This window comes from Anomaloglossus baeobatrachus, chromosome 2, assembly GCF_048569485.1.
Source record: "Anomaloglossus baeobatrachus isolate aAnoBae1 chromosome 2, aAnoBae1.hap1, whole genome shotgun sequence".
Lineage (NCBI taxonomy): Eukaryota > Metazoa > Chordata > Amphibia > Anura > Aromobatidae > Anomaloglossus > Anomaloglossus baeobatrachus.
Window position 1 is genome coordinate 102,719,133 of NC_134354.1, and position 288,358 is coordinate 103,007,490.

The 288,358-nt window shown below is 47.5% G+C and overlaps 2 protein-coding genes across 2 annotated transcripts in view; one reads left to right on the plus strand and one right to left on the minus strand.

Annotated features, from left to right (window-relative positions):
* ABHD15 (abhydrolase domain containing 15) overlaps nucleotides 1-2,604 on the plus strand; it is a 10,694-nt gene extending 8,090 nt beyond the window's left edge. Inside the window, exon 2 of the mRNA XM_075333177.1 lies at nucleotides 2,048-2,604. Within this exon, the coding sequence (XP_075189292.1) occupies nucleotides 2,048-2,570 (523 nt within the window). The 3' untranslated portion in view covers nucleotides 2,571-2,604. The remainder of the gene's footprint in view (nucleotides 1-2,047) is intronic.
* Nucleotides 2,605-29,232: 26,628 nt separating this feature from the next.
* Nucleotides 29,233-201,987, minus strand: TAOK1 (TAO kinase 1). The gene is made up of 21 exons (XM_075333178.1): nucleotides 201,905-201,987; nucleotides 138,879-138,966; nucleotides 123,254-123,481; nucleotides 110,510-110,581; nucleotides 107,349-107,450; nucleotides 99,511-99,556; nucleotides 97,472-97,568; nucleotides 95,887-96,000; nucleotides 94,103-94,194; nucleotides 84,820-84,913; nucleotides 71,564-71,645; nucleotides 69,334-69,501; nucleotides 68,806-69,009; nucleotides 67,647-67,781; nucleotides 58,104-58,340; nucleotides 57,303-57,431; nucleotides 48,450-48,653; nucleotides 47,231-47,470; nucleotides 33,163-33,375; nucleotides 31,468-31,650; nucleotides 29,233-30,082 (listed from the first exon to the last, which is right to left on the minus strand). Exons 3-21 carry the CDS (start codon nucleotides 123,383-123,385, stop codon nucleotides 29,621-29,623), a joined length of 3,006 nt encoding a protein of 1,001 aa, XP_075189293.1. The 5' UTR covers nucleotides 123,386-123,481; nucleotides 138,879-138,966; nucleotides 201,905-201,987; the 3' UTR covers nucleotides 29,233-29,620.
* Nucleotides 201,988-288,358: the final 86,371 nt, after the last annotated feature.

Genomic DNA, 288,358 nt, shown 5'->3' on the forward strand with positions numbered 1-288,358 from the left:
CATGCATGGGACACTGTGAGGAGGGGGCAGCATGCATGGGACATTGTGAGGAGGGGGCAGCATGCATGGGACACTGTGAGGAGGGGGCAGCATGCATGGGACACTGTGAGGAGGGGGCAGCATGCATGGGACACTGTGAGGAGGGGGCAGCATGCACGGGACATTGTGAGGAGGGGGCAGCATGCATGGGACATTGTGAGGAGGGGCAGCATGCATGGGACACTGTGAGGAGGGGGCAGCATGCATGGGATATTGTGAGGAGGGGGCAGCATGCATGGGATATTGTGAGGAGGGGGCAGCATGCATGGGACATTGTGAGGAGGGGGTAGCATGATGTGAGGTCAATGTGCAGATCATATTTCATAATTGAGGAAGGTGTGGTGGTTATAATTTATAAGGGAGGGCAGTGTGTAGTATATTAGGGGCAGTGTGACAGTCACAGTATATAAGTGGGGATGGTGGGAATATTTTATACTCATGCTATGTTTTGCTGTGCCTGTGGTGATCCCCATTGGGGGGGGGGGGGAAGTTAGTGCCCTTCATTTCTCATTGATACTTTTTAAAGTGTTTTACAGAGTAGATCTGCCTTAAACAGATGTCGAGTGCGAAAACTCAGTTTTACGTTGTCACTAAGGGGCGCGACCACTTAAAGTGCCTAGGGCAGCACGAAGGCAAAATACAGCCCTGGGTGTTACTATAATTATAATCTGATGTGTCCATTATGTCTCATTAAATAAAGATTGTTTAAAAGAAAACAGCTAAAAATGTGGTAAAATATTGAAGTAGTATAAAACAAATCATAACTTACTCTTTTTTTTCTTAAAGTAGTATTCTTAAGTCTGGAAGTTATCCTTGGGGGGACCTTAGGCCGGAGTCACAATTGCGCGAGTCTCACATCGCATCATCCGGCGTGGCCACACACTCTCCTGACTGGAGCCGGTCGGCTGCATGTATTTCTATGCAGCTGAGATGCTCCTGTCAGGAGAGCTGCAGGCCATGTCGGGTGATGTGATGCAAGACTTGCACGAGTCTCTCACAAGTGTGACTCCGGCCTTAATCGGTCCCTAGCATTTAGGGCTCTGAAGAGCAGCGTGTGGATGGAGCCGTGGTGGATCATGCTCTACATTCACTGTATGTATGGCACGGCCATAGATAGCCATGTAGTTCTCCAGTACGAATGAATGACACGGCATTGTACATGATTGATCACCTGCTCCATTCACATGGGACTCTTCTTCCCAAAAAACATGATTTTTGGGATTGATAGAGGTCCCAGTGGTCGGCCCTCCAGTGATAGGCGATAACTTCCAAACTTGAGAAGAACACTATAAAATCATTTTTTTTATCAATAAAGCTTGAAAGAAAGAAATGTCCTCCTCACCTGGCATTGTTCGCTTTCATACTTTCGGAGCCTGCGTTTCAGATTCTATTACATATGTTGTAAAATATATATTCTAGTATTAACCCCTTAGCAACTTAGGAGATATATAACATCCAAGGCCTCCCTCGCTCCCACATGTTGATGTTGTCTCATGCTGCGAGTCAACATCTTTCCTGCACATGCCGGCTGATCTGATCAGCTAACAGGCGCGGGTGGATCACAGATGCACCAGCTCCTGTTAACTAGTTAGATCGCGCTGTCAAACTCTGCATATGTTTTTGTTTTTACATCTTTATGCAAGGGCTAAAAAAAAACAAAAAAAACAAACACCTCAGAAAAACAGCCCCATCAATTGAAATGTTGCAGTTTTTTTTTTTTGCACTAAAGTCTGCACCACATCTGCAAGGAAAAAATTTCAGAGATCTCAGACTGTGCTGGGTTAAGGATAGGAATGTCATTTTTCTCGAAAAATGCATCAAAATCTGCATTAAAAAAATGCACTGTTTGCACATAGCCTTAAGCTTCTGTAGTTATTTTTAATGTAAACTTAATGACATAAAAAATACTTCAGAAAGTAACTTATAGAATCACTTCTTGTTCAATGATGACATTTTTTTTCTGTATATTATATGACATTCCACTATTGCTTTGTGTTCTCCATTGCAGATACTTCACAGCTTTAGGAGAAGTTGTATCCACTGAGAAACTATTTGGAAGTAATTCTCTAAGGGAACTTCATGAAACATTACATTGCCAGTGTGAGAATAGGAAAGTAAGCTGGGACACCTACTGGGAGCGCAATGAACCCCTACGTGACGTGGATGAAGTTGCAGTCCCTGTGCTGTGCATCTGTAGCATGGATGACCCTATTCGAGGACCACCACAGAATACACTCCCCATTGAACTTTTCAGAACTAATCCTTACTTTTTACTTCTATTAACACATTGTGGAGGTCATTGTGGATTTCTTACAGAATCACCTGCAATTTGGAGTCATGAAGTTACATTAGACTATTTTAGATCCATAACAGAGTTTTTCCGAACAGAAGAGAAGAAAAAGTGGTTCACAAGACGCAGGAGTTCAAACTTGACCCGACGGAGGAGGCAGACACTGCAAAGGCGAGAAACTGCAATTTATAAGGATCTGGAAGAAGAGATTTTTAGCTGGAAACGGTCATACACGAGATGATTGTACAAAAGTTGTTTTATACATTTAAAGGGAACCTGTCAGGTCCAATATGCAGCCAGAACCACGAGCAGTTCTAGGTACATATTGCTAATCCCTGCCTAACCGTCCCTGTGTTTAGTAGCATAGATAAAGAGATCTTTAGAAAAAGTATTTCTAAAGATCCTTTATGATATGCTAATGAGGCCAGCGACTAGTCACAAGGGTGTTAGTTCCTGCGCTCATTCCACTCTCTTAGCATGTTATGCCCACAGGGATATGGAAACATGCTATTCAATGCCCAGCATCATCAACGGCAGTGCAGCGCGTACCTGTGTCTGTTGCACCGTCTCAGATGCAGAGCTTAGGGTCAGTGTGCATGTGTCAGAAGTCACTGCACTTTCGGTCATGCACACTACACTCGGCTTCATAGTGCACATAACCAGAAATGCTGAATATTCTGATCCATGCACACCGACCCTAAACTTGGCGTCTGAGGGGGTGCAACAGGTACGCGCGTCATTACCGTTGATAATGCTGGCCATTGAATAGCATGTTAGCACACCCCTGTTGATGTGCTAATATGCTAAGAGCGCGGAATGAGCATAGGAACCATCGCCCTTGCGACTACTCCCTGTGCTCATAAGCATTTCATAAAAGATCTTTAGAAATACGTTTTCTAAAGCTCTCTATCTATGCTACTAGATACAGGGACGGTTAGGCAGGGACTAGCAATATGCACCTACAGCTGCACGTGGGTCTGTGTGCACATTGCACCTGACAGGTTCCCTTTAAGTAAATGATGGTTAAATAGTTACGAGGTACGAGGGTATCGTAAATTCCGAGTGATGACACCGTGTACATGGTATTCCTATCTCCAAGATCCTATCCCAATACGTAGTAGGTGTAATATTAGGAAATATCTGATTAGAAATGGAGTATAAAACGCATTGCAGCACCTTAGTTATCCATGGTTACAACCACGAGCAACTGTTACTATATACAGTGCCTTGCGAAAGTATTCGGCCCCCGTTGAATTTTTCAATCTTTTCCCACATTTCAGGCTTCAAACAAAGATAAAAATTTTAATGTTATGGTGAAGAATCAACAACAAATGGGACACATTTGTAAAGGTGAATAATATGTATTGCTTATTTTAAACTTTTGTAAAAAATAATAAACTGAAAATTGGGGCGTGCAATATTATTCGGCCCCTTTACTTTCACTGCAGCAAACTCACTCCAGAAGTTCATTGAGGATCTCTGAATGATCCAATGTTGTCCTAAATGACTGATGATAAATATAAGCTACCTTTGTGTAATCAAGTCTCCGTATAAATGCACCTGCTCTGCGATAGTCGCAGTGTTCTGTTTAAAGCACAGAGAGCATCATGAAGACCAAGGAACACAACAGGCAGGTCCATGATACTGTTGTGAAGTTTAAAGCTGGATTTGGTTAAAAAAATATTTCCACAACTTTAAACATCCCAAGAAGCACTGTGCAAGCGAGCATATTGAAATGGAAGGAGTATCATACCACTGCAAATCTACCAAGACCCGGCCGTCCATCCAAACTTTAATCTCAAACAAGAAGACTGATCAGAGATTCAGCCAAGAGGCCCATGATCACTCTGGATGAACTGCAGAGATCTACAGCTGAGGTGTTTGTTGTCCTATGGACAGACTATCAGTCATACACTGCACAAATCTGGCCTTTATGGAAGAGTGGCAAGAAGAAAGCAATTTTTCAAAGATATCCATAAAAAGTGTCGTTTAAAGTTTGCCACAAGCCACCTGGGAGACACACCAAACATGTGGAAGAAGGTGCTCTGGTCAGATGAAACAAAAATCGAACTTTTTGGGAATAATGCAAAACGATATGTTGCAGCTCATCACCCTGAACACACCATCCCCACTGTCAAACATGGTGGTGGCAGCATCATGGTTTGGGCCTGCTTTTCTTCAGCAGGGACAGGGAAAATGGTTAAAATTGATGGGAAGATGGATGGAGCCAAATACAGGACCATTCTTGAAGAAAGCCTGTTGGAGTCTGTAAAAGACCTGAGACTGAGACGGAGATTTGTCTTCCAACAAGACAATGATCGAAAACATAATGCAAAGTCTACAATGGAATGGTTCACAAATAAACGTATCCAGGTGTTAGAATGGCCAAGTCAAAGTCCAGACCCGAATACAATCGAGAATCTGTGGAAAGAGCTGAAAACTGCTGTTCACCAACGCTCTCCATCCAACCTCACTCAGCACTAGCTGTTTGCAAAGGAAGAATGGGCAAGAATTTCAGTCTCTTGATGTGCGAAACTGATAGAGACATACCCCAAGCGACTTGCAACTGTAATTGCAGCAAACGGTGGCGCTACAAAGTATTAACATAAGAGGATAAATAATATTGCACGCCCCAATTTTCAGTTTATTATTTTTTATAAAAGTTTAAAATAAGCAATACATTTCGTTCAACGTCACAATTGTGTCCCACTTGTTGTTGATTCTTCACCATAACATTGCAATTTTTTATCTTTATGTTTGAAGCCTGAAATGTGGGAAAAGGTTGAAAAATTCAAAGGAGCCGAATACTTTCGCAAGGCACTGTAAGTGGTCATAACTGTGGATACCAAGATCTTGCATTGCCCTGCACATGAAGTAAAAGAGACAGCATATCAGGAGAACAATACTACATTTCTAATTGGAGGTATTTGCTGATATTGATTTTTTATTACACCTACTACATATTGTGATATTAATACCCCTTTAAGTCTACTTCACACAGGCTTAGTGCTGGTTTATAAAGGCTTGTTAGAAAGTTAGTTTTTCAAGAGTATTTCTTTTTTAAACACGTTAAAAAAATGTAAATGATAAATCAGAGACTTAAGTGACTTTTCATTTCTGTCTAGTAGTATTTGTTACGGTGAGAAAAATTACTCAAAACGGCACACGGGAGATGAAAGCTGCTCCTTTTCCTTGTCCAGTACTTTTTGCACGTTTTTAGAGCAAAACTCCAGTGAGCTTTTAAAACGTTACACATTATATTTTAAAATGCGCAAAAATAAAACTAGACAGATTTTGTACTCCAACAGGATACTAGAGTACAACTGGGCAAAAAATAGCAACATTTAAAAAAACATATGGATAAAGAAAACCATGCTCACATTGTTAAAAATAAAAGGCAACAAACTGACAAAACCAAATAAAGTTAAAGGGGTATTCCCATCTCCCAAGATCCTATCCCAATATGTAGAAAAGGTAATAAAAATATTATTAGCAAATACCTCCAATTGAAATGTATTATAGTTCTTCTGATTCACTATGTTGCATACCTCATGTGCAGAGCGTTGCAGGATCTTAGGTATCCATGGTTAAAGGGAACCTGCCAGCAGAAATTTTGCCCTAAACCTAAAAGTTCCCCCCTCTGCAGCTCCTGGGCTGCATTCTAGCAATGTTCCTATAGTTATTCTGCCCCCTTTTAGATCAAAATAAATACTTTATAAAGTGGTACCTTTCAGTTTGAAAATCTTGTTAATGGTACATGGGGGCGGGCTGTCTGTTGTCCATTACTGTCCCTCCTGCCGCTTTAGGCCGTCCCCCAACGCTCATTTACATACCTCAGGACACCGCCCAGTGCGTCCAAGGTCTCGCGCATGCACCGTGCCACTGTAGCGGGACTGTGCACAGTAGGACCGCTGGTGACGTTGCACAGGCACGAGATTATGGGCGGCGCTGTGATTTTCATCAGCAAGCTCCCACCCATAAACTCGTGCCCGCGCTTTCCCCTCTGCCTCCACCGTTCTGCGCATGCCCTGGACAGATGCCCCAACGTCACCTCTTTCCCATCTAGCCCTGGAGCAGAAAATAGATGGGAGGAGCGGAGCAGGACACCACCGATCATCTGGCCAGGGCATGTGCAGAACGGTGCAGGCCGAGGGGAAAGCGCGAGCACGAGATTATGAGCGGGAGCTTGCTGATGAAAATCACAGCGCCGCCCATAATCTCGTGCCTGCGCAACGTCACCAGCGGTCCCACTGTGCACAGTCCTGCTAAAGTGGCACGGCACATGCGCGAGACCTCGGACGCACTGGGCGGCGTCCTGAAGTATGTAAATGAGCGTGGGGGGACGGCCTAAAGCGGCAGGAGGGACAGTAACGGACACCAGGCAGCCCGCCCCCGTGGCAGAATTAACAAGATTTTCAAACTGAAAGGTACCACTTTATAAACTATTTATTTTGATCTAAAAGGGAGCAGAATAACTATAGGAACCTTGCTAGAATGCAGCCCAGGAGCTGCAGAAGGGGAAACTTTTAGGTTTAGGGCAAAATTTCTGCCGACAGATTCCCTTTAAAACCATGCATATAGTGACAGTTAGTTGCTTTTGGTTGTAACCATGGATACCTAAAGTCCTGCAATGCCCTGCACATGAGGTAAGTGACAGTGAGTTAGAAGAACTATACTACATTTCTAATAGGAGATATTTGCTAATATTATTACACCTACTACATATTGGAATAGGATCTAGGAGATGGGAATACCCCTTTAAATTTAAAAAGGCGCAAAATAATGAATCACTTAAAAGTAGTAACATGCTCATTTTTGCCACTATAGTGTAAGATACATAAAAAAAATGCTGCAGAAGCCAAAAACATCAGGTAAGGCACTAGCTTTGGGAAGAAGACTGCTGCTATTTTCTTAAAGCAGCTGCACCTAAAAAAAAAAACTTGGTGGAACAGAGGCTTCATGTGCACATATTCTTGGGATATTTTTTGCTTCCTGAAGAAGCATATAATGGAAATGTGAAATTGAAAAAATCCAGATCCTGAAAAATTCGATGAAATTGCAAACTGAGCTGCTCTGTCTATATTTTATAATGATGGACGAATAGTACCTCTTCATATTCGGATTATTCGTAACGAATCCCAAAGTACTATTCCGGTATTGGCCATAAAAAAAACTAATGCAAGTCAATGGGGAACCTGAACATTTGTCTTGTTCTGACGAATACTGGAATAGTGCTCTGTATTCGGCAAGCATTATCAAAAAAATTAATAGTTCCTGCTTGCCCATCACTATTAATACATATTATATTTTTTTATCATCCTATCTTTGGTTTGCATGTCGCTTTCTTGCAGGCAGAGTTCACACTACATTTTTTTTACAGAAGGGTAAAAATACTTAGTATTTTTGAGGAGTATTTTTAGCCAAGGAGGTGTACATAACTTGCAATAGTCCAAATTCAAAATAGAAACTGTAGGTCTACATAATGTTAAGAACTGGCTATTTATACATGAATGCAATAATATACCTTATAACAACAATGAACGGAGGTAATTCTAAACCAATATTACCTTGTCCATTTATAATTAGGAAGAATACATTCCGATGTAAGAGCAGACAATATTGATGATTAGTGATGAGCGAGCACCATCATGCTCAGGTGCTTGTTACTTGTAATGAGCAGTTGGACGCTCTGACGGGCTTGACTTTTGTACAAAGTATAATGGAAGTTAATGGGAAATGCAAGCATTCTACAAAGTGCTGTGATTTAGTTTGTACTGCCATTTCCCCACCGGCTGCCACGTCCTCGCCACCTCCATGGTTCTGTTACCTGCAGCAGCGTGATGAGGTTGCAGAGCGGTGACCTCATCACACTGCTGCACATTGGGCCGCAGGATGACTTGTCACACTATTTTGCCCCTCTGACCCTTACTTACCCCAATCCAGCATATGGCTAATTTGCGTGTGCTTCCCCTTCGCATGCAAATTAGCCATGTATAGTGCTGCAGCTGTGACTGGGGCCCGCAATAAAGCTAAGCAATTACCCCGGGAAGGAAGGAGCGGAAACCAGTACACCTCTGGAACTGAAGATGCTCGTGTTGTACCAGGGAAAAATCTTGGAATTACTGGGATCCGTTGACGTGTTCCAGAGTTATAACTGCAAAGTGACACTAATCAGAATTGAAAAACAATTGACATAATCATTGAGGTAAAAACTGGCTGGGTGGTGAAGGGGTTAAAGATGTTTTGGGATTGTTTTGACTGTGCCTTGACGGTGTCGGATTTTGGGTCACAATGTAGTGCCTAGTGTCAGCTGGATTTGCATCCTAGGTCATAGGTCTTCCACCAGGACAAAGAGCCCACACATACTTCAACAACCTGCCAGAAATGGATGAAAACAAAGCATGGGAGAGTGGCTAGAAATGAGTCCGGATCTACATCTCATTGAACACCTGTGGAGAGATCTTAAAATTGCTGTTGGGAAAAGGCGCCTTCAAATAGGAGAAATCTGCAAAAGAGTCCAAAATTCCAGCTGAGAGGTTGATGGTTATAGGAAGCGATTGATTGCAGTTATTTAAAAGGGTTTGTAATATTAAGTTTAGAGTGCCAATAATTTTATCTGGCCCATTTTTACAGTTGTGTGAAATCATGTCCAATTTGCAATTTTTCGCTATTTTTTGGGTTGTTTCTATACATAAACGGAAATAAATGTGCACAACTAAATGTGTGTAATTGCAATAATTTTCTGGGAGAAACACTTCATTTTGTGGAACACTTGCAAGGGTACCAACACTTTCAGCCATGACTGTACATACACAGAAAATTATAAGGCAGGCAGTCTACTTACTCATCAAGATCCATATAATTCACTCTCCCATAGGAGCTACACAGGAGATGAGCAGCTGACAAGGAGCTACAGAAATCTTTGTGAAGGAGAGGACACAGCAGACAGGAGTGATAGCAGCTGCATGATTCTGCTGTGCTGTCCGTGATCTTGTGATGTTGAGTCGCTTCCTTTTAATCTGTACCCTGAAGATGCTGAAGTTCCCGGAGTAAGGAGGGGACAGTGGAGGATGTACCCCGCACATCCTAAGTCATGCGGTGCACCCTCCACTCTTCTGTTGCTCGTTTGCTGTGCGTCCACGACCCCAAAGTATATAAGCATTCATCATTGGGTGCGCCGTGCAGGAGGACAGAGACACCAGTGCTCTCACCAGTCTGATGGGGAAGCATTCATTGCTCATCGTTCCTCTCTTCCAGCATGATATGCCCCCATTGTCAATACTCGCTGTACTGGTATTCTGTGCACATCATAGAGCAAAAGAGATTAGCAGGAGCTGGGGCTAGTAGCAATGTCGGGCAAGCCTCTCCTCTTGTGGTGGGAGCATGTAACTAAGCGCAGAAGTAGTCTCACGGGTAGGAATACGCATGAGACTTCTAAAGTGTGCTCCAGTCTGCACAGGTGTCTATGGCGCTTGTAGGGGTATAATCCTTGCTCTGTGCATCTGGCCATCACTACGGACCAGTTATACTGAATACGGTTTGTTATAAAAAACCACCCAAATGTAGCAAAGACCACGCTCAATGTGTACTAAAATTACTTTATTACAGTTGATTTTTAAACATTTCCTTTGCTATGATACAAAGGATAATTACAAACAAAATATTACATAGGATTTAATTTCTCTCCTTTTCTGACAACTTGGTAACAGCTTTAAATGCACAATCTATACAATTAATACAGGTTATATAATATATTGTGAAACCAGAGGAATACCAGAATACTGACATTACACTGTACAAGAGACCTCACTGTACAAGACCCCAAGAGGCAGTGGTGTGGGAACACGCCACCGCAGAGAAAATGCACACCCGCAGGAACTTAGACCAATAGAATATGCAAAATGTGTGTGAGATTTGTGCTGATCTCTTATAGGAAGCTTCAAATAAAACAAAAGCGGCGGAAAAACAAGATTCTTATTATGAGGGGATGCATATAAATCCATTCAATTCATACTGGTAAAATGACAAAATGTATAAAATGATTTAAAAGCAGTGCTAAAATATGAGCATGATTCAGCAGGGGGCGTCTCTGCGCTCACATGAAAGGAACTCCAAAAGGCTAAAGTGCTACCTGCATGCAACAACCTTAGCGGTGCCAACGGATTGGCTTACACCATTTTGGAAAATATAAAAATAGAACTGTATTTATACCCTGAAGGGAAACTCTTGTGACATGACTGGTGGTTACAATCGTGGCCTTGATAGAACTTTTTGCTATGCAGAGAGGCAATAAGGCACGGCATCGGGGATTCTGATTATCGTGGGGCAATGTGAATCATGCAGTGAGCAAGCTCAAAAATTGTGAGGTTAGTAGGATCAAACCCAGGCTGGATATTGTATACAATGCACCCTCAAGTCCTATACGGCATACTCTATTCTTATATTAGGCAGCACCCAGTAGTGACTGCTGCTCATCTCTATATACAGACACAGCATCTTGAATTTCTAACTGCTGAAAAATGACCGGTTACCCTACAGGCACAAGTGCAGTGAGAATTATTGGTGAGGCTTTGTACAACGCCCAGTGGGTACATGGCACCTGTGCCCAACCTTAACTGTGTGGGCTCAATAAACATGCATGCGAATACATCAACTCCCTTCCCCACTGAGTTCTCCAGCCTTGACGCTGGCTGTGACACGGTACACAAGCCGCTTGTTCTAGTGTTTTACAGCAGATACAATATTTCCCGAAATGTAGTTATTACTGCTGCGGAAATGAGCCCTGGCATGTGCCCAAGAGCTTGATGGCAAGTATGACTACAATCTGTATTACCAGCAAGCCACAGCTACTGCACACTGTAAAGAGGTAACAATCTCATGAATTTAGCACTTTTGTGAAAGTCTGTTTTACAAATGCCTCTAAGGCTTCTCTTGGCAGCATCGTGCCCAGGTATCTGCGGGTGTGCATTCGTAATCACCCTAATTAAAGACATTCTCAGCCATGTGTCTTCACTAAAGTACAGGGAAAGGGGGGAGGAACAATATTTTTCGTCTTTTTTTTTCTTCATTGTCCAGATGTTGCAAACAGTGGGAGTGTACAGAGTAAAGTGAAGAAAGATTTCAGCTTAAAAAATATATATTCTTGTAACTACAAATAAATGTGCAAATAAAAATTCAGAAACATGCCAGGAGCAGAAAACGCAACAAGAATATATCATGACCAACAGAATTCAGTTCAATGGTTGGTTTTATTTACTTCGCTGCTTTCAGAGGTATGGGGTATACATTGCAATTGGAAATGTTACTCTAGGAGTACAAAAAAAAAAAAAAAAAAAATTGGCAAAATGGAACCGAGCTACTGAAAATTAAAGGGACAGAAGCGTTAAGCCGAAGTCACAGTTGCAAATGACTCGCGTGAGTCTCGGCATCCCCTGGCACGGCCGCACACTCTCCTGACAGGAGCGGGTTGGCTGCATGTATTTCTATGTAGCTGACACGCTCCTGCCTGTAGAGCGGCAGGCTGTGCCGGGTGATGCCGATGCGAGACTCGCAAAGTGTGACTCCGGCCTTACTGAAGCCGTGTCTTCATCAGCGTTCTATTCCACCAGCCAGTGTGATGGTAGGATCAGGTAAATTTACCCAGCATGAATCTTAAACATGGCAAACTGATTCCTCCAGCATATCTCAATGGCTGGAGAATATTTTGCTAATATCTAAGGCTAGCAAATGTTTTTGCAGGGTTTTTCCAAAAAGATGATACTGAAAACCCAGAGCTGATAAGGCAGAAGTAAAAATTACTATACATTGGTTTGAAGTTTTAGGTTTCACCTTGAGCAACTAACCTTTGTGGTTTGTTTAAAGGGAATTTGACAGCCAATTAATGCTGCTTGAATCATGGATGGGACGAATTGGACACTGGATGAGTTAAGACCATGTGCAATTTACTCTTAAAAGCTACAGTGATTCAGAAAAGACATACTTTGAAAAGCCGTCTGGGGTCTGTGTGATGACTAGTCTGAAGCTGGTCCTTGGCAGCTTCTTCCCATCCGCTCCCCTAGACTGACAGGTCTTCTCCCTGGATCGCCTAGAGGAGAGGTGAAAGGTCCCCGGCCGTATTTTCAAACCTGGTTTTAATCTAAAACGCTGCGGCTGTGATAATGCATCTGGTGTCTGATTCATTCTGCCACTGATTCGGGCGGCACAAAAAATGATGATCGGTTCAATTTAAGCAATTATTGCATTCAGCAATGACCAAGAGAGATCGGCACAATTAAATCTCGTGAATCTAACAGCAATTGCATTATGATAATTCTCATTGTATAGTCGAAAAAAATATTTTTCTTTGGCAAGTACAATAATGATGATATGGTTCTGGGGCTTTCGTGCGCCATAAACTTGTTGCAATGTATGCCCCACGTATCTGTCAGCAGTCGAGATATATAAAATCACATGAAGGATATTTAAAAAAAAAAAAAAAGGTGTCTGAGGGAAGGTTTCATTCAGTAGAGTGTTAAAATTTGTGTTAATAGAATTGTTAGACAACTCGGAGTCCTAAGTCCTCTCAGCTGACCTTTATGTTGCCCTACATAATACAAGCAAGCGATTAGAAAATGTACAATATACACAAACCTACCCTTTCCCCACCTCAGCTTTTAACAGAAACTCTTCAGCTTGGTAACACAGCATGGACTTATCAAGCCCGTCAATCATTTGTTGTTTTTTATTTTAGTTAATCGGCTGGCTGAAATGGGCGCTGGGATCTCATAAATATAACTTTTTTTTTGTTTAGCAACCTAAATGTTAATAAAATGCTCTAGCATTTACAATTTATTAAGTCAATATATCTTTGTGTAATATGCACTAAATATTTTTTTTTTTAATGTAGATTATTTACACCAGTGTCTTTGCTGCCCTATCACCTTCCTCAGTCAACAGGAAGATCCAGTCCCTGCTACGAAACTGGTGATAGACGAGAAAAAAAATAAAATAAAAAAACATAAAAAAGTGTGGTACTAAAAACAAGAATAAAATGGCCTTTCCATACAATCCATGTCTTGTAAATCCTCATTTTCGTATTATTCTCCTAACCATCGATGCACATCATACTTACTAGTCCTTACTAGTCCACAGTCCTCACCAACTTCCTATTAAATAAACCCGGAGCATCTTTTATTTACCGGATTCTGCATTAAAATATCCCTGTTACTCCTCCTGGGACCCAATGTCCCCTATATTGACCCTTTCGAATCAGTATTGAAAGTGTCATCTCTGTAGGGTCAATTCCTCATTGACAAGAATAAGGGTAATGATGAGTTGATTTATTCATACATTTCCAGGAGGAATAAAAGAGGAGTTGGACAATGTAATAAAAATTTTAAGAAAAGATGCACTAGGAAGGGTATTTCATGAGGAGCGCAAGTATTGAAAATCGCACACTATGGCAGCCAAAAGGAACAACTACAAGATAGAAGTGTATCCCAAAATATACCACGTGGATCGATTACTTAAGACTGCTCTTGCAATAAACCTGACTGCCCGTATGAGGTTAGCAAGTGCAGAATGGCATCAAGAGAACAGGAATGTTTCTCAATTTGCTTCACAAAAAGTCACACGTGCACACTCCATCTACGCATACAACGGTCTAACAATTAAAGCAAGACGTCCAGATCCTCACACATGGCTTGGTTCCTAGTTTTGAATGTAAGTACCACCTCCTGTCAAATTACAGAATTAAAAAGTGCATCATCATCAACAAGCCAAGTCAGGCAAAAACTGCATACAATCTCATTACCCCTCCAACCCAGAACACATTCTGAAGCACAGCCTGGACCTAAATTGGCACATCATCCATCAAAGGTAGCGTAGTATCGTGCAATGCCGTCTGTTGGTAGGACTTATTTTGGCGGTTGGCACATGACTTTTTCTACCCTCTCCAGTGGGATTTCTTAGTGTGGTTTCCAATGACAGAATGTGTGCATGTGTTAAGATTCAATCCAATCGTCCTTCATCTGAGCCTAGAAATGCTGCTTCAACAAGCCAAGAAGGAAAGCAGCGGCGACTACACAACAGCGTGAAAGCCGCACAATCAGTGTAACGAATATGATGTAATTAAACAACTGTAAAGAAAACGAAAGTCCTCAATATAAAAGGAAGCACCGAGACTCTCGTGGGTCACACAGAGGATCATCCACAATGGGGACCATCATTACCAGGGAAAATGTTTTCCTTTAAAACGCTTAGAGGTTCTCCAATGGAAGAGGTCAAATTCATAAAAGTATTTTTAATTACCAAATGTTCTAAACTGGGAAGCCCAGGCAACGATTCTGAAATCCCCAAACAAGCAACATAATCGCAAAGAAAAACGCAACTTGGAATATACAAGCGTCATGTGTACGAATATTCACAATTCTCTAACGCTCAATCATAAGGCAAATTGGTCACGGTGGAACCAGAGAACGATAAGGACCTTCACTCAGGGATCTGAATTTCCAAAACCCTACAACCATTGTCCTTTTTTGACCACAGTTATATATAGTCAAATCACAGATGTGAAAATTTAATAGCACGGATGTAAAGTCAATCATCCAGCTCCAACCTGCATTTTTTTTAATGACTGCATAATCAGAGGATTACCAAAACATTCAGCACACATGGCAAAAGTATACGCCAAGATGGCATTTTTCTTTTAAAGAGGTTGTCCATGTCTGGAAAGAAGGGAATTTTGTTTACTTACCGTAAATTCCTTTTCTTCTAGCTCCAATTGGGAGACCCAGACAATTGGGTGTATAGCTATTGCCTCTGGAGGCCACACAAAGTATTACACTTAAAAGTGTAAGGCCCCTCCCCTTCTGGCTATACACCCCCAGTGGGATCACTGGCTCACCAGTTTTAGTGCCAAAGCAAGAAGGAGGAAAGCCAATAACTGGTTTAAAGACCAATTCAATCCGAGGAAACATCGGAGAACTGAACCATACCACATGAACAACATGTGTACCCGAAAAAACAGAAAAACCCCCAGAAAACAGGGCGGGTGCTGGGTCTCCCAATTGGAGCTAGAAGAAAAGGAATTTACGGTAAGTAAACAAAATTCCCTTCTTCTTTGTCGCTCCATTGGGAGACCCAGACAATTGGGATGTCCAAAAGCAATCCCTGGGTGGGTAAAAGAATACCTCATGATAGGGCCGTCAAACGGCCCTCTCCTACAGGTGGCCAACCGCCGCCTGAATGACTTATCTACCTAGGCTGGCGTCTGCCGAAGCGTAGGTATGCATCTGATAATGCTTGGTAAAAGTAAGTAGACTCGACCAGGTGGGTGCCTGACACACCTGCTGAGCCGTAGCCTGGTGCCGTAATGCCCAGGATGCACCCACGGCTCTGGTAGAATGGGCCTTCGGCCTTGAGAGAACCAGAAGCCCAGTAGAACTGTAGGTTTCAAGAATTGGTTCCTCGAGCCCCCGAGCAAGGGTGGATCTGGAAGCTTGCGACTGTTTACGCCGACCAGCGACAAGGACAAAGAGTGCATCCGGGTGGCGCAGGAGCGCCATGCGGGAAGTAGAACCTGAGTGCTCTCACCAGAACCAACAGATGCAAATCTTTCTGAAATTGATGGACTGGACGAGGACACAAAGAAGGTGAGGTGATATCCTGATTGATATGAAAATGGGATACCACCTTAGGAAGAAATTCCGGAACCGGACGCAGAACTACCCTGTCCTGGTGAAGGACCAGGAAGGGAGTTTGTATGAGAGCGTTGCTAGCTCGGAAACTCTCCTAAGAGACGAGACCGTTACTAGAAGGCCACGTCCCGTGAAAAACGGGAAGGGAGACATCCTTCAAAGGCTCGAAAGGCGGCATCTGGAGAGCAATTAGAACCTTGTTCAGATCTCAGGGCTCTAACGGCCGCTTGTACGGAGTGCTGAGAAGACAAACTCCCCGTAGGAACGTGCGTACCTGAGGAAGTCGTCGTTTCTGAAAAAATACAGATAGCGCTGAGACTTGTCCCTAAAGGGAACTGAGCGACAACCCATTTTCCTACCTAGATTGCAGGAAGGAAGGAAACATAGACGATGCAACCGGCCAGGGAGAAACACCCTGCGCCGAGCACCGAGATAAGAACATCTTCCACGTCCTGTGGTCAATCTTGGCGGACGTTGGTATGCTAGCCTGTCTCATGGTGGCAACCACGTCCTGAGGTAATCCTGACGACACTAGGTTCCAGGACTCAATGCCACACCATCCGGTTGAGGGCCGTAGAATTCAAATGGAAGAATGGCCCTTGAGACAGCCAGTCTGATTGGTCTGGTACCACAACATCCTCGGCCAATTTGTAGCGACGAGGATGGCGCGGCCGCAGTCGGTCTTGATCTAGCGCAGTACTCTGGGCAACAATGCCAGAGGTGGCACCTAAGGTAGCTGGAACTGCGACCAATGCTGAACTAAGGCGTTTGCCGCCAGAGCTCGATGATTGTGAAACCGTGCCATGAAGCTGGCACATTGTTGTTGTGCCGTGACGCCATTAGATCGACGTCCGGCCTCTGTCAGCGGCGCCAGATCTCCTGAAACCCGTCCGGGTGAGGAGACCATACTCTTTCGGCCACACCTCAGCGACTTAGGAAGTCAGCTTCCTAGTTTCCACACTTGGGATGTGAATTGTGGATATGGTGGATGCCGTGTCTTCCACCCACATCAGAACCTGCCGGACTTCCTGGAAGGCTTGCCGGTTGCGCGTTCTTCCTTGGTGGTTGATGTATGCCACCGCTGTGGAGCTGTCCGACTGAAGTCGGATATGCTTGCTTTCCAGCCGCTGTTGGAAGGATTGTAGGGCAAGATACACTGCTCTGTGTTCAAGAACATTGATCTGAAGAGTGGACTCTTGCTGAGTCCACGTACCCTGAGCGCTGTAGTGGAGAAAAACTGCTCCCCACCCTGATAGACTCGCGTCTGTCGTAACTATCGCCCAGGACGGGGATAGGAAGGACCTTCTTTTTGACCAAGAGGTGAGAAGAAGCCACCACCGTAGAGATTCCTTGGCCGCCTGAGAAAGAACGACGACTCTGTTGAGGGACGTCGACTCCTCGTCCCATTGGCGGAGAATGTCCCATTGTAGTGGACGCAGTAAAACTGCGCGAAAGGAACTGCCTCCATTGCTACCATCTTACGTAGGAAGTGCATGAGGCGTCTCAATGTGTGCGACTGGTTCTTAAAGAAGAGCTTGCAGCCCGTAGTGAATGCTGTTTGTCTAGCGGCAGCTTCACTATCGCTGAGAGAGTAAGAAACTCTATGCCTAGATATGTTATCGATAGGGTCTGGGTCGGATCTGACTTTAAAAAGTTGATGATCCACCCAAAACTCTAGAGAGTCTCCAGCGCAACGTTCGGGCAGTGTTGGCATGTTTCCTAAGAGAGTGCCTTGACAAGTAGATCGTCTAAATACGGGACCACAGAGTGACCCTGAGAGTGCAGGACTGTGACTACTGCTGCCCTGACCTTGGCGAAGACCAGTTGGACTGTCGCTAGCCGGAAGGTAGAGCTACGAACAGAGGGTGTTCGTCTCCTATAACGAAGCGTAGAAACGCTAGTGCTCTGGATCAATCGGCACGTGTGGATAAGCATCCTTGATGCCTAATGATGCTAGGAAATATCCTTGGGACCTTGAGGCGATGACATGGCGGAGGGATTCCATCCGGAACCGCCTGGTGTCCACGAGCTTGCTGAGCATTTTTAGATCCAGAACGGGACGGAACGGCCCGTTGTTATAGGTACCGCAAAGAATTTGGGGTAAAAACCGTGACCTTGTTCCTGAAGAGGAACGGGGGTCATCACTCTTTCTGCCTATAGAGTGCACCCTGTTTGCAGAAGAGCAGCGGCCCGGCCGGGAGGTGGAGAAATTCTGAAGAATCGAGTTGGAGGACGAGAAGTGAGCTCTATCCTGTACCCGTGAGACAGAATGTCTCACACTCAATGGTCATTGACCTATGGCAGCTAAATATCGCCAAGGCGGGAGAGCCTGCTACCGACCGAGGCCGCAAGTCATGAGGAAGCCGCCTTGGAAGCGGGTTTTCAGACTGTCGCTTTTTTGGGCGAGACTGAGCCCGCTAAGAATCTTAGCTCCTCTGATCCTTTTGAGTCCACATTGGACGAGGAAAAATGGGACCTGCCCGAGCCTCGAAAAGGCCGAAAACCCCGACTGCCTCTTGCTCTGTTGGGGTTTGTTGTGTCCGGGCTGAGGAAAGGATGAATCCTTACCCCTGGACTGTTTGATGGTTACATCCAACGCTCACCAAACAGTCGGTCAGCAGAAAAAGGCAACTGGTTAGGCAACCTTTTTTGGAAGCAGAATCTGCCTTCCATTCACTTAACGAGCAGACCAGGCTCTGCTTAAAAACACGGAGTAGCGGAGGCTACCGCCGCACGGTTCGCAGAGTCCAGGACAACCTGAATCGCGTAAGAAACAAATGCAGACATTTGAGAGGTTAAGGATGCCACCTGCGGCACAGATGTACGTGTAACCGTGTCAATCTGTGTAAGACAAGCTGAAATAGCTTGGAGTGCCCCAAGGGAGAGAATGCCGGAGCCAACGGTGCGCCGACAGCCTCATAGATGGCTTTCGACCAGAGATCCATCTGTCTGTCAGTGGCATCTTTGAGTTTGCAGTTCCATCTCCCACTGCAACTATGGATCTAGCTACAAGCCTGGAGATTGGAGGATGCCGCTCGGGACATTGGGTCCAGTCCTTGACCAAGTCAGGGGACAGGGATAACGTGTATCCTAAGCCGTTTGGAGAAGCGCATATCTGGATAAGCGTGGTGTTCCTGGACTGCCTCTCTGAAGGCAGAGTGGTCCAGAAAAATACGTAAAGCTGACTCCTCCACTGGAGGAGCTGTGAGAAATAACCCACATTCTATAGATGGACGCTATAAGATTATTTACTATGGCGTCACAATCAGGTGTATCCAGATTGAGAGCGGTCTCAGGATCAGAATCCTGAGCCGCTACTTCCGCCTCATTACACAGCGAGTCCTTCTGTTAGGACCCTGATGAAACCGAGGCCGCTCATAGCGAGCCCACTTAGGCTGTCTGGGACTGACGTCCGTGCAGAGCCGTGACTCTGGGATGCGTGTGACATTCCCGGAGCTGTTAGTTATTCACACTGAGGGGGGCCATGGATCAATGATTCAACAGTGCCCATATTGTGAGAGACATGTCCGGGCTGCTAGGCTTCTAGTATCATAGCCATAGTCTCAGAAAAACTGTCAGTAAATACTGCAGACACCGTCCTCATCCCCTGGCCATTAGTGCATACAATGGGAGTCTATGTACCTGCCGGCCGTATAGCCGTACATGCTGTACCAGCTGTATAGAAAAACATGTGGTTCTGCACCTTTGTTTTACACAGAGAATATGCTGATAACTCCTCCGCATAATCCAGGAGGGTATATACAACGTGCGACCAAACAGTGCAATGTATATAGTACAAGCATATCTATAAGTGCACTTCTGCACTAGTGGGGTTAGCACCACAGGTGCTGCTTAACGCCTGTTACAGCGATTGTGTGACTATCAGAATGCCAGGGTCTTCCACACTTGTCTCTGTATCGTACAGAAACTGACACTAATGGCTGCCGGTGTCCTTGTAGAGAAGGAAGCCGTGGGCGTGCCTGAGAAAGTGCGGGAATCCGGATTCACAGTGCACACAGTGAGAGGGGTGGAGTATGCAAAACATACTCCAGCTCTCAGCTCTGCTCTATGCAGCGTCACGCCCCTACCCTGACTGTCAGGGCTGTGGGCGGTAACGAAGGGAGACTAGGCCCAGAAGCCGGGGACTCGAGTTAACAGCGCGGCCGCCGTAAAAGCGCGGGCCGCGCTGAAGTCCCCGGCGCACCACAAGTGCCAGCCGCGCCGCAGTTCCAGCGGCCGGCGCGACCGATTCATAGAAGTGGCCAGCGTCCCGCCCCTCTCCTGACTGGCAGGTCTGGGGGCGGGAACGAACGGAAGCAGGCCGCAAAAGCCGGGGACTCTAGTTATCAGCGCGGCCGCCGTAAAAGCGCGGGCCGCGCTGAAGTCCCCGGCGCACCACAAGTGCCAGCCGCGCCGCTGCCAGCGGCCGGCGCGACCGATTCCTGGAAGTGGCCAGCGTCCCGCCCCTCTCCTGACTGGCAGGTCTGGGGGCGGGAACGAACGGAAGCAGGCCGCAAAAGCCGGGGACTCTAGTTATCAGCGCGGCCGCCGTAAAAGCGCAGGCCGCGCTGAAGTCCCCGGCGCACTACAAGTGCCAGCCGCGCCGCAGTCCCAGCGGCCGGCGCGACCAATTCCCATAAGTGAGCCTGCTTCAGCAAAGCTGAATGAGGCCATGGCACAGGCGCCGCAGCGCTGATGTCCCCCGGCGCACTACAACACCCAGCATGCTGCGGTGTGAGCGCCAAATGCACGGGGACACAGAGTACCTTGAGGAAGCAGGGCCATGTCCCTGATGTACTCCGCTCCATCCAGCATCTTCTCCAGGGGCTGTAGATGGAGCACGGTCTCAGTGCCTGGAGACCGGTAAATCCCACTTCACCCAGAGCCCTGTAAAAAGGGATGGGGAAGGAATCAGCATGTGGGCTCCTGCCGCCGTACCCGCAATGGGTACCTCAACCTTACAAACACCTCCGACATACAGTGGGGTGAGAAGGGAGCATGCTGGGGACACTATATGTGTCCTCTTTTCTTCCATCCGACATAGTCAGCAGCTGCTGCTGACTAAAAAGTGGAGCTATGCGTGGATGTGTTGCCTCCTTCGCACAAAGCACAAAACTGGTGAGCCAGTGATCCCACTGGGGGTGTATAGCCAGAAGGGGAGGGGCCTTACACTTTTAAGTGTAATACTTTGTGTGGCCTCCAGAGGCAATAGCTATACACCCAATTGTCTGGGTCTCCCAATGGAGCGACAAAGAAATAATTTCATTTTGAATGCATCAAAAAGTTAAGAACTAATTTACTTTTCTAAACTAAAATCTCCATCTGTCAGCCTTGGTTCGGTTTCCGTCACCTCCACTTTTGGCTCAAGGCTCAACACATAAAGGAGTCTCATATAAAGGGAGCTGGCTAACTGCTTCTTGGACTAGCCAGACCCCTTCTCTATATATCTACTAGACCCTCAACGGTCACAATTTTTTGTGATAAGTTTTGGAAGTAGACAACCTCTTTCTACTTTCTAGACCTACGATACGTATTTTGCCCCTAAAGTGATGGAAGTAAAGCATTTTGCAAAGCGCACTCCCATAAAAAGCAGCAAATCACATAAAAAAAGGGCAAAATAAAAACATAAAAATTACTAACAAGCTCATTAGGAACAAGCAAATACATAAAACCCTTTGTATAACTATCTACGCATCAGTCCGTGGTTTCACACGTGCCATAATCTTACAACATGGAAGAATCTGCATTTTACTGGGTGAAAAATCGACAACAATTAAGCGTCTAATCCGCACAGAACGTATGCAGACTTCTAGCAGATTAGTCGAAGGTGTAAAAAGTATGGCCAGTGTGGATCCAAGCTAATACGGTTTGGCAGCTAAGATATAAGACCAAGAAAAGGTACAACACATTCCAATTCTTTAGTTCTGTGTTTTTTATATGCCTTTCTAAGACATGAAATATTGTCGAAGGCACAAAGAGTTTGGAGGGAGCTATAAGAGGCGGAATAGAAGGGAAAAAACAAAAAGGTAACTTTTTTGGTAATTTCTTGCAGCAATAAAACATTGTGAAAGCCTAAAATAATATCAGAAAAAGTAAAAACCTCATAAATGTGCAATTTCTAATGCATTGATGTTGGCGGCAATGACCCAACAAACCTGTGGACACACCAGTAATCAGTCTCACATTATTGCCTATACACTATGCACTTATTTATGTTACTATATCGCGATTACTCCTCTTCAGTTTGACGTATTTACTTGGGTGTTCATTTCTTCTCTAGTGTTTAATGGAGAGGGCCTGGATACTCGTAGGACTTGTGTGTTCTTAGTTGTTAAACTCAAGTGTTCCTTCTCCAAAAATGCTTATATTTAATCTCAAAGTGCAAAATTGTAAACAGTCCAGGAGGTTGAGGTGATTTGAGTCAAGATCATTATAAAAAGTCTTCACTAGAGATAAAATCTATGTGCAGGACTTCGGTCCATCGGCCAGATCAGTACTCCATGACTGCTGGATGAGAGGCCTGAGAATCTCTTTACCTCCTGGCGTTCTCAGGCTGGGGGAGAGGTCATCGTTGCAGCATGATAACGTAATAACGTAACACCAGCCCGCCTAATCAAAAGAAGAGCCAGAAATCCTGGGAGGTAAGAGATTTACAGGTCTCCCATCAAGCGGTCACAATTACTGACGGCGAATCAATTCTCCCATCTCTAGTCCTCACACATGTAGCATCTTTTAAAAATATAATTAAGGCCCACACACACACACACTGAAGAATAATGTTGGAGGAACCCACCAATTTTTAGGGGCACAAGTTGACCATCTAATATGTCTGATGATGCCAGGATAGAGAAGAACCAGGCATGCTAAGTATGGCACCCATTCATCCCACCTCAAGTGGAGATTACAACCACCAGAGGTATCTGGCATCAGTCTACTCCCTCCTCCTCATTGAATCCACATGCCTGCTTGGTCAAATCCAACAAGCAAACGTACGGGAAGGTTAGGAGACATCGTTGTGAGCCAAACAAGCATTTGGCTGATAGTCTACAGTATATGGGCACATTTAAGCGGACCAAAATGCCTTAGCTTAACAAATCATGAAAAGCGGAGGATATGCCAGAGTGACACCTCTTGTTAGAGGCCAGCCTGGTTTTTCAAAGTCTGCCAGGTCCAACAAAGTAATGTGTACGGCCAATTGTAGACTTTAAAATGAAAGGGCGTAGTGTAGAAAATTATCCAGCATCCAGATCAGTAGATTGGTTAAAAATCAATTTTCCTTTATTCCAAACTTCATAAAAGCATAAAATTCAGTCCTTAATCTGAGATCTGGTTGTCTCAGATTAAGGACTAGTTTTTTTTCCGAAACGCCTCCACCTTACACACCTTGTGATGCGTTCTTCATCGTGATGGAGAATTTTATGCTTTTATGAAGTTTGGAATAAAGGAAAATTGATTTTTAGCCAATCTACTGATCTGGATGCTGGATAATTTTCTACACTACGTCCTGCTGCAGAGGGATCCTGCTTTCTTTTCCATGCACCGATCAAACATTTAGCCGTCTCCATTGGGTGAGCTGGACTTTTTCTATATACTGCATTTCTTTAAAATGAAAGGGGTATGCTCCACAATTATTAAAATCAGGCTTATTCAAACACAAGATCAAACTATTATTTCACATAAAATAATGCAAACTATTGCTGCAGATTATGGCCGGAATATTGTGAAGGATCAAACATTTCAGAATAAGTAGCCTATAAACTTAACGATCTACTACTTGACTCGTCTTATCTGACTACTTACAAAGTACGCTGTAAGCAGACCACATTCAGGGCTACCCACCAACCCGGTAATAAATTTGCAGTTCTGTGAAAAGGTGTAAACTTTTTCCTAGAAAGGTTTCCTGATCATGACTTGATGGCAGAGTCTGGGTACGGAGACCGTCAGTAATCAGATGTAATCTGAAGGGAAACTTCACAGCAAGTGTCTAATTGTTTGCTAGGGAAGATGAAGCATGACATCAAGTCTGTAACATGGGCAGCCCACTGAGTTACGTCCTCCAGGGCGAGTGGCACTATTTCTCAGCTCCCATTTTTTGGCAAGGCTTGGCTTTTTATATTAAGTAGGAAGTTTTCAAATGGGTAAATGGCAATACACCATTAAGTCCAATTATTTTTAAGTGAGCTGATCAGATCCTTTAGTGTTATCGCTGGGTCTACACAAGAGCCTGGCTTTTGAAATCAACAAACCAAAGCGCTTAAAATAAGTTATTAATGTCTGATGAAAGAAAATGTAGTGCAAATAGCCTTTATATAATATAAAAAAAAAAAAAAAAAAAAAAAAAAAAAAAGTATAACATTTTCTGTATACTAAAGGGGTATTCCAATTATAAGTTAGCAGATCACTTGTAGATTGGTGGTGGCTCACAGCTGGCATACCCACCATTTGCAAAAATTGGGGTCAACCACCACCTATTTGAATAGAGCAGCGGCCAAACGTACCGGCTTCTGCTTTATTGAGGACAAGCCGAGGTAACCATGAGATGTCTGGCTAGCTCTGCCAGTCTGAACATTTCAATACAGTTGCAGCCAACTGAGTGACTGCCACCTTTAAACTAGTAATGCGAGACCCTACATTGTGGCTATCAGTGGGGTCCCAGCAGTCACACCACCAATAGCTTGGAAGTTATCATTCATCCTGTGCAGAGCGATAACTTATTACAAGTGGAATATCCCTTTAATCTGGTTTCTTATAAATGGATACATGCACAGCTCCTTTTCACTTTGTAAATCCCCTGTGCTTATTAATGTTTTTGTCCAACTCCACACTGCTTAGGATCGCAAAACAGAACATGAATTATTAAAGATTGTCCTTTATATATCAAAAAGAAGATGGGAATGAAACCAAGTCTCTAAAGCGAGAATGTATTTATAATGAAAATGAACGTTAGGCTTGCCGGTCTGGGATGTAAGGACCTTTGCTCCCCCCCACACCCCCGTGTGATCATTCACCTATGCCCTTGTACAAGGCGCACACATCCACACCAAACAGTAACTAGCTTACTTCAGCCTTTCTAGTTTCAGGTCAGTAAATATTTACCATGTTAAGGGCTAAAGTACAAAGACCTAGATTTTTAATTAAAATTAAAGAGCACCGACCACCAGGATTTTCCTATATAAACTAAAGCCAGTGCTATACTGGCGCTATCATGCTGATTCTATACATACCTTTAGTTGTGAGATCGGATGTATACTTTCTGAAATACAGGCCAATAAAGTTTGTGAAATGCACAGTTATTTGATTGAGAGCAGCTACAGAATAACTAATAGGTGGGTCGGGTTTTGATAGTTATTCCTGCCCGTCTGCTGTCCTTCCTCCCCCTGTCTCTTATTATAAGAGGAAGAAGGACAGGTAAATAACGATGCATTTCACAAAATTTACTTACCTGTATTTCAGAAAGTATAAATCCCATCTCACAACTAAAGGTATGTATAGAATCAGAATGATAGCGCCAGTATAGCACTGGCTTTAGTTTATATATGAAAATCCTGATGGTTGGTCCTCTAAGTGTTTTGAGAAGGGAATTATCCTTAAGTGTCACAAGTGCTCCAGATGAAACGTCCAAATGGGCAGGATCGATTGCAAATTATTTTAAAATAATAGGACTCAAAAATAATTAAAAAAAAAAAACCCAGACAGGAACACCAAAACAAGACAAGTTTTCTGTAGGACATGATAGTTTGCTATGGGTTTTAAAAGATACTGTATATCTTTATTTTAAAAAAAAAATCCTCCCTGTGCTCCGGGAATAGAAAAATACTAAAGAAAATGTCCATGTAGCCCTAAATACTTTTAATTAGCATATCACATTATAAAATAATCATCACTCTAAAACGCTAAAAGTCATGCAATCATGTAACAGAGATGTCTCCGAGTTAATAGAACCCATGCTTGTGAGCATGTGCAGTGGGACGCTCCACTTCCTGCACATGCTCACAAGCACCGCTTCTAATATTCTATGACAGGTTTCTGCTTTTATAATACACAGATGCCTATTATTTTTATGTACTATGGTAATTACCTTAATAAAAATCAAAAATACCTTCAGATAAAAAATTCGTTAGAATTAAATAAAGGGAATGATGGTGACTAGGAAAATAAAGTGCATAATGCATAATAAGAGCACCCCCTGAGGAAAGGATCGCTGAAACACGTGTCGGGGCTTTGCGGTACATTTTGGAGCTTTTACAGATCACTTAAGGTATCATTTTCCTTGCAAATTAAATAATTGTTAAAATCTTTTTACATAGGATCATTATACCATAACCTTATTTATATATGACATAGGATTTAGATACAATTTTGCACTGTGCACTTTGTCATATATTAGGGATTGACTTTTTAAGTGATCTTGGCATTATGCACTTTATTTTCCTAGTAAAACCGCTGCTATAATTTATGGGACATTTTTTCCTGCCTAATATTTATATGGATTTGTAAAATATTTATTTTAATTGTTGAATAAAAATAATAATTTTAATGCTATTTGCACCGTCATTCCCTTTATTTATTTAATTCTAACGAATTTTTTATCTGAAGGTATTTTTGATATTTATTGAAATTTAATGGTGATATTTATACGGAAATTTTGATTATTATGGTAATTACCTCCCTACAGAAAGCAAGTATCCATTGCTAATTAAAAAAGTATTTAGGAATATAATTAGTGACGTTTTCTTTGATTTTTTTTTTAATTCCCTGAGAATTCCTTTAACGAGATCCTGTCTCCTCTTCAGACAGGTGGTCTTCAATAAAACCTGCCACAAGATTAAATGGTAACATTTTTTTTTTATACTTAGATCTTTATGTGCCGTTCCATTTTTTCCACTTGATGATTAACTTCGGCATCCGTTACCACTCAACTTGTCATGGGGCATAAACCTCCGCACTGAAGTGTACATGTGACACTGTGTGGACACCCTATTAATTAGGTCTAAGACACACGGCGAGAAAAACGGTGCAAGTGGAGTGCAATAAAACATCGCATTCCACTCAGACCAATATTAGCCTGTGTGTCAGCGCACATGAGCGATTATTTTCTCAGCCCTAATCGGACCGAGAAAACAATCGCAGCATGCTGCAACTGTAATGCGAGACTCTGTCTCGCACCCATTCAAGTGTATGGGGCGAGAGAAAAAAAAAAAAAAAAAAAAAAAAAATCGCACTGCACTCGCGGTACACCGGTGTACCGCGAGTGCAGAGTGAGAATCGAAATAGCTGCCTACGGAGGAGAGGGAGATAAAGCCCTCCCTCCCCTCCTCAGCACCGCCCCGCCCCTCCGCAGAGCCGGCCCATTACCCGCAGCTGAGGTCCGCTCACACGATCGGACCTCAGTCGCAGGGACACTCGCATGACACTCGGCTCTGCTATACTGCCAGCGTGAGTCGAGTGTCATGCGAGGGGATCGCAGTGATCCCCGTGTGGCCCCAGCCCAAGGGTAATCGTAACACCGTGTCATTTATACATTTCCATGAGTAATAATATAGGAACGTTAAGATACAATTCATGAAGAGATTCTTTAGCATTGCCATTTCACGGAGAATGTGAGTATTTACTAAGAAGCTCATCAGGAGAGGAGAGTGAATATTTCACTTTGCATGTGAGCAGTATCCCAATATCTCAAATTGCATCCACAATATTAAAAATGACCTATCGTATGATAAATGTTAGGGTTTTATGTGGTGAGAATCAACAAATGAAAAAACAAAAAAAAAACAAAAAAAAAAAAACATTAAATTTAAATAGAACGATACGTTCTAAACCTTAATATCTCCTATATCCATCTAGTAGAAGGAACATGGAGAAGCTAAAACACTCGTCTTCTGTGTAACACGTCAATGCTGAGTGATATTGAGGAGCATCACACCATGACCCAGATATGGGCTTGTTCACACAAGAGTTTCAGGTCATTTTTCTGGGATTTAATTTTGTTGCAAAAAAAAGTTTAAAACATTTTCAATAACAAATTTAAATGGACCTGAAACAGGAGGGTGAACAAGCCCTAATTTAAGGGAGCTGCATGTTATATGCTCGCCCTCACAGCCCATCTAACTTACATCGTCTACACACCAAACCTCTCTTCACTTTCTGTACTGTCTACCTAAAGGTGGCCATACACTTCAGAAAACTATTGGGCTGACAGCTATTCATTTTCACCCCATTCACAGGAAAACTTGGCAAGTGTTCTCGAGAGGAGAATAAGCTGCTGCCAGACACTTGGATTATATCCTGTGAATGAAGAGATCGGGCATATTGAAATCAAACATGCTCGATCCTTCTCCCTTTCTTGACATCTGCCATAAAAAGAGTAATCAAATAATGTGTATGACCACCTTATGCTACTACATACCTCCCAAGATCAGCAGGACTACATCTATACCACTGCCACCAATGATAGCACCTGAATAGATACAATTAAAAACAGAATTTGCTTTAAACGAAAAAAAAAAACAAAAGAAAAAAACAAAACATACACTTGGCTCACACACAGCTGTACTGGAGGCATGGCATCAATTGCACGCAGCTAGCTGCAAACATGGCAGCATGGATGTTGCTCCTCAGCAGTACGTCTGATAACTATGGCATAACGTAATAAGAAAAACCACTGTGGCTACAGCAGGATATGCAATGTGTTCTGCTACAGCGGGGCTCCCCGCTTACGGGCAATTATGATGATGTTTTGACACCTATTCCAAGACCACCACCACCAAAAAATGCTTAGTAGACTAGCAGCAAACATTGCTGACGTTATCAGATGATACTAAGCAAGACACAGGGGCTCCAAACACAGACAGGAATTACTCATCTGCAGGCATAAGTGCCATGTCAAAGCAAACCGGACTGACTTGATATACAGCACGAGGCCTGAAATCACAGCAACGCAGCAGTAAAAGAATGCTGTAAAGAGCGCAGTCTCCGCTGAGGCGTGGATATGCCATCGGTAAGCTAGTGCAGTAAAATCAGGGATTAAGAAATAACGTAGAAGCAGCAACAGGTTAAACATTTTTTGGCCTAGCAAAAAACTAAATTTGACACTTAAGCAAAAAAAAAACAAAAAACAAACAAAACAAAAAAAAAAAAAAGAAATGTTTAGGAAACCTAAAAGTAGCAACTGCTATGCTCCTTGTAATCTTTAGACAAGAGGATGTAAAAAAAAAACAAATGGGTTCACTTACTCCGAAAAAGGAGGATACAGATCTCGGGAGAAGAAGTGGAAGAGCCCTACCGGAGTGACCATGGAGAGCCGGGGAATGCCCTAAGTGCCGATATAGTTTTCAGGTGAATCTATGGCCACTTTCAGCACAACGCACATGCTTTACTTTTCCTTTCCTTCAAACAATTCCCTGATTAAAAAAAAAAAAAAACAACCCAGCAGCCAATGCAATCATACTGCAGATTACACACACAAGTAACCCTGTACAAACGGATTAAAATACAGCATGTGTAGGAAGCCTTATTCTGGCAGCTGCTCAGTACCATTGAGAAAGCTGCTGTGAGGACATCTGTAGGCAGTTTGTGTTGAATGATCAAAAGGAATGGCCGTAGTTTTTTCTTGCAGTTATGTATAAGACATGTGTGAACCATTGGATATCTGTGAAGTAACACTTGTGCTCCTGCTCATTCCCTGCTCTGTCCGTCCCCCAGAAGCTGTCCGCCTCAGAGCCTGGGGGCTGTTGCGGACCCCCATTGTACTGCCACGTGAGACCCCTTGTACAGACCCTGATGGATGACCCCATGGTTGGGGCCCACCTTGCATTGGGTGTCCCCAGGCTTGTGGTGGGCCTCCCATGGGGTGTCCCCAATGAGGTCCAGGGCCTCCAGTGGGATTGTGGGACCAGCCAGAAGCTCCCGGGTAGCTGTGGCTGAACGCCTCGGGGGAGAGATTAGAAAGTATCATGTTACTAAACCCTAGCCTCATGCTTTCAGAGTCAAAGGCTTCGATTTCCCGAGCTTGGCGTTCCAAAAGACTCCGTATTCGCTCAGTTCTCTCATTCTGAAGAGCCAGCATTTCCTCTTCAATCTGAAATAGAAGAATAAAATATTCATTTGACACAGTCACATTAAAGATCTGCAGCCTGGGAAGACTGACATACAGGGCATCAATCTGGATGAAAATAGGATGTGCATACAGCTCAATCTAACTATGGGTCAGTGTGCTGTCCGAGAAAAAAAAAAAAAGTAAACGGATGTGTAAGACAGATATGTGAAGTTAGCCAAATACTGATAACTATAGAAAGAAATCTTCTGTGTGCATCTCTGGAGTGTCCTCATTTACAATCTCCTCCTCCACGTCCAGTGTCTGCCTGTAAGGCCGGAGTTCCACTAGTGTATGACTCACGCGAGTCTCATCTGTATCACCCGACACGGCATGACGCTCTCCGGACAAGAGCGCCTCAGCTGCATGGAAATACATGCAGCCGACCTACTGTGAGGAGAGTGTGCGGCCGTGCCAGGTGATACCGGTGAGAGACTCCCGTGAGTCATACGCAAGTGGAACCGTACCCTAAGACAACTATCTGCAGCAGGAGCCTCCCCCCTTCTACCATGTCTGTAGTAAAACAAAAATATTGATGCATGGCTAAGCCGCACCTGTCAACCACTTTTTCCATCTACAGGTTTTCTATAAAATGTTCAATATAAAAAAACCCTTCATACCAACAATCACTGGGGCAAGCTCATCTATGTACTTTTTTCATTTATTTAGGGGGTCTAGCATTTCTTTATGGGTCCAAGCTAATAACTATCTACAAGCTAAAAAGAGAAACAACAAAATTAACAAATACACACATTTTACATTGGTGACGTTAATAGAGATGGTTCTATAAAGGCCTGCATGGTAATATTCTCTCTTTTGTTAAAGGGAAACTGTCAGGTCCCCAGTGCACCCATAGGCACGAGCAGTTCTGGGTGCATATTGCTAATCCCTGCCTAAGTGTCCCAGCCTATAGCAGCATAGATAGAAAGATAGTTTATGGGATGCTAATGAGGCCAGGGACTAGCCGCAGAGGCGTTAGTTCCCTGGCTATTCGGCACACTTAGCAGCTTAGCATGCCCCAGTGTAGAATCTGGAGAAAAACATGAAAATTATGTGCCAATTGCACAATTTCCAGTGCACAGAATGAAATCCGGGTTGAATACACACAAAAAAACCCAACGTATTGCGGATTTTAGAATTCACATGACCGCTCAGTTTCTGCACAGAAAACATCTGCAATGTTAGGAGGCGATTTGATGAAATCTCTTCTTTTTAGCTGTATTTTTTTACACTGCAGATTTTATATCTGCAAATCTGCAAGCTGTGAACTTGGACTTCGAATAAATTAAATTGTAAACCCCTTCCTCCCCCCAAAAAAACCTCCCTCATTGCATTAGTAAAGCAAAGTGCAGAATCGTTCAGTGACTTACTTTCTGCTCGAGAAGGGCTCTACGGAGGGAAACCCTTTGTTCCAGTTCACGTAGCTCTCGATCGTGTTGGGCCTCCGCTTGCATCTTAATTTTACTCTGATAAGCATTTAGTAGCTCCAGTTCTTGCTGCAGCTGCATCTTCAGGACCTGGCACTCTGCTTCCTGTGCCTCATCCAGGCGTAGCTATAAGAAGAGGTAAATTATATACATCACGTCACATCTGTAGTTCCATTTCTATCACCTGTGTAGGAATTATAGCTATATAAAGGCTGTATTCCTACCATTACATAAAGCAGCTTATGAATGCCATAAATATAGGCAACCAAGTCAAGGTAACTAAGTAACCCACAAATCTATAGATGACTGCCAGGGTCACATATGACCAGTAACACAGGAACACCCATACGTGTTCTATACTAACAAATATAAACTGAAAAATGATACTATGTTGATGCACTGGTCCTGAAGAAGAGGTATATCCTCGAAACACGTAGACCGATGGAATAAAAGAATACGTTTATAACATCAACGTGCTACATCTTCATTTTGGCTGATGCGCGGCATTAACCCCCTCTTCACTCTGATTTGTATACTAACAATTATGGTCTAGTATAGCAGTTTAAGTTTTGTTACTTCTCTACTGACAAAGTTGTCCTATTCTCAATGCAGTTCAATCGGTCACGTATTAGTAGATAAATAAAAACAGCATTTCCACTAATAACACAATCACTTAGAAAAAAAATGTCTAAATTCTGCTGCCCTAACCATGATAGTTTAGTAATGAAGGGACTAGAAAATATGCATTTTTAAACATCTGTTTTAGCGGTGACCTTAAAAGGTTTTTCCCTAAAAAAAAAAAAAAAAAAAAAAAAAAAAAGTAAGGGTAAAAACAAGTAACGTTACCAGCCACTTCTGCAGTCCATCAATAGTGGCCAGTCTCCAAGCTACGGAGCACAACGGTTGCAAGCTCCAAAGGCGAAGCTGCCTCTGCTTGAAGCATTGGAGAGCGCACAACTTGGCCCAGCAGAGCAGCCATGCCGCTGGTCAGAACTGTCACTTTTTTCTAATATATTTTTTGGATTTGATGCTCTTTTAACTGTATCATGAAGAATCCACTTAGTATTATAGTAGCAACATTGTGGAAGAGATTTTATGGAGCATGACAACCATTTTTGGATTTTGCCGTGGAAAACCTGCGGATTTATCTGGATTTTCTAGATAAATCCGCAGGATTTAGCAAGTACAGACACTCCCCATGTTATCCTATGGGACATGGGGAGTGCTGCGTCCATGCTGCGATATGTGCGGCTGCGGAATAGGCTGCGGATGTCCCACAGCCGCACGTAACTGCATGTAAATTATACCTGCGAAAGTGCCGCCTCTCCACTATGGAGATAGAGGCCGGGACTTCTGCAGGTAAGTCGCACGAATGTCCGCAGGTTTACTGCAGATATTTCGCTGGAATCAGGCCGCAATGGATAACTGCGGATTCCGGGGAGCTGCTGTGGGAAACCTGCTGATATATTTACGGGTACATGGTCCCGTGGGCACATAGCCTAAATCTCCAATAATATTGCAACAAAAATTCTCTTTTCCACTGTGGGAATTCTGCAGCAGATAAGTCTTGTGTGCACACACCCTATGTCTCCGACTGTGACAGATATGTGTTTCAATTGCCTTGACTCCTGCACTTACTGCTTGTGTAGATAACATCTCATTAATGCTATGGTCATACTGCTCAGCCAGTATTGCCAGTTTACGAGTTTGCTCTTCTTTCAGTCGCTTGAGAACGGCTTTGTGTTCATTCTTTGGTGTCGTCTCCAAAAGGTGATTCCGCAAAGCTTTATACTGCCGCGTCTGAATCTTGCAAGTATCCTGGAACTGCTTCTTGATCTGGAGCTCTTTAGACTAAGCAAGAAGTTACAGGGGGAAAAAACCAAATCAAAAAACACATCTTGGATGTAATCATGAAATCCTAAATTAATATATGAACTAATAGAATACTGTATAGATAGTTGATCACTGGATGTAATGCCGTATGGAGGAGCTAAGCCGCGGCAGTGTATACACCTGTAGGTTATGGGTCATATGATCTGTTAACATACTAACCACAACTAATCTAACATATAAAGCTGTCTGTCTGTCTGTCTGTCTGTCTGTCTGTCTGTCTGTCTGTCTGTCTGTCTGTCTGTCTGTCTGTCTGTCTGTCTGTCTGTCTGTCTGTCTGTCTGTCTGTCGAATCTGCACCGTCGCATTTACAATCAGAAACTTTTACACAGACGCCTCATGTGATCGAGGGAATGTCAGACTAGGTTTTGACAAGAAAATTTAACCCCGAGCTTTACTCTCCAACAAACCTGCCTGCATTAAAGTGAATGGAGCTGTGAGCTACAGGTTATTAATAGGAGCTGTGAGTGGTTGCTATAGGATCAACGGACATTAATAGTATAAGAAGCTTATGTGCGAGGTAATAAGAGGTCGGTGGGGAGACAGATAGAAAGAAAGACAGACAGATAGGAAATATCCACAGGTAGAAGGTGATCATTAGAGAAGAATAAAAAAAATCTTACAATTCACACATTAAAAACCTAATTTAAATAGGTCATTTTCTGATGCAACATTCCCTTTAAATGTCTCAACTGGGAATACTCAAATTAACATGAAAAATCTGGATAAAGTACATCCTGCTTATAAGCAATCTGATCATACAGATTGCACAGGACACTGTCTGCAAATGCACAGATACATTTAGCCCTCAGGACAGAGCATAGCTTATTTGTTCTGCTATTTGGAAGCACAATCTGCTATGCAATGTGTTTAGAAAAAAGAGAATTTTGTTACTTACCATAAATTCTTTTTCTTATAGTTCCGTATTGGGAGACCCAGACCATGGGTGTTTAGCTTCTGCCTCCGGAGGACACACAAAGTACTACACTGAGCTTATACACCACCTGGTGAGCAGACCCAGCCAGTTTAGTGCAAAAGCTGAAGGAGAATAGCCACCCACAAGTAGAACAGAGCAAGAGCCGGAACAACCGGAGACTCTGTCCACGACAACAGCCGGTGAGAACACGCGGAACAAGAAAAAATTGCCAACAGGCAACAGGGAGGGTGCTGGGTCTCCCAATACGGAACTATAAGAAAAAGACTTTACAGTAAGTAAACAAAATTCTCTTTTTATTTATCGTTCCTTATGGGAGACCCAGACCATGGGACGTTCCAAAGCAGTCCCTGGGTGGGAAATAAACAGAATAAAATAAGAAGTAGGCAGAACCTAACTTCACAAATGGGCGACAGCCGCCTGAAGGATGCGTCTGCCCAAGCTCGCATCTGCCGAAGCATGAGCATGCACTTGGTAGTGCTTCGAAAAGGTATGCAGGCTAGTCCAAGTGGCAGCCTGACAGACTTGTTGAGCCGTAGCCTGGTGCCTAAAAGCCCAAGAGGCACCGACAGCTCTGGTCGAATGTGCCTTGATCCCCGGCGGGGGAGGCACCTGAGTACTCTGGTAGGCGTCCGAAATGGTCGATCTAATCCAACGGGCTAAGGTCGGCTTAGAAGCAGAGAGACCCTTGCGCCGACCTGTGGTTAGCACAAAAAGACAAGTGCACCGCCTAAGTGCAGCGGTGCGAGACACACAGATCCGGAGAGCACGCACCAGATCCAGAGTATGCAGCGCTTTTTCAAAGCGATGAACAGGAGCCGGACAAAAGGAAGGTAGGGTAATGTCCTGGTTAAGGTGGAAAGGAAAGACCACCTTAGGAAGAAAGTCCGGAGTCGGACGGAGAACCACCTTGTCTTGATGAAAAACCAAAAACGGCGACTCCGAAGAGAGCGCAGCCAAATCAGAGACTCTCCTGAGGGAAGTAATGGCCACCAGAAAGGCCACTTTCTGTGAAAGACGATATAAGGAAACTTCCCTAAGAGGCTCAAAGGGGGGTTTCTGCAAAACCGTGAGAACCAAATTAAGGTCCCAGTGATCCAAGGGCCGCCGGTAAGGCGGAATGATGTGAGACGCGCCCTGCATGAAGGTGCGGACCTGAGCCAGGCGACCGAGACGCCGCTGGAACAGAACAGACAGAGCTGAGACTTGTCCCTTGAGAGAGTTGAGGGACAGACCTAGCTGCAGACCGGACTGTAGAAAAGACAGAAGGGTCGGCAAGGAGAAAGGCCAAGTAGGATGGTCGGTAGAGCGACACCAGGATAGGAAAATTCTCCAAGTCCTGTGATAGATCTTGGCGGAGGAAGACTTACGGGCCCGAGTCATATTGGAGATGACTTCAGGAGGAATACCAGAAGCCGTCAAGATCCAGGACTCAAGAGCCACGCCGTCAATTTGAGAGCCGCAGAATTCAGGCGGAAAAATGAACCTTGCGAGAGAAGGTCTGGACGGTCCGGGAGATGCCACGGCATCTCTACGGACAGATGGAGCAGGTCTGGATACCAAGCTCGCCTGGGCCAGTCCGGTGCAATGAGGATGACTCGACGGCCCTCCATTCTGATCTTGCGCAGGACTCTGGGCAAGAGAGCTAGAGGGGGAAACACGTAGGACAAACGAAACTGGGACCAGTCTTGAACCAGAGCGTCCGCGGCGAATGCCTGAGGATCGTGGGAGCGAGCCACGTAAACAGGAACTTTGTTGTTGTGACGGGATGCCATTAGGTCCACGTCCGGAGTGCCCCATTTGCGGCAGATTGACTGAAACACTGCCGGGTGCAGGGACCACTCGCCACTGTCCACTGCTTGACGGCTGAGATAATCTGCCTCCCAGTTTTCCACGCCTGGGATGTGGACTGCGGATATGGTGGACTTTGAGTCCTCCACCCATTGAAGGATGCGTTGTACCTCCAACATTGCCAGGCGGCTGCGTGTCCCTGCGTGTGATTGATGTAGGCAACCGCTGTCGCGTTGTCTGACTGGACTCGAATGTGCTTGCCCGCCAACAGGTGGTGAAATGCTAGAAGAGCTAGAAGCACGGCTCTGGTTTCCAGCACATTGATTGAAAGGGCTGACTCGGACGGAGTCCAAGTGCCCTGCGCTCTGTGGTGGAGACATACCGCTCCCCAGCCGGATAGACTTCAGAGAGCAATAGAGAAGGGTGTTCAATTGCCGCGCCAACAGATCACTCATTCAGATGATGAAGACCAATGTCACTTTATTTTCATACAGGTCTACGCGTTTCTGGAGCACCTGCTCCCTTCCTCAGGACCATCAGGTTAAAAATAACATCAAATCTGTTCCACAGAGATCAGACACATCATAAGTAGTGAAAATGACATCATAGGGACCACCCCCTTCAGAAAAAAACGGCGGGAAAAGGCTTTTTTTTTTTTTTTTTTTCTGAAGGGGGTGGTCCCTATGATGTCATTTTCACTACTTATGATGTGTCTGATCTCTGTGGAACAGATTTGATGTTATTTTTAACCTGATGGTCCTGAGGAAGGGTGCAGGTGCTCCAGAAACGCGTAGACCTGTATGAAAATAAAGTGACATTGGTCTTCATCATCTGAATGAGTGATCTGTTGGCGCGGCAATTGAACACCCTTCTCTATTGCTCTCTGATGTCTGCCACTGGGTGGCTGCAGCCGTGGATCTTGTTTTACATGCACTTATAGTAGTTGTGACTGTCACAACTACATCAGGTGAGTGAGTTTACTCCCCCTTCCCCACCCCACATATATCGGGGTAAGACCCTATTTGCGCTTTTTTGTCCACAGCCTCCTATACCAGCCGGATTGACTGGCATCCGTGGTGAGGATCACCCAGGACGGGGCCAGGAAGGAGCGCCCCTGGGACAGAGAGAGGGGCCGAAGCCACCACTGAAGAGAGCTCCTGGTCTGTGGCGACAGAGCCACTAGCCTGTGTAAGGAGGAAGGCCACTTGTCCCAACAGCGGAGAATGTCCAGCTGCAGGGGGCGCAGATGGAACTGGGCAAAGGGGACAGCTTCCATTGACGCCACCATTTGACCCAGCACCTGCATCAGACGCCTGAGGGTATAACGGCGGGGCCTCAGCAGATAGCGCTCTGCCAGTTGGAGGGACTGCTGTTTGACTAAGGGCAACTTCACAAGTGCCGGCAAAGTCTCGAACTGCATCCCTAGGTACGTGAGACTCTGGGTCGGAGTCAGAGTGGATTTGGGAAGATTGACCAGCCACCCGAATTGGGCTAGAGTGGCGAGAGTGAGCGAGACACTCCGCTGACAATCTGCGCTGGATGAAGCCTTGACTAGAAGGTCATCCAGGTAAGGGATCACTGCCAACCCCTGTAGGTGCAGAACCGCAATCACTGCAGCCATGACCTTGGTGAATACCCGAGGGGCTGTGGCCAACCCGAAGGGGAGAGCCACAAATTGGAAATGATCTTCTCCGATTGCAAAACGTAACCAACGCTGGTGTGAGACTGCAATTGGCACATGCAGATAGGCATCTCTGATGTCGATGGACGCCAGGAAATCCCCTTGGGTCATTGAGGCAATGACTGATCGCAGAGACTCCATGCGAAAGTGCCGCACCTGAACATGCTTGTTGAGAAGCTTGAGATCCAGGATTGGCCGGAAAGTACCGTCCTTTTTGGGGACTAGGAAGAGATTTGAGTAGAAACCTCTGAACCGTTCCCGGGCGGGCACCGGTACAATTACTCCGTTGGCCTGCAAGGATGCCACGGCCTGTGAGAAGGCAGCGGCCTTGGAGCAGGGGGGGGGTTGAGAGAAAAAAAATCTGTTTGGCGGACTGGAAGAGAATTCTATCCTGTAGCCGTGGGAGATGATATCTCTCACCCACTGATCGGAGACGTGTTGAAACCAAGCGTCGCCAAAGTGGGAAAGCCTGCCACCGACCAAGGACGTTGCTGGAGCGGGCAGATAGTCACGAGGAGGCTGCCTTAGTGGCAGCACCTCCTGCCGCCTTCTGTGGACGCGCTTTTGGGCGCCAGTTGGATTTCTGGTCCTTGGCTGAGTTAGTGGACGAGGCCGAGGGCTTAGAGGACGACCAGTTGGAGGAACGAAAGGAGCGAAACCTCGACAGATTCCTACACTGGGCAGGTTTCCTGGCTTTGGTTTGTGGCATGGAAGTACTCTTCCCGCCAATAGCTTCCTTAATAATTTCATCCAGCTGTTCTCCGAACAGCCGGAACCCAGCAAAAGGGAGCCCAGCAAGGGACTTCTTAGAAGAAGCATCTGCCTTCCACTCTCGAAGCCACAAGATCCTGCGGATAGCGAGGGAATTAGCCGAAGCCACCGCAGTGCGGTGAGAAGCCTCCAGCATGGCAGACATGGCATAGGATGAAAAAGCTGAAGCTTGGGAAGTTAAGGCAACCATTTCGGGCATAGATTCCCTTGAGAGGGAATGCATCTCCTCTAGAGAAGCAGAAATGGCTTTGAGAGCCCACACTGCTGCAAAAGTCGGGGAAAACGAGGCCCCCGCCGCTTCATATACGGATTTGGCCAGAAGGTCAATCTGGCGGTCAGTGGAATCCTTAAGGGAGGTGCCATCAGCCACCGACACAACAGTCCGGGCTGAGAGCCTAAACACCGGGGGGTCTACCTTTGGGGACTGAGCCCACTCTTTGACCACCTTAGGTGGAAAGGGAAAACGGTCATCAGAACCACGCTTCGGGAAGCGTTTGTCAGGACAGGCCCTGGGCTTGGACACAGCGGCCTGAAAACTGGAGTGGTTAAAGAACACACTCTTTGCCCTCTTAGGCGAGGTAAACTGGTGCTTTTCTGCCAGAGAGGGTTGCTCCTCTGATACTGGCGGATTGAGATCCAGTACAGAATTAATGGAAGCAATCAAGTCACTAAGATCTGAGTCACTTTCGGACAGATCAATGGGGTACATGGAGTTAGCCTCCGAGCCCCCTGTAAAGGCATCCTTCCTCATCCTGCGAGTCCGCTCTTGAATCAGAGTCGCGGGAGGAGGAGGGAGAGGGAACCCTACGCCTCTTCTTAGGAGGACGGGGTCTGGGACCTGATGATGAATCCTCTGTGAGCTCCGGTCCTGAGAGGGCCCTAGCAGCAGAGGCACCCTGTAAGGGGGGCTGATGCATATTCAGCAAAGTCCTGGACAGAAGTCCCATAGACTCAGCAAAGGACTGGGAGATAGACCTAGAAAAGGATTCTACCCAGGCCGGGGGCTCAGCCACAGGAGCAGGAGCAGCCTGAGAGACCACTAGGGGAGAGACTCCAGGCTGTGGCACCGCCAAGCTAGAGCAGGCATCACAATGTGGATAGGTGCTCGGTTCAGGCAGCAGGAGCTTACATGCAGCGCATACAGAGTAAAGCTTCGGAGCCTTGCTCCTCGTGTGAGACATGCTGCTGGAGTGGGGGCGCTGCCAGAGAATGAACCCCAGAGAGTATATCAGAGGTCCACAACCAGAGCCGGTTGTGGCTTACCAGACCGCTGTGCAGAGCGCTGTTGTGTGCCCTCCAGATCCCGAAGCCCGGACCCCCAAGCACAGCACCTCAGCAGGGATGCAGAACGCAGACCAACGCTGAGAGAACTCTGAGAAAATGGCCGCCGGAGCGAAGAGAGGGGGCGGGACTTGCATGAAGAGCGGGATCTGGAGAGCCATAGAGACCTACAGGGGAGCAGACACGCACAGCAGTGGGGAGTGTCCGTCCCCTGTGCAGAACGGCCGCCGGGAGGAGCCGCGCTGTCCCTCTGCATGAGTGACATGCTAGGGCAGTGAAACGAAACTAGGCCTCCGGCGAAGCCGGGGCCTAAATTTGAGCGGCGAGGCCGACGCGCAGGCACCATCGGCGCGGTTCTCGGGCGACAGCTAGAGAACCCGCCGGAAATGTCAGAAAATACAATAAGCACACTCTCCCCCAACAATAAAGCACAGGGACCCCCAAATATAAACGTCTCAGGTACTTAGCTGCTGAGACGCAGGGCCATGTCCCTGGGGATGAGTGCTCCGGTCCAGCAGGGTCCTGAAGGGCTGCGGATGGAGACCGGTCTCCTGCCAGGCATGGAGACCGTGCTGGCTCCCACTTCAAGGCAGAGCCCAGGAGGGATGGTGAAGGAGCACGGCATGTAAGGCTCCAGCCTAGGAAATCAACCTTACAACACCGCCGACACAGTGGGGTGAGAAGGGACATGCCGGGGGTCCAGACGTGGACCCACATTTCTTCAAACTCATTCCAAAAGAAGGGAATTTTGTTTACTTACCGTAAATTCCTTTTCTTCTAGCTCCAATTGGGAGACCCAGACAGTGGGTGTATAGCTACTGCCCTCTGGAGGCCGCACAAAGAACTACACTTAAAAGTGTAAGGCCCCTCCCCTTCTGGCTATACACCCTCCCGTAGGAGTACAGATTCCTCAGTTTTAGTACCAAAGCAAGAAGGAGGAAAGCCAATAACAGTTTCAAAAACAAATTCAATCCGATAACATGATCGGAGAACTTAAGAAACAACATGAACAACATGTGCACCCGAAAAACGAAACCCTAAGAACAAATAGGGCGGGTGCTGGGTCTCCCAATTGGAGCTAGAAGAAAAGGAATTTACGGTAAGTAAACAAAATTCCCTTCTTCTTTTTCGCTCCTAATTGGGAGACCCAGACAGTGGGACGTCCAAAAGCAGTCCCTGGGTGGGTAAAAGATACCACAGAAACGGGCTGTCAGACAGCCTCTTCCTACAGGTGGGCCACCGCCGCCTGAAGGACCTGTCTACCTAGGCTGGCATCTGCCGAAGCGTAGGTATGCACTTGATAGTGTTTGGTAAACGTGTGCAGACTCGACCAGGTAGCCGCTTGGCACACTTGCTGAGCCGTAGCCTGATGCCGCAATGCCCAGGACGCACCCACGGCTCTGGTAGAATGGGCCTTCAGTCCAGATGGAATCGGAAGCCCAGCAGAACGGTATGTGTGAAGAATTGGTTCCTTGATCCACCGCGCCAGGGTGGATTTGGAAGCTTGCGATCCCTTATGCTGACCAGCGACTAGGACAAAGAGCGCATCAGAACGGCGTAGAGCCGCCGTGCGAGAAATGTAAATCCTGAGTGCTCTCACCAGGTCCAACAGATGTAAACCCTTTTCAAATTGGTGAACTGGATGCGGACACAAAGATGGTAAAGTGATATCCTGATTGAGATGAAAGGAAGAAACCACCTTGGGAGAAAACTCTGGAATTGGACGCAGTACTACCTTGTCTTGGTGAAACACCAGGAAGGGAGATTTGCAAGATAACGCCGCCAGCTCGGACACTCTTCGAAGAGACGTGACCGCCACAAGAAAAACTACCTTTTGCGAAAGCCGAGAAAGGGGAACCTCTTTCAAAGGCTCGAAAGGCGGCTTCTGGAGAGCAATGAGAACCTTGTTCAGATCCCAGGGTTCCAATGGCCGTCTGTAAGGAGGAACGATATGACAAACTCCTTGGAGAAACGTGCGTACTTTAGAAAGCTGTGCCAAGCGCTTCTGAAAGAATACGGATAGCGCGGAGACTTGACCCTTAAGAGAGCTAAGCGACAAACCTTTTTCCAACCCAGACTGCAGGAAGGAAAGAAAAATTGGCAATGCAAATGGCCAGGGAGAAAACCCTTGAGCCACGCACCACGCTAAGAATATCTTCCACGTTCTGTGATAGATCTTAGCTGAGGATGGTTTTCTAGCCTGTCTCATTGTGGCAACAACTTCATGAGATAAACCTGAGGCCGCTAGGATCCAGGACTCAATGGCCACACAGTCAGGTTCAGGGCCGCAGAATTCAGATGGAAAAACGGCCCTTGAGACAGCAAATCTGGACGGTCTGGTAGTGTCCACGGTTGGCCTACCGTGAGATGCCACAGATCCGGGTACCACGACCTTCTTGGCCAATCTGGAGCGACGAGTATGGCTCGATGGCAGTCGGACCTGATTTTCCGGAGAACTCTGGGTAACAATGCTAGAGGTGGGAACACATAGGGGAGTCGGAATTGCGACCAATCCTGAACCAAGGCGTCTGCCGCCAGTGCTCGGTGATCGTGAGACCGTGCCATGAAAACTGGGACCTTGTTGTTGTGTCGTGACGCCATCAGATCGACGTCCGGCGTCCCCCAGCGGCAACAGATCTGCTGAAACACGTCCGGGTGAAGGGACCATTCTCCTGCGTCCATGCCCTGGCGACTGAGAAAGTCTGCTTCCCAGTTTTCCACGCCTGGGATGTGAACTGCGGATATGGTGGACGCTCTGCTTTCCACCCACGTCAAAATCCGTTGGACTTCTTGAAAAGCTTGGCGACTGCGTGTTCCCCCTTGGTGGTTGATGTACGCCACCGCCGTGGAATTGTCCGACTGAATCCGAATCTGCTTGCCTTCCAGCCATTGTTGGAAGGCTCGCAGGGCAAGATAGATTGCTCTGATTTCCAGAACATTGATCTGCAGGGTGGACTCTTCCAGAGTCCACATCCCCTGAGCCCTGTGGTGGAGATACACCGCTCCCCACCCTGATAGGCTCGCATCCGTCGTGACCACTGCCCAGGACGGGGGAAGGAACGACTTTCCCTGTGACAATGAGGTGGGGAGAAGCCACCAACGCAGAGAGTCCTTGGCAGTCTGAGAGAGGGAGACAGTCCTGTCGAGGGACGTCGATTTCCCGTCCCATTGGCGTAGAATGTCCCATTGTAGAGGGCGCAGATGAAACTGCGCGAACGGGACTGCCTCCATTGCTGCTACCATCTTTCCTAGGAAATGCATGAGGCGCCTCAGTGAGTGCGACTGGCTCTGAAGGAGAGATTGCACTCCAGTCCGTAGCGAGCACTGCTTGTCCAGTGGAAGCTTCACTATCGCTGAGAGAGTATGAAACTCCATGCCAAGATAAGTCAGAGATTGGGTCGGGGTTAGATGAGACTTTGGAAAGTTGATAATCCACCCGAAACTCTGGAGAGTGTCTAGTGCCACCTTCAGACTGTGTTGGCATGCCTCTTGAGAGGGTGCCTTTATAAGCAGGTCGTCTAGATAGGGGATGACCGAGTGACCCTGCGAGTGCAGAACAGCTACTACTGCTGCCATGACCTTGGTGAAGACCCGGGGGGCTGTTGCCAGACCGAAAGGTAACGCTACGAACTGCAGGTGTTCGTCGTGTATGACGAAGCGTAGGAAACGCTGATGCTCTGGTGCGATCGGCACGTGGAGATACGCATCTTTGATATCTATTGATGCTAGAAAATCTCCTTGAGACATTGAGGCTATGACGGAGCGTAGGGATTCCATCCGGAACCTCCTGACTTTTACGTGTCTGTTGAGCAACTTTAGATCCAGGACGGGCCGATACGATCCGTCCTTTTTTGGGACCACAAACAGATTGGAGTAAAAACCGTGACCTTGTTCCTGAAGAGGGACGGAGGTCACCACTCCTTCCGCTTTTAGAGCGGCCACCGCCTGCAACAGAGCATCGGCTCGGTCTGGTGGGGGAGAAGTTCTGAAGAAACGAGTTGGCGGACGAGAACTGAACTCTATCCTGTACCCGTGAGACAGAATATCCCTCACCCAACGGTCTTTGACGTGTGACAGCCAGATGTCGCCAAAGTGGGAAAGCCTCCCACCGACCGCGGGTGTGGGAATCGGAGACCGCAAGTCAGGAGGACGCCGTCTTGGCAACGGTTCCTCCGGCTGCCCTTTTTGGGCGTGACTGAGACCTCCAAGAATCTGAGCGTCTCTGGTCCTTTTGAGTCTTTTTTGAAGAGGCGAATTGGGACCTGCCCGGTCCTCGAAAGGACCGATAACCAGACTGACCCTTCCTCTGTTGGGGTCTGTTTTGTCTGTGTTGCGGTAAGGATGAGTCCTTACCCTTGGAGTGTTTGATGATTTCATCCAAACGCTCTCCAAACAATCGGTCACGAGAAAAAGGCAAATTGGTTAAGCACTTCTTGGAATGAGAATCTGCTTTCCAATGTCTCAACCACAGGGCCCTACGCAAAACAACGGAGTTGGCTGACGCCACTGCCGTGCGGCTTGTAGCGTCAAGAACAGCATTAATCGCGTACGACGCGAATGCCGCCATTTGCGAGGTCAATGGTGCTACCTGCGGGGCAAATGCACGTGTGACGGAGTCAACTCGCGCAAGCCCGGCTGAGATAGCTTGGAGTGCCCATACGGCTGCAAAAGAAGGCGCTAATGACGCTCCAATCGCTTCATAGATGGATTTCAGCCAGAGCTCCATCTGCCTGTCAGTGGCATCTTTAGGTGCCGCTCCATCTTCAACTGCAACCAAGGATCTAGCTGCAAGCCTGGAAATTGGAGGATCCACTTTTGGACACTGGGTCCAACCCTTGACCACCTCAGGGGGAAAAGGATAGCGTGTATCTTTAAGCCGTTTAGGAAAACGCCTTTCAGGATAAGCGTGGGGTTTCTGGATTGCGTCTCTAAAGTCAGCGTGGTCCAGAAAAGTGCTTAAAGTACGCTTAGGGTATCTGAAATGGATTCTCTCGTGCTGCGAAGCTGACTCCTCCACAAGAGGAGCTGGTGGGGAAATATTTAACATCTTATTGATGTTAAATATAAGATCATTAACTATGGCGTCACCATCTGGTGTATCTAGATTGAGAGCGGTCCCAGGATCAGAATCCTGATCAGTTACGTCCGCCTCATCACCCATAGATTCATCTCGCTGGGATCCTGACCATTGAGATGAATGTGAAGGCCCGTCATAGCGAGCCCGCTTAGGCTGCCCGGGGCCATCGTCCGAGTCAGAGTCTTCACCCTGAGGTGTATATGCCCGTCCCGGAGCTTGGAGCTGAGGGGGACCAGGGGGCAATGATTGCACAGTGTCCGTGGCCTGAAGTACAGGCCTAGCTCGCAATGTGTCAAGAATTTGTGACATAGTGAGAGACATTCTGTCAGCAAAAGCTGCAAACTCAGTTCCTGTCACCTGGACAGCATTCACAGGTGGTACACCCTGGGTCACGTCCAGCAGAGGTCCCGACTGTGCAAGCGCCGCAGGGGCCGAGCACTGCACACAATGGGGGTCCGTGGAGCCTGCCGGTAGAAAAGTCCCACATGCGGTGCAGGAAGCATATAATGTCTGTGCCTTGGCACCCTTGCGTTTTGCGGACGACATGCTGCTGGCTCTCTGAATGTGAGAGAGTCTATAGCCAAAGGGCGACCAGCGCTATGCAATACAAAGTATTTGTAGCAACAAAATACTAAGAATACTACTGGCACAAGAGGGGGTGAGCCCTGAGGGCTGCTTACCGCCCGCTGAATAGCGGGTAAGAGGCTGCAGAATTCCCTGTCTGGGTCTCCCCGGCTCCCCTCTGCAGCTCAGCGTGTCAGCAGGAATGGCTGCCGGCGTCTGTGGAGAGGGGCGGTCCGTGGGAGTTCCCAAACAAAAGTGCGGGAAACAGTGTCCCCTCTGTGCCGATTGTGAGGGCTGGAGTATGTAAAAACGACTCCAGCCCTCAGCGCTGATGCACTGGCCAGCGTCCCGCCCCTCTCCTGACTGGCAGGTCTGGGGGCGGGAACGAACGGAAGCAGGCCGCAAAAGCCGGGGACTCGAGTTATCAGCGCGGCCGCCGTAAAAGCGCGGGCCGCGCTGAAGTCCCCGGCGCACCACAAGTGCTAGCCGCGCCGCAGTCCCAGCGGCCGGCATGACCGTCTAGACGTGGCCAGCGTCCCGCCCCTCTCCTGACTGGCAGGTCCGGGGGCGGGAACGAACGGAAGCAGGCCGCAAAAAGCCGGGGACTCGAGTTATCAGCGCGGCCGCCGTAAAAGCGCGGGCCGCGCTGAAGTCCCCGGCGCACCACAAGTGCCAGCCGCGCCGCAGTCCCAGCGGCCGGCGCGACCGATTCCTGGAAGTGTGCCTGCTTCAGCTAAGCTGAATGAGGCCATGGCACAAGCGCCGTAGCGCTGATGTCCCCCGGCGCACTACAACACCCAGCATGCTGCGGTGTGAGCGCCAAATGCACGGGGACACAGAGTACCTTGAGGAAGCAGGGCCATGTCCCTGATGTACTCCGCTCCATCCAGCATCTTCTCCAGGGGCTGTAGATGGAGCCCGGTCTCAGTGCCTGGAGACCAGTAAATCCCACTTCACCCAGAGCCCTGTAAAAAGGGATGGGGAAGGAATCAGCATGTGGGCTCCTGCCGCCGTACCCGCAATGGGTACCTCAACCTTACAAACACCTCCGACATACAGTGGGGTGAGAAGGGAGCATGCTGGGAGCCCTGTTTATGGGCCCTCTTTTCTTCCATCCGACATAGTCAGCAGCTGCTGCTGACTAAAAACAATGGAGCTATGCGTGCGTGTCTGACCTCCTTGCGCACAAAGCTAAAACTGAGGAATCTGTACTCCTACGGGAGGGTGTATAGCCAGAAGGGGAGGGGCCTTACACTTTTAAGTGTAGTTCTTTGTGCGGCCTCCAGAGGGCAGTAGCTATACACCCACTGTCTGGGTCTCCCAATTAGGAGCGAAAAAGAAAGGGAAAAATCATATGAGAATGCATGTGTGGATGTATGCCTCCTGAACACAAAGCGATAAACTGGCTGGGTCTGCTCACCAGGGGGTGTATAAGCTCAGAGGGAGGAGCTACACTTTTTAGTGTAGTACTTTGTGTGTCCTCCGGAGGCAGAAGATAAACACCCATGGTCTGGGTCTCCCAAAGGAACGCTAAAGAAAACTATTTTCATGCACATCCCTGTACTATAACTTTTTCTATATGAACATCGATATCCTTTAAACAAATTGCAAATTATACAAAAATATATGTAATTACTCTGGCTTTGTCCATATCTCTCGGGCATCACGCTATTGTTCTAAGAGCAGGTATAGGACAAACATAAGCCTTAGTGGTTACCTTGAGGCTCTTGGGTTGTTGCCGGACCTCCATGACGTGCTTGCGTCTTAACTCCCGCTCTCTCCGCTTGTTGTATTCCAGCTGATTCGTGAGCTCGGTCTGGTGCTGCAGCTTTATAAGCTCACATCTCATCCTCTGTATGGTGTTTAGATGGCGAAACTCTAACTCTTGCATGGACTCGTGCTGTCTTAGGAGCATGGCGTGCTCAAGATCCTTTTGTGTTTGTCTCTTATTTAGCTCCTAGCAGGGAAAAAGGAAAAAAAGTGAGCTTCCCATAGAAAAATAATCAAAACTTTAGTTGTACCTCTCTAAGGGGTACTTTGCACACTACGAAATCGCAAGCCGATGCTTGCGATGCCGAGCGAGATAGTCCCCACCCCAGTCGCAGCAGCGATATCTTGTGATTGCTGCCGTAGCGAACATTATCGCTACGGCAGCTTCACATGCACTCACTGCCCTGCGACGTCACTCTGGCCGGCAACCCACCTCTTTCCTAAGGGGGCGGATCGTGCGGCGTCACAGCGACGTCACACGGCATGCGGCCAATTGAAGCGGAGGGGCGGAGATGAGTGGGATGTAAACATCCCGCCCACCTCAGTCCTTCCGCATAGCCAGCATGAGCCGCGGTGACGCAGGTGGGAGATGTTCCTCGCTCCTGCGGCTTCTCACACAGCGATGTGTGCTGCCGCAGGGGAACGAGGAACATCGTACCGTCGCTGCAGCGAAATTATGAAAATGTCTGACCCTACACCGATGACATGATTATGACGCTTTTGTGCTCGTTAATCGTATCAAAAAGGATTCACATAGTCCGATGTCGACAGCGACGCCGGATGTGCGTCACTTTCGATTTGACCACACCGACATCGCAGCTGCGATGTTGTGGTGTGCAAAGTACCCCTAAATCTCTAAAAACGTTGGTATTTTGTCAGATCTAGATAGTAGAAAATTACAGCTTACGTAAACGCAATTTGTCTTGAAGTATTGGAAATATTCAAAATTTTCATTCACATTATATTTTCTATACCACTAAAAGGAATCATGGACATTTGGCCACTGAATGCTATAGGTGAAGCACAGAATATATTTCCCAGTATTATTTGATATAGACAAAGCTCTAAATGTACCTTGGTAGAGAAAATATGACAATGGTTGGAAGTATAAGTGACATGTACATTACTAGCTTTTCAATAGTGTAATAATACAGTAAATATCTTACCTCTCTGACCAAATCCTGCTCTAGGTTATGTCTACTGAGTAACATCCGCCTTTTGAATCGGCGGCACTCCAGCTCTAGGTACTGCCTTTGCCGGCGCAGGAGATTGGCTTCCTCTTCAGCCTGGTAATGCTGGAAATTCTCCTTCTGCTTTGACAGCCACTCTTGTTTCTCCTTCTTTGGCGTACTCTGGTTTTCGCTTAACTCCTAAGGAGGAACACACAATAAACAGACTTTTTATTAATACTGGATTCAAAATTGGGAAGGCGCAGCTTTTATCAAACCATTTGCTACATCTTTCACTGTCAAAATGTCTCATTTTAAACACAACATGCTGGAGCTCAAATTTCAGATTTTTGATCTGAGCTCCATAAACTTAAAAAAATAAATACATTTAGAGAAAAAGTGGAAGGGTTTAGAAGAAGAGGTTAAGATAGTAATGGCCAGACAAACATATTACATATAAAGCCAGTCAAGGGCAAACATTTGATGAGCCACCCCTCGGCTGGCTTTTCACCTCTCTCCTCCAGTTTCATAGTGTTTAAAGGGAACCTGTCAGGTGCAATACGCACCCAGAACCACGAACAGTTCTGAGTGCATATTGCTAATCCCTGCCTAACTGTCCCTGTATCTAGTAGCATAGATAAAGAGATCTTTAGAAAAAGTATTCCTAAAGATCTTTTATCTTATGCTATTGAGCACAGGGACTAGTCGTAAGGGCGTTATATCCCCCGACTAGCCGCCCTCTTGGCATGATAGCACACCCACAGGGATGTATTAACATGCTATTCAATGCAGCATCACCAGCGGTGCCGCGTGTACCTGTGTTCTCTGTAACCGCACTTCTGAATGCCTGGTCCAGTCACACTAAGCAACTTACCAGCGATCCCAACAACGATAGGGATCGCTGGTAAGTTGCTAGGAGGTTGCTGGTGAGATGTCACACTGCAACGCTCCAGCGATCCCACCAGCAACCTGACCTGGCAGGGAACGCTGGAGCGTCGCTACACGAGTTGCTGGTGAGCTGAGCTCACCAGCAACCAGTGACCAGCCCCCAGCGCCGCGTGGAAGATGTTGCGCTTGGTAACTAAGGTAAATATCGGGTAACCAACTCGATATTTACCTTGGTTACCAGCGCACGGAGCTACACGTGCAGAGAGCAGGGAGCAGCGCACACTGAGCGCTGGCTCCCTGCTCTTCTAGTTACAGCACACATCTGGTTAATTAACCCGATGTGTACTGCAGCTAAATGTGCACAGAGCACGGAGCAGCGCACAATGCTTAGCGCTGGCTCCCTGCTCTCCTAGCTACAGCACACATCGGGTTAATTAACCCGATGTGTCCTGCAGCTACATGTGCACAGAGCAGGAGCCAGCACTGACAGTGAGAGCGGCGGAGGCTGGTAACAAAGGTAAATATCGGGTAACCAAGGACAGGGCTTCTTGGTTACCCGATGTTTACTGTGGTTACCAGCCTCCGCAGAAGCCGGCTCCTGCTGCCTGCACATTTAGTTGTTGCTGTCTCGCTGTCACACACAGCGATGTGCGCTTCACAGCGGGAGAGCAACAACTAAAAAATGGCCCAGGACATTCAGCAACAACCAACGACCTCACAGCAGGGGCCAGGTTGTTGCTGGATGTCACACACAGCAACATCACTAGCAACATCGCTGCTACATCACAAAAGTTGTTCGTTAGCAGCGATGTTACTAGCGATGTTGCTTAGTGTGACGGGGCCTTTAGGCAGGGATTAGCAATATGTACCCAGAACTGCTCGTGGCTCTGACAGCATATTGCACCTGACAGGTTCCGTTTAAGGTTGAAGGTAGACTTGTCCATCAAGTTCAACCCAGATGATTGACAGCTCACTCCCAATGTTAATATAAAGAATGTTCCAGAGTCAAACCTACCTGTCTGCAATCTTATATCCAGTCTACGTTTTAGGCTGCCCTTGAATTGGGCACTATGAATCAACAGACCGATTCCCTTTAACTCATGAGCAGGTGTAGTTTTACACCTCTGTGCCATTTTCTGGCATGAAATGTATTATATTTGTCTGGTCAATAGTATCCTGACCGCTTCTGCTAAAACCCACCCAGTTTTCTTTATACTTTATATTTAAATTAAATAAGTTTAAAAAAAAACGAAAAAAAAAAAAACAGAACGAATCAAAATATAAGACCCGGCAACCAGCAGGATCCGGATCTTTAAACTAGGTTTCCACTGAAACGCTGGAGCATTTCAGAGAAAAACATTCTTGGCTGCAATCATGCATCTAGGCTCAGATTCATGCTGCCCATAGTTTGGACAGCATGAATACACTGACAGGTTCCTTTTAATTGGTGCTAATAGTGTCTGTTGTACAATATAGTGGCATAATGTTTGCGATTCTGAAATAATATGGAAGCCACAAAACAAGGAACATGCATAGAAAATAAAAAAATAGTTGTAGTGTGCTAATTTTTGCCCCATAAACAAAAAGAAGGGAATTTTGTTTACTTACCGTAAATTCCTTTTCTTCTAGCTCCAATTGGGAGACCCAGACAATTGGGTGTATAGCTATTGCCTCTGGAGGCCACACAAAGTATTACACTTAAAAGTGTAAGGCCCCTCCCCTTCTGGCTATACACCCCCAGTGGGATCACTGGCTCACCAGTTTTAGTGCCAAAGCAAGAAGGAGGAAAGCCAATAACTGGTTTAAAGACCAATTCAATCCGAGGAAACATCGGAGAACTGAACCATACCACATGAACAACATGTGTACCCGAAAAAACAGAAAAACCCAGAGAAAACAGGGCGGGTGCTGGGTCTCCCAATTGGAGCTAGAAGAAAAGGAATTTACGGTAAGTAAACAAAATTCCCTTCTTCTTTTTCGCTCCTAATTGGGAGACCCAGACAATTGGGACGTCCAAAAGCAGTCCCTGGGTGGGTAAAAGAATACCTCGTGATAGGGCCGTCAAACAGCCCTTTCCTACAGGTGGGCAATTGCCGCCTGAAGGACTTATCTACCTAGGCTGGCGTCTGCCGAAGCGTAGGTATGCACCTGAAAATGCTTGGTAAAAGTATGCAGACCCAATCAGGTAGGTGCCTGACACACCTGCTGAGCCGTAGCCTGGTGCCGTAATGTCCAGGATGCACCCACGGCTCTGGTAGAATGGGCCTTCGGCCTTGAGAGAACCAGAAGCCCAGTAGAACTGTAGGTTTCAAGAATTGGTTCCTCGATCCCCCGAGCCAGGGTGGATTTGGAAGCTTGCGACTGTTTACGCCGACCAGCGACAAGGACAAAGAGTGCATCCGGGTGGCGCAGGAGCGCCATGCGGGAAGTAGAACCTGAGTGCTCTCACCAGAACCAACAGATGCAAATCTTTCTGAAATTGATGGACTGGACGAGGACACAAAGAAGGTGAGGTGATATCCTGATTGATATGAAAGTGGGATACCACCTTAGGGAGAAATTCCGGAACCGGACGCAGAACTACCCTGTCCTGGTGAAGGACCAGGAAGGGAGTTTGTATGAGAGCGTTGCTAGCTCGGAAACTCTCCTAAGAGACGAGACCGTTACTAGAAGGCCACTTCCCGTGAAAAGCGGGAAGGGAGACATCCTTCAAAGGCTCGAAAGGCGGCATCTGGAGAGCAATTAGAACCTTGTTCAGATCTCAGGGCTCTAACGGCCGCTTGTACGGAGTGCTGAGAAGACAAACTCCCCGTAGGAACGTGCGTACCTGAGGAAGTCGTCGTTTCTGAAAAAATACAGATAGCGCTGAGACTTGTCCCTAAAGGGAACTGAGCGACAACCCATTTTCCCACCTAGATTGCAGGAAGGAAGGAAACATAGACGATGCAACCGGCCAGGGAGAAACACCCTGCGCCGAGCACCGAGATAAGAATATCTTCCACGTCCTGTGGTCAATCTTGGCGGACGTTGGTATGCTAGCCTGTCTCATGGTGGCAACCACGTCCTGAGGTAATCCTGACGACACTAGGTTCCAGGACTCAATGCCACACCATCCGGTTGAGGGCCGTAGAATTCAAATGGAAGAATGGCCCTTGAGACAGCCAGTCTGATTGGTCTGGTAGTGCCCCCGGTTAGCCTACCGTGAGGCACCACAGAACCGAGTACCACAACATCCTCGGCCAATCTGTAGCGACGAGGATGGCGCGGCCGCAGTCGGTCTTGATCTAGCGCAGTACTCTGGGCAACAATGCCAGAGGTGGCACCTAAGGTAGCTGGAACTGCGACCAATGCTGAACTAAGGCGTTTGCCGCCAGAGCTCGATGATTGTGAAACCGTGCCATGAAGCTGGCACATTGTTGTTGTGCCGTGACGTCATTAGATCGACGTCCGGCCTCTGTCAGCGGCGCCAGATCTCCTGAAACCCGTCCGGGTGAGGAGACCATACTCTTTCGGCCACACCCCAGCGACTTAGGAAGTCAGCTTCCTAGTTTTCCACACTTGGGATGTGAATTGTGGATATGGTGGATGCCGTGTCTTCCACCCACATCAGAACCTGCCGGACTTCCTGGAAGGCTTGCCGGTTGCGCGTTCTTCCTTGGTGGTTGATGTATGCCACCGCTGTGGAGCTGTCCGACTGAAGTCGGATATGCTTGCTTTCCAGCCGCTGTTGGAAGGTTTGTAGGGCAAGATACACTGCTCTGTGTTCAAGAACATTGATCTGAAGGGTGGACTCTTGCTGAGTCCACGTACCCTGAGCGCTGTAGTGGAGAAAAACTGCTCCCCACCCTGATAGACTCGCGTCTGTCGTAACTATCGCCCAGGATGGGGATAGGAAGGACCTTCTTTTTGACCAAGAGGTGGGAAGAAGCCACCACCGTAGAGATTCCTTGGCCGCCTGAGAAAGAACGACGACTCTGTTGAGGGACGTCGACTCCTCGTCCCATTGGCGGAGAATGTCCCATTGTAGTGGACGCAGTAAAACTGCGCGAAAGGAACTGCCTCCATTGCTACCATCTTACGTAGGAAGTGCATGAGGCGTCTCAATGTGTGCGACTGGTTCTTAAAGAAGAGCTTGCAGCCCGTAGTGAATGCTGTTTGTCTAGCGGAAGCTTCACTATCGCTGAGAGAGTAAGAAACTCTATGCCTAGATATGTTATCGATAGGGTCGGGGTCGGATCTGACTTTAAAAAGTTGATGATCCACCCAAAACTCTAGAGAGTCTCCAGCGCAACGTTCGGGCAGTGTTGGCATGTTTCCTAAGAGAGTGCCTTGACAAGTAGATCGTCTAAATACGGGATCACAGAGTGACCCTGAGAGTGCAGGACTGTGACTACTGCTGCCCTGACCTTGGCGAAGACCAGTGGGACTGTCGCTAGCCGGAAGGTAGAGCTACGAACAGAAGGTGTTCGTCTCCTATAACGAAGCGTAGAAACGCTAGTGCTCTGGATCAATCGGCACGCGTGGATAAGCATCCTTGATGCCTAATGATGCTAGGAAATATCCTTGGGACCTTGAGGCGATGACATGGCGGAGGGAGTCCATCCGGAACCGCCTGGTGTCCACGAGCTTGCTGAGCATTTTTAGATCCAGAACGGGACGGAACGGCCCGTTGTTATAGGTACCGCAAAGAATTTGGGGTAAAAACCGTGACCTTGTTCCTGAAGAGGAACGGGGGTCATCACTCTTTCTGCCTATAGAGTGCACCCTGTTTGCAGAAGAGCAGCGGCTCGGCCGGGAGGTGGAGAAATTCTGAAGAATCGAGTTGGAGGACGAGAAGTGAGCTCTATCCTGTACCCGTGAGACAGAATGTCTCACACCCAATGGTCATTGACCTATGGCAGCTAAATATCGCCAAGGCGGGAGAGCCTGCTACCGACCGAGGCCGCAAGTCATGAGGAAGCCGCCTTGGAAGCGGGTTTTCAGACTGTCGCTTTTTTGGGCGTGACTGAGCCCGCTAAGAATCTGAGCTCCTCTGATCCTTTTGAGTCCACATTGGACGAGGAAAAATGGGACCTGCCCGAGCCTCGAAAAGGCCGAAAACCCCGACTGCCTCTTGCTCTGTTGGGGTTTGTTGTGTCCGGGCTGCGGAAAGGATGAATCCTTACCCCTGGACTGTTTAATGGTTACATCCAACGCTCACCAAACAGTCGGTCAGCAGAAAAAGGCAACTGGTTAGGCCACCTTTTTTGGAAGCAGAATCTGCCTTCCATTCACTTAACGAGCAGACCAGGCTCTGCTTAAAAACACGGAGTAGCGGAGGCTACCGCCGCACGGTTCGCAGAGTCCAGGACAACCTGAATCGCGTAAGAAACAAATGCAGACATTTGAGAGGTTAAGGATGCCACCTGCGGCACAGATGTACGTGTAACCGTGTCAATCTGTGTAAGACAAGCTGAAATAGCTTGGAGTGCCCCAAGGGAGAGAATGCCGGAGCCAACGGTGCGCCGACAGCCTCATAGATGGCTTTCGACCAGAGATCCATCTGTCTGTCAGTGGCATCTTTGAGTGCAGTTCCATCTCCCACTGCAACTATGGATCTAGCTACAAGCCTGGAGATTGGAGGATGCCGCTTGGGACACTGGGTCCAGTCCTTGACCAAGTCAGGGGACAGGGATAACGTGTATCCTAAGCCGTTTGGAGAAGCGCATATCTGGATAAGCGTGGTGTTCCTGGACTGCCTCTCTGAAGGCAGAGTGGTCCAGAAAAATACGTGAAGCTGACTCCTCCACTGGAGGAGCTGTGAGAAATAACCCACATTCTATAGATGGACGCTATAAGATTATTTACTATGGCGTCACGATCAGGTGTATCCAGATTGAGAGCGGTCTCAGGATCAGAATCCTGAGCCGCTACTTCCGCCTCATTACACAGCGAGTCCTTCTGCTAGGACCCTGATGAAACCGAGGCCGCTCATAGTGAGCCCGCTTAGGCTGTCTGGGACTGACGTCCGTGCAGAGCCGTGACTCTGGGATGCGTGTGACATTCCCGGAGCTGTTAGTTGTTCACACTGAGGGGGGCCATGGATCAATGATTCAACAGTGCCCATATTGTGAGAGACATGTCCGGACTGCTAGGCTTCTAGTATCATAGCCATAGTCTCAGAAAAACTGTCAGTAAATACTGCAGACACCGTCCTCATCCCCTGGCCATTAGTGCATACAATGGGAGTCTATGTAACCTGCCGGCCGTATAGCCGTACATGCTGTACCAGCTGCATAGAAAAAACATGTGGTTCTGCACCTTTGTTTTACACAGAGAATATGCTGATAACTCCTCCGCATAATCCAGGAGGGTATATACAACGTGCGACCAAACAGTGCAATGTATATAGTACAAGCATATCTATAAGTGCACTTCTGCACTAGTGGGGTTAGCACCACAGGTGCTGCTTAACGCCTGTTGCAGCGATTGTGTGACTATCAGAATGCCAGGGTCTTCCACACTTGTCTCTGTATCGTACAGAAACTGACACTAATGGCTGCCGGCGTCCTTGTAGAGAAGGAAGCCGTGGGCGTGCCTGAGAAAGTGCGGGAATCCGGATTCACAGTGCACACAGTGAGAGGGGTGGAGTATGCAAAACATACTCCAGCTCTCAGCGCTGCTGTGCTATGCAGCGTCACGCCCCTACCCTGACTGTCAGGGCTGTGGGCGGTAACGAAGGGAGACTAGGCCCAGAAGCCGGGGACTCGAGTTAACAGCGCGGCCGCCGTAAAAGCGCGGGCCGCGCTGAAGTCCCCGGCGCACCACAAGTGCCAGCCGCGCCGCAGTCCCAGCGGCCGGCGCGACCGATTCCTAGAAGTGGCCAGCGTCCCGCCCCTCTCCTGACTGGCAGGTCTGGGGGCGGGAACGAACGGAAGCAGGCCGCAAAAGCCGGGGACTCTAGTTATCAGCGCGGCCGCCGTAAAAGCGCAGGCCGCGCTGAAGTCCCCGGCGCACTACAAGTGCCAGCCGCGCCGCAGTCCCAGCGGCCGGCGCGACCAATTCCCATAAGTGAGCCTGCTTCAGCGAAGCTGAATGAGGCCATGGCACAGGCGCCGCAGCGCTGATGTCCCCCGGCGCACTACAACACCCAGCATGCTGCGGTGTGAGCGCCAAATGCACGGGGACACAGAGTACCTTGAGGAAGCAGGGCCATGTCCCTGATGTACTCCGCTCCATCCAGCATCTTCTCCAGGGGCTGTAGATGGAGCACGGTCTCAGTGCCTGGAGACCGGTAAATCCCACTTCACCCAGAGCCCTGTAAAAAGGGATGGGGAAGGAATCAGCATGTGGGCTCCTGCCGCCGTACCCGCAATGGGTACCTCAACCTTACAAACACCTCCGACATACAGTGGGGTGAGAAGGGAGCATGCTGGGAGCCCTTAGTATGGGCCCTCTTTTCTTCCATCCGACATAGTCAGCAGCTGCTGCTGAGTAAAAAGTGGAGCTATGCGTGGATGTGTTGCCTCCTTCGCACAAAGCACAAAACTGGTGAGCCAGTGATCCCACTGGGGGTGTATAGCCAGAAGGGGAGGGGCCTTACACTTTTAAGTGTAATACTTTGTGTGGCCTCCAGAGGCAATAGCTATACACCCAATTGTCTGGGTCTCCCAATTAGGAGCGAAAAAGAAAAGTTACTAATACAGTAATATAATAAACTAAAGGCGTGATAAACTAAAGGCGTTTTTTTCCTGTGTATTTGATATTGACGGCTTATCCTTAAGAGAGCCAGGCATATCAGATTGAGGTCCTGCACTAGTGACCTTCTCTAAAATTCCCCTTTCATTGTTTACCAGGCACAGCGCTGTATATTTTGCAGTGGCTGTGGCTGGTACTACAGCTTACTCCAACTCCATTACCTAAAAAGTGTGAAGTTGGTCTCTGGTGATGGATGTCAATTCCTATAGGGTGTATAGATCATACCTCTTTCAGTTGTTCCTTTCGTAATTTGTACTCCCTCTTCTGCGACTCCAGGAAGCTATTCAGTTCTTTCTTTTGTTGTGCCTGAATGTGCTGCTGAAATTTCTTCTCTTCGTTGGCCATTAACTTCAACTGTTGAATGAAAGTTTAATAGATTGGTATTTACCCATCCACTGACATTTTATACATTAAGAAAATGCACCTATGGCATGGTCAAGACGACCAGAGCAAATCGAGATATGGTTGTGCTCTACTACTCCAAAAAGGACACAAACCATTTTATATTCTCAACTCTTAAAAACCCAAAAATTTATTCAACACAGCTATTCCAAAGTTTTATGTGTGGGATAAGCTCCTTCTTCTGTATTATCACTCACATGTTACAGTAAAACCTGACAATGCAGCCTAAAGGGCTAAACATCCAAGAGCAGATTTATCTTCAGTCCTGGCATTTACGGCATAATTAGAGATAATAAAGTCAGAAAATGTGTAATAACGTGAGCACCACCAACGCAGTTAGAAGGTGATTGAGGAAATAGGCAAACATGTTCACGTGAGAAGTTCATAATCAATCTCCATTGACTTTACTGACATTGCCCACTGGATAATAAAAAAGATCCAGGGGATAAGTGAGACCTCCATCATACGGGAAGTGGGACCTTCATTATATGGATGGAGGTCCAACTGACGAGACCGGAGATAATTGCTAGCACAAAGTGGCAGCATAGTGAGGAAACAGCCTCTGCCACTATGTAATAGAAACTACCCCGGTGTCTTTAAACCATGACATAATGGTAGCCTCACCTCTTTATCCATGGCTGCCTGGTGTTTCTTTACAAGCTTTTCCATTTCTGCAGCAAAGGTGTTGCGCTGCGTCTCTAGGTCTTTGTCAAGCCTGAGCCGGTGCTCATCCATCTCCGCTTTCAGCTTGTTCTCTAAAGCCATCAGTTGCTTTTGATGTTGCCGCCTCATGCGCTTGTAGCCAGACATCTGTTCCCGCAGCTCTGAGTCTTGCTCATGTTCCTGGATTTGCCTCGTCACCTATATCAATACGTAAACAGGATTTGTCCACATTTTTGAGAAAACCTGACTTGGTCATACTCTGTGCCTTGATTTATTGTATGAATAGTTCTCTGCTTACTGACCAGAAAAAAGCTCTCTCTAAAAGGCAATGACAACTGCTGCTAAAATAATCTTTAAAACAAATATTGCTTAAAACGGGTATTGCAGTCAGGGCAGATCACTAGGGTATGCTATTTTTTAGTATCAAGGAGAATTAACCACCACCAAACAGAGAATGAAATTCAGCACCTAGACCCCTTTTATGTTTTCCTTGCACAGGGAACTACAGAGCTGCTGCAAGACCCATTCACTTCAATAGGACTATGCTACAGTTTGCTGCAAAGCAGGTAATGGACGTGCAGAGAAAACCAGCGAGGAACATGCTACACCAAACAGGGCTCTTCATTCTCAGGGTCAGCTGTGGTCCCAGAGGTCGGGCTCCTACACATCAAGTGGTAGCATAACCTATTGACATGCTATCCCTTTATATAATGGGAAAACCCACCATTTAACCTCTTCATGATTCTGCTCTGTTTTTGAGCTTTTGTTGTTTCCTCCCACATAGCGTCTTATTTTTCCTTCACTATAGCCACATGAGGTCTTGTCTTTTTGGAGGGACAAGTTGTAGTAGTTTACTATATAATGTACCAAAAAACAAGTGGACTGAAATGGTGAAAAGTCAATTCCACCATTGTTTTGTTTTACCACGTTCACTGTGGGGATAGAAAGACAGGGCAATGAGATTCTCCAACTCAGTGTGATTATGGTGATCCCAAAGTCAAAAGGGTATTTTTTGCTTTATTTCAATGCTTAAAAGGAACAGTTACAAAAATAGTGTTCAACTGCGGAAATATAGGAAATGTGTAGGTTAATAGCGTTTTAACCATCATGTGCTGTGTTAAGGTGGTGTCACACACAGCGACAACGACGTCGCTGCTACGTCACCATTTTCTGTGACGTTGCAGCGACATCCCGTCGCTGTCGCTGTGTGTGACATAAAGCAATAAGCTGGCCCCTGCTGTGAGGTCGCCGCTCGTTGCTGAATGTCCAGCTTCATTTTTTGGTCGTCGCTCTCCCGCTGTGACGCACAGATCGCTGTGTGTGACAGCGAGAGAGCGACGAAATGAAGCGAGCAGGGAGCAGGAGCCGGCATCTGGCAGCTGCGGTAAGCTGTAACCAAGGTAAACATCGGGTAACCAAGGTGGTTACCCGATATTTACCTTTGTTACCAGCCTCCGCCGCTCTCACGCTGCCAGCGCCAGCTCCTGCTCTCTGCACATGTAGCTGAAGTACACATCGTGTAATTAACCCGATGTGTACTATAGCTAGGAGAGCAGGGAGCCAGCGCTCAGTGTGCGCGGCTCTCTGCACATGTTGCAGCACAGCGACGCGTGTCGTTATGATCGCTGCTTCGGCTGCTGTGTTTGCCAGCTAAGCAGCGATCATAACAGCGACTTACAAGGTCGCTGCTACGTCACCATTTTGGTGACGTAACAGCGACGTCGCTGCCGTTTAGTGTGACCCCAGCTTTACTGGAAGAAATGGTTTTAGTAAGAAAAAGCCACCATCACCCTCCTCACCGAAACTTTATTAAAAGCCGTGTGGACAGCAGTTGCCAGCCATGGTGCAGCAGCCGCAAGGAGAATAGAACTTGATTTTTCCCATGTAGCCTCTCTTCCATTAACACAGGCAAGTATAGCTAAAGCCACTACTCCCCTGCAGGTGTATATCTACTGATAAACAGAGTTACGGGTTTTGTATATTTTTCAGCTGACTTTGTAAGAAAAAAAAAAAATTAACATTTTTGTTACCATTTTTTGTGACCCATAACTTTAATTTTCTGCAGCTGAACACTGGCGAGTGCTTGTTTCTTTGAGCACCAAGCTGACGTTTTTTAATAATACAGTTTGGAGGTTTTTGATTGTGAGTGGCAAATGGAACAAAGGTGTGCGCCTTTGGCGTGATCCCGTTCACTTCAGCCGTGGTGCCCTCGCATACCCCTTCGCAAATGGAAAAAACCCCGCAATTCTGGTGTTTTAGGTTTATGGCGTACATTCTATATTTTAATAATCAAATGTTTTGTTTGGGGGGGGGGATTTACGTTCAAAAGGGCAGTGATTTCATTTTTTACTTTTTTTTTTTTTAACCCCTTTGGAGAACTTGACTACATTTATTTGATCATTAAAGGGAACTTGTCACCAGGATTTTCCCTAAGAAACTGAGGTCAACACCACATTATATATAATTATTAGAATATGTGCCCAGGTTGATCTGCATAATGTAAAAAGACCTTTATTATAATTGCCAAGGGGGTAGTCCAGTCCGATGGGCATCGCTCATCTCAGGCCCAGCACCTCCCCTCTTCCTTCCATCGCTGCCCTCCTTCCCAGCCCCGGGTGGATGACACATCCTATGTCATCCACACAGAGGCCTCCATTGCTCTCCTGTGCAGGTGCACTGCCATGCTGAGGACAAAGTACTGTAATGTGCAGGCATGAAAAAAAGGTCAAAGACCGCCCACGCATTTCAAAATACGCATCTGCAGGAGCGCTACGGCAGCCTCTGTGTAGAGGACGTAGGACGAGTCATCCACACTGTGCTGGGAAGTTGGACGGCGACTGCCATTAGATCATAGTTGAGTATTAAAAAGGGGTTTTTTTATGTTCTACAGAGCTGCCTGGGCTCTTATATACAGTATTCTAGAATGCGGTATATAAGAGCTCAGTGGTGGTGGCCGCAGCTCAAAAAGGAAACACCTGGTGACAGGTTCCCTTTAACTACATTCGACAATAACACTGCACTCTATAGTTAAATAGACGTTCTCTGATGAAGCTCAACCACAGGTAAATTTATTTCAAATGTATGTTTGTTATATATAGAGCGATTACTTTTATTTTTTATAAATTGGCCAATCGCATTTGCATGAGTTTTTATTTTGGGGTTTTTTTGCACCATTTTGGGTTATATATGACTTTTTAATCTCTTTATATGAGAGCTGATGCGATAAAAAAAAAACGATTCTGGCCTTATGATTTCTTCTCCATTTTGGTGCTATATGTGAAATATTTTATATATTTAGTTGAGACAATTACAAAAGCAGCGATACCAAATATGTTAATATAATTAATTTTTTTTTTATATTTTCCCCTTTAGATTTGGGGAACTTTCATTTAAAAAAAGAGAATTTTGTTTACTTACCGTAAATTCTTTTTCTTATAGTTCCGTCATGGGAGACCCAAACCATGGGGTGTATGCTACTGCCCCCGGAGGACACACAAAGTTACTACACTCAAAAACGTGTAGCTCCTCCCTCCTAGCATATACACCCCCTGCTAGCCAGATCTAGCCAGTTTAGTGCAAAAGCTGAAGGAGGACATCCACCCACAAGAAGAGACAGAGTAAAATCCGGAGGAACCGGAACCTCAGTCTACAACAATAACAGCCGGTGAAGACACACGGAACAAGAAAACTGCCAATAGGCAATAGGGAGGGTGCTGGGTCTCCCATGACGGAACTATAAGAAAAAGAATTTACGGTAAGTAAACAAAATTCTCTTTTTCTTTATCGTTCCTTATGGGAGACCCAAACCATGGGACGTTCAAAAGCAGTCCATGGGTGGGAATAAAAGACAATTGAGAAGCAGGCAAACCTAACTTCACAAATGGGCGACAGACGCTGGAAAAATGCGTCTGCCGAGCCCACGTCTGCCAGAGCATGAGCATGCCTTGGGTAGTGCTTCGAAAAAGTATGCAGACTAATTCGAGCTGCAGACTGACAGACCTACTGAGCCGTAACCTGGTGCCTGAAGCCCAAGAAAAAAAGGCGCCGACAGGTCTGACCAAATGTGCTCTGATCCCCGGTGGGGAAGGCACTTGAGTACACTTGTAAGTCTCAGAAATGGCTGACCTAAGCCAACGATCAGGGTCGGCTTAGATGCCGAGAGACCGCTACGCTGACGAACAGTAAGCACCAGAGAGGTGCACCGTCTAATAACGGCGGTGCGAGACACGTAGATCCGGAGCGCCCGCAGCAGATCTAGGATATGCAACGCTTCCTCAAGCGATGAACAGGAGCCGGACAAAAGGAAGGCAGGAAAATTGCCCCGGATAAGGTTGAAGCAGTAACCGCCTTAGGGAAAAAGTCCGGAGTCGGATGAAGACCACCTTGTCTTGATGCAAAAGACCAAAAAGGGGGTGACTCCGAGGGAGCGCAGCCAGAACTCTCTGGCGGGAAATTATAGCCACTAGAAAGACTACTTTCTGTGAAAGACACAACAAAGAAACCTCCCAAAGACGGCGCAAAGGGGGGTTTCCGGGAACCGTGAGGACCGGATTAAGGTCCGAGGTCTCCATAGGCCGCCGGAAGGCGGAATGATGTGAGATGCGCCCTTAAAGGAGCGCACCGGAGCCAGCCGGACGATACGCCGCTGGCACATACTGACAGAGCCGAGACCTGTCCCTTAATGAGGGATAGTCCTAGCTGTAGACCGGACTGTGGAAGGGACAGGAGGGCCAAAAAAGGTCAAAGGACACTTTGGGGCTCGAGTCAAAGTGGAGATGACTTCAGGAAGGATATCAGAAGTCGCTAAGACCCAGGACTCAAGAGCTACGCCGTCAATCTGAGAATCCAGAATTCTGACGGGGAAAAAACGGACCTCTTGAGAAAAGGTCTGAACGGTCCGGAAGATGCGAAGGCAACCCAACGGACAGAAGGAGCAGGTCAGAGTACGAAGCCTGCTTAGGTCAGTCTGGAAGAAGGACCCGACGGCCCACTTTACCGATCTTGCACAGGACGCTGGACAAGAGGTAGAGGGCGAAATTCGTAAAGAGACAAGGCTGGGATCAAACATGAACCAGTGTGTCTACCGCAAAACCTGAGGATTGTGGACCACGGTAGGACAGCTGAAATAGCCTGCCTCGTAGTTTTCACATCTAGGATGTGGACTGCGGATACGGTGGACTAGGAGTCCCTTGTCCACTGAAGGATGTTGAGCCGCCATGATTGCCAGGCGGCTGAGTGTCCCGCCCTGGAAGCTGGTGTAGGAAAACGCTATCACGTTGTCCGACTGGACTCGAATGTGCCTAGCCGCCCACAGATGGTGAAGGCTTAGAGAGCAAGAAATACAGCCCTGAATTCCAGCACATTGATCCAGAGGGCTGATTCGGACAGAGTCCAAGCGCCCTGCGCTCCACGATGGAGATATACCGCTCCCAAGACGGATAGGCTATCCTGGTGAGGATTACCCGGAACGGGCCAGAAAAGGAGCGCCCCTGAGACAGAGTGGCCGAAGCCACCACTGAAACGAGCCCCTGGTGTGTGGCGAAGCCACCACCCCGTGGGAGGAGTGAGTTCGCTTGTACAGCGGAAAACATCCAGTCTCAGAGGACGCAGGAAAAACTGGGCAAGGAACCGCTTCCATTGACGCCCTGAGAACCTCTGGTTCGAAGTCAGAGTGGACTTGGACAGAAGACAAGCCACCCGATAGGTCAGAGTGGCGAGAGTGAGCGAAGCACTCTGCTAAGAATCAGCACTGGATGAAACCCCGACAAGAAGGCCGTCCAGGGCTAAAAATGACTGCCAACCCCTAGGGGGGCAGGACCCTGATCACAGCTGCCCCAATGAGAATACTCGAGGGGCCTTGGCTAACCCCAAGGGAAGAGCCACGATTGGACCACTCCGATTGTCAAAACCTAGTCAACGCTGGTGTGAAACTGCGATTGACTCCTGCCGATAGGCATCTCCGATGCCGATGGTTGCTAGGGAATCGCCTTGGGGTCTTGATTGATCCGGTGAAAAAAACACACGGAACAAAACCAAGACTCAATGTGAAAACGCCACACCTGGCTATGCTTGAAAAGCTAAACATCCAGGTCGGAAGGCACCGCCCTCTTCGGGGACTAGGAATAGATTTAAGCAAAAATCTCAGAACCGTTCCCAGACGGGAACCGGTACAATTACTCCATCGGCCTGCCAGAAATGCCACGGCCTGTGAGCAGGCGGCGGCCTTGGAGCAGGGAGGAGATGACAGAGAAAATCTGTTTGGCGGGTGGACAGAAGTCCATCCCGTAGCCAAGGGAGATATAATCTCGCCCCCACTGAACGGAGACGTGTTAGAACCCTACGTCGCCACGTGGAGAGAGCCTGCCACCGACCGAGGAGGTTGTTGGCGTGGCTAAATAGCTCGGAGGAAGCTGACTCAGTGACAGCATCTCCTGCGGCCTTCTGAAGACGCAGCTTGGAGCTATTTGGTTCTATGAACCTAGGCTGAGCTAGAGGACGACCAGATGGAGGAACGGAAACCACCGAAACCTCAACTGATTCCTGTCCTGGACAGGTTCCCTGATTTAGGTTTGTGGCAAGGAAGAATACTCCCCGCCAAGAGCTTCCTTAATTTCACTCAGTTGGTTCCGAGGAAACTGGTCCCACCAAGGGGGAGCCCAGCAGGGAACCTCCATAGAGGCATCTGCCTTCGAAATCCGAAGCCACAGGAGCTTGCGGATAGCGAGGAAGGTAGCCCAGATCACCGCCGTGCGGCGTCCAGCATGGCAGATCTGGTATAGGATGAAAGAACTGAGTCTGGAAGTTCAGGCAACCGTTTTGGCATAGAGTCCCTGTGAGAGAATGCATCTCCTCCAGAGAAGCAGAGAAGGTACAAAAAAACCGCACTGCTGTAAGCTGAGGAGAACGAAGCTCCTGCCGTCCCCACACCGAACTTGGCCCAAAGGACAACCGGGCGGACCGCAGAACCGTAAGTGAGGAGCCATCAGCCACTGACATAACGGCCCGGGCTGAGCCACCTAAGGTGAATGAGCCCACTACTTGACCACCATTGGTGGACAGGGGAAATCCAGTCCTCAGAATCACGCGTCATGGGAAGCGACTGTCAGAGCGGACCCTGGGCTTGGTCACAGGGGCCTGAAAACTGGAGAGGTTAAGGAACACACGTTGTGTTCACCTAGATAAGGTAACACCGGCGGATTGAGGTCCAGTACAAAATTAATGTACCGTAGGATCCATATAGAGGTGCCGTCAGCCACTGATACAACTATCCGGGCTGAAGTCCAGATACCGGAGTGGCTACCCTTGGTGAATGAGTACACTCCTAAACCACCTCAGATGGGAGGGGGAGACAGGCAGCAGAACTCCGCTGTGGGGTCTGCAGGATAGGCTGTGGGCTTGGACGCGGCGGGCTGAAAACTGGAGTGGTTAAAGAACACACTCCTCGTCATGTTAAAGGCATACTGATGCATTTCTGCCAGCGGGGAACACTTCCCTGATCAGGCGGATGGAGGTCCAGTACAAGAATAATGGACGAAATCCAATCATTCGCATCTGCGTCACCTACGGACGGATCAATGTACATCAAGTAGCGTCCGAGCCCGTGGTAGAGACATCCTCCTCGTCCAGCGAGTCAGCTCGTAATCGGAGCTGCGGGACGGGGAGGACAGGGGACCCTGCGTCTCCCTGTCAGGAGGACGGGGTCCCAGAAGGAAAGTCCCTTGTGAGCTTTGCTGAGCGAAGCAGAAAAACGCCCTGAGAAGGGGGCTGCATGCTCAGCAGATGCCGGGACAGCCGACCCCTGGAATAGGATTCCTACGGGGGTCAGCCACCGAAACCGGAGCAGCTGGAGGGACCATGAATGAGCTCCCATGTTATGAGCTCGGTAAGGCCGTACGAGACTACCTGCAGTGGATAATAAAAAACAGCCTGCAGTCTCGCTCTGTGACATGCTGCAGAGGTGGGGGACTCTGTCTAGAATGGCTAGAATACCCAAGACAGAGGTTCAGCCTGGGGAGAATCCCGGCTGAGGCATCTTGCCACTATCCACCACATAAGAACCGTTACAGTGTGTCGGTTCAGGCAATATGAGCTTACATGCAGAACATGTAGTGTACAGCCTTGGAGCTTTGCTCCTAGTGTGAGACATGCTGCTGAGGAGGAGATTCTATGATAAAGAATTAACTCCTTCAGAATGCCCTGAGAGTGAATAAAAGTGCACAACCAGAGGTTGTGACTTATCAGGCCACTATATGAGTGCCCTCCGGATTCCAGGCCTGGACCCCCAGCCAGATATTCACTCCCTCTGCACTGCAGAGCAGCCAGCGCCGACCAGAGTACTGAGACGCTGAGAAAATGGCGCCAGAGTGAGGGGGGGGGGGGGCGGGGGTTAACCCAGGAGCGGGAATCGGAGGGCGAAGGAGATGTACAGGGGAGGGAATCATCTCCTCAAAAAGGAGCGTCCTCCCCTGTGCAGAGCGGCCGGCGGGCGGCTCTGCAGCGTCCCCCTGCATGACTGACATGCAGGGGAACGAAAACGAAACTAGGCCGCGGCTGAAGCCGGGGCCTAGAGTTATACATGCGGCCGAGAATCAGGCATAATCGGCGCGGTTCCCAGTAAGAAACCGTGGAACCGGCCGGAAACACAGTAAAAGCAGCATTATCAAGCATCACTGTCCCCCACAATAAAAAGTGCCCCACATTGCAGAAGGACCCTCTGAATAACGTTTCTATACTTAGCTTTGAGACGCAGGGCCCAGTCCCTGGTGGGGTGGGGGTCCAGTGCTCCTTCCAGCAGGGTCCTGCACAAGGGCTGCGGATGGAGGCCGGTCTCCTGCAAGGCAGTGAGAACCGTGTTGGCTCCAACTTCAAGCCAGAGCCCCTAAGGGATGGTGAAGGAGCGCGGCATGAAGGGCTCCTGCCCTGAAGTCAACCTTAACAGCACCGCCGCCAGGGGGGTGAGAAGGGACATGCCGGGAGTCCAGTGGACCCGCTTTTCTTCCAAATCTTTAGAAAAAATGAAAAATCAAAAGAGAATGCATGTGTGTGTGTGATCCTCCTGACACAAAGCAAGAAACTGGCTAGATCTGGCTAGCAGGGGGTGTATATGCTAGGAGGGAGGAGCTACACGTTTTTGAGTGTAGTAACTTTGTGTGTCCTCCGGGGGCAGTAGCATACACCCCATGGTTTGGGTCTCCCATAAGGAACGATAAAGAAACTAACCCCTCCTTGCGTTCACTTACACAATTCCCTGCAATATTATAGCATTACATTGTGTTGATAACTTCACAATCGCCATGGGCTTCATATGAGTACAATCAGGGGAGAGAGGGCCTTCAGTATGGTTACATTAATTTACAAAGGTTTTCTAAGTTCACCAGTGTAAACATTGTTCTGTATTTATACAGCGAAGCACAATACCACTATGTGCACTGCTGTCTCACATCACAGGTCAGATTTTTTTTTGCAAAGGAACAACAAAATATGAAACAAAGAAATAAAACGTACCAGCGAGGCCGTGCGTATGGTGGCAAAGTGCTCTCGATTCCGATAGTGGGATTTGTGGCGAGAAACCTGGGGTGGAGATTGTGGTTCTGATGGCCGTGTTCTGGATTCAGACTCCTCTGGGTAATTTTCTTCCTCCTGAGCATGTAACAACAATATTAAAATTAAAGTTTACCACAAAAAGTGCAGTGACCTCATGCAGAGTCCTGTAATAGTGTTTAACCAACACCCAACTTGTGATCTGGCCCCCAGAGAAGCAGACTGGGCTGTGCTGTATGTGTCTTATTCATATGGACTTATGGCTGTGGAATCGGATGCCATTGTATGACAGCACACAATGTGCCTCCACTACAACAGACTTCAATAAGCCTTTAGTGATGTTCACAGTGAAAGACCTCTATTGGCGCCTTTAATGCAGAAGAAATTACAAAATGTGACATCCTAATAATTACAATTTTCAGAAGTCCAATTCTCAATATGTGGATAAGAAGTATAGCGACACAAACCGACAACTACGCACATGGCCTTGTAGGGGACATATCCCCTAGAATAATTGCATCTTTAGTTTCCCTCATTCTGTAGAAACTAAAATTGTATATGCTAATTAGACAGTTGGTGCACCCTGGGTGTAGTGAAGGAGGCTGAATGCACCGTCCAACCATTGGTTTTGCATGCCCCGCCTCCCTGACTAGTGATTGACAGCGCTGGCTTGCCTGAGCTTTCTCTGTAAACAGTGTACGATCCAGGCAAGTCAGTGGTGTCAAATACCAGTGAGAGGCGGGGACAAACAAGAAGGCAAAATACAGGAGCCTAATTAGCATATTTGATTAAGTTTAATATTCTCCAGAAGAGAGGCAGCGATTAGAACAGTGAATATTTGATTTGTATAGGGACTATATCCCATACATGACTATTTGCTTAGTTTATGCTGACAGACCCCTTTAAAATAAAAAGAAAAAAGAAAAAAAGTTTTTCGGCTCATGTGGATACAACCAGGCATTAACGTAAAGAGAAAAAAACCCACTAAAACAAGGAGTGCAAATCTGCGAACGTCCAAGAGCATAAAAAGATCTGGTCCTACTTCTAGCTACAGCTAAGCAACTAAATGGAGAAAAAAAGCCTTGTGTGTAAAAAAAAAAAAAAAAAATAAGACAAAACTTACTGGTTTTAAATGAATGACAGAGCTGTTTGACATTACGGTGTGATCTCCTTCCATCATGTCCAACTCACTCTTGTCATCTGAGGCATCTGGAAGACTATTCACACTACTACTTTGGCTACTGGCACTAATAGACATGCTGGGGATAGACTGGTTACTGCCGATGCTGTTTACAGTTCCTGTTCGGCCAACTCCATGCTCTGGCTCCTGAAAAGTAAGAACATTACTCATTTAAATAAATCTTTGTTCTACACAAAAAAAAAAAAATTGTTATTTTACTAATCAAGAATAAATCGGATTGAAAATACTATACTATCGAATTGTGTTACATATAAAAACAATAAACGGGGGTTAAAGAGGATGTTGATTCTTTAGACACCCCCTGTCCAATTAGTGCACAAAAACAGAAATAGGTTCCTGCTTTAGTCACTGGCCAAATATTATAGGAGCCGCCGGATCAGGAGGAATGGCTAGCTGCCTACATAATATCTAACCTTTTTAAGTACAAAGCACCAGCATTCAGGATCATACCTCCTCCTCCTCTTGAGTTTCCACAGCGGGTCCATTATGGGCCTCCTGGAAAAGCAGCTTCTTCATTTTACGGTACTGTAGGTTATCCAGCTCTCTGACTGCATCCTTTGTCCTCTGGATCAGGTCAATTAACACTGTTTCTGGTCGCTCACGTAAGACAAACATGTGCTGCAATATCATAAAGCAGATTAAATCCCTCAATATTAATGACCTCAAAACGGAAAGTTTGTGCAACAATACGCTAAAAGTAATCTAGCTGAAAACTGGTGGCCCTGCAAATACGTGAATACTTTTATGCACTATAATGAATGAAATCATAGATCTGTCTGAGCTCTTTCAAAACATTTCAAAAAAATAAAAGTGCTAGTGACTCACATTACTCTGTGGGACTTACGATGGTCATACAACATATTTCAATAGCTATCAGCCAAGTAATGGTCCCCATGAACTCCCACATACACATGCACGCTCTGTTCCCCTGAGCGTGCATCTGCTTCTGATGGCAGGTGCAGAATAAGTGGCTGCTAAACACAGCTTACTCCCAATTGAATAAAATGCTCAGGAAGTTTGAAAATCACCAATAAAACAGTGATTACCGTATTTTTCGGACTATAAGACGCACCGGACTATAAGACGCACCCTGGTTTTAGAGGAGGAAAATAGGAAAATAAAACTTTAAGCAAAAAAATGTGGTCATGACACTTATGGGGCGAGGATCTGCTGCCGACACTGTTATGGGGGTAATGTCCCCAAATTCTCTACTAAGGTACCCCATCCTGGTAATGATCCTCCTGCCTTGTATATGATCCTGCTATAAACCCCCATCCTGCTCATATACTAGCATCCTGCTCATATTCCCTCATCCTGTTCATATACCCCCATCCTATTGATATACCCCCCATCCATCCTATTGATATTTCCCCCATCCATCCTGCTCATATACCCCCATCCTGCTCATATACCCCCATCCTGCTCATATACCCCCATCCTGCTCATATACCCCCATCCTGCTCATATACCCCCATCCTGCTCATATACCCCCATCCTGCTCATATAACCCCATCCTGCTCATATAACCCCATCCTGCTCATATACCCCCATCCTGCTCATATACCCCCATCCTGCTCATATACCCCCATCCTGCTCATATACCCCCATCCTGCTCATATACCCCCATCCTGCTCATATACCCCCATCCTGCTCATATACCCCCATCCTGCTCATATACCCCCATCCTGCTCATATACCCCCATCCTGCTCATATACCCCCATCCTGCTCATATACCCCCATCCTGCTCATATACCCCCATCCTGCTCATATACCCCCATCCTGCTCATATACCCCCATCCTGCTCATATACCCCCATCCTGCTCATATACCCCCATCCTGCTCATATACCCCCATCCTGTTCATATACCCCCACCCTGTTCATATACCTCCATCCTGTTCATATACCCCCCATCCATCCTGCTCATATACTCCCATCCTGCTATATGCCCCCATCGTGCTCATATACCATCCTGGTATATGGCCTGTATCCTATAGCACAGAGAAAAAAAAAAACAAACGTTTATACTCACCTTTTCCTCCCTCCCTGCAGCCGATCATCTTCCTCTCAGCGGCAATGACCTGTGTGTGGAGCCGTCCCCCTGCTGCACGCAATGTCTTCCTGTCTGTGCCGATCAGCTGACCGGCACAGACAGGAAGACATCGCGTGCAGCAGGGGGGACGGCTCCACACACTGGACGGGTGAGTGCACTGATTCAATGCACCCCGCGCTGATGACGCCGCGCGGGGGGCAGTGAATACAGCCGCACATGATCACTCCAGGCTGTAATTGCCAGGGGTGATCACGCGGACCGGCTCTTTACTATGCGCGCGTCCCCGCTCGTCCTCCCGCCCACCTGTCAGCACCGGCTTCAGCGCTGAGAGATGGGCGGGAGGATGGGCGTGCATATGTAATGAGCGGGCCCACGTGGTCACGGCAGGCGCTGCTGCTGCCTGCTCGTGCCCCCGATGACCCGCTCCACCACAGCACCCTTGTTCCCGGCCGCAGCCCTATAGTCAGACCATAAGACGCACCCCCAACTTTCCCCCAACATTTGGGGGAAAAAAAGTGCGTCTTATGGTCCGAAAAATACGGTAGATTTGTATTTGTTAGTACAGCACTGGACAGTATGTGGTGATCACTCGGATCCTCTATAAATTACAAGAAAATGAAGCGCTCACCTTAAGCAGCTCATCTGATGTTGGTCGATCTTGAGGGATTTTCTGGAGACAGGAATCTACAAAGTTTCGAAAGTAGTCAGACCTGCGGAATTAATACAAGAGTCATCACATGTAGTTTCTCCTTCAGTGCAGTACATTTTAATACTTCGCATTAATTGGATTTTTAAAATACTAATTACCATAAAAAAAAAAAAGTAAAAGAAAAAACCAAAACATGTAACTATTGTCTCAGCTCAAACAGAGCAAATAGAAGAAGGCTTCATAAGAACTTATGACTGCTGGGTTGTTATAAGTGTTATATGCTTTGGTTTGCAAGTAATGTAACCTTTGCATGTGTGAGCAAGAGACTTTTGTACAGCAAAGAAGAGATTGGCACCTGTGCGAAACACTGTATATCACATATGATGTGACATGAAAGCAGCCACAAAGCAAAAAGGTACCAGATCAGGCCGTATGGAGTGGAGAGCAGCACCATGGCCTTATCGATAAGTCAGTAAGGCTAGGTTCACATTTCCGCTGTTTTAAATCCGTCAGGTCCGTCAGCGACGGATCAGTCATTTTTTAAGGTGTTAACTGACGCAACGGATGTGTTTTTCACAGGATTCCGTTCACTGGAATCCTGTGAAAAAAAACTGATCCGTCGTGTCCGTTACATCCGCTGTGCGTTCGTTTTTTGACGGATCATTCATGATCCGTATGTGTTTGGGACAGCCCAGTGGGTGTGCCAAACATGCTGGGCATGCTCAGTAGAGCATGATGGAATCCAGCGCTGGATTCCGTTGTAAGACGAATTACGACGGAATCCAGCACCATAGACAAACATTACAAGCTTGACGGATTGCGACAGATTCCTGCGCAGTGCGTCAATTTTGACAGCCCAAAAAACGTTACATTCTGCGATGTTTCTGCCCGGTCAGTCCAAAAACGACTGACCGTGGCGCAGCGGATGCAACGCAAGGTAATCAGTCGCAATCCGCCACTAATACAAGTCTATGGGACAAAATGGAATCCGCTAAACGGATTGCATTGTTTACCAGAGCCGCGGATTGTGACTGATACACTTTAACGGAAATGTGAACCTAGCCTAAGTGAGAGAAGCTCAGCAGATAAGTCGAGGTAAAACGGAGTTTGGAAGTGCGGAGTTCTGCTTTAACAAACAATATTCAGTTATGATGGACTTATAGACTTCTGCTGCAGTATTAGTTTACATATCCTATTAAAATCACAGTAAGGGCCCGTGCACACAACTGTATTTTCAATTGAGTGCAATCAGCTAAAAAACAAACCAAACAGCACTCGGACAAATGTTGGGGCAGTGCAGAGCAACTATTTTTTTCATTGACAAAACTGTTCTGTGAAAAAAAATATGCAGCATGCTCGACTTTACAAGAATAAATAAAAATAAAATCGATGAGACTAACCCATTCAATTATATGGTTGCGAGAAAAAAAAAAAAAAAAATCGGATACCACAGCATGACATTGATTTTTCTGGATACATTACATTTTGTAACATAGCAAACTGTAAATGTTTAAAAGCTGCTGCAGTAAAAATAAATAAAAAAATAATTGATTGCACACAAGTGATTAAACAGATGAATGAATGAATGAATGAATGAATTAATGAATGAATGAATGAATGAAATAATCATACAACTTTTCTGGATGGTACTGATTTTCTATGTGGCTGTGTGAACTTATTTGAATATTGTGATAATGATTAATTGTGATCCTTTTATTACACCAATTAGTAGAAAGTGAGCACTGCCATGCGCAAAAGCTCGGAATTCGTAACGAATATTGGTGAGCGGGCACTACCATGCTCGGGGGTTCGGTACTCTTAACGAGGAGTCGGGACACTCAAAAGGGCTCAACTCATGTACTGAGTATAATTGAAATCAATAGGAAACTAGAGCATTTTTCATGAAGAATTCCTGGGAAAATGGTTGACTCCCCCATTGACTTCCATTAAACTCACTACTTGAGTCACGGGCATTTGAACGTCCGACTGCACGGTAGTGCTCACTAATTGATAGCAATGGTTAATATAAATTTCATTATTGTAGACTAATAAACTAGATTAACAAGAAGAAAACCATTTTAGTAAGTGTAGCAATAAGAAGCATTACTTGTATTGACATCACATGCATTCAATATATTTCTATATCTCAAATCAATATTTGGTGTGGCCACCCATTTGCCTTCAAAAAAGCATGAATTCTTTTAGGTTCCTTAGGCTACATTCACAGATCCGTGTGCTGTCTGTTCTCTCACACAGCACACTAACCTATACACATCAGTTTTAGAACCAGTCCGTGTCTCCGGTCCAGAAGACTCCAAGCACGTTCTGTTCTGATCTGATTATGCAGCCATTAAAGTCTATAAGGGTCCGCGAGACACGGATGAAACTAGGAAGACAACTTTGCACTTCAGAATTTTGTTGGATTTTAACTGATACATTGTTGAGTGTCAAGAGATTTAAAAAAAAAAAATTCAGTCTACCTGCTTCAGTGAAAAAAATACCAGATGCAACTAGGATGACATGAAAAAAAAAAAAAAAAAATCCGGTTCTCTTGGATGGTAACACTTATATGGATGTGTAAATGTAGCCTTAAGGCTCTGTGCGCACTGGGAAATGAAATTTCCTTGCGTAAATTCCGCATGCTCTCAAAGATTACCGCACCCGCGGTAAAAAACCGCGGGAAACCGCACCCGAAAACCGCAAGCGGTTTGCCGCGGTTTGCTGCGGTTTTACCGCGGTATTGCCGCGGTTTTGCCGCGTGCGGGTTGGGATGTGCTTTATTGCATTCAATGCAATAAAGCACATTGAAGAAGAAAAAAAAAAAAAAAATACATTTAATTCTGATAGTAGATAGACAGAAGAATAGATAGAGGGATAGATAGATAGACAGACAGATAGATAGATAGAGGGATAGATAGAGGACAGATCGCTGCATTTCCCACGGTCGGCAGTGAGTTCACATTACCGGCCGTGGGAAATGACCGGTAATTACCTCTGCTGTCTGCTGCATTCAGCCTGTGTCTGTGACAGTCGCGGCTGGATGGAAGCAGCGCAGGACCTGTGGATTACGTCGGAGCGGTGGATTACGCCGGAGCTTTGTTTCGGGGGGGTTAATAAAATGGTGAACGAGGCTTGTTGGTTTTATTTAAAATAAAGAATTTTTCGGTGTCTGTGTTTTTTTCACTTTACTTACGGGTTGATCATGTCAGCTGTCACATAGACGCTGCCATGATCAAGCCTGGGGTTAATGGCGGTGGTCCCCCATCACCATTAACCCCTTGTATTACCTTGCCACCACTGCTACACGGTGGCAAGAAGAGCCGAGGACACTCCGGTAGTGCCGCATATTGCATGCGACAGTGCCGGGGCAGCTGCGGCTGATATTCTCGGCTGCGGGAGAGGGAGTGAGGCGGGGGACATTAACCCTGCCCCTCTCCCTCCCCAGCCTGAGAATACCGGGCCGCCGCTGTGTGCTTACCTCGGCTGGACGGTAAATATGCAGCGGAGCCCACGTTCTTTTTTTTCTATATTTCCGTTTTCTTTCTATGTGTGGTCTATGTGTCTGTGTCTATGTGTTCTGTGTCTGTGATGTGTTTGTGTTTACTCTCTGCACGGCTTCCTCTTCCTGTAATGACATCACTTCCCTGCAAAACCGCAGACAGGCGATGTACATTACCGGAGGTAAACCGCGAAATACCGCAGGGAATAACGCAGGAAAACGCAGTGAACCGCACAGAATTTGCTGCCTGCGTTATTCCCTGCGGGATTTCATGATTAACATTGAGTCAATGGAGTGAAATCCCGCAGCGATGTGCGGAAATGAAGTGACATGCACTTGTTTTTGCTGCGGGATTCCCGCAGCAAAACATGCAGCTGTCAAATTCCGCCCAGTGCGCACAGGATTTTTTTTTCTCCATAGGATTTGCTGGTGATTCACTGCAGAGATGTTATGAACATTTTCTGCAGCGAAACATGCAGCAAATCCGCGGAAAATCCGTGGCAAAATCCGGTAAGTGCGCACATAGCCTAACACAGTTTTTGAAGGAACCCGGCAGGGAGGTGGTTCCAAACATCTTGGAGGCAGAGCCACAAATTTTCTATAGATGAAGACTTATGCAAATACTTCTGTTTTGTCATGTAATCCCAGACAGACTGCATAATGTTGAGATCAGGGCTCTGTGGGGACCAGGTCATTACTTCCAGGATATTATAAATCGTTTTATGTTACAGGCCATACACAAAGTCAAGACTAAGCACAGCAACAAGAAACTGGCTAGTTATACCGCATCAGCAAGGTTTCTACCAGGGGGAAAAAAAATAAAGCAGACTGGGGTTTCAAGACATGCTGTTGAATCTCCTTTAAAGAAGTACCAAGAAATGGGCACCATTGAGGTCAGTAGATGCAGTGAATACAAAAAAACAGTTTGCACTCTGAAATGCTAAAGTATGGAAACCATGAATATGTGAACATGTACCTGCATTACTGCTAAGGAAAATCTGAGAAAAATGAGATATTTAGCATATATAAATGGCCATTTGTATATCTGCCCAGTTGCCCCTTCACGGCATATCTCGTAACTGGGTCCCTGACGCTATGCTGAAGCCTCTCTCTAGGTTAAAAACCTCCTGTGTATGGACAAGTAGGAACCTGCTATATAGGATAAGATTACCTGTGGCAACTGGGGGAAGGGTGCACGGTCAGATGGTATGACCCTCTTCATATAGACAAGACAAGTAGATGCAGTGGTCATACAAGGAAATACAGTCATATGAAAACGTTTGGGCACCCCTATTAATGTTAACCTTTTTTCTTTATAACAATTTGGGTTTTTGCAACAGCTATTTCAGTTTCGTATATCTAATAACTGATTGACTGAGTAATATTTCTGGATTGAAATGAGGTTTATTGCACTAACAGAAAATGTGCAATCCGCCCAAACTTTTTCATATGACTGTATAGCACAGCAGATGAAAGATATGTCATGTTTACATTCTTTCAAAATGGGAAAATGTCCAGCAGTGCCATCAACTCAGAATTGGCAGCAAAAAGAAGGACCCAGCTACACCCATATAATAAGAGGTCTTCAAGGAATAATTGCAGACTAGAACTATACTTTCAATATGGGAACAAGATCAATGCATGAATACAAAGTATCGGCAGTGAATAAAAACGGCAGCAAGTGCTCAGGACTGATGAGGCAATGTAAAATGTTTGCCGATAGCTTGGAAAGCAGTATAATAATGAGTGTCTTCATATAACAGTGAAGAAGAGTGGAGATTTCTTACAAGTTTGGGGCTGCATTTCAGCAAATGGAGTTGAGGGATTTGGTCAGGATTAGTCTTGCAATATCATCAGGGAAGCGTTTCATCGGCTCCAAATTTATTCTGCAGCATTACAATGTTTCCAAGTATACAGACAATGTCATTAAGAGCTAGGAGTCCTGGAAGTGATGCTATGGCCTCTAAAAAGCCCAGATCTGTCAGATTATAGGGAGCAACAGAAGGAATTTCACAACCTGACATCAACAGAAGATCTGTGGTTAGAGTCCTACAAGATGTTTGGAACAACCTCCCTGCCGAGGGCCCTCAAAAACTGCGTACAAAGTGTACCTAGAAGAATTCATGCTGTTTTGAAGGTACAGAGTTGTCAGACCAGAGATATATTCGATTTAAATTTCTCTATCGTTTATTCACTTTGCATATTAATGGAGAAAATTAAGCCATTAACACTATATCTTCACTTTGCAACATTTTTTCCCACACCTACATAAATCTTTTGAACAGTACTGTATATATGAAACAATTTAGAATGACATTCTTCTGACATCATGACACTTCCAGGAAAAGGATAGGTCTACTGGGAGGCCATGCATCATAGTTCAGTGGAGGCGGTTACTGAGCATTAGTTACTAGGTGGTGGCCACCGGCGGAACCAAGAAAAATAAAATGCCACACATGTTCTTACACTGAGGTTGTACAGAAGGTATCATATGTTCAGCCTAATTCTGGTTCCTGCCAAATTCCAGGAATGAACTGCGCAGTTTATAGCCGAGGACTTGGGATTTACACGGCTTTATTTGCAGAGCGCTAGTAAAACATTTAAAGAAGCTTTTCAGCTTTTAATGACCTGCCAGTGTGATCAGGCACAGCGAAGACCACTCGGAGGTACATATATTTATCTGTAGGTTTTCAGTCCGGTATTTACACCTCAGTCATGGCTAGCTGTGATGAGAATACCAGTCTATTAGCGGCTGCTCTTTCCATAATTACCATTCACTTTCATGAGAGTTATGGAACCAACAGACCGGTATTCCCATCTCTGCATAATAGCTGACATACCCTATTTCAAAGGCAATTATACTACTAATTTTTACTTTATAGAAGCACTCCAGCAGGTTGGGTTTTTTCTCCATAGCTGGAGTGATGCTTTATATAAGTCCCCTGCTTTTTTTCACCTTTTTTCGGCGGCGCTCCAGTTCTGCGGCATAATCTTGTGCCCATAACATCTGATTGGCCAGACGTTACCTCTCAAGTGCTCAATACAAGTCTATGACAGCGAGAACGATGCTCTCAGAGATGCATTGACGAGTGAACGCCAGCGTACTTCATGAAACACTGGAGACCGGCAGGACAAAAATCACAGGAGACCGACCGGGGCAGCGGTGATAGAAAGTGAAACTGCCGGAAGGCGAGTATGAGACAGGGGTCAGGGGGCTTAGATTTAAAGCACCACTCCAGCAGTAAAATAAAAAACAAAATAAAAAAAAAAAAAAAAGCTGAAGTGGTACTTTAATAGGAACCTGACCATGGGGAACATGTATTAGACCCCGGCTGTATGATCTCAGCTAGGCATATTTGACTCTGAAAAGCAGGGGTGTTTAACAGAAAAACATACTCTAAAAGCATGGGAGACTTGTCACACATGGGGTCCCCAGCGGCTTCTCTTTGCCCGTTCCCCTGGAGTGACGGGTCTCCCCCCTATACGTGCACTCCTAGACCAATCACTCTTGGACAGTAGGCATAGAAGCTGGTGGTTTTTGGTGCCTTTAGAGCAGGGGTGGGGAACCTCCGGCCCGCGGGCCGTATGCGGCCCGCAACGACTTTTCCTGCGGCCCCCGAGCTGATTCCCGGGGATTGCAGTGCTAGAGCGCCAGCCGCATCTTGCTGGCTGCTGGCCCTTTAAAACCACACAGCGCGTTCAATGCTGAACTCTGCATTTCCTATACCTGAAAGACTACGTCCCCACCTACGTGAGGACGTACTTTGTAGGTGGGATCGGCGTGAGGAGTGCTAAAATCAAACAGGAGAGGATTAACTGCCAATCATCCCCCAGGTCTGTTCCCGGCGGCGGCTCCCTGTACCCGGCGGCGGTTGCTCCCTGTGCCCGGCGGCGGCTGCTCCCTGTGCCCGGCGGCGGCTGCTCCCTGTGCCCGGCGGCGGCTGCTCCCTGTGCCCGGCGGTGGCTGCTCCCGGCGGTGGCGGCGGCTCCCTGTACCCGACGGTGGCGGCGGCTCCCTGTACCCGGCGGTGGCGGCGGCGGCGGCTCCCTGTGCCCGGCGGTGGCGGCGGCTCCCTGTGCCCGGCGGTGGCTCCCTGTGCCCGGCGGTGGCTCCCTGAGCCCGGCGGTGGCTCCCTGAGCCCGGCGGTGGCGGTGGCGGCGGCTCCCTGAGCCCGGCGGCTCCCTGTTGGCGGCGGGTGGCGGCTCCCTGTTGGCGGCGGTGGTGGCTCCTCTCTGTGCGCGCTGGCAGTGCTCTCCGTGCCCGCAGCCACCTCCAGCACTCAGTGATCCAGGCCTCCCCCAGTTCTCTAACTGCCTCAAAGCTCCCCCGGGTCTGCCTGTGCCCCCAGTGATCTGTGCCGTCTCCCCAGTGATCTGTGCCGTCTCCCCAGTCTCCCCAGTCATCTGTGCCGTCTCCCCAGTCTCCCCAGTCATCTGTGCCGTCTCCCCAGTCTCCCCAGTCATCTGTGCCGTCTCCCCAGTCATCTGTGCCGTCTCCCCAGTCTCCCCAGTCATCTGTGCCGTCTCCCCAGTCTCCCCAGTCATCTGTGCCGTCTCCCCAGTCATCTGTGCCGTCTCCCCAGTCATCTGTGCCGTCTCCCCAGTCATCTGTGCCGTCTCCCCAGTCATCTGTGCCGTCTCCCCAGTCATCTGTGCCGTCTCCCCAGTCATCTGTGCCGTCTCCCCAGTCTCCCCAGTCATCTGTGCCGTCTCCCCAGTCTCCCCAGTCATCTGTGCCGTCTCCCCAGTCTCCCCAGTCATCTGTGCCGTCTCCCCAGTCTCCCCAGTCATCTGTGCCGTCTCCCCAGTCTCCCCAGTCATCTGTGCCGTCTCCCCAGTCATCTGTGCCGTCTCCCCAGTCATCTGTGCCGTCTCCCCAGTCTCCCCAGTCATCTGTGCCGTCTCCCCAGTCTCCCCAGTCATCTGTGCCGTCTCCCCAGTCTCCCCAGTCATCTGTGCCGTCTCCCCAGTCTCCCCAGTCATCTGTGCCGTCTCCCCAGTCTCCCCAGTCATCTGTGCCGTCTCCCCAGTCTCCCCAGTCATCTGTGCCGTCTCCCCAGTCTCCCCAGTCATCTGTGCCGTCTCCCCAGTCTCCCCAGTCATCTGTGCCGTCTCCCCAGTCTCCCCAGTCATCTGTGCCGTCTCCCCAGTCTCCCCAGTCATCTGTGCCGTCTCCCCAGTCTCCCCAGTCATCTGTGCCGTCTCCCCAGTCATCTGTGCCGTCTCCCCAGTCATCTGTGCCGTCTCCCCAGTCATCTGTGCCGTCTCCCCAGTCTCCCCAGTCATCTGTGCCGTCTCCCCAGTCATCTGTGCCGTCTCCCCAGTCATCTGTGCCGTCTCCCCAGTCATCTGTGCCGTCTCCCCAGTCATCTGTGCCGTCTCCCCAGTCATCTGTGCCGTCTCCCCAGTCATCTGTGCCGTCTCCCCAGTCATCTGTGCCGTCTCCCCAGTCATCTGTGCCGTCTCCCCAGTCATCTGTGCCGTCTCCCCAGTCATCTGTGCCGTCTCCCCAGTCATCTGTGCCGTCTCCCCAGTCATCTGTGCCGTCTCCCCAGTCATCTGTGCCGTCTCCCCAGTCATCTGTGCCGTCTCCCCAGTCATCTGTGCCGTCTCCCCAGTCATCTGTGCCGTCTCCCCAGTCATCTGTGCCGTCTCCCCAGTCATCTGTGCCGTCTCCCCAGTCATCTGTGCCGTCTCCCCAGTCATCTGTGCCGTCTCCCCAGTCATCTGTGCCGTCTCCCCAGTCATCTGTGCCGTCTCCCCAGTCATCTGTGCCGTCTCCCCAGTCATCTGTGCCGTCTCCCCAGTCATCTGTGCCGTCTCCCCAGTCATCTGTGCCGTCTCCCCAGTCATCTGTGCCGTCTCCCCAGTCATCTGTGCCGTCTCCCCAGTCATCTGTGCCGTCTCCCCAGTCATCTGTGCCGTCTCCCCAGTCATCTGTGCCGTCTCCCCAGTCATCTGTGCCGTCTCCCCAGTCATCTGTGCCGTCTCCCCAGTCATCTGTGCCGTCTCCCCAGTCATCTGTGCCGTCTCCCCAGTCATCTGTGCCGTCTCCCCAGTCATCTGTGCCGTCTCCCCAGTCATCTGTGCCGTCTCCCCAGTCATCTGTGCCGTCTCCCCAGTCATCTGTGCCGTCTCCCCAGTCATCTGTGCCGTCTCCCCAGTCATCTGTGCCGTCTCCCCAGTCATCTGTGCCGTCTCCCCAGTCATCTGTGCCGTCTCCCCAGTCATCTGTGCCGTCTCCCCAGTCATCTGTGCCGTCTCCCCAGTCATCTGTGCCGTCTCCCCAGTCATCTGTGCCGTCTCCCCAGTCATCTGTGCCGTCTCCCCAGTCATCTGTGCCGTCTCCCCAGTCATCTGTGCCGTCTCCCCAGTCATCTGTGCCGTCTCCCCAGTCATCTGTGCCGTCTCCCCAGTCATCTGTGCCGTCTCCCCAGTCATCTGTGCCGTCTCCCCAGTCATCTGTGCCGTCTCCCCAGTCATCTGTGCCGTCTCCCCAGTCATCTGTGCCGTCTCCCCAGTCATCTGTGCCGTCTCCCCAGTCATCTGTGCCGTCTCCCCAGTCATCTGTGCCGTCTCCCCAGTCATCTGTGCCGTCTCCCCAGTCATCTGTGCCGTCTCCCCAGTCATCTGTGCCGTCTCCCCAGTGATCTGTGCCGTCTCCCCAGTCATCTGTGCCGTCTCCCCAGTGATCTGTGCCGTCTCCCCAGTGATCTGTGCCGTCTCCCCAGTGATCTGTGCCGTCTCCCCAGTGATCTGTGCCGTCTCCCCAGTGATCTGTGCCGTCTCCCCAGTGATCTGTGCCGTCTCCCCAGTGATCTGTGCCGTCTCCCCAGTGATCTGTGCCGTCTCCCCAGTGATCTGTGCCGTCTCCCCAGTGATCTGTGCCGTCTCCCCAGTGATCTGTGCCGTCTCCCCAGTGATCTGTGCCGTCTCCCCAGTGATCTGTGCCGTCTCCCCAGTGATCTGTGCCGTCTCCCCAGTGATCTGTGCCGTCTCCCCAGTGATCTGTGCCGTCTCCCCAGTGATCTGTGCCGTCTCCCCAGTGATCTGTGCCGTCTCCCCAGTGATCTGTGCCGTCTCCCCAGTGATCTGTGCCGTCTCCCCAGTGATCTGTGCAGTCTCCCCAGTGATCTGTGCCGTCTCCCCAGTGATCTGTGCCGTCTCCCCAGTGATCTGTGCCGTCTCCCCAGTGATCTGTGCCGTCTCCCCAGTGATCTGTGCCGTCTCCCCAGTGATCTGTGCCGTCTCCCCAGTGATCTGTGCCGTCTCCCCAGTGATCTGTGCCGTCTCCCCAGTGATCTGTGCCGTCTCCCCAGTGATCTGTGCCGTCTCCCCAGTGATCTGTGCCGTCTCCCCAGTGATCTGTGCCGTCTCCCCAGTGATCTGTGCCGTCTCCCCAGTGATCTGTGCCGTCTCCCCAGTGATCTGTGCCGTCTCCCCAGTGATCTGTGCCGTCTCCCCAGTGATCTGTGCCGTCTCCCCAGTGATCTGTGCCGTCTCCCCAGTGATCTGTGCCGTCTCCCCAGTGATCTGTGCCGTCTCCCCAGTGATCTGTGCCGTCTCCCCAGTCTCCCCAGTGATCTGTGCCGTCTCCCCAGTGATCTGTGCTGTCTCCCCAGTGATCTGTGCCCCCCCAGTCTCCCCAGTGATCTCTGTGCCCCCCCCAGTCTCCCCAGTGATCTGTGCCTCCCCAGTCTCCCCAGTGATCTGTGCCCCCCCCAGTCTCCCCAGTGATCTCTGTGCCCCCCAGTCTCCCCAGTGATCTCCGTGCCCCCCCCCCCCAGTCTCCCCAGTGATCTCTGTGCCCCCCCCAGTCTCCCCAGTGATCTCTGTGCCCCCCCCCAGTCTCCCCAGTGATCTCTGTGCCCCCCCCAGTCTCCCCAGTGATCTCTGTGCCCCCCCAGTCTCCCCAGTGATCTCCGTGCCCCCCCCCCAGTCTCCCCAGTGATCTGTGCCCCCCCCAGTCTCCCCAGTGATCTGTGCCCCCCCCAGTCTCCCCAGTGATCTGTGCCCCCCCCCAGTCTCCCCAGTGATCTGTGCCCCCCCCAGTCTCCCCAGTGATCTCTGTGCCCCCCCAGTCTCCCCAGTGATCTCCGTGCCCCCCCAGTCTCCCCAGTGATCTCCGTGCCCCCCCCCCCAGTCTCCCCAGTGATCTCCGTGCCCCCCCCCAGTCTCCCCAGTGATCTCCGTGCCCCCCCCAGTCTCCCCAGTGATCTCCGTGCCCCCCCCCCAGTCTCCCCAGTGATCTCCGTGCCCCCCCCCAGTCTCCCCAGTGATCTCCGTGCCCCCCCCAGTCTCCCCAGTGATCTCTGTGCCCCGAGCCTCTCCCAGGTCTGTCTGTGCTTTCAGCCTCTCCCATCCGTCTCTGTGCCATCTGTGCCCCCAGCGTCCCCCAGGTTTGTCTGTGTCTCCAGCCTCTCCCATCATTCTCTGTGCCCCCAGGGCTGTCTGTGTCCCTCCAGCTTCCCCCAGGGCTGTCTGCCCCCGGCTATGTATATAACCCCAGCAATATTTATGCCCCCCAGTCTTGTCTGTGCAACCCAGTGATGTGTATATACCCCCAGTGATGTATGTACCCCCAGTGACGTCTGTGCCCTGCTGCTTCCCTAGTGATGTATATTCCTCCCAGCCCTCCCCAGCAATGTTTATGCCCCCCCCAGCTATGTCTGTGCTCCCCATCAATGATGTATGTACCCCCCAGTGATGTCTATGCCCCCAGCCTCCCCAGTGTTCTATATTTCTCCCAACCCTCCCCTGTGGTGTATATGCCCCCCATACCCTCCTCTGATGTATATACAGCAGTCCCAGACAATTCAAACCAGGAAAAGCAACAAGATCAACATCGCCTAATATTACAGCTGCACCAAAGAGTAGAAGCTCCAGCCGCCACAGTGAGTTAATTGTTTGACCAAATATATTAGGGTAATTTTCAAGTTGATAATTTTGTGCGGCCCCCGAGGGTTGGTAGAAATTTCCAAATGGCCCCCGGCTGAAAAAAGGTTCCCCACCCCTGCTTTAGAGTATGTCTCCTGCGAATCAGTCAAACATCCCTGGCTAATATTATACAGCCAATGTCTAGTACATGTATTAGCTGTCAGGTTCCCTTTAACCTTCACTATTAGGGGTTTGGTGCAATGAATACATTTCTGACATACACAAAACTCAAATTATAAAGTATTTAACTATACATACCAAAAGTATCCATAGACCCCCGGTTCTATTGACTGTGTCCTCCTAACTCTCATATATAACCAAAGTGTGTTTTCCTATAGAGTGGGACCCCGCAAAAACATAAGGCATGAAGTATGATTTGTGTATACCTCCGACACTAAAAAGATGTGAACAAAGCAGTCTCTTTTCTGTCTTCGTTTATACAGTATATTTCATGAAAGGTGTCACACTACTATATAGTTAGATTTCTATATAACAGAACTTATTTCCTTTGTTTGCAGTCTTGAGAACCTTTCATGTTTAGGAGATGCATTTCTCTTTGAAACCTTAAAGATTACACTGCAAGTTTACATCATGAATTCAGGGAAGTTCAATTTCTCATTTCTCATTACACATCTATTTGTAACATATGACCAGTGACATTTTCTTTTTATTTAATACAGAAACCATTGGAAATAGCGCCCATGAAACAGACCTAAATGAAAGCAATTGTGATCACTTTAGAAGCAAACAATGGCACTGATGAGCGAGCGACGTTAGGATGGTCATGTGCAATACTCACCATTCACTAGACTGAAGTGTGGGAGAGTCATTCTGCGCTATGTGGTATAAGGCACTCATTGCATTCATGTTAAACAAAGGAGGTTTCCTTTCAGCTGTGAAGAACAAACATCAACTGATAAATCCCGAAAATCCCATTACCCGTCTTCCTTCCATTATAATCAAAGGCTTTATTTTATTTCCCTTTAACAAGAAAGGTCAGACATCAGACTAGCCCTGCCATGGCATGTGACCGCTCTCATGACAAAATCAGAATTACAGGGCAACTTAAGGACAAAATGTGCAACTAAAAATTGTATGTCTATGGTGAGGTTTACTTTCCTAGAGATGAGCGGCACTGAAGGTGGCTGGCAGCTGCTTATTCTCCCTTTCCAACTCACACTGAGCAATCATTGATGGCAATCTAAGGTTATGTTAGCACAGGTTGTTTTTTTTTTGTTGTTTTTTGTTTTGTTTTTTTTTTTAAGAGGTGGCTAAATCATAGATATTGAAGAGGAATGAACAACAGAAACATTCCTTTGGCTATGTGCATACAGAATAAAATCAAGAATTTTTTGCAGCAGAAACTCTCAAAAATCTTTTCCAACTCTTATAACATTGGCGATCTAGCTCAATTTCTGTGTGCAGAGTCCTATTTGATTTTTGGAAGAGGTTATTTTTCTATTCCTAAGCATTTCTTTAAGTCATTGAGACATTTTTCAACAGTGCTTTACCACCTCTTGACTTTAGTTGGGAGCAGATTGAGTTTCAAAGAAGTGACATGTCATGTGCGATTTTTTAAAATTTTTGCAAAAATAAATTATCCTCATTAGGAATCAGTGGACCCGTGGAAGTTCGGGTTTGCCAGTTTCAGCCGGACTAGTTAAATGTTCGGTTCAGGACACGGACTTCTCCCTGAACCCCACATAAGTCAATGGGGCCCCGAAATTCTGTGCAGTAAAATGGTCATCGTAAGGGCTAAGGGGTTACAAAAAGAAGCAAAATGGGCGCAACTGCAATGCAAAAAATGTGGCTAGGGAATAAATAAAAAAATGACATGGGTTTCTGTCTATTTTTTTTAATAACCAGCACATATAACGCAGACAACTACGGGCTGTAGTCCTCAGCTGTCAGCTTTACTTTGGTTGGTTATCAAAAAGAGAGGGGATTCCACGCTGTTTAAAATTATTTAAATAATTGGAAAAGAAGGGAATTTTGTTTACTTACCGTAAATTCCTTTTCTTCTAGCTCCAATTGGGAGACCCAGACAGTGGGTGTATAGCTACTGCCCTCTGGAGGCCGCACAAAGAACTACACTTAAAAGTGTAAGGCCCCTCCCCTTCTGGCTATACACCCTCCCGTAGGAGTACAGATTCCTCAGTTTTAGTACCAAAGCAAGAAGGAGGAAAGCCAATAACAGTTTCAAAAACAAATTCAATCCGATAACACGATCGGAGAACTTAAGAAACAACATGAACAACATGTGCACCCGAAAAAACGAAACCCTAAGAACAAATAGGGCGGGTGCTGGGTCTCCCAATTGGAGCTAGAAGAAAAGGAATTTACGGTAAGTAAACAAAATTCCCTTCTTCTTTTTCGCTCCTAATTGGGAGACCCAGACAGTGGGACGTCCAAAAGCAGTCCCTGGGTGGGTAAAAAGATACCACATGAACGGGCTGTCAGACAGCCTCTTCCTACAGGTGGGCCACCGCCGCCTGAAGGACCTGTCTACCTAGGCTGGCATCTGCCGAAGCGTAGGTATGCACTTGATAGTGTTTGGTAAACGTGTGCAGACTCGACCAGGTAGCCGCCTGGCACACTTGCTGAGCCGTAGCCTGATGCCGTAATGCCCAGGACGCACCCACGGCTCTGGTAGAATGGGCCTTCAGTCCAGATGGAATCGGAAGCCCAGCAGAACGGTATGTGTGAAGAATTGGTTCCTTGATCCACCGCGCCAGGGTGGATTTGGAAGCTTGCGATCCCTTATGCTGACCAGCGACTAGGACAAAGAGCGCATCCGAACGGCGTAGAGCCGCCGTGCGAGAAATGTAAATCCTGAGTGCTCTCACCAGGTCCAACAGATGTAAACCCTTTTCAAATTGGTGAACTGGATGCGGACACAAAGATGGTAAGGTGATATCCTGATTGAGATGAAAGGAAGAAACCACCTTGGGAGAAAACTCTGGAATTGGACGCAGTACTACCTTGTCTTGGTGAAACACCAGGAAGGGAGATTTGCAAGATAACGCCGCTAGCTCGGACACTCTTCGAAGAGACGTGACCGCCACAAGAAAAACTACCTTTTGTGAAAGCCGAGAAAGGGGAACCTCTTTCAAAGGCTCGAAAGGCGGCTTCTGGAGAGCAATGAGAACCTTGTTCAGATCCCAGGGTTCCAATGGCCGTCTGTAAGGAGGAACGATATGACAAACTCCTTGGAGAAACGTGCGTACTTTAGAAAGCTGTGCCAAGCGCTTCTGAAAGAATACGGATAGCGCGGAGACTTGACCCTTAAGAGAGCTAAGCGACAAACCTTTTTCCAACCCAGACTGCAGGAAGGAAAGAAAAATTGGCAATGCAAATGGCCAGGGAGAAAACCCTTGAGCCAAGCACCACGCTAAGAATATCTTCCACGTTCTGTGATAGATCTTAGCTGAGGATGGTTTTCTAGCCTGTCTCATTGTGGCAACAACATCCTGAGATAAACCTGAGGCCGCTAGGATCCAGGACTCAATGGCCACACAGTCAGGTTCAGGGCCGCAGAATTCAGATGGAAAAACGGCCCTTGAGACAGCAAATCTGGACGGTCTGGTAGTGTCCACGGTTGGCCTACCGTGAGATGCCACAGATCCGGGTACCACGACCTTCTTGGCCAATCTGGAGCGACGAGTATGGCTCGATGGCAGTCGGACCTGATTTTCCGGAGAACTCTGGGTAACAATGCTAGAGGTGGGAACACATAGGGGAGTCGGAATTGCGACCAATCCTGAACCAAGGCGTCTGCCGCCAGTGCTCGGTGATCGTGAGACCGTGCCATGAAAACTGGGACCTTGTTGTTGTGCCGTGACGCCATCAGATCGACGTCCGGCGTCCCCCAGCGGCAACAGATCTGCTGAAACACGTCCGGGTGAAGTGACCATTCTCCTGCGTCCATGCCCTGGCGACTGAGAAAGTCTGCTTCCCAGTTTTCCACGCCTGGGATGTGAACTGCGGATATGGTGGACGCTCTGCTTTCCACCCACGTCAAAATCCGTTGGACTTCTTGAAAAGCTTGGCGACTGCGTGTTCCCCCTTGGTGGTTGATGTAAGCCACCGCCGTAGAATTGTCCGACTGAATCCGAATCTGCTTGCCTTCCAGCCATTGTTGGAAGGCTCGCAGGGCAAGATAGATTGCTCTGATTTCCAGAACATTGATCTGCAGGGTGGACTCTTCCAGAGTCCACATCCCCTGAGCCCTGTGGTGGCGATACACCGCTCCCCACCCTGATAGGCTCGCATCCGTCGTGACCACTGCCCAGGACGGGGGAAGGAACGACCTTCCCTGTGACAATGAGGTGGGGAGAAGCCACCAACGGAGAGAGTCCTTGGCAGTCTGAGAGAGGGAGACAGTCCTGTCGAGGGACGTCGATTTCCCGTCCCATTGGCGTAGAATGTCCCATTGTAGAGGGCTCAGATGAAACTGCGCGAACGGGACTGCCTCCATTGCTGCTACCATCTTTCCTAGGAAATGCATGAGGCGCCTCAGTGAGTGCGACTGGCTCTGAAGGAGAGATTGCACTCCAGTCCGTAGCGAGCACTGCTTGTCCAGTGGAAGCTTCACTATCGCTGATAGAGTATGAAACTCCATGCCAAGATAAGTCAGAGATTGGGTCGGGGTTAGATGAGACTTTGGAAAGTTGATAATCCACCCGAAACTCTGGAGAGTGTCTAGTGCCACCTTCAGACTGTGTTGGCATGCCTCTTGAGAGGGTGCCTTTATAAGCAGGTCGTCTAGATACGGGATGACCGAGTGACCCTGCGAGTGCAGAACAGCTACTACTGCTGCCATGACCTTGGTGAAGACCCGGGGGGCTGTTGCCAGACCGAAAGGTAACGCTACGAACTGTAGGTGTTCGTCGTGTATGACGAAGCGTAGGAAACGCTGATGCTCTGGTGCGATCGGCACGTGGAGATACGCATCCTTGATATCTATTGATGCTAGAAAATCTCCTTGAGACATTGAGGCTATGACGGAGCGTAGGGATTCCATCCGGAACCTCCTGACTTTTACGTGTCTGTTGAGCAACTTTAGATCCAGGACGGGCCGATACGATCCGTCCTTTTTTGGGACCACAAACAGATTGGAGTAAAAACCGTGACCTTGTTCCTGAAGAGGGACGGAGGTCACCACTCCTTCCGCCTTTAGAGCGGCCACCGCCTGCAACAGAGCATCGGCTCGGTCTGGTGGTGGAGAAGTTCTGAAGAAACGAGTTGGCGGACGAGAACTGAACTCTATCCTGTACCCGTGAGACAGAATATCCCTCACCCAACGGTCTTTGACGTGTGACAGCCAGATGTCGCCAAAGTGGGAAAGCCTCCCACCGACCGCGGGTGTGGGAATCGGAGACCGCAAGTCAGGAGGACGCCGTCTTGGCAACGGTTCCTCCGGCTGTCCTTTTTGGGCGTGACTGAGACCTCCAAGAATCTGAGCGTCTCTGGTCCTTTTGAGTCTTTTTTGACGAGGCGAATTGGGACCTGCCCGGTCCTCGAAAGGACCGATAACCAGACTGACCCTTCCTTTGTTGGGGTTTGTTTTGTCTGTGTTGCGGTAAGGATGAGTCCTTACCCTTGGAGTGTTTGATGATTTCATCCAAACGCTCTCCAAACAATCGGTCACGAGAAAAAGGCAAATTGGTTAAGCACTTCTTGGAATGAGAATCTGCTTTCCAATGTCTCAACCACAGGGCCCTACGCAAAACAACGGAGTTGGCTGACGCCACTGCCGTGCGGCTTGTAGCGTCAAGAACAGCATTAATCGCGTACGACGCGAATGCCGCCATTTGCGAGGTCAATGGTGCTACCTGCGGGGCACATGCACGTGTGACGGAGTCAACTCGCGCAAGCCCGGCTGAGATAGCTTGGAGTGCCCATACGGCCGCAAAAGAAGGCGCTAATGACGCTCCAATCGCTTCATAGATGGATTTCAGCCAGAGCTCCATCTGCCTGTCAGTGGCATCTTTAAGTGCCGCTCCATCTTCAACAGCAACCAAGGATCTAGCTGCAAGCCTGGAAATTGGAGGATCCACTTTTGGACACTGGGTCCAACCCTTGACCACCTCAGGGGGAAAAGGATAGCGTGTATCTTTAAGCCGTTTAGGAAAACGCCTTTCAGGATAAGCGTGGGGTTTCTGGATTGCGTCTCTAAAGTCAGCGTGGTCCAGAAAAGTGCTTAAAGTACGCTTAGGGTATCTGAAATGGATTCTCTCGTGCTGCGAAGCTGACTCCTCCACAAGAGGAGCTGGTGGGGAAATATTTAACATCTTATTGATGTTAAATATAAGATCATTAACTATGGCGTCACCATCTGGTGTATCTAGATTGAGAGCGGTCCCAGGATCAGAATCCTGATCAGTTACGTCCGCCTCATCACCCATAGATTCATCTCGCTGGGATTCTGACCATTGAGATGAATGTGAAGGCCCGTCATAGCGAGCCCGCTTAGGCTGCCCGGGGCCATCGTCCGAGTCAGAGTCTTCACCCTGAGGTGTATATGCCCGTCCCGGAGCTTGGAGCTGAGGGGGACCAGGGGGCAATGATTGCACAGTGTCCGTGGCCTGAAGTACAGGCCTAGCTCGCAATGTGTCAAGAATTTGTGACATAGTGAGAGACATTCTGTCAGCAAAAGCTGCAAACTCAGTTCCTGTCACCTGGACAGCATTCACAGGTGGTACACCCTGGGTCACGTCCAGCAGAGGTCCCGACTGTGCAAGCGCCGCAGGGGCCGAGCACTGCACACAATGGGGGTCCGTGGAGCCTGCTGGTAGAAAAGTCCCACAAGCGGTGCAGGAAGCATATAATGTCTGTGCCTTGGCACCCTTGCGTTTTACGGACGACATGTTGCTGGCTCTCTGCAATGTGAGAGAGTCTATAGCCAAAGGGCGCCCAGCGCTATGCAATACAAAGTATTTGTATAAACAAAATACTAAGAATAATACTGGCACAAGAGGGGGCTTACCGCCCGCTGAATAGCGGGTAAGAGGCTGCAGATTCCCTGTCTGGGTCTCCCCGGCTCCCCTCTGCAGCTCAGCGTGTCAGCAGGAATGGCTGCCGGCGTCTGTGGAGAGGGGCGGTCCGTGGGAGTTCCCAAACAAAAGTGCGGGAACAGTGTCCCCTCTGTGCCGATTGTGAGGGCTGGAGTATGTAAAAACGACTCCAGCCCTCAGCGCTGATGCACTGGCCAGCGTCCCGCCCCTCTCCTGACTGGCAGGTCTGGGGGCGGGAACGAACGGAAGCAGGCCGCAAAAGCCGGGGACTCGAGTTATCAGCGCGGCCGCCGTAAAAGCGCGGGCCGCGCTGAAGTCCCCGGCGCACCACAAGTGTCAGCCGCGCCGCAGTCCCAGCGGCCGGCATGACCGTTCCTAGACGTGGCCAGCGTCCCGCCCCTCTCCTGACTGGCAGGTCCGGGGGGCGGGAACGAACGGAAGCAGGCCGCAAAAGCCGGGGACTCGAGTTATCAGCGCGGCCGCCGTAAAAGCGCGGGCCGCGCTGAAGTCCCCGGCGCACCACAAGTGCCAGCCGCGCCGCAGTCCCAGCGGCCGGCGCGACCGTTTCCCACTAGTGTGCCTGCTTCAGCGAAGCTGAATGAGGCCTGGCACAAGCGCCGTAGCGCTGATGTCCCCCCGGCGCACTACAACACCCAGCAAGCTGCGGTGTGAGCGCCTGCACGGGGACACAGAGTACCTTGAGGATGCAGGGCCATGTCCCTGATGTACTCCGCTCCATCCAGCATCTTCTCCAGGGGCTGTAGATGGAGCACGGTCTCAGTGCCTGGAGACCGGTAAATCCCACTTCACCCAGAGCCCTGTAAAAAGGGATGGGGAAGGAATCAGCATGTGGGCTCCTGCCGCCGTACCCGCAATGGGTACCTCAACCTTACAAACACCTCCGACATACAGTGGGGTGAGAAGGGAGCATGCTGGGGACACTATATGTGTCCTCTTTTCTTCCATCCGATATAGTCAGCAGCTGCTGCTGACTAAAAACAATGGAGCTATGCGTGCGTGTCTGACCTCCTTGCGCACAAAGCTAAAACTGAGGAATCTGTACTCCTACGGGAGGGTGTATAGCCAGAAGGGGAGGGGCCTTACACTTTTAAGTGTAGTTCTTTGTGCGGCCTCCAGAGGGCAGTAGCTATACACCCACTGTCTGGGTCTCCCAATTAGGAGCGAAAAAGAAAAAATAAAAACAACATGAGGTCCCCTCTATTTCTGATAATCAGCCAAGGTAAATCTAACAGCTGGGGGCTGGTATTATCAGGCTGGGAAGGCCCATGATTTAGCCCCTCCCAGACTTAAAATAGCAGCCTGAAGCTGCTCCAAAAGTGACGCATCCATTAGTTGCGCCAATTCTGGTGCTTTGCCCGGCTCATCCAGATTGCCCTGGTGCGGTAGCAATTTTTAGGCTGGGAAGGGCCAAATAATGCCAACAACAACACTAGCCACCAGCTGACTGCATTAACTTGGCCGGTTATCAAAAATAGGAGGGAACCCCACGCAGGATATATATTTTTTATGATGCAAATTAAAAAAAAAAAAAAAAAAAAAAGTGTGCAGTTCCCTCTATTTTTGATGACCAGCAAAGGTAAAAGCAGACAACTGTAGGCTGCCGCCCTCAGCTGTCTTTGGCGGCAGCCCACAGTTGTCTGCTTTACCTGTGCTGGTCATCAAAAATAGAGGGAACTCCACACTTTTTTTTTTTTTTTATTTGCATCACAAAAAAATATATCCGGCGTGTGATTCCCTCCTATTTTTGATTTCTTTATTTTTAAAGAACAGCATACAGGCATCTTCCGTATGCAAGAAAGCTTGTTAATTGGCTGCGCTGCAACCTTTTAACAAACTTTATTAGCATACGAACAGAACACAAACTGCGACAGATTTTATTTTTCAGTCTGTTTTTTAGTTCGAGCCCTTAACTTTATCGTTTGTGTTCGCTAATCCCTAATACTCATAAAAAACCCTTAACGTAGCCTCAAATGGCAAGATGATCTTGGCTTGTAGCAAATCTACTTCAACAATGAAGCACTTTAAGTCCGCAATCACACATCCATTTGTCACATGTGTTTTATCTGCATTTTTGGCGCTAAAAGACATATCCCATTTCAGTCTATGGAGATGTTCACATGTTTGTTTTCTTTAGAAGACTGAGAAACAACCGTTTTTGATCAAGGTCACAAATCTTTATCACCCACACAAGTTTAGGCTTCCATGAAAATCGTGGTCAGCACACAAATGCAATCCATGGGTGTTCCAGGACTAACATTATAATGGGTAGTTTTGCTACTGTATATCTTTTGCCGAAAATTACTGATGAGTTTTGTATTATGTTACTGAAAGTGTAAAAAAAAAAAAAATTATAAAATTTATTATATTTAGTTTTTTTTTTCACCCCATTTCGGAAACGCCACGCAGCAGTGTGTCTGCGCCAACCATTCAGCGCTCATCATGGTGCACGGGCACTATTTTACATGCACAATAAACGCTGGGGTGTGAATGGTTGCAGCATGCAGAGGGGTCTCTGCAAGTGTGAGGTCACAGAGAGGTCGCTGCAAGTGTGAGGTCACAGAGGGGTCTCTGCAAGTGTGAGGTCACAGAGGGGTCTCTGCAAGTGTGAGGTCACAGAGGGGTCTCTGCAAGTGTGAGGTCACAGAGGGGTCTCTGCAAATGTGAGGTCACAGAGGGGTCTCTGCAAGTGTGAGGTCACAGAGGGGTCTCTGCAAGTGTGAGGTCACAGAGGGGTCTCTGCAAGTGTGAGGTCACAGAGGGGTCTCTGCAAGTGTGAGGTCACAGAGGGGTCTCTGCAAGTGTGAGGTCACAGAGCGGTCGCTGCAAGTGTGAGGTCACAGAGTGGTCTCTGCAAGTGTGAGGTCACAGAGGGGTCTCTGCAAGTGTGAGGTCACAGAGGGGTCTCTGCAAGTGTGAGGTCAGGGCTGGAATGTACGCCTGCACACGCCCTTTTAGAATATTCCCAAATATGACAATTTAAGCAAACCACCACCTCCAAACCTTTTCAATAATAAATATATTTTGAAGATTACAATCAGGATTTACCTAATTCAATACAAGTGATCCCAAGAGACCAAACATCCACTTTCCCATCGTACTGTCCTTCATCCATGGCTAAGATTACTTCAGGGGCCATCCTATAATAGAAAGCAAACACTATAAGGTTCCCCGTCTTCGTGCTTGGCCATATTTGGAACTCCCTTAGAAAATAACGGAGGGCTGGACATCGGCAGTCACTACTTTATTCACAGTGGTAGCAAGACTGGGTCCAGTACTAGAGACTGATGCGGATCCCACCTCGGAGGCTCTACCTGTCAGACGTTAACATAAACGCGGTGCCCTTAACCCCTTCAGCCCCCGGGCACTTTCCGTTTTTGTTTTTTGCTCCTTTTCTTCCGAGAGCCGTAACTTTTTTATTATTCCGTCAATCTTGCCATATGAGGGCTTGTTTTTTGTGGGACGAGTTGTACTTTTAAATGAAACCATAGGTTTTACCATATATTGTACTGGAAAATGGGAAAAAAATTCCAAGTGTGGAAAAACTGCAAAAAAAGTGTGATCGCACAATAGTTTTTGGGATGTTTTATTCACAGTGTTCACTATATGATAAAACTGATTTATCTATGTAATGCCTCAGGTCGGTGCGAGTTTGTAGACACCAAACATGTATAGGTTTACTTGTATCTAAGGAGTTAAAAAAAATTCACAAGTTTTTCCAATAAAAGTGGCGCACGTTTTGCGCCATTTTCCGAAACACGTAGAGTTTTTATTTTTTGGGATCAGTGGCTGCTTATTTTTTGCGTCTCGAGCTGACGTTTATAATGGTACCATTTTTGCGCAGATGCTACGTTTTGATCGCCTGTTATTGCATTTTGCGTAAAACTTGCGGCGACCAAAAAACGTAATTTTGGCGTTTGGAATTTTTTTGCTACTACGCAGTTTACCAATCAGATTAATTGATTTTATATTTTGATAGATCGGGCATTTCTGAACGCGGCGATACCAAATGTGTATATTTATTTATTTTTTAACCCTTTAATTTTCAATGGGGGGAAAGGGGGGTGATTTGAACTTTTAGGGGTTTTTTTAAACTTTTTTTTCACTTTTTTTTATTTTATTTTACTAGTCCCCCTAGGGGGCTATAGCGATCAGCAATCCGATCGCTATTATCTATCTGCTGATCACAGCTATACAGCTGTAAAGAGCAGATTCACTCACTTTGTTTTTCCCTCTGCTCTCGGCCGAGGGAAAGCGAACGTGAAACATCATAGCTGCAGGTGTCATCACATGACCCTGTGCTACGATGGCAACCACCGATAGTCACGTGATAACGCACGTGACTTCCGGTGGGGGCGGCGGTAAGTAAAAAACATGGCCGCGCGCATTTAGATCTTGCTGCCAGACTTTGGCAGCAAGATTTAAGGGGTTAATGGCTGCGGGTGGAATCGCTTCCACCCGCGGCTAGCAGGCACACATGTCAGCTGTTGAAAACAGCTGATGTGTGTGCCGACCGCCGCCACCTGCCCGTGGCAGGGGACTGGGCTTAGCGGGACACGATCCTTGACTGATAGATCCGTCCAAGGTCGTGAAGGGGTTAAAGATTATATTGTCAAGTATACAAGCTAATACACATACCGTCTCATACTAATACACTGACATAAGTGTACAATAACGAGCACAGCTAACAGACGACAGCCCAGAAATATCAGACATTTGGGAATCTGACCTTCCTGTTTCCACAGCAACACTGATTTCTAGATATATATTAAATAAGACGTGCTGCATTTTAGCAGAACAAAGAGCCGACATAAGTTTCATCCATCACTTACCAATATGGTGTCCCCACAAATGAATTGGCAGGAGAGGCTATTGATGCAGACCCAAAATCAGCAAGTTTCACCTGGCCTGGCTCTGTGAGAAGGATGTTGCCGGCCTTTATATCTCTATGGGAAACACAATGTTACACACATGAGAAAGTATCAGTTACCATTGATGAAAGATTTGGAAGTCATGCTTTATGGTTGTACATCAGGATCACTTACATAGCAGTAGTTGTAGGCTGTTTTGTGGGCATAGTAAAGCATTTGGTGATGTAGGCTACTTTCACACAGTTGTTTTTCCCATAAGGCACAATCCGGAAAAAAACGAATAAAACTGATCCGGCGCCAGATCCGTTTTACCCCCATTGATTTGTATTAGCGCCGTATTGTGCCTGATGGCCTTGCGTTGCATCCGGCTTTTGCTGGATCCGTCGTAATTGGCCAACACGGCGGCCGGATGGAACGACTCTTGTAACGTTTTTTGTCTCTGACAAAAAAACGCATTGCGTCGGATCCGGTGTGATAAGGTGTGATTTATAATGGAAGCCTATGGACGCTGGATCCGGCAAAAAACTGATGCAGCCACCGGATCCATTTTTGTACACTGAGCATGCTTCAATTTATTGTAAAAAAAAAAGAGATCCAGCAAAAAAAAAAAACAAAAAAAAAAAACTGATGCGCCGGATCTGGTTTTTGACAGATCAGGTATACCGGAGCCGTCAAAATAAAAAAAATAAAAAAAAAAAAAAGGATCAGGCGCATCCGTTTTTGCATATTCTGCGCCGGATCCGTTGCATCAGACAAACGCCGGATTGTGCCTGATGCCAAAAAAACTGATGTGTGAAAGTAGCCTTAATCTACATCATTTATCCTTCATAACTGCACCTAACAAACATCAGAACATAAAAGGATGCCCCCAGGGCGTCTCCGTAGAGGAGCCTCCATCTTTAGGGCTATCTTTGTCTAGCAGGTAATCTTAGAAGCTCTAAAGGACATTTTATTAAAGCACCACTCCAACGGTTTTTGTTTTTTTTTTTATCAGCACTGGAGTAGTGCTATAAATGTAAGCCCTATTATACTCTTCCTCCAGCGGCTTCATCATTTTTCGGTGCCATATTGTGCCTCTAACATCTGTCTGGCCTCGAAAGTCAGAAGTTATGCCTCAAGCTCTCAATACAAGTCTATGAAAGCCAGAACGAGGCGCTCATAGACTTTGAGTTGTGACCTCCGGTGCGCTCTTTGAAATCCTGGAGCTTTTGACAGGTCACAAATTGCCAAGACCCACTGGACCGGCGCTGGAAAAAGATGAAGCAGATGTTATCATTAGTGGGATTTGACTCAGGACCCCACCGCGGCAAAACTGCAGTGCTAACCACTGAGCCACCGTGTTGTCCATAATAAAAATTAAAAATAAAAGGCTGGATTGTGCTTTAAAGTTATTTCTTCACTGTAGAATATTATGCATAGTAGATACACAGTGCTAGAGAATTACACATCATTTGGGGAGGGGGATGAGTTTTGTTTTTTTTTATTATTGTGAAAATTACTTGCTTCTGCCAATGGTAATATAAAACCTTATCAATTGTCTACTCACCTATGGATTAAATTATGAGAATGCAAATAAGCTAATCCCTGCAGTGCCCCGTGTGTGATTGCCGCAATTTCATTTTCTTGCAATGGCTTTTTGTGTACTGAAAAACAAGAAGAAAAAACAAATGTCATATGTGTAGTCAACGCACGCAGAATGGTATAGTGATTCTGTCATCAGTCTGTAAGGGATGCAGCGGGTGTGAATACACCAGGAGCAGGAAACACCACAAGTAAAAGGTGCTTGCTGCAGTGTAGTTGTGGCATGTACCAGCCTAACTAGGTGAGTCAGCTGACCAAAAAAAAAAAAAAAAAAAATCGGCTAAATCTTCCTGAAGGACTTTTGCAGTGAAGTGAAGGTTCTGATTTGACACACTAGCAATCCTACGAGCAGCTCTCTCAGAAATTTTGCTTGGTTTTCCAGACCTTATCCTGACCTCCACTGTTTCTGTAAGTGCCATTTCTGAATTACTTTTCAAACTGAGGAAAGGGCAACTTGAAAATGCTTTGCTATTTTCTTCTAGCTTTCTTCTGCTTTGTGGGCCTTCACCATTTTGATTTTCAGAGTGCTAGGCAGCTGCTTTGAAAAACCCATGGCTGTTGTTTTATTTGCACAAGGTTAGAGGAAGCTGGGTTTTTATAAAGCTGTGAAATTTGCATCGCCTGCCCTTTCCTAACTATGATAATGAACAAGCCAGAAACCTAACAGGCTATTTAAGGTCTGAAATGATAGTCAAAGTTATCTGAGCACACAAATCTCCAAGGGTGGTCAAACTTTTGCATTGGCCCAATTTCATTTTTGTAGTTTTTAAAATGTTAAAGATGAAAATATTTTTTTTTGTTCTGACTTAAAATATAAAGGAAATGTGTCATCTTTAACTTTATGCCTTTTAGAGATCATTTCATTTTCAACTTGATTAACTGTACACAATAACAGTAATTTTGACCAGTCGTGCACAAACTTCTGCATAGCACTGTATCAAAGTAATTGCACTAGAATTCTTTCAATTGTACTCTAAGGCACAGAAGGTTGGCGCAACTCTGAGTAGAGCAAAAATTGTGTCACTTTACAGTTTTGCACTAGTTTCTTCCAGTTGTGCCAAAATAGCAGAATCTGGGGACTGATGGGACGTGATGTTACAGATTGTCTAATACATGATATCTTGTGGTGTTTCCTTACACCAGAAATCTAACTCCAGTCAGGGGTTTGAGTAAGATTTCTGGCACAATGCACGATTGGTGCACGCCAATCATCAGTAGTGTGAGTCATGAATGAGGAGCATCGGACTCCATCAAGCTGCCTCATCAAAACTGGGGAGAACAATCACTGGTCTGGATGAATTGAGGCCATTGGTTTTGGGGGCTTATTTTTTTGCAGGTTTTTGAGGGAAGAGGGGTTGGGGGGGGGGGCTAAATGCAGAATGGTTTTAATGTAGTGGGAGAATATCTTGATTCTTGTGGGTCTGACAATGGACTAATGCAGTTTAAGCTTGAAGACAGGGGCAGGAAAAAATGAAATAAAAATACAAAACCGAGTGGGCTTTGTATTTTGCATACCAGTAAGGACCATGAAATTACACAGAGGACCAGCTCAGGTACAGCAGGTTTTGCTGGTAGTATGGGAACATGACTTCGAGCTCCCTTTTATCATTACCTTTGTGACTGATTTTTGTCTAGTTTGGTAATTTATTTGCTTTTTTTTGCACTTTTTTGAAGGTTATTTTATATGTGCTTGCCTTATTGTTTGTGCTTGGTCTCAACTTTGTGGTTAGAAATTAGCAATTGCAGATGTTTTCGCCTGTTTCATCATTTTCGACTTTTGTTGCCGAAAAGTAGGAAAAACGGTCGAAAAAATAGAGCCCTTTTTAACTTTGCTCCAAATTCAATATGGTCCATGCAATTCATGAAGAAATCGGCACCAAAAACAGCAACAAATGCCACAAAACAAAAAAGTGACTGCTCAGTGGATGGTTCATCACTTGCGCTTTTTAAAACCATGAACTACTAGTTTATAAGAAACTATACAAACCATGAAAAAAGAATTACCTTCTAATAAGTCTGATGCAGATCCTAAACAATATTCCATAACCAGCTGGAGAGAGAAAACAGAGGATCAGTATACACAGATCTACCGCAGAAATGTTGTATCCTCTTCTGAAACAGAGAAAGCAGCGACACAAGGACACTGCACCATATTGGAATTACACAGAAAATATAACACTGCCACATACAAAAGGTACGAAAGAGATGGGCTACAACCAAGTATCAAAAATGTATATTTGCCTTTTTAAAAAAAGAAAAAAAAAATCCTTAAGGTGACATTTTTAAGGGTTCTTTCTACATGGGTCTCACTCGCCGTGGGCTCTGCAATGTTAAAAGTGAGTGTTGCCAATTCACAGCATTTCCACACCAAAGTGTGAAATCTGTAGTGGAAATCGGCAGCATAAATTGACATGCTGCAGAATACATTACATATCTGCGCGCACAGCAGGTCAATCTCGCTTCAGGATTTGCGCTGCACCATGTGGATGTGATTTCCTAAAATGTCATTCATTGCGTTGGTTCTGTATCAGACAAATTCCGCATATATGATATATGCTAATTATTGAAGGACCAAGATCAGTGGCTCCCCAAATATCCTAAGTGTGATTTAATATTTCACTTATAACACAGGTCATACATGTACAGTGGAACCTTGGATTAAGAGTAACTTGGTTTGAGAGTGTTTTGCAAGACAAGCAAAGCTTTTTACAAATTTGTAACTTGGTTCAAGAGCAATGATTTGCAATAAGAGCAAATAATGTGCACAATTCCGGTTCTGTCCTCTCACCAAACTCTGACCCACTCTGGTGGTAACTTTCTGTACATATACTGTATACCATTGTACCGTACAGTATATACTATATAGAATATCTATCAATTTGCATTTGTGGATACAGTATTGTACTTTCTTATTGATATCCAGTACAGCACATTGCTTATACTCTCTCTCACACACCAACAATTCTATTGGAAGCTAAAGTGCAGTTTAATTTGTTTTATGTTTTTTACTGTACAGTATTTTGTATCAGTTTACTGTAATAATTTTATATGAATACAGGACATTATATTGTATTACTGTAATAAGTTTGTATAAATGCTATAAATATTTTTGGGTTGCGGGAGGAATTGTCTCTGTTTCAATTATTTCCTATGGGAAAATTTGCTTTGTTATAAGAGTAACTTGGTTTAAGAGCTCACTCCCGGAACCAATTGTGCTCGTAATCCAAGGTTCCACTGTACATGGATTTTTGTATTTTGCTTTTTTTTTCAGTATTGTACACTTTTCTTCACCAAAAAAGTTGGGGTCAAATGTTACTTTGAAGTTGATAGGACAATGTGATACACACTAGCAGTTCATGATTGTGTGACACAGCCAGTAAAATGGTTTTCTGTGTGCTGTCTGTAACCCTTTCATGTCCGGTGAACACTCATTTATGGCCCTCTTACCTACTGAAATCATTGTCAACAATTCTATGCATACTCTACCTTCCTCTTGGACAAAAAAAAAAAAAAGAAGGTTGCAGCCAATCAGCAGCCTTTGATTGTCTGCAGGGGTCACGTGACAGTGTTTATGGGATACAGGGTTGAAAGCAGAGTGTCCAGGAGGTAGGGATACATTTTTATTTTTGCTCAATTCTGGGCCAATAATCTGGGATTGGCTGTATTAGTCAACCCCTTTATGAGTGAATACCCATTACATAGTGTGCAGATTTTCTGTGTGTAATTCAGTGCCAGTGAAGCGGAGGAGGGTCATGTGCAAATCAACCTGCGGGGTAACTGGAAATAAGTCCTTCGTGATACATAGGGTGAAATAGGACAACAATCTAAGACTAGCACTGAATGTAACATTGTGCATGAAAAAGAAGGGAATTTTGTTTACTTACCGTAAATTCCTTTTCTTCTAGCTCTAATTGGGAGACCCAGACAATTGGGTGTATAGGCTATGCCTCCGGAGGCCGCACAAAGTACTACACTTAAAAGTGTTAGGCCCCTCCCCTTCTGCCTATACACCCCCCGTGCTCCCACGGGCTCCTCAGTTTTGGTGCAAAAGCAAGAAGGAGGGAAAATAATTATAAACTGGTTTAAAGTAACTTCAATCCGAAGGAAACTCGGAGAACTGAAACCATTCAACATGAACAACATGTGTACACAAAAAAACAGGGGCGGGTGCTGGGTCTCCCAATTAGAGCTAGAAGAAAAGGAATTTACGGTAAGTAAACAAAATTCCCTTCTTTTTCGCTCTATTGGGAGACCCAGACAATTGGGACGTCCAAAAGCAGTCCCTGGGTGGGTAAAATAATACCTCGTAAGAGAGCCGTAAAACGGCCCTTTCCTACAGGTGGGCAACCGCCGCCTGAAGGACTCGTCTACCTAGGCTGGCATCCGCCGCAGCATAGGTATGCACCTGATAGTGCTTCGTGAAAGTGTGCAGGCTCGACCAGGTAGCCGCCTGACACACCTGTTGAGCCGTAGCCTGGTGCCTCAAAGCCCAGGACGCTCCCACGGCTCTGGTAGAGTGGGCCTTCAGCCCTGAGGGAACCGGAAGCCCAGCCGAACGGTAAGCTTCGATAATTGGCTCCTTGATCCACCGAGCCAGGGTTGATTTGGAAGCCTGTGATCCTTTACGCTGGCCAGCGACAAGGACAAAGAGTGCATCCGAGCGGCGCAGGGGCGCCGTACGAGAAATGTAGAGTCTGAGTGCTCTCACCAGATCTAACAAGTGCAAATCCTTTTCACATTGGTGAACTGGATGAGGATAAAAAGAGGGTAAGGAAATATCCTGATTGAGATGAAAAGGTGGATACCACCTTAGGGAGAAATTCCGGAACCGGACGTAGACCCACCTTGTCCTGGTGAAAAACCAGAAAAGGGGCTTTGCACGACAACGCTGCTAGCTCAGACACTCTCCGAAGAGAAGTGACTGCTACTAGAAAAACCACTTTCTGCGAAAGTCGTGAGAGGGAGATATCTCTCATTGGCTCGAATGGTGGTTTCTGAAGAACCATCAGCACCCTGTTTAGATCCCAGGGTTCTAACGGCCGCTTGTAAGGTGGAACGATGTGACAAACTCCCTGCAGGAACGTGCGTACCTGTGGAAGTCTAGCTAGGCGCTTCTGGAAAAACACAGAGAGCGCTGAAACTTGTCCCTTAAGGGAACCGAGCGACAAACCCTTTTCCAGTCCAGATTGAAGGAAGGACAGAAAAGTAGGTAATGCAAATGGCCAGGGAGAAAAACCCTGAGCAGAGCACCATGACAGGAAAATTTTCCACGTACTGTGATAAATCTTGGCGGACGTTGGTTTCCTAGCCCGTCTCATAGTGGCAATGACTTCTTGAGATAACCCTGAAGACGCTAGGATCCAGGACTCAATGGCCACACAGTCAGGTTGAGGGCCGCAGAATTCAGATGGAAAAACGGCCCTTGAGACAGCAAGTCTGGTCGGTCTGGTAGTGCCCACGGTTGGCCGACCGTGAGATGCCACAGATCCGGGTACCACGACCTCCTCGGCCAGTCTGGAGCGACGAGGATGGCGCGGCGGCAGTCGGCCCTGATCTTGCGTAACACTCTGGGCAACAGTGCCAGCGGAGGAAACACATAAGGGAGCTGAAACTGCGACCAATCCTGAACTAAGGCGTCTGCCGCCAGAGCTCTGGGATCTTGAGACCGTGCCATGAACGTTGGTACCTTGTTGTTGTGCCGGGACGCCATGAGGTCGACGTCCGGCACCCCCCAGCGGCAACAGATCTCCTGAAACACGTCCGGGTGAAGGGACCATTCCCCTGCGTCCATGCCCTGGCGACTGAGATAATCTGCTTCCCAGTTTTCCACGCCTGGGATGTGAACTGCGGATATGGTGGAGGCCGTGGCTTCCACCCACATCAAAATCCGCCGGACTTCCTGGAAGGCTTGTCGACTGCGTGTGCCGCTTTGGTGGTTGATGTATGCCACCGCTGTGGAATTGTCCGACTGAATTCGGATCTGCTTGCCTTCCAGCCACTGCTGGAACGCTTTCAGGGCAAGATACACTGCCCGAATTTCCAGAACATTGATCTGAAGCGAGGACTCTTGCCGGGACCACGTACCCTGAGTCCTGTGGTGGAGAAAAACCGCTCCCCACCCTGACAGACTTGCGTCCGTCGTGACTACTTCCCAGGATAGAGGACGCAGGTGAAACTGCGCGAAAGGGACTGCTTCCATTGCTGCCACCATCTTCCCCAGGAAGTGCATGAGGCGCCTCAAGGGGTGTGACTGGCCTTGAAGGAGAGATTGTACCCCTGTCTGTAGTGACCGCTGCTTGATCCGCGGAAGCTTCACTATCGCTGAGAGGGTAAGAAACTCCATGCCAAGGTATGTGAGCGATTGGGTCGGTGTCAGATTTGACTTTGGAAAATTGATGATCCACCCGAAACTCTGGAGAGTCTCCAGGGTAGCGTCGAGGCTGTGTTGGCATGCCTCTTGAGAGGGTGCCTTGATCAACAGATCGTCCAAGTACGGGATCACCGAGTGACCCTGAGAATGGAGGACCGCTACTACAGTAGCCATAACCTTGGTGAAAACCCGTGGGGCTGTTGCCAGGTCGAATGGCAGTGCCACGAACTGCAGGTGTTCGTTTCCTATGGCGAAGCGCAAGAAGCGCTGGTGCTCTGGGGCAATCGGAACGTGGAGATAAGCATCTTTGATATCGATCGATGCAAGGAAATCTCCCTGGGACATTGAGGCGATGACGGAACGGAGGGATTCCATCCGGAACCGCCTGGTCTTTACGTGTTTGTTGAGAAGTTTCAGGTCCAGGACAGGACGGAAGGACCCGTCCTTCTTTGGGACCACAAACAAGTTGGAGTAAAAACCGTGGGCCTGTTGCTGAAGAGGAACAGGGACCACCACTCTTTCTGCCTTCAGGGTGCCCAGCGCCTGCCGAAGAGCCTCGGCTCGCTCGGGAGGCGGAGAGGACCGGAAGAATCGAGTCGGGGGACGAGAGATGAACTCTATCTTGTAACCGTGAGAGAGAATGTCTCTCACCCAGCGGTCTTTTATTTGTGGCAGCCAGGAGTCGCAAAAGCGGGAGAGCCTGCCACCGACCGAGGATGCTACTAGAGGAGGTAGAAAGTCATGAGGCAGCCGCTTTGTTAGCGGTGCTCCCAATGGCCTTTTTAGGACGTGACTTAGACCGCCATGCATCAGAGTTCCTTTGTTCTTTCTGAGACCTTTTGGACGAGGAGAATTGGGACCTGCCCGCGCCCCGAAAGGACCGAAACCTCGACTGCCCTCTCCTCTGTTGGGAGAGGTTCTGCTTGGGCTGGGGTAAGGATGTATCCTTTCCCTTGGATTGTTTGATGATTTCATCCAGGCGCTCGCCAAAGAGCCTGTCGCCAGAAATTGGCAAACCGGTTAAACGCTTTTTTGGAAGCGGAATCTGCCTTCCACTCCCGTAGCCACAAGGCCCTGCGGACTACTACCGAATTGGCGGTCGCAACTGCCGTACGGCTCACAGAGTCCAGGACAGCATTCATAGCGTAAGACGCAATTGCCGAGGTCTGTCATAGATGGATTTCATCCAGAGCTCCATCTGCCTGTCAGTGGCATCTTTAAGCGAGGCCCCATCTTCCACTGCAAGTATGGATCTAGCCGCCAGTCTGGAGATTGGAGGATCCACTTTGGGACATTGAATCCAACCTTAAACCACTTCCGGGGGAAAAAGGATAACGTGTATCCTTAAGGCGCTTAGAGAAACGCTTATCCGGACAAGCATGGTGATTCTGGATTGCCTCTCTGAAATCAGAGTGGTCTAGAAACATACTCTGTGTACGCTTGGGGAACCTGAAGCGAAATTTTTCCTGCTGAGAAACAGACTCCTCCGCCGGAGGGGCTGAGGGAAGAATATCCAGCAACTGATGAATGGATGCAATAAGATCATTCACTATGGCGTCCTCGTCTGGAGAATTAAGATTGAGAGCGCTCCCAGGATCAGAATCCTGATCAGCTGTTTCCGCATCATCAACCAGAGAATCCCCCCGCTGAGACCCTAAACAATATGATGTCGAGGGAAATTCTAAGCGGGCCCGCTTAGACGATCTGGGGCTAGGTTCTAAGTCCGAACCCTCCGTCTGGGATGTATGAGATACCCCGTGAGGACATTGTTGGTCCAACTGAGGGGGGGGTCAGGGAACAATGATTCAACAGAGTCCCTTTGCTGAGATACCGGTCTGGACTGCAAGGCTTCTAGTATCTTAGCCATAGTCTCAGAGAGTTGATCCTTAAAGGCTGCAAACTCAGTCCCCGTCACCTGGACAGTGTCAACAGGTGGCTCCCCCTGGGCCCCTCTTAGCAGAGGATCCGGCTGAGGAAGTGTCACAGGGGTCGAACACTGTACACAATGAGGGTCAGTGGAACCTGCCGGTAGCTGGGTCTTACATGCGGCGCAGGCAACATAATAAGCCTGTGTTTTGGCACCCCTGCCGTTTATGGGCGCCATGCTATAGTTTTCCCTGAGTAACACAATAGGATATATAGCCAGAAAGAACTGTGCTCATACAGTGTAAATTATATACAGTACACAAATAATGTACCAATACAATACAGCACCATGGGGCTAGCACCACATGTGCTGCTTACCAGCCGCCTAAGCGGTTGTGAGGCCACCAGAGACCGTGTCTGGGTCTCCCATGAATATGTCCCTCTCTGCAGCGTCGGTGGAGCTGACAGGAATGGCTGCGGCATCCTGACGAGCTGAGGAAGCTGTGGGCGTGGCCTAGAAAGAGCGCGAAACGGGCGCTCATACTGTGCACAGTGAGGGGAGTGGAGCATGTAAATCATACTCCAGCCCTCATTGCTGCTCGCTCCGTGCAGCGTCCCCCCCTTCCCCTACCTGTCAGGGCTGAGGGCGGGAGAAAAAAAGGGAAACTAGGCCGCAATGAAGCCGGGGACTGTAGTAATAAACGCGGCCGCCGTAAAAGCGCGGTCGCGTGAAAGTCCCCGGCGAACTACAAGTCCCAGCCGCGCCGCAGTGTCCCGTGGCAACGGCGGTCAGTGCGGTAGCCCTTACATATAAACACACTCAGCGACGCTGAGTGTGTAATGGCACATATAGACCCGGTCTGCGCCGCGGTCCCCGGTGCACTAGCACACCCAGCAAAGCTGAGGTGATGCCGTGCGCGGTCCCCATAGGGATACAGAGTACCTTTAAGATGCAGGGCCATGTCCCTGAACGGTATCGGCTCCTATCCATCAGGCTCCACAGGAGTTGTGGATGAAGCCCGGTCTCAGTGCCTGGAGACCGATAAGATCCCACTTCACCCAGAGCCCTAAGGGGGATGGGGAAGGAAAAACAGCATGTGGGCTCCAGCCTCCGTACCCGCAATGGATACCTCAACCTTAACAACACCGCCGACAAAAGTGGGGTGAGAAGGGAGCATGCTGGGGGCCCTATATGGGCCCACTTTTCTTCCATCCGACCTAGTCAGCAGCTGCTGCTGACTAATCTGTGGAGCTGTGCTGTGCGTGTCTGACCTCCTTCGCACAAAGCAAAAACTGAGGAGCCCGTGGGAGCACGGGGGGTGTATAGGCAGAAGGGGAGGGGCCTAACACTTTTAAGTGTAGTACTTTGTGCGGCCTCCGGAGGCATAGCCTATACACCCAATTGTCTGGGTCTCCCAATAGAGCGAAAAAGAAAGCAGCATTTTCAAGAACGCAGTTTCATTCTGTACATTACTAATCTAACACTTCCCACATTGGTATGGGCAGAGGTTCACTCACTAATATAAAAGACAGAACGTGTTCACGAGCAGCAAAATGGAGAAGACGTCATGAAAAGCAAGTAACACTGGGATGAAAGACTCCTCACCCATGCCGTGTGCTCCCTCAGATAGCAGCCTTTATATTCTATACTGTTCGGATGTTTTATCCTTTGAAGGAATTTCACTTCTTTGACGATATCCTGCCATTTCTGTAGAGGGAGGTAGAGAAAAGTGTTATGTGTGCTTAGGTATAATGAATGATGGGTCTGCGAGAGACGTTATAATGAGACGCTGCACACACAAAGTACTTTTCCAATATTCACATTCAGTCATTTGTGGTAGAGGTCGGGGGGCACTTATCTAAGCAGATGGAGACGTGTCAAGCACAACTTATATTAAAAAAATAAAAAAAGTGGGGGGGGAGCGTGCACCTTCCATGCAATAGTGGAAAATGCATGCAACAATTGACTATGTAACCATGTAAGTCGTGTCACTAGTTACACAGTGGATCACATCCAATATCTCAGGCTGAGATCCAAATTACTTTTAAAGGGAACCTGTCACCACTTTTTGGCGTATAAGCTGTGGCCACCACCACCACCGGACTCTTATATACAGCATTCTAACATGCTGTATATAAGAGCCCAGGCCGCTGTGAACATAAAAAAACACTTTATAATACTGACCTAGCAGTCGCGCGGTTAGCCAATTGGGCGTCTCCGTTCTCCGGTGCCTCCTATTTTGGCCATCTTTGTTCTTCTCTAGCCGCAATGCATGACACGTCCGATGTCATACACACTCGCCGGCATTCAGGTCCTGAGCAGGCGCACTTTGATAAATCCTGAGCAGGGCTGATCAAAGTATTGTAGTGCGCCTGCGCAGGACCAGCGAGTGTGTATGACGTAGACGCGTCATACACACAGGCTTCAGAAAGAGGATGAAGATGGCCGAAAGAGGAGGCGCAGACACTGGAGAACGGAGACGCCCATATGGCCAAAAGCGCGACCGTTAGGTAAGTATTATAAAGTGATTTTTATGTTCTCACAGCGGCCTGGGCTCTTATATACAGCGTGTTAGAATGCTGTATATAAGAGCCCACTGGTGGTGGCCACAGCTTATAGGGCAAAAAACTGGTGACAGGTTCCCTTTAAAGAATTCAAAAATGGGAAAAAGTCACATGCATAGAGTCTGGACACAGCTTATGGCACGTGCCGCAGTATGGCGACACCATGAGGCACTGTGCTCTCCAAAAGTGGTAATGGTGTGCAATAGGTCAGTGAAATCTAGTGACAGATAATCTTAAGGATAATTAAAAACACAGATCATGGCATGCAAAAATGAATTCCGTTCCAAGTGAACAGGGGCCGGATGCAGTTCTGTGAAGGTGGCCAGGGCGTTTGGAAAAAAACAGTAAAAGGGGCATTGTGCCGAACAAAGGTATGTTCACACTGCATCTTTTGACAATTGTTTTTGAATAGGTGTACATAAAAAAAAAAAAAAAAAAAAAAGGCAAAGGAGCTAACAAAAATCAGAAGAATGGTTGTATTAATTCGTATGGAAAAACAACTTGATATTCATAGGTTCAGGTGTTGGAACATATTCTAAATGTGGCAGGCTTTAAAAGATGCCACGAGTTTAAAGGGAACCTGACGATACAAGGGCAAAATGTAACCGGCTTCCAGCCAGGTATGTTCGAACCTAAAATGCTGCAGCGTTTCACAGAAAAACAGAAAAAAATATCCATCCAGGACTGAGCTTTTTTGCAAACTTAAAGCATCATTAAAAAAAAAAAAATAAAAAAAAAAAAAGGTTTTGGTTTTGTTTTTGTAGCTCCTTAAGCGCTTTTTATAACTTCTTTTTCTGCCTCACGTTTTTCATGATTCCCTATACATACACAACACAGGAACAGACCTGCCAGTCCAGGGCAGCAAGTGGGAAAAGTAGACCGGGACCGACCCATCCAACCAGTCTATAGCATAGGCCGGCAGGTGGGGAAAAGCTGCTGGGGGCCGACCTGTCTGACCAGTCTACAGCATAAAATCGGCAGGTGGGGAAAATCTACTGGGGGCTGACCTGTCTGACCAGTCTACAGCATAGGTCGGCAGGTGGGGAAAAGCTGCTGGGGGCCGACCTGTCTGACCAGTCTACAGCATAGGTCGGCAGGTGGGGAAAAGCTGCTGGGGGCCGACCTGTCTGACCAGTCTACAGTATAGGTCGGCAGGTGGGGAAAAGCTGCTGGGGGCCGACCTGTCTGACCAGTCTACAGCATAGGTCGGCAGGTGGGGAAAAGCTGCTGGGGGCCGACCTGTCTGACCAGTCTACAGCATAGGTCGGCAGGTGGGGAAAAGCTGCTGGGGGCCGACCTGTCTGACCAGTCTACAGCAGTGTTCCCAAACTCTAGTTCTCAAAGACCATCAACACTGCATGTTTTCAGGATTTCCTGAGCACGGCACAGGTGTTGGAACCATGACCTGTGCAGGTATTTAAATTATCACCTGTGCAATACCAAGGAAATCCTAAAAATATACACACTGTTGGTGGTCCTTGAGGACTGGAGTTGGGCAGCGCTGGTCTACAGCATAGGTCGGCAGGTGGGGGAAAAGCTGTCAGGGACCGATTAGTCTGACTTGTCTACAGCATAGGTCAGGTCACAGCAGCTTTTAACGTATATCTTTCTCTGTAACACAGCAGCGTTTCAAAGTCAAACCTTCGTAGCGAAGATCGTACAGCCAGTGCCTGGTATATGTTGCCTATGAATCGGTGTCAGCACGCATCAGCTGTCAGGTTCCCTTTAAAATAATTAACATGTATTCTTCTGCCGCCTTCTGCTGGGAAGAGGCTCAATACTTTACAATAGAAGATAATAGGAAGGTGTTTTAGCCTTTAGCCCCTGGACATTTTTTGGCAGTGTTTTTGTATGAAAGAATCAAGAAAAACGAGGTGCAGAGAAAGAATTTATAAAAAGCACTGAAGGAGCTAGAAAAAAAAAAATAAATAAATAAAACTACTTAAAGATCCTTAGTTTTACAAAAAACTACAGAGAAAAGGAATTCCTGAAGAGTCTTCTGCTTACAAAAAAGTTTTTGACCATAAGAAAAAGCCGCAATGTGAACATACCCTTGAAGTGGTTAATCCGGCCCTCATCGCTTCAGAAGGGAAGCGGGGTCTACAGATATCTGCGGGTCCTGTGCATGAGCAGCCAAAATAATGGTAGTGGCTACTGAAATTGATTGACAGGTTAAGCCTTGTAGGTTGGACTTCCACTTACCTCGTTTGACTGTTTCCCACTGTAGGACATTTTCTTGATGGCCACCACTTCATTGGTGCGCACATCATGTGCCTAGGATAAAATAAAACCGGCACGTGAAGGAGCATGTGTTACACGGCTTTCTTAAGACTATAAACTATACAAGTTTACTAAAAGTAGTACGCACTTTTCCACACCTTCCCCTCCCATGTTGTGAAAATGATTGAGCAATTAGAGGATTGCGGTTTATTGCCGATGATCCACAATAATACGACAAGCGACCAATGGCCTCCACTCTATAGTATACAAGTGTCCAGAACGGGTGCTCGGCATTTGCCATTTTCCAGGAGTGGAAGACCATCTCTGTCAAAGACGCAAGTGACCTATACATTACTGGTAATGTAAGATCAGGCTATTCCTGTGAGAAGATCTGCCCAGTTATCAAATCTGAGCTTGGGTGCTTTAGTACCTGGATATTTCAAGCACCAATAATTTCCCTCATTCTTTCAGATTCTCCAACCAAGACAAAAACTTTCCAATCAGATGAGTAGAACGATGTATCTTTCAGCATTAAGGAATCCCGTAGTTGTACCCTTGAGCAGTGAATGATAATACACAGCTTTGTCCACTAGAGGGGGCCATATAATTGGTCTTGCTGACAAGCACCTAAAGCTCCACTTGTACAATTGTCATTAATCTCGTTATTTTCTCCCTTTTAATTAAGAGTTTTACAGGGTCATAAAGGCGCTGCCCAGAAAAGACCGGGAGATCACGCACTGTACAGCCCAAAATAGCGCAGGCAGTAAACGGGTCGTCTCTGGGCTGCGAGAGTATCAAATGAGGTGAATGTTTTATTACAGAACATTACAGGCCATAAAGCTACTAAACAAGGGGGTTTTAAATAATGGAATGTTTTTCTAGAAGTCTGGAATTGCAGCCTTGGATGGACTATTCTTTAGCTCCATAAAGCGGAGATCTCTGCTGCGGTCTGCACAGCCTCGTACTGAAGAGCCCGAAGAAATGACCAGAAATGGAACCAAGGTGGCCAAGAAAACGGCCTTCCCCAAACAAAAGGGAAAGCTACCAAATAAAGATTTCCTAAATGTGTAATATATTACACACCGTTACATAGCTTGTGAAAATGATCTCTCCATAAAGTTCAACCTTTCTCAATTAATATCATCACCCATATGTAGGTTATGTACAAGCAGTGCTTGGAAGTCAGTATAAAATGGACCGACTCTTAAAATATATAAAATTGGGTACAGTAGGTCAATGCAACACAGCATGTGCTGAATATTTTTGCAGAAGAATTAGGGAAAGTTATGAAATGTCCTATAAATGTCTGTTCTATTCCTGATCTATGCTTTCAGTGGAGATGAACCTGTGCTGCACTGTATGTAGATGCTCAGTAGTGAGGCTCCTCCATAGAGAAGAGGATAAATGGTAAGACATAAGAAAGTCTTGCAAGAGGGACATGCAGGAACTCTCAATGGCAATGTGTGGAAATTGGTTATTGCTGCCAGAACCCCTAAAAATTGATTCTATTGTGAAGAGACGTGCTGCAAAAGGGGAACTGTAGATCAAGCCAGTTGGTGGGGCAGAACCTATTTAATATTTGAGCTGAAACCCTTTCTTATAACACTAAATAAAAGGTCAATGGACACAGGTGGCTGAAATTTTATGTTCTATCTGAAAAGCTTGATTATTGTATCAAAATGGTCATAAAAAAGCCCGATGTTACCATTTTACTACAGTAAATTTATCACTTAAACATGAGCCACATATGAGAGCGTCGGAGTCAGCAAAACGTTGGAATCGGAGGTTGTGCTTACCGACACCACAGCCCTGTGAACAAGTATAAGCCACAAAGCCATTTCGTGTGAGAAAAGCATCCAGCTCCTCTATAAAAGCCGTTATAGCGTGCCATTACTACCTCTCATTGGCGGGCTTTCCACAGCCTGACTGCTCTGACTGTAAAGAACCCTTTCCTATTTAGCAGCTGGAAACATCTGTCCTCTATAGATCATGTCCTTTGGTCCTTAGAAAAAAAATAAGTCATGCGCTAGTGCTTTCCTTTGACCACACATTTATGCATGCAATTGAGAATAATTTTTCTAAACTCTCATAGGTGAGGCCTTCCATCACATGTATATATATGTATATATGGCGTATAAGACGACTTTTTACCCCCTTAAAATAATGGCTACAGTGGGGGGTCGTCTTATACGCCGGATATACGGGGGGGGGGGGTGTATGTACACTGCAGCGTCCAGGGGAGGTGGGGGCAGCAGCTCTTCTGGAGCGCAGGTGAACGCTGCGGCCTGCATCCTTTGATCTCCTGCACCCGCTCATATAATATGCACAGCCGCTGTCCATCTCCAATGGTGCTGAAATCGCACGCAGTGAGGGGCTGGAGCAGCGGTGCATAGTCTATGAGCCTGCGCCCCCCTGTGATCGCACATGTCCCCCCCGTGTTAGATTTGGCCCCCAGGCTGCTGCTCATTCTAAAATAAAAAAGCTTTACTTACCCCTGCAGCGTTTCTCCCTGTGTCCCTGCTTCCACTGTGATCAGGCAGAGAGCTCAGCCTGCTGTGCCGATCACATGACCGCACTGAACCAGGAAGTGGAAGAACAGAAGCACGGAGCCAGACAGGAGGGAGCTCAGCGCTGGAGGAGGTAAGGAAAGAGTGTTTTATTTTACTTTGGGCAGCAGCCTAGGGGCCATATCTGACACAGGGGGACTTGTGCGATCTATAGGGGCCATGGGCAGCACTATGGGGGCGATATCTAACACAGGGGGACTTGTGCGATCTATATAGGGGCCATGGGCAGCACTATGGGGGCGATATCTGACACAGGGGGACTTGTGCGATCTATATAGGGGCCATGGGCAGCACTATGGGGGCGATATCTGACACAGGGGGACTTGTGCGATCTATATAGGGGCCATGGGCAGCACTATGGGGGCGATATCTGACACAGGGGGACTTGTGCGATCTATATAGGGGCCATGGGCAGCACTATGGGGGCGATATCTGACACAGGGGGACTTGTGCGATCTATATAGGGGCCATGGGCAGCACTATGGGGGAGATATCTAACACAGGGGGACTTGTGCCCATTATGGGCCCCGGTGAGCTGCTTCTAACCCCCCAGATGTATGCCCTGCCAATCCCCCCCCCGCCGAGCCGCGGGTGCAGGCCCCACAGAGCAGCAGAGTTGTGTGTATTTGTCTGTATGTAGCAGAGTTGTGTGTATTTGTCTGTATGTAGCAGAGTTGTACGTGTTTGTCTGTATGTAGCAGAGTTGTACGTGTTTGTATGTAGCAGAGTTGTACGTGTTTGTATGTAGCAGAGTTGTACGTGTTTGTATGTAGCAGAGTTGTACGTGTTTGTCTGTATGTAGCAGAGTTGTGTTTGTATGTAGCAGAGTTGTATGTGTTTGTCTGTATGTAGCAGAGTTGTATGTGTTTGTCTGTATGTAGCAGAGTTGTATGTGTTTGTCTGTATGTAGCAGAGTTGTGTGTGTTTGTCTGTATGTAGCAGAGTTGTATGTGTTTGTCTGTATGTAGCAGAGTTGTATGTGTTTGTCTGTATGTAGCAGAGTTGTATGTGTTTGTCTGTATGTAGCAGAGTTGTATGTGTTTGTCTGTATGTAGCAGAGTTGTACGTGTTTGTCTGTATGTAGCAGAGTTGTACGTGTTTGTCTGTATGTAGCAGAGTTGTATGTGTTTGTCTGTATGTAGCAGAGTTGTATGTGTTTGTCTGTATGTAGCAGAGTTGTATGTGTTTGTCTGTATGTAGCAGAGTTGTATGTGTTTGTCTGTATGTAGCAGAGTTGTACGTGTTTGTCTGTATGTAGCAGAGTTGTATGTGTTTGTATGTAGCAGAGTTGTATGTGTTTGTCTGTATGTAGCAGAGTTGTATGTGTTTGTCTGTATGTAGCAGAGTTGTACGTGTTTGTCTGTATGTAGCAGAGTTGTACGTGTTTGTCTGTATGTAGCAGAGTTGTATGTGTTTGTCTGTATGTAGCAGAGTTGTATGTGTTTGTCTGTATGTAGCAGAGTTGTGTGTGTTTGTCTGCATGTAGCAGAGTTGTGTGTGTTTGTCTGCATGTAGCAGAGTTGTGTGTGTTTGTCTGTTTGTAGCAGAGTTGTGTGTGTTTGTCTGTTTGTAGCAGAGTTGTGTGTGTCTGTTTGTAGCAGAGTGTAGTACCATTGTTTCAGTCCAGTTGTGGCTTTATACAGCAGGGAGGAGCATTCCTTGCTGTACTAAGTGAACATTGGAGCGATTGATCTGTCAATGGCCCTTTAAAAACATATTGTACGGCTCTCGCGGAATTAAAATTAACATGTTGCAATCAAAGCAGACTTTTTTTCATTTGGGAGCGGGGTAGTCTTATACAGTGAGTATATCCCAAATTCTATATTTTTAGGGCAGAAGTTGGGGGTCGTCTTATACGCCGGCATATACGGTAATCTAGTTCCAGCCTTTTTTTTTGTTTTTTAAAAGCGGGGCCCAAAACTGGATCCCACATTCAAGATGTAGCCTTACAAGAGGGAATAATACATTGGGAAAAACTTGTGTGAAAACAACAGAAGTTGCATTGCACCTAAATATTGAGACTCCTAAAATTGATTTATGCCTGGTATAATTGCTTTGATAAATCCGGGCCTTTGGGTCAGTGTGCAGTCTGAGAAAAAACATACATCACAAATGTATTATACGTGTCCATACGCTGTCCATTTCCTAAACAGACTGCTCAAGGACCCATAGGTTATACAAATGTCTTGAGGTGGCAAAAGCGTAGGGTTTTTAAGAGTCAGCTTAGGCTGCTTTCACACTGCATTATTACCTACGTTCACTGGTCCAGTCAGAGCTTCCGTCGGAGATTCCGTCCGAACCCCCCTCTCCCCCCACAAAACAGGTTTTGGACACATGCACCGACAGGGCCACTGACCATAATGGAGCAGACGGAGTCACCATGTACTCTGTCTGGCACCATTTTCGGGCGTACACACATTCTGCAGGCGGTCACCCAGACGTAGTAGAATGTATCTGATTGTCCGCCTCCAGAAAGTGAATACCCCTGAAAATGGTGCCAGACAGAGCAAATAGTGACTCCGTCTGCACCATTATAGTCAATGGCCCCGTTAGCGCATGCGTCCGAAATCCATTTTGTGAAGCGTTTGGACGGAAGCTCCGACGGGGCAAGTGAACGCAGTGTGAAAGGGCCCTTTGGCTAAAACTGAAAAACATTTCCTTGAATGCTTTTTCAATGCTTTGTCAGCTGGTGGTTACTCTTCGTATTTCCCCAGCAAGTTTGAGGAGTCTTTCTGTTGATCATTTTCCAGGTTTTGTGTATTGGTTTTTTTTAAAAACCCATTGAGTAATGAAAACACACCAGTGATTTTTGGAGCAAAAATGCTGGCAAAACACTCAAAAATAAGGCGAGCATCTTTTGGGCATTTTAATCCATTTCTATCAAAGAATACGGCGCCTTCCGAGCGGGAAAACCCTTTGGATGCTCACCTCACTTCTTTTAACCGTTCAGCGTCTTTGCAAAGCAGAGACTCAAATTTGAACATACGAAAAGCAAATTGCTCTTACACAGAAATATGTATTTTTATCGTTTTGATAATCTTTTTAAAAGCTTTTATTAGACAGTTTTTGGAGCCAGTGGCGTGCCCATAACCCTAGAGCTTCAGTCATCCTTACACGCCCTTTGAAAAGAAAATCCTTGTGCTTCCGGTCCGCGAGACTCAGAGCATGTCCTTTTCTCATCTGTTTTGCGGATTACACTTGTCTATTTATTTCTATGGGGATCATTTCAAAGACAGAGAGGGAATGGGAGCACGAATGAGGACAGTAATAAAGTCTGTAAATTGTTGTGGAACATAAGAGAATAAAATTCTAATATTAGTTAACAATGGAAAACAATTTTTAGTTCAGTTTCCCATCTGTGTTTCATCAGCACTTTCTTAGGTGATTCATTGCCAAGAATTAGATACCCTGCTTCAGTTAAAAAAAAAAAAAAAAAAAAAAAAAACTGGGTGGAAAAAAAAAAAGCAAAAAAAAACAAACAAAAAACTGGGTGAAAAAAATCCCAAAAGACGTGTGTTTTACACATGTGTACGACTACAGCCTCAGGGTTGAAGAAGATTACGCGTCACTACACCACAACCTGAACACAAACGTGTGGCAGTGATAGCTTCACACATTCAGAAAGATCATCACTATTAATTCAGTATACTTATTACTTGGGGGGGGGGGGGGAGGAACAAACATTTGAGCAGTTTTGGCATTTTGAGCTCCCAATCCTTTTGTTCCGGATGAATTCCTGCAGCAATAAGTATACCAGCCACTCCCACCCATGTCATGTTGGACAATTATTCACCCTGAACAAAGCAATAAAGAATGAGTCACGGTAAGTGTGCGGCCAACATGCTCCTTACAGGACAAAACACTGCTGCACAGAACAAGTGCTCCCCGGCCATACAGAGCCCTATGGGTTACTGCGCTGTTCATTTTTGACAACTGCTTGTCTGTCACTTGAAAGGGAATTAATACATTTTATTATAGGATGCTGGTCCCCCCACCTCCACCCGCCCCCCCCCCCCCAAAAAATGGATATATTTAATTCAAAGGCCCTTATAATAGCAAGAAAAAATGTTTCCTAATACAAGATAATGTAGATTGTGTCTTTGAGCTACATATTTTTTTGTGAAATGTGAAAGGAGGCTATGTACGAAGATAGAGACCGTCCTGAGCGAGCCCTCAGATGTGACAAATAGTGCTCCGATAGATCTGCATATATTAGCTATATTTTCTAATCTGCCCATATAATATGTTGTAGGTAAGCAGATTTTTGAGGAAGAGCTTGTGCTTTTTTCCCTCACTCACGTAAATCCTTGCTCAGAGTCCAATTCAGCTGTTGGTAAGGGCCTGACAGCACAATTAGACATCCGTGCAGATGGGTCCGATTATGGACCGGCCGCAGGTCTCCTGATCCAAACTCCACAGCGACATAGGTATATATCAGGGTGCAAAGTTTGGATCAGGAGACAGTGGCAGGTCCGTGCAGTGCGGTCCGTGACAGGCCCGATGTGCCCAGACATCGCTCTAAGGCAGGGGTGGGGAACCTTTTTTCTGCCGGGGGCCATTTGGAAATTTCTACCAACCTTCGGGGGCCGCACGAAACTATCAACTTGAAAATTACCCTGCTATTTTTTGTCAAACAATTAACTCACTGTGGCGGCTGGAGCTTCTACTCTGTGGTGCAGCTGTAATATTAGGTGACACTGATGATCTTGCTTTTCACAACTGCTTTTCCAGGTTTTGAGTTGGCTGGACCTGCTGTATATACATCACAGGGGAGGGTTGGGAGGAATATAGATTACTGGGGAGGCTGGGAGCATAGACATGACTAGGGAGGCTCGAGGGGAGACATCAAAGGAGATGCTGTGGGCAAATACATTACTTGGGTGGAGTATATATCACTAGAAATGCTGCGGGACATGGACATGGCTGTGGGCATAGACATCACTGGGGGGTACATACATCACTGGGGGTATATACATCACTGATTGGAAGCACAGACAGCTGGGGGGCATAAACATTGCTGGGGAGGGCTAAGAGGAATATACATTAGGGAAGCAGCGGGGCATAGACATCACTGGGGGTATATACACATCACTGGGCGGCACAGACATAGCTGGGGGGCACGGACAGCCCTGGGGGATTGCCGGGGGGGGGGCACGGACAGCCCTGGGGGAGGCTGGGGGCACAGGCAGAGCGCAGCCGCCGGGCACAGGCAGAGCGCAGCCGCCGGGCACAGGCAGAGCGCAGCCGCCGGGCACAGGCAGAGCGCAGCCGCCGGGCACAGTAGGACCTGGGGGACGATAGGGCAGTCGCTCCTCTTCTGTTGAACTGTAGCGCACCTCCTGCCTGTACGTCCTCACGTAGCCAGTGGGTAATCGCAGCGTTCAGCATTGAATGCTCCCTGCGGGGTCTTAAAGGGCCAGCAGCCAGCAAGATGCAGCTGCCGCCCCAGCACTGCGGTCCCCGGGAATCAGCCCGGGGGCCGCAGAAAATGTCATTGCGGGCCGCAAAAGGTCTACGGGCCGGAGGTTCCCCACCCCTGCTCTAAGGCTATGTGCACACTAGAAAATTGACTTTTCTTAAGAAAAATGCGCAGCCTCGGCAAAAAACGCAAGTAAAACCGCACCCACGTTTTGCCGCGTTTTTTTACTATTATCTATGGCAAAAACCGCAGGTACCTACGGAAAAGAAGTGACATGCTCTTTCTGCTGCAAGACCTGAAAGGGGGAAAAAAAAAAAAAAAAAGCAGTGTGCGCACACCATTTTTTTTTTACCTTAGGTTTTGCAGGGAAATGACTTGCAGAAACGTTATGAACATTTTCTGCAGCAATTCATGCAGCAAAACAGCGGCAAAAACCGCAGTGTGCGCACAGAGCCTAAGAAACAGAGTGGAATAATGCTTCTAAAGGGATCACAGTTTTTATCTCCCATGTCACCCTCTCTGTTAGAAGAAATGCTATTTCCATCCCGTATCAGACATATTGTAGAGTATCATACATTTGTCATGTCACATCATAAATGATGATTATTTTGGCAAGAAAGCCGAACTCTCTAAATTGTATGGGGGTGTCCAAACACTCAAGTGTGAATATGTATGGTGGAGCAGGGTGAAAAGTAACAGCTCAAAGCAAATTGCAATATAAGAGCTCATTCACACAAAAGCACATCAAAAGTATGTTCTTGTCTTTATATTGGTTGCAAGTCTTTGCCTTCCTATCGATCTAACAGCCTTATATATGCCTATGATGCTTCTGGCTCAGGAGCAGGACCTGTGCCGATACATGGAAGAAAACATGTCTGCTATGCAGTCATGTTACTAAACCTTGAATTAAAGTATTAAACACGCCACCAATTTTCTAAGTAAATATATTTCTAAAGTAGCTATTGATATGAATTTCTCACCAGATGTCAGTAACAACTGATCAAATCCACTCAGGTAAAGAAATCAAACCAAAGATGTTCATAAATTAAGTTATGTGTAATAATGAGAAAAGACAGGGAAAAAGTATTGAACACATGAAGAAAGAGGTGCAAAAGCTATTGAGATTCAGGACACCTGAAATCTATCACTAATTAGAAAGCAATCCTGCCACTGTGAAAACGTATATTAGCTGGTTCAACTGATGGGCTATAAAAAGGTGTCATTACTAAAGGTGCTACACAAGAAACATCTCATGATGGGTAAAACCAGTGAGCTGTCTCAAGATCTTCGCAACCCTAATGTTGCAAAACATACTGATGTCATTGGTTATAGAAACTTTTCTGAACTACTGAAAGCTCAAGTTAGCACTGTTGGGAGTCATAAGCTGGAAAGAACATCATTTCATCATAAACTGGCCACGACCAAGTGCTCTCCACAAGATTTCAGGCAGAGAAGTAAAAAAAGAAAAAAAAAAATTCAGAAGAGTTGTTCAAGAGTCAAGAACCATCTGGAAGACCTCGAATCAACAGGTAGAATTGTTTCAAAGAAAACAATAAGTAATGCACTAAACCTCCATGGCCTGTATGCACGCTCACCACGGAAGACTCTATTGTTGAGCAAAAAGCATGTTCAAGCGCAATTAAGATTTGCTCAAAAACATTTAGACAAGCCTGTGAAATACTGGGACAATATCCTTTGGTTGGATGAGACCAAAATTGCACTGTTTGGATACCATAATACACACCATGTTTCGAGGCCTTTGACACCATACTAACAGTGACTGTTGGTGGTCAGAACACAATGGTGTGGGGCCGTTTTTCAACATATGGCAGTGGCAAACTTCATATAATTGAAGGAAGGATGAATGGACAAATGTTTTGAGACATTCTTGATAAAAAAAAAAATCTGCAGACACATACCGGGAAAATAAAGATGAAATGAGGGTGGACATTTCAGCAAGTCAAATATCCTAATCACACAGCCAAGGAAACGCTCAATTGGTTTCAGAAAAAAAAGTAACTAAAAGCTGCTAGAATGGTCTGGCCAATCACCTGAGCTGAAGCCAATAGAAAACGTATGGAAGGAACTAAAGCTCAGAGCTCATAGCCAACGGAACCTTCTCCAGGTGACTAGTTTCTCCATACAGGAGGTGTCTTGAAGCTGTCACGACCAACAAAGGCTTTTGTGCAAAGTATTAACCCCCTTCCTGCACCAGCCACGTTCCGTTTTTGAGCTTTCATTTTTTGCTCCCTTACTTCCAAGGACTTTTTTGCTTCTCCATCAATATAGCCATATGATGGTTTGTTTTTTGCGGGACAAGTTGTCTTTTGAAAGACACTATTCATTCTGCCACCTAGTGTACAGGACAACTGGAGAAAAATTTTAAAAGTGTGGTGATATTGCAAAAAAAAAAAAAAAAAATAGATAAAATAAATTTCATTCCACAATATTTTTTGAGAATTTTATTTACAATGTTCACTATATGGTAAAAGTGACCTGGCAATATGATTCCACAGGTCAGTACGAGTTACCAATTACCAAACATGCGTAGCTTTTTTTATTATTATTTAAGTGGTGAAAAAAAATTCTGAAATCTGTCAAAACAGAATGGCGCCATTTTCTAAGATCCGTGACGTTCTCATTTTAAAGGGTCTGTTGCTTTGTGAAGGCTTATTTTTTGGTGCCATGAGCTGATGTTTTTAATGATACCATTTTGGCATAGATGTGATGTTTTGATCGCCTTTTAGTGCAATGCTGTGGCAACAAAAAAAAATAAAAATATATAACTGGTGATTTGAATTTTTTCTTATTAATTATGCCCTTTACCAACTGGATTAATTTATTTTATATTTTGATGGATTGGGCATTTCTGTAAGCAACAGCAAATTTGTATTTTTTTTAATTCCTTTCTTTCAATGGGGTAATAGTGGGGCAATTTGAACTTTTGTTTGTTTTTTCAAGTTTTTAAAACCGTATATTCCACTTTTTATTGTACTTACTAGTCTCCTTAGGGGACTTAAAGCTGCAATCAGCTAATCACTTATGTTGTATGGAGTAGGGCATCAGCACCGCTCTGTACATAGGAAGTCATCATTTCTACTGAACGCCAGCTCGCATCCAGCAGAAAGATAGTCATGACAGACACAGGGGTCATCAGCTGACCTCTGGCTATCATGACAACTCATTGGTGCCCCACAATCACGTCAGGGGGCTGCGGATGGGAGCAAGGAATGACATGCTACCCACCATTGTGCGTTAAATCCCGCTGTCACAGATTGAGAAAGCATAATGCGAAACGCGCGTTGGGCTGCGTGTGGGAACTTCCACATGGGTGAGTTGTGCACTGTATGGTCACAATAGGAGATTGATATATGGATTTCTTGTGCCTGATATACTATATTGATTATTTCTATCTAAACATTCAGTTACTTGTTAATGCATTTGACCTGCACTGTATGTACTTTGAATCACCAATGTCTTTTGGTTGTTCTCCCGATCGTGGTGTACTCTTGTACTCCTTGTGACCTCTATCATATTTATTGTATGTCAGGTGTGTGTTTTAATTTTCTACATAAAAATTTTGATATATTTTAATCGTTTTTTGGGTTATTTGATCGGATTGCTCTGGCCGCACATTTTGTTTTCCAGGAATTTAACTAGTTATCAGAAATCTGCCAGCGCCCGTTAGAGGCACATGTCGGCTGATCAAATAAGCGGACATTTGCAGGGAAAGATGCAGGATAAAGGCCCCGTTACACGCTACGATTTATCTGCCGATATGTCGTCGGGGGTCACTGTTTTCGTGACGCACTTCCATCGTCGTTAGTGACGTTGTTGCGTGTGACACCTACGTGCGACTCCAAACGATTGTAAAAATAGCGAAAATCGTTGAGACGTCGCTCATTTTCAAAATATTGTTTGTCGTTTCGAACGCAGCAGACATATTGCTACGTTTGACAGCCTGCCAACGACGAACAACATTGTTAGTGCGTCAGTCATCAGCAATGCGGGTGTGTCGTTACGAGCAATGCTCCACGCCTTCTCCGCTCTGATTGGTGGTCCCAACTACGTTCTGATTTGGCAGCCATGGTTGATAATTAGACGCCTCTGTCGTTGCCGGAATCGCTGGGAGGAATGCTGTGTGACTGTGTCCACACGACCGCCTTGGTCAAACAATATATCGCTGAACGACGTAGCGTCGTTTGTGAGATGGGTACGTGTGACCGCTACAAAACGACCTATGAGCGATCTCGGTAAATCGTAGCAACGATCTGGGCGTGTCACATCGCTAACGAGATCGCTAGCGATATCGTTGTGTGTAAAGTGGCCTTAAGTGTGTGAGCCTGCATCAAAGTCAGGGAGCCGACATACTGGCATGTCCTATGTCACACTATGAAGTTAAATTCTATTTCAGTTAGCGTGTTCAATACTTTTTTTTTTTCACACATCACTAAATTTATCGAAACCTATGGTTTGATTTCTTTGCTTGCGTGGATTGGATGGGTTGTTACTGACATCTGGTAAGAAATTTATGTCAATACCACCTTTACAAATACGTAATTACAAAATTGGGGAAGTTTTCAATACCTAATTTTACCCATATATAAATCCCACAAGGCCACAGCAATATAGAGTAGTTATTACATAGTAATTAAAAAATAAAACAACCACACATATCCCCTTCTCTATTCACCCCACTAGTCAGGAGCGCTCGTTAACAAAAAAAAAAGGCAAACTTACAAAATAAACGGCTCCGAAACTCCCATGGCCAATTTCTCGGAGGTCGGTGAAAAGCTTTTCTGGGTCATCTCTAAAGAAGAGATCTGCAATCTCTGGGTCTTTCAGGCTTCCAGCTCGACTTGTTGACGGCATCCTGCTTGAGCAGTCTGCCGTCTGACTATCTAGGATTACACTGCCGCCACTGCTCCTGGCTCATCTGTGTGAACGTGGCCTCTTTAGCATGTGGAACTGAAACGAAAAAACAACAGCTAATAAATATAACAGACCACCAGCTATGCGAATAATCACAGCAGTGGGCATCATGCACAATAAATTTGATGAAGACAAAAGAAAAATAAAGAATGATAGATGGGGATATATGTCCCAACGCCACTGACGCATCAGACAACATACAGAGTCCATACAAAGAGCGGTGTCTCATTCGGGAGGACACTATCAGATGCCACTGTCTAAAGGCTAACCTTATCTAAAGGTGGTGTCACACATAGCGACAACGACGTCGCTCCTAAGTCACCATTTTCTGTGACGTAGCAGCGACGTCCCGTCGCTGTGTGTGACATCCAGCAACGACCTGGCCCCTGCTGTGAGGTCGCCGGTTGTTGCTGAATGTCCTGCTTCATTTTTTGGACGTTGCTCTCCCGCTGTGAAGCACACATCGCTGTGTGTGACAGCGAGAGAGCGAAGAACTGAAGCGAGCAGGGAGCCGGCGTCTGGCAGCTGTGGTAAGCTGTAACCACGGTAAACATCGGGTAACCAAGAAGCCTTTCCCTTTCCTTGGTTACCCGATATTTACCTTAGTTACCAGCGTCCGCTGCTCTCATGCTGCCAGTGCCGGCTCCCTGCATAAGTAGCTGGAGTACACATCGGGTAATTAACCCGATGTGTACTCTGGCTAGGAGTGCAGGGAACAGGGAGCCGGCACTGGCAACGTGAAAGCAGCGGACGCTAGTAACTAAGGTAAATATTGGGTAACCAAGAGAAGTGCTTTCCTTGGTTACCTGATATTCACCTTAGTTACGCTTCCACGCGTCGCTGCTTGCTGGGGGCTGGTCGCTGGGGAGATCTGCCTGTTTGACAGCTCACCAGCGACCATGTAACGACGCCGCAGCGATCCTGATAAGGTCAGATCGCTGCTGCATCGCTATGTGTGACACCACCTTAACCCTCTAACACAAGCACATACATTAGCAGCTCTTCCCAGTGATGTCAGATATATTTTAGTTGGTAAAACTATGCAAACAGACTGATTGGGGAGAGCAAAATATTTCCAAACCTTTGAAAACATCTGTAATAAGCACCATGCATCCTAAGGCTCTGTGCGCACTGGGAAATGAAATTTCCTTGCGTAAATTCCGCATGCTCTCAAAGATTACCGCACCCGCGGTAAAAAACCACGGGAAACCGCACCCGAAAACCGCATGCCGCGGTTTTACCGCGGTATTGTTCGCGGTTTTGCCGCGGTTTTGCCGCGTGCGGGTTGGGATGTGCTTTATTGCATTCAATGCAATAAAGCACATTGAAGAAAAAAAAAAAAAATACATTTAATTCTGATAGTAGATAGACAGAAGAATAGATAGAGGGATAGATAGATAGATAGAGGGATAGATAGAGGACAGATCGCTGCATTTCCCACGGTCGGCAGTGAGTTCACATTACCGGCCGTGGGAAATGACCGGTAATTACCTCTGCTGTCTGCTGCTTTCATTCAGCGCTGTGTCTGTGACAGTCGCGGCTGGATGGAAGCAGCGCAGGACGTCGGAGCGGTGGATTACGCCGGAGCTTTGTTTGGGGGGGGTTAATAAAATGGTGAACGAGGCTTGTTGGTTTTATTTAAAATAAAGGATTTTTCGGTGTCTGTGTTTTTTTCACTTTACTTACGGGTTGATCATGTCAGCTGTCGCATAGACGCTGCCATGATCAAGCCTGGGGTTAATGGCGGTGATCCCCCACCACCATTAACCCCTTGTATTACCTTGCCACCACTGCTACACGGTGGCAAGAAGAGCCGAGGACACTCCGGTAGTGCCGCATATTGCATGCGACAGTGCCGGGGCAGCTGCGGCTGATATTCTCGGCTGCCGGAGGGGGAGTGAGGCGGGGGACATTACCCCTGCCCCTCTCCCTCCCCAGCCTGAGAATACCGGGCCGCCGCTGTGTGCTTACCTCGGCTGGACGGTAAATATGCAGCGGAGCCCACGTTCTTTTTTTTCTATATTTCCGTTTTCTTTCTGTGTGTTCTATGTGTCTGTGTCTATGTGTTCTATGTGTCTGTGTCTATGTGTTCTATGTGTCTGTGTCTATGTGTTCTATGTGTCTGTGTCTATGTGTTCTATGTGTCTGTGTCTATGTGTTCTATGTGTCTGTGTCTATGTGTTCTATGTGTCTGTGTCTATGTGTTCTATGTGTCTGTGTCTATGTGTTCTATGTGTCTGTGTCTATGTGTTCTATGTGTCTGTGTCTATGTGTTCTATGTGTCTGTGTCTATGTGTTCTATGTGTCTGTGTCTATGTGTTCTATGTGTCTGTGTCTATGTGTTCTATGTGTCTGTGTCTATGTGTTCTATGTGTCTGTGTCTATGTGTTCTATGTGTCTGTGTCTATGTGTTCTATGTGTCTGTGTCTATGTGTTCTATGTGTCTGTGTCTATGTGTTCTATGTGTCTGTGTCTATGTGTTCTATGTGTCTGTGTCTATGTGTTCTATGTGTCTGTGTCTATGTGTTCTATGTGTCTGTGTCTATGTGTTCTATGTGTCTGTGTCTATGTGTTCTATGTGTCTGTGTCTATGTGTTCTATGTGTCTGTGTCTATGTGTTCTATGTGTCTGTGTCTATGTGTTCTATGTGTCTGTGTCTATGTGTTCTATGTGTCTGTGTCTATGTGTTCTATGTGTCTGTGTCTATGTGTTCGTGTCTATGTGTTCTATGTGTTCGTGTCTATGTGTTCTATGTGTTCGTGTCTATGTGTTCTATGTGTCTGTGTCTATGTGTTCTATGTGTCTGTGTCTATGTGTTCTATGTGTCTGTGTCTATGTGTTCTATGTGTCTGTGTCTATGTGTTCTATGTGTCTGTGTCTATGTGTTCTATGTGTCTGTGTCTATGTGTTCTATGTGTCTGTGTCTATGTGTTCTGTGTGTCTGTGTCTATGTGTTCTGTGTGTCTGTGTCTATGTGTTCTGTGTGTCTGTGTCTATGTGTTCTGTGTGTCTGTGTCTATGTGTTCTGTGTGTCTGTGTCTATGTGTTCTGTGTGTCTGTGTCTATGTGTTCTGTGTGTCTGTGTCTATGTGTTCTGTGTGTCTGTGTCTATGTGTTCTGTGTGTCTGTGTCGATGTGTTCTGTGTGTCTGTGTCGATGTGTTCTGTGTGTCTGTGTCGATGTGTTCTGTGTGTCTGTGTCGATGTGTTCTGTGTGTCTGTGTCGATGTGTTCTGTGTCTGTGTCGATGTGTTCTGTGTCTGTGTCGATGTGTTCTGTGTCTGTGTCGATGTGTTCTGTGTCTGTGTCGATGTGTTCTGTGTCTGTGTCGATGTGTTCTGTGTCTGTGTCGATGTGTTCTGTGTCGATGTGATGTGTTCTGTGTCGATGTGATGTGTTCTGTGTCGATGTGATGTGTTCTGTGTCGATGTGATGTGTTCTGTGTCGATGTGATGTGTTCTGTGTCGATGTGATGTGTTCTGTGTCGATGTGATGTGTTCTGTGTCTGTGTCTATGTGTTCTGTGTCTGTGTCTATGTGTTCTGTGTCTGTGTCTATGTGTTCTGTGTCTGTGTCTATGTGTTCTGTGTCTGTGTCTATGTGTTCTGTGTCTGTGTCTATGTGTTCTGTGTCTGTGTCTATGTGTTCTGTGTCTGTGTCTATGTGTTCTGTGTCTGTGTCGATGTGTTCTGTGTCTGTGTCGATGTGTTCTGTGTCTGTGTCGATGTGTTCTGTGTCGATGTGATGTGTTCTGTGTCGATGTGATGTGTTCTGTGTCGATGTGATGTGTTCTGTGTCTGTGATGTGTTCTGTGTCTGTGTGATGTGTTCTGTGTCTGTGTGATGTGTCTGTGTCTATGTGTTCTGTGTCTGTGTCTATGTGTTCTGTGTCTGTGTCTATGTGTTCTGTGTCTGTGTCTATGTGTTCTGTGTCTGTGTCTATGTGTTCTGTGTCTGTGTCTATGTGTTCTGTGTCTGTGTCTATGTGTTCTGTGTCTGTGTCTATGTGTTCTGTGTCTGTGTCTATGTGTTCTGTGTCTGTGTCTATGTGTTCTGTGTCTGTGTCTATGTGTTCTGTGTCTGTGTCTATGTGTTCTGTGTCTGTGTCTATGTGTTCTGTGTCTGTGTCTATGTGTTCTGTGTCTGTGTCTATGTGTTCTGTGTCTGTGTCTATGTGTTCTGTGTCTGTGTCTATGTGTTCTGTGTCTGTGTCTATGTGTTCTGTGTCTGTGTCTATGTGTTCTGTGTCTGTGTCTATGTGTTCTGTGTCTGTGTCTATGTGTTCTGTGTCTGTGTCTATGTGTTCTGTGTCTGTGTCTATGTGTTCTGTGTCTGTGTCTATGTGTTCTGTGTCTGTGTCTATGTGTTCTGTGTCTGTGTCTATGTGTTCTGTGTCTGTGTCTATGTGTTCTGTGTCTGTGTCTATGTGTTCTGTGTCTGTGTCTATGTGTTCTGTGTCTGTGTCTATGTGTTCTGTGTCTGTGTCTATGTGTTCTGTGTCTGTGTCTATGTGTTCTGTGTCTGTGTCTATGTGTTCTGTGTCTGTGTCTATGTGTTCTGTGTCTGTGTCTATGTGTTCTGTGTCTGTGTCTATGTGTTCTGTGTCTGTGTCTATGTGTTCTGTGTCTGTGTCTATGTGTTCTGTGTCTGTGTCTATGTGTTCTGTGTCTGTGTCTATGTGTTCTGTGTCTGTGTCTATGTGTTCTGTGTCTGTGTCTATGTGTTCTGTGTCTGTGTCTATGTGTTCTGTGTCTGTGTCTATGTGTTCTGTGTCTGTGTCTATGTGTTCTGTGTCTATGTGTTCTGTGTCTGTGTCCATGTGTTATGTGTCTGTGTCCATGTGTTCTGTGTCTGTGTCCATGTGTTCTGTGTCTGTGTCCATGTGTTCTGTGTCGATGTGTTCTGTGTCTGTGTCGATGTGTTCTGTGTCTGTGTCGATGTGTTCTGTGTCTGTGATGTGTTGTGTGTCTGTGATGTGTTGTGTGTCTGTGATGTGTTGTGTGTCTGTGATGTGTTCTGTGTCTGTGATGTGTTCTGTGTCTGTGATGTGTTCTGTGTCTGTGATGTGTTCTGTGTCTGTGATGTGTTCTGTGTCTGTGATGTGTTCTGTGTCTGTGATGTGTTCTGTGTCTGTGATGTGTTTGTGTTTACTCTCTGCACGGCTTCCTCTTCCTGTAATGACATCACTTCCCTGCAAAACCGCAGACAGGCGATGTACATTACCGGAGGTAAACCGCGAAATACCGCAGGGAATAACGCAGGAAAACGCAGTGAACCGCACAGAATTTGCTGCCTGCGTTATTCCCTGCGGGATTTCATGATTAAAATTGAGTCAATGGAGTGAAATCCCGCAGCGATGTGCGGAAAAGAAGTGACATGCACTTGTTTTTGCTGCGGGATTCCCGCAGCAAAACATGCAGCTGTCAAATTCCGCCCAGTGCGCACAGGATTTTTTTTCTCCATAGGATTTGCTGGTGATTCACTGCAGAGATGTTATGAACATTTTCTGCAGCGAAACATGCAGCAAATCCGCGGAAAATCCGCGGCAAAATCCGGTAAGTGCGCGCATAGCTTAAAGAAGCTTTCACAGCAGCTTTGGAGGGGTTTCATAACATTGAAAACGTGACTTTCTGGTAATTTATCAAGTCCTTGAGCAATTACCACCAGGCAAAAAAATAAAAAAAAAAAAAAAAAAATGCAGAGGGGAAAAACTTTAAAAAAAAAAAAGTTTACATAACCGCTACAAAGACCATTAAACAGCCTACTGGCTGTATAAAAGTCGATCGGCAGTAGTTTGCTGGCCTATTCATACAGGCCAATGATCATTTTGTGCACACAGAACAATCATAGTATATCATGTCATCAGCAGCTCATACTTTGCTTTCACAAACTGCCTTTTAAAAGGAATTTTGCACAACTAGAAAACCCAGCTTTATCAACGCAGGACTCCAATTAATATAAAAGCAGCGTATATTCACCTCCCGTACTGCCACCGTTAGGGTACACAGAGTTTTGGATACAGCGTGTTTTTGCGGTGTCCAAAACGGTGTGTTGTACAGTACAAGCAAAGAGGATGGGAATTATAGAAATTCCTTGCGCACTATGCACGTGCAACTAAAGCTGATCTGCGGTGCAGCTTTCCGAGCTGCAGGCATGTCGATTTTTTGCTGTAGAGTTGCAAGCATCCTCCATAGGCAGAACACAAGCGAGAGACTGCAGCACCCCAAACCCTGATCAAGGGAACATAAGGCAGCTGCGGTCTCCTGCGTTCTCCTGTGGAGGAGACTCGTTGCCCCGCAGGTCAGGACCCGCCGCGTCCAAGTACCCTTAGGCTATGTGTCCACGGGAGAATGTAGCTGCGGATTTTTCTGCATCAAAATCCGCAGCTTTCCCGCAAAATCCGCACCTTTTCAAAGGTGCGGATTTGCAGCGGAATTGATGCGGATTTTGGTGCGGATTTTTTTTTTTCCCAATTTTAAAGCCAAAATCCGGATGAAAATCCGCAACAATAGCTGACATGTTGCAGATTTTTCCGGATCAAAATCCGCACGAAATCCGCTGCGGAAAAATCCACAGCGTGGACACAGCATTTCCAAAATGCCCTAGAAATGGCTGGGAAATGCCTGAGCTGCAGATTTTCGGAAAAACCGCGGCTTTTCCGCGAGAAATCCGCGGCAAAATCCACGCATTTTCCGCAGCGTGGGCACATAGCCTTACAGCTTTCTCAGCACCGCTGTTCCTGGAGAGCGACGTCACTTGTGTCACACACCGGCTGCAGCCAATGAGACGCTCATTAGCTGCATCAATATGTCTTCATGTCAGACGTCCACTGAAGTAGTGGAGACTGCAGCTGACAAGTGGCCACTCACTGTGCAGCCGGCATGTGACACAGTAAGTCAATCTCTGGGAACAGCAATGACAACACAGCTAGATCAGTGCCGATACAGGAGGTGAATATATGCTGGGTTTTGTTTTTTAATTAGGGACCTGAACTGATAAGGCTGGGGTAATCCACTACCGACTTAAAAATTAACACACCTGACAAACAGTTTTGCTCACTGGTCAGGTATTTGTCATCCTGTTTAGGCTAGGTTCACATTTCCGTTGTTTTGCATCAGTCACATGCGTTGTTTGACGCTTGTGACTGATGCGTTGTACAACGGGTGACAAGAATTGGTATTCATTGCTACGAGAAAGCGGATTCCGTTGTAAAACGAGTGATCGTTCACAATAGCCGGCTTTTGAGAGCGATCAGCTGATCTCCCGGCCGCCAACTTCTGTGAGCGATCAGCTGATCTCCCGGCCGCCGGCTTCTGTGAGCGATCAGCTGATCTCCCGGCCGCCGGCTTCTGTGAGCGATCAGCTGATCTCCCGGCCGCTGGCTTCTGTGAGCGATCAGCTGATCTCCCGGCCGCCGGCTTCTGTGAGCGATCAGCTGATCTCCCGGCCGCCGGCTTTTGAGGGTAACTGATCGCTCTCAAAAGCCAGCGGCCGGGAGATCAGCTGATCGTTCGGCCCCCCGAGAGAACATGCGTAGAGAAATCAAAAGGATTCCGCTGCTCAAAAAATGTTACAAGCTGTGTTACTGCCGCCCAACGGTCAGTCGTTCCACGACTGATCAGTTGGGCGGCGGATGCAACGCAAGGGCATCAGTCACAATCCGTCGCTCATATAAGTCTATGGGAAACAACGGAATCCGCCAAACGGATTGCATTGTTTATCAGAGCAGCAGATTGTGACTGATCATAAACAACGGAAATGTGAACCTAGCATTAGTGGGGAATGAGTGTTCCTACAAAATGCTCATTCTATAGGATCTTCTAAATAAGTCATTAGAATTAAGACCCCTATACTCTAAAATAGTAGAAAACATTCAAATAGTAAGATTAACATACAAATCTACTTCATCAACACTTATGAGTTAAAGAGAATGACTGCAGGGAGCAATTAAAAAGCATAATAAAGCTGCTGCCTCGTTACAAGCAACTCATGAAAAATGGAGCCTGGTGCTGCAATCAGCTGATGGCAGAGGGTCCGAGTAGCCGAGCAGCAGCAGGGTGGGCCTTCATATGTAGAACAGAAGCCCTTTCTGCCTCACAGAGGGAGGGCCGAGGACTCCTCTATGCCGTCCATATTACAGACCAAACTTATTAATAATAGAGCAGCATGAGACTTCTTTTTAAAAAAAAAAACAAAAAAAAAACAAAATTCTTCTGATCATCAGTTTGTTGACATTTTATAGACAGCAGATCTCGGGAAACGCGCTGATAGTTATGAAATGAGCAATAATAAAAGCACCGCTTACATGAAAACACATTTCTCAGGACAAACATTAGCTAACAGGCAAGTAAGGAAGGAGCGGAGCTCGCCATGCGACTGAAGGAATGTTCCTTGGACGAGCTGTGACGGTGAGGTCATGCTGTTCCATCTTTTGAGGAGCAGTGGAGTCTAACAAAAAGAACATTGTTAAAAAACGGACTGTTCGAGTCCCACAATGCATCACACCCTCCATCTGCTGATGAGCCTGTGTCCGAGGATTCGTCCCCCTAATGAGGCGCATAGTTATATCATGGGCCTGCACATGGCGTGATTCACTGTGCACAAATTACACTGGCTCCCCCATCTACTGTATGTACAGCGGGCATGGCATAGACTGTAGAATCACTAGTGCAGACAAATCTGCAACCTCTCAAGATTAAAAAAAAAAAAATCTGTGTAGGGGGATAAAAGAAGTGACGTATATTGAGATCCAGAAACAACTTCATGCCATCGGCCTTGTGCACACAGTGAAGCTGTAGCCATCCATAGAGAAATCTTTCTATTAAAATTATCTTCTCTTTAGGAGATATTTTTGTCCATTTTTTCATAAAACATCTAACATTAGCACGGGTTCCTGTACACGGCTTTATGTATATATGTGGAATCTTTGGGCCCCAGGCTGCAGCCACGTTCCTCTTCATATAATGGAGATATAATTTGGTGCTGCACATGGAGCAGACAGGTCCACAGCACAGAACCAGGGGAACTTTGTGTTCTACCATACTGTGATTTTTGTAGATCAATTATTTGTTGGGATATTTTTTCAGCCCCAAAAAAGCCACTATACACAGGACTGTAAAACTATTAAGGAGGGGCGCAGACTGGCAGTGATTACCGACTTCTGCAGTCTCCTTTTATATCCAGGCTTGTATTGCTTAGGGTCCATTTACCTGGACTGCCCCTGGCAGCGACATACGACCACTGATCGGTAAGCTTCTTCTGATCTGCGGTCATTTATATACCAGTTTACACAAAGCCCATGTGCTCTGAGCAAACTATAGGCTGCCTTAGCTCTCGGCAGTGTTACACCTATTCACACAGGATGATGCACCTCAAAAAGGATGATTATCTTTTAGGGTATGTGCGCACGTATGCGTTCTGCCGTGCCAAATCTTCCGCAGCGTTCGTGCGTTTCAGAACACAGCCGAAAAGCTGCGTTCTGGATGCATGGTGAATGCAGAATTCATGCGTTCTGGATGCTTGCTCTGCCATAGACAGTGGGAAAAGCATCCGGAACGCACAAAAATAAGTGACATGTTGCTTTTTAGAACGCAGCGTTTTGGATCAAAATTTCAGCATCCGAAACGCTGCGCTCTCAAACGCAACGTGCGGTTGGATTATGCACAATTTTCACAGATTGTGCTGGGGACGCAGGACGCATGCAGTTACGCTGCAGTTCTAAACGCAGCATAAAAGCATGCAACACGCAGTTGTGCGCACGCAGCGTTACGCTGCACAAAAGATAATTTCACTCAATGAATGAGCATTGTCCTTCACTGGGTGATCGACAGTGTGTTTCCACAGCAAGATAATTATGAAACTTTCAAATTTAAAAGGGAACCTGTCACCAGTCACCGCAATGGGGCAGAGCGAAGTGCGCCTGCGTGAGCCGGGAATGGCTGCGCACTCATGAGATCCAGCCCAGCTACATGGATGATGACTGAGGCATCAGACACTACAATCATTAAAGGAGGACGGGAAACAGCGCCAGGAGGGGTGACAGGAGCCAAAAAAAAGCACGCTGGTCCGACCAGAACAGGTCATTTGCATACGTGGCGGTCAGATTTTAGAAAGATATTTCTGGGGTCTGCAAGGGGAGTCAGGAACAAGGTGCACCTTCATAGACTGCAGCTCAGAAGCTGCAGAAGGTGATACTTTTGGGTCAATACTGAAAAAACTGGTGACAGGTTCCCTTTAGTGAGAAAGGAGACAAACTCTAGCGCCACCTAGAATAATTCCCAGAGGGGCATTGCCGCTGTAAGTCCCCTAATTGGCAGCCAGACTGGTTTGTCAGGTCTCCATAAGGAGGATAGTCTTCCCTGAGGTTCCCTTTAATAACGCTTATTCACTTATCTTGCAGTGTAAATGTCCTTTTAGAAAAAGCAGGTCAAAAACTTTCTGGTTAAATTTCCTTGTTCTCTTTAGATCCATAAAGTCTTCACACTGGGGTCATATCCCAGAGATCACAAATGTCTTGTGATGACAAAGGCTGGTCCGGCACAGGCACTTGTGGTGGAGGAGCCTGTATGAAGACCCTGAAGACCCTTCCCCATGGATCTCCACATTGGGGACCAAATAAGTAATTGTGGGTCAGTTCCTTCCCTCTGGGGGTGAAAAGCTAAGAGTATCTCATGAGCCAAGCGAGCCATCTTAAAAGTGCACCAATCACCAGGATTTTCCTATATAAAACTAAAGTGGTCAGCTAAGATCTATAGTTTTTGAAACCCAAGCAAGTAAAGCTTGCAAAATGAACAGTTTTTTGATTGGCAGCAGCTGTAGCAGCTAATAGTTTGGGTGGGGTTTAATAGTGATCCCTACCCCCGACTGTCCATCCTCCCTCTATTTATGGTAATTCCATTATAGAAGGTAGAGGCAATAAATAATGGTGGCTAGAAGGACCTTGCTAACTTCATACCCATGTGACCAAAACGGGCGGGGACTCAACCAACAGAAAAATAATGTTGCTTCCTGGTATCAGCTGTGTTGGCTGAGGCCCCACCCCTTCTGGTCACATGGGTATGACATCAGCACAGGTCCTTCTAGTCACTATGATTTATAGCCACAACCATTAGTAAAAATGCCTCTATTATGTGCTTGCTTGTGTTTCAAAAACTATAGATCCTAGCTGACAAGTAAAGGCATGTATAGAATCAGCATGACAGTGCCAGTATCGCACTGGTTTTAGGTTATATAGGAACATCCTGGTGCTTGGTGCGCTTTAAAGGCTAACAGACTCCAAACTTAAAAGGCCATATTAACATGTTAAATAAGGGGTTAATACACAATGAACATATATTCTTTTCTTTCTGACCCTGGTAATGAACTGTAAATTAAGTGCAACTTTTAGATGCCATAGGGAACAAAAACAAAAAACAAAACCGAGCTATTTTTACAATTTTCCAAACAATTAGATACTTTCAGCTTATAGAACAAGGTGATGTCCCAAGGAGAATATTCACCTCCAAACAAAAGCCTTTCTAAATGGTGTATTCTGTTCCTCGGCGGGGTGCAAAGAGGGGTTTTAATCTGACTCACATTTTCTGCTTTATGAGGAAAGGATCAAAAATATATATATATTTATTGGTGGCAGATTCCTTTATGTAAATGCGGAATTGAAAGTGTCGAAATTTTTCCTTGCAGGCGAAGCTACAAAAATCTACAAATGTACAAGCAGATGTTTCAGCTTGTTGTGCAGTGAATTTACTGCAGATACCACCCCTGTAAATGACTTGTCACATGTATGAAAGCCCACAGCGCGCTCAATTCCACAAAGGTTTATCTACTATATCTGGAGAGTTTTAAAGCATCATCTAAGGGTATGTTCACATGTTGTGTTTTCGCAGCTCTTTTTTCTTTTTTTATGCTTTTGTTTTTTGGGTTTTTTTTTTTTTTTTTTTTACAGTTCCAGCAAAAGCTATGAGAGTCCCCCCAAAAAATGCACAATTTTCCCCCCTCCCCGACTGTAGCGTGTTTTAAAAAATCTGCAGCATGTCGATTCTCAGTGTTTTTACTGTACTGTATTTTAACAGCTTTTTTCACCCGTAGAAAGCAATTTGACAAAAAAAAAAAACCACACAACAGCGTTTTCAAGCATTTTTTTTAGGAAATATTAATATTTTATTAAAACATACTTTAGACAAAACACCTGTAACCTGCAACTGAAAAATGCCTAAAAACCCGGCGAAAACAGGCAATTTAAGGCTGTGCGCGCACGTGTGTGCTCTGCATCGCACACAAAAGGTCCGCTTCAGAGAGCAGCGGAAAAGCTCCGTTCTTAAGCGCCTGGTGCCTGCAGAATTCGTGCGCTCTGCATGCTGCCTCTCCCTATAGACAGCATGCAAAGCGCACGAAAGAAGAGACATGTCACTTCTTAGAACGCAGCAGCTGAATCGCTGCGTTCTACTACGCCACGTGCGCACGTCTCATGCACAATCTTCATAGATTGTGCAGGGGACGCAGGACGCATGCAGTTACGTTGCGGTGCAGATCGCAGCATAACTGCATGCAATACGCACACGTGCGCACATAGCCTAAATGCGGACAAGAGAACAGATTCTGGCTGCAGAAATAGAACGCAGCAAAGATGCTGCGTGTGAACATGGCCTAAATGTACAGTGGAAACCACATGACAAATTCACTGTGTGTCAACTCAGCCTAAGGTCTAAATCAGTGCATGGACCGTAATATCGGGACCGGGCAATCATAAATGAATTCAGGCGTAGTGGTGCAGTGGTATAGAAACCGGGTGTAATAAATGTCATATAGTAGGTAGAGGACCCGTTACAAACGTCAGACAACGAACTTCATGTTATTCACTGCAAAAATAACCTGTGATTTTGTCCAACCTAAAAAAAAAAAAAAAAAAGAAAAATCCTTGTGAAAGAAAGCAGATCAGATTTTACCGCATCTTTTTCTACAACCCCTGTAAAAATTATGGAATCACCTCGCTGAGGATGATCATTCAGTTGTTTACTTTGTTGAAAAAAAAAAGCAGATCACTAATCAAAGGACTTATTATGAAAGTAGAAAAGTATTGTATTACTTATTACCGCCAAGATTTGAGTTATTCTACTCTATCATATGTTGCCTATCCTATAACTTGTAAACATGTTCTTTAATCGAATAAAAGATGATTTACACAAAAAAAAGCAGATCACAGACATGGCACAAAACTAAAGTCATTTCAAATGGCAACTTTCTGGCTTTACGAAACACTAAAAAAAAAAAAAAAACATAAAAAAAAACAATGTGCTAGCCAGTAACCGTTACAGTAACAAAAGAACACTCCAATACATCACTAGTATTTTGTCGCACCATCGCTGGCTTTTATAACAGCTTGCAGTCTCTGAGGCATGTACTTAATGAGTGGCAAACAGTACTCTTCATCAATCTGGCTCCAACTTTCTATGATTGCTGTTGCCAGATCAGCTTTGCAGGTTGGAGCCTCATCATGGACCATTTTCTTCAACTTCCACTAAAGATTGAGATCCGGACTATTTGCAGGTCATATCATTGACATTATGTGTCTTCTTTCAAGGAATGTTTTCACAGTTTTTGCTCTATGACAGGATGCATTATCATCTTGATAAATGATATCATCCCCAAACATCCTTTCAATTGATGGAATAAGAAAAGTGTCCAAAATTTCAATGTAAACTTGGGCATTTATTGAAGAATGTAATGACAGCCATCTCCCCAGTGCCTTTACCTGACATGCACCCTCATATCATCAATGACCGTGAAAATATACATGTTCTCTTCAGGCAATCTTTTTATTGTATAGCTTTTCTGTATGTAAATCCCATTTCTTTTAGGCGGTTTCTCACAGTTCGGTCACAGACAATGACTCCAGTTTACTCCCATTCGTTCCTCATTTGTTTTGTTGTGCATTTCCTGTTTTGGAGACATATTGCGTTAAGTTTCCTGTCTTGAGGCTTTGATATCTTCCTTGGTCTACCAGTATGTTTGCCTTTAACAACCGTCCCATGTTGTTTGTATTTGGTCCAGATTTTAGACAGCTGACTGAACAACCAACATCTTTTGCAACATTGCGTGATGATTTACCCTCTTAAGAGTTTGATAATCCTCTTCTTTGTTTCAATTGACATCTCTCATGTTGGAGCCATGATTCATGTCAGTCCATTTGGTGCAACAGCTCTCCAAGGTGTGAGCATTCCTTTTTAGATGCCGACTAACAAGCAGATCTTATCTGATGCAGATTTTAGTGTTGGGAATGAAAATTTACAAGGTGATCCCATAATTTATTCCCGTTTGCTCTTGAAAAGTAACAGTTACTGGCTAGCACATTATGTTTCCATGATTTTTTTTTAGTGTTTCTTAAAGCCAGAAAGTTACCATTTGAAATGACTTAGTTTTGTGCCATGTCTGTGATCTGTTTTTTGTTTTGTTTTGTTTTTTTTTTAAAACAAAAGTAAACAACTGAAAGAACATCCTCAGAGCAAGGCGAGTCCATAATTTTTGCCAGGGGTTGTAGATATGGCAAAAGATTAGTCTATGTGCACGAGTGGCAGGGTTTTTTTTGCTCTTTATGCGTTTTTCCTTGCTTATGTTAATAAAAACAAGGAAAAAGTATCCCAGTAAAGTCTATGAGAATGGTGACTTGCTGTGCACACGCTGCTTCTTTATTCCTTGCAGATTTTGTTGCTTAAAAAAGAAGCAGCATGTCAATTGTTTCTGCATTTCTATAATCCCCTGCAGTGCTTTATCACTACAGGGGATTACAGCGCAGCAGTTCGCCTCACACATTGTGCATACAGCATTGTGAGTGAGGCTCTCCATAGCTCAGTAACCTGGGGTTGTCATGTTGACAACCCAGGTTTACTATGGCAGCAATTGGGTCCCTGTTTACAGGGACCCAATCATCAGGGAGAGGTAAGCGATCCCTCTCACTGCCTTCTGATTGCTGTGATTCTGGGGGTTAAACTGCCGGGAGCGAAGCGGGCACTGCTCCGGGCAGTGAGAGCCAGGTCCCAGCTGTAACATCAGTCGAAGACAGACCCAGCGGCGATCGTGGGGGTATAGCACCTGAACCCCCATGATTGCAATCACTAAAGCACAAAAAGCAGGGGGGGGGGAGGGAAAACCACGGTTTTTTTTCAGCTGCTTTTTTTTCCTGCCAAAACATGCTTTTTTGTATGTTGAAAAGAAGTACACAATAAAAGAGCAACATGGGCACATATCCTTAAAAAAAAAAAAAAAAAAAAAAAAAGTTTGCTTCTTCTGATTAAAGCAGGCAGAAACTTAAACCTGGCAAGGATTTCATCTAGAGTCACTGAGAATTTAAAAAAAAAATAAAATAAAACATTGATAGAACTCAAAAGGTTAAAGAAAAAGGAAAATAGCTTGTAAGATGATGGTAAAAACAAGGAAAACTCACCGACGAGAGGCATCAGCGTTACTGTAACCAGACCGAATCAGGAATTATCCACGTTAAGTGTTTCTTGAAGCCACTTCCCTCGATATATCTGTAGAGGATAAACATTATTAGACACAAAGCAAAAGGTCTAAATGTGTCACATCAAGTATCACACACTGGTAAAGAAGATAATTTCTGCATTCACAGCTCACATGGTTGTTAATGTAAATGATGGGAAGTCACGGCCCTGCTAATATCAGCTGGAGATTCACCTCCCTCCATAACATACAGTGCCCATTGTAAATCACCACAACCTGCACGGTGCGGACACGGAGCCATCACACATTAGGACCCCTGAGCTATGATCCAGAAATTGCAGTGTGGCATCTGCACAAGTCTATTTACAAAATCACTCATCTTTTTTATGGAGCATTCAATCTGTAAAGTGCAAATTATTGTCCAAAAGGTGGATATTTATTCTGAACGCGCCTCACGACATGAATCGGAATTTGCTCTATTAAATGCCCAACATTACTTGACAATTGATTTTCCTGCTCATCAAGATTCCAGAGTCGCAAATGTTCTTATACTTTCTGTGATGGGAGGAAACAAACCGGGCAGATCTATTAATACTCCGCCAGGGAAAGGGTGCTAGGGCTATGGAAAAGCAGTGAGGAATGCAGATGACGTTGGAGAAGACATTTTCAAGGAGTCCCTGGAAGATCTATACTTCCTTATCTAAGGGGTGCTTCACACATAGCGAGATCGCTACTGAGATCGCTGCTGAGTCACGGTTTTTGTGACGCAGCAGTGAACTCAGTGATCTCGCTGTGTGTGACAATGAGCAGCGATCTGGCCCCTGCTGTGAGGTCGCTGCTCGTTACACACAGCCCTGGTTCATTTTTTTATTGTTGCTCTCCCGCTGTGATGCACAGATCGCTGTGTGTGACAGCGAGAGAGCGACGAAATGAAGCGAGCATGGAGCAGGAGCCGGCATCTGGCAGCTGCGGTAAGCTGTAACCAGGGTAAACATCGGGTAACCAAGGTGGTTACCCGATATTTACCTTCGTTACCAGCCTCCGCCGCTCTCACGCTGCCAGTGCCGGCTCCTGCTCTTTGCACATGTAGCTGCAGTACACATCGGGTTAATTAACCCAATGTGTACTGTAGCTAGGAGAGCAGGGAGGCAGCGCTAAGCAGTGTGCGCGGCTCCCTGCTCTCTGCACATGTAGCGACGTTATGATCGATGCTGCGTCGCTGTGTTTGACAGCTAAGCAGCGATCATAACAGCGACTTACAAGGTCGCTGTTACGTCACAGAAAATGGATGACGTAACAGCGATGTCGCTGTCGCTATGTGTGAACCCAGCTTTAGGGCAGCATAGACAGAGGGGATCAATGTACGGTATTCTTCAAAGATTTAGTATTTAAATCAATTTATTTGCTGTCAGGACTCAAAGCCTGCGAGCCCTGCCATCCCCGCACAAGTGGTGAATGACAACTATATTATAATAATAATTTTATTCATTTATATAGCGCTATTAATTCCACAGCGCTTTACATACATTGGCAACACTGTCCCCATTGGGGCTCACAATCTAGAGTCCCTATCTTTAGGTCTTTGGAGTGTACTATATAATACACACATACAAATACTCATACAAACACATAATATATACACATATACATTATATTATATACACATATACATCATAGATATACACATACATACAGACATATATACACATACGTTCATATAGAAAGTCTGTAAACTCTACTTTCACTGCTCATTCCTTGTGATTGACAACTAGTCTGTATACAATATAAGGCCCCTTCACACATCAGAGTCTGCGTTACGTGTGATGTCTGTCTTCACACGTACCAGAGACATGAACACACGTAGACCCATTAAAATAAATGGGTCTGTGCACACATGCGTGTTTTCACATGGACCATACAGAGCATACATGTGTCCGTGTGCTCCACACGTAGACATGTCAGTTTTCTCTGGCAGCACGGGTGTCACACGGACATGTGATCCGTGTAACAGTGTGACACATACTGGTGAAAACCACGTTTCTATGAAATAAAATTACATTTCTACACTCCCCTTCTCCAGCACTGCTGTCACTTGCTTCCCACCCCCGCTCATTATGTTCATTGCACATTCACTGCCCCGAAGACCGGAAGCAGCAGCAGGGAGTCAGCAGGGCCGGAGACAGCACAGCAGAAGACACCACAGACAGTAGCGCCACGGACAGTGAGCATACAGTTCCTGTTCTCCATGTGTTATAAAGGATAGCACACGGGGAACACTCGTGCCCAAATCACGGCACACGGAGGGCCATACGCACCTTTTACACGTTCGTGCAAAACGTGCGTGTTTTTCACGGAGGTGTGAACGAAGCCTAAGAGTAACCGGGGTGTGGGGTCTGTTCTTGAACGAGTCCTGGCAGTAAACAGCTTTTAAAGTGGAAATACTGAATTACATTGAAAACTACTAAGCACGAGTCCACTTTCTCTATCCAACATGGTCCCCAGGTCCGATAGCACAAGAGCCAATATAAAACTGGAGTCCTAGAGAAAGCCCGAGTCCATCCTTCCCCCGTACACACAGCGACTGACATCTCCCAGTGTATAAACTCCTAGAAAACGCCGGTAAGGCCGGTTTCACACATCTGGCTTTTCGCCGGATTGCCGAATGCGGCGGACGCCAGTACAGTGGATACAGTACAATGGCAGCGCCGCAACTTCCGGGTCACATGCTGTCATGTGATTGGCGCTTGTCACGCTGCCATTGTACTGTATACAGTGTACTGGCGCGTGAAAAGCCAGCTGTGTGAAGTCCAGCTTCATCAACAAACAATGCTTGATCCCATACCTACAGTATATGCAAACTCAGAAGTCCTTCTGTCCCCTCAGTCTGTACACAAACCAAGAGAGTCGATGGTCTTCACTACCAGGACTTGGGCAAGAAAGCAGCTTTTTACATGGAAATACTGAATTAAAGGGAACCCGTCAGATCCATTATGCCATCCAACCCAGCAGCATTCACATTTTCAAGTCAAAATTCCTTTCCTAACCCGCCCTGTATAACATCACACTCTAAAATCAATGTGTAAAAAAAAAAAAACATTTATTACCGCAGTTTGTCAAGAGGGCAGACTAGTCTGGGGAAAGCACGCCCCTTCGACTAGTAGTCAAGGCCCTAATTTGCATACGAGAAACAAAGGTAATAAATGCATTGATTTTGGAGAATGAGGTTATACAGGGCTGGTTAGGAAGGGAATTTTGTTGTGAACATGTGAATACTGCTGGGTTGGATGGCATAAGGGACCTGACAGGTAGCCTTTAAATAATAGACAACCATTTTCAGGCTCAAGTTCCTGCTATTTATCCATGTTTGCACAAAGATATTGCAAGGCAGGAGCTGTTCTAAAAATGATCAGAACCTACAAAAACCATGTGTAGACATTTCTTGTACTGCAGGTTTGATAACTGCTGTTTACATGTGCTACCACCACCCAGAAAATGTCCTATTTAGGCTATGTGCACACACTGCGGATTTGTTTCTCTAGCAAAAAAGGCACCTTCTGGCAGAAAAAAAAACACCTACCTGCGGAAAACCACACCAAAAACACGTGCGGTTTTACCAAGTAAGCTGCGTTTTTGGTGCGGATTTAGGCTATGTGCCCACGTTGCGTTCTGTCCCTGCAACAATTTCTGCAGCGATTTGAACAGCACACGTGCGCTTCAAATCGCTGCAGAAACAGTCCGTAATGAAAAGCCGATTTCATGCGCTCTGGATGCAGCCCCTCCCATAGACAGAGCGGGAGCTGCATCCAAAGCGCACGAAAGAAGTGACATGTTGCTTTTTAGAACGGAGCGCTTCGGCAGCAGCCGAAGCGTTGCGTCCTATTACGCCGCGTGGGCATGGATTAGGCACAATCTTCATAGATTGTGCTGGGGACGCAGGACGCATGCAGTTACGCTGCGGTGCAGAACGCAGCATAAATGCATGAAAATACGCTACGTGGGCACAGAGCCTTACCGCGCTTTTGTCCCTGCATTTTTTTTTTTTTTTTTTTTACATAGTTACTTAGGTTGAAAAAAGACCTAGGTCCATCTAGTACAAACTTTCTCCACCAGTTCTACATTTGGTCACTAAGTCATTTATAACCAACAATGTTGTGTGTACTGAGGAAATCATCCAGTCCTATTTTAAAAGCTGTTATAGTGTCTGCCATTACTACCTCTTGTGGTTGGCTTTCCACAATCTGACCGCTCTAACTGTAAAGAACCCTTTCCTATTTAGCTGCCGGAATCGCTTTTCTTCCACTCGCAGTGAGTGCCCCCTAGTCCTTAGTACTGTCTTTGGGAGGAATAAGTCATGAGCCAGTCCTTTATATTGACCACACATGTATTTATACATATAAATGATCTCCTCTGAGACGTCTTTTTTCTAAGCTAAACACATCTAACTTTTTCAGCCTGTCATCATATGGGAGGCCTCCATTCCTTGTAATAGTCTAGTTGCCCGCCTTTGAACTGACTAACTTCTGAATGTCCTTTTTAAAATGTGGAGCCCAAAACTGGATCCCGTATTCCAGATGTGGCCTTACAAGTGATTTATAGAGGGGCAACAATACATTGGGATCCCAGGATCTAATCTCTCTTTTTATACACCCTAGAATCTTGTTTGCTTTTGCAGCTGCTGCTTGACATTGAGTGCTTTTTTTTTTGTTTGTTTTTTTTTAACATGGTCACTGGCAAAATACAGGGAAAAAAGCAGAAAAGAAGTGACATGCTGCTTCTTTTTGATGCAGAAATTCAGCAGCAAAACCTGTAGGGAAAAAAGACAACGGGCGCACAGCATTTTGGATTTCTCAGACTTTGCTGGGGAAGGACTGCATGAAGCTTATGAGCAAAAACTGCACCAAAACTGCAAAAAACGCAGTGTGCGCACAAGGGCCTTAAACATTCACAAACTTGTTACACAACTACAAATACCAAACCATTGCCTGCACCCATCACCATATATACCTTTTTGTGAAAGATGCACAAAAATGAAAGGAGCTGCCCATTCTAAACCACATCAGCGACTTCAATTATGCAGCTTTGGTTCTGCAAGTATTTGTGTATATATATATATATATATATATATATATATATATATATATATATATATATATATATATATATATATATATATATATATATATATATATATATATATATATATATATACATACATATACATATATATATACATACATACACTGTAGCTGCTGAACTACATAAACATATCCATAGGGGTCTGTAACCAATGTTCACTATATCTGGAAAGCACCCATTAGAAGCAGCATTTAACGTATATATGTGGCTTCTAACTGAAAGCAGCAGTAGTTGATAAAAGCTTCAAACCCAAAACAATTTCTTCCTGTTTTATAGAATAGTACAGACACCTCTTATAATTAATTGCACAGCGCTATGAAAAATGGAGGTAAAAAAGACACCAGAGAAAGGGAACATGTCAATAAGTGGCAAAATACAGTTAAAGGGGACTGTTCACTGGATTTCTTAATTTAAACCAAGCATTTCCTCCAATTGTCCTAGTTCCTAAAGAGGTTGTCCACTACTTTTACATTGAAGGCCTATCTTTAGGATAGATCATCACTGTCGGATTGGTCGACACCCTGTACACCCACCGATCAGCCGTACTCTGTGCTGACGCCAGAAATGCTCAGCTCCAGAGCTGCCCTGTCCACTGGTAGCAGCCGGGTACAGCACATCCACCTCCTATTGAAATCGGAGATTATCCCGCCCCCACCACAGATTGGCAGCTTTCTACCTATACACAGTGTACACAGAAAGCTGCCAATCAGTGGTGTGGACAGGGTTAGACAGAGCTCAGCATTCTGAGAACTGGTGGATTGGGAGCAGAAAAAAATACTGATTTTATCAAAATCGAAAGCAAGCAGCTCAGCAAGTGATACAACAATGGAATCTGGGTATCTGTCCCTGCATTATGTTGCTCACTGATGAGGTAGCCAAAAGAAAGAAAAAAAAAATGGTGACAGAATCCCTTTAAAGGGAACCTGTCAGGTCAAAAAAGCTTGTAACCTACAAGCAGGAGCCTGTGTGAGCTATTAACCCCTTCTTACCCATCCCTTTCTTGTAATATTGTGTAATATTAAAGTAATAAAATATGTTTTATTACTTACATATTCCCTATGTAAATATCATAGGTCTCGAGCCCCATGGGCGTTGCATCGCCGTGTGCGCGTTTGCATGCTTTCCATGGTATCATGCCTCTGTAGGCGCGATACCATGTATTTACATCAGCGACGTCACGTCAGCTCCTTCAGAATCTCGCATGTGTGCGCTTAGGCTGCTTTCACACCTCCGCTTTTAGCAGAGCCGGCCAATCTGGCTCTAAAACCTATGCAACGTATGCGGCGACAATACCGCATCCTTTGCATACGTTTTTTACATGCGGTCCGTCCGGTTTTTGCCGCTTGCGGCAGGCTACTGAGCATGCGCAGTGGAAAAAACTGCATGCGGCGGCCGGATGCGGTTTAAGCCGCAGGACGCCGCATGCGGCGTCCATATGCATACATTGCAAATCGCGCCGCATCGGCCGGATGTGGCACAATGTGGTTTTTTTTGCCAGACAAAAAAAAACATGCCAGGCAACGTTCCATCCGGCCACCGCATCGGCTAAATCTGATGCATGCGGCAAAAAACGGATGGAACGCAAGCCCATGTGGCACAATACGGCGCTAATGTAAGTCTATGCAAAAAAACCGCAACCGGCGGCAAAAAAAAAAAAAAACTTGCGTTTTTTCTGCAAAGCGCCGGATTGTGCCGCACAGGAAAAACCGGATGTGTGAAAGCAGTCTTACCATTCGCGTCCCCGCCTCATCCTTGTATTTGCTGGTCAGCTTCTGACGCGCACTGCGCATGCTCAGAGGACTGCTGCGGTTCCGGTCATGCACAGAGAGCGCGCATCAGAAGCCATCCAGCAAACACCAGGATGAGGCGGCGGCGAGAATGGTAAGCGCGCACACGCGAGATTCTGAAGGATCCGACGGTGACGTCGCTCATCTAAAACCCATGGTATCACGCCCACAGGGGCGTAATACCATGGAAAACATGCAACTGCACACAGGGTGATGCGACGCCCATGGGGCTAGAGACCTATGCTATTTACATAGAGAATATGTAAGTAACAAAACGTATTTTATTACTTTCATATTACACAATATTACAACACAGGGATGGGAAGGAAGGGGTTAATAGCTCACACAGGCTCCTGCTTGTAGGTTATAACTTTTTTGACTTGACAAGTTCCCTTTAAATTAATAAATCCAGTGAAAGGTCTTCTTTAACTGGTCTGGCTAAGAGAATATAGTGTGAGCCTACAAGTAGTATACACCTGATGGTGACCAGTCTGGACGGATGAACCGGCATCTGTCTCCCACACGGATCCCATGCTATAAAACGTACTTGCTCAATTCAATTTTTGGCAGCGGCCCAAAACAGAACAAGTTTAAAGAGCTATTTAACTTCCAGGAGAAGATACACGAATTTCATTCAAAAGCGCAAGTTTGGGGACAGAATTTTGTCAGGTTTATAATGAGCTTCAAACTTTACCCCATAGCTAAAGGTCAAGTGACGTTTGTGTCTAAAACAGAGAGGACTCATCACAAAGGCCACTGCTCCACAGAACAATCGCAATTAATGATCGGCTCAAAACCAGGCTCTATGAAATGTCGCCCATATAGATCTGACAGCAGTCGCACTGAACACCTGATCAAGTCACATGCACAAATTTCTATCTGTGCAATCAGTGTGCGCAAAGAAATCCACAGTATGCCCGGCTGTGTCTCCACCTGAGCCTATTCAATGGGACCACAAACAGCGGACAGCATACAGCCCAACACGAATTACAGCCAGAGGCAAAACTTTTTTTTTTTGTTATGAAACCCAACCAGATTTTCATTCTCCAGGAGAGTCCCGCATTATAGAGGACCTCTCTGCTCTCCTGACGCAATATTAAACACCTGCATTGCTCATTAACAATTCTGTGAATTAGTTTCTTAAAAGAATGGTGTAATGTTTCCTTCTACAATCTTATTTAAAAAAGAAATAAAATAAAAATTGACAACTGGCAGCTGTAAAGTCAGAAAATTAACCAATCAAGTGGGGACAGTGTGAGACTATGAAGCTAGCCATACACTATATCGCTTACGTCAGACACCGCTCTATCCCAAATTGTACACAAAGTGTTTGTATAAGGGGAGAGTGGAGAAAGCAAATGCTGGGATCCTCTGGGGGCAGCTTATCAGAGCAAAAAAATAAAATAAATAAAGTGAGTTAGGCCAACTTTTATCCACTGTATATAGGTACCTTAAATGGAGCTGCCCAGGCATAGGTAACAACAGCAGATCAATGGGAGCCTGTCACTGATTAGCTGTTATTTGCGCTGGCGTCTGCCGTATATAAACGGCCTCTACCGACGTCAAGTACTCCGATCCTTCCATGGTGTAGCGGATGCTGGCGACACCTGCAGAACGGCTTCTATTCAAAAGAGTAAGTGCTGTGCAGGAGAACCTGGCAGCAGCCGATACACCATCACAGCAGCTGTGCTCAGCACATCAATGGACTGTTTACATCCGACCTCTGCCAGGGCAAATAGCTAATCAGTGGGGGCGCTGAGTGACAGGCTCCCATCAATCTGCTATGGATAACCAATCCTATGGATAGGTCATTAATACCAATGCCTGGACAACCCCTTAGGCCCTGTGCCAACAGGAGGAACTACCTGCGGAAAATTCCGCAGGTTCAGGCAGCAGCTCCCCGGAATCCGCAGCTATCCATTGCTGCAGATTTCATGCAAAATTTTTGCGGAAAACGTGCGTTATTCCTGCAGACCCCCCCCGCCCCCCTGTATCTCCATAATAGAAAGGAAGGAAATCTGCATTAATAGTTGACATGCAGTTCTTTGCGGCTGCAGGAAATCCGCAGCAATGAAACATCACTCCCCAAATCCCATAGGAAAACATGGGGAGTGTCTGTACTTGTGCAAACCTGTGGATTTATATGGAAAATATAGAAAATCCACAGGCTTTCAGCAGCAAAATCCGCAGGTATTTTCTCCCGTAGGCACAGGGCCTCAAGGTCCCTATGGGGAAAAAAAACCCCAAACATTTCAAAATAACCATTTCATAATAATATATATATATATATATATATATATATATATATATATATATATATATATATATACACACACACACACACACAATATAAAACGGTGACGACAGCCAGCAGGTCCTGTTTATGGGGAACCTGTCAGCACGTTTTTGCTATGTAGTCTGAGAGCACAATAATGTAGAAGCAGAGACTAGCTAGGTGTCACTTACTGGGCTGTGTTTTGCTGTTTTAATACTATACTATACTGGCATATGGCCGCATCCTGCTATATAACCCATCATGGCATATACCCCCATCCTGCTCATAATATAGCCCCATCCTGCTCATAATATAGCCCCATCCTGCTCATAATATAGCCCCATCCTGCTCATAATATAGCCCCATCCTGCTCATAATATATGCCCCCTTCCTGGTGTATGGCCGCATCCTATGGCACATAAAAAAAATAAACGTTCATACTTACCTTACCTCACCTCACTCCCTGCAGCATCACTTGTCCTCCCGTCTGTGTCAGTGGCAGCGCCGCTGAGTGGAGCCGTCCCCGTTACCCTGCTGCATCGCGATCATCTCCTGTGTCTGTGCCGGCGGCTGCGAGTGGACACGTGTGCACAGCGATGACGTCATCGCTGTGCGCGCCGCTAGTCTCCACCCAGCTGCCGACACAGACACAGGAGATGATCGCGATGCAGCAGGGTAACGGGGACGGCTCCACTCAGCGGCGCTGCCGCTGACATAGACGGGAGGACAAGTGATGCTGCAGGGGAACGGTGAGTACTGTACACTGATTCACTGCTCCCCGCGCTGATTATGATGCGCTGGGAGCAGTGAATACAGCCGCACATGATCACTCCAGGCCAAATTTGCAGGGGTGATCATGCGGACCGGCTGTTTATCCCCCGCCCATCATGCCGCCGACCTGTCAGCATCGGCTTCAGTGCTGAGGGATGATGGGCGGGGGATGGGTGTGCATATTAAATGAGCGGGTCCACGTGGTCACGGCAGGCTGCTACAGCCTGCTCGTGCCCCCGATGACCCGCTCCACCGCAGCACCCTCATTCCCCGCAGCCACATTCAGACCATAAGACGCACCCTCCACTTTGCCCCAACATTTGGGGGGGGAAAAAGTGCGTCTTATAGTCCGAAAAATACGGTAAGTCACTTGAATCAGAGTTTCTGCCCTTTCCTCATACTGCTGTCAGATTACAAAGTAAAAACCTGCTGACAGATTTCCTTGAAGTATTGAAATAAATCTACAAAATTCTTCTAAACCTCACAGTAATCTTACTTTCTACCTTTCCCATGATTGGGTTGTGCAGGAGTTGAATGGGAACTCACTGTTTGAAGCACAATTTTCACTTAGGCTACTTTCACACTTGCGTTGAACGGCATCCGTTGCTATCCGCTGCCTTGAGGAATTACGGTAACCGTTGCAGGAAACAGTTTTATTCCTCATAGACTTCTATTAGCTACAGATAGCAACGGATGGTCTGGCGTTGCATCAGTTAGCAGACGCTGCGTTGCATCCGCCTGGAGGATGGAACGCTGCATGTAGCGTTTTTCTGCGCTTCTAGGAGTGTGGAAAAAACGCAACCTGCAGGATTCTGTCGGCGTCCGTTTTTATAATGGACGCCCATGGTGGCGGATTCCGTTAGAATCCGTCATTTGATGGATTCCGTTAACTCAACCGTCTTTACACAACTGCTCATGCCCAGATGTGTGAAGTCAGGAAAAAAAACAAACACATGGGATGGCGTCATTTTGTACGATTTGTTGCATCCGTTGTGCTACTATATGCAACGCATCTGGTGCATCTGTCACACAACGCAATGCAACGGAAGCCGTTCAACGCAAGTGTGAAAGCAGCCTTAGGCTGCTTTCACACATTCGGTTTTTGCTGAGCGGAACAATACGGCGCTTTGCAGAAAAAACGCAACCGTTTTTTGCCATCGGTTGCAGTTTTCCCCCCATAGACTTGCATTAGTGCCGTACTGTGCCACATGGCCTTGCACTGCGTCCGTTTTTTGCCGGATGCGGCATATTTAGCCCATGCGGCGGCCGGATGGAACGTTGCATGACACTTTTTTTGTGTGGCGAAAAAACTGCTTTGCGCCGGATCCGATGCAATTTACAATGCAAGCTTATGGATGCCGGATGCGGCGTCCGGATGCGCTTTTTTGCACTGCGCATGCTCAGTATCAAGCCGCATCCATCAAAAAACAGACGGGACGCATGGAAAAACGTATGCAACGGATCTGGTTTTTCCGCCGCATCCGTTGCATAGGTTTTTGATCCGGATTGAGCCGCACTGCAAAAAACGGATGTGTGAAAGTAGCCTTAGTCCATATTTTGTTAACATATCCCGTCAAAGGTCTTTAATCTTGAGGTTGAGTTGAGGCGTCTGTATGCAACAAATAACAGCCCCTTCACTACTTCACGATCCCCAAAAATATGCTAATTGTCAAGCAGAGCCTGTATTATAACGGGTCAAAACAAGGGCGACAACTACTGGCAAGACAACTTCTAGATGCTTCAAGGGTTTCCCCAGTGATGTGTGCACTCTTGTCCTTTGGTTAGAAATCAAGTATGTTCGAGAAATAGCTAACAGTCCACAGGCATTTGGCTGTCATGTACACTATACACAGATATCTCCAGGCTGTCAGCCTCCAGATATTACAGAAGTCAGCTTGGGTGAACCTTCTGTGGTGCAAAAGTGTATATTATTTATTAATATATATCTCAAAAAAAACGGGAAATTAATATCTATACTCCATCCTTTCACTCCCAACCACTACTATGTATATTACATAATAAAAGAAGGACACAACACATGATCTACTGAAAACATACTATAAACAAAAAACATAACTTTATAATAAACATATACATGAATGGCCTAACACTGCCTGGTTAATGATTACATATTGCTCTAAGACAAACACAGTAGGTGTGATGTATGCTAAATGCTTTTTTTTGTTTTGCATCTGTGATTGTTAGCACAATCTCATCTCATTCCAAAATGAGTAAGCGTCGTGTCGCAATAGCTGCCACACCCTGTATTAATGAATACGCTCGTATGAAATACTTCTGCCTCCCAAAATCTATTTTAGTGCAGTGGCTAGGCCTAAAGAAGCAAAGCCTAGTGGAGACACCGGAAGAGGGGTCAGTCAGGGCCGAACTATCTGGTCAAACAACAAAAAAATAAATAAATAATCAGGCAAGTATAACAGAACAGTCTACAAATAAGTACAGAAATGGAGAAACGCCACATGGAGGGCGCAGCCCCTAAAACAAGTTCTCCATAGGCACCTGTGGGATAATGGACCACACAGCATATACACACGTGCATGTGCTACGACATATCATACAAAGAGTGATCACTAGAGAAGGATATTAGGGCCAGAAAAATAGAAGAAACAAGGCAAGATGAAGACCAGCAACCTGATGGCTTGATATGAAAAAGGTAACGGCGGAGAAGACCCTAGTGGACCTATCTAGTGGTTCAAGATCGAGCTGAAGGCCATTAACCCCTTCACAACCCATGACGTACTTGGTACATCATGGTGCCCTGGTACTTAACAACCCATGACGTACCCAGTATGCCATGGCGAAATCGCAGTCCAACTGGCTGCGATCGGTGTACAAAAACCTTAGATTCGGGAAGGAGGGGACCTCTGCCTGACCTCAGGAGGGGTGGTGTCTCCCCCAGACCTAAGGAGGCTGTGATTGGCTGACGAATGCCGCTCAGCCAATCACAGCCACTGTGATGTTTCAACCATTGAAAATGGCTGAAACATTGAAATCCAGCCATGATCAGTGCAGCTATAGCACTGACCATTGGCTGGAGCTGGGTGACCTTTGTTTCCCCCTCCCCCAGCCAAATAAAAAGTGGTAAGACTGATCTGTTTTTTTGTATTTTATAGGGGGGGGGGGGGGGGAGGGGGATTTACAGGATCAGTCGCATAAGTTTTACCACATTCTGCAACGGATCAGTCACAAAACGGATTGTGACTGATGTCGAAAAACTGATGTGTGAAAGAGGCCTCAGATCTTTTATTTTAGGGGAAAATCACTATGAACATCAGTACAACTGTCTTTCATAAACTGCACCACATTTAGTGTTTTAGACACTTTCTACCATCAGACCTCACTGAAAAGCGGCCGAGGCCGAAGTCTGATGCTGTACACCAAAAAAAGTTTACGCACAAAGAATGCCAGCTAAGTGGTGGAAATTCAGTGTGAAGAAGCGTTCATTTCCCGATAACTACGTAGTGTGAACAGGCTGCCAACCACCCTAGGAAAGACCAAAAAGCTCGCTCATCAGGAGAAATTATTTTTACGCTTGAAAACAAGGACAGTATAAGCAAAAAAAAAATAAAAAAATATTTTATCCTGTGTACATGGAAACTGTAACTGGCCTGTCAAACACAAAGGTGATCGTCCAAAGGTGGGGCAGTGTAAACGTAGCCTAAGGTTGCATGCCCACGATCAGGGTTTACAGCGTTTTGGACACAGCGTATTACAGTGGAACCTCGCTTAACAAGTAACCCAGTTAGCGAGTATTTCGCCTAACGAGCAAAGCTTGCTGTAAATTTGTAACTATGTTTACGAGAAAGCCTTGCTGTACGAGCAAAATACTCACCTCACACACTTCCGGTTCCGTACATTCACTGCGCTCTAATCCGCACTTGCAGTCCACACAAGCACGCACAAACACACACAAACAAGCACACACGCACTCATTATGCTCACCTTACCTTCCTTTCCCTCGCCCTTCTTCCTGGAACTTGCATGTATCGGGTAACCAAGGCGACCGATGCCGGACCTTCTGCACTCCGCGCGCTGTTGTCAAAGGCAGGAGCCGCTTGCCTCTGATTGGCCGGCGCGCTGCCTTTGAGTAGCGGCTGACAGGGGAAGGTCCTCCCTCCACAGGATGTGTATCCGGTAACCATCGCGACGAGGGAGGAACTTCCCCTGTCAGGCGCTACTCAAAAGCAGCGCGCTGGCCAATCAGAGGCAAGCGGCTCCTGCCTTTGACGTCGGCACACTGAGTGAAAAAGGTCCGGCATCGATCGCCTTGGTTACCCGATACACGTTTTGTACGGGCAAACTGCAAGTTCCAGGAGATCGACGAGGGAATGGAAGGTAAGGTGAGCATAATGCGTGTTTGTACGTGTGTGTGCATGTGTGAAATGACAGAATAGGGGACCAGGATGGGACATTTAACAAGTTGTGGAACAAATTGTCTGTATTGCAATGATTTCCTACGGGAAATCTTGCTTTGCTGAACGAGTAACTTGGCTAACAAGCACAGTCCCAGAACGGATTGTTCTCGTTAACCAAGGTTCCACTGTATTGTGGTGTCCAAAACGCTGCAATGTACAGTACAAGCACAGTGGATGGGATTTCTACAAATCTCATGCCCACTGTGCTCATTTTTTCCCACAGCGAAAACGGACATGCGGTGCTGCTTCCCGAGGCACAGCATATCAATTTACTGCTGTGAAGCTGTGAGTGCTTTCCGCAGGGAGAACAGAGAGAAAGACCCTGATCGTGGGCACAGGCAGCTGCGGTCTCCTGCAGAGAGCACTCGTGGCCCCGCAAAAGAGGACATGCTGCGTCCAGGACTGTCTAAAAGTTAGACAGCGTTGTCAAATCTGCCAAGTGGGTTCAAGTCAGGTCATTGTGGTTAGAATGACAAAAAAGGTTTATAGTTTGATAGTTTTTGCCTCTTTTGCACTCACAATAAAAACACGTCATTTCCAAAATGATTTCTTGCGTCGCTGCCTTCCAAGATTATATATAGTATGAAATCTAATTTGCTTTATAGTTTTCATTAGTAACATTTTAGCAAACATACCATTTTTTTAATTATTTCAGATTCCTGTTTTTTGGGATACATGATGAAAAACTAGCATAATTTTTTTTAAATAATTTATTATTTACAGATAATTTGGTGATAAAAATGTATAATTGGTGGAAATAGATCGAACTGGGACTTGGTCTTTTTTTTATTTCACAACCTATGTAACTATGTGCCAAGGAATTTTTTTTTCTCTCTTGTAAAACCATTTAGGTCACGGTCAGCATTGACCACGGCATCTGCAGGATTAAAAAGCCGGGTCAAAGAGTCAATAAACAGCCTAATAAGGCTCAGTGCAGCAAACAGATAAGCAAGTGCTCATTTTCTGAGAAAAAAAAAGGCAGAACAAAAAAATACTTTCTGATTTGTTTGATTGGAAGGCAGGCTGATACAGTGTACTTCACTCCTTTCCCTGAGGGATATTTAAATTAAAACAGGTAGGATGAAAATCACAGATCATTGTCTTCTACCAGTATGTCCCATAATACAGAGCTGTGATTATATATGGAATTCAAACTGCAGTCCGCAAAGACAGGTTGGTTCAAGCCAGATTGATATAAATGTTCTTTATTGTAACAAACTGTATATGGCTACAACCATGCAAAGCCTTTCATGTTTCATTGCATTTGTTTTGTTTTTTTTGTTTGACCTCTATTTGGGGGTTTGCCTTAGTACCGAGGAGCGGGAGGGCCGGCACCGAGGAGCGGGAGGGCCGGCACCGAGGAGCGGGAGGGCCGGCACCGAGGAGCGGGAGGGCCGGCACCGAGGAGCGGGAGGGCCGGCACCAAGGAGCGGGAGGGCCGGCACCGAGGAGCGGGAGGGCCGGCACCGAGGAGCGGGAGGGCCGGCACCGAGGAGCGGGAGGGCCGGCACCGAGGAGCGGGAGGGCCGGCACCGAGGAGCGGGAGGGCATAATTCCTGTCACATAATTCAAATAACTGGAAACCCCTTTAACATTCTTTGTGCCTCCCTACCTCTGTTCGATGGCTGATATACATCTGACATTAGGTGGTGGAAAAGAAACCTGCACAGTTCAGCGATTGCCTCACTCCTGCACACTAACTTACCCACCTGAGGTCACAGGATTTAGCATTCTGGGACTCATTCACAATAGGGCGCAGAAGAGAACTGACTGACTACTGATCTGCAAAGACGCATAATATCCAGGCCAGTACCTAATGTCAGCTGTACATCAGCTATTGAACAATAGAAAGGGAGGTGCCAGGAATGTTAATGAAACTTCACCTCCCTGGGTTATAAAGAGCATTCTTCAGTCCACTGTACTTACCACTAAATCGTTACATTTATCAAGACTCAGACAACAGATTGACAATATAAAACGTTACCTATGAGTTCACCTTTCACTAGGCTATATGTGACTGTACATGGTTTACGGAGGCTAGGGTGATAAAAGGAATTTATCAGTAAGTTAACAGTTGTATCATTTTTACATAGTTAAGGTGGGTTCACACATAGCGACAGCGACGTCGCTGTTACGTCACCATTTTCTGTGACGTAACAGCGACCTAGTAAGTCACTGTTATGATCGCTGCTTAGCTGTCAAACACAGCAGACGCGGCAGCGATCATAATGACACGCGTCGCTGTGGAAGCCATGCTGCACTTGGTAACTAAGGTAAATATCGGGTAACCATTACCAGATATTTACCTTGGTTACCAGCGCACACGCTTAGCGCTGGCTCCCTGCTCTCCTAGCCAGGGTACACATCGGGTTAATTACCCGATGTGTACTCCGGCTCCGGCTACGTGTGTAGGGAGCCAGCGCTAAGCGGTGTGCTCTCACGCTGCCAGTGCCGGCTCCCTGCTCACGTAGCTGGAGTACACATCGGGTAATTAACCCGATGTGTACTCTGGCTAGGAGACCAGAGAGCCGGCACTGGCAGCGTGAGAGCGGCGGACCCTGGTAACGAAGGTAAATATCGGGTAACCAAGGAAAGGGCTTCCCTTGGTTACCCGATGTTTACCTTGGTTACAGCTTACCGCAGGCTGCCAGAAGCCGGCTCCTGCTCCCTGCTCGCTTCAGTTCGTCGCTCTCTCGCTGTCACACACAGCGATGTGTGCTTCACAGCAGGAGAGCAACGAGCAAAAATGAAGCAGGACATTCAGCAACGACCGGCGACCTCACAGCAGGGGCCAGCTCGTTGCTGGATGTCACACACAGCGACAGCAACGGGACGTTGCTGCCACGTCACAGAAAATGGTGACGTAGCAGCGACGTCATTGTCGTCGTCGCTGTGTGTGACACCACCTTTACACAGGTTGAAAAAGAACTAGGTCCATCTAGTTCACCCTTCCTCCACCAGTTCTACATTTGGTCACTAAGTCATTTATAACCAGCAATGTTGTGTACTGAGGAAATCATCCAGCCCTTTTTTAAAAGCTGTTATAGTATCTGCCATTACTGCCTCTTGTGGTCGGCATTCCACAGTCTGACTGCTCTAACTGTAAAGAACCCTTTCCTATTTAGCTGTCGGAATCGCTTTTCTTCCACTCGCAGTGAATGCCCCCTGGTCCTTAGTATTGTCTTTGGGAGGAATAAGTCATGAGCCAGTTCTTTATATTGACCACACATGTATTTATACATATAAATGAGATCTCATCTGAGACGTCTTTTTTCTAAGCTAAACATATCTAATTTTTTTCAACCTGTCATCATACGGGCGGCCTTCCATTCCTTGTAATAGTCTAGTTGCCCGCCTTTGAACTGACTAACTTCTGAATGTCCTTTTTAAAATGTGGAGTCCAAAACTGGATCCCATATTCCAGATGTGGCCTTACAAGTGATTTATAGAGGGGTAACAATACGTTGGGATCACGGGATCTAATCTCTCTTTTTATACACCCTAGAATCTTGTTTGCTTTAGCAGCTGCTGCTTGACATTGAGTGCTGCTGCTCAGCTTATTTGTAATGAGAATACCCAAATTCTTCTCCTGTTCTGTAGTCCAGAGTTTACTTCCATGTAATGTATACGCAGCTATAGGATTACTCCGTCCTAGGTGCATTACTTTACATTTATCAACATTAAATCTCATTTGCCAAGTATCTGCCCATACAGACATCATATTTTACCATGGCAGGGGATAGCTCCAGATAATCATTCAGGAAGTGAGTGGAACCTGCTTATTCCTTTAAATGTAATCTGTCAGCAGGATTCTGCAGCCCCATCTGAGAGCAGCATAATGTAGGGGCAGAGATCCTGATTCCAGCGATGTGTCACTTACTGAGCTGTTTGGTGTCATTTTGATAAAATCAATGTTTTCTCTACTGCAGATCTAGCAGTTATACAGAACTCATGAATATGCAGGACTACCTTGCAGCATGCAAAGTAGTGATCTAATGATAATCTCCTGCTGATTAAACAGTGATTTTATCAAAACTACACTAAGCAGCCAAGTGAAACACTGCTGGAATCAGGATCTCTACCCCTACAATATGCTGCTTCCAGATTAGGTAGTAAAAACCTATTGACAGATTCCCCTTAACACTAGAACTACTGGACTCGTGACACCTATATAGAAATACATGGTGCAAAGTAGTCAAAATGACTACCTCAGTAGTTCTAGTGTTAAGCAACTGGGTGATCTATCAATGGATACCACCATTCACTTACTCTCAGTATCACCTTCAGGGCCATCATGTTTTTTGCAAACTCGACCTCTATTTTTCTTAGAGTTATACAGTCTGTTGTTACTAAATAACATTCAACACAAACTAAAAGCACGTTTCTTGGGGGAATAGTCACCACTAGGCGTGAATCTATTACCTTTCCTAGAATTAATGGATTAACAGATTAAACCACACTGAAGAAAAACTTGCAGCGCAAAAACAAATCCCACTCCAAGGCAGGAAGCATACCGCATGCATCCCAGGAAGCATACCGCATGCATCCCAGGAAGCATCCCAGGAAGCATACCGCATGCATCCCAGGAAGCATACCGCATGCATCCCAGGAAGCATACCGCATGCATCCCAGGAAGCATACCGCATGCATCCCAGGAAGCATACCGCATACATCCCAGGAAGCATACCGCATACATCCCAGGAAGCATACCGCATACATCCCAGGAAGCATACCGCATACATCCCAGGAAGCATACCGCATACATCACAGGAAGCATACCGCATGCATCACAGGAAGCATACCGCATGCATCCCAGGAAGCATACCGCATGCATCCCAGGAAGCATACCGCATGCATCCCAGGAAGCATACCGCATGCATCCCAGGAAGCATACCGCATGCATCCCAGGAAGCATATCACATACAACTATTATGATTAGAATATAAAAGACTTTATGAAGTCTGAACAAGCCTTGTTCCAGCTATAAGAACAGGATTAGGATTACTATGGACTTGTGTATGTAATGTAATGATTTTGTGATATTTAGTATTACAGGCTCCCCTCCTCCGTATTTTCGGTCACAGCCCTGTCCATTGAAAAACCTGACAGCACTTAGACCAATGCTATTCAATTGGGCTGATCAGATGAGGTTGGTATGTTTTTTCCACATAAACTGAATGTCATTGAGAAAATATGTGCAGCTCTCACTAGTCTTACATATTACGGATGAGACTCATTCATTTAAGTCTATGAGTACACCCCCCCCCCCCAAAAAAATGCACTCCATATGGATCAACCATATAGCGTCTCATTTTTAATGATACAATTTCTTATGCTAATAATGGCATTGTATTTGGCCTTCTAAATAATAATCACTGCTGAGATGCGATGGATATATGAAGTCAAACATTAATGCCAGGTTTTTGTCATGTAGACAAATCCTACTAAGAAGAATTTTAATAACTTAAGTGTCACCCATGATATGTACAATTCAATTGAAAAATAAACTGATATCGCTCAGATGGAAAAGGGAAAATAAAAATTATGTGGTTACAAAAAATATGCACATCCTTAGACTAATACTTTTTGATTTACCCTTTGAGTTTATGACAGCACTCTGTCTTTTTGGGTAGGGGTCTATCAGCATGGCACATGTAGAATTGGCAACCTTTGTTCACTATTCCTTGTGGAAGCTCCAAATCTGTCAGATTGCGAGACCATCGCCTATGTGTATCCCCCTCTTCAGGTCACCCTGGGCTCTCGCTGGGTCAATCCAACACTGATCAACTGGCAAAGCCATTATTTTATCGATATGCAGGTATGCTAAGGGGTTATTGTTGGGCTGAAAGGTGACATTTCTGATCTTCAGCTTTTTTGGAGAAGTTTGAAGGTTTTGATGCAAAATTGACTGATATTGGAACTGTTCATAATTCTCTGCACCTTCAAGTAAAGTCCCAGATCTTAGCTGTCAAAAAATAGACCAAAAGCATAATGTTGCCTCCACCATGCTGTACTGTGGGTTTAGTGTTCTTTTGGTGATGTGCAGAGTTTTTGGGGTTTTTTTTTGCACCAAAGATGCCTTTTGGAATTAAGGCCAAAAGGTTCAACCTCGTTCTCATCAGACCATAAAATGTTTTCCCACATGCTTTTATCAGACAATGTAGTTTTTGGTCAAATATAGCCAGGCTTGAATATTTTTTTTGTTGTAAGAAAAGGCTTCTGAATTGTCGCCATACCTCACAGGACCAACTTACTAAGAATGCAGGAGATTGTCATCAGATGAAGTACACAATCAGTTTTTGCCAGAAATTCCTGCAGCTCCTTTAATGTTGTTGCAGGCCTCTCAAAGCTGCAACATGGAAAAATTTTCCTTTTGCTTTTTGATCAAGGGACGTCCAGGTAAGGTCATTGTTGTGCCAAACTTAAGCCATCTCTTCACAGTGTTCCATGGTATATAACAATCTTTGGAAAGGTTTTTGTACCTGTCTCCTGACTATTAACGTTCAACAAGAACCCTTTTCTGTGTTGTAAGCAGTTTAGAGACCAATACAACTAAGAAAATGTCAAAAATTCTTCCAGAAAACCACATTTAGTATGGGGATAATCAAAATTGCTATAAATGATGGCAGCTGTGGACTGTCTACTAATTATCATGAGTTTAAACATGATTAATTCTGAACACGACCACATCCACAATTTCTAAGTGAGTGTTTACACTTATGCAACTTGTTATTTTTATTTTCAAAATGATTTCAGTTTGTTTCTTAATGGATTTCAACAGATTTTGGGTAACATTAAGTACGGAAAAAAATCTGAAATGATCATCCTGATATGATTTTTTTTTTAACATGATAAAAACCTGCCTTTTTAAACAGGAGGTATGTGGACTTTTCATATATCCTGTATAAAAACTAAATGCAATACCCATGACCATAAATTATCCCTTTTGAAAATTGGACTTCATTTTTTTATAGGATTATGTGAAGTTAGCCACAAATTGACTAATGGAAGAGCATGTGACCCGACCTGTCAATCAGCCTCCACCAATTGAAAAACACTTCACGTAGAAAAGCGTTTTTTCAATTGGTGGAGGCGGATGGTTGGGTCCGGTCACATGCTCCTCCATTAGCGGTCAGTTTTGGTACAAGAGATCTATGCAGAACGTGAGGAAGGCGGCATTAACAAGTACAGGAGGACCTGCAATACTTATATATTGGCATAGACCAGCATATTACACTTTAACAAGTGTGTTGCAAAATTTTTGTTTTTCATATTGTATATTTGTATATCAGTAAGTGACAAAATAAAAAAAATTGTACTCCTAACACATTTATTAAAATAAAAAAACACGTGGCTATCCCTTGTAGGCTATGTGCGCACAGTGCGTTTTTGCGCGTTTTTCGGGTGCGTTTTTGGCCTCAAAACTGCAGGACTTTGCTTCCCCAGCAAAGTCTATGAGTTTTCATTTTTGCTGTCCGCACACATCTGTTTTTTTTACCTGCGTTTTTGAGTTAAAAAAAAAAAAAATGGACATGTCAGTTCTTTCCTGCGTTTTTCTGCGTTTTCCCCCCATGCAATGCATTGGAAAAACGCAGCAAAACGCAGAGATCAAAAACGCAGCAAAACGCAGCCAAAAATGCACCAAATCGCGGCAAAAACGCATGCGTTTTTTGATGCGTTTTTTCGATGCAGGTGCGTTTTTGTGCGTTTTTAGCGGCCAAAAACGCACAAAAACGCAGCGTCAAAAAGACGCAGTGTGCGAACCTAGCCTAAGATATGGTCACACATCCCAGTCCAAATGTGGGCCAATATATAGGCATACAATGGCTGCCGACAGCCTTTGGCTCCCACAAGTGTAAAAAAAGAGAAAGTTTGCCAAACGTTATATATTTTTACTATACTCCTTTGTATACAAAAGCAAAGTAGACTAAGGTTTCCTATACAGTGAAGTGGTGTTATTCTGCCTGCCATCAGTCCAGCATATGAAGGACGCTGTTATACACACGGTGTATGACAATCTATGGACACGTCAGGAATTACTTCAATCTTATATCACATGTCTACACAAACAAGATAGTACAGCTTTGTATAGTATAGTAGGAGATCTCCTGGCCGTTATTTATGTACTTTCCTACAATAGATCTGATTCTGATCTACCTGACGTCAGCATCTTATTACACAACAAAATAAGGGGGATTGTTCCTCCAGGAGAAGCATGACTATGTCATCAGATTCTCAGATTAGCATCCACATAATACATACTCTGAACCCGCATCATTCCAGAGAAGCTTATACACATGCCACTCTCTAAGAACGCTGCTAATGAAAACCAAACACACAAAAACCTAAAGCATCCCGATTAGTATGGATAATAAACATAAAAATATAGAATGGCTTCTTCTGAATTACAGGACCCATCACGACAATCATGGTCATTCTGACCTTTCATCCCGGTGACTTAACTATCTTCTGGCGTTTCCTTGTACTGACGTGTATACAATGCAGATGGTCAGTTTCATTCTATTTTGTGGTGATAAGGCTGCTTTCAAAAGTGGATCCTGTTTTTACAAAGAAAAACGCATGTGTTATTTTGCAGGATCCTGCCACTTGATTTTTATGGGTGGACATTGAAGTCGTGATCTGGAGTGAGGGTAACTGAACGTGATAGACTGGAAGCTGGCATCTGACAGCTGCAGACACTGGTAATCAAGGTAAACATCAGGTAACTAAGCGAAGTGCTTTGCTTGGATACCTGATATTTACCTTGGTTACAGCGCCGCCCATAACCTCGTGCCTGCGCAAAACGTCACCAGCGGTCACACGTGCACAGTCCCGGTACAGTCACACAGCGCATGCGCGGGACCACGGGCGCCCAGGGGCGGCGTCCTGAGATATGAAATTCAGCGTTGGGGGGCGGCGTAAATCTGCTGGAGGAACAGCAACGGTCACCAGAGAGCCCGCCCCCATGGACAATTTACAAAATTTACATAGCAAAAGGTACAAGTTTATAAAGTATTTAATTTGGTTTAAAAGGGGCCACAAAAAGTACAGGAACCTGCTAGAATGCAGCCCACGAGCTGCAGAGGGGAAAACTTAAGTTTAAAGCAAAATTTCTGATGACAGGTTCCCTTTAAAGTCAGTAGGTTTACTGGAATCCGTGTTGGTGTTCATCATGAGATAGATCCAACACTTATTTTTGCGGTTTCTTCCCTAGACCGAACAGAGCAATAGATGTTAGACTACAGCTGGCTATATACATTAGATGGTGGAGGCCACATGATGCTCCGGCCAACTGCACAGCCGACAGTCATCTATGTCGTCTCTCCCATACACAGGAGCACTTGTTTGGCTGACTGCTCCCGAGTTCTGAGAAAATCGTTGGCAGACAATCTCTGCCGGTGGCTTATCTCCAGAAGAGAGCGATCAGCAGTCTGAAATCGGACATTCCCGAGCAACATCTCCCTGGGAGATCAGTAAGGCCCTGTGAGCACACTGCGTTTTGCATGTCTTTACGCTGCGTATTGCACTGCAGCGTAAAGGCATGCGTCCTGCGTCCCCAGCACAATCTATTAAGATTGTGCATAATCCATCTGCACGTTGCGTTTGAGAGCGCAGCGATTTGCATCCTGAAATTTTGATCCAAATCGCAGTGCTCAAAAAAGCAACATGTCACTTCTTTTGTGCGTTTTGGATGCTTTTCCCACTCTGCCTATGGCAGAGCAAGCATCAAGAATGCATGAAATCTGCATTCACAATGCATCCAAAAACGCAGCTTGTCAGTTGCGTTTTGAAACGGGCATGTGGTGACAAAACGCTGCAGAATATTTGTCACGGCACAATGCAACATGCACACATAGCCTAAGCTGGCACCTTGACAGACAGGGTGTCGGCTGAACCTGAAGATATTTGGGGGTTCATTCTTAGTCTGTGGCCTCATTCCAACATTCTTGTAGTATGTTTTCATTTCCACGGATAACATATGTACCCATTACAACCCATGGTGCTATTCAGATATCAGTGTTTGTACACGAACTGTGTATCCATGCAACACACATGGACACATGTACAAGTATGCAAATACAAGTCTATGGATCCATGAGATACACGTACCGCACATAGATGGCATCAGTGTACGTGCTTAACAAGGAAAAGTATAGAAGAAGCTTTGTCATTCAGTTAATGATTCATCTATAAAAAACACTGATGACTCCGAAGGTAAAAATGGACACAGACTGTACACAGAGGTCACTGACCCAAAACACTGATGACATCAGTTCCGTTTCTTCAAATATACACGGACGTGTGAATGAGGCCTAATGGGTAATGGGTAATGGGGAGCAATATTAAGACAAATATCATTCTCTGAGGAGTCATGTCCGTGTGCAGCTCCGTGCAGTCGTTTCATGGAAGGCAGGTGCAGGAGCTCAGTGCTTATAAGACATAAACCAGCCCAGCGCCTCTATGATCGATTTCCTATATATACCTTAGGTCCTTATGGAAAATAACTCCTGTGCACTAGCATATTGACATACATTAGTCAGTGAGCAGTGCCATCTACACAGACAATACACCAACCAAATAAAGTGCTTGTCTGAATATCACCTTTAGCCACGTTCAGATGAACGTTTCTTCGGTTCACTACCAATGCTACTCTATCAGCCCAATTCACCAAAAAGTTTTCTTTATAAAACGGTTTAAAAAGTTGCAACATTTTTGCAAAACGAAGTGAACCAAAAATTTTGCAACTTTTTGGTGTTTATAGTTTTTGAAAAATAGGTAGGGTTTGGACACCACGTAAAATGGTCAAACGTGCCCAACAAATTCATTCACTATGGCAGAGTTGACTGCGACCGTTGATCTAAATTGGGGGTGCAGAAATTTCTGAAACATATCTGCAGTGTGTAAAGCCCAAGAATATGATGTCCGACCGCTACACATATATTCTGCTCCCTTGCTTACATGTAGCCATTTATGTAATTGAGTATCTTGAATTTACAATACTAACTCTTAAAGAAACACAATCCACGAATGGAGACAAGACCGAGCTGTTAAACCAAGGCACTTTAAGGCCTTGTGCGCACTAGGCGTTTTTGCCGCGTTTTTAGCGGCGTTTTTTACCGCTTTGTTGTGCTGAAAACGCAGTGACATTGCTTCCCCAGCAATGTCTATGGGTTTTCAGAAGTGCTGTCCGCACACAGCGTTTTTTTGTAGCTGCGTTTTTGTGGTGACCACAAAAATGCAGCATGTCAATTATTTCTGCGTTTTTCACTGCGTTTTTCACCCATTGAGTTCAATGAGATGTTCAACAACGCAATGAAAAACGCATATAGCTGCGTTTCTATGACTAAAAACGCAGCTATAAACGCAAGGGGTGGGCAGTAAAGTGACGTGTAGAGGAAGAGGATTCCTTCTGTTGGTAAACACAGAAGCATGAATCCTCCCGGTACCGTCACCGCTGCTTCCACAACCCGCCCGATGCATGTCAGCTCCGTGCGGCGCCATGTCTGGGCGGGAGCTGGAGGCAGCGGCGAAAACCAAAGTGACAGTAGAAAAAAAAAAATGTCATATATACTCACCTGTCTGCAGGGTCCCGGTGCCATGCCCGCTCCTGTCCCGGTCCCGCCACTCTGGCTGTGTGCAGTCTCCCCGGGGCACGTACGAAGCTTGCAGGACCTGGCCGTGGATCACCTGATGCAGTCACCTGACGCATCAGCTGATTGTAATTTTCGCGGTGTCGCCGGCTTTTTCGCGCCCGGCCGGCTATCAGCTGATCCTGCCGTCTCAGGAGACTTCATCAGCCGATTACCGGCAGCTGCTGCAGCGATGGGACAGGATCAGACTCTCATCCGATCGCTGCACGAGCTGCCGGTAATCAGCACGGACGTGAGTATTATTTTTTTTTTTCTACTGATGCATCAGCTGATTGTATAATCGGCTTTTATACAATCAGCTGATGTGTGATGTGCTTCAGCCCCTAGAGCCTGACACATCATCTGATCGCTTTGCCTTCCAGCAAACCGATCAGATGATATTGGATCCGGATTGGACGGCGCGGGACCCTAACCCAGGATTACTGCAGAGGGGGGTTCTTTATTTCAATAAAGATGGAGTCACTAATTGTGTTGTGTTTTATTTCTAATAAAAATATTTTTCTGTGTGTTGTGTTGTTTTTTTTTTATCATTACTAGAAATTCATGGTGGCCATGTCTAATATTGGCGTGACACCATGAATTTCGGGCTTAGGGCCAGCTGATAATATACAGCTAGCCCTAACTCCATTATTACTCAGCGAGCCACCCGGCATCAGGGCAGCTGGAAGAGTTGGATACAGCGCCAGAAGATGGCGCTTCTATGAAAGCGCCATTTTCTGGGGTGGCTGCGGGACTGCAATTCACAGCGGGGGTGCCCAGAAAGCATGGGCACCCTGCACTGTGGATTCCAATCCCCAGCTGCCTAGTTGTACCCGGCTGGACTCAAAAATTGGGCGAAGCCCACGTCATTTTTTTTTTTTTAATTATTTCATGAAATTCATGAAATAATTAAAAAAAAAAAAAGGGCTTCCCTATATTTTTGGTTCCCAGCCGGGTACAAATAGGCAGCTGGGGTTGGGGGCAGCCTGTACCTGCCTGCTGTACCCGGCTAGCATACAAAAATATGGCGAAGCCCACGTCATTTTTTTGGGGGGCAAAAAACTCCTGCATACAGTCCTGGATGGAGGATGCTCAGCCTTGTAGTTCTGCAGCTGCTGTCTGCTTGTCTGCCCTCCTGCATACACTAGTTCTGCAGCTGTCTGCTCTCCTGCATACAATGAACATTTTGAAGAAGGAAATGACCTTGTTCAGACCTTTTTTTTTTTCATCAACAATCTTTAATGGCATTGTGCACTGATTAAAAACGCAGTGAGCAAAAACGCAGCAAAAAAACGCATCAAATCGCGGTAAAAACGCATGCGTTTTTATCGAGTTTTTTTAGCCGCGGGTGCGTTTTTTGAGACAAAAACGCACATAAAAACGCAGCGTGAAAAAAACGCCTAGTGCGCACATACCCTAAGGCTACATGCGCACGCTGCATCTTTTTGTGTTCACAAACTGCAGCCAAACCTGCACGCTGTCAGAGAGCCTGGAAATGTCACAAAAAATGCTTGTAATTATAGGTGCGTTTTTGCTGCTTTTTTGGTGCGTTTTTCACACCCTGCATTTTTGCTGCGTTTTTGTGACAAATGTTGACAAAAACGCAGGAAGAATGAACATGCTGCATTTTTTTGGTCACAAACCTTTGACAAATAAAACGCTGACAAATAAACTGCAATGTGCGCATGACAAATCGGACTTCTCATAGACTTTGCTGGGAAGTCAAACGTCAGAAAGTTCTGACAACAAAACTACAGCCAAAAAAGCAGCAAAAAAGCAGGAAAAAAAAGCAGCGTGCGAATGTAGCCTAAATAGGATCATACAAAAGAGGCTTGTGAAATGTTGAACTAGTGAGTGCCAATGCTACCCATATAGCTTGTGAAATCAGTCTGCGAAGCAGTGTACTCTGTACTCCATGTACTGTCTAGCACCATGCTGAAAAGGACACGAGGGGCGAGCAACGCGTCACCGACCGTGCCCAGAGGGGCGAGCAACGCGTCACCGACCGTGCCCAGAGGGGCGAGCAACGCGTCACCGACCGTGCCAGAGATCGTAATGATGGCTAGGTCTATGCTTAGTAGCTTTAAAGTTCACCTCCAGGCTCAGCCATCTTAATAAAACTTTTATAAACATGCATATCTATTGTATAAAATGGGTGAGGTGTTAAGGAAAAATAAATGTGGATCACATGTGAGGGATGGAGGAGCAGCGCATGCTGGGAGTGCAATACCTGAAAATTGTAGGATCTGACATCCTTCATCCACATTTTGTTGTTTGTAAATAATGTACACAGGGAACGTACAGAAAGAAGCCCCTCTATATGGACGTCTTCAGATTCACACAAGTTATTAGTGCCACAAGTGACTTGCAGTGATCAGCTCCCCTGTAATTAGCAGACAATTCTTCCCTCCCACAGCCTATATGTGCATATAAATAACCCGCTTTGGTGAATATCCTTCCTACACATCTGCAATCAAATTCATTTACACAACTTTGTACTACATGTGTGGTAGCAAGCTATGTAATATAATCAATATCAGAATTTCCCTTAAAGGGAATCTGTCACCAGGTTTTTGCTCCCCCGTCTGAGAGGAGCATAATGTAGAGACAGAGACCCTGATTCTAGCGATGTGTTCCATATTGAGCCGTTTGCTGTCATTTTTTATAAAATCAATGTTTTCTCTGCTGCAGAACTAGCAGTTATACAGAGCTCATGAATATGGAGGACTACCTGCAGCATGTCAAGTAGTCATCTAATGGGAACCTGCTGCTGATTAAACAGTGATTTTATCAAAACTACACTAATAAGCTCATTAAGTGAAACACTGCTGGAATCTTGATCTCTACCCCTACAATATGCTGCTGTCAGATTAGGTGGCAAAAACCTAGTCGCAGATTCCCTTTAAGCAACTGGGTGATTTATGAATAATGGATACCACCATGCACTTACTCTCAAGCATCACCTACCGCGCCATAATTTTTCCAGCATAACTACACTAAGCAGCCCAGTTAGTGACATCGCTGGAATCAGAATCTCTGCCCCTACAGTATGGGGCTCTCAGATTAAGTGTTAAAAACCTAATGACAGATTCCCTTTAAACCAGAGATCTTAAAGGGAACCTGTCAGCAGAAATTTCGCCCAAAACCTAAAAGATTCCCCCCCTCTGCAGCTCCTGGGCTGCATTCTAGCAAGGTTCCTGTTATGGTGCCCCCTGTGAGACCAAAATAAAGATTTTATAAAGTCTTACCTTTTCCTATGCAAATCTTTTTTTATAGTCACGGGGGCGGACTCTCTTGCGTCCGTTATTCTCCCTCCTGGTCCTTTAAGCCGTCCCCCATCGCTCCTTTCCATAGCGGATGACACCGCCCAGTGCTCCTGCGGTCCCCGCGCATGCACAGTGCCAGTCTCACGGGACTGAGCAGTGTGACCACTGGTGATGTGTGCGCAGGCAAGAGATTATGGGCGGCGCTGTGATTGTCATCAGCAAGTACCCGCCCATAATCTCGTGCTCACGCTTTCCCCTCTGCCTCCACCGTTCTGTGCAAGCGCTGGCCAGATGACCCACGTCACCTCCCATCTATTTCCTGCTCCAGGGAAAGATGGGTAAGAGGTGACGTGGGGTCATCTGGCCAGCGCTTACACAGAGGGGAAAGCGCGAGCACGAGATTATGGGCGGGTACTTGCTGATGACAATCACAGCACCGCCCATAAGCTCTTGCCGGCGCACACGTCACCAGCGGTCACACTGTGCTAAGTGCTCAGTCCCGTGAGACTGGCACTGGGCATGCGCGGGGACCGCTGGAGCACTGGGCGGTGTCATCAGCTATGGAAAGGAGCGATGGGGGATGGTGTAAAGGACCAGGAGGGAGAATAACGGACACAAGAGAGTCCGCCCCCGTGACTATAAAAAAAGATTTGCATAGGAAAAGGTAAGTCTTTATTTTGGTCTCACAGGGGACACCATAACAACAGGAACCTTGCTAGAATGCAGCCCAGGAGCTGCAGAAGCGGAATCTTTTAGGTTTTGGGCGAAATTTCTGTTGACAGGTTCCCTTTAAACAAGCAGCCAGCAGCCAGCAGCTACCATATCCCGAGTGATGATTGCGGCCTGTGCAGGGGGCCGCCGCCGACAGCGCTTATTTTAAAGTTGAATGTGTGTCCTTGACAGTACATTCAATTGAAACGTTTTACAGTCTAGAGACCAGCTCTCTGCACTGCCAAACCAAGGTCATCCACAAGCGGCACTATAGGAAGAATTACTACATTCATACAAGACAGGGACAAGGATGGGGGGGGCGCATTCCTACAACATGGGGACCAGAAGGGGGGGGAATTCCTACAAGACCAGGACCAGAATAGGGGAGCATTCCTACAAGACGGGCGGGGACAAGGATAGGGGGACGTTCCTCCAAGATGGGAACCGGGATTGAGGCCATTCCTACAAGATGGGGACCAGGATAGGGGGACATTTCTATGAAATGGGAACAAGAACAAGGGTCATTCCTATAAGTACAAATTTGTTATCGCAGCATCCGTAACGACCCAAGCTAGGTCGTAGGGCCTCAGCCAACAAAGTTGATACCAGGAAGCAACATTTTCTGTTGGCTGAGGCCCTGCCTCTTCTGGTCACATGGGTATGACCTCACCACAGGTCCTGGAAGGCAAAAAGTAAATCAATTTGTATATTTAGCAACTAAATAGAAAAGGCACATCTCTCTGGAATTGTATGGTTGATTAAAAAAAGAAAAAAAAAACAAAACATAAGGTGGGGGGTGGGGGGAGAATAGGAATAAAATAATAGAAGAAACTATCCACTTTTGACCCAATGACAAGTCCACGTATCTGCTCGGCTTCCGGGGGAACTATGTGCCATCACCAAAACTTTGCAGCATAAAAGCTCCCCTCCTGTAATTACTCTGCACAAGGGGCATAATGGACGTTACAGGAGCAGCATTTAAAATGCATCGTCCCTACTTTTAGATTGATAACCTATCCATGGGATGGGTTGGGGCCCAACACCTAGTGCTTTCACCCATCAGCAATTATCAGCTCTGCAGGTGGCTGAATGGAAACCGCTTACGGTGTGACCACAGCACCGTACACATTGTTTGCTGGCCACTGACAATGTATCTAGATAGAGTAATATCCCACCGACCAATAAAAAAAATATTGCAAAACTTTACAGATCTATTCTCTATAGGTTTGGCCAAGGCTGTACAATAACACTGCCAGCTCTGGAATGGAGACACCCACTTTTGTTTATCTATTCATACATTTCCAAGAAGAACAACAGAGGATGTCACAGTGCACAGTTCTAAGAAAAGATAATCCAAAATGGTTATTACATGAGGAGTACAAGTATTTACTGAAACAGACATGCCAGGGAAGCGGATAGATTTTCCCTAAGCTGGTCCTGCACAAATCTGATTGCCGGGCTCAAGAACGCCGTCAGGCAGGGCCAGCAGCATAACCCCGCAGCCTTTTTGATGATGCCAAGGGAAGTTTAGTGTCAGATAAAGTCCAGTAGAGTAATGATGGGGATCTAATCGCCTTTTACAGTAATTTGCTCATCCAATTTTATCCAATGAAACAATCACAGCAGGTCATTAGATACATAGCAGCAGAAAAACAAATGCAAGACACAAAATAAAAAAGGATCCTTGACAACTCCTGACCGCTCCGTCCCCACGCATCCAACAATGGACGCAAGATTTTCCTTTGTAAATCGCCCTGTATTAAGTTACACAGGAATGACAACTACAGCCTGACAGCGAATCTGATAAAACACTAGAGAATGACTAACGAGTTCAGCTAAGGTTATAGCACTGCCCTTAACAAGTTTCACAGCCTAGCACTGTGCTCCGTCCTAATGACACAGTACATGACCGCAGGAGTGGTGTATGCACTGTCTGTATACATAATGGAGGGGGGGGGGGAATAATGGCCTCAAAAGGTAAAAAAAGAAAAAGCCAAGTTACAAACGAGTGTGAACAAGTGCAAGAACCGAGCTTAAAGCTGCCCGCACAAGTTAGGCTGCATTCACATGTCCAGTAATCATCTGTTACAACGGATCCAGCAATCTGTGTGTAAAAAAAAGTTGTGCAGACGACTGTCAATTTTAAAAAAAAAATGATTTTCCAACAGATTTATGCTGGATCCGACCTAAGGGATGATTACTGAAAATGTGAAATCAGGCAAGGCTAGCTTCACACATCCGGCTTTTCGCCGGTTTGCCAGATTCGGCGCACTCCAGTACAGTGTATACAGTACAATGGAAGCGCCGCAACTTCCAGGTCACATAACAGCATGTGAGCGGAGCTTGTCGCGCTGCCATTGTACTGTATACACTGTACTGGCGTGCTCCGAATCCGGCAAAAAGCCGGATGTGGGAAACTAGCCTAAGACAAAGGTCAGATCCGGCCCCAGTCTAACAAGTGCGAGGGCATCCGGACTGGCCCCCTACGGTGAGAGGGGAGGGAAAAGGGATCCTGTTGGTCTTTCACCATCTCACAATTAACATGTCTTAGGGTGTGTCAATGTAGCAGATGTGTGCATATTTTCCACACAAAAGAAAACCGCATGTTTTGGCAGGAAAAACGCAGCAGAAAAAAAACAAAAAACTCGTTTATCGCATTTAAAGCTTTTTCGCCACAAGTTTTTCATGGTTTTATACATATTTATTTCACGCAGGGATTCCTCCGCTGCACACCCGCGATCGTCACCGGGTCTCCGGTTGATGTTACAGCCGGGACCCGACTCATTGCCAGGAGCGGTGTCCGTGCCGTTCCCAGCAGTTTAACCCCCAAATGCTGTGATCAATCGTGATCGCAGCATTCAGGAGGCAGTGAATCGCTTAGGCTGCTTTCACACATCCGGTTTTTGCTGAGCGGCACAATACGGCGCTTTGCAGAAAAAAAACACAACCCTTTTTTTTTGCCGCCGGTTGCGTTTTTGCCGCATAGACTTGCATTAGCGCCGTATTGTGCCGTATGGCCTTGCGTTGCATCCGTTTTTTGCCGGATGCGGCATATTTAGCCCATGCGGCGGCCGGATGGAACTCTGCCTGGCACGTTTTTTGTGCGGCAAAAAAAACGCATTGCGCCGGATCCAGTGCGACGTGGTGGGATTTACAATGCAAGCCTATGGATGCCGGATACGGTGTCCTGTGGCAAAAACCGCATCCGGTGGCCGGATGCGTTTTTTTTGTACTGTGCATGCGCAGTATCAAGCCGCATCTGTCAAAAAACGGACAAGCCACATTGAAAAACTTATGCAACGGATCCGTTTTTTTTCGCCGCATCCGTTGCATAGGTTTTTGAGCCGGATTGAGCCGCACTGCAAAAACCGGATGTGTGAAAGCAGCCTAACCTCTCCCTGGTAATTGGGTCCCTGTAATGTGATCACAGGAACCCGATCGTTGCCATGACAAACCTGGGTCATCACGATGATGACCCCGGGTTACTGAGCTACGGATTGCTTCACAGACCATGCCGGGGGCGAAGTGTCAGTGATGGGAGGGCAGCACTGACCAATCTAATCCACTTCAACATGCAATCTGCAACATGTGCACAGCAAGTCAGGATTCTCATAGACTTTGCTGGGATGTGTTCTTCCTTACAGTCCTGATTAAAAACTGCAAGAAAAACCACATGAAAAAAAACAAAAAAAAGGCAGAGTGGGCACATGGCCTTAACCTACTGAAAGCAAAATAAAATAAATACAACCCCCCCCCAAGCTTGGATGAGACGAGTAGACAATTGTTAGTTCCCATCATAGAACATTTTGGGTTGTTTTCTATTGAGGACTAGTTCTTTTGACGACCACTTTAATGACCTACCTGGCTCCGAAGAAGAACAGTAATTTATCTGTCATTCACACAATACCCCAAGTAATGGCCCATTCTTTTCTTACATGAAGAACAGGTCAGACTTGTCATGGTCCCTTCACACAAAAGAAACCATTGGATAGGAACACCAGTGGGAGACCGACAGCTACAGTGACAATGATAACGCGGATACATCACACTAAACCACATGAGAATCCATTGGGCAGCAAAGATCTGTGTCTAGTCCATGTATTTTAGTAACAATATTAGGAAAAAACATTAATAAAAGGCTTCCTGTTACAACTAATTTACACCGAGAAGCCACAGGGGAAGCGAATAACTGATGTTATATAACAAGGATATTAGGAGACATCTGAACTGTCCAGATTTACTGTTGAGGTGTTAGAAGGTGAGAAACAGGCAAGAAACGGGCGCAGAACCAATGTACTAGTGGGAGAACTAGGCATCTGCCCTTCATGTGGAGGTCACATAGGCCAGTATCGCCTATTTAGAGATCACTGCAGACCTGACAAATGTTCATGAATGGTTTTGAGGAACATGACCAATGTTCCAGGTGTTTATTTGGCCATTAAATTCTTCAGATCTCAAGCCTATCAAGTATTTGTGGGAAGTGCTGGAAAACTAAGATCTATGGAAGTCCAACCACACAACGTAGGCCTCATTCAGACATCAGGGGCATTTCCGCTAATGAAAAAAGGGTCCGATTTAAATCAGTGTTTTGGAGCAGATTTTCAGCACTATTTGGTCAGTTCCTTCAGACATAATGAAAAAAAAAATAAAATTACAAAGCTTGTCCTTCCCATTGCAATGTTAAAAATGGACAGCACACAGACTGCAACGAATGTGGTCAGTGAATTTTCATGAAGCTTTACACTTGTATGGGTCATTCTGATATGTTACTTGGAACAAAAACAGACATAGGCTACTTTCACACATCCGGTTTGAGCAGTGCGATTCAATCCGGCTGTGAAACCTATGCAACGGATGCGGCGAAAACACCGCATCCTTTGCATAAGTTTTTACATTCGACCCGTCCGTTTTTTTCCGGTTGCGGCACGCTACTGAGCATGCGCAGTGGAAGAAACCGCATGCGGCGGCCGGATGCGTTTTTTTCCGCATCGCGCCGCATCCGGCGTCCATAGGCATGCATTGACAAATGCGTCGCAGCGGCTGGATGTGGCGCAATGTGTTTTTTTTTTGCCGGAGCAAAAAACGTTGTAGGCAGCGTTCCATCCGGCCGTGGCATCGGCTAAATCTGCCGCATGCGGCAAAAAACAGACCGAACGCAAGCCCATACGGCACAATACGGCACTAATGTAAGTCTATGCAAAAAAAACGGTTGCGGTTTTTCTGCAGAGTACCGTATTGTGCCGCAGAGGAAAAACCGGATGTGTGAAAGTAGGCTTACCGATCCTCAAACGCACATGGATGTGTGACCGTCCCCATAGATTAATGGCTGTGTGTGTCATCAGTGAAAAAGATGGAACAAGTAGGAGAAAAGCAAACGTCTGAACGAAGCAGGCAAGTTAATGGAGATTTATAGCTCATCGGTGAATACTGCCCCATCATCATGTAGTCACTGCCCAAACATGCTTACATTAAAAAAAAAAAAGCCTCAATCCCAACAATGCATATGAATGTCAACAAACACCTTTTTGCTGCTATTTGCCGCATGACATTTATTATTCTGTTAGATGCTCCGCAGCAGCTTAGACGGTTGTTACCCAATACTGAAAGCTGACAGTTTCCGCTTGTTGTCTGTTGCTAAGGAGAATGACAGAATTTTAAGTTACTTATAAATTTTGGTTTAAAAGGGAACCTGTCACTGGTTTTTCGGCCTATAAGCTGCGGCCACCACCAGTGGGCTCTTATATACAGCCTTCTAACATGCTGTGTATAAGAGCCCAGGCCGCTGTGTACAACATAAAAACACTTTATAATACTCACCTAGAAGGTTGCTCCGGCGCCCACCAGTCGGATGGCTGGCGCTGTTCTCCAGGACTGGCGCTTCTCCTTTCGGCCATCTTGGTCTTCCTTATTCTGAAGCAGAGGTGCATGACAAGTCTACGTCATACACACAGGCCGGCACTGAGGTCCTGCACAGGCGCACTTTGATCTGCCCTTGCTCAGGACAGATTTAAGTATTGTAGTACGCCTGCGCAGGACCGGCGAGTGTGTATGACGTAGACGCGTCATGCACTGTGGCTTCAGAATAAGGAAGACACCAAGATGGCCGATAGGGGAGGCGCGGTCCCGGAGACCAGCGCCACTCATCCGACTGGTGTGCACCGCAGCGACCGTCTAGGTGAGTATTATAAAGTGTTTTTATGTTCTCACAGCGGCCTGGGCTCTTATATACAGCATGTTAGAATGCTGTATATAAGAGCCCGGTGGTGGTGGCCGCAGCTTATAGGCCAAAAAAGTGGTGACAGGTTCCCTTTAAATTATGTGTCTAAAAATTTTGATATGGTCTGCATTAAATTACCAATTTGGAGAATAAAGTAAATTCCTTATTTATAGGTGAAGGGAGGCTTTTGGTGTCAAATACTGAGTAACTGCACCAATTTAAAAAATGGTGTATTTTTAGGGGGCTCCCAGCAATCCAAGCAAACAATTATCAGCTGGAAAACCCCTTTAGTTGCAATGACCACATTCTCAAGAACAAAAAGTATTGGCTACAGAATTGAACAGGTCATAAGATTTTGTATACAACTAATTTAAAGGAATTTTCTCATCAGAGCTGCGGCCACCACCAGTGGGCTCTTATATACAGCATTCCAGAATACTGTATATACGAGCCCAGGCCACTCTGTATAACCTAAAAAAGACCTTTATTATACTCCCCTGTGGAGCAGTCAGGTATAATAGGCGTCGCAGGTGTCAGATCTGGCATCTCCTGTATCCTGTGTAGTTGTCGTCCTCCATGGCAGCTCCGTGTGGATGACGCATCCTACGTCATGCACACAGTGACTGCCATTGCGCTCCTGCGCACACACACTTTGATCTGCCCTGCTCAGAACTTCAACTTGGAACTTTAGAAATAGTAAGTCTTTTATAAAACTATTGGAAATCTGTCAGAATATGAACCCCATCCATCAAAACCTTTACATCTATCTGTTGCTGCATTTCTGAGGAATTAGCATTTTCATTTAAATGCAGATGATGCATTAAGCACTCTGGGTGTGACAGAGCACTTAATCCTCCCACACCTGCCCCTTTAGCTTGATTGATAGCTCAATGTCTGGGTGATGTCAGGCAAGGAAATCAGCCCGGGTCTGAAGACGTGCATTGTATACTACAAGGTGAATGACAGTTTACAGCAATAAGTACAGGCTTAACAAGTTCCCAGATCGTCAAGACAAAAACCTGACAGTAAGGTTTTAGTAAAGAAAAGGCCAAGCAAAAACCACAAATAAGGGTACTTTCACACTTGCGTTGTTTTCCTTCCGTTACAATCCACCCTTTTGGAAAACAGCGGAATCCGTTAATGGATTCCGCTGTTTCCCATAGACTTTTATGGATGACGGATTGTACCAAAAGGACCTGCGTTGCTTCCGCTGGGCGACGCTCCGTTGCTTCCGCCCAGCGGGAGGAACGCAGCATGTAACGTTGTTTTGAGCAGCGGAATCCTCTGGATTTCACTGCGCATGCTCTTTTTTTTTTTTAAAAAAAAAAATCACAAACTTTATTTTGCCTCGCAGTGGCCGAACGTTCAGCTGAGCGCCCGGCCGTCAGCAAGTGACAGCGCTCAGCTGAACGCCCGCCGGCATGCCCGACCGCAGGCAAGTGACAGCGCTCAGCTGATCACCCGGCGGCCGGCTGCAGGGAGCGATCAACTGATCGTTCACAATAGTCTGCCGCCAGCAAAACTGTAAAAAAATAAATAAATAAATAAATAAATCAAAACGGATTCCGTTGTTTTGCAGCATCCGTTGTGCCACTATATGCAACACATCCGTTGCATCCGTCAACGCAATGCAACGGATACCGTTCAACGCAAGTGTGAAACTAGCCTCACCAGTTATCCTGCTAAAAGACATTTACTTCTCTGTGAACCGGCACCAGAAGTGACTGCAAATGTATGGGAATCCCAATCCTATAGGTACCAGGCAAAAAAAAAAAAAATGTACCATCCGAAACATAGTTTTTAACTTTTTGCATACATTTTTTTACCAAAGCTACTGCTCATACCTAGTTGGGGGGGATTTAGCTAGTACGAGGAGCTGCAGATAAGTCTTTGGCTTTACCCAGAAAGATACGAGATAGGATGATGAAACTTTACATTTATTCCACATACTCTCCACTGATGTCAACACACTTTTACATCAGTATTCCAAGTTCTGTAAACCTACCAAAAAGAAGGATTTCAGTTGTGCCTCAAACCGGGCATCCGTAGCAGCCATGGCATCAGAAATGGTGTGAAATTTGGTACCCTTGAGGTGTTTCTTCAGGTTTGGAAACAGATGATAGTCGGAGGGAGCTAGATCTGGTGAATAAAGTGGGTGGTTATCCAGCTGGAAGCCCAGCTCTGCCAGTTTTGCCATGGTCGCTTGTGCAGTGTGAGCGGAGGTGTTGTCTTGCAGGAACAAGATTCCTTTGGACAGCTTGCCGCGCCTTTTGGCCTTCAGAGCTGCCTTCAATTGGTCCAAAAGTTCAATGTAATAACTTGTATTGATAGTGAAACCCTTTTGAAGGTAGTCCACTAGCAGCACACCCTCCTTATCCCAGAACACAGACACCATCACCTTAGTGGGTGATTTTTGCACCCTGAACTTCTTTAGATGAGAACCACTGTGCCTCCACTCTTGATTGCTCCTTGTTTTCAGGGTAATACAAATAAATCCAGGTCTCATTGATAGTGAGCAGTCGATCCAGGAAGTTCTTATCAGTCCGGAAACGCTGACAAATGGATCGGGAAGTTTTCACTCGCATGCTTCTCTGATCTGCTGTCAAACATTTGGGGACCCACTTTGCAGATAACTTCCTCATATCCAAATGTTCATGGAAAATGACACAAACACGTTCCCGGGAAATCCCCATGATGTCTGCTATTGCCTTAGCTGAAATCCGTAGATTATCTGGTATGCGGTTGTGCACAGCATCAACGATCTCCGGAACAACCACTACTCTCGGTCATCCAGGACGTTCCTCATCATTGCTGCTGAAACGGAACGTTTTAAAATTTGGGGACTCCGTTCTTAAAGGGAACCTGTCATCAGCACTGTGTGCACGTGTGACCGCTAGTGACACTTTGCGCGGGCACGAGGTTATGGGCGGCGCTGTGTCATCAGCAAGTGCCGCCTATAACCTCATGACCGCACTTTCCCCTCTTCCTCCAGAGTTCTGCGCAAACGCTCGCTGGCCAGATGACCGGACGTCACCTCCTTCCCATCCTGCTCAGCAGCAGGAAATAGATGGGAGGAGCGGACGGAGCAGTTGGTGCCCGCGCAAAAGCGTCACCAGCGGTCACACGTGCACGCAGAGCACGGCACCGCTACAGTAGCACAGCGCATGCACGGGACCACGGGCGCCCAGGGGCGGCGTCCTGAGGTTTGAAATTCAGCGTTCGGGGGCGGCGTAAATCGGCAGGAGGACAGTAACGTACATCAGGCAGCCCGCCCCCATGGAAGATTTAAGAAATTTGCATACGAAAAGGTAAAAGTTTGTAAAGTATTTATTTTGGAATAAAAGGGGCCACAAAAACTATAGGAAGCTTCCTAGAATGCAGCCCAGGAGCTGCAGAGGGGGGAACTTTTAGCTTTATAGCTAAATTTCGGATGGCAGGTTCACTTTAACTGTGGAATATGAAGGGCATTGATCCCCCAATGTCTGTGACATATCACCATGAACATCCTTTGCGAACTTTCCTTGCAGAAATAAGAATTTTATCACTCCTCTGCTCTCCGTTGCTGTGAATATCGCTTTAGACTCCGCCATTTTGTTTTCCCGGGTACGTAAAACGCTGTTGCCATAAGTAACAAACACAATATTTTGAAAACATATTAGACACACAAGGCTTGAATGTGATGTAACATTTGTTACCATAGAAACAAAAAAAAGATCACAAATCCAAAGACTTATCAGCAGCCCCTCTTATATAGGACAACCACTGCCATACACCTGAAGGAAAAGCAGGCGTCCTTTTCCCAATGTGAAGGACACAGCAGCGGAGCGGTTATCGTAATGACAGTAGATGACTGCTTTATGATTTCTGCCAATGATTACTTCCAACAGGCAATGAAATACGTTTATCAGCATTTGTTTAAGGGCATTTAAACATCAGATGCAAACTCTATGAAGTCGATCAACTATTAATTTTATAGCGGAGTCCCAATACAGTTGGCATAATGTCATCATTAGCAGCAGCATATCCCCTGATCAATCTGCAAACACACCATCTAGTTAGCAGTTAAACAAGTTTGCTCATCAGCTGATCACTGCTGAGGTTTACACAGGCAGCGATCAGGAATGAGCCTCGTCCGATTGTCAGCTCAATATAATAACCGGGACCTTTAGGCTACGTTCTTACAATTTATATTTGCTGTCTTTTGATGCTGAAGAGTCTCTGTATCAATTAGCTAAATTAGGTCACTTGAGTGTTTGGTTTTTTTACACAAGTTTTTTGACTATTTTTGGTAAATCAGGTTTTAGACAAATCTGCTGGTTTTGAATAATTACTATAAGGGTATGTGCGCACGTTGCTTTTTACCTGCTTTTTACCTGCTTTTTTGCTGCTTTTTCTTCTGCGCTGTTTAATGCCAAAATGGATGTGTTCTTCTATTCAAGCAAAGTCTATGGGAATTTGGGTTTCTTGTTCACACTATGTTGTTCAAAATGCGGCCTTTTTGAGGCAGAACTTTGGTCAAAAAATCTGTCGGATTTGTTTGGCCAAAATATAGTATTCTTCCACTTGCAAAATCGCTTGTGTATCCAGACAAAAAAAAAAAAAAGATAGTATTTACCACAGATATCCACCCTTCTTCATGTTCCACTCTTATGCGGTGGAAGACTTCTTAGGCCCTGTGCGCACACTGCGGTTTTTTGTCTGCTGGTTTTTTGCCCCAGAATTGGTGCGGTTTGTGTTTATAAGGCTCTGTGCGCACTAGTGCGTTTTACCCGCGGATTTACCCACGGATTTGCCGCGGAAATTTCTTGAGAAATGTCTGCAATCTTTGTGCAGACATTTCCCAGCAAATTCTATGAGAAAAAAAAATAGCTGTGCGCACTGTGCGGATTTTTCTCAAGAAATTTCCTTGAGAAGAATTTCTCGAGAAAATTTCTTGAGAAAATGAGCATGTCAATTCTTTTCGCAGGTACCCTGCGGATTTCGGCAGTACAGCCTGCAAAATCCGCAGGGAACCACCCGCGGGAAAATCGCGGAGGTCCGGAAATCTTTCACTCCCAGAAGTTTCTCAAGAAATTTTCTTGAGAAAATTCACATTTCTAGTGCGCACATAGCCTTAGAGTCATGCAGTCCTTCCCCAGCAAAGTCTTTGAGAAATCCAAAATGCTGTGCGCCCGTTGTGTCTTTTTCCTTACAGGTTTTGCTGCAGAGTTTCTGCAGCAAAAAGTAGCAGCGTGTCACTTCTTTCTGCGTTTTCCCTTTGTGTTTTGCCATTGACAATGTTACAAAAACGCAGGGACAAAACCGCAGGCAAAAACACGGTAAATCCGCACCAAAAATACAACAAAAACGCAATAAAAAAAAGCATGCGTTTTGGGTGTGGTTTTTCCGCAGGTAGGTGCATTTTTCTGCCAAGTGTGTTTTTCGCTGGAGAAACAAATCCGCAGTGTGCACATAGCCTTATACTATGACCACACTGTTTACACACGTAATAGACAATATTTGTGGTCAATGGTAATTTTCATGGTTACAAGCATGAAGTAGGAAACTGGGTGTCTACTTAGTGCATAAACTGGGGAATAGCATCAAAGGTAATAAGGTAGGGCGAGGTAAAGAAAACAGCATACAGAAATGTGGCATGGGTCTAGCACACCCCATTTTCATTCATGGGAGGTCATGCACATGACATTGCTTGTAAGGAGAAATAGCCGGAAAGCATTTTCAGAGAAAAAAAAAAAACATAGCATGCTCATGTATATATTAAAGAAAATTAAAAGGGTGCACAGCAGATTGATTTACAGAATCAGCAACATGCGACAATATGGATCTGTACAACATACCTCCATAATAAAGCAGCGTGAAGCCAATTTCTGAGATATCTCTTGGTGGCTTCTGAATAAAAAGCTGCATGTGTAAAGATGTTCTCATAATTAATGAGCACTTCAGTCACTAAGTTCTCAAAGACCTCGCTAAATCATCATGTCTACAATTACCACATATACAAAAAAAAATGAAAAATGTAGAATGGGAGCCTGCATCCAAGGGTATGGCACGACGAGAAGGTAAAAAATACTAACGGCTCATCTGAGGGGGCTAATAAATGGATGGTGGATACAATAATGTAAAACTGCAGAAAAATATTTAAAAAAAATAAGATGAATATAATATAAACATATACCGTATTTTTCGGACTATAAGACGCACTTTTCCCCCCCCAAATGCTGGGGGAAAGTTGGGGGTGCGTCTTATGGTCTAAATATAGGGCTGCAGCTGGGAATGAGGGTGCTGCGGTGAAGCGGGCCATCGGGGGCATGAGCAGTCTGTAGCAGCGCCTGCCGTGACCACGTGAGCCCACTCATTACATATGCACGCCCATCATCCCGCCCATCATCTCAGGGCTGAAGCCAGCGCTGACAGGTGGGCGGAATGATGGGCGGGGGGGTGCCCGCATAATTAACAGCCGGCCGTGATCACCCCTGGCAACTACAGCCTGGAGTGATCATGTGCGGCTGTATTCACTGCCCTCCCGTGCATCATCATCAGCGCGGGGGGGGGGGCAGTGAATAAGTACAGTATACTCACCCGTCACCATTCCCCTGCAGCACCGCGATCTCCTCCCATCTGCCGGCCAGCTGATCTGTGTAGCGAGCGGTGAGCACAACAATGACGTCATCGCTGTGCGCGTCGATAGTCACGCAGGTCAGCTGACCGGCAGACAGCAGGACGAGCGATGCTGCAGGGGAACGGTTATGGCTCCACACAGGTCAGCAGTGCTGCTGCCGCCACAGACGGGGAGGAGCGATGCTGCATGGATCGAGGAAAGGTGAGTATAAACGTTTATTTTTTTGTGTGATGCAGAATGAGGGCCATATAGCAGGATGGGGGGGCCATATAGCAGGATGGGGGGGCCATATAGCAGGATGGGGGGGGCCATATAGCAGGATGGGGGGGCCATATAGCAGGATGGGGGGGCCATATAGCAGGATGGGGGGGCCATATAGCAGGATGGGGGGGCCATATAGCAGGATGGGGGGGCCATATAGCAGGATGGGGGGGCCATATAGCAGGATGGGGGGGGCCCATATAGCAGGATGGGGGGGCCATATAGCAGGATGGGGGCCATATAGCAGAATGGGGGCCATATACAAGGCAGGAGGATAATTACCAGGATGGGGTACCTTAGAGAATTCGGGGACATTACCCCCATAACAGTGTAGGCAGCAGGTCCTCACCCCCATAACAGTGTGTCATGACCACATTTTTTGCTTAAAATTTTATTTTCCTCCTCTAAAACCAGGGTGCGTCTTATGGTCCGGTGCGTCTTATAATCCGAAAAATTGCTGCAACTAATTAAACGCATAATGCATATAAATAAACATAAAAGGTACTTAGTAAACACTATTTTTGATCAATAAAGCATAAAGCAATGCTAAGGCGACAAGGTGTACCCAAGCAGGACAGTACATACACACTCTAATGTTAAAACTTCACCATGTGTCAACAGACATCAGTCTCAATAAGGGCAGAGAGTGGCTGGGTCCCAACTGAACACAACCATGGGAGGCACTAGATGAAATGCCAGACTCACTGAGAGGGGCTGCACCCTATGTGTACTGAGTACAAGAGACTACCAAAGAAAACAAAAAAGTGAGCCGGTGTATGAGTTGTTATACATGTAGATTGTAAGCTCATGTTCACACTGGCCATAAGACATATATAAAAAAAAAATATATACCCTGCTGTAACTACTTAAAAGCATAATGCATATAAATAAACATAGGGTACTTCGTAAACACTATTTTTGAAAAATGTTTAAGTATATAAAATGGGAGATTTAAAAAAAAAAAAAATAATTAGGATATTGGGATAAACTATTACAGAAATGCACCATAGTTCCATAGGTTGGGAAAAAACTTAGGTCCATCTAGTTCTAGTTCAACCTAATAAACATTTCATCACTAAATCATTTATAACAGACAATGTTGTGTGTACTGAGGAAATCATCCAGCCCTTTTGTAAAAGCTGTTATAGTATCTGCCATTACTACCTCTTGTGGTAGGGCATTCCACAGTCTGACTGCTCTAACTGTAAAGAACCCTTTCCTCTTTTGTTGCCAGAATCGAATTTCTTACACTCGCTGTGAAGGCCTTCTGGTATTTAGTATTGTCTTTGGAAAGAATAAATCAGGTGCCAGTCCTTTGTGTTAACCACTTTCATAATTTCTATTTTTTTATATATTTTTTTTAGACCCCAATGCAGTGATCTTACATAAGCAAATCACCCACAAATGGTGAAAATTCCACCTATTTCCGGGTTTCTGCTGCCCCCTTATGAAGGAAAACGCAAGAAGAAGAAAAAAAAAACAAAAACCCCAAACTACCATTATTTTGCAAAGTAGCGCTGAACACCTCCCAGGAACAGTCTGAATGTTACAGCCTCCTTATATAATAAGCAATGCTTCACTTGAATGGGGTGCTGCAGATTACACAAATTACCATCTATCCACTGGACATATGATAACTGTAGATCGGGGTGGGTCTGACCATTTGCCCTCAGCCACAATAGTACTTTTGCTTTCGGGCAGTACCACTGACAATGAATGTAGCTGAAGTGCAGCCTGGGCTCCATTCTCCTTGGCAATCTGTGGAGGTGTCCATAGCTCTCTCCTATCCAAAGGACAGGTGGGAATTTGTGAACACTGGAATACTCAAAGTAGTTTTCCATTTTTAAAAAGGTGAACCCCCAAACAATTCCTACAAGTAAAATAAAATGAGATCCTATTCAACCTCAGCTGATGTAGATGGCACGAATCCTTGATGACCCGACTCGCTGCAGTGGTGATGAGAGCTGTCAATGTGACGTCACCGCTGCAGCCAAAACAGACAGGAGCATCAACAAAGAAGCTGTACTATGTAAGGCTACTTTCACACATCAGTTTTCTGTATTCAGGCACAGTCCTTTTTTTTCCTGATCCAACGGATCCTGAAAAAAAAGTGCAAACCGTATCCACCGGATCCATTTTTTAACGGATCCGTTATGCCGGATCCGTTAAAAAACGGATCCGGTGGATACGGTTTGCATCCGTTTTTGCATCCTTTTCGTCCGTTTTTTGGCTGGATCCGTTTTGTTAATTACATTGGAGCATGCTCAGTTTAGAAAAACGGATCCGGCGGCCGCATCCGTTTTTTACCGCATTACGCCGGATCCGGCGTCCATAGGCTTCTATTGTAAAACACGCCGTATCGCGCCGGATCCGGCGCGATGCGTTTTTTTTGCCGGACAAAAAAACGTTGCAAGCTACAATGCCTCCGGCCGCCGCTTTAACTAATTTTGCCGCATCCGGAAAAAAACGGATGCAACGCAAAGCCATCCGGTACAATCCGGTAACAATGCAAGTCTATGGGGAAAAAACGGATGCGGTACCGGATCCGTTTTACCCGTTTTTTTCCGGATTGAACCTGATGGCAAAAAACTGATGTGTGAAAGTAGCCTAAGATAGCTTAATGTACTAATCCGTCATGGAGCACAAAGTGACATGTGCACACGAGAAACGTATGCATTTCACACAGCGTCATGAAGTTAAGAGGGGCAGACGTCGGGATGTGATTGAAGAGTAGTCTGCTCATTTAGCGTTACAGGGATTGTCCAGGGACAGAATTATTATTTGGATGTTTTACAAATAGAAAAAAAAAATGCAACAGTATACTTTAATTAGAAACTAGCCACCTACGTCCCAATTTCAGATCACCTCTGACCATCCCAATAGCGCCACTTCTGCATTCATTCTGACATGCAGGGAGCTACATCCCCCTCATCAGTGTCGGCATGTGATGATGATGGTGGCTGTTACAGTTCTGTGGCTATGGAAGCCCATGATACTGAGAGAGACGACTGGGCCCTACAGCCAGCATTATATATATATATATATATATATATATATATATATATATATATATATATATATATATATATATATATATATATATATATATATATATATATATATATATATATATATATATATATATATATATACACACGCTCATTATCAAGCACTTGCCTATGTATCAGCACATCATCATCAAATCTCCAGCCATAGATCATGGTGAATCCAAAAATAAGAATTATTCTTACCGATAATTCGCTTTCTAGGACCTTCCACGACAGCATAGGAGGTTGTCTCTCCACGCCCTAATTGGGACAGGAAGTTCAAGAGGTTTAAAAGGACCCTCCCACCTCCCACAGCCAGTGTCTTACAAAGAATCCATAGCATATGAGAAGTACTACACATTCAGGAGTAAATGAATATATAGGGGAGGGAATTACCTGCTGTCGTGGAAGGTCCTAGAAAGCGAATTATCGGTAAGAATAATTCTTATTTCTCTAGTCCCTTCCACGACAGCATAGGAGGAATACCAAAAAATTGATACCTAGGGGGGGGACCACAGCCTGCAGGACCCTCCTGCCAAAGGCCAAATCCCTGTTGGAATCCAGATCCAACCGATAATGCTTCGTGAACGTATGGAGCGAAGACCACGTAGCTGCCTTGCAGATCTGCTCAGGGGAAGCCCCTGCCCGTTCGGCCCAGGAGGCAGAGGTAGCCCTGGTGGAGTGCGCCGTGAATCCAGTAGGTGGAGAGAGATGCTGAGCGAGGTAGGCATCTCTAATTGCCCGCACAATCCAGTTGGCGACGGTACTCTTAGCCACCTTCTTGCCCTTATTGCGGCCAAAGGGCTGGATGAACAGGTTAGAATCAAGGCGCCAAGAAGCAGTAACCTCCAGGTAGTGCAACACTATCCGACGGACATCCAAAGAATGAAACACTTCCTCACCCGGAGTCCGAGGATTCTGACAGAAGGAAGGCAGGACGATGGACTGAGAACGGTGAAAATCCGAAACCACCTTGGGAAGGAAGGAAGGGTCCAGCTGAAACACAATGCTGTCATCTCTGATGGTCAGGTAAGGTTCCCTAACGGACAAAGCCTGAAGTTCGCCGACTCTGCGAGCAGATGTAATAGCCACAAGAAAAGCAGTCTTGTGAGAAAGGGAACGAATGTTACAAGAGCACAGAGGTTCAAACGGAGACTGAGATAGTCCTGTAAGGACCACATTGAGATCCCAGCGAGGCGTCAGGACCCTCTGACGTGGACAGAGTCTACTAGCGGACACAAAGAACCGACGGATCCAACGATGATCTGCCAGAGCCATGTCAAAGACTGCACTGAGTGCTGACACCTGAACTTTCAGGGTGCTAGGCCGAAGACCTAAGTCTAAACCACTCTGGAGAAAGTCCAGAATCTGCGCAATATTAGGCCGAAGAGGGTCAGGAGGCCGAGAACCACACCAGGAGGAAAATCTCTTCCAGATTTTGTTGTATATACTATTAGTCACAGGTTTACGGTTCTTCTGTAGCGTAGCCACAACTTTGTCAGAAAGCCCTTGGGCCTTCAGTGCCCGGGCCTCAGAAGCCAGGCAGCCAAGTTGAGTTTCTGGGGAGCCGGATGGAAAATCGGACCCTGTGACAGTAGGCTGGGGTCTGAACCTAAGAGGACTGGGCCGTCGATTCCTAGCGTCAGGACCAGGCTGTACCAACTCCTCCGGGGCCACAGAGGGGCTACCAGTATAGTTGGGACCCCCTCGTCTCTGATCTTCCTCAGGGCCCGTGCGAGAAGAGGAAGAGGGGGGAACGCGTAAGCGAGGCGAAAGGACCAACTGTGGCAGAAAGCGTCTACCCCTAACGCCTCGTCCCTTGGGTTCAGGGAGAAATATGTTGCGACCTTGCGATTCCCTGCCGAGGCAAAGAGGTCCACCTCTGGTGCACCCCACCTTGCCACTAGAGAGCAGAACACCGCCTGATCCAGGCTCCATTCCCCCGGATGAACATCCCAACGACTCAGGAAATCCGCCTGAAGATTGAGGGAGCCCTTCAGATGGACCGCAGAAAGGGAGAGCAGAGATTGTTCTGCCCATTGAAAGATTCGGGAGGATACCGACTTCAGGGCGCCTGAGCGTGTACTGCCCTGATGTCGAAGATGTGCCACTGTTGTGACATTGTCTGAATATACCAGGACGTGAGAGTCCCGGACGAGGTCCTGAGCCGCAAGGAGGGCTTCCCTGACTGCCCTGAGCTCCCGGTAGTTGGAGGATTGGGAGCTGACGTAAGGACTCCAGACCCCTTGAAATGGGGAATTTGCCACTATTGCCCCCCATCCTCGTAGGCTGGCATCTGTGGTCAGTGTAACCAGGGGTTTCTGAGTCCAGGCAACCCCCACCTGCAGGTTGGCGGGACTCAGCCACCAGAAAAGGGATGAGGAGACGGACTCCGAGAGGCGAAACCTTCGGTTTAGGGATGACGGGAGTCTGTCCCAATGTGCCAGGATATGATCCTGGAGACACCGAGAATGGGCCTGAGCCCACCTGACTGAAGGAATGCAGGATGTCATGGAACCCAGGGCTGACATAGCCGCTCGAAGCGTCGGGCGAGCCTGCCTGCGAAGCTTTGATATTTTGGCTAACAGAGCCATCCTGTGGCCCTCTGGGAGAAAGGATGCCTGTCTGTCGGAGTCCAGCAGCACTCCGAGAAACTGCCGAGTGGAGGAGGGGGATAACTGTGATTTTTTGAGATTGGGAATCCATCCCAGAGACCGAAGGATTCCCAAAGACCTTTCCACATGGCTCCGGAGGGTTGGAGCAGACGGAGCCATGAGAAGAAAGTCGTCCAGATACGGAACCAGACAGATACCCTGCAATCTTATGAAGGCGACCACCTCTGCCATGATCTTGGAAAAGATCCTTGGAGCTGAGGAGATCCCGAAGGGAAGTACATTGAATTGGAAATGAAGCCCTTCCTCTCCGTGAAGCACCGCAAACCTGAGGTATTGTCTGTGTCCCGGATGGACGGGTACATGGAAGTAGGCATCTTTCAGATCGATAGAGGCCATCTGGTGGTGTAGACCTATCAGGGGAATAGCTGATTTTACCGACTCCATCTTGAACCGCCGGTACCTGACCTGACGGTTTAGACTTTTTAAATTGATAATTATACGGACGTCGCCGGATGGCTTCTTGACCAGGAAGAGACGGGAGTAGTGTCCTACCCCTTCTTCCTGACTCGGGACTGGGGAAACGACCCCCGAGTGCACTAGCTCTATAATCTTTGTGTACAACAGAGCCTGTGAACCTGGAGACGCCAGCGCAGTGACTCGGAGACCCGGAAGAGGGCGGGAAAGGAATTCTATGAGAAGACCGTCCGAGATGATCTTCAGAACCCATTGGCAAGAGGTTATGGACTGCCACTGGGTAAGAAACGCTGAGAGTCTTCCCCCCACCCGGGCCGAGTCACTGTTTGTCCTGCTGAGGACGTTGCTGATGTGGAGGGATGAGGATGTTTCTCCCTCTACCTTTGGGATAGCTCCACCTGCCTGCCTTCCCTTTCCCTCTGGGCTGGGAGGCCTGAGGCATCGAGGGACGAAAGGACCGCTTCCTGGTAGGTCTAGGATCGGGCAAGGCCTTACGATCAGTCGCCTTGTCCAGGATATCATCCAGGGCAGGCCCAAACACTAAATCCCCTTTAAACGGAAGGGAACAAAGCCTCATTTTGGAGGTGGAGTCTCCACTCCAGGCCTTAAGCCAGAGGGCACGTCGGGCAGAGTTAGAAAGCACCGAGGTCCTGGCTGCCAGGCGGACAGATTCCACCGAGGTATCTGCCAGAAAACAGGTAGCCTTCCTAAGCAAGGGAAGGGATTCCAGTAATTCCTCCCTAGGGGTCCCTTGGGAAATATGAGCCTCCAACTGGTCTAACTGAATAGAGGAAGACGATGCCTCCCAGGACCGCTTCATCAGGCCCTCTACCTTCCTATCCATCTGATCCTTCAGTTGGGAAGTATCCTCAAAGGGAAGAGCCGTATGCTTAGCTACCCTAGCCACCTGAACGTCCACTCTTGGGACCTCCCAATGTAGTCCCGAAGGTTCCAGAGGAAACCGGCATCTAAGGTCACTCCGTACCCGCCTCTCAGGACATTCCCATTCCTGAGAGACAATATCCAAAACATTGGCATGAACTGGGAATCCCAACTGTTTGACTGACTTCAGGCCAGCAAACATTTCGTCCTGGATTGAAGGAAGAGACTGCACTTCCTCTAAACCCATAGTGCTCCGAACTGCCTCAATAAGATCCCCCAACTCTTCTGAGTGAAATAGAAAGGACTGTTCAGACCCCCCAGATGGAAATCCTTCATCAGGACCCTCCGAGGTAGAATCAGCGTCCTCCTGATCAGAAGGGGTCGACTGGAGTCTCCTCTTTTTTGGAGGAGAGGGTCCAGGAGCAGGGCCAGGAGCAGGGCCAGGAGCAGGGCCAGGAGCAGGAACAGGGAGGGAAGCTAGTGAGGCCCTAATCTCCTGTTTCATCATGGACCGCAACTCATCTATCAGAGATGGTTGTTCGGCCCTAATAATCTGGTCCGTACATTGCTGGCAAAGCTTTTTATCCCATACTGCAGGGAGCTTCTTTATACAGATAGGACATTTCTTAATTTTTTCCATTCTGTCAGGTCTATCAGGCTTATCGGACTTGTCAGCTTTTTCTGACTTCTCTGGCTTCTCTGACTTTTCATTTCTGTCAGTTTTCTTGGTGGCCTTGTCCTCCTAGAAAACACAGACCATATAGCCATAAATCACCTGATAAGACCTATGTCCGAGGGACCATTCCCCTCCATACTCACAGTAGCAGGGGGCACACTGGGTTCTGCAGAGGCTGCTGCAGCGGAAGACATGACAGGGAGCACGGTTGCTTACCATGATCTGATGTCTTCGTGGCAGCCCTTATGCAAAAGGGCCTGCCCCCCCAGTGACGGTGCATGTTCCCCGCCTCCCGCATCCGGTCCTGGGCAGGCCGTGTCACCGTCGGCGTGCCTCCACGCTGCCTCCGCAAAACCGGAAGCGCTCGACCGGAAGTCCGCAAGACCGGAAGTCCCGCCTCCGGGAGCACTTCCGGATCGCTCCGGCAGCGTGCATGCGGGAAGCGGCCGGCGGCTCAGGGAGGACGCCGGCCGGGGAGCTCAACAGCCTGCATCACCCCTCAGGAGGATCCGGAAGGCTGGAGCAGCGGTCCCCCACAGCGTGAGGGAACAGCAAGGGAGGAGCGGTGAGGCCCGACCGATGCTGTCCGGCTTCAGGTACAGGGGATAGATGATCCAAAAAAAAAAAAAAATTATACTGTAGTTCGCCGGCCACCACAGCATAGGAGAAAAACAAAAACCTCTCCATGCCCCATGGGGACAGGAAAGACACTGGCTGTGGGAGGTGGGAGGGTCCTTTTAAACCTCTTGAACTTCCTGTCCCAATTAGGGCGTGGAGAGACAACCTCCTATGCTGTCGTGGAAGGGACTAGAGAAAAAAACCAAAAGCAATATGCCTATAGTCATCGATATTTAGCACAATAGAATTTTAGCATCTGGGAGTCCTGGTCCCAATCTTTGCTACAATTGCTCCCAAGCATCCAAACCTTCATAAACAGGCAGAGCAAGATATTGTACATCTCAGGTACGTTCACACAATCCGGAGACACTGTGTACTAGGTTTTTGCTGTGTTCCCCCAATGAGTCTCCGCAAGCATAAACTGACATGATGTAGCTCGGAAAGCCAGAAGCTCAGTGGGCAGGAGATCTCTATACAATGTATAGTGAAGTAGCTTCAGGACTTTTCTAGATCTTGAAATGAAGGTGACCATCTTTCCCATATAGTGGAGATGAATTTATGTTCTCTTAAGGGCATAGACTGTTTTGCTTGAATTTTCAGCTTTCTCTGCTCCATTTATAGTCTGTGATAATGTTTCTCTTTGCATATTACAGTACATCCACACGATCAATGTTAGCAGCGTTTTGGACTCAGTGTGTTTAAAACATTACATTGTACACAACTCGTTTTAAGGCTCCATAACCTTTCATCTACGAAAGGAACGCCGCGGGAGGGAGGAACGCCGCGGGAGGGAGGAACGCCGCGGGAGGGAGGAACGCCGCGGGAGGGAGGAACGCCGCGGGAGGGAGGAACGCCGCGGGAGGGAGGAACGCCGCGGGAGGGAGGAACGCCGCGGGAGGGAGGAACGCCGCGGGAGGGAGGAACGCCGCGGGAGGGAGGAACGCCGCGGGAGGGAGGAACGCCGCGGGAGGGAGGAACGCCGCGGGAGGGAGGAACGCCGCGGGAGGGAGGAACGCCGCGGGAGGGAGGAACGCCGCGGGAGGGAGGAACGCCGCGGGAGGGAGGAACGCCGCGTCAGAGCTGGGAACTTTGCTTTCACACAAATTGGTGCATGATGGGCAGTATATTTTTATTTTTCTCTTTTTAGGTCTTTCAGGGTTCCATTTGTGGACTACGTCAGACCAGCAAGTTTTTCTTTAATAAACTTGTGAATCAGGGAAATAGTTGGGGAGGTTTTTTTTCAAAGAAACTATTTTTGTGTGGTGTTTTTTTCTTTATTTACTGGGTTATTAATGGGGGTGTCACCAATACTAACACTAGGATTAAACAGCGGACATCAACCTCAATTACTATTACCCCAACTGCCACTGCACCAGGGCAATCGGGAAAACCAAGGCGAAGGGACAGAATTGGCGCATCTAATGTGAAGCGCCACCTCTGGGGCGGTTATGGGCTGGTATTTTTAGGCTGGGAAGGGCCTAATAACCATGGACCTTCCCATCCTGATAAAACAGACAGCTGCAGGCTAATATTACCTTTGCTGAATTTCAAAAGTAAGGGGGACCCCATATCGTTTTTTATTATTATTATTAGTATTATTATTAGTATTATTATTATTAGGTTAAACCAGGCTAAACATCCTTTAGTTTCACATGAAATTAGTGCCACATGAAATGCAGCAAAGAGTGAATGTTTCTAATATGTAGGGGGTTTGGGACATTATTTGAAGGATATCTATTCCATCTCTGTCTATATCTTTATATTTGATTGTGTTATTACTTCTATAACTAGCAAGAATTTACATAGCATATTATAGGATGTTAACGCTTTGCATACAGGTGGCATACAAACGTCATACGGATGCTCGGGGATGGGGGGGGAAAGTCACACTTGCACAGCACTTGCATGACATACGTATAACACTCGTCCCACTTTTCTGGACGAGTATTGGAGCAATTATTTATGCACAGATGTGAGTGTGAGTAAACCCTTATTGTTAAAACCTTTTCTTCATCTTTTTCAATTCCCCTTAAAATAGGTTGTCCGGTCTAAATTGATAAGTTTGAAGTTACTATGTAATTGCAGATTTACGACTCCTCAAATCGCATGCTCTGTGATGATTGGCCAGTATCCGAGATCGGCGATCACATGGCCATGACTATGCGGTACGCAGACTCCCAGTCAGAATCCGACTAGAGGGCGTAGCCCTCATTCAATACATTTGCAATGAGCAAGGCTGCGCCCCACAGTCGGATTCTAGCCAGGAATATACATATCGCACACTATCGGCCACGTGACCCCCGTTCCCAGCTATTGGTCACAGAGGGGGCACAGTGTGGCTGCATAAATTCATTTGTGCTGGCTGCTTTTCACCCCATATACATTAGACAGCAGTAAGCCAAACAACTCCCTGATACAGGAGCGTGCTCAGTTTTGCCTACCACGCATGTGTTTCCAGCTCTGGCAGCAGCTCATCTTCAAGGACAACAAAAGGATCAAACATTTAAAATGAGCTGTAAGGAAATTTTTTTTATTTTTTTTAAGAAAAAAGGTAGAGATTGTGATAAGATACTACAAGAATGTATACTCACTGGCCCTATTAAGCCCGTTTCATACATTCGGCATTTCACCGGATGCCGGATCCGGCACAAATGCAGTACAGTACATTCATTTACAGTGGAAACACGACACCATGCGGACAAATGCGGTTGTGCATGAAGCACACAACCGCATGGTGTCGCGCTTTCACTGTAAATGAATGTACTGTACTGCATTTGTGCCGGATCCGGCATCCGGTGAAATGCCGGATGTGTGAAATGGGCCTTACTTTAGCGCATGCCATTCCGAAGGTCACCCTTTCACAGGAAGTTATGAGATCTTTAAGGCTTTAAGATTGACTGTAGCCATCAGATGAATGGAGCAGGATGTCACCTGAAGTATCGCCAGAGATGCCAGGAATGGCCTGAGCTGGAGCAACAGCTTTACATCGGATCTCAGTATGGCTGCGCCTTGTCTAACCCCCTGAATGATATGCAGTGAACTGTAATAGGGGCACAATCGCTGCTGATTGTATGAAGCTGTGAATAGTTATCAATAAAGGAGGATCTAGGGCTCACTTGAGCACCAAGGAGACTTCAAACTGCTGATTGGCAGATGTGCCAGGAGTCAGCCCCCAGAAACCTAATGTTGATGGCATATACCCAAAAATACCCCAAAGGCCGGTATTAAAAAACAAAAACAAAAAAACACAATCTCAAATGGTCATGAGTTTGTAAAGTGTCATGTATCAAACATTGAGAAGCTGAACATGTGACCCTATATACAGCAAGTATATATCAAAAGAACATCGATCTTATTTGCACTTCAGGTCAACAACACATAAGATATGATCACAGACTGATATTTTATTTTTTTTTTTGCTTTGTACTTTCCACAATGCTTGTTTAGCTCAAGCTTTATATAGCAAATCAAATGCCAGATTAGTTACTACACATCTAAACATTTGGATTTTGCATTTGTAATGATGTCCATCATCCGCTAACATGCTGTATATAAGAGCCCAGACCGCTGTGTAGGACGTAAAAAACACTTTATAATACTCACCTAAACCGCCGGTGTGGAGCAGATGGGTCGGATGGGCGTCTCCGTTCTCCGGGACCGGCGCCTCCTCTTTTGGCCATCTGTCCTCAGTCTTCTGAAGCCAGCGTGCATGACGTGTCCGACGTCATCCAAACAAGTAGACACTGGGTCCTGCGCAGGAGCACTTTGATCTGCCCTGAGCAGGGAAGATCAAAGTATTGTAGTGCACATGCGCGGAACTTCAATGCCGGCTATTGTGGGTGACGTCAAACGCATCATCCATACTAGCTTCAGAAGGAGGACAAACATGGCCGAAACATGAGGCGCCGCACACGGAGAACGGAGACATCCATCTGCTGCACAATGACCGTTTAGGTAAGTATCAAAGTGTTTTTTACGTTCTACACAGTGGTCTGGACTCTTATATACAGCATCCTAGCATGCTGTATATAACAGCCCACTGGTGGTGGCCGCAGCTTATAGGCCCCAAATCTGGTGACCGGTTCCCATATAATGTCCACAAGAGCACTCATTGCCAATTCTTGGCCCATGCAAACATGGCAGTCATCAACTGAGAAATCCCCATGGAAATTGGGGGATGTGCCGCCAACAATATGGAAAATGTAGGAGAACTCCCCATTGTATTACAGAGCAGCTAAACTTTCTAGCTGAATTTTCATATTTAGCGGGCATTTGAAATACCTGCAGATGAGTGAGGGTCTGTGTCCAGAGACCCCCCAAGTGTGCATCACAACAAACAGGACCATACACAGAGGGGTACGGATACAACAGAATCCATAGGCTTTGAAAGCGGAGTGGCAAAAATAATTCCTTTGTTTAGTACATATTGATAAAAAATAAGTGAAAAACATACAATCAACAAACATCAGCTCATCCATCATCCTATATTGCTAGGATATCTCAAGGGGGAATCACTCTATGAGGCCCTCATTGATACTATTATGTAGTCGTGGTTCTAAAAAACCAGGGCACCACTTTGTATCCTGTTATTCACGAGGACCCCCTTGTGTGATGAGATAACCATACAGCGAAACACAGCCCAAAAGCACAGGAATCAACTTTCTGGTAGAACATTTAGTTCTTGAAAAACAGACTATAGTACACTACGAAACCCCCCCCCCCCCAACTGCCAGTCCCCACCTCCATACTGTGTCCCCTGGCATCAACAGTTGGCCATGAGTCAAGTGACCACTGCAGCCAATCAGTTTTTAATGCTCTGCGGCAGGCTTAAAATTCTGTCCAAGCCAAAGTGAGAAGAGGCATCACCTGACAGAGGCAATAATATTTTTTTTTTTCTTAGGCTGCCCCGAGTCCATTAAAAAGGGTATTTGTCACCAGGTTTTTGCTCCGCCATCTGAGAGCAGCATAACGTAGAGACAGAGACCCTGACTCCAGCGATGTGTCACTTACTGAGCTGTTCGCTGTAATTTTGATAAAATCAATGTTTTCTCTGCTGCAAATCTAGCAGTTATACAGAGCTCATGAATATGCTGGACTACCTGCAGCACGCCAAGTAGTGGTCTAATGATGATCTCCTGCTGACTAAACCGTGATTTTATCAAAACTACATTAAAGGGAACCTGTCATCAGAAATTTTCAACTAAACCTAAAAGATTCCCCCTCTGCAGCTCCTGGACTGCATTCTAGCAATGTTCCTGTTTATGTGCCCCCTTTCTGACGAAAATAAAGACTTTGTAAAGTGGTACCTTTTTGTATTCAGATCTTGATAATGGTACACAGGGGCGGGCTCTCTGGTGTCCGTTAGTCTGCCTCCCTGTCGCTTTAGGCCGTCCCCCATCGCGCAATTTCAAAGAGGTGATGTGAGGTAAGCTGGCCAGCGCTTGCGAAGAACGGTGGAGGTGGCGGTGAAAGCACGAGATTATGGGCGGGTACTTGCTGATGAAAATCACAGCGCCGCCCATAATCTCGCGCATGCGCAACATGTCACCAGCGGTCACACTGCACATTGCAGCCCCACGAAAATTTCTGATGACAGGTTCCCTTTAAGCTGCCCAGTAAGTGACATCGCTGGAATCAGGATCACTGCCCCAACGTTATGCTGCTCTCAGATTTGGTAGCAAAAGCCTGGTGACAGATTCCCTTTAAGAGAGTAGCTGAGAACCCCTTTGGAAAGACATTCCAATCACATAAAATAGAAGCATTTCACTAGGATATACTACCATGTTTTTCCAAAAATAAGACACTGTCTTATATTTTTTTTGCCCCCCAAAAAAGCACTAGGGCTTATTTTTGGAGGAGGTCTTATTCTTGGAGAAACACGGTTGGGGGTAAGTTTACCCCCCAAAAAAGCAGACCCCCCACCCCCACTTCTCAAGAGACTCATACTTACCAGACCCGGACCTCTGCGTGGCTCCCAGGTCCTCCTGTGATCTCCGGTGGGTGCTGCACGCTGTCCTCCCCTGCTTCTGGCTGACACCATAACATCATATCCCATCCGGCCACAGGGAATGATGGGAGGAAGTCACGTGTGTCGACAGGTCCTGTTGCGGCAGGTCCTTGCACTCCACCGCACAGCCTCTCAGGATTCTGCCGGAGAGAAGAGATCAGTGTCCCTGGATGTGGTTTGTTTGTGATCCCATGTTTGCGTGTGCGACCTGCTGCGTGTGGGGGTGCGATCACTGCAGGTTCCCTGCCCTTGCGTCTGGTGAGTGTGATTACGGGGTCCCCGCTGTCTATAATGAAGTGTCCTGTAGTTTCTAACTTTTTTACCACTGCACGGACACTTCATTATTGAACTGTGACTAGGTCTTATTTTCAGGGGGGCTTATATTTAAGCCTTGCTCTGAAAATACTGAAAATCCCTGCTAGGGCTTATTTTTGGGGGAGGGCTTATTTTTGGAAAAACACGGTATCACTTAAAACCACCTCTATCTAAATGAACATGATCTGAGCTGCAGTACCCGGCAGTGGCCACTGCGCAGTTGATGGAGCAGGGTCATTCAGCTACACAACTGCCAACATCCATTTTCCACCACTGGCACAGATCGGTGTCGGTTGTCAAACCCCCACCCATCCTCAGGATTGGTCATCAATATAAGTGTAGTGGAGCACCCCTGTAGTGATAACTGTGCATCTGACATGCTTTAGGACTGCGATCCCCTTCGCAGTTTTCCCATATAGACGCTGCAGTTCCCCTGTACACTGTTTGGCAAAAAAAAAAAAGAGGCAGTGTTGTATCAGTCCTACAGCCTCTTCATTTACTAGACCGGAGGGGATATCAGAGTTAGGACCCCATTTGATCAAAAACGTATGGCACATTCCAATTATACGGGGAAAAATGGCCTATTCTCTACTAAAATGCATTAAAAACAAGTGAAGGTGCCAATGTATGTACGAATGCTAATTCGGTGGACGGCCTTGTCTCTGGGCCATCCAGACACAACTGCTCACATCAACAGAGTTTTCAGGGAGGCGGCCACTTATCTCTTGGGAGAACAAACGACAAATGATCAGGCTTTGTATTTAGACTACTGTATCCTTATCTGCCACATCATCATCTGTAAGGGGAGAGTCAGGAGTCCCATAGACTTTTGTTGGTGAGTTGACCCCACTGAAGCTACTGGTTCGGCCAACATTAGGGTACCGTCACACTAAACGACGTACCAGCGATTCCAACAACAATACGACCTGGTCAGGATCGCTGGTACGTCGCTACAGGGTCGCTAGTGAGCTGTCAATCACTTCCCAACGACGCAGCAACGATACGGTGGTCGCTGGTACCCTGTCACATAGCACGATTCAAATCTTGATTAGTAACATAGGCGTGCATCTACATTGCCTTTTCCGCGCCCCCTCTGCTCCGATTGGTGTTCATAACTGCGTTGTGACTGGGCGGCCTTGGCTTTATAGAAGGCAACATAACAGCGCTTCCATCCTTCTCCATCCTTGTCCATCCTACAGTCCCGATGCAGAATGGACTGTATTACGATCTGCTGCTACACGCGGTCCGGGACAACTGAATTCAGCCCTCTGAAATGTACTGCGATCTACAAGCCAGAACAGAGGATGGAAGCGGCCAATCCGAACGCAGTAGCGATCACCAATTGGAACAGAGAGGGCGCGGAAAACAAACGAAGATGCACGCCTACGTGATCGCGAACGAGGTCGTTGGGTAAGGTGTCAAACACACAGATGCGTGCTGCCCTGCGGGAGCCCGACGACCAAAAAATGAACCAGAACAGTGTGTAACGATCAGCGATTTCACAGCAGGGGCCAGGTCGCTGCTTAGTGTCACACACAGCGAGATCGCTGATGAGGTCACTGGTACGTCACAAAAACTGTGACTCAGCAGCGATCTCGCTATGTGAGAAGTACCCCTTACTCTAAAGATCAGAAGTTTGGAAAAGCCAACTGTTAACAAAAACAAATGTAACTAATACATGATAACATAACACCCAGACTGTACACGCATCTCCATGTGAGTCCCGTCACATACTAGAGGGCAATAAGAAGGAGGTTTCAGAGGTCGGGACATTGTAGTCTTTGTTGTACTTGGCTTTATCGTTACATAAAGTGTTATCACATCACTGTCCTTAATGTGACCAGACCAGATAAAGTTTTTGTCCACCCTTCTAAAGGCAGTGATGTCATCGCAGAAAAATCAGACTCCAGCATCTCCCTGCAAAGCGTCACCAACAGAGTAAACAAGTGTCACTCCAGCCCTCACCAAAAAGGCTGGTCACAATTAGCCTCCTGACCACAAGGGCGACCTAAAAAACTGTCTCTGCCCGAGATGTTTACAGATGTTGTTAGTAAAGCTGAGAACACCGGATCTGTCAACAATGGACGTGAATGCACAGCAACATGACATGTGGACAGCAAACTGAATCCACCTATGTAACATGCAAAACCTCCACAATGCAAACAGCAGAGCCGTGCCATTCCTGTCAGCCCTGCACAAGATTCATGCAGGCGTTAGGTGGGGCTGGAAAGCAACTAAGGATAAAGACAATGAGAATGATTTTCTTTGTTATTTAATGTAAGTATGTGGTGCTACCAACCTTCCTTGGAGCTCCTTCCGCTGCCTTCCCAGGCCTCCCCTCCTCCCTCCAATAACATTTACAGTAACAAACACACATCCAGGCTGTTTGTCAGGAGAGGAGAGTGGAGATCTGCAGCATTGCAGCACTCAAGATGCAAACATAGAAAGAGACAGAAAGCAGGAAACATTCCTAGCTGGGGCTCATTACAGCTGCTAGCCTTGGCACTGCCACCGACATTACTAAGCAATGACTAAATGCAAGAAGTCCCCGAAGACGACAACACCGAGAATGGATTATAGGGGCAGTAGTATGCCCATCAAGTCACAGGACCAGGGCTGACCCTTATAGCGAGCCCCAATGGGATGCAAGTCATACCCGCCTGGCACCGCAGCTCACAGGAGACGTTGTGTCATCCAGAGTGGTCTGATACAAAATAACAATAGGTGTTATACAATGTAACACCGTCCAAATGTTATTCCTGAATACATGAGAAAAACAGGAGCGTCACCTACAAAAACTGTGCCACCACTAATGCCCATACACGTCTACAAATTCTGTAGATACCAACGAGCTGGCATGAGGCCAGGCAAAGCTGGAAGAACAGGAGCCAAATGGGTGGCAAACACACTGGTGCGCGTGCATTTCTCGTCCATTTCCAGCGGCCAATATACGGTTTATGATGGGCTGCCCAGCCTCGTGCCCTGCCACGGGTGCCCAGCCTCGTGCCCTGCCACCCACGGGTGCCCAGCCTCGTGACCTGCCACATGTGTAGTCTGTATTATGTGAGACCACCCATGATGACAGAAGGGGGTAAATTTACCCAAAGTGCAAAGAGGTGCTCAAAATGTAGCAGAGATGGATTTGTGATTAGTTTTACTTAAGGATGGGACAACACCCCCCCCCTTCCCAGACTCTGCTCCATCTGAGGACACCCCCCCCAGGCTCTGCTCAATCTGAGGACACCCCCCCCAGGCTCTGCTCCATCTGAGGACACCCCCCCCCAGGCTCTGCTCCATCTGAGGACACCCCCCCCCCCCCCCAGGCTCTGCTCCATCTGAGGACACCCCCCCCCCCCCCCAGGCTCTGCTCCATCTGAGGACACCCCCCCCCCCAGGCTCTGCTCCATCTGAGGACACCCCCTTCCCCGGCTCTGCTCCATCTGCGGACACCCACTTCCCCGGCTCTGCTCCATCTGCGGACACCCCCTTCCCCGGCTCTGCTCCATCTGCGGACACCCCCTTCCCCGGCTCTGCTCCATCTGCGGACACCCCCTTCCCCGGCTCTGCTCCATCTGCGGACACCCCCTTCCCCGGCTCTGCTCCATCTGCGGACACCCCCTTCCCCGGCTCTGCTCCATCTGCGGACACCCCCTTCCCCGACTCTGCTCCATCTGAGGACACCCCCTTTCCCAGCTCTGCTCCATCTGAAGACACCCACTTTCCCGGCTCTGCTCCATCTGAAGACACCCACTTTCCCGGCTCTGCTCCATCTAAGGACACCCACTTTCCCGGCTCTGCTCCATCTGAGAACACCCACTTTCCCGGCTCTGCTCCATCTGAGAACACCCACTTTCCCGGCTCTGCTCCATCTGAGGACACCCCCTTCCTTGGCTCTGCTCCATCTGAGGACACCTACTTTCCCGGCTCTGCTCCATCTGAGGACACCCACTTTCCCGGCTCTGCTCCATCTGAGGACACCCACTTTCCCGGCTCTGCTCCATCTGAGGACACCCCCTTCTCCGGCTCTGCTCCATCTGAGGACACCCCCTTCCCCGGCTCTGCTCCATCTGAGGACACCCCCTTCCCCGGCTCTGCTCCATCTGAGGACACCCCCTTCCCCGGCTCTGCTCCATCTGAGGACACCCACTTCCCCGGCTCGGCTCCATCTGAGGACACCCACTTTTCCCGGCTCGGCTCCATCTGAGGACACCCCCTTCCCCGGCTCTGCTCCATCTGAGGACACCCCCCTTTCCCAGCTCTGCTCCATCTGAGGACATTCCCCTTTCCCAGCTCTGCTCCATCTGAGGACACCCCCCTTTCCCAGCTCTGCTCCATCTGAGGACATTCCCCTTTCCCAGCTCTGCTCCATCTGAGGACATTCCCCTTTCCCAGCTCTGCTCCATCTGAGGACACCCCCTTTCCCAGCTCTGCTCCGAGGACACCCCCTTTCCCAGCTCTGCTCCATCTGAGGACACCCCCTTTCCCAGCTCTGCTCCATCTGAGGACACCCCCTTTCCCAGCTCTGCTCCATCTGAGGACACCCCCTTTCCCAGCTCTTCTCCATCTGAGGACACCCCCTTTTCCTAGCTCTGCTCCATCTGAGGACACCCACTTTCCCGGCTCTGCTCCATCTGAGGACACCACCCCCTTTCCTAGCTCTGCTCCATCTGAGGACACCCCCTTTCCTAGCTCTGCTCCATCTGAGGACACCCCCTTTCCAGGTTCTGCTCCATCTGAGGACATCCCCCTTTCCCAGCAATGCTCCATCTGAGGACACCCCCTTTCCTAGCTCTGCTCCATCTGAGGACACCCCCTTTCCTAGTTCTGCTCCATCTGAGGACACCCCCTTTCCTAGTTCTGCTCCATCTGAGGACACCCCCTTTCCCAGCTCTGCTCCATCTGAGGACACCCCCCTTTCCCAGCAATGCTCCATCTGAGGACACCCCCTTTCCCAGCTCTGCTCCATCTGAGGACACCCCCGGCTCTGCTCCATGTGATGGCAGGGCTGGCTGACACTGGCATTTACCTGCCTGTCACTATGACTAGACACATCCATGTGAGGCCTTGGGGAGGGTCCCCTACTGAAATCCTGGCTCCGAGCCCCGTGCTCTGCCCCGCCGCATGTTTACCCCAGCAGCACAGGCAGGGCCAGGCCTGCTCCTCTCCCTTCCCCATAGCTGGGCCTGGGATCGCTCAGCGCTGTGCCCCCCGCCGCCCTCTCGGTGCCCCCGGCAGTTCTGGCACAAGTTCCTACCGGGCGGCTCTTTACCTTCTTCACACCGACACTCCGGACGCCTCGTACTGATCCCAAAACCGAGCCGGGGAGGGGCAGCAAGAGGGCGCTGCGAGCACCGGAAACAAAGGCCGGCCCGGGGTGGTGTGGGCGGCGACGGGGGAGGAGCAGCTGTTACTCGGATCGGTGTGACCGGGGCTCCCGGCCTCTTCTCCGCCTCCGGGAGGGCGGGCATACAATGCGCAAGATGGCGCTGTGCAGGGAGCAGAGGAGGCCGTGTCCGCAGCCGCCTGGGTGCTGTACACACTGAGGGCGGAAGGTCACGGCTGCCCTGTTTTCCCTGCCTCAGCTGACGAGCTCCTCCGCCGGGAATCACCGGACTCCGCTCTCTGCGCTAAATATCGCGTTTATTTACCTCGGCCGGCGCACTCCGCGTCACAGGGGGAGACGTGTCCTGTGTGAACTAGAGCAAGAGAGTGCGGCCTGTGTCAAAATGGAACGACCCTACATCAACCAATCAGATCCCAGCTTGTGTTTCTTCCACATGGGATAAGAAATAATACAAGTGATCTGATTGGTTGTTATGGGTAACCACTTTATAAAGTGACCCTGTCACCGTATAAGGCCCCGATTTATAACTTGGGGATTTTAAGTCAGTTTTATTTTTTTGCCTTGACATTTTTTTTTGCACCATATGATTAATAAAGACAAATAAAAATCTTTTTTAACTTATTTTGCACTTTCTAGCACAAAAGTATGATCTGCTAAAGTGATGCAAAAATGGCATAATTGTTCCAATTGTACATAAAAATCACTTTGGGGGAGGGGAGACTGGAGTTGCAAATAATGAATCTGGCACCCAGTCTCCCAGTCTGGCACCTCAGCCCTGTGTCCCCCGCCGGTCTCCCAGTCTGGCACCTCAGCCCTGTGTCCCCCGCCAGTCTCCCAGTCTGGCACCTCAGCCCTGTGTTCTCCGCCAGTCTCCCAGTCTGGCACCTCAGCCCTGTGTTCTCCGCCGGTCTCCCAGTCTGGCACCTCAGCCCTGTGTTCTCCGCCGGTCTCCCAGTCTGGCACCTCAGCCCTGTGTTCTCCGCCAGTCTCCCAGTCTGGCACCTCAGCCCTGTGTCCCCCGCCGGTCTCCCAGTCTGGCACCTCAGCCCTGTGTCCCCCGCCAGTCTCCCAGTCTGGCACCTCAGCCCTGTGTCCCCCGCCGGTCTCCCAGTCTGGCACCTCAGCCCTGTGTCCCCCGCCAGTCTCCCAGTCTGGCACCTCAGCCCTGTGTCCCCCGCCAGTCTCCCAGTCTGGCACCTCAGCCCTGTGTCCCCCGCCAGTCTCCCAGTCTGGTACCTCAGCCCTGTGTCCCCCGCCAGTCTCCCAGACTGGCACCTCAGCCCTGTGTCCCCCGCCAGTCTCCCAGTCTGGCACCTCAGCCCTGTGTCCCCCGCCAGTCTCCCAGTCTGGCACCTCAGCCCTGTGTCCCCCGCCAGTCTCCCAGACTGGCACCTCAGCCCTGTGTCCCCCGCCAGTCTCTCAGTCTGGCACCTCAGCCCTGTGTTCCCTGCTGGTCTCCCAATCTGGCACCTTAGCCCTGTGTCCCCCGCCAGTCTCCCAGTCTGGCACCTCAGCCCTATGTCCTCCGCCGGTGTCCGAGACTGGCACCTCAGCCCTGTGTCCCCCGCCAGTCTCTCAGTCTGGCACTTCAGCCCTGTGTCCCCCGCCAGTCTCAGTCTGGCACCTCAGCCCTGTGTCCCCTGCTGGTCTCCCAATCTGGCACCTTAGCCCTGTGTCCCCCGCCAGTCTCCCAGTCTGGCACCTCAGCCCTATGTCCTCCGCCGGTGTCCGAGACTGGCACCTCAGCCCTGTGTTCCCCGCCAGTCTCTCAGTCTGGCACCTCAGCCCTGTGTCTCCCGCCAGTCTCTCAGTCTGGCACCTTAGCCCTGTGTTCCCCGCCAGTCTCCCAGTCTGGCACCTCAGCCCTATGTCCTCTGCCAGTGTCCGAGACTGGCACCTCAGCCCCGTGTTCTCCGCCAGTCTCTCAGTCTGGCACCTCAGCTCTGTGTACCCCGCCAGTCTCTCAGTCTGGCACCTCAGCCCTGTGTTCTCCGCCAGTCTCTCAGTCTGGCACCTCAGCTCTATGTTCTCTGCCGGTCTCCCAGTCTGGCACCTCAGCCCTGTGTCCCCCGCCAGTCTCCCAGTCTGGCACCTCAGCCCTGTGTCCCCCGCCAGTCTCCCAGTCTGGCACCTCAGCTCTGTGTCCCCCGCCGGTCTCCCAGTCTGGCAGCTCAGCCCTGTGTCCCCCGCCGGACTCTCAGTCTGGCACCCCAGCCCTGTGTCCCCCGCCGGTCTCCCAGTCTGGCACCTCAGCCCTGTGTCCCCCGCCTGTCTCCCAGTCTGGCACCTCAGCCCTGTGTCCCCCGCCGGTCTCCCAGTCTGGCACCTCAGCCCTGTGTCCTCCACTGATCTCCCAATCTGGCACCTCAGCCCTGTGTCCTCCGCCGGCCTTATTGTTTAACATCGGTGCAAGTGAAATCCGATTTTTTATCGGATTGCACTTTGCCTTATTTATACTCAGATGTGAGCGAACCCTTAAGGTCAGGATTATACAACCATGCTAATGTGGAATTTCATAGTAAATACAGCAGACTCATCAGGTCTCATTTATTTAATGTATGCACTTTTCTACCGTTATATACAGTGATTAACCCATTTAAGGTTATGTCGGCATGCTGCATCTTGAATCTTAGTTCATCTTTTTATCCTGTGGTCACAGAAACGCTGCTTGTGGCCCAAAAAACGCATGAAAGAACTTATGCGTTTTGCCGCGTTTTTGTTAATGTGTTTTTTAAAGGAGAAATAAAATATGATAGGATAGAATAATTGATAGATCGCTACAATATATAGATAGATAGAAACAATAGAAAGAATACATAAATATTCTGTAATTTAAAGCATAATACACACTGTCAGTCAGCGTGGGGGCGCATCTGTCTGCAACCAATCACAGACACCGGTGGGCGGGGGAAGCATATTCAATGAAAGTAATGAGCAGACCCGGGAAGTGAATGAGCGGCCGCAGGAGCAGTGTGACAGCCGCACCAGTGACTCAGTAAGTATGAAGCACTTGCTCCTATTCGTTTACGCCGGACTCTGGTCTCCATCCCCATAGACTTTATATGGGACCAGTATCTGGCCAGGCACCAGGGATCAATCCCCCGCCAACCCCGAGTCAGCGGTGGATTGATCTGCCAGTCCTCCCATCACTAGTGAGAAACGCAGGGACAAAGCGCAAAAAAGAATTGACATGCTGCATCTTGCCTGCATCTTCAAAAAGGCAGCCAAAAAAAGATGCACTGTGCGGCAGCAAAATAGAAATCTCATAGACTTTGCTGGGGGAAGGAAATGCATGCATTGAGGTGCATCTTTGTAACCTCAAAGATGCACCAAAAACGTAGTAAAAGATGAAAGTGTGCGGATGAGACCTAAAGGGTTATCTACCAATTTACCCCCATTGGTAGGACTTCTGTCCAGTGTCCATGTTTGAAAAGGGAGTGTGCATGTGGGACCACTCTTCACTGACTGACTGTGCCAGCGATGGTGACGAATGTGTCCACAAATCCATACATGTGAAAAGAGCAGTGATCAGGTATATGCATTATTTCTCTGTTTACACAGGACTTTAAGGCTAGGGCCCCACTTTGCGTTTCCACCTGCGTTTCAGGTGCTTTTTAGGTCCGTTTTGAGAAGCACCTTTTTCATGCCAAAAGGCATGCGTTTTGATTTCCCAGCAAAGTCTATGGAAAATGGGGATTTCTAGACCCCACTTTGCGTTTTAAAACGCTGCGTTTAATTTGCATATTTTGTGGCAAAAAACATGCGTTCAAAGAAGCAACATGTCAATTGTTTTTGCCATTTTGGGTGCGCTTTGCTAACATTGAAGTCAATGAGAAATGGCAAAAACCAAGATTCCTGTTACTTTTTGGACTATAGGGCATCACTTTTTCTGCTTAGCAGATTTGCTGTTGCAAAAACCAAGATTCCAGCAAATTCCTGCATTTTACCGGCTTTTCCAGTGCAGAAAACATGCATTTTTGGACATCAAAATAATGATTTCATATGTCCCTTTACACACACACACACAGTCCCACAATTAAAAATAAGAATTTTAATAAATTATTGCTATTTTTCCATTAAATATCATATTACCGCTATAATTTCATTAAATAAATCTATTTTCATTATTTTTCACAAAAATATAGATTTGTTTCTTTTTTTTCCAATTTTTTTCATTGAGTTTGACTATTTAAACTTTATTTAGCAGTGTCATGATGTTAAAAACGCATCTATCAAAACGCAGGTGGAAAAGCATGTAAAAAGCGCTGAAAACGCATCTAAAACGCGGTAAATACGCATGCGTTTTCAGCGCTAAAGTTCTGAAAAAGGCAACTTTGGTCAAATCAATTAAGCCCAAAACGTGCGTTTAGAACGGCAAGTAGGTGAACGGAAAGTGGGGCCCTAGCTTAAGACACTGCTCTAACCATTGTGGGGGTCTAAAGGCCCATTTACACACAACGATATCGCTAAGGAGATATCGTCGGGGTCACGGTGTTGGTGACGTACATCCGGCCTCGTTAGCGATGTCGTTGTGTGTGACACCTTTTTGCGATCAGTAACGATCGCAAAAAGGTGTCAAATCGTTCGTCGTGTACACGTCGTTCATTTTTAAAAAATCGTTCCTCATTTGGAACGCAGGTTGTCAGTCATTCCTGCGGCAGCACACATCGCTATGTGTGACACCGCAGGAACAAGGAACAACATCGTACCTGCGGCCGCCGGCAGTGAGGAAGGAAGGAGGTGGGCGGGATGTTCCGGCCGCTCATCTCCGCCCCTCCACTTCTTTTGTGCGCCCGCTTAGTGATGCCGCTGTGATGCCGAACGAACCTCCCCCTTAAAGGAGAGATTGTTCGGCGGTCACAGTGACGTTGGTGAACAGGTATGTGCATGTGACGCTGCCGTAGCGATATTGTTCGCTACGGCAGCGATCACCCCGTGAAACGCCACCGATGTGGGCGGGTGCTATCGCTAGTGATGTCGCAGCGTGTAAAGCCCGCTTAAAACTCCTATCCACATTAGCAGTGTCAGACTGGGGACGTTTTGACCCATCTTTCATCTATACAAAACTAATGCATTATCATCAAAAAGGTTTTTTGGATCATGAATGAACGAGAAAAGTCTTCAGCTCACCTGCTGCCCGGACTGCTCAGCCTTGCGGGTGCCAGGATCCCACGGTCTATCCTGACCGGTAACAAAGGTGTAGGAAGGAGAGGGAGAGGGAGTGATCCAGCACAATTCCTCCTTGGTTTAAAACATTAGGATCTTTATTGAAACTTCTTTAAAAACATGGTGAAGACCGAAAATAAACTTAGCATGGTAAGGCGTAATTCATGAGGGCTTTACGCGTTTCGGACTGAAAATAAAACCAACTAGTCCTTAGTCATAAGTGTCTCATGAATCCAAAGGGCTAGTGCGATTGCTGACAATCGGACTAGGTCCGCTTTATTGGTTGATCACCCGCCAACCCCCAATAACACCAATCGTATAACATTCTCCACACCCTTTAGTTCGGATTTTTTTCAAATCAAACATGCCATTTTACGCTTTATTCCCCTGTTATGTCAGGATAATACCCTGAGTAACATCCTACAATCTGGAGTTAATATAGTGGCTAGGAGGGCTTGTACAGTGGGGAATTTAGTAGCCCCAAGCAGATATACTCCCAATAAAACTGGTAAATCGAATAAAAACTGGCTCAGTATGCAAGGATCCTTTAAGTGTGGATCTAGCAGATGCGGCCTTTGTAAATTTATGCAGAACAATAAATCTTTCATAGATAATAATGGGGTGAATTTTGCGATTAAATCTTTTATAAATTGTGCCTCTACACATGTAGTCTATGTTGCTACATGTGGTTCCTGTAATAAATTTTATGTAGGGTGCACCTCTCGAGCTTTGAGAACCAGGATTTCGGAACATATCCGCATTCCTATTGCCGCTCAGGACAGGACTTCACTAAACTATGCCGCATTGGTTAGGAAACGCTCCTTGTCAGGATTAACTAGGCACTATATAGAATGCCATACTGCAGATTTTACCACCTTGAAAATCACAGGCTTGGAATTTATTCCCAGACCCCCATGAGGAGGTTATTGGTTTAAAGCCCTTTTGATGGCTGAAGCAAAATGGATTTTGAAGTTAGACTCACGTTACCCGAGCGGTTTTAATTACCGTTCAGACTTGCGCTTTATTTTCTAACCATATACAATAATACCCATGTAGATTCCATTTCCCAGCATCGATCTCCACATAACACCCCCTCCACCCCTCCCCCCCCCCTGTACTCCCCTTCCCCCCCCTCCCCCTACCTAGGACATTTTATTTTAATTTTGGGTTTACCACCAAATAGGAATTAATAACTATATTATTGTCCTTATATATATATATATTTTTTGTATCAACTCCACTCCATATTATAAACCCATTATTCCATAAATAAATTCTTATAATAAGGGATAGAGAACCTAACATTAACATTTCCCAGGCAAACGGGGGTTTTTTATGACTACTTTTTTTAGGTAGATTCTCCCTGCGGTTACGCTTCATATTTCAGTCTCGGTCTCAATTTAATCATTAAGATTCAACCTTGTTTTCTTATGCAGGAGGTTTGCATAGCCGTTAAGCCTATATATTTTTATACCTGCATAAGTATCTCAGTCACTAGTAAAAATGTTTTTTTCATGTCTGCTTTTCATTCATCCATTTATTGTTACCTAATTTATAGTCAGTCGTGGAGTAACCTTTATAATATCGACGGTTATGGAATCAGTGCTATGGACGTGTGGGATAATAATAAATAAATAATATATTCAAGGAGATAAAAAATTTATATTGCATAATCTAATAGGCAGGAGATAGATCTAACTTTATTATACCCATCATAATGATTTAAGAAAGAATAGAAAAACCTAGTATTAACATTTCTAGTTGATCGGGAATTTTTATGACTACTTTTTTCAGGTAGATTCTCTCTGCGGTTATGCCTCATTTTTCAGACTTGGCCTCACTCTAATCACTAAGACCTAACCTCGATTTTATCAAACAGGAGGTTTACAAAGCCGTTAAGCCTTATTTTTATACCTGCACATGTATCCCAGGCATTAGTAAGAAAGTCTTTTTCACGTCTAGTCCCCATTCATCTATCTATCTTTGGATATCTAATTTATAGTTAGACGTGGAGCAACCACTATAAGATCAACGACTATAAGATCGATGGTTATAGAATTAGTGCCATGGACGTGTGGGATAACAACAGTATAAAAAACACACTCAAAAAAATATATATTATATTGTATTATATATACCTAATAAGCAGGAGGATAATTTAATTTAATTATATTCATTATTATGATTCCTAGTATACTAACTTTATGCCTAAATACAACTTCAATATAATAAGCAGATAGTTATTCGGATTTTTAACCTCTAATCCTGTATATCCCCTATGAATGTCATCTATTTAGTGATGTGTTAACTTGCAGCCAATGTTCAAATAAGAAATAAAGAATAATAAAGAATAAGAAATAAAAATTTAAAAAATTAAAAATAAAGAATAAAAAATAGGTAGAAGAGATGATAAAATGAACGATATCCTAGGTTCAGCTGATGAATCTATATTCCCAAAATTATGGAACTACCTCCCCCCCCCTCCCCCCCTCTTTCCCCCCCCCACCTCTCCCCCCCCTCCCCCCTTTCCCCCACCCCACCACCCCACAATAGATCAGACCAAGATTTTTTCATATACCATACATTTTCCCTGGATAATTTTATACACCATTGTATTTATTTACACGGTTTTTTGATTAATTGTCTGGATTCCTAGATTTTTTGTGTTGATAATTGAATATGTATTTACTGAACATAGCGAAATTCTTCATTTATATGTCATTTATATGTTCTTTATAACCAGGAACAGCAGTTTCAATTGAATAGAGCTTGAGAATTTCCTGTTATTTATTTGTCTGCCTTTTCTTCTCCCACTTTTTCTTTTCTTTCTTCTTTCTTCTTTCTTTTTTCTTTTTCTTTTTCCCCCCCTTTTTTCTTTTTTCTCTTTTCTTTTTTCTTCTTTCATTCTCTCTCTCTTTTTTTCTGGCAATTAACACGTTTTGCCACACATTTTTCCACCCCACCCTCTTCCTCACTTGATGAGTTAGTCTATTTCAGTAGCCTCTTTGGATTCATGAGACACTTATGACTAAGGACTAGTTGGTTTTATTTTCAGTCCGAAACGCGTAAAGCCCTCATGAATTACGCCTTACCATGCTAAGTTTATTTTCGGTCTTCACCATGTTTTTAAAGAAGTTTCAATAAAGATCCTAATGTTTTAAACCAAGGAGGAATTGTGCTGGATCACTCCCTCTCCCTCTCCTTCCTACATTTTTGGATCATGACTTACTTTTGTCAGGTAATGTATCTTAAAATATTGACATAGGGTACACAATTGTAGGATTCGGCTCTGCTTGCCGGTTCAATCGGTTATCAAGTGATCGCTCATATGCGATTTGCATACTTGTGGTCATGTGCCGACGAGCTAATGTTCCTGCTTCTCTAAATGCTATTGTTAAAGCAAGTTAGTCAGCATATGACCACAGGTTTGCAAATTGCCTACCAGTGTTCACGTGATGACTGATCAAACAGGCAAGAAGACCTGAATACTAAGGCCTCATTCAGACGGCAGTCTTTTTCACATACAGCAGCGATTTTCAGCAGTTTTTCTCATGTAGTAGAAAATGTTTCTCCACCTTCTCCTATGTGACAGTCCATGAAAATTGCACCGCATTCAGATGGCGTCCAAGAGCTGTCTAATTATTTTCACGGAACCATAATAAACATGCTTTGTTAATTTTGATTAGACACTTGGATCAATATCATTCATGTCTCCACGATTTTGCACGGAATGCTCAGTCAAAATATAAATTTCACGGACATATGGACATCCCCGTTCACTATTACAGGTACAAGTGAAAAACGTGGGTAGCACTCGTATGCAAAAACAGATGTCTGACTGAGCCCCAGCAGTCAGTACTCGTATACTACACATTGAGAGGATTCGGCATGATACGATGCCTGAAGAAGATTAGCTCTGGGCTGGAAAACCCCTTTAATGATAATGCAAAATGACATATTGGCTAGAGTTGTGCAGTGTTGCCCCATAAATGTTTACATCCAGCTTCAGCCAGAGGATGATCGGCAGGAATGCTAAAGTTAGAGCTCCACCGATATTGCCGTCCTATCGGAGTGATAAGTAATCAATGTAATTTGCCCAGAGAAGCCCTTTTGTGCTTTCACATACTATGGTACTCCTTTCATGGCTCCCTTTAAATATGATTCTCATCCCACACACACACCCATACAATACCCCCAAAGTGAGTTTATTCACACAAACACAGTATGATGAGTCACTCTATAAAGGTTTGATGCCCCTTTAACATAGTTTGGTGGTCTTGTAGCCCCACTATTCACCGTATGATTGCCCACAGCTGTCTTATACACAGTATGATATCTCCCACAGCTCCCCATTTATAGTATGTTAGCCTCCACAGCCCTCTATTTGCAGTATAGGGGCTCCATATTCCCCTACATACAGCATGATGGCCCCTATATGCAGTATCGGGGCACTACAGCCACCTATACACAGTATGATGTCCCCTAACACTCCCTCCCAATATGATGTGCCCATGTGACGCCCTGGCGCCGCCAGGGGGTCACAAAAGTACATAACACCTTCCCATCCTAGCCACCCCCCCCAGGGTAAGAAGGGCACACCAGTGGGCAGGACCAGTCGGATTGGGAGTGCCCACCTAGGGGTCTTGAGGATCCGGGGGCGGGAACAAGTTAGTCTAAGTCAGTTGTTGTTGGAGTTGGAAGTTGGAGGTCAAGTGGAGAGGAGTGACAGTGACAGACTGTTGGGAGGAAAGCTGAGCCTAGTGAGGGTGGACAGGGTAGTGGCCCTAGTCTACTGGCTAGGTGGCAAGCAGTGGACCGTGTCCAAAGGCGACGGGAATACAGTCGTGGGAGATCCAGAGTGGACCGGGACATGGTTGGAGCCCGCCGGTATCGACAGCGGAGATCCGGTCCGGAAACCGTGCACAGGCGGGGTACCTGGACCCTAGTTAGAAGACGGTTGCAAGCCCCTTCTCTAATTCACCAGGCCAGGAGCAGGTTTCAAACCTAGCTCCAGAAGTTTAGCCCAGATAGAGCGAACCGGCAGCCCACCGCGGGGGATAGGGTATCCGAAATCACCCACTGAAATCCCAAGGGTCAGTGTTCGCGGGCAACGACTCCTCAGGTACACAAGACACCGGGAGCGGATTTCTCTCATTCCACACGGGTTAAATCAACACAAGAAAATTGCATAGTGCCAGAGGACGGGACATCGGTACACCAACCCGAGTGTGGGACCCGAGTACACCCGGACGCGGCAGCCGGCCACTGACACGGACTTGCATGCAATTATTCCACAGGAGTACACCAACACTCCCCGGTCCGGCCCGGCGTGCCACCTCCGGCCTACATCACTCCCCGTGTTATGGACACTGAGCCCCGGGGCAACCATCCCTACCCACGGAGGGGTTAACATCCAGCTGCCATCCCATCGCCGGTGCTCCCCAACCGCAGCGGTGGAGCTACATCTCACCACACACCGTGGGTGGCATCACGAAGTACTTGCAGCAATCCCGTACATATACAGTACGTCCCCTTTTTATTTGAGTATCTGCACGACCCCCGGGTCCGGAAATCCCTCGAGACACTGCGGATCCAGATCCGAGCAGCCCGGCTGCTACTGACGTGGGGGGCGGCACACCCACAGCTTCCCTATATACAGTATGATGGCGCAACAGCACCCTATATACAGTATAATATCACTTTACCTCTCCTATATACAGTATGGTGTCCTATACCTCCTCTATATATAGTGCGATGTCCTCACAGCTCCCCTATATACAGTACAATAGCTCCCAAAAGTAATGACTGGTAAAGTAATAATTAAAAAAAACTCAATTTTCTTTATTTCCATGGTACACTGTTCTGGTTGTTGCAGCATATGGTGTGTGGCTTAGCACAGCAGGCACAATCTAGTGATGCTCTCTCCTTCACCATTGTTTCCATATTGAACAGTATATCAGGATGCCAATTGAAATGCCTAAAAGTGATGGCATTGCCGGGGTGCCATCCGGCAGTGGGTTGTCCCAAAGTCAGGGGCATCATGGCAGCTGTTGGTGTAGCACCCAGGGGGCAGGGGGAATCAGGCACAGGGCCTTGTACCTGAGTTACTCGTCACCGGGCCGGTGTTGTGGTTTTGGATGTCGCGTTGACCTGCCCAGCTTTGTTCCCCGTGGTGTACACCAATAAGGAGGGAGGATGATGGGGATTCTAGTAGGAAGATTGTCGTGATGCCACCTGTGGTACGCGGCCAGGGATTAGCCATTGCTGCTGTCGCTGTCCTCCAGGGTGGATGGTAATAGCAGCAGAGATGGTTTCGCTCCCCACAGGTGGAGCGGGCCCCAGGGAGATGAGGGCGGTGGGGATGGCCAGTGGCGCAGAAGCGTGGGGCGGCGGCGGCGGCAATGAAAAGGACGACACCAGGGCTGCGGTTCAAAGTTCTTTTTACTCACAGTTCATGACCCGGTGGTGCCGCTTTCCTCCGCGATGGGCTCCAGCTGGTCCTGGGTAAATCAGAAGCAATCACCGGTGATTGTGGAGTGTGAGACCTTCCTCCTCTGAGCTTACTTGTAGATCCCTGTGGCTTGAAGCAACTTGGGGACCCCGGTGTCACTCTGTTGTTACCTCCAGTGCGAGTCATTCAAACACTGCAAGCGGCTCACACTGCATTGAGCACTGAGCGTACCTAAGCACAGTGATGCTTGTGAGTGGTTTGCATACGTAAAGAACCCAAACCCTGTTTTGGTACGAGCATCGAACCTCAGGTTTGCTGAACTGTAGTTGTGAGATCTTATGCTATGGACACCCCTGATCCCTGATAGGGAGGCCATTGCCCACCAGAGGATTCTTTGGTGGCCCAGTCCAACCCTGCAAATTAGACAGATACTAGCAGAACAATTGTTCAGCTGATGCCCAGAGCTGATCTCCCCAGTCTCTTTCATACACAGGAGATTCTGTGTTCTCTATTAGAGCCACTGACAGACTCCTCTGGCAATGTCTTATCTCTAGGAGAATAAAAGGCTTGACTATTGGAAAATCCCAACCTACTGGTTTCTTCTCCCCCCATAACATCTTGTCTGGTAAGAGTCGGGACACCCACATACACATTAGACTATTGGCAGATCCTGCCGAAATCAGTGAGTTTGACTGACTTTAGTTTAATGTGCATGGACTTAAGCATATTTATTGAATGTTCTCAGTGAGAGGAACAAAATTATAATCTTGTGATACCTTTTAATGGCTAGCCCTGGCAAAACCAGGTTGTCACAGGAGACTACATTCATCCTACAGTTCCCAAGGACTCTCTCCTTCTTGCCTTACCAATACAACCCCACACACAGGTACAAACACCAGCCACAAAGCCTAGTCACCCCCCCAGGACAATAGGCACACACCAGTGGACGGGGCCAGGCAGATGGTGATGCCCACCTAGGGGTCCTGCGGTGTCAGGGGAGGGAACACGTCAGTTAGAGCTGAGACACAGTCTAGTCTGGACAGAGGAAGTGAGAGGAGCGAAGTGGTATTTAGGGGTTGTAGCTCCCGGACTACCTGAGCTGACTAGGTGGCCGACGGCAGAACAGGGCCACTGGAGATCTGGTGACGGAAGACCTTAAGTGGACTGGGGCAGGGTTGCCGACAGCGGGAATCCGGTCTGGAGGCCGTGCACAGTCGGGGTGCCTGGACCCTAGGGCGAGGACAGGTTCAAGCCCCTTGTCAATTAGCCAGCAGGGGACAAGATTCCACATCTTGTCCCACCAGTGAGCCCAGATAGAGCGAGACGGAAGCCCAACGCAGGGAATAGGGCGTCTGCAAGTGCCTGCAAAAATCCCAAGGGTCAGATCTCGTGGGCAACAGCTCCCACATCAAAGACACCGGGAGCGGACTTTTCCCGTTTCATGTGGACTAGTCAACACACAAGACAAAACACCGAAGTGCAGGAGGAAGGCCCCTTGTCCTGTCAACCAGTGTGCGGGACCCAAGCACACCCCTCCGGGGGTTACTAGTATCCGGCACTTGGTTTACTTCTTGGACTTTGTGTGGTTTATTCAACAACAGTGAGTACACCGGTGTCATCCGGTCCAGCCTGCAGACGGCGCCACAGCACTGCACTCCATCTTCACCTGGGCCCCGGGACAACACCTCCCCTACCCGTGGAGGAGATACCATCTTGCTGCCCCGCTCCATCAGCCCTGGGCGTCCCATACAAAGGCAGCGGCGGTGTCACCAACAAATCATCGCAACCCATGGGTGGTGTTACTGACAAACTCTCCCCTGTAAATACACCCTTTATTACGTTGTGGGCGACGGGCTGCTGCACGAGCCCCGGATCTGGCTGCCACTTGAGCCACAGCCACGATCCCGAATCCGAGCGCCTCGAGTAGCTCCCCACTGGCCATGGCGCGCCCCCGCCTGCGACAAATGTTTCTCTGAGAGCCTCGTTCTGGCCTTGTTCTGGCTCTCATAGATTTGCATTGAGCGCTTGTTGCGTAGCTTCTGACGTCCGGCCAGTCACAAATTACTGTCACAAGATGGCATCGTAGGACCGGAGCGGCATCGGTAAATGCTGGAGTGGTGCTTTAATATGGGTTCATACCTTCTATGTGGCAGTTCTCACCCAGTCCTGCCTCTCCGATGAGAGCCGATCAGAGCCAAAGGATCATTCCATGCAGGTGAGACATTTTCCCCTTTCATTCCAGCAATCCGCATGCCATCCACTGAAGGATTGATCTCTAAAAGACAACAGAGAACACCACTGCATCGTACACACTCCACATGGGACCCAGGTTTAAAGAAGCTAGACATAGCACTTACAGGGTACCTGATGGGGCCTTATTATCCACTCCTGAAGAACCTTGTGAATACTCCTTTAAGCTACCAAAACCTTTTTTCTTGTGAGGCGGTCACAGTCAAGAAGGAGGTGAGTAAATTGCCATAATCACATGGCTCTTACACATATTTGCTATTGAAAAAAAGTAAGTGATTTTCAAGTGCGAATAAAGTTTACTTGTGTAATATGTTTCAAAGTAATAATATACTCTGTGCTTCAATTTCTCATTCTTTTCAGGATTTCTGATCACTAATTGATAATGCAATTGTATCCAATTTGTGTGAGTGCAAGACTATGTTCACATCTGTAGCGGAGCCTCATTGAGACATCACTGTGTGCCTATCCAGCAGATGACTATGTGAGTTTCAGCGATTTCAATTCTATCTGGGAATTGGTGACTGAGGTGGAAAAAAAAAATCACATTATAATCCTGATGGAAACGCCTGCTTTTGCCTCTCCTGTATAAGGGTATGGACTGACAGACACACACAGAAGAGGGCCCCTATCCATGAACAATACTGTACATCCAGGAGCCTTATAGTTGACATCTTCTCTGACTTAAAGTCGTTCCTATCATTTTTGTTTCCATGTAGTACAGATGGCATGATAAGATTTCATGGCTAGAGCTCATATCTCCAGACTTCCCTCTTCGTCTTCAGCAGATCACATCACGGTGTATACTGCCCCATACATAAAAATATCTTGCATGTGAGCCCCTGAATAAATAATTAATTACTCCTGACTTGTGCTACCTGCACAAAATATCCCCCCTTCTCCATGATGTCTGACCCACACTGCCCCTCTTCATAATGTCCCAAACACTATTTCTCTCCATAATAGTCCCCCCCATACTACACGTATACTACGCCTCTCCATAATATCATTCCACAATGCACCTCTACATAATTTCCCAAACTCTACTCTCCATAATAGTCAGCCCACACTACTCCTCTCCATAATATTCCCCAACGCTGCCCCTCTACATAATGTCCCAAACACTACCGTACTTCTCTCCATAATAGTCCCCCCACACTACAACTCTCCATAATATTTCCCAACACTGCCCCTCTACATAATGTCCCAAACTACTCTCCATAATAGTCAGCCCACACTATCCTCTCCATTTATTCCCACAGAGTATCTGAGATAATCCTAGCGCTATAAATTGCATGTAAAGTTCCAAGAAAAGTTGCATAGTACCCACCATTCCTAAAAATGAAGATGTCCCTTTTGCAACAGTCCCGGCCACACATAGTTTAGGGAACCACCATTTGCTCTAGAGACCTCCTCAACTAACTGGCTTTCTAGGTCCTATTTGAAAGGATATGTAGCAACACATTCATAGGAAAACCCTGGCAATCAGACCTTTGCTTCTAAAACACCAGTCATATCCATCTTATGGGTGCCTGCAGTTATATTGTCATTGTGACGTTCACACTTATGTAGTTAAGTCAGTGCTTTGCATTAATATTTGTAAGCCCAAACCAGGAGTAGATCCAATATATGTAAGCCATGCAGATCTTTTACTTTATGCATTGTCTCTCTTTCCACTCCTGGTTTTGGCTTAAAGCTAAATAATAAGGAATAACGTTTGGAACTCCATTCTATGTCTGAACTGGGTGCAAAAAACCTAAAAAACATCACTATGGGGAGATAAGGTATGCACACCAGTGACTATGGAAGGGGAATACATGGAATAGCAGAAACTGCTGTGTGAATACTGACATGAAAAATTCAATAGCTATTTGTAAGAATGAAATGTGAAAAATGGAACCTGCATTACTGCCATGAATATATGAATAAAGAGAAATTTAGCTACTGAATTGATCAATGCAGAAGAGCCCCAACACTACGCCAAAGTATTTCTCTACGTTGGGGTCCCTAGCTTGTGTGTGTCCTCTCATGCAGTTAAAAAACTTACCGTGTATGGGACGCTGAGACCCAGGCTATATATGCGTATAATGTGGATTGGCAATAGGTGTGTATGGGGAGGGTTCACAAACGAAAAACTACTAACATTAAGGAATAACGTTTGGAACTCCATTCTATGTCTCCATTCTATGTCCCCATACACACCTATTGCCAATCCACATTATACGCATATATAGCCTGGGTCTCAGCGTCCCATACACGGTAAGTTTTTTAACTGCATGAGAGGACACACACAAGCTAGGGACCCCAACGTAGAGAAATACTTTGGCGTAGTGTTGGGGCTCTTCTGCATTGATCAATTCAGTAGCTAAATTTCTCTTTATTCATATATTCATGGCAGTAATGCAGGTTCCATTTTTCACATTTCATTCTTACAAATAGCTATTGAATTTTTCATGTCAGTATTCACACAGCAGTTTCTGCTATTCCATGTATTCCCCTTCCATAGTCACTGGTGTGCATACCTTATCTCCCCATAGTGATGTTTTTTAGGTTTTTTGCACCCAGTTCAGACATAGAATGGAGTTCCAAACGTTATTCCTTAATGTTAGTAGTTTTTCGTTTGTGAACCCTCCCCATACACACCTATTGCCAATCCACATTATACGCATATATAGCCTGGGTCTCAGCGTCCCATACACGGTAAGTTTTTTAACTGCATGAGAGGACACACACAAGCTAGGGACCCCAACGTAGAGAAATACTTTGGCGTAGTGTTGGGGCTCTTCTGCATTGATCAATTCAGTAGCTAAATTTCTCTTTATTCATATATTCATGGCAGTAATGCAGGTTCCATTTTTCACATTTCATTCTTACAAATAGCTATTGAATTTTTCATGTCAGTATTCACACAGCAGTTTCTGCTATTCCATGTATTCCCCTTCCATAGTCACTGGTGTGCATACCTTATCTCCCCATAGTGATGTTTTTTAGGTTTTTTGCACCCAGTTCAGACATAGAATGGAGTTCCAAACGTTATTCCTTAATGTTAGTAGTTTTTAGTTTGTGAACCCTCCCCATACACACCTATTGCCAATCCACATTATACGCATATATAGCCTGGGTCTCAGCGTCCCATACACGGTAAGTTTTTTAACTGCATGAGAGGACACACACAAGCTAGGGACCCCAACGTAGAGAAATACTTTGGCGTAGTGTTGGGGCTCTTCTGCATTGATCAATTCAGTAGCTATATTTCTCTTTATTCATATATTCATGGCAGTAATGCAGGTTCCATTTTTCACATTTCATTCTTACAAATAGCTATTGAATTTTTCATGTCAGTATTCACACAGCAGTTTCTGCTATTCCATGTATTCCCCTTCCATAGTCACTGGTGTGCATACCTTATCTCCCCATAGTAAAGCTAAATAATGGCTGAAATATGGTGACCTGGATTTGATTTTTGATGATAATGCAGAATGGACCTCCTGTGATGATTCCTGCAGAAAACTCCTCGCTACTTGAGGAAACGTTCTGTGCATTCTCCTCTCCTAAACTCCCGAATTTGGCACTGTCATTAGGCTCCAAAGTGTAGGAGCTGTAGAGCCAAACATATGTATCCTTTGAAAATGACAATTTAATATGATTTAGTTTTCAGAGCGTTCCCCAATAATTCCCTGTGCAATACTTATATCACAAACAAGCTTATTGTTCGTTTCGGAGTCACTGCTAATTGACAAATACAAATGTTCAGGTTATGCCCTGACCATCAAATCACTTGTCTCTGCAGGAAAATCCTGCACAAATGTTCCTCTGTGTCAATGTCACTAGTGTTGACAGCTATACTAAGAAACTAATTGTCCCTATAGTAAATTAGCACAGACACAATGTAGCTCTCACAGCATTCTTCGGCATGCTGATATCCTGTCCGCTGAGAAATGGGAGCATAATGGCGTCTCTCTCACACTGCATAGTGACTTTTTACTATAACTTTTTCAACTTATCTCTACATCTACACTCCTAAAGGGAATGTCAGAAGGATCACGCCATGTATATGAGCATGAAGGTCATAGATAGCTGAATAAAATGATACCTTGATGTCTTAGGCGGGCTTTGCACGTTGCGACATCGCAAGCCGATGCTGCGATGTCGCATGCGATAGTCCCCGCCCCTGTCGCAGGTATGATATCTTGTGATAGCTGGCGTAGCGATAATTATCGCTACGCCAGCTTCACATGCACTCACCTGCCCTGCGACCGTCACTCTGGCCGGCGACCCGCCTCCTTCCTAAGGGGCGGGTCGTGCGGCGTCACAGCGACGTCACACGGCAGGCAGCCAATGGCGGCGGAGGGGCGAAGATGAGCAGGATGTAAACATCTCGCCCACCTCCTTCCTTCCGTATAGCTGCTGGCGGCAGGTAAGGAGATGTTCCTCATTCCTGCGGCTTCACACACAGCGATGTGTGCTGCCGCAGGAACGAGGAACTACATCGTACCTGTTGCGGCATCGGCATTATGGAAATGTCGGAGCCTGCACCGATGATACGATAACGACGCTTTTGCGCTCGTTCATCGTATCATCTAGGATTTACACACTACGACATCGCAAGTGACGCCGGATGTGCGTCACTTTCGATTTGACCCCACCGACATCGCACCTGCGATGTCGTAGTGTGCAAAGCCGCCTTTAGTCCTGAGAAATCCATGCTTTTCTCAACAAATAAATTAGCTAAGATCTATGGTCCGGACACTGATTTGCCTGAGAATCTGCATCCAGAGCTTATTTTAAATGAAAGAAGGTGTTACCAGTGTGAGACATGTAATGACTGACAGTCTGCTCTCCAAGTATACTTGTCTCACCCTCGAAACTTACACTTTCATTTAAAATAAGCTTTGGAAGCAGATTTTCTGGGAGATCCATGTCCAGACCATATATTTTAGCAGCTTTATTACATACTAGAAGGTGGCCCGATTCTACGCATCGGGTATTCTAGAATTTACGTATTGTGTAGTTCATGTATGATTTTTGTTATATATATATATATATATATATATATATATATATATATATATATATATATAGATGTTGTTGTGTATAGTTACCAAGTGTTTGTGTAGGGGCTGTACATGTTCTGGGTGTTGTCTGGGTGTGACGGGGGGTGAGAGCGGTGTTGTATGTGTGTTGCGTTGTTTGTGGAGCGCTGTGTGTCTGTAGCGTTGTGTGTGTGTTGCGCGGTTTGTGTGTGTGGTGTGTTTTGGGGGAGGTATGTTTTGTGCAATGTGTGTGTTGTGCGGTATGTGCGTATATTTGTGTGTGCCGCGGTGTTTGTGTGTTGGGTGTTGTGTGTGTGCAGCGTTGTCTGTGTGTGTGGGTGTCTGTGTAGGGCAGTTGTTTGTGGTTCCCAGTGTGTGTGTGTGTGGTGTGTGGTGTGTTGTGCAGTGCGCGCGCGTGTGTGTGTGTGTGTGTGTGTTGGGGGGAGGTGCGCACTCCCAAACGTGCTCCATCCCCCATGCAGCGCACTCCCCATCGTGCTCCATCCCCCATGCAGCGCACTCCCCATCGTGCTCCATCCCCTATGCTGCGCACCCCCCATCGTGCTCCATCTCCCATGCTGCGCACTCCCAAACGTGCTCCATCCGCCATGCTGCGCACTCCCAAACGTGCTCCATCCGCCATGCTGCGCACTCCCAAACGTGCTCCGTCCGCCATACTCCGCACTCCCCATCGTGCTCCATCCCCGATGCTGCGCACCCCCCCATCATGCTCCATCCCCGATGCTGCGCACCCCCCCATCGTGCTCCATCCCCCATGCTGCACCAGCATCAGCCTCTCTGCCCCCAGCATCAGCTTCTCTGCCCCCAGCATCAGCCTCTCTCCTCCCAGCATCAGCCTCTCTCCTCCCAGCATCAGCCTCTCTCATCCTAGCATCAGCCTCTCTCCTCCCAGCATTAGCCTCTCCTCTCTGTCCCCAGCATCAGCCTCTCTCCTCCCAGCCTTCCCCAGCATCAGCCTCTCTCCTCCCAGCCTCCCTCCTCCCACCCTCCCCCAGCATCAGCCTCCCTCTCCCAGCCTCCCCCAGCATCAGCCTCCCCCAGCATCAGCCTCTCTTCTCTCAGCCTACCTCTCCCAGCCTCCCTCCTCCCAGCCTCCCTCAGCATCAGCCTCCCTCTCCCAGCCTCCCCAAGCATCAGCCTCCACCAGCATCAGCCTCTCTCCTTCCAGCCTCCCCCAGCATCAGCCTCCGCCAGCATCAGCCTCTCTCCTTCCAGCCTCCTCCAGCATCAGCCTCCCTCTCCCAGCCTTCCCCAGGATCAGCCTCTCTCCTCCCAGCCTCCATCCTCCCAGCCTTCCCCAGCATCAGCTTTCCCCTCCCAGCCTCCCTCAGCATCAGCCTTCCCCAGCATCAGCCTCTCTCCTCCCAGCCTCAGCCTCTCTCCTTCCAGCCTCCCCCAGCATCAGCCTCTCTCCTTCCAGCCTCCCTCAGCATCAGCCTCCCCTTCCCAGCCTTCCCCAGGATCAGCCTCTCTCCTCCCAGCCTCCTTCCTCCCAGCCTCCCCCTCCCAGTCTCCCCCAGCATCAGCCTCCCCAAGCATCAGCCTCCACCAGCATCAGCCTCTCTCCTTCCAGCCTCCCCCAGCATCAGCCTCTCTCCTTCCAGCCTCCCTCAGCATCAGCCTCCCGTTCCCAGCCTTCCCCAGGATCAGCCTCTCTCCTCCCAGCCTCCTTCCTCCCAGCCTCCCCCTCCCAGCCTCCCTCAGCATCAGCCTTCCCCTCCCAGTCTCCCCCAGCATCAGCCTCCCCAAGCATCAGCCTCCCCCAGCATCAGCCTCCCCAAGCATCAGCCTCCACCAGCATCAGCCTCCCCCTCCCAGCCTCCCCCAGCATCAGCCTCTCTCCTCCCAGCATCAGCCTCTCTCATCCCAGCATCAGCCTCTCTCCTCCCAGCATCAGCCTCTCCTCTCTGTCCCCAGCATCAGCCTCTCTCCTCCCAGCCTTCCCCAGCATCAGCCTCTCTCCTCCCAGCCTCCCCCAGCATCAGCCTCCCCCAGCATCAGCCTCTCTTCTTCCAGCCTCCCCCAGCATCAGCCTCTCTCCTTCCAGCCTCCCCCAGCATCAGCCTCCCTCTCCCAGCCTTCCCCAGGATCAGCCTCTCTCCTCCCAGCCTCCGTCCTCCCAGCCTTCCCCAGCATCAGCTTTCCCCTCCCAGCCTCCCTCAGCATCAGCCTTCCCCAGCATCAGCCTCTCTCCTCCCAGCCTCAGCCTCTCTCCTTTCAGCCTCCCCCAGCATCAGCCTCTCTCCTTCCAGCCTCCTTCAGCATCAGCCTCCCCTTCCCAGCCTTCCCCAGGATCAGCCTCTCTCCTCCCAGCCTCCTTCCTCCCAGCCTCCCCCTCCCAGCCTCCTTCAGCATCAGCCTTCCCCTCCCAGTCTCCCCCAGCATCAGCCTCCCCCTCCCAGCCTTCCCCATGATCAGCCTCTCTGCTCCCAGCCTCCTCCAGCACGCCGTGCTCCTCTGCCGACACTCACACACCCGATCGCATCCACTCACACACACCCGATCGCATCCACTCACACACACCCGATCGCATCCACTCACACACACCCGATCGCATCCACTCACACACACCCGATCGCATACACTCACACACACCCGATCGCATACACTCACACACACCCGATCGCATACACTCACACACACAGACACTGACGATATCGCACATACGCGCTCACACTCACAACATCCGGAGATACCACATGCCTCTGGCCATGTGATCCTCCGTCAGGTCCTGGAAGGTCACAACAGCACAGTATCGAGGCCGAGAAGCAAGCGATATCGCCGGATGCTGTGAGTGTGTGGATGTGAGGTGTGTGTGAGGTGTGTGTGAGGTGTGTGTGAGAGTGAGTGTGATCTGATGTGTGTGTATGTTTGTGTGTGTGCTGTTATGTGTGTGCGTGTGGATCTTCCGCCGCAGCAGGACCTTGATGCGCTTGTAACCATGCGAGCATGGTTACCAACGTATCCACACCACTCCCGTGCGAGCGGGGGCCGGGGGGGTGGGGGTGGGGGTGAGTACAGTACTCACCTCCGTGACAGCCGTGTCAGTTCGGGGAATGCGCGGGGGGGGAGGGGGGGGAGTACAGTACTCACCTCCGTGACAGCCGTGTCAGTTCGGGGAATGCGCGGGGGGAGGGAGGGGGCGGGGCCAGAGCTAGCGTGCATTGCGTGAGGGGGGCGGGGCGTGGCGTGGCCGAATTGCCAATGCCTGCAGGGTGCCGGGGCGAAAGGCCAATCTGTGGGGGGGCGGAGCCTGGGCGAGCGGCTGGCCAATCCGTGTGGGGGGCGCAGCCTGGGCGAGCGGCCAATCCGTGTGGGGGGGCGGGGCCATGGCGAGCCCAGCGGCCAATCAGCTTTGTGTCACCGTAAGGACACAATTTTGGAGCATGACAGACAGACAGACAGACAGACAGAATAAGGCAATTATATATATAGATTAAGAAAAACGTGGATTTCTCTGGAAAAAGACATCGAATCACAGATATCAAGGTATCATTTTATTATATTTTCTATTACCTATATGCCCACATAGACGGCTTAAGAGTTTTCATCCTACTGACTGACAGATTCCCTTCAAATTACTTTACCACAGTGAATAATACACGTTAGTGTTTTGTTAAGTTAAACATAATTATATTAAAGACATTATATACAATGTGCCCTACATGGATGAAAGTATTAAGAAACATCAACATTATACCTACAGGAGCTTTTCTGACATTTAGTTCTAAATCCATAGGAATAAATATGGATTCGGTCCCCCTTTGGAGCTATAACAGGCTCCACTTTTCTGGGAAGTCTTTCTACAAGATTTTTGAGTGTCTTTGGGAATTTTTGTCAATTCATCCAGAAGAGCCTTTGTGAGGCCAGACAATGGATGAGAGAGAAGGGCTCATAATCTCCATTCTATTTCATCTTAAAAATATTAGATAGGATTGGGTTCAGGGGTCTGTGCAACAAGTCATGTTCTTGCACACCCAACTCTTCCAACCATGCCTTTATGGACCTTACTTTATGTACAGGGGTAAAATCATGCTGGAGCCGGCAAGGGACTTCCTGAAATTGTTGACACAAAGCACACAATTGTCCACAGTGTCTAAAGGCCACTTTACTCGCAGAGATAAATCTTTGGCAGATCTGTGGTTGCAGTGAAATCATGGACATATTGTTCCATTTGTACACAGCCACAAACCTGGCACTGATTGTCCGCAATTTCACTGCAACCACAGATCTGCCGCAGATTTACCTCTGTGTGTAAAGTGGCCTTTAGGCTATGTGCCCACGTTGCATTCTGTCCCTGCAGAAATTTCTGCAGCGATTTGAAAAGCACACGTGCACTTCAAATCGCTGCAGAAACAGTCCGTAATGAAAAGCCGATTTCATGCGCTCTGGATGCAGCCTCTCCCATAGACAGAGCAGGACCTGCATCCAAAGCGCATGAAAGAAGTGACATGTTGCTTTTTAGGCTCTGTGCGCACTGGGAAATGGAATTTTCTTGAGAAAATTCCGCATCCTCTCAAAGATTACCGCCCCCGCGGTAAAAAACCGCGGGAAACCGCACCCGAAAACCGCATGCGGTTTGCCGCGGCTTTACCGCGGTATTGTTCGCGGTATTGCCGCGGTTTTGCCGCGTGCGGGTTGGGATGTGCTTTATTGCATTCAATGCAATAAAGCACATTGAAGAAAAAAAATAAAAAAAAAATACATTTAATTCTGATAGTAGATAGACAGAAGAATAGATAGAGGGATAGATAGATAGATAGATAGACAGACAGAGGGATAGATAGATAGATAGATAGATGACAGATCGCTGCATTTCCCACGGTCGGCAGTGAGTTCACATTACCGGCCGTGGGAAATGACCGGTAATTACCTCTGCTGTCTGCTGCATTCAGCCTGTGTCTGTGACAGTCGCGGCTGGATGTCAGCAGTGCAGGACGCAGGAGCCGGAGCTGTGGATGCCGAAGCTGTGGATGCCGGAGCTGTGGATTACTCCGGAGCTTTGTTTGGGGGGGTTAATAAAATGGTGAACGAGGCTTGTTGGTTTTATTTAAAATAAAGGATTTTTCGGTGTCTGTGTTTTTTTCACTTTACTTACGGGTTGATCATGTCAGCTGTCACATAGACGCTGCCATGATCAAGCCTGGGGTTAATGGCGGTGGTCCCCCATCACCATTAACCCCTTGTATTACCTTGTCACCACTGCTACACGGTGGCAAGAAGAGCCGAGGACACACCGGCAGTGCCGCATAATGGATGCGACAGTGCCGGGGCAGCTGCGGCTGATATTCTCGGCTGCCGGAGGGGGAGTGAGGCGGGGGACATTACCCCTGCCCCTCTCCCTCCCCAGCCTGAGAATACCGGGCCGCCGCTGTGTGCTTACCTCGGCTGGAAGGTAAATATGCAGCGGAGCCCACGTTCTTTTTTTTCTATATTTCCGTTTGCTTTCTATGTGTGTTCTATGTGTCTGTGTCTATGTGTTCTATGTCTGTGATGTGTTCTGTGTCTGTGATGTGTTTGTGTTTACTCTGCACGACTTCCTGTTCCTGTAATGACATCACTTCCCTGCAAAACCGCAAGCAAGTGATGCACATTACCGGAGGTAAACCGCAAAATACCGCAGGGAATAACGCAGGAAAACGCAGTGAACCGCACAGAATTTGCTGCCTGCGTTATTCCCTGCGGGATTTCATGATTAACATTGAGTCAATGGAGTGAAATCCCGCAGCGATGTGCGGAAAAGAAGTGACATGCACTTGTTTTTGCTGCGGGATTCCCGCAGCAAAACATGCAGCTGTCAAATTCCGCCCAGTGCGCACAGGATTTTTTTTCTCCATAGGATTTGCTGGTGATTCACTGCAGAGATGTTATGAACATTTTCTGCAGCGAAACATGCAGCAAATCCGCGGCAAAATCCGCGAAAAATCCGGTAAGTGCGCACATAGCCTTAGAACGCAGCGCTTCGGCAGATTAGGCAAGTGATTGGTATACGGGGGAAGGAACCATCTAGAGATGTTGGGGAGTTCAGGAATAAGCCTCAGGGGAGCGCTAAGAAGACCCTGCTCCCCTCTCCCTAGCACCAGGGCCCACCGTTTTATCGTGTTCCTGTTGTACCCTGTGTGTTGTAGCGTTGGCCAGAGGTCCCCTTATACCTGGCGGAACCCCAGTAGTCATTGTATGACACTTATACTGTGAATTGGTAATCAGTATGAAATTGAAGGAGGTCCGACACATGCACTCACCCAGATCAGCTGCGGTGGCAGCTGGATGGAAACATTGAATGGAGCAGAACAGCACAGATTCATTAAACGTGTAGCAGCTGCAACCAAAAACTTCAGGTCAGCTCCTATTACTGCTAAATAGAACTTACAAATAATTTTTTGATTACCAATGTTTGCTACAGTAAAACCAAAGTCAAACGTTTGCTGAAATAACAGCTGTATGAACCTGCAGATTGCCCGATGCCACGCTCGCTGCTGGGTGATGGTACTGTGGTGAGCTGAAGTGGACCCACTGGACAACAGGGGAACCCCGGGTGTACCCTTCCAGTAGAGGACCGGGACTGTCACAGCTGACCCCCAGGACAGGGGTGGATACATGAGTGGACAGAACTGAGTCCCAAGTGTGAATAGTGACCATCAGGGTGGCTCAAGGCAGGTAGCACAGGTAGGACAGACAGGCAGAATCTCTAGCACCAACAGGGCAGGACGGACAGGCAAAGTCACTAACAAAGCAGATAGCAAGGTGAGCACAGGATGAGCAGGCAGAGTCTCTAGTACCAACAGGGCAGGCAGAATCCAGGTACAGGCAGGACGGGACTGGAACCAGGTGCAAACAGGCAGGAAGGGCTGGTAGCCAGGTAGGGGCAGGAACAGGACTGGAACTAGGTGCCAACAGGCAGGACAGGCTGGAACCAGATTCCAACAGGTAGGACAGGCTGGGAACAGGTACAGGAGAGGCTGGACCCAGGTGCCCACAGGCAGGACAGGCTGGGAGCCAGGTACAAGCAGGACAGGACTGGAACAGGCAGGACGGGCTGGTATCCAGGTATAGGCAGGAACAGGACTGGATACAGGACAGGGGTAATGCCAAATATATTTTTTTATTCGTGGATTATTTGCAAACAGAAAATAATAAATTCCACTACCAAAGAGCAAAGCCAAGCCAACGTTTCGGCCTATGTTAGGCCTTTGTCAAGGTCTTGCGTTGTGATAGTACAGTGAATGTAGACGAATTAAACGTCTGAGGACTGTTTCACAGGTAGGGCTTTTTTGCTTTTCAAGAACAGTTTGCCAGAGTCAAGAAGACATAGGAATTAGGTGGAGGAGTAGAGAGGGTGCCTGAGGCGCACAAGGACTGGAGACAGGGTCCCAGAGGTACGGGCAGGAGGCGTGTGGCATTTTTTCTTTTCTGTTTGCAAATAATCCACGAATAAAAAAATATATTTGGCATTATACCTGCGTTTGATTGAGTGCTTGGGATCTATCATATTGTTTATAGTCTCTTTCCCTTTAAGCACCTCCCTTTTACAAGCAGTAGACCCCAGCTTTACTCCTATTAATTGGATACAGGACAGGACATGCAGGAACAGGATGGAATGGGACAGGTGACCTGACAACTGACTAGACAGAAACAACTGACTAACACAATCTATGGTGTTGAACAGGTAACTCCTCTAGTGGGAGAGTGCCTTAAATACCCAGTGCTTCTCAGCGATAGGCTGAGATGCACTTCATAGGAGTGGCGTGCCAACCTTTTAAGAGGAGGGCAGCGGTGAGCGTGCATGCCCTAAGGCGGGCTTTGCACGTTGCGACATCGCAAGCCGATGCTGCGATGTCGCACGCGATAATCCCCGCCCCCGTCGCAGCAGCGATATCTTGTGATAGCTGCCGTAGCGAACATTATCGCTACGGCAGCTTCACATGCACTCACCTGGCATGCGACGTTGCTCTGGCCGGCGTCCCGCCTCCTTCCTAAGGGGGCGGGTCGTACAACGTCAGAGCGACGTCACACGGCAGGCGGCCAATAGAAGCGGAGGGGCAGAGATGAGCAGGATGTAAACATCCCGCCCACCTCCTTCCTTCCGCATAGCCGCCGGCGGCAGGTAAGGTGATGTTCCTCGCTCCAGCGGCTTCACACACAGCGATGTGTGCTGCCGCAGGAACGAGGAACTACATCGTACCTGTCGCGTCACCGGCATTATGGAAATGTCGGCGAATACACCGATGATACGATAACGACGCTTTTGTGCTCATTAATCGTATCATCTAGAATTTACACACTACAATGTCGAAAGTGACGCCAGATGTGCGTCACTTTCGATTTGACCCCACCGACATCGCACGTGCGATGTTGCAACGTGCAAAGCCGCCCTAAGAGCATATAGACCATTTTGCACAGTCTGGCCACAAGTCTCCTGACCTGTGCTCAACTGCCTTGTATGGGCTTATGGGGTTGTTGTGCTGAGAGCAGAAGACCTGCTTCTTGTCAGTGCATCACCTACCATGACACACGGATGAGGGAATGTTGCATAAAATTGAAACTTACTTTTAAAATCTAATTTACTACTATACAACATTAAGCCAAATTAACCCTTGTTTGAAAATCTAAACCAGAAATATGTTTTTGTTTTCTGCAAACCTATTACCATTATACCATAATTCATAATTACGTACTTTTCATTGTAGACTAACCCCCATTACCGGCAACCATTGTAGCCAAATTATGGCACTGTTTCATCAAAATTGGCGTTTTACTTGCCAAGCTTACTGAAGGATGGACTAGAGGCCATTCTATGTCGAAACGTTGCACTGGTTTTTGCACTCTGATGGAATAAAAAGAAGGAAGATTTTTCACTCAAGTGGACGCTGTTATTCTTGTTTTCTGTAGAGTAAGGTCGGAGTCACATTAGTGAGTGACCCACCGCATCGCATCACCCGGCACGGCCTGCCGCTCTCCGGACAGGAGCGGGTCAGCTGCATAGAAATACATGCAGCTGACCCATTCCTGTCTAGAGAGCGGCAGGCTGTGCCGGATGATGCAATACGAGACTCACACGAGTTACGCACGAGTCACTCATAAGTGTGATTCTGGCCTAATTTGCACAAATGAATTGCACCTCTTAATGTGTTTACCTTTTACATAATTATGCATTTTTCAGCTGCTGTGCACCACCGTAAGAAATGTAATCCAGTACAGGACTGGAGGACATTTGTGTCGTAATTTATGTTACCTGTGTGGCATAAATTACGATTAATATGTTGGCTGCTCTCATCCATGTTCCTCCTGGCTAAGCTCTACCCACTTAAAAAAAATGCCGTTAAAAGAATAAGAGAAAAGAAGCTCCAAGTGTTTTCCCAAATATAACTTGTCTCTTCAGGGAAGAAGAAGACAAACTCTGGTGCCACCTATTGGAGGTACAAGTAAAATATATCTTTGTACCGTGTTAGCCAGTAGAGATAAAAAAATTGTTTAAAAGAACAGAGAGTCCTCAGTGGTTGATACCTTTTAATGGCTAACTGAAAAGATGGTACCTATTGGAGGTAGCAATCCTAGAAGTCAAAAGTGACCCTCCAAGGAGTCTTGTCGTATGACTTAAGTCATTTGACGTTGGAGGGTCACTTTTGACTTCTACAATTGATACCTCCATTAGGTGGCACCAGAGTTTGTCTTCTTCCTCCCTGAAGAGACAATTTTAATATTTCCCAGAGGAGCATTGCAGCTTAAAAGTCTCCTCACTGGCATGCTGGAATGGGGTGTCAGTCTCCGTAAAGAGAACAGATTCCCCTTTTTGCCCCAATATAAGACACAGAATGCAAGAGATTGTATATGCTCCCCTTCCTGGGTTGTTACCCGGTTGAACTATGTACTTGTAAGAAGGAAAGGCTGCTGATCCAACCGTTGACCCACAAGCCGGTAGGAAGTAACGTATTCAGACCAAACGTAAAAAAAGAGCGGTGTTCCGAATCGCTGCCGCAGGCTGAGATCGCCTCTCTCTCGCAATGCTTAAGAATCACCGCTCTTTTTCATGTTTGGTTTGAATACACTTCAAACAATGGGAAGAGCTGGACTGTACCGACACAAAAAGTTTTGCTCAACTACAAAATTGTTCACATTTCAAAACAGTCTGAAGCCATAATTTTACAAAAACTTGATTGATGAATGTGTTCCATTATTGTTTGGTGCAATATATGTCAGGTCATAGAAAATTCAAAAAGAGGAAAAGTCCGGCATTACTAACACACCACTGCGTCCGGTAAGACAGCAAGCCCGGAAAGCAGGGATGGAGAGGCAAGAGTCATGGGGTGCTTCAACCGAGCACATATAAACATATAAACTGGAACAGAACGCAATGGAAAGGTCAGCACTAACCCGACATCTTGAAAAATCAGTCCTCTATTTCATCTCATAAAAGCAGAACAGGAGGGAAGGGTAGGATGAGGGGAGCAGAAGTGACCAAGAACATTTGTTAGATTTGCTGCTATGTAGCAAGTTTGGAGCTGACATTTGGCTGTAAGAAAAAAAAGTAAAATCCCTGACAGGTTGACAGGTTACATATGAGCAAGTTGAAGTCTATGAGGTAAAAAATATCCAACTTTTCTTTGTTGCGATGGTTGCAACGCAACCCCATTGACAATGGTGAATTGTGATGTTGCAATGTGACACCGTGAGCTTCATGTCACACGACCAGTGTAGCACTACCCTTAGGGTAGTATGTGGCAATAAAGATATTTGTTAAGTCAAGTGACAGGTGCCGTTGAAACTAATCCTCCATAACCTGAACGTAACTGTACAGATACTTCTTTAGAATGTGCTCCTGTTTTTATTCCTAATGTGCATTGGATTGGCAGTGTATTCATTAATTTGCTCTACAGTGCATATGATAGGTATTTACACTAGTATGCAGAAGAATAAACCTTCAGAAGTCATTGCACTGTATCATAGCTGAACAATGTAAAAACAAGTGGCTAAGGGAGCTGTATGTGTGGGGAAGAGTCACTGCCCTGCTGTGCTATGTGAACACTACGGTCAGTAATGAAACCCATACCTCTAGGTATTTGGGAGATGAGTAACGTGCAGAAGTATGTACAGTGTGGTCAGTCGAGAAAATTACGTGTTCAGAAAGGGTGACGCAATGAGAGCTCAGTAACACAACACAGTGTGGGTGTTGGGTTTCTTAAAATACATGAAGCATCAGTTAAACAAAAACACACCCAGAATGTAAAGTCAGTAGAGTCTAACTTCATGTGTTCATGGTTTGGGAAAACAAGATCCTTCCTGAGTTTATGGCCACACCAGAAACTCGCTGATACATCTGACTTTATTCACATACATGAAAATGAAGGCCGGAGGGAGCCTGACAGCTCCTTGGACGTTATGAGAACTCCAAAGCTAAGCTTCTGCTGACATAAATGAAGCAAAGACAGATTTAAACAGAAAGCTGTCCTTTTAACACTAGAAGTCCCAGAGAGGGGTCATTTAACATTTCTACCTTTGGAACCCAGAGACGGGTCGAATGACCTGAAGAATTTTAGCTAACCCTATAATCACCGTCTTTTGTTCTGTAATTAAGGCCATTACTGTCGCACCACAGGAGGTTGTTGTTTTCCATTGAGTTTAGCCATTTAGTTTCTAGTCAGTTCTATTCAGTTTGGACTAAAGGTGGTGTCACACATCGCGACGACGACAACGACGTCGCTGCTAAGTCACCATTTTCTGTGACGTAGCAGTGACGTCCCGTCGCTGTCGCTGTGTGTGACATCCAGCAACGACCTGGCCCCTGCTGTGAGGTCGCCGGTCGTTGCTGAATGTCCTGCTTCATTTTTTGGATGTTGCTCTCCCGCTGTGAAGCACACATCGCTGTGTGTGACAGCGAGAGAGTGACGAACTGAAGCGAGCAGGGAGCAGGGAGCCGGCGTCTGTCAGCCTGCGGTAAGCTGTAACCATGGTAAACATCGGGTAACCAAGGGAAGCCCTTTCCTTGGTTACCCGATATTTACCTTAGTTACTAGCGTCCGCCGCTCTCACGCTGCCAGTGCCGGCTCCCTGCTCCCTGCATACGTAGCTGGAGTACACATCAGGTAATTAACCCGATGTGTACTCCTGCTAGGAGTGCAGGGAGCCAGCGCTAAGCAGTGTGCTCTCACGCTGCCAGCTCCCTGCACACGTAGCTGGAGTACACATCGGGTAATTAACCCAATGTTTACTCTGGTTAGGAGTGCAGGGAACAGGGAGCCGGCACTGGCAGCGTGAGAGCGGTGGACGCTAGTAACTAAGGTAAATATCGGGTAACCAAGAGAAGTGCCTTCCTTGGTTACCCGATATTTACCTTAGTTACACTTCCACGCGTCGCTGCTGGCTGAGGGCTGGTCGCTGGTGAGATCTGCCTGTTTGACAGCTCACCAGCGACCATGTAACGACGCAGCAACGATCCTGATAAGGTCAGATCGCTGGTCGTGAACGCTGCTGCGTCGCTATGAGTGACACCACCTTAAGGGTCATTTGATCCACTTTCGGAACTTCAGGGGGGAGCTCGAAATTTCTGGGACTTCTAGTGTTAAATCTGTTTGCTATAGACGTCATTGTTTAATAAATAAATAAATACATTTCTATGTTTCGTTCCAATTTTCTTTCCCAGAGAAAAAAATTGCAACAAGTTGCACTATTTTTCCATTTAAAGGAAGATAGAATATGAATGGAACTAAAGCCTGCTTTACACGTTGCAATTAGTTGTACAATCGCATTTGCGATGTGACACGCCCAGGTTGCATACGGGATCTTAAGAGATTGCACGTAGGTCGTTTATTTGCTGTCACACGTGCGTTAGTAGTCTATGTTAACTTGATCAATTTTGTGTGCGATCCTTTAGATCATGTGTTCTGTGACGTATGCATTGGGCACCTTTTTTTTTTTTATTTTTTTATTTTTTTTTATTTATTGACTTGCCAAGCGTGTGTAATGTGTAGAGATGCGTTTTTACTATGTCATCTGCCATTCAGCTCTGCTACATGGCCGCTAACAGCAGACACAGACAGCCATGTAGCAGAGCTGAATGGCAGATGACAGCAGACACAGACAGAGCCGCACTGTCAGAATGAACTCAGGTGAATTTCCCCCCGACTTCATTGTCATGCTGCGGCTCTGTCTGTGTCGCGTCCTGATTAGCGGTCACCCTTGAAGGACTCACCGGTGACCGCTAAACTCCTGAGTAACTGAATTGAGCAGCCCTCTCTCATATACTCACCGATCCCCGATCCCCGGCGCTGCACGGCGTTCACACTGCTCCGGCGGCTTTTACTATTTTGAAAAAGCCGGCCGCTCATTAAACAATCTCGTATTCCCTGCTTTCCCCGCCCACCGGCGCCTATGATTGGTTACAGTGAGACACGCCCCCACGCTGAGTGACAGGTGTCACACTGCACCCAATCACAGCAGCCGGTGGGCGTGTCTATACTGTGCAGTGAAATAAATAATTAAATAATTTAAAAAAACGGCGTGCGGTCCCCCCCAATTTTAATACCAGCCAGATAAAGCCATACGGCTGAAGGCTGGTATTCTCAGGATGGGGAGCCCCACGTTATGGGGAGCCCCCCAGCCTAACAATATCAGCCAACAGCCGCCCAGAATTGCCGCATACATTATATGCGACAGTTCTGGGACTGTACCCGGCTCTTCCCGATTTGCCCTGGTGCGTTGGCAAATCGGGGTAATAAGGAGTTATTGGCAGCCCATAGCTGCTAATAAATCCTAGATTAATCATGTCAGGCGTCTATGAGACACCTTCCATGATTAATCTGTAGGTTACAGTAAATAAACACACACACCCGAAAAAATCCTTTATTAGAAATAAAAAACACAAACATATACCCTGGTTAACCACTTTAATCAGCCCCAAAAAGCCCTCCATGTCCGGCGTAATCCAGGATGCTCCAGCGTCGCTTCCAGCGCTGCTGCATGGAGGTGACCGGAGCTGCAGCAGACACCGCCGCTCCGGTCACCTCCACACAGCAACTGAAGACAGCCGCGCGATCGGCTGAGCTGTCACTGAGGTTACCCGCTGTCACTGGATCCAGCGGTGGCCGCCGGTAACCTCAGTGACAGCTCAGCTGATCGCGCTACTCACCGCCGCTCCTCTCACCTCCACGCAGCAACTGAGGTGAGTAGCGCGATCAGCTGAGCTGTCACTGAGGTTACTCACTGCCACCGCTGCATCCACCGCTGGATCCAGTGACAGCGGGTAACCTCAGTGACAGCTCAGCCGATCGCGCGGCTGTCTTCAGTTGCTGTGTGGAGGTGACAGGAGCGGCGGTGTAGTCTGCAGCTCCGGTCACCTCCATGCAGCAGCGCGGGAAGCGACGCTGGAGCATCCTGGATTACACTGGACATGGAGGGCTTTTTGGGGCTGATTAAAGTGGTTAACCAGGGTATATGTTTGTATTTTTTATTTCTAATAAAGGATTTTTTCGGGTGTGTGTGTTTATTTACTGTAATTTACAGATTAATCATGGAAGGTGTCTCATAGACGCCTGACATGATTAATCTAGGATTTATTGGCAGCTATGGGCTGCCAATAACTCCTTATTACCCCGATTTGCCAACGCACCAGGGCAAATCGGGAAGAGCCGGGTACAGTCCCAGAACTGTCGCATATAATGTATGCGGCAATTCTGGGCGGCTGTTGGCTGATATTGTTAGGCTGGGGGGCTCCCCATAACGTGGAGCTCCCCATCCTGAGAATACCAGCCTTCAGTCGTATGGCTTTATCTGGCTGGTTTTAAAATTGGGGGGGACCGCACGCCGTTTTTTTTAATTATTTAATTATTTATTTCACTACACAGGATAGACACGCCCACCGGCTGCTGTGATTGGGTGCAGTGAGACACCTGTCACTCAGCGTGGGGGGGTGTCTCACTGTAACCAATCATAGGCGCCGTGGGCGGGGATAGCAGGGAATACGAGATTGTTTAATGGGCGGCCGGCTTTTTCAAAACAGTAAAAGCCGCCGGAGCAGTGTGAACGCCGTGCAGCGCCGGGGATCGGTGAGTATATGAGAGAGGGGGATAGACTGACATGGACAGAGAGTGAGGGACAGAGATAGTGACCGACTGACAGAGATTAGTGAATGACAGACATTGTGAGGCGCTTCAGAACGCAGCTTTTCAGCTGCGCTCTGAAGCGGACCTTTTTTAAGCTGCGGTGCAGAGCGCACACCTGCGCACATAGCATCAGACACCAAAATCGTATAAGGGATGTCACACGTTACAATTGACTAGGTTCGTGCAACAAAACGCTCAATTCTAGACAAAGATACGATGTGTTTGCGATCAACGGTTTTGCGTTCAATCCTGATCGCACGTAGATGTCACACGCAGATACCTCACAAACGATGCCGGATGTGCGTCACTTACAACTTGACCCCAACAACGGATTGTGAGATATATTGAAGCGTGTGTAGCAGGCTTTAGCTGAACTGATAAACTAACTATTTCAACCACCCACTGAAATCAGTGATCACTTACATACTTTTTTTTTGCATCTCAAACAAAAGAGAAAAATAAAATTTAGCAATGCAGGTATGAAACCAACCTACGGCTATGTGCACACTCTGAGGGTTTTTTATGTGTTTTGGATGTGTTTTTTTTGGTGCAGTTTTGTCACAAATCTGCATGCAAACACTTCTGCTAGAAAAGTCAATGAGAATTCTGAAGTTTTGTGGACCTGCAGCTCATCCAATCCATTCCCTACCTAGGGTCTATTTCAGAGTCAGCCAAGGTCAGGTATGCGGCTCAGCACACAAGTGTGGAACCTATCTAAGTTGACGTTGGAAGCCAGTGGTAGATTTTGATCAGTGGTCACCATCTTCCCTTTCTCTAGACACAAGGTTACCCTTCCCTTTTGCTGTTCGCTTGGTACTTTCCCGTACCTAGCGTGATACGTACATGCCGTACCAGCTGCTGCACCTATCCGTATCAGCTGCCATACCCACTGCTGAACCTATCTGTACCAGCCGTACCTGCTAATGAATCTACCCATACCGGCCATACCTGTTGATTCAGCTGCATCTGCCTTATCTGAGACTGTCAGTGTCCCATATCCCTGGGGCCAGCTGTTGCAGCACCGAGTCTCCCTGATTCACACCTTGTGGCTACCGGCAGTCAAAGCCAAATCCACCATCAGAGGCTCTGGTGAATACCCAGAGTGCACCTAAGTAACACCCCTCAGGTGTACCATGTGCTGTGGTCCACTGGGTCCAGTTTTGCTCATATCCGCGAGCATCACAGTTTGCCCAAGTCATGGTTCCCACTGGCTGCAGTGCTGTCCTGCTTAACGGCCTGCTTCAAGATGCGACAACTGAACTGGATTCTGATCCATCTGAGGTCAATGGATACCAGTCTGCACGACTTCACTCAAGCTTCTGTGGCACCCTGGACAAGCCAGGATGTCACAGGTACTACAGCAACACACCCCACACCCCGGCTAGGCACACCGAAGTCAAGCAAAAATCCATGTTGCCTTCCTCCAGGGGCTGATGTCCACACCAGGGGGTGGAGCCAGGCGGTTGGCCCCACCCACCGAGTAGTTCACAGTCCTGGAGGCACGAAAGGGAAGGGAGTGAGTTGAGAGTTCAGTTTGGAGAGGAGTTGAAGTGAGGAGTGAAGTGGTAGTGGAAGAGACTGAAGGCGTCCGGGTGTGTGGCCCGGACAGACACAGCAAGGTTGGCAGACGGTGGTGACCGTCTGCAGGAGAGGCTGATTGGAGTAAACCGTAAGGACCGGGGACGGGCGGTGGCCTGCCGGTACAGGATCGGGGAGCGAAGAGAAGCCAGCACCATTCGGCAGGGCTTAAGGACCCCGACCAGGCTAGGAGTCGCCGTAAAACCGGTCAAATCCGTTAGCGAAGGGAACCTCTGGGGTTTCCCAGCAGTCAAGATCCGATTGAAGGCAACAGCTCAAACCGTGAAGGGAAACACAGTCACCGCCAAGGCTACAGTTCCCAGGGCTAGAGCCTGCGGGCAAAAGGGGCTCCCTCAGCATCCATCCAAGCTGGGGAGCGGGTTACCGGTGGAAAGCCATTGGAACCGTGAACATAGCACAGGTGCAGGGAAAGGCAGTCACCACCAACCTACCGGGAGGAGTAACACCGCAGCCGTCTGTGGGACCCGTCCATCCAGCCGTTTGTTTTACCGGAGACTTTGCATTCATCATTGGCTGAGTGAGTACCCCCGTGCCGTGCGGCACCACGCTGCCCCGCGACCCTGCACCTCACCAGGCCCCGTAACCCGCCTGCCATCCCTCCCTCACCGGGCCCCGGGACAACCAACCCCCCTACCCACGGAGGGGAGAAAACAACATCCAAGCTGCTCCCCGTCATCGCTCCCGGGATCCCCATCCAGAGCAGCAGTGGTGTCACAACCTCACCACAACCGTGGGTGGCATCACGGACAATAAATCCCCAATACCATTTCCCCTTTTCACTCACGGGCGAGGAGCGCCGCTCAAGTCCCCGGGATCCAGCCCACCGCTCGAGCCACCGACCGAGCAGCAGCAGCAGCCGGACCCGAGCAGTGGGTGAGCGCAGCGTCCCCTCCCTGCCCGCGACACTTCTCCATCTGCTTTGGTTCCGGCTGTAGTCCTTATTCTGGCAGCAATTCTGGCTCCAAGCTACAGTCCTTGTTTTTCTACTCCTATATAATTTGATGGCGATCCCCATCAATGTAGAGGATTCATAAATCACTGCTCCTTGCACTTTTATCTTTTGTCCCATCCGTGCATCTCAGACTGGGCCAAAGTGGTCTTTATGATGTCGCACCTCACCAGCAAGCTCCGAACTGGATTGGAATAATGAGTTACTGTTGGCTGCATTCTGGGAAGGACTGTCCAGTAGGATCAAAGAAGAACTGGCCAGTTGTGATGAGCCTTCTTCCCTGGATGACCTGGTATCTCTGTCTCTCAGCATCGATTTAAAGTTTTAAGAATGATACAGAGAGGCGAGCCGTAAGAGGAGGTCGTTGCGCTGGGCTTGTCATTCCGGAGACTCATTATGCTGTGACCCACAGTCTCCAATATTGTAACATGTCTCAAGTACCTCCCAGAAAGATATTTGTAGCAGAAGCAGACAGGAAACATGTTTTACAGTGGGGCCAAGTTGGCCAGTTGTGCCGGTTGGAAGAAGACTACTCTAATAATTTCTCGGCACTACTGGTGGCCAATGCTTTGTCAAGACGTTACGTTGGGAAGTTTGTGTAGCACCCCTGAAGCCATCAGGGAGCTACAAGGTACAGGCTGCTTCTCACTTGCGAGTCACCTTTATGCAGCAGAGCCGGAAGCGACGCTGGACCATCCTGGATTACGCCGGACATGGAGGGCTTCTTGGGGCTTATTAAATTGGTGAACCAGGGAATTTGTTAGTGTTTTTTATTTCTAATAAATGATTTTTTCAGGTGTGTGTGTGTGTGTTTATTTTCTGTAATTTACAGATTAATCATGGACGGTATCTCGTGGAGACGCCTGACATGATTAATCTAGGATTTAGTGGCAGCTATGGGCTGCCATTAACTCCTTATTACCCCGATTTGCCAACGCACCAGGGCAAATCGGGAAGAGCCGGGTACAGTCCCAGAACTGTCGCATCTAATGTATGCGGCAATTCCGGGCGGCTGCTGGCTGATATTGTTAGGCTGGGGGGCTCCCCATAGCGTGGAGCTCCCCATCCTGAGAATACCAGCCTTCAGCCATATGGCTTTATCTGGCTGGTATTAAAATTGGGGGGACCGCACGCCGTTTTTTTTAATTATTTAATTATTTATTTCACTGCACAGTATAGACACGCCCAGCGGCTGCTGTGATTGACTGCAGTGAGACACCTGTCACTCAGCGTGGGGGCGTGTCTCACTGCAACCAATCATAGGCGCCTGTGGGCGGGGAAAGCAGGGAATACGAGATTGTTTAATGAGCGGCCGGCTTTTTCAAAATAGTAAAAGCCGCTGGAGCAGTGTGAACGCCGTGCAGCGCCGCGCCGGGGATCGGGGATCGGTGAGTATGAGAGAGGGCTGCTAACTTCAGTCACTCAGGGGATTAGTGGTCACCGGTGAGCCCTTCACAGGTGACCGCTAATCAGGACGCGGCACAGACAGAGCCGCAGCATGACAATGAAGTCGGGTGAAGTGTACCCGAGTTCATTCTGATCGTGCGGCTCTGTCTGTGTCTGCTGTCATCTGCCATTCAGCTCTGCTACATGGCTGTCTGTGTCTGCTGTCAGCGGCCATGTAGCAGAGCTGAATGGCAGATGATATAGTAAAAAATACGCATTACACACGCATTACACACGCTAGTAAAATCATTAATTTATTCAGAATAAGCATCGCACTTGCGTTGACCTAACGTGAACTAAAATCAGCCGAGTTTTTTTCAGCCCATTCGGACCGATTTTTCTCGCATAGATGTGTTTCCAGCCTACTGCATCTGCACCAGGATGCAGGGCCTACCCACAGAGACCCAGAAGACCAGTGCTGGTAACAACAAAAACATTCCAGTTAATCCCTGTTTTATCCCCAAATTCCATCAGCCCCAGTAGTGAGAACTGTGCAGCAGCAGTTCCATCTACATAGCCGCAACCCGCAAGTGGCGTCACGTAATAAACTTTCATTTAATCTCCCCTGGCAACCCAAAGTGGCGTCACGTAATAAACTTTCATTTTATCTCCCCTGTAAATATACCCCTTTTAAAAAAGCATCCCCAGGGCAATGGATAACAAGTGACATCTCCCTAGCAATACACCGTCCGGGACCGAGTACCCCATAACCCTGGATGACACATTTGTATCAGCTTGTCCCTTGTGTGCCCACAACAAGACCTCTAAAAAGCTTCCTGCTTGGTGACGACTTCCTCTACTGGTGCTGTCCACTCCTTGGCTGCACAAATCGATGGACTTCACCACCACCCTGCCGATGTGATCTGGTTGCTCCGTTATCTGGGTGATAGTGGACAGGTTCTCCAAAATTGCCCATTTCACTCCACTGTTTGGTTTGCCTTGTGCGTCAGTGCTCGCTGAGTACTATGTTCCCACCCAGAGACAAGGTACTCTCTTCCTTCTAAATATGTCCCTCTCAAGATGCCGTCCTACAAGCTGGGACCCCGTTTTATCGACCCCTTTAAGGTGCTAGAGCAGATAAATGCCGTATCCTACAAGCTGAAACTTTCAGTCTCCTTACATATCCCCAACACATTCCATGTGTCTCTCCTCAAACCTGTTGTCCTGAGCTCCTGCTTGAGGAATCCTGGTACCTTGCCTCCACTGGCCAGTTCAGAAGAGGCAAAATCCATCCTTGCCGTAAAAAAGGTACAAGGTAAAACCCTCTTCTTGGTGGACTGGAAGGGTTTTAGTCCTGAGAAGAGATCATGGGAGCCCATGGAGAATATTAATGCCCCCCTTCTCCTTAAAAATTTCCTGGCGAACAGGGCGCGAAAAAGGGGGGTACTGTATCACCATTACTGACATCCCCGCACTGTCCTGTTCCTTCTCCCAGCGGATACGCCGACACACTCAACCTCCTGGCCACTCAGTGGTGGCTATTCCGTCCCAAGTCCCTGCCACTGGCTCAAAAGACCTGCGCACACTGCACAGGTGTCCTGGGAGCACACTTAAGGTGCGCACACCTTTTCTTAAAGTGCCAGCATGCCCTAACCCAGAAGTGCCTCTTAGCCACATTAAGCATTTAAGGCATCTTCCAACCAAATGGAGGTGCCTGGACAACTTGGTCATTCCTTTAGAGACGCGTTGTAAGTGTCAGGTCCCTTGTACCATTGAGGCTATACTGCAGTGTTGCTGTATTGTGTTACGCCTCCGCCGTCACGGCACCGCTCCTTACCCACTGATCCAGTCTCACGGTATCACTCCTTACCCACTGATCCGGTCCACGTGCCCACCGATCACGGCTGCAGCTCCTGCTCGTGCTCCCCTGCGTCCTGCTCCCTTGTGTCTGACTCTGAGTGGTCTGACTCTGAGTTGTCTGGCTCTGATTCTGAGGCCCATGCATGTGTATAGGGTGGGGCCGCGCACACTCACCTTAACTTATAGGCCCAGCACTCCTGAAGCAGGATATGACATGATACTGGGACAGGGTATATAAGGCTTCCCTTTCCATGTGGGCAGTGCCTGAGCAACGTGTTCCTTGAGCTAGATGTCAGAGCGCTCTGTGCATTGCATCCCAATTAACCCTGTGTCTTCCGCAGAGCCCGTCTGCCGTCCTGACCTCGTCCCAGAGTGCCGATCTCCCAGGAAGTGTCCCAGTGACCATGTGCTGAGGATTCCACCATCTCCTGTCAGTCTGAACCCGTCACCTGGACTTGGCCCGGCAACCTCAACCTTCACGCCCAGCTGGACCCAGATCCCGTCTGTTGTTCTCACCCGGCACCTGAACCTGATTCCGGCACTGTCTTCTGGAACTCTGTGGCCCCAGAGACTTCGTACTACTAGTCCCCTGAAGGACGCTGTTCCCGTACCTACTAGTGTTTTGGCTGCCGTGCATTTAGGCTCTCTGGTGGGGCGACTAGACAGTCCCTGCATAGGGGTTAGCTCTTGGTTGCCTCTCCAGGGGAGTCCGGTGCACGGTCCAGAGAATCCACCACCAGGATCTAACATATTGCTTACGCCAATGTTCTGTCTCCTATTCATTAAATAGGATAAGGGTAATATCGTTTGTTGCCCACAAGAGGTCACTGTTGGCTTTCTTATGTTTTCCTCATACCTCTCTACAGTATTTCTGTGGTTTTGAGCCTGTTGCTTTAAGGAAAAGATACTTCCTTGGACTGCCCCTTTTTCCCTTTCCTTAGGCTAAGTTCACATTTCCGTTGATTTGTATCAGTCACATGCGTCGCTTGACGCATGTGACTGATGCGCTGTTCAACGCTGTACAACGGATGACAAAGAACAGAATTCTTTGTCGGATTCTGTTGTGTGCGGGGGGCGGAGTTCGGGGGCGGAGCCGAGCGGGGGGCGGGGCCAGGCGCTGAGGATGTCAGTGGAAGTGCTGCGGTCTGCATGGCTGGGGACAGATGAGTGTATCTGTGAGTGAGTGAGTGTGTGTATGTGCATGTATGTATGTGTGTGTGTATGTATGTGTGTGCACATGCAAAGTGCAGGAGGGGGCGGAGCCGAGCGGGGGGCGGGGCCAGGCGCTGAGGATGTCAGTAGAAGTGCTGCGGTCTGCATGGCTGGGGACAGGTGAGTGTATGTGTGAGTGAGTGTGTGTATGTGCATGTATGTATGTATGTATGTATGTGTGTGCACATGCAAAGTGCGGGAGGGGGCGGAGCCGAGCAGGGGGCGGGGCCAGACGAGGGTGTCAGTGGCAGTGCTTGTCTGCATGGCTGGGGACAGGTGTGTGTGTGTGTGTGTGTGTACATACATGTGCGGAGTGCGGGAGGGGGCGGGGCCGAGCGGGGAAGTGTCGGCCTCCCTGCACACGTAACCAGCCTAAATATCGGGTAACAGCAAAGCACCCGATGTTTACCTTGGTTACCCGATATTTACCTTGGTTACGGGCCTACACCGCTTAGCGCTGGCTCCTTGCACCGTAACCAGGGTAAATATCGGGTAACCAACCAAAGCTGGTGACGTGTGCAGGGAGCCAGAGAGCATGCGCAGCGAAATCCGACGGATCTCGCTGCTCAAAAAACGTTACATGCTGCGTTCCTCCCGCCCGGCGGTCAGTCGTTCCACGACTGATCAGTCGGGCGGAGGGTGCAACGCAGCATCATCAGTCACAATCCGCTGCTCATACAAGTCTATGGGAGCAGCGGAATCCGCTAAACGGATTCCGCTGTTTACAAGAGCAGCGGATTGTGACTGATAGATTTTAGCGGAAATGTGAACTTAGCCTTACTGAGTTGGAGACGCAGATGTCTTGATGCCTCCATAGGATTCAGAGGTGCTATGGTTGGCTCCAGTACCTTTTCTTCAATCGTTCCTCCTGACTAATGGATCCCGGTAGGAATCATTGTACTAGACTACATATTTGTGTTGGAATATGTGTACAGTTGTTATGTAGGCACTGTGAAGTGGCAGTGGCTCTACTCAGATTGCATAGGCTGTGATACATGCAGAGCAGGTGTAGGGCAGCTTCAGCAGTGTAAATGTTGTGTTCAGTCATATGCATTGCTCTCTATGTTATGCAGATTCTGTAAATACCAGTACTACTATGTATGTCATTCTGTTATTTGTGATATGCCTGTACTGATATGGATTTGTATCTTTTGTTATAGTTTTTACCAATCAATCATCCATTTCTTATGATCATCCATCTATCCATCATCATTTAATAAATAAAGACTTAAAGGCAACACAGTCTGTTTATTGAAACAGTGGATGAAGGTTAGCTGTATGCCGGAGTCCACACAGCTCACACGTGGACGAAGGCAGAACAGTAAAAACGGGCTGCTGGTCGCAGGCAGCGATTGTATGAACTGTACGGGACAGCTAACACCCACGCTACACAGCACACGGGTATTACAGCAGCCACCATACAGCTACATAGAACAAGAGCGCAGTCCAGCTCCAGTAAAGATAGCCGGTCGCAGGCTGTAGTACGGGACCGCTAACATCCACGCTGTACCGCATATGGATGTCGCAGCAGCCACCATACAGCCGCAGTGACTAGACCGCAGTACGCCAGAAACCACCATTCCACTCCCACCACGTGGAAGGCCGTCCGCAAATAGACTCTGTTTCCCGCTAAAATAGTCTGCAGCCAAGTGCACAATGTCTGTCAGCCGAGCGTCTTCCCTGAAGACAAGGTCACGGGCAAGCTCTACTAAGTCCTCAATTAGGGAGCTTGCTGCCGTCGCCCGCGCTGAGGCCGAAGCAGCTAAAGTGAGGTCCTCCTTCGCCGAACAGGAAATGCAACTCAAACTAAAGCAGACAGAGAGTGCACGTCTGCAAGCGGAGCAAGAAGCAGAGAATGCACGTCTGCAACTGACTTTAGAAAGACTTGCCGTAGAAAAGGAGACAGCGGCCGCAATAGCCAAGGCAGAGTTCCTGGAAGCGACAGAGCACCCCGAAGAAAGACGCAGCGATGTTCTTAGGCCGGACCTAGACCAGCAGGATCCAGCACAGCGCGTCGCAGAATACGTCTACCAATACTCCAGGATAGATGACAGCTCAGATGTGCTTCACCGAACAGACTACGCAGACTGCCAGCCATCCAACCTCGAATTACACTGCTTCAAGCAAGAGAGTGTACAGCACGAGGAGGTTCACCAAAACTACTATCCCACAGAGCGGAAGATACAACTACCATTTTACCACAAAGAGACACCTTTCTCTCCGGGGAGGTACTATGCTGACTTTCCGAAGGCGGAAACACCCTACAGGTATGGTGATACACCACACAATAGACACGACCATACACCGGCTCGCACCAGCACTGACCAAGCCACCATGGACTTTGCAAAGTTCTTTGCTCGTCGAGATCTGGTCACAAAAGGACTTGTAAAGTTCAATGATCATGCCGAGAATTATAGGTCGTGGCGAGCCTCGTTCCAGAACACCATAAGAGGTTTGGACCTTTCTTGTAGTGAGGAGTTAGACCTCCTGGTAAAATGGCTTGGTAGTGAATCGGTAGAACACGCCAAAAGACTAAGAGACATTAACATTAAAAACCCACCCAAAGGTCTACACTTGGTGTGGAAGAGACTTGATGAATGCTATGGGTCCATAGAAGTTATTGAAAATGCTCTGTTTAAAAGAATTGATGACTTCCCTAAGATAGGACCCAAAGGCTTTCAAAGGCTAAGAGAGCTAAGTGATCTGTTAGTGGAGTTACAGGTTGCCCAAGAGGAAGGAGATTTGCCCGGATTGGCATTCTTGGATACCGCTAGGGGTGTCAATCCGATAGTGCAAAAACTTCCTTACAATCTACAAGAAAAGTGGGTCTCACACGGTTCACGGTATAAGCAAACACATAACGTGCCATTCCCTCCTTTTGTTGTATTTGTAGATTTTGTAGCTCAGCAAGCTAAAATCAGAAATGACCCTAGTTTTGATTTTACTCTGTCGTGTACCACTGCCCCCGGTGTCAAACCCAGTAGGACACCCGTGGCAGTCCACAAAACTAACATTGTCTCCTCAGGTCCTGCTCACAAAGAGAGTAAGCATCCTCCAGAAGAGAACAAACCCCAGGATATCAGTAAACAGTGTCCTCTACACCGGAAACCACATCCTCTACTAAAATGCAGAGCCTTCAGGGAGAAGTCTCTAGAGGATCGCAAAGGCTTCCTCAAGGAACACAACATCTGCTTCAAATGCTGTGCTGCAACATCGCACATGGCCAGGAACTGCGAAGCTAGCGTGAAATGTGCAGAATGTGACAGCACGGATCACAATACAGCCTTACACCCTGGACCACCTACACGAGTGTTGCCGCAAGCAGAAGAACACGATGGAAAACAGAAGAACACTGATGAAGACACCACGGTGGTTACCTCTCAATGTACGGAGATCTGTAAAGGACTCACAGGAGGAAGGTCCTGTTCGAAAATCTGCCTTGTCAGAGCCTACCCAGCAGGCCGCAGGGACAAAGCAATTAAGATCTATGCGATCTTGGACGACCAGAGCAACAGATCTCTTGCCAAGTCCATCTTCTTCAGCAGTTTCAACATTGCGGGCCCCGGTTCTCCCTACTCCTTGAAGACATGTTCAGGCACCGTTGAGACGGCGGGGAGGAAGGCAACCGGATACAAGGTGGAATCCATAGATGGCCAGACCTGCCTATCATTACCCACCATACTGGAGTGCAACCAGATTCCTGACAACAGGTCCGAGATACCTTCGTCAGAGGTAGCAGCTCATCACCCCCATCTGAAGCGTATAGCTCACCTGATTCCAGAACTGGACTCAGAAGCTCCAATAGCCTTACTCCTTGGAAGAGACATGCTACGTGTGCATAAGGCTAGAGAGTCCATTAACGGCTCCCAGAACGCTCCATATGCGCAGAGACTTGACCTAGGATGGGTCGTAATAGGAGATGTCTGTCTAGGAGGAGCACACAAGCCAGCCTCAGTCAACAGTATGCTCACCAACACACTAGAAAATGGACGTCCGTCTTTCTTCCGACCATGTCACAACAGTCTGTTGGTAAAGGAATTACCAAGCAGTACTCCTCTGCCATGTCCTTTCGCAGTTCCTTCCAACAAAGACCACGCTTGTGAGGGCGAACAAGACCACATAGGCTGTACAGTCTTCCACAGGACCAAAAAGGACAACAAAACAGCAATGTCCATAGAAGACAGGATGTTCTTGGATATCATGGACCAAGAAATAACCAAAGACAAGTCGAACAGCTGGGTGGCACCCTTACCATTCCAACCACGGAGACAACGCCTACCCAACAACAGGGAACAGGTCTACAGTCGATTTGTCTCCCTCAGACACAAGCTCAAGAAGTCTCTCGAGGCCTTGACCGATCTTCATGTGAACCGACCATACGCTCCTGTGCCATCCACAGAAGTCAAATCTCAAAGACTTTGTATCTTCTGCGATGCATCAGTCAAAGCAATCGCAGCGGTAGTATACCTTAAAACCACTGATGTGAATGAACAGATCCATATTGGGTTCGTCATGAGTCGGACAAAACTGGCGCCACTCCGTGAACACACGATACCTAGACTGGAACTCTGTGCTGCCGTCCTTGCAGTAGAGCTGGCTGAACTTATCTCAGATGGAATGAATCAGGAGATCAAAGATGCAGAGTTCTACACTGACAGCAAGGTGGTACTAGGATACATCTGCAACGAAACACGACGCTTCTATGTCTACGTCAGCAACCGGGTATTGAGAATAAGAAGATCAACTCGCCCTGATCAGTGGCATTACGTATCTACTCATCACAATCCCGCCGACCATGCGACTAGATCCGTTGCACCAAGTCACCTTAAGGACACTACATGGTTCACAGGCCCTGCCTTCCTGTACCGAACAACATCCTACACCAGCAGGCCCGATACATTCGAACTGGTGGATCCAGATGTCGATGAAGACCTTCGTCCTCAAGTGTCAGCTCTTCATACAGTGGTTTCAGGACGTCACCTCGGATCTCATCGGTTCAGTAGATTCTCAACCTGGAACTCACTTGTTAGAGCCATCGCTTTTTTACTACACGTGACTCAGTTTTACAAGTCCGAACTACCAACAAATCAGAGATGCAGTAAAGGTTGGCATCACTGCAAGCATGCGTTTACTGCTCCCAACCTAGAGAAAGCCAAGATTACAATACTCCATGTTGTACAAAATGAAGCCTACAACAAGGAGATAGACAATCTCAACAAAGGACTACCCATTCCAAGAGACAGTGCGTTGAGGAAACTCGACCCGTTCATTGACAAAGATGGGCTGCTGAGAATAGGTGGCCGCATTCAAGAAGCTAAGGTAGAAGTCTCAGAGAAACACCCGGTAATAATTCCCGGACGTCATCATGTCACAACCTTGCTTATTCAACATCATCACATCTTGGTGAGACATCAAGGTCGTTTGTTTACCGAAGGGAGTCTACGAACGGCTGGACTATGGATAGTCGGAGCGAAGAGAAGCGTGAGCAAACTCATCTTCAACTGCGTTACGTGTCGCAAACTTCGTGGCATGTTTCAAAACCAGAAGATGGCTAATCTTCCACCTGACAGGCTCAGTACTGAACCCCCTTTCACCAACGTTGGACTGGATGTGTTCGGCCCCTGGTCCGTAGCTACAAGACGCACTAGGAAGGTCCATGCCGAAGCAAAGTGTTGGGCAGTTCTATTCACCTGTTTGTCTGTCAGAGCTGTTCATATCGAAGTAATAGAATCTATGGACACTTCAAGTTTCATAAATGCACTTCGACGCTTCATCGCTATCAGAGGCCCTGTGAAGCACATTCGTTCTGATAGAGGCACGAACTTTATTGGAGCAGCAAGAGAACTCCAAATCCCTTCCAATCTAGACATTACAAATGTAGAGAGGTACCTAGGTGAGCAAGGATGCACCTGGACCTTCAACCCGCCACACTCTTCGCACATGGGAGGCACCTGGGAAAGAATGATAGGAATTGCACGCAAGATTCTAGATTCTATCCTCTTGCAAGCAAACACCAGACTTACCCACGAAAGCTTGACTACGTTCTTGGCCGAAGTTACAGCTATCATGAATGCTAGGCCATTGACAGCTCTTTCTGGAGATTCTGGAGACTCAACAGTTCTTACTCCTGCCATGTTACTTACACAGAAAACCTGTGTCCCAGGAGCTCCACCTGGAGAATTCACCGAGAAAGACCTCTACAGAAGACAATGGAGGCAAGTACAAAACGTGTCCAATGCCTTTTGGGACAGATGGAGGAAACAATATCTCTCCACTCTGCAAACCAGAGCAAAATGGCAGAAAGACCATCCAAACATCAGACTTGGCGATGTGGTACTTGTAAAGGACAGTCAATCACACCGAAATGAGTGGCCACTTGGCCTAGTCACCAAACCCTTTCCCAGCAAGGATGGGAGAGTACGCAAGGTAGAGGTCAGAGTGAGCAAGCTCGGAGAGAACAAATTGTTCACCAGACCAGTCACTGAACTTGTGTTGTTGTTATCCCCTCAGGAGTCCAATAGTGGCATTGGTTAACGCCAAGCGGGGAGTGTTCTGTCTCCTATTCATTAAATAGGATAAGGGTAATATCGTTTGTTGCCCACAAGAGGTCACTGTTGGCTTTCTTATGTTTTCCTCATACCTCTCTACAGTATTTCTGTGGTTTTGAGCCTGTTGCTTTAAGGAAAAGATACTTCCTTGGACTGCCCCTTTTTCCCTTCCCTTACTGAGTTGGAGACGCAGATGTCTTGATGCCTCCATAGGATTCAGAGGTGCTATGGTTGGCTCCAGTACCTTTTCTTCAATCGTTCCTCCTGACTAATGGATCCCGGTAGGAATCATTGTACTAGACTACATATTTGTGTTGGAATATGTGTACAGTTGTTATGTAGGCACTGTGAAGTGGCAGTGGATCTACTCAGATTGCATAGGCTGTGATACATGCAGAGCAGGTGTAGGGCAGCTTCAGCAGTGTAAATGTTGTGTTCAGTCATATGCATTGCTCTCTATGTTATGCAGATTCTGTAAATACCAGTACTACTATGTATGTCATTCTGTTATTTGTGATATGCCTGTACTGATATGGATTTGTATCTTTTGTTATAGTTTTTACCAATCAATCATCCATTTCTTATGATCATCCATCTATCCATCATCATTTAATAAATAAAGACTTAAAGGCAACACAGTCTGTTTATTGAAACAGTGGATGAAGGTTAGCTGTATGCCGGAGTCCACACAGCTCACACGTGGACGAAGGCAGAACAGCCAATTTATATTCCAGCATCTGCTGTACCCGCTGTTGCACTTTTCTACACCAGCCGTACCTGTTGCTGAACTTCTCTCTACCAGCTGTACCTATCGCACCCTCTGCTGCACCTAATTACACCAGCTGTCCATGACCCGCTGCCTCACCTATCCGTACCAGCTGTACCTGTCGTACGCCCTGCTGCACCTATCTACTCTAGCAGTACCTGCCATACTCGTGCATCTGCCCTGAGTGGCACCTGGCGGCTACTGGCAGCCAAGGCCACACAAATTAGACTTATCCAAAAGAACTCATTGGTCCTTTGGCAAAGAAAAAAAAATAATCCAATTGATGATGTATCTTCATGATTCTTGCCCTGAGTATTGTAATGTAATTAGGACATTGCCTAATATTAGCTATAAAATGTGATTTGCTTGTTCAGCTCACTCTGGTAGTTGATGAGACCTCTACCCTTGTATGTTCATGGTTTGATTTTCACACATCACATCTGGACAGTTTGTCAATGAGGGCTGGTTTGTGACAAAGGTGTGGTTTATACATTACACGGAGTGTCTATTCATGAGCATTGTTTAGCCAAATGCCAGGGCAATGTGTGTTCAGTACTCATCATGATCATAATGGCCTTGGACATGTATTATTATGCAGTAATGAAGTCTGATCACTAACATACCTTGTTTTAAAGTGGCCACGTATTAGTTTTCAGTCATATGCTTCTTTGACCAACAGCTCTCTCTTAAAATTTGTACATAAAAATATATCTTTGTACCGTGTTAGCCAGTAGAGATAAAAAAATTGTTTAAAAGAACAGAGAGTCCTCAGTGGTTGATACCTTTTAATGGCTAACTGAAAAGATGGTAATAATTGCAAGCTTTCGAGACTACTCAGGTCTCTTCATCAGGCATGGTATAACACAAAATCTGAAGAGTCACGTATTTATACACAACAGGACTTAGAATAGTGCAGTAAAAAAAAAAAAAAAAAAAAAAAAAGAACAAGTTATATGAAACAGAACTATCTCTATGGCAGGGGGACAAGCTGTTCTAGCCATAAATACTGCTGCAGTTCAGTGTGAAAGTTTTATTGTCCTTTGATAAGGGTCTGGTCCAGGGCTGTGACATGCTCGGATGGTCAGAGGAGCACATCTTTTAACTGATGTAAAAAGACATGAATCCATGAGACACATTCATTCCTTCTCTGAATGTGTCAAAGGTCATCATAAGTTTGTACTCCCATAGTCTCCTGTCTCTCTGGGACTTGAAGTTTCCTTTCAATACCAGCAATTTCATGTCCATGATGCTGTGGTCTGGGTTACAAAAATGTTTGGCCACAGGTAGATCCAAATGGATCTACCTGTGGCCAAACATTTTTGTAACCCAGACCACAGCATCATGGACATGAAATTGCTGGTATTGAAAGGAAACTTCAAGTCCCAGAGAGACAGGAGACTATGGGAGTACAAACTTATGATGACCTTTGACACATTCAGAGAAGGAATGAATGTGTCTCATGGATTCATGTCTTTTTACATCAGTTAAAAGATGTGCTCCTCTGACCATCCGAGCATGTCACAGCCCTGGACCAGACCCTTATCAAAGGACAATAAAACTTTCACACTGAACTGCAGCAGTATTTATGGCTAGAACAGCTTGTCCCCCTGCCATAGAGATAGTTCTGTTTCATATAACTTGTTCTTTTTTTTTTTTTTTTTTTTTTTTTACTGCACTATTCTAAGTCCTGTTGTGTATAAATACGTGACTCTTCAGATTTTGTGTTATACCATGCCTGATGAAGAGACCTGAGTAGTCTCGAAAGCTTGCAATTATTACCATCTTTTCAGTTAGCCATTAAAAGGTATCAACCACTGAGGACTCTCTGTTCTTTTAAACAATTTTTTTACATAAAAATAATAAGTTATTCCACTTTGCAGGATTCTGGCCGACCCTCGTGTCTGTAATGGTGGTGATCAGTCGTACGAAATGACCCACTAATACAGTATAGAGAAACCGGATACTTGCAGTACAGGTATATATTGTAATTGGTACGTGAGCCCGTGCCAATTTTTTGGTCTGTCTAAAGGGTACTTTACAATCTGCGATATCGGTACCGATATCGCTAGCGAGCGTACCGGCCCCCGTCGGTTGTGCGTCACTTGCAAATCGCTGCCCGTGGCACACATCGCTAACACCCATCACACGGACTTACCTTCCCTGCGACGTCGCTCTGGCCGGCGATCCGCCTCCTTTCTAATGGGGGCAGTTCGTGCGGCGTCACAGCGCCGTCACACGGCAGCCGTCCAATAGCAGATGAGGGGCGGAGACGAGCGGCCGGAACATGTGTGACGCCCTGGACTAGCCAGGTAGTCACAGACATTACACCATACACACCCCCTCCCCTGGATAGTCACACCAGTTAGACAAAAAACCCTTGTTGCCTCCCTCCAGGGTCTGATGTCCACACCAGGTGGGGCGGAGCCAGGCGGTTGGCCCCACCCACCGAGGAGTACACAGGTATGGAGGCGGGAAAAGAGTCAGATCTGAGTAGACAGTGAAAGTTAGAGGTCAGAAACTGTCGGTGTCTGGGTAGGGGCCCAGACACAAACAGCAAGGTTGGCAGATGGTGGTGGCCATCTGCAGGAGTTAGTGGACCTCTGCAGAACCGTAGGACCGGGGTCGGGCGGTGGCCCGCCGGTACCGAACCGGGGAGCGGAGTGAAGCTAAGCACATAGGCAGGGCCATCGGACCCCGACTAGGCTTGGAGCCGCTGACAACGGTCAAATCCGAGTGTGGCCGGAACCCCAGGGGTTTCCTAACAATAAAGACCCGACAGAAGGCAACAGTCCACACCGTGAGGATATACAGCCACCGCCATAGGCTAGAGATCCAAGGGCCAGCGCCTGCGGGCAAAACGGGCTCCTTTGGTACCTATACGCCGGGGAGCGGACTACCGGTGGGCAACCACAGGAGTCAGAACATTCTAACCAGGTGCAGGGAAAGGCAGCCACCATCACACTGACCGGGGAGAGAGCACAAACACTGCAGCCGGCTGCGGGACACGTCCATCCAGCCGTTTGGTTTACCAGAGACTCTGTCATTGACTGCCTGAGTGAGTACACCAGTGCCATCCGGCACCGCGCCGCGCTGCCCCTACAACCCTGCACCCCAGCCATCCAGCCTCCCCGTTACACCACCGGGCCCCGGGATCACCAACCCCTACCCACGGAGGGGACAACATCCTAGCTGCTCCCTACCATCACTCCCGGGATCCCCGTCACCAGCAGCGGTGGTGCCCTTTATCACCAGGACCCGTGGGTGGCGTCACGAACTATCTCCCTAAACAAACCACCCCCTTTTCACTCGTGAACGAGGAGCGCTGCTCGAGTCCCTGGGTCTGGCCCACCGCTCGAGCCACCGAGCAGCAGAAGCCCCGGACCCGAACGTGGCGAGCGCATCCCCTCCGCCCGCGACACATGCCTCCTTCCTTCCTCATTGCCGGTGGACGCAGGTAAGGAGATGTTCGTCGTTCCTGCGGTGTCACACATAGTGATGTGTGCTGCCGCAGGAATGACGAACAACATCGTACCTGCAGCAGCAACGATATTTGGAAAAGGAGCGACGTGTCAATGAGCAACGATTTTTCATGTTTTTGCGCTCGTTGATCGTAGCATTCTTTAGACCTTGATCGTGGCTTCACAAATTGGCCGGTTCTCCTATGCCCACCAATCACAGTTAAGTGTCCAAAGACTATTAGGCTATGTGCCAATGTGGCTTTTGTTTTTTTTTTGCATTTTTTTGATGTTTTTCCTTGCTTCTTTTAATCAATAAAAGCAAGAAAAAAGCATCCCAGCAACGTCTATGAGAATCGTGACTTGTTGTGCACACGCTGCTTCTTTTTTCCTTGCAGATTTTGTTGTTGAAAAAAGTAGCAGCATGTCAATTGTTTCTGTGTTTCTATCCTGCTTTTCTATTATCCCCTGCAGGGCTTTATCACTACAGTGGATTATAGTGCAGCACTTTTGCCTCACACACCGTGCATACAGCATTGTGTGTGAAGCTCTCCATAGTTCAGTAACCTGGGGTCATCATGATGACGACCCAGGGTTACCATGACAGCAATCAGGTCCCTGTGATCACATACTAAGGACCCGATCACCAAGGAGAGGTAAGAGATAACTCTCCCTGCCTCCTGAATGCTGCAATTGCACTGATCGCAACATTTAGAGGGTTAAACTGCCTGGAGTGGCGCAGGCACTGCTTCGGGCAGTGAGAGCCAGGTCCCAGCTGTAACAGGAGCCGGAGAGGCGGCGGCTATTGCCGGGGTAAAGTGCTTGAACCCCCTCAATCGCCATGGCTAAAAAAAGCACAAAAAGAAGCAGGATAAAACGCATATGAGAAAAACACAAATGCAATAAAAAAATGTGCATTTTTCCTGCCAAAACATGCTTTTTTATGTGCAGAAAAGAAGCACACAAAAAAGCAACATGGGCACATAGCCTTACTCTATCAGACTAGACAGTTGATCCAAACTACAGTAAAGCTATGTGCGCATGTTGTGTAGTGTCCATGCTGAAATATCTGCAGCGATTTAGAAGTGCATGAAACACTGCATAATGGATGCAATGGGTCTGCAGAATAGATGCCGATTTCATGCGGTCTGGATGCTGCCTCTCCCATAGACAGAGCAGAAGCAGCATCCAAAGCACACGAAATAAGTGACATGTTACTTTTTTGAGTGCAGCGATTTGCATCAAAATTTCAGCATGCAAATCGCTGCCCTCTCAAACGCAACGTGCGGATGGATTATGCACAATCTTCATAATTTGTGCTGGGGACGCAGGACGCATGCGTTTACGCTGCAGTGCAATATGCAGTGGAAATCCATGAAATTACGCAACGTGTGCACATAGCCTATACACATTTTCTATAAGAAATTAAATAATTTGTGGTGTAAAAAAAAACAAAAAACCTTCACTTTGAAATTTTATGTTGATATCTAAAATCTAAATCCTATGCATCATTGTTATGTACAATAATTTATCTGATATTATATTCATCTTGTGATGTAAAAGAAAAACTTTCAATAAGAATACGGTTAAATTATAAAAACAATCTTTATATACAGTATGTATATGTATATATATATACAGTGCCTACAAGTAGTATTCAACCCCCTGCAGATTTAGCAGGTTTACACATTCGGAATTAACTTGGCATTGTGACATTTGGACTGTAGATCAGCCTGGAAGTGTGAAATGCACTGCAGCAAAAAAGAATGTTATTTCTTTTTTTATTTTTTTTTTTAAATTGTGAAAAGTTTATTCAGTTATTCAGAGGGTCATTTATTATTCAACCCCTCAAACCACCAGAATTCTGTTTGGTTCCCCTAAAGTATTAAGAAGTATTTCAGGCACAAAGAACAATGAGCTTCACATGTTTGGATTAATTATCTCTTTTTTCAGCCTTTTCTGACTAATTCAGACCCCCCCCAAACTTGTGAACAGTACTCATACTTGGTCAACATGGGAAAGACAAAGGAGCATTCCAAGGTCATCAGAGACAAGATCGTGGAGGGTCACAAGGCTGGCAAGGGGTACAAAACCCTTTCCAAGGAGTTGGGCCTACCTGTCTCCACTGTTGGGAGCATCATCCGGAAGTGGAAGGCTTATGGAACTACTGTTAGCCTTCCACGGCCTGGACAGCCTTTGAAAGTTTCCACCCGTGCCGAGGCCAGGCTTGTCCGAAGAGTCAAGGCTAACCCAAGGACAACAAGGAAGGAGCTCTGGGAAGATTTCATGGCAGTGGGGACATTGGTTTCAGTCAATACCATAAGTAACGTACTCCACCGCAATGGTCTCCGTTCCAGACGAGCCCGTAAGGTACCTTTACTTTCAAAGCGTCATGTCAAGGCTCGTCTACAGTTTGCTCATGATCACTTGGAGGACTCTGAGACAGACTAGTTCAAGGTTCTCTGGTCTGATGAGACCAAGATCGAGATCTTTGGTGCCAACCACACACGTGACGTTTGGAGACTGGATGGCACTGCATACGACCCCAAGAATACCATCCCTACAGTCAAGCATGGTGGTGGCAGCATCATGCTGTGGGGCTGTTTCTCAGCCAAGGGGCCTGGCCATCTGGTCCGCATCCATGGGAAGATGGATAGCACAGCCTACCTGGAGATTTTGGCCAAGAACCTCCGCTCCTCCATCAAGGATCTTAAGATGGGTCGTCATTTCATCTTCCAACAAGACAACGACCCAAAGCACACAGCCAAGAAAACCAAGGCCTGGTTCAAGAGGGAAAAAAATCAAGGTGTTGCAGTGGCCTAGTCAGTCTCCTGACCTTAGCCCAATTGAAAACTTGTGGAAGGAGCTCAAGATTAAAGTCCACATGAGACACCCAAAGAACCTAGATAACTTGGAGAAGATCTGCATGGAGGAGTGGGCCAAGATAACTCTAGAGACCTGTGCCGGCCTGATCAGGTCTTATAAAAGACGATTATTAGCTGTAATTGCAAACAAGGGTTATTCCACAAAATATTAAACCTAGGGGTTGAATAATAATTGACCCACACTTTTATGTTGAAAATTTATTAAAATTTAACTGAGCAACATAACTTGTTGGTTTCTAAGATTTATGCATCTGTTAATAAATCCTGCTCTTGTTTGAAGTTTGCAGGCTCTAACTTATTTGCATCTTATCAAACCTGCTAAATCTGCAGGGGGTTGAATACTACTTGTAGGCACTGTATATATATTATGTGTATGTATGTATATGTGTGTGTATATATATATATGTATGTTTTTTTTTCTATTGTATAATGCATATAACAGGGAGTGGTGCTCTGTTTGCTGGATTTGCACCCTATCTCCTGGCTGCTTCATTAGCCTCCTTTTTGTTTACTGGCTGATCTTGTAGGTTTTTAAAACCCAGAAAAGATGCAGTGTAGTGTAGGACCCAGCAAAGGAGGGTGCCGTGAAGGGGCGCTGAGCTGGTATTACAGTGGCCATTATAATATTTTAAATACCTCCATTTAAGTATAAGGTAGAATTTATTTTGTTTTTTCACAGTGTGCGACTGGTCTTTTTTGTCTTTTATATATATGAGTATATATATATATATATATATATATATATATACGATATATATATATATATATATATATATATATATATATATATATATATACTCATCTTGAAAAAGTTTGTTCTATACATCTGGATTTGTATATGATCAAATACAAGTAAATGTGTAATTTGTTTGCTCATTGAGTCAGACTTTATCTATTGGAGTTCCCTTTTTTTTTCGACAGTTTCCTTGTTTTAAGGTTGTTTGTTGTTTCTTTTTACCAGAGATAATACATTTTGTCTATTGGGCAATGAGAAACCCACACTGATCACACAGCGATGGTGAGACGGCAGAAGTCCTGTGTCCGGACGGTGTGCGACCAATCCAGTCCAGAGCACCCTCCGCAGCGAATGGTGCAGTCACTCAAGCACTCGCCGCTCACTACTGGCTCAGCTGTGTTAATCCCTGAGTGTGTGTATCTAGGAGATTACAGGCTTGTTTTTAGTTTTCACTTAGAAACAGCGATGTTTTCCTGTATCCTCCTCGCTTTGTGGGTCTATTTATATATTTGCTTACATCATTATTTCTATGCATTATGTGAAAACACATGTGGCCCAATTTAATCAAGTGATTGTTTTTTGTTTTAGAAAACCACTGTATTCCATGTATGTGTCCTTTAAATTATTATATGTCAACAGCAAATTACAAAGTTTGACATTCTAATAAAGAATTTAGATTGTGAGATCCAATTGGGACCGTGATGATAATGTCTGTAGAGCGCTGCAGAATATGATAGCGATATACAAGCGAGTAAAATAAACATACTTGTATTGTATGGATAAATCAATGGATAAATTCCTGCATGGCTATATTTTCTGTTCAAACTTCAGTATGAATAGCGAAACTGCAGAAAACGCATTCAACGCTTTATATTCTGTATATTAAGAAATACTATTTAAAGGGGTCATCCCATTATTAAAAGGGTTATTCCATAAACAAAGCTGATTTTAATCAATAGATCTTGGAATAATAATAACTTGCACACGTGTATGTTCCTGTGCTGAGGTAATCTTATACAGTGTGTCCACCCATATCCTGTCCACCGCCATTAACTTGAGAACCGCGGCAGCTATAGGTATAGAAGTGGTGTCTAGGTATAGGAAAGTATCCATACGCTACACAATGAAACCACCTATAGCGCCATCTGATGGAAAACAATGGAAATTAGCATTTGTATCTCGAAAATGGAACGAGATAGAGAAAAAAAGTGAATTAAAAAATTGTAGGGCATTATCAATAAAATACGAATCGACGCTTTTGATGCTCAAAGTGGCCACCGTCAGCTGCAATGCACATCTGGACTCTGGACAGCATACTGTATCTTGCTGCACGTTGTGCAATATGGTAGGTGACACGTTTGCACAAGCATCTGTGATACATCGTCGTAGGTCCTGCAATGTTGGTGGAGGGGTCGCATACACCTGCTGTTTGATGTGACCTCACAGAAAAAAGTCCAATGGGGTCACGTCAGGTAAGCATGGAGGCCACTCCACTCAGCCACCATACCCAATGACTTGTAGGAAGGTCTCCATGAGGTATCACTTCACGTCTACAGCCTTGTGAATTTTACTCATTCTAATCATAGCATTTCTGTATGCAAGATGTTGATTCGTATTGAATTGATGATGCCCTACAACTTAGTAATTCACTTTTTTCTCTATCTCGTTCCATTTTTGAGATAAAAATGCTAATTCTGTTGTTTTCCACCAGGTAGCGCTATAGAAGGTTTCATTGCGTAGCGCATGGATACTTTACTATACCTAGACACCACTTCTATGCCTATAGCTGCCGCCGTTCTCAAGTTAATGGCGGTGGGCAGGATATGGGTGGACACACTGTATATGTGTTCCTGCTATGTACTGTGTAATGGCCATGTCTAACCATACAGGAACATGGTCTGATCATACCACAGCTCTTGGGCCGGGGAGGAAGCAAAAGCGTATACAGCTATTACAGCACGGGATCAACAAATTATTCTTTCTTTGAGGTAAAATGTTTTTTAAAAACAGGCAGGGAAATGTTTTACCTCACAAAAAGAATCCACTATTTTCCAGGACTGTGTAAGAGGTGACTAGATTACGCCATTCCTACAGTGGTTAAATATAATATATCTGATGCATTTTATAGTCTCTGAATTATAATAGTTGTGTTTTATAAAAATGACTTAGTGTTGCTGAGCCAGAGCAGTCCTGCAGTCGGCACCCTCTAGCGGATGAAACTTTAAAGCTTTTTTACTGAATACTGTCTTTTACTCTGTGTGTTTCATAGTAATGTAAATTATAATCTGTATTTTGATTAATGTATTAACCGTGTAATGTAGAGTATAAGAATGTTAGCAAGATAGGGATTAGAGTAAGTGATGGTTTTAGTATGAGCAGTATAGCAGATACTTCCTGGGATGGAGAACCAGGGTGGGAGGAGTGACAGAGATCAGAGGGTTGACTGGTGAGACTGGCATGAGAGAAGTTTGTTCTGCAGCGGGGTTCCTGGTGTGTGGACAATGCTTGGTAAAATAGGCCCGTCGAGGAGCCCAGAGGTATCCTCCAAGTGTCCAGAGCCTAAGGTTAACCTTGGGACAGGCTTAGAAGAGTCCAGGGAGTAGACAGCCATGTCGGAGAGAGAGAGTTCCTTTGGGACAGGCCTAAGAAAGTTGAGGAGCTGAAGCCATCAAATGTAGTGAGTGGACACAGGTGGCTGGAAGGCTAATTGTTAGGCAGCGGGTTAGGCAGAAGAAGTACCTATTAGAACAGTGACAGCAGAACGGGAAAGGAATGACCATGTCTTTCGAAAAGGTTGAAGAACAAATAAACCGTTCTATGTTGTTTAGATAAGAGACTCTCCATGTGATATGTTGCCCTGCCACGTCTGTGGTGACCGGCTGCGGGGAGGTGGACACTCCCCTGAAGACCGAAGTAAGTGTCGCACCCCCCGTCCAGAGCGGATCACAAACACAGGTTCAGTCTGGTGAAGTAGAACGGAGCCCTGTCAGCCCGGTGTTGCTCTCCTTTACAACTGTGTCATTCAGGACCTATTCTAACAATATAGCATCAATATTAGATCAATAGGGATGACGGCTGGCCCCAATCAGCCATTATTAGCAGGCCCCATTGAAGTAAATGCAAATCACATTCACATCAATTGGAGACAGGTGCCAATGTGATATTAATGACATATCCCAAGCATTGATCAACAATATCGTAGTCCTGGATAGATTTGTCCACATGTGTAATGTGGGTGAGTGAGCCCCAGTGGTGGACAAGCTTGAAGATGACTATTTGCATACCTTTAAAGGGAACCTGTCATCAATTTCATTCTACCCGAACCACGGACAGCAGGTATCAGACACTGGCTGCGTGATCACATCCACAGTGTTTCAGGTTGATCTCTTTTTTTTTATTTTTTAAGCATATTGCAGACTGTTTTTTCTATCGGGTAGTGACAGCCAGACTGATCTTTCTATGTAATTCATGGACAGCTTTGGTTCACTACAGAACGTGCCTCTCCAAGGGTGACTCTCCGCCCTGACTCATACTAGTATTTGCCTTATGGACAGGGATTATTATGATGAGATGATCGCCCTAATTCCAAACCTAATGATATTTTCCTTTAACATACTTCTGAATGCATGAAGCTATGAACTCTCCAGGCAAAATATGCAAATAGGCAGCTACTAGTTACTTTTGAGTCAATGTTTTACTTGCTAGGTTTTAAAAGCATTTCTTTAGGTTTACTATGACTTCAGGAAGCACCGAAACACGGATTAGCTCACATATTTTGTATATAAAAAAATAAATTAACTTACAATCACAGGCAATGGGAATTCCTTTGGACAAAACAGTGCACGTCTCCATCAGCTCTGCCATATTCACTTATTTGTTTGGTTTTTCCATTATTGGAGACATTGGTTGATAACGCTGATGCAAATAAAGGCAAATTTGTGGACCTGGCCTAGCACTTCATGCACGATCCATTCCCTGCATCTGCGGCTCTTTAAAAATGAATTGTAGCGCAAAAAGTTATGCAAAATGTGTGCCCATGCAGAGAAGTTTTGAACTTCATGTGTATGTGTCGCGGGCGAGGAGGAGGGTGCCGGCACCGCGCTCACCCCTCTGCTCGGGTCCGGCTGCTGCTGCTCAGTGGTGGCTCGAGCGGTGGGCCGGATCCCGGGGGTTCTCGAGCGGCACTCCTCGCCCGTGAGTGAAAAGGGGATTTTGTTGGGGAGATTGTCCGTGACGCCACCCACGGTTGTGGTGATTTGTAGCACCACCGCTGCTCAACATGGGGATCCCGGGAGTGGTGATGCGGAGCAGCCAGGTGTTGTGTTGCCCCTCCGTGGGTAGGGGTTGGTGATCCCGGGGCCCGGTGATGGGGTGGAAGGGTGCAGGGCCTGGTGGGCACAGGGACGCGGGGGCAGCGCTGTGCCTTGCGGCACTGTGGTACTCACTCAGCCTGAGACGTTGACACAGTTTTACGGTACACCACACGGCTGGAAAGACGGTTCCCACGGACGGCTGCACTTGCTCTCCCAGCAGGTAACGGTGATGTCCCTCTGACCTGCACCTGATGTTTCTAAGTTGGTAGCGATGGGTTCCCACCGGTAACCCGCTCCCCGGCTTGGATATGGGCCGGAGGAGCCCTACTTTGCCCGCAGACGCTGTCCCCGAGGAACTGGTGCCCTGGCGGTGACGGTGTTCCTCACTAATGGTTGGACGGTTGTCTTCAATCGGGACTTGGTTGTTGGGGGATCGACGTCCCCTTCACTGACGGATTCGGCAAATTATGGCGACTCCTAGCCTTGCCGGGGTCCGAGAGGCCCCTGCCCTGGTGCTGACTGTCCTTTGTATACTGCTCCAGACCGCCGGGCCACTACTCGACCGCGGTCCTTCCAGCAACCTCCGAACAGTCCCCCTCCAGACGATCACCGCTGTTGCTGACCTTGCTGACCTGTCCTGCACTTAGCTGGACTCACTTCAGGCCTTTCTACGCTCCCTTTTGTTCCTTTTCTTCTTTGCTCCACTACCACTTCACTTTCACTTAGCTGTTTACTCCTTCACTTCCCTAGCTTAACTCCTCTCTAGCCCTCAGCTAGACTTCAACTGCCTGGTTCTTCCTGCCTCCAGGGCTGTGTACTCCTCGGTGGGCGGAGCCAACCGCCTGGCCCACCCCCTGGTGTGAACATCAGCCCCTGGAGGAAGGCAACAAGGATTTTGGTAGCTTAGGTGTTCCTAACTGGGATGTAGGGTGTGGTGGTGTTGTGACCTGTGACCCCTGGCTTGCCCAGGACGTCACATTCCCCCTTAGCAAAATGCAGACCGTCCGCGGGCTGCCCGTCCAACACCGGTTTTATTTTTCTGTAAACGTAAAAAGATAACTTTTTTAAGCATAACATCTTCCCACAACGGGAGGCACATTTCTTAAACGTTACTAAACGGTTTTACGGGTACGGTTTCCGCTCTCTCCCACCCAAGCAACCTGGCCCTGATGCTGCCCCTAAAGCCCAGGCAGCACCCCTTGACCCACAGTCCAGCACAAGTCACCCGAGCGGGATCTGTCCTTCCCCTCCAGAGGGTAGCCACCGGTTCTTTTGGTGGCTGGGCCCCAGCCTGCTCTGCTGAGGGCCCTCCCTCCAACCTGCCTCTCCGGAGGCGGCAGCTGCGGAAAACGGTACTGTAAAACAACATATTTACAAGCCACTTAACGTTTGTGGTTGCCCTGCAAGTTCACGGGCTTGTCCATGGATAGTTCCCATGCAAAACAACTTTTTAAATGGTCCCCACGGGGACAACGATGCCGGCAACGGCCGGTTTTCTCAATCACAGTTAGACAATCAGGTTACCTCTCGGTTTTATCTTCTTTTATCATTTTTAAACTTTTTCAAACAAACACACTGACTGGTGGTCCCAACGGGGACTGTGCAACGGTGCTCCGCTGCCTTTTGCGGCTTAACAGTCCATTCTCACTCGTGGGGCTCTAGTGCCACCTTCACATGGTGCACCGCTCTGGACCCCAATGGTAGCTCGCTGCAGGCGATCTTCTTCCATATTCATGCGGGCATGCCCATCCGCTCTACACCCCTCTTGGGCATCGATCTCCCTGCGCAGCTGCTGTTGCCGCCGCTCCCAGCCGGGAGTACTTTCTGTTTGCTCCGGTTCAGCGTGTGCGGGGGACGGACCCAGCCAGAGTCCCTCCGTGTCGGCTACGACCGGCACCTTCAGTAATGAGGGACCCCGCTGTGACATGGCCTCCTCTGGCTCCTGGCAGCTGCATCCCCGCCGTGCCTCCGGTGCATCTTTGCTGACGGGCTCAGCCTTTGGCTTCTTCCATAGAAGTGGTTCAGGGTGGTCATGAGCTTCTGCTGCAGGTCGGTCCGCCGGGGCGGATTGGCAGGGTACCGCTACCGGTGGTGGTGGTAGCGGGCCTAGTGGCGGGGCAGCAGCAGCTAACGCGGGTAGCGGGAGAGGCAGCAGGGTGAACGGGTGTAGGCCGGGCCCCTCAGCCGCAGCGGCCGATCCCTCGGGAATACAGGGACGTGGGTCTCTTACCCGTTCCTCCAAATCTTCCTCCACCTCACATCTCCGCATAGCAGCCACCACTTCCACCATGTCGGCCTCCCACTCCTCCAGGAGGAGCTGCATGCGGACCTGCAGACGGCTGCTTAGCTGGGCGGTCCGGACTTCCACCCACGCCGCCATGCCGGGCGCGGGGACCACGGTGTTGTTGGTCGGACTCAGCATCTTTAGCAGTGGCCTCTTCCAGGAACCAATAAATGGCCGCAGGGTCCTGGCGTCCCTGCTTCCATAGCCGCGCTCACATGCGGCAAGCCGCCATCGCGTCCCCCTTAGCTTCTTTCCGGCCACTCCTCTATTGGGGCGGAGTTTTGGCCTTCGCGCCTCTGCTACTCGAGAAGACGCTCGAGCGGGAACTTTTCGCGCCAAAGATGGCGACTTCTGGAAATTTTCAGCCGGATACCTCCGGCGGTCACAAGGCGCACCTCTACCCAACGGCAGAGCGGTAAGATCCTGTTTGTGACGCCAAGTTGTCATGGGCGGGGAGGAGGGTGCCGGCACCGCGCTCACCCCTCTGCTCGGGTCCGGCTGCTGCTGCTCAGTGGTGGCTCGAGCGGTGGGCCGGATCCCGGGGGTTCTCGAGCGGCACTCCTCGCCCGTGAGTGAAAAGGGGATTTTGTTGGGGAGATTGTCCGTGACGCCACCCACGGTTGTGGTGATTTGTAGCACCACCGCTGCTCAATATGGGGATCCCGGGAGTGGTGATGCGGAGCAGCCAGGTGTTGTGTTGCCCCTCCGTGGGTAGGGGTTGGTGATCCCGGGGCCCGGTGATGGGGGGGAGGGGTGCAGGGCCTGGTGGGCGCAGGGACGCGGGGGCAGCGCTGTGCCTTGCGGCACTGTGGTACTCACTCAGCCTGAGACGTTGACACAGTTTTACGGTACACCACACGGCTGGAAAGACGGTTCCCACGGACGGCTGCACTTGATCTCCCAGCAGGTAACGGTGATGTCCCTCTGACCTGCACCTGATGTTTCTAAGTTGGTAGCGATGGATTCCCACCGGTAACCCGCTCCACGGCTTGGATATGGGCCGGAGGAGCCCTACTTTGCCCGCAGACGCTGGCCCCGAGGAACTGGTGCCCTGGCGGTGGCGGTGTTCCTCACTAATGGTTGGACGGTTGTCTTCAATCGGGACTTGGTTGTTGGGGGATCGACGTCCCCTTCACTGACGGATTCGGCAAATTATGGTGACTCCTAACCTTGCCGGGGTCCGAGAGGCCCCTGCCCTGGTGCTGACTGTTCTTTGTATACTGCTCCAGACCGCCGGGCCACTACTCGACCGCGGTCCTTCCAGCAACCTCCGAACAGTCCCCCTCCAGACGATCACCGCTGTTGCTGACCTTGCTGACCTGTCCTGCACTTAGCTGGACTCACTTCAGGCCTTTCTACGCTCCCTTTTGTTCCTTTTCTTCTTTGCTCCACTACCACTTCACTTTCACTTAGCTGTTTACTCCTTCACTTCCCTAGCTTAACTCCTCTCTAGCCCTCAGCTAGACTTCAACTGCCTGGTTCTTCCTGCCTCCAGGGCTGTGTACTCCTCTGTGGGCGGAGCCAACCGCCTGGCCTACCCCCTGGTGTGAACATCAGCCCCTGGAGGAAGGCAACAAGGATTTTGGTAGCTTAGGTGTTCCTAACTGGGATGTAGGGTGTGGTGGTGTTGTGACCTGTGACCCCTGGCTTGCCCAGGGCGTCACATATGTCTATGGAAATGGGCGGCACGGTGGCTCAGTGGTTAGCACTGCAGTCTTGCAGCACTGAGGTCCTTGGTTCAATTCCCACCCAAGACAACATCTGCAAGGAGTTTGTATGTTCTCCACGTGTTTCCGTGGGTTTCCTCCGGGTTCTCCAGTTTCCTCCCACACTCCAAAAGACATATTGATAGGGAATTTAGATTGTGAGCCCCAATGGGGACAGTATTGTCAATGTATGTAAAGCGCTATGGAATTAATAGCGCTATATAAATGAATAAATATTATTATTATTATTATTAATAAATCTTTGGCCCTTTGTAGACAGTATCACAAGCTTTAACTTTGCAAGACACCAGAGAAGTCTGACAACAGAAGAATGTCTGTTACTGACTGGGGTATGGTCATATGTCTATGTATTTACATAGTGCGCCATGGTATGTGGAGTAACATAATACTGACCTTTGCATTTTCCTTCCAATAGAAAAACAGTAAAGAACAGATGACTGCTATATGGAAGTATTAAAGGCATCTAAAAATGAAATAACTTAGTAAATGCTTTTGTTTATAAATAATCTACCAATTGGTGTCTATATGTGTGCCCCTATGCAAAACTATGTGTCTCCAAGGTTACAGACTACAAACAAATCTTGGAAGAAATCTGATCCTCCAGTCATGTGTTAAGTGCCCCATATACTGTAAAAAAAATCTATTGAACCTGGCCAACAATCTCATGTCTATGAGGCGCTCCCAACGCTTTCCTAATTAGTTATGTCAAGACAAAAAAGGTTGGTGCATTTGTCAGAAAGAAGCTGAATGGACACAAGCTTGTTCACCTCAGTAGAGCGTACATATGTATAGAGAAATTGTTTGTTCAACAACTATCCTATGGATATGGCCACTTTTAGGCCTTATTCACTATCACCATTGGGGCTCTCAATCTAAATTCCCTATTAGTATGTCTTTGCAGTGTGGGAGGAAACAGGAGAACCTGGAGGAAACCCACACAAACACGGGGAGAACATACAAACTGTTTACAGATGTTGTCCTTGGTGGGATTTGAACCCAGGACTCGAGGATTGCAATGCTAACCACCATGCCAACCCCTTGTACCATTTATAATGTAATATAATGGCGCTATATACTTGTAACGGTTTTAAATGGACTGTGTGTACATGTGTAAGGGGATGGCAGGCAGAAGATGAACACATCTGACACCCTGCAGTCTCTTAAAGCGAACCTCTCACCACTTTTTTGGCGTATAAGCTGCGGCCACCACCATCAGGGTCTTATATACAGCATTCTAACATGCTGTATATAAGAGCCCAGGCCGGGAGTATAACATAAAAAACACTTTATAATAATTACTTAACGGTCGTGCGGTGGGCCTTATGGGCGTCTCCGTTGTCCGGTGCCGGCGCCGCCTCTTTCGGCCATCTTCGGCCTCTTTCTGAATCCTGGGTGCATGACGCTGCTGCGTCAGACACACTCGCCGGTCCTGCGCAGGCGCACTACAATACTTTGATCTGCCCTGCTCAGGACCTGAATTCCGGCGAGTGTGCATGAAGTTGGACCCCTCATGCACCGCGGCTAGAGAAGAAAAAGCACAAAGATGGACAAAAGAGGCGGCCCCAGCACCAGACAACGGAGACGCCCATAAGGCCCACCGCGTGACCGTTAGGTAAGTATTCTAAAATGTTTTTTTTATGTTATACCCCCGGCCTGGGCTCTTATATACAGCATGTTAGTATGCTGTATATAAGAGCCCGGTGGTGGTAGCCGCAGCTTATACGCCAAAAAAGGGGTGACAGGTTCCCTTTAAATACACAATTCCCTTATAGATAATACTAAAATGTAACTGTTTGGGCAAAAAAAAAACCAAACTAAAATAACACAAAAGGTTGCTTTAAAAACAACCAAAAAACAAGGTATTGGCCCAAAATTTATTTTATTATAAATATTCAATTATTCAAAAAACATATATCCAAAACAAAATTATATCATAAAAAATATGTAGCACATGCTAAAATAAATCAAATAGGGGAATAGCTCAACGTCCACAGTTTAGAGTATCAGAAAATTCAATAAAATCCACTTAAACGAAATACATAGCAAAAAACATTACTTCATAAGACCACATGATCAGTCTGGGGAGCATAAAAATATATTCAGAAAAATAGAATAAACAGAATAAATAAACCCTGCAGTCTCTGCTAACAAATGTTGCCATGTGAAGAACAGAGTGTGTGTCCTGCAAGGGAAGAATTTAGAAGAGACACCAGGTCAGGTGAGAGATGTGGCGCAGTTGTCCAATATAAAAGCCTGGGACACTCCAAAAGGGGAGGAGTTGGCGTCAAGACATGTGGAGCGGCAGACGTGTGAGCGGTAGAGCGGGCCCGTGGCCATTACTGCAGTGGAAATGCTTGAGAGTGATCTGATCCCTGAGAGAACCAGACTTTATAGGTCAAGCATCAAAGAGCAAACATCGAGAACTAGACATTGCATATGAAGTACTGAAGACCAAACACCAAGAACTAGACATCGTAGATCAAGTACCAAAGACCAAACATCGAGAACCAGATTTTGCAAGTCAAGCACCAAAGATCAAGTACCAAAGGCCAAGCACAGAGAATCAGACTTCATCTGTAAAGTACCAAACACCAAATGTAACACTGAATTCAGAAGATAGAAACTCACTAATCAGGGACAGCTCTCCTATAGCCCTACTACCAAGGGACAGCTCTCTTATAGCCCTAATATCCAGAGACAGCTCTCGTATAGCCCTACTAGCCAGAAACAGCTCTTATATGGCCCTACTACCCAGGGACAGCTCTCAAATAGCCCTACTACCTAGGAACAGCTCTCATATAGCCCTACTACCCAGGGACAGCTCTCATATAGCCCTACTACCCAGGGACAGCTCTTGTATAACCCTACTACCCAGGGACAGCTCTCGTATAACCCTACTACCCAGGGACAGCTCTCATATAGCTCTACTACCCAGGGTCAGCTCTCATATAGCCCTACTACCCAGTGACAGCTCTGTTATAGCCCTACTACCCAGGGTCAGCTCTCTTATAGCCCCACTACCAGGGACAGCTCTCGTATAGCCCTACTACCAAGTGACAGCTCTCATAAAGCCCTACTACCCAGGGACAGCTCTCTTATAGCCCTACTAACCAGGGACAGCTCTCATATAGCCCTACTACCCAGGGACAGCTCTCATAGCCCTACTACCCAGGGACAGCTCTCGTATAGCCCCTGGCCATGTTGTGTATTGCAGTCCATGCATGGGGATCTGCATGAGCCCTTCAATTAGAAGCGGCCCTTTGAAGGCAGCCATAATGCTGATGTGGCCCTCAGTGAAAATATGTGTGACACTCCTGCGCCTATGTGTTCTGCAGACTGTTGTTATACTGCCACCAAGTGGCTGAACAAGGAATGTCATCACAGTACAAATACAGGGTGATCCAAAAAAGACACTGCAAAAGTAAACGCCTGTAGTTAAAGTAACATAACAGGTAAATGTCCAGTGACTGAAAAATAAAGCAAAACTGGTTTAGTGACGTAAGATGGCCACATCGAAGCAAGAAAAAGCTTTTTACATGTTAGAATTTGCAAAAAAGGGGTTTGTTGTAACATTACAGTGAAACTTTTAGAATAGATTTTATAAATAGAAAATGCATTTTGCGTTGGGTGAAGCAAATCGAAACCACTGAGTGTCTATGGTGTGTGAAAAATCGGAGCCCAAAGACTTTGGAAGAGACAGTGAATAGGATTTGAGATTTAGTTTAGTTTAGTTTGAGCCTGCAAACTTCCAACAAGTGCAGGATTTATGAACAGATGCATAAATCTTACAAACCAACAAGTTATGTTGCTCAGTTAAATTTTAATACATTTTCAACATAAAAGAGTGGGTCAATTATTGTTCAACCCTTAGGTTTAATATTTTGTGGAATAACCCTTGTTTGCAATTACAGCTAATAATCGTCTTTTATAAGACCTGATCAGGCCGGCACAGGTCTCTGGAGTTCTCTTGGCCCACTCCTCCATGCAGATCTTCTCCAAGTTATCTAGGTTCTTTGGGTGTCTCATGTGGACTTTAATCTTGAGCTCCTTCCACAAGTTTTCAATTGGGTTAAGGTCAGGAGACTGACTAGGCCACTGCAACACCTTGATTTTTTCCCTCTTGAACCAGGCCTTGGTTTTCTTGGCTGTGTGCTTTGGGTCATTGTCTTGTTGGAAGATGAAATGACGACCCATCTTAAGATCCTTGATGGAGGAGCGGAGGTTCTTGGCCAAAATCTCCAGGTAGGCCGTGCTATCCATCTTCCCATGGATGCGGACCAGATGGCCAGGCCCCTTGGCTGAGAAACAGCCCCACAGCATGATGCTGCCACCACCATGCTTAACTGTAGGGATGGTATTCTTGGGGTCGTATGCAGTGCCATCCAGTCTCCAAACGTCACGTGTGTGGTTGGCACCAAAGATCTCGATCTTGGTCTCATCAGACCAGAGGACCTTGAACCAGTCTGTCTCAGAGTCCTCCAAGTGATCATGAGCAAACTGTAGACGAGCCTTGACATGACGCTTTGAAAGTAAAGGTACCTTACGGGCTCGTCTGGAACGGAGACCATTGCGGTGGAGTACGTTACTTATGGTATTGACTGAAACCAATGTCCCCACTGCCATGAGATCTTCCCGGAGCTCCTTCCTTGTTGTCCTTGGGTTAGCCTTGACTCTTCGGACAAGCCTGGCCTCGGCACGGGTGGAAACTTTCAAAGGCTGTCCAGGCCGTGGAAGGCTAACAGTAGTTCCATAAGCCTTTCACTTCCGGATGATGCTTCCAACAGTGGAGACAGGTAGGCCCAACTCCTTGGAAAGGGATTTGTACCCCTTGCCAGCCTTGTGACCCTCCACGATCTTGTCTCTGATGGCCTTGGAATGCTCCTTTGTCTTTCCCATGTTGACCAAGTATGAGTGCTGTTCACAAGTTTGGGGAGGGTCTTAATTAGTCAGAAAAGGCTGGAAAAAGAGATAATTAATCCAAACATGTGAAGCTCATTGTTCTTTGTGCCTGAAATACTTCTTAATACTTTAGGGGAACCAAACAGAATTATGGTGGTTTGAGGGGTTGAATAATAAATGACCCTCTGAATAAACTTTTCACAATTTAAAAAAAAGAAAAAAAAAGAAATAACATTCTTTTATGTTGCAGTGCATTTCACACTTCCAGGCTGATCTACAGTCCAAATGTCACAATGCCAAGTTAATTCCGAATGTGTAAACCTGCTAAATCTGCAGGGGGTTGAATACTACTTGTAGGCACTGTATATATGTATATATATATATGTGTGTAAATTCTCCCCAACTTTGAAATTGCAACACCAATAGGATGGACAGATATGTTACTATTAACTAATATACAATGACAAATAAATTGAAACAAAATTATTTTCAAAAACATCTCAATTTATTCAGAATTGAATTATGAGCATCACTTGTAGCAATTAATCATTGTTGGTGTCTGGTGAATATTCTGCCATGTCGAATGCACTTACACAAATCATTAAGATCCATTGCTGGCAGCTCCCTACTTTTGCCGACCAATGTCATCACAGATGTTTTCGATGGGAGACAAGTCTGGAGACTCTGTAAGGCATGGTAGAATATTTAGGCCACACAGGCTGATCACAGTACCATGTGCAACATACAGCCTCTAGTACACTTTGGAGAAATGGCCGTATCACTGGTTCCACTACCACAGCAATATAACGCCAAGCTGTTGGTATACCTAGAACGAGCACTAGAGGGGTCTGGCTACCATACATTTTACCAACCAGGGAGTAGGACCCTATGACGTTCCTTTGTGAAGGAGTCTCTGTGGCATTGCCATCTCAGTCACTTGCTATCTAGAGGTCATCAACATGACAAAGACATCTTAAAGGGATTGTCCTGACTTTTCAGGAAAGTCTGAAGTGAGGGGTACTTCTCACATAGCAAGATCGCTGCTGAATTTTGTGATTTTGTGACGTACCAGTGACCTCATCAGCCATCTCGCTGTGTGTGACACTAAGCAGCGACCTGGCCCCTGCTGTGAAATCGCTGATCGTTACACACTGTTCTGGTTCATTTTTTGTTCGTTGGTCTCCCGCTGTGCAGCACACATTGGCGTGTTTGACTGCGGGAGACCAACGAGCACCGACTCTGTGTTAGTGGCGTACGCTGGTAACCAGGGTAAATATCGGGTAACTAAGCAAAGCGGTTACCAGAGTACACCGCTTACACAATGACAGTGCTGGCTCCCTGCACACGTAGCCAGGGTAAATATCGGGTAACTTAGCAAAGCGCTTTGCTTAGTAACCCGATGTGTATCCTAGCTACATATACAGGGAGCCAGCAATGGCAGACTGTAAGCGGTGTACACTGGTAACCAGGGTAAATATCGGGTAACCAAGCAAAGCGCTTTGCTTAGTTACCCGATATTTACCCTGGTTACCAAGCGCAGCATCGTTACACAAGTCGCTGGTGGCTGGTCGCTGGTGAGATCTGCCTGATTGACAGCTCACCAGCGACCATGTATCGACACACCAATGATCCCTGCCAGGTCGGATCGCTGGTGGGATCGTTGGTGCGTCGATACATGAGACGGTACCCTGACTCAAATTACACCTCCAATGCTTGAGGCATCAGATAACATAAAGAAATGAGTGATTCACTATTAGATGTCACCATGTCTTGCTGTACAAAGGGTTTGTAGGACGTAGTACAGCGTATTCCCCACTAGGTGGCAGCAGAGTAATGAAGTAGAGACAAAGTAACACAGTAACAGAAAGGCTGCTGAAGTACAGCAGAGTAACTTCAGCAGGCAGTTACCCGGCAAACCACATACTTGTGCAGCGACGTCGCTATGACCGCCGAACAATACCTCCCTCAAGGAGTGGTGCGTTTGGCGTCATAGCGACGTCACTGCGGCGTCACTAAGTGGCCGGCCAATAGAAGCGGAGGGGCGGAGATGAGTGGGATGTAACATCCCGCCCACCTCCTTCCTTCCGCATTGCCGGTGGACGGCGGTAAGGAGATGTTCGTCGCTCCTGCGGTGTCACAAATAGCGATGTGTGCTGCCGCAGGAACGACGAACAACATCGCTAATAAGCAATTAACGATTTTTTGATTCAGGACGACCTCTCCGTGGCGAACGGTTTTGGCCACTTTTGCGATCGACTGAGGTCGCTCGTACGTGTCACATGCTGCGATGTCGTTAACGTGGCCGGATGTGCGTCACAAACACCGTAACCCCGACGATAATACGTTAACGATATCGTAGCGTTTAAAGCCCGCTTTAGAGAGTGTTAACAGGCCACGTTTTAGTGGCCGAAAAACACTTGCCTTGCCCCTGGCGCTGACAACTCTACTCCAATGCTTTGAAGTAATATGCAAATTAGGTGTTCAGCACACCATGGGAGGTCTGGTGTACCATCCTTCAGTCAATCTGACCATGCAGCTCTTTCTTCCCACTTCAGTGTGTAGGATATACTTAAGCAAGTGCTGTCAAGCGATGAAGTGGGGCTGCACTTGTAGCGCCCCTGAAAGCCTCAGGGCACTACAAGGAATTGCATCCTTTAGGGGATGCAGGACCTACCCCCTGGGACCTGGAGTACCAGTGCCGATTCCACCAACATACACCTAAAATCCTAGTTCTCCTCTCCACACTGGGCATAAAGAGTTAACCATGTAAGGGGATGGTTGCCATGGGAACGAGTCCCTGGGTATAGCCAGCCTAGTGGGAGGGGTCAGTCAGTGGCAGTCAAAAGTTGGGAGCACACAGGAGAGGTGTGTGGACGTGCCTGAGCTGGGTCCGTGTAAGTGGGTCCGAGAGAGGTCGCCAGGACGGATACCGGGATACCGCTGGGATCGGAGCACGCACGGGGCACAGGTCCCTAGGTCAAATGTCAAGTTTCAAACGGTTTGATAAACACCTGCACGGTGAGGACACCTTCACGGACTTCATCGAACCAAATAATCCGGGGGCATCAACAGTAAACTAGGATCGGGGTTCGGACACTTACCTTCCCGCAGGGTCCGCACTGCCCGCCGTACGGAGAAGGAGACTGTACCCCAAAGAGACAGTCGGGGTTCCCATACACTCCTTGCTATGGGGGACTCAATCTACAGAGAGTGCCGGGGATAGAGCAACCTGGGTCACTACATTGGCACTGATATTCCTGGGACCTGAACCAGCAGGCCGAGGGTCCATGTGAGTAGAGACTGTTAAAGTTAATCTGGTGTGGTCTCCATCATTATACATCATACATCTACCAGGCACAGCCCAACTTGCAGAGGGCCTTCCACCATAGCTGCCACTACCACCATCCCTGGGAGTACCCATTTCAGCGGCGGTTCTCCATTCTTAACTGCAACCCGCAGGTGGCGTCACAAATGTTAACTCTATTATCCCCTGTAAATATTCACTTTTATTAAGCGTCACGAAGGCACGGGACCGGGCAATGGCCACCTGAAGTGACATTTCCGTTTGCAACCGCCCGGGACCGAGTACCCCCTTCCCTGGGCGACACACACCATTCTGCACACGGTGCCCTTACTTCAAGGATTTTCTTCTTGAAAAGTAGCCCATAGATTTTGGAACTACAGATGTGTCTTCTCACCCTACAAGATATATAGACGGATATGGATTTTGTTGCAGAGAATCTTCAGGTCACATCACAGAGTAGTCTCCTCTCCATTATAAACAACGGACAGATAATGAAATTCAATACGTAACACCAAAAGAAGAGCTGTGAAGATGGTCGCACGGACAGAGGTTCTGGGCAGGTAGCAGACGGGATATGAGGTCAGGATACAAGCACACTGTATCAGAGACTGGAACCTACCTAAAAGTCCCTTAAAGGGAACCTGTCATCTGATTCATGCTACCCAATCAGCAGAGAGCATGAATCAGAGTCTGGATGCACAATGGCAACTATGCTCCAGCATTTCAGAGAAAATAAGCTTGGGAGCGGGCCCGCCTGGAAAAAACGGGTGCACATGCCCTAAGGCCTATTTCACATGTGAAGCCCTGGCCTATCAGGTCATCACAGGGTATTGTGCAATCTGCCCTTCTGCACAGTATCCACATCCTCCTTGGTTACGGATCCCTGTTCTTTGGTGTTGCTAAGATCAGAGCCAGTCAAAACCCTAGGAACACTTTACACCACACCCACCAGACACACTATTGGAGGGCCTGAAGGGAATAGGGCTGCCCACTTGGGGGGTTGGAAGGGGAAAGTGAAAAAGTGAAAGGAGAAGTGAAAAAGGAGTGGAAGGAGTAGGAGTGTGGAGTGGTGACTCTCAGAGGGAGTGGTCAGCATGTTGGAGCAGGGCTCCTTGAGGACTACTAGGGGGCAGACGTTGGTCTGGGCCTGGTAGGAGCTGGAACCCCGGTCGCAGAGGATCGTGTCAAGAGGCACGGATTGCTGAGGAGGGCAGCCGGCGGCCTTGAGCTATCTCCGGGCAGGGGCCAGGGCACGACGGGGTACGCGGACCCTAGGCCGGGAAGTAGCTTCAAGCGTCCTGGTAATTTACCCGACGGGACTGAAGTCTTCAAGATTCATCCCTCACTCGCTCCAAAATCAGGGTACTAGCGCAACGAGGGGCTAGGACTTTTCCCAAAATACAGTCCACCAAATCCCAAGCATGAACCCTGAGAGCAAGCTCACTCCGTTAGCCATACGGGTGAGCGGGACCCGATTAGTTCCACACTATAGGGTTCAACAGTGAGAAGATGCCACGGAAAAGGCCACAGGCTAACAAGCAACACCAAGGGCACGGATCCAAGCGTGCTCCCTCCTTGCTGCAGCGGTGCTCAGAATTCTGGTTTACAAGCTGTCGGTGTCAGTATTCTTGGACTGAGTGAGTACGCAGAAACCCTTCCTTTTCCCAACCGCACCCCTTCACTACCAACACCGGGCCCCGGGGCACAACCCCCTACCCACGGAGGGGTTAGACACCTTGCTGCCATACCACCACCACCGGGCTTCCCAACAGCAGCGGTGGTACTCCATATTACCACGCACCGTGGGTGGCGTCATGAACTTCCTAATCCCCTGTACATATCCCCCCTCTTCACTTCGAGTGTCCGCGCGACCCCCCTCCTGGATCCGGAGACCCCTCGAGCCACCGCGGCTCCGGATCCGAGCAGCTCGGCCGCTGACACGGGGGCGGTACACACACGTCCGTGCAAAACACACACATTTTGGACAGTCCATAGTGTAATTGCGAATGTGTGTGCGTGTGTGTGTTCAGCGTGTGCTGTCCCTGTGCTGTGTGACATCCGCATAGCACACTGACAGCATAGACTTCTGTCGCGGGCGGAGGAGGGGACGCCGCGCTCTCCCACTGCTCGGGTCCGGCTGGCACTGCGGCCTGCTGCCGCTGCTCGGTGACTCGAGGGATGGGCCGGATCCCGGGGACTCGAGCGGCGTTCCTCGCCCGTGAGTGAAAGGGGGTTTTTGGGTGTGGGGATTGTTTATTGTCCGTGACGCCACCCATGGTGGTGGTGATTTGTTGACACCACCGCTGCTCTGTATGGGGATCCCGGGAAGGATGGTATGGAGCAGCCAGTTGTTGTGTTGCCCCTCCGTGGGTAGGGGTGGGTGATCCCGGGGCCCAGTGATGAGGTGGGTGATGCAGGGCTTGGTGGGCGCAGGGACGCGGGGGCAGCGCTGTGCCTTGCGGCACTGTGGTACTCACTCAGCCTGAGACGATGACACAGTTCTCAATAAAACACATGGCTGGAAAGACGGTTCCCACGGACGGCTGCACTTGCTTTCCCCAGTAGGTGACGGTGACGGTCCCTCTGTCCTGCACCTATGATGATAATGGTTGCGATGGGTTCCCACCGGTAACCCGCTGCCCGGCTTGGATATGGGCCGGAGGAGCCCTTCTTTGCCCGCAGGCGCTGGCCCTGAGAAACTGGTGCCCTGGCGGTGGCGGTGTCTCTCCGTTACGGTTGGACTGTTGCCTTCAATCGGGACTTGGTTGTTAGGAGACAGACGTCCCCTTCACTGACGGATTTGGCAAATTATGGCGACTCCTAGCCTTGCCGGGGTCCGAAAGGCCCCTGCCCTGGTGCTGACTGTTCTTCGTATACTGCTCCAGACCGCCGGGTCACCACCCGTCCGCGGTCCTTCCAGCAACCTCCGAGCAGTCCCCCTGCAGACTAACACCGCCGTCTGCTGACCTTGCTGTCACTGTCCGGGGCACACACCCGGACCAACTTCAGGCTTTACTACTGTTTCTTTCCACTTCTTTACTCCTCTTACAAGCTCCTCTCCTTTGCTCCACTACCACTTCACCTCCTTCTGCTTTTCACTCCTCAACTCAACTCCTCCTAAGCTGAATTCAACTGCCTGGTTCTCCCGCCTCCAGGGCTGTGAACTCCTCAGTGGGCGGAGCCAACCGCCTGGCCCACCCCCTGGTGTGAACACCAGCCCCTGGAGGAAGGCAACAAGGATTTTGGTAGCCTTGGTGTTCCTAACTGGGGTGTAGGGTGTGGTGGTGTTGTGACCTGTGACCCCTGGCTTGCCCAGGGCGTCACATTCCCCCTTAGCAAAATGCAGACCGTCCGCGGGCTGCCCGTCCAACACCGGTTTTATTTTCTGAAAATATATGAAAAGGTAAACGGTAAACATTACAACTTATGACATCATCCCACATCAGGAGGTTCAGTTCTTAAACGTTGCAAACGGTTTACGGTTACGGTCTCCGCTCTCTCCCACCCAAGCAACCTGGCCCTGATGCTGCCCCTAAAACCCAGGCAGCACCCCTTGACCCCAGTCCTGCACCAAGTCACCCGAGCGGGATCTGTCCTTCCCCTCCAGAGGGTAGCCACCGGTTCCTGTGGTGGCTGGGCCCCAGCCTGCTCTGCTGAGGGCCCTCCCTCCAACCTGCCTCTCCGGAGGCGGCAACTGCGGAAACGGTAATGGTAAAACAACTTATTTACATGCCACTAACGTTTGTGGTTTCCCTGCAAGTTCACGGGCTTGTCCATGGACAGTTCTCCATGCAACTTTTTAAACGGTCCCCACGGGGACAACGGTGCCGGCAATGGCCGGTTCCAATCACGGTAAATCAGATGAAGCTTCATGGTTTCATTTTACTTATCATTTTTGCAAAACTTTTTCATTATCAGCAGAACTTTCAAAACAAACTCTGTGGTGGTCCCAACGGGGACTGGACAACGGTGCTCCGCTGCCATTACTCCAGATATTCAGCTTCATCCGAGGGAGGGGGTGCAGAACTCACTCGGCTCTCCTGGCTGCCCCTCAGTTTGGCATCTAGGGCGAACCACCCCCTCTCTCCGCAGTGCCGGGTACACTGTACGATGTCACCCGGCATCAGGTTACGGCCGGGGTGCTCCTCGGGCAGGTGGGCATTCACATCCCGCCGGGCTATAAACACTTCGGCCTCCAGGCCCGGTTCATAGATAAACCCATAGCCCCGGCGGACATCAAACCGCCTCACCTGTACTTCATACAGCGGTCCCCGGACACGGAACGTTGCCTGACGGAGACTCTCTTTTTCTCTGATTGCACGGGCCACCAGCTCCGCTTTCTTCCTCTCCCTCTCACCGATCTCCAGGCCCAACGGTACCGGCTCCCTGTCCCAGTACGGCGCTGCTGCGAGCTCCGGCGCACGGGTCGGGCCCCGCAAGACCTGTTGGATATTGCCCACTGCTGGTACTCTGGGCAACAGGTCCTGCGGTGACGTGGCCTTAGACGCTGCCTTGCATCTGCAACCCGGCACAACCTCAGCCGAGGTGTGGGGGATGGGCACAGGGGCTTTCCGCGGTTGGGCCTTCGGCACAGAGCGGGTCATCGGCTCCGGCTCGGGGACTTTCTCGGAAGACGTCTCCGGTGCGGTTTTCGGAGCCTTCCATGGCAACACCTCCGGTCGACTACGGGCTCCGGCTACAGGTCGGCCCGCTGGGGCGGGCATGCTGGGTGTCGCTACCGGTGGCAGTGGTAGTGGGCCTAATGGCGGGGTCACAGCTTCTGAGACGGGTGGCGAGGGAGGCAGCGGGGGGAGAGGGCTTGGACCGGGTCCCTCAGCCGCAGCGACCGGTCCCTCGGGGACATAGGGGCGTGGGTCACTCACCCTCCCTTCCTCCACCTCCTCCTCGCGTCTCCGCACGGTTGCTATAACGTCCGCCATGTCGGTCTCCCACTCCTCCATGAGGAGCTGCATCTTGACCTGCAGCCTTTGGTAGAGCTGCGCGGTCCGGATCTCCACCCACGCCGCGGTTCCAGGCGCGGGGGCTACGGTGTCGCGGGACGGCATCCACATGCTGCTGGCGGCTTCTCCCAGGAACAAGATGTCCGCAGAGTCCTGGCGTCCCTGCTTTTATAGCTGCGTTCACATGCAGCCAGCCGCCATCGCATCCCCCTTAGCTTCTTTCCGGCCCCTCCTCTCTTGGGGCGGGGTTTTGGCCTTCGTGCCTCTGCTACTCGAGAAGACGCTCGAGCGGGAACTTTTCGCGCCAAAGATGGCGACTTCTGAAATTTTTCAGCCGGATACCTCCGGCGGTCACAAGGCGCACCTCTACCCAATGGCAGAGCGGTAAGATCCTGTTCGTGACGCCAAGTTGTCGCGGGCGGAGGAGGGGACGCCGCGCTCTCCCACTGCTCGGGTCCGGCTGACACTGCGGCCTGCTGCCGCTGCTCGGTGGCTCGAGCGATGGGCCGGATCCCGGGGACTGGAGCGGCGTTCCTCGCCCGTGAGTGAAAGGGGGTTTTTGGGTGTGGGGATTGTTTATTGTCCATGACGCCACCCACGGTGGTGATGATTTGTTGACACCACCGCTGCTCTGTATGGGGATCCCGGGAAGGATGGTATGGAGCAGCCAGTTGTTGTGTTGCCCCTCCGTGGGTAGGGGTGGGTGATCCCGGGGCCAGTGATGAGGTGGGTGATGCAGGGCTTGGTGGGCGCAGGGACGCGGGGGCAGCGCTGTGCCTTGCGGCACTGTGGTACTCACTCAGCCTGAGACGATGAGACAGTTCTCGGTAAAACACACGGCTGGAAAGACGGTTCCCACGGACGGCTGCACTTGCTTTCCCCAGTAGGTGACGGTGACGGTCCCTCTGTCCTGCACCTATGATGATAATGGTTGCGATGGGTTCCCACCGGTAACCCGCTGCCCGGCTTGGATATGGGCCGGAGGAGCCCTTCTTTGCCCGCAGGCGCTGGCCCTGAGAAACTGGTGCCCTTGCGGTGGCGGTGTCTCTCCGTTACGGTTGGACTGTTGCCTTCAATCGGGACTTGGTTGTTAGGAGACAGACGTCCCCTTCACTGACGGATTTGGCAAATTATGGCGACTCCTAGCCTTGCCGGGGTCCGAAAGGCCCCTGCCCTGGTGCTGACTGTTCTTCGTATACTGCTCCAGACCGCCGGGTCACCACCCGTCCGCGGTCCTTCCAGCAACCTCCGAGCAGTCCCCCTGCAGACTATCACCGCCGTCTGCTGACCTTGCTGTCACTGTCCAGGGCACACACCCGGACCAACTTCAGGCTTTACTACTGTTTCTTTCCACTTCTTTACTCCTCTTACAAGCTCCTCTCCTTTGCTCCACTACCACTTCACCTCCTTCTGCTTTTCACTCCTCAACTCAACTCCTCCTAAGCTGAACTCAACTGCCTGGTTCTCCCGCCTCCAGGGCTGTGAACTCCTCGGTGGGCGGAGCCAACCGCCTGGCCCACCCCCTGGTGTGAACACCAGCCCCTGGAGGAAGGCAACAAGGATTTTGGCAGCCTTGGTGTTCCTAACTGGGGTGTAGGGTGTGGTGGTGTTGTGACCTGTGACCCCTGGCTTGCCCAGGGCGTCACACTTCTTTACTTACCTGTTCATGGTGCTGCTGCTTCTAGTCTGAGGTGCAGGGAATATGCAATGAGCATAATGAGCGGGGGTTGGAAGCAAGTGACAGTAGTTCTGGAGACATCAGCGGTGGAGACAGGTGAATATAGAAAAGCATTTTATTTCACAGACACGTGTTTTCTCCCGTACAGGTCACACTGATGTCACATGCAGCACATCAGTGTGTGGGCCGCGTGACATCCGTGCTACTGTTAGGGCCAGATGGACGGGCAGACCCAGGAGGTGGATCCACTGGGCCGAACACCTTCCTGAAGGCAAGGAGTCCGGTAGCCGGAGCACTACAGGTAGCAGGACAGTCCGTGCAACAGAGTAGAATGGTGAAGTCCCTGGGACCACGGAGTCACTGATGGTAGTCCGGGTGACGAAGCTCAGGTTCGGAGGCCGAGGTGTTGTCAGGCAGAGTCCGGAACCGATGGAGCGAGAGGACGGGTCACCACAGGGATCAGAGATGGAACGGACTGACGGGATGGCAGATAGTCAGCGTTCGGGGTTCGGGAGTCGGCAGGACCGGATGGCGAGGCAGGAGCGGCTCTAGAAGAGAGATAGGTGAGTATATCCCAGAGACACAAGGAGACCTGACTCCTAGCTTAGGAAACACGAAGAACAGACCCCGCCCACTTGGACACTAAACCCCTTTATACCCTGTACCTGTGTGTTCAATTTCCTGTCAGTGGACGCTGGCCCTTTAAGAGAGGGTCAATGACCGCGCGCGCGCCCTAATGCGCATGCGCGAGGCCCGGGTGCCAGAAGCCAGGGCAGGGAGCGGTGAGCAGGAAGCAGGAGAGCCGGGCTGGGGCTGAGTGGCCGACGGGCGCCGGGAGCGGGGACCAGGACGCCTGGGGACCGCAGGCAATGGAGGCTGGAGACCGGGGAGCGGCGGACGCCGGACAGAGGAACCGGGGAGCGACGCAGGGAAGCCGGGGAGCGTGGCAGGTGAGCCGGGGAGCAGAGCAGGGGACCCGGGGAGCGTGACAGTACCCCCCCCACGCCCCCCTCCCCGTAACCGGGACAGGAAGGCACGGATCAGAGGAGTACCCACATTCTCCCGGGGTTCCCAGGACCTATCCTCAGGACCATACCCTGCCCAGTCCACCAGGAAGAACTGTCGGCCCCGTACGGTTTTCATGGCCACTACATCCCTTACCGCATAGATGTCATCATCAGCAATAGGAGGAGGAGCCGAACTGGCAGCAGCGGAGAAGGGACCAAGGACAACCGGCTTGAGCAGGGAGACGTGGAAGGAGTTGGGTATCCTCATCGTGGCCGGGAGCTGCAGCTTGTAGGAGACCTCATTGATCTTCCTGAGGACTTTAAACGGCCCGATGTAGCGAGGACCCAGCTTGTAGGATGGCAGCTTCAATCGGACGTACTTGGAAGCAAGCCAGACCAGATCTCCTGGAGAGAAACACGGAGGATCCAGACGCCTCTTGTCTGCGTGTCTCTTCATCCGCAGGGAAGCACGTCCAAGGGACGCCTTGACAGAGTCCCAAATTGTTGCAAAGTCACGGGCTACAGCATCAGCAGCAGGAACATCCGAGGAAGAGGATACAGGTAATGGGACGGAAGGCTGAAGTCCGTAAACGACATGGAAGGGAGAGCTGGAGGAGGACTCACTGACGTGGTGGTTATGGGAGAATTCAGCCCAAGGAAGAAGCGTGGACCAGTCGTCATGATGGGCGTTGACGTAGTGACGTAAGAAGGAGGTCAAGATCTGATTGACCCGTTCCACTTGGCCATTCGACTGAGGATGGTAGGCTGAAGAAAAGTCCAGAGTCACTCCCAGATGTTTGCAGAGAGCCCTCCAGAAGCGGGAGGTGAACTGAGTTCCTCTGTCGGACACAATGTGGGATGGAAAGCCATGCAAGCGGAAGATGTGTTGTATATAGGCGTCAGCGAGTTCCTGGGCAGAGGGCAGTCCAGCCATAGGGACGAAATGAGCCATTTTGGAGAACCGATCCACCACGACCCATATGACTGTGTGTCCGGAGGACAGTGGCAAGTCCGTAATAAAGTCCATCGCAATGTGTTGCCACAGAACTGAGGGTATAGGCAGAGGCAGAAGACGGCCATAAGGCAGATGTTTGGGCGTCTTGTTCCTGGCACAAGAGGAGCAGGCTGAGACAAAAGAAGCGACATCCGTCCGAAGGGATGGCCACCAGTAATGACGTACAATCGTACTCCATGTTCTCTTCTGACCACCATGACCGGCTATTTTCGAGGCATGGCCCCAGTGTAACACTTTTTGCCTGTCAGTCTCAGAGACATAGGTCTTCCCGGGCGGTATCTGGGCCAGGGTGACAGGAGCCACGGAATGATTTTACTAGGGCATATGATGGGCTGGGATGTCTCCTCCTCCTGCTCCATGGGCATGAATGACCTGGACAAGGCATCTGCGCGTACATTCTTGTCCGCGGGTCGGAAATGGAGCTGGAAATCGAATCTGGCAAAGAACAAGGACCACCTGGCTTGCCGTGGGTTCAGTCGCTGAGCAGACCGCAGATATTCCAGGTTCTTGTGGTCCGTGTAAATAATAACGGGGTATACTGCTCCTTCCAGAAGGTAGCGCCATTCCTCCAGGGCCAGTTTGACTGCCAATAGCTCTCGGTCACCGATGGTGTAGTTGCGTTCAGGCGCTGAGAAGCTCTTGGAGAAGAAACCGCAAGTCACCATCTTCCTGGAGGAGGACTTCTGCATGAGCACTGCTCCGGCTCCCGAGGAGGAGGCATCCACATCCAAGGTGAACTGTCGGTTTAACTCCGGACGGTGGAGCCCAGGGGAGGAGGCAAATGCCCGCTTCAGAGAGCCAAACGCGGCGTCGGCCGCAGGTGACCAGTCCTTTGGATTAGCTCCCTTCTTGGTCAAGGCAGAGAGAGGAGCAGTCAGGGCCGAGAAGTGAGGGATGAACTGGCGGTAATAGTTTGCGAATCTCAGAAAGCGTTGGATTGCCTTCAGTCCAGAAGGAGGGGGCCAGTTGAGAATGGAAGAGACCTTCTGCGGATCCATCTGCAATCCGGTATCGGAGATTACGTAACCCAGGAAGGGCAGAGAAGACTGCTCGAAGACACACTTCTCGTACTTGGCGTACAGACGATTTTCCCTCAGTCGTTGTAGTACCAGCTGCACGTTCTCTCTGTGGGTTTGGAGGTCCGGAGAAAAGACCAGGATGTCATCAAGATACACCACCACACAGATGTAGAGAAGGTCTCGGAACACGTCGTTCACCAATTCTTGAAAGACTGCTGGTGCGTTACACAGGCCGAAGGGCATCACACAGTATTCATAGTGCCCATCGCGAGTATTGAACGCGGTCTTCCATTCGTCCCCTGAGCGGATGCGGACCAGGTTGTAGGCACCCCGAAGATCCAACTTGGTGAACACACGAGCTCCTCTAAGCCGGTCAAACAATTCGGGAATGAGCGGCAGGGGGTACTTATTTTTCACGGTGATTTGGTTCAATCCCCGGTAGTCTATGCATGGGCGTAGGTCGCCCTCTTTCTTCTTGACGAAGAAGAAGCCTGCTCCAGCAGGAGAGGAAGATCTCCGAATGAATCCCCTTGCCAGGTTCTCTGTGATGTAGGTAGACATGGCCCTTGTTTCGGCAGGAGACAGCGGATATATCCGTCCTCGAGGTGGTGTAGTTCCCGGGAGCAGGTCGATGGCACAATCGTAAGGACGATGTGGCGGAAGTACCTCTGATTCCTTTTTGTCAAAGACATCCGCGAAGGACCAATAGGCCGAGGGCATTCCCGGTAGGGACTCTGGAACCGGAGGTCGTCGGATGGGTTGTATGGTCTTCAGACAGTTCTCGTGGCAAGAGGAGCCCCATCGGGTGATTTCACCAGTGCCCCAGCTGACGGACGGTTCGTGTGTCCGTAGCCAGGGGAGTCCCAGCAGGATTTGATGGGACATGTGTGGGAGGACGTAGAGAGCGATGTTCTCGGTGTGCAGGGCACCGATACGCAGTTCCACCGGCTTGGTGATCCACGAGATGGTGTCAGAGAGGGGTCTCCCATCCACAGAGGCAATCACGAGAGGTTTGTCGAGTGGAGTAACAGGCACCTGGTACTTGTCCACCGTGGCCTGCTGGATGAAATTGCCTGCTGCCCCGGAATCGAGGTACGCCTCAGCCGTGAACCGCGTCTCTCCCGTTGTCACTTGAACAGTCCACGTAACCGGGTCTGAGAGAGTCCCAGCACCTAGGGTGGCCTCTCCTACCAACCCTAGGCTTTGGAGTTTCCCGGCCTCTCTGGACAGGAGCGTAGAAGGTGTGTGCCCTCTCTGCAGTAGAAGCAGAGGCCCTTAGCGAGCCGTTCTGCTCGGCGTTGTTCAGACTGCCTCAAACGGTCGATCTGCATGGGCTCGTGGATGGAGACACCAGATGCCGTTGACTGAAGAACGGCGGGCTTCTGCGGAGGAGAGGAATGCCGTATCGGACGTCTCTCACGGGACACTTCCTTGGATCATTCCTGAAAGCGAATGTCCACTCGAGTTGCTAGGGCAATCAGGGCATTCAGGGTGGACGGCACGTCACGACCAGCCAGCTCATCTTTGATACGACCCGAGAGACCTTCCCAGAAGGCGGCGGTTAGAGCCTCATTGTTCCACCCAAGTTCCGAAGCCAAGGTGCGAAAACGGATGGCATATTGACCCACCGTCAGAGTCCCCTGACGTAACCGGAGGAGAGATGAGGCAGACGCGGCGGCGCGTCCGGGCTCGTCAAAGGTGCCACGAAATGCCTGCAGGAACTCCTGGATGTTAGTGGTCACAGGGTCCTCCTTCTCCCACAAGGGGTTCATCCACGCCAGTGCCTCACCCTCTAGATGGGACATCATGAACGCGACCTTGGCTTGGTCGGAGGAAAACAAATGCGGCAGTTGCGTGAAATGGAGGGAGCATTGATTTATGAATCCCCTGCAGGTCTTGGGATCTCCGGCGTACCGGGGTGGTGAGGCCAAACGAAGCCTGTAAGCATCCGAGGAGGCTGCCACGGGAGCTGGGGCCGTGGATTGTCCAGTGGAAGCTCGAGATGCCGAAGATGTAACCGACGCTTGTAGCGTGTTCAGGCGGGCGTCCACAGAAGACATAAAGTTCAGCATGCGGGTCTGGGTCTCACGCTGGCGTGTGAGTTCCTCCTGCAAGGCCGCTAGTGCTTCGGCGGGATCCATGGCCTGTTCTTACTGTTAGGGCCAGATGGATGGGCAGACCCAGGAGGTGGATCCACTGGGCCGAACACCTTCCTGAAGGCAAGGAGTCCGGTAGCCGGAGCACTACAGGTAGCAGGACAGTCCGTGCAACAGAGTAGAATGGTGAAGTCCCTGGGACCACGGAGTCACTGATGGTAATCCGGGTGACGGAGCTCAGGTTCGGAGGCCGAGGTGTTGTCAGGCAGAGTCCGGAACCGATGGAGCGAGAGGACGGGTCACCACAGGGATCAGAGATGGAACGGACTGACGGGATGGCAGATAGTCAGCGTTCGGGGTTCGGGAGTCGGCAGGACCGGATGGCGAGGCAGGAGCGGCTCTAGAAGAGAGATAGGTGAGTATATCCCAGAGACACAAGGAGACCTGACTCCTAGCTTAGGAAACACGAAGAACAGGCCCCGCCCACTTGGACACTAAACCCCTTTATACCCTGTACCTGTGTGTTCAATTTCCTGTCAGTGGACGCTGGCCCTTTAAGAGAGGATCAATGACCGCGCGCGCGCCCTAATGCGCATGCGCGAGGCCCGGACGTGTAAAAGAGGCCTAAGGCTTTGTACACATGTTGCATTTTCTATCACATTTTTTACAAGATATTAACTGCAGATTTGTCACAAAACCAGAATCCTGATGCCAGCAAAGTCAATGAGAATCCTGAAGTGTCCTGCACACGTTGCTTATTTGTGACTTGCAGATTTTGTGCAGAACAAAATTCCACAGCATATCAATTTGAGTATGTGCACACGTTGAGTATTTGGATGCAGAAATCTTTGCACCATTTCAGCACCTCTTGGCAGGGAAAACACAGTTCTAAACAGCACAAGTTGTCAGATCATCGCAGCTTCAAGTAAATACAATAAAAAGTGGGAAAAAAGTTTTTAAAAATAAAAAAACACAAAGGTTCAAATCTCCCCCTTTTGCCCCATTGAATATAAAGCAAAAAAATAAAATAAAAGACACATATATTTGGCATCGCTGCATTCAGAACTGCCCGATCTATGAAAATACAAAATAAATTAATCCGATGGGTAATGTTCATAATGAAAAAAAATCAAAACAGCAGAATTATGGTTTATTTGGGTAGCCGCAACATTGCAATAAAATGCAATAAGAGGCGATCAAAACATTGTATCTACCCCAAAATATCAGTAAAAACATCAGATACCGAAAAATGATTACCTTATGGGTCTTAGAAAATGGGGCCAAAAGTGCCATTTTTCTTAACAATTTTTTTGACACCACTTAAAAAACAATAAAAGTGTACATGTTTGGTATCTACAAACTCGTATTGACCTGGAGAATCATAGTATCATGTCAGTTTTACCATATAGTGAACATCTAATATATAAAGCTCAGTGTATGTATGTATGTGTGTATGTATGTATGTGTGTATGTCCGCTAAAGGAATTTGCACCGTCGCATATACAATCACGAAATTTTGCACAGACGCCCCATGTGACCCAGGGAATGTCATAGACTATGTTTTGACAGAAAAATGTAACCCCGTGCTTTACAGTTAGTCTTCAAAATCCTGCTTCCATTATACTGAATGGAGGCGGGAGCTACTGGCTATTAATAGCAACTGTCAGTGGTTGCTATAGGAACAAAATACTCTGTTAGTATAAGAAGCTTATGTGTGAAGTAATAAGATGTCGGTGGTGAGACGGATACAGAGACAGAAAAAGAGAGACAGACAGACAGAGACAGACGGGGAAAGAGACAGACGGGGAAAGAGACAGACAGGGAAAGAGACAGACGGGGAAAGAGACAGACGGGCAAAGAGACAGATGGGCAAAGAGACAGACAGGCAAAGAGACAGACGAGCAAAGAGACAGACGGGCAAAGAGACAGATGGGCACAGAGACAGACGGGCAAAGAGACAGCCGGGCAAAGAGACAGCCGGGCAAAGAGACAGCCCTGGAAAGAGACAGCCGGGCAAAGAGACAACCGGGCAAAGAGACAGCCCTGGAAAGAGTCAGACGGGCAAAGAGACAGACGGGCAAAGAGACAGATGGGTAATGAGACAGATGGGCAATGAGACACAGGCAAAGAGACAGATGGGCAAAGAGACAGACGAGCAAAGAGAAAGCGATGGAAATAGACAGATGGATAGAGACAGAAGGGCAAAGAGACAGACTGGGAAAGAGACAGATGGGTAAAGAGACAGATGGGCAAAGACACAGCCGGGCAAAGAGACAACCCTAGAAAGAGACAGACGGGCAAAGAGACAGCCTTGGAAAGTGACAGACTTGGAAAGAGACAGACGGGCAAAGAGACAGACGGGCAAAGAGACAGCGATGGAAAGAGACAAACAGGCAAAGAGACAGACGGGGAAAGAGACAGATGGGGAAAGAGACAGACGGGGAAAGAGACAGACGGGGAAAGAGACAGACGGGGAAAGAGAAAGAGAGAGACACAGAGATAGAGAGAGACAGACAGAGAGACTGATACAGAGAAACTGATACAGACAGAGACAGACACACAGAGACAGACAGAAACTCGAAGAGAGACAATTACTATCCTGGGCGATGCCCGGGTACTTCAGCTAGTTATAAATAAAACAAAAAAAAAAAATTTCACCACACTTTG

What these genes read in the sequence shown, in the direction of transcription:
- TAOK1 (XM_075333178.1), bottom strand. Translation starts at nt 123,385, where the DNA reads ATGCCGTCAACAAGTCGAGCTGGAAGCCTGAAAGACCCAGAGATTGCA. An exon ending in CCATACGCACGGCCTCGCTG is followed by an intron (nt 58,341 to 67,646) that starts GTACGTTTTATT and finishes GTATTGATATAG; the next exon opens with GTGACGAGGCAAATCCAGGA. An exon ending in GAGCCCTTCTCGAGCAGAAA is followed by an intron (nt 30,083 to 31,467) that starts GTAAGTCACTGA and finishes CTTCTATTTCAG; the next exon opens with ATTGAAGAGGAAATGCTGGC.